General features: G+C 34.3%; 40 protein-coding genes, 1 long non-coding RNA gene, 1 other non-coding gene and 3 pseudogenes across 66 annotated transcripts; 21 read left to right on the forward strand and 24 right to left on the reverse strand.

Moving 5' to 3' along the window:
• Positions 1–10847: 10847 nt before the first annotated feature.
• On the reverse strand, positions 10848–15242 carry LOC7496889 (probable alpha-amylase 2). Its single transcript, XM_002301899.4, has 13 exons — positions 15011–15242; positions 14846–14930; positions 14360–14384; positions 14223–14260; positions 13979–14105; positions 13649–13875; positions 13299–13444; positions 13094–13206; positions 12598–12686; positions 12204–12326; positions 11788–11823; positions 11318–11416; positions 10848–11234 (listed from the first exon to the last, which is right to left on the reverse strand). The coding sequence occupies exons 2-13, from the start codon at positions 14861–14863 to the stop codon at positions 11043–11045; spliced, it is 1233 nt and encodes a 410-aa protein (XP_002301935.2). The 5' UTR covers positions 14864–14930; positions 15011–15242; the 3' UTR covers positions 10848–11042.
• A 3611-nt stretch (positions 15243–18853) lies between these two features.
• LOC7490609 (uncharacterized) lies at positions 18854–21005 on the forward strand. The gene is made up of 2 exons (XM_024595298.2): positions 18854–20245; positions 20351–21005. Exons 1-2 carry the CDS (start codon positions 18984–18986, stop codon positions 20691–20693), a joined length of 1605 nt encoding a protein of 534 aa, XP_024451066.2. The 5' UTR covers positions 18854–18983; the 3' UTR covers positions 20694–21005.
• Positions 21006–21414: 409 nt separating this feature from the next.
• On the forward strand, positions 21415–22894 carry LOC7490610 (F-box protein SKIP23). The gene has a single exon (XM_002300638.4). It carries the CDS (start codon positions 21505–21507, stop codon positions 22684–22686), a length of 1182 nt encoding a protein of 393 aa, XP_002300674.2. The 5' UTR covers positions 21415–21504; the 3' UTR covers positions 22687–22894.
• A 4432-nt stretch (positions 22895–27326) lies between these two features.
• LOC7496892 (uncharacterized) lies at positions 27327–28715 on the reverse strand. The gene is made up of 3 exons (XM_002301902.4): positions 28384–28715; positions 28024–28288; positions 27327–27883 (listed from the first exon to the last, which is right to left on the reverse strand). The coding sequence occupies exons 1-3, from the start codon at positions 28511–28513 to the stop codon at positions 27661–27663; spliced, it is 618 nt and encodes a 205-aa protein (XP_002301938.2). The 5' UTR covers positions 28514–28715; the 3' UTR covers positions 27327–27660.
• Positions 28716–32955: 4240 nt separating this feature from the next.
• On the reverse strand, positions 32956–35007 carry LOC7490611 (pentatricopeptide repeat-containing protein At5g40410, mitochondrial). The gene has a single exon (XM_002301903.4). The coding sequence runs from the start codon at positions 34906–34908 to the stop codon at positions 33046–33048; it is 1863 nt and encodes a 620-aa protein (XP_002301939.4). The 5' UTR covers positions 34909–35007; the 3' UTR covers positions 32956–33045.
• Positions 35008–38694: 3687 nt separating this feature from the next.
• Positions 38695–41131, forward strand: LOC7490612 (thiosulfate sulfurtransferase 16, chloroplastic). Its single transcript, XM_024594934.2, has 7 exons — positions 38695–38919; positions 39027–39095; positions 39194–39319; positions 39498–39571; positions 39693–39763; positions 39850–39903; positions 40851–41131. Exons 1-7 carry the CDS (start codon positions 38837–38839, stop codon positions 40923–40925), a joined length of 552 nt encoding a protein of 183 aa, XP_024450702.1. The 5' UTR covers positions 38695–38836; the 3' UTR covers positions 40926–41131.
• Positions 40513–42783, reverse strand: LOC7490613 (U11/U12 small nuclear ribonucleoprotein 25 kDa protein). 7 transcript variants are annotated; one of them, XR_008058562.1, is made up of 6 exons: positions 42286–42781; positions 42082–42187; positions 41833–41932; positions 41478–41636; positions 41122–41240; positions 40513–40969 (listed from the first exon to the last, which is right to left on the reverse strand). XR_008058562.1 is itself a non-coding variant. In XM_024594935.2 (5 exons), the coding sequence occupies exons 1-4, from the start codon at positions 42503–42505 to the stop codon at positions 41541–41543; spliced, it is 522 nt and encodes a 173-aa protein (XP_024450703.2). In that variant the 5' UTR covers positions 42506–42783; the 3' UTR covers positions 40513–40969; positions 41508–41540. The 7 variants fall into 7 exon arrangements, 2 of the variants coding, with proteins under 2 accessions (XP_024450703.2, XP_052306586.1); XR_008058561.1 differs by lacking the exon at positions 41122–41240 and having other exon boundaries at positions 40513–40960; XR_008058560.1 differs by having other exon boundaries at positions 40513–41240.
• Positions 42784–45443: 2660 nt separating this feature from the next.
• On the reverse strand, positions 45444–46651 carry LOC7496893 (glutathione S-transferase F11). The gene is made up of 3 exons (XM_002301905.4): positions 46394–46651; positions 46262–46310; positions 45444–46149 (listed from the first exon to the last, which is right to left on the reverse strand). Exons 1-3 carry the CDS (start codon positions 46544–46546, stop codon positions 45704–45706), a joined length of 648 nt encoding a protein of 215 aa, XP_002301941.1. The 5' UTR covers positions 46547–46651; the 3' UTR covers positions 45444–45703.
• A 2787-nt stretch (positions 46652–49438) lies between these two features.
• On the reverse strand, positions 49439–50778 carry LOC7490614 (glutathione S-transferase F11). The gene is made up of 3 exons (XM_002301906.4): positions 50482–50778; positions 50329–50377; positions 49439–50224 (listed from the first exon to the last, which is right to left on the reverse strand). The coding sequence occupies exons 1-3, from the start codon at positions 50632–50634 to the stop codon at positions 49770–49772; spliced, it is 657 nt and encodes a 218-aa protein (XP_002301942.1). The 5' UTR covers positions 50635–50778; the 3' UTR covers positions 49439–49769.
• Positions 50779–54074: 3296 nt separating this feature from the next.
• LOC7490615 (mechanosensitive ion channel protein 8) lies at positions 54075–55829 on the reverse strand. Its single transcript, XM_052450867.1, has 2 exons — positions 55817–55829; positions 54075–55077 (listed from the first exon to the last, which is right to left on the reverse strand). Exons 1-2 carry the CDS (start codon positions 55827–55829, stop codon positions 54272–54274), a joined length of 819 nt encoding a protein of 272 aa, XP_052306827.1. The 3' UTR covers positions 54075–54271.
• A 215-nt stretch (positions 55830–56044) lies between these two features.
• On the reverse strand, positions 56045–64200 carry LOC7490616 (serine/threonine-protein kinase STY46). Of its 3 annotated transcripts, XM_024595965.2 has the most exons (16): positions 63784–64196; positions 63555–63669; positions 62431–62528; positions 62247–62333; positions 61179–61233; positions 60028–60138; positions 59725–59775; positions 59346–59503; positions 59160–59267; positions 58416–58489; positions 58094–58269; positions 57642–57737; positions 57432–57512; positions 57232–57285; positions 56653–56787; positions 56045–56578 (listed from the first exon to the last, which is right to left on the reverse strand). In XM_024595965.2, exons 1-16 carry the CDS (start codon positions 63960–63962, stop codon positions 56513–56515), a joined length of 1644 nt encoding a protein of 547 aa, XP_024451733.1. In that variant the 5' UTR covers positions 63963–64196; the 3' UTR covers positions 56045–56512. The 3 variants fall into 3 exon arrangements, with proteins under 3 accessions (XP_024451733.1, XP_052306654.1, XP_024451734.1); XM_052450694.1 differs by lacking the exons at positions 56045–56578; positions 56653–56787 and adding an exon at positions 56810–56910 and having other exon boundaries at positions 63784–64200; XM_024595966.2 differs by lacking the exons at positions 56045–56578; positions 56653–56787 and having other exon boundaries at positions 57232–57327; positions 63784–64200.
• Positions 64201–71548: 7348 nt separating this feature from the next.
• Positions 71549–74528, reverse strand: LOC7490617 (uncharacterized). Of its 4 annotated transcripts, none has more exons than XM_052450772.1 (5): positions 74216–74528; positions 73069–73248; positions 72864–72914; positions 72520–72723; positions 71549–72135 (listed from the first exon to the last, which is right to left on the reverse strand). In XM_052450772.1, the coding sequence occupies exons 1-5, from the start codon at positions 74261–74263 to the stop codon at positions 71836–71838; spliced, it is 783 nt and encodes a 260-aa protein (XP_052306732.1). In that variant the 5' UTR covers positions 74264–74528; the 3' UTR covers positions 71549–71835. The 4 variants fall into 4 exon arrangements, with proteins under 4 accessions (XP_052306732.1, XP_052306733.1, XP_052306731.1 ...); XM_052450773.1 differs by having other exon boundaries at positions 72864–72911; positions 74216–74527; XM_052450771.1 differs by having other exon boundaries at positions 72520–72753; positions 74216–74527.
• A 10772-nt stretch (positions 74529–85300) lies between these two features.
• On the forward strand, positions 85301–86548 carry LOC7490619 (ornithine decarboxylase-like; annotated as a pseudogene).
• Positions 86549–89697: 3149 nt separating this feature from the next.
• On the forward strand, positions 89698–90853 carry LOC7496894 (uncharacterized). Its single transcript, XM_002300642.4, has 4 exons — positions 89698–89866; positions 89941–90023; positions 90113–90370; positions 90456–90853. The coding sequence occupies exons 1-4, from the start codon at positions 89752–89754 to the stop codon at positions 90630–90632; spliced, it is 633 nt and encodes a 210-aa protein (XP_002300678.2). The 5' UTR covers positions 89698–89751; the 3' UTR covers positions 90633–90853.
• A 3061-nt stretch (positions 90854–93914) lies between these two features.
• On the forward strand, positions 93915–94718 carry LOC7496895 (plastocyanin B, chloroplastic). The gene has a single exon (XM_002300643.4). The coding sequence runs from the start codon at positions 94072–94074 to the stop codon at positions 94576–94578; it is 507 nt and encodes a 168-aa protein (XP_002300679.1). The 5' UTR covers positions 93915–94071; the 3' UTR covers positions 94579–94718.
• Positions 94719–94880: 162 nt separating this feature from the next.
• LOC7496896 (phospholipase D delta) lies at positions 94881–100502 on the reverse strand. The gene is made up of 10 exons (XM_024595496.2): positions 99355–100502; positions 98627–98743; positions 97750–97944; positions 97333–97614; positions 97170–97238; positions 96893–97040; positions 96489–96637; positions 95973–96122; positions 95538–95738; positions 94881–95350 (listed from the first exon to the last, which is right to left on the reverse strand). The coding sequence occupies exons 1-10, from the start codon at positions 100249–100251 to the stop codon at positions 95057–95059; spliced, it is 2502 nt and encodes an 833-aa protein (XP_024451264.1). The 5' UTR covers positions 100252–100502; the 3' UTR covers positions 94881–95056.
• A 2589-nt stretch (positions 100503–103091) lies between these two features.
• On the reverse strand, positions 103092–111101 carry LOC7496897 (uncharacterized). Of its 2 annotated transcripts, none has more exons than XM_006386096.3 (14): positions 110790–111101; positions 108179–108290; positions 107046–107158; positions 106246–106368; positions 105942–106168; positions 105678–105753; positions 105443–105529; positions 105262–105342; positions 105084–105116; positions 104857–104910; positions 104727–104768; positions 104432–104510; positions 104283–104353; positions 103092–103659 (listed from the first exon to the last, which is right to left on the reverse strand). In XM_006386096.3, exons 1-14 carry the CDS (start codon positions 110952–110954, stop codon positions 103570–103572), a joined length of 1353 nt encoding a protein of 450 aa, XP_006386158.1. In that variant the 5' UTR covers positions 110955–111101; the 3' UTR covers positions 103092–103569. The 2 variants fall into 2 exon arrangements, with proteins under 2 accessions (XP_006386158.1, XP_024451265.1); XM_024595497.2 differs by lacking the exon at positions 110790–111101 and adding an exon at positions 109582–110400.
• A 12361-nt stretch (positions 111102–123462) lies between these two features.
• LOC7490620 (24-methylenesterol C-methyltransferase 2) lies at positions 123463–124942 on the forward strand. Its single transcript, XM_002300644.4, has one exon. The coding sequence runs from the start codon at positions 123563–123565 to the stop codon at positions 124655–124657; it is 1095 nt and encodes a 364-aa protein (XP_002300680.1). The 5' UTR covers positions 123463–123562; the 3' UTR covers positions 124658–124942.
• A 99-nt stretch (positions 124943–125041) lies between these two features.
• Positions 125042–128715, forward strand: LOC18096082 (thioredoxin-like protein CDSP32, chloroplastic; annotated as a pseudogene).
• A 3431-nt stretch (positions 128716–132146) lies between these two features.
• Positions 132147–132908, reverse strand: LOC7496898 (uncharacterized protein At1g76070). Its single transcript, XM_002301912.4, has one exon. The coding sequence runs from the start codon at positions 132906–132908 to the stop codon at positions 132147–132149; it is 762 nt and encodes a 253-aa protein (XP_002301948.4).
• Positions 132909–135447: 2539 nt separating this feature from the next.
• Positions 135448–137789, forward strand: LOC7496899 (uncharacterized). Of its 3 annotated transcripts, none has more exons than XM_024595836.2 (2): positions 135448–135975; positions 137771–137789. In XM_024595836.2, the coding sequence occupies exon 1, from the start codon at positions 135489–135491 to the stop codon at positions 135960–135962; it is 474 nt and encodes a 157-aa protein (XP_024451604.1). In that variant the 5' UTR covers positions 135448–135488; the 3' UTR covers positions 135963–135975; positions 137771–137789. The 3 variants fall into 3 exon arrangements, with proteins under 3 accessions (XP_024451604.1, XP_002300681.1, XP_052306644.1); XM_002300645.4 differs by lacking the exon at positions 137771–137789 and adding an exon at positions 136310–136459; XM_052450684.1 differs by lacking the exon at positions 137771–137789 and adding an exon at positions 136159–136288.
• Positions 136936–140113, forward strand: LOC18096083 (probable prolyl 4-hydroxylase 3). 6 transcript variants are annotated; one of them, XM_024595830.2, is made up of 7 exons: positions 136936–137824; positions 137905–137992; positions 138154–138230; positions 138383–138480; positions 138759–139163; positions 139297–139436; positions 139728–140113. In XM_024595830.2, exons 1-5 carry the CDS (start codon positions 137634–137636, stop codon positions 138890–138892), a joined length of 588 nt encoding a protein of 195 aa, XP_024451598.1. In that variant the 5' UTR covers positions 136936–137633; the 3' UTR covers positions 138893–139163; positions 139297–139436; positions 139728–140113. The 6 variants fall into 6 exon arrangements, with proteins under 6 accessions (XP_024451598.1, XP_024451599.1, XP_024451601.1 ...); XM_024595831.2 differs by having other exon boundaries at positions 139731–140113; XM_024595833.2 differs by having other exon boundaries at positions 139348–139436.
• Positions 140114–140440: 327 nt separating this feature from the next.
• Positions 140441–143738, reverse strand: LOC7496900 (RNA pseudouridine synthase 2, chloroplastic). 2 transcript variants are annotated; one of them, XM_002301913.4, is made up of 8 exons: positions 143213–143738; positions 142993–143136; positions 142680–142904; positions 142375–142574; positions 142142–142220; positions 141526–141701; positions 141327–141429; positions 140441–140827 (listed from the first exon to the last, which is right to left on the reverse strand). In XM_002301913.4, the coding sequence occupies exons 1-8, from the start codon at positions 143717–143719 to the stop codon at positions 140810–140812; spliced, it is 1452 nt and encodes a 483-aa protein (XP_002301949.2). In that variant the 5' UTR covers positions 143720–143738; the 3' UTR covers positions 140441–140809. The 2 variants fall into 2 exon arrangements, with proteins under 2 accessions (XP_002301949.2, XP_024451595.1); XM_024595827.2 differs by having other exon boundaries at positions 141526–141719.
• Positions 143739–149124: 5386 nt separating this feature from the next.
• LOC7496901 (eukaryotic translation initiation factor 3 subunit C) lies at positions 149125–153374 on the reverse strand. Of its 3 annotated transcripts, none has more exons than XM_002301914.4 (4): positions 153225–153374; positions 152723–152791; positions 150837–152612; positions 149125–150214 (listed from the first exon to the last, which is right to left on the reverse strand). In XM_002301914.4, exons 2-4 carry the CDS (start codon positions 152744–152746, stop codon positions 149282–149284), a joined length of 2733 nt encoding a protein of 910 aa, XP_002301950.1. In that variant the 5' UTR covers positions 152747–152791; positions 153225–153374; the 3' UTR covers positions 149125–149281. The 3 variants fall into 3 exon arrangements, with proteins under 3 accessions (XP_002301950.1, XP_024450225.1, XP_024450224.1); XM_024594457.2 differs by having other exon boundaries at positions 152723–152759; positions 153225–153339; XM_024594456.2 differs by having other exon boundaries at positions 152723–152766; positions 153225–153339.
• Positions 153375–156787: 3413 nt separating this feature from the next.
• Positions 156788–160533, reverse strand: LOC18096084 (calcium-dependent protein kinase 29). The gene is made up of 8 exons (XM_006386099.3): positions 159682–160533; positions 158917–159060; positions 158517–158669; positions 158191–158306; positions 157794–157961; positions 157523–157650; positions 157307–157406; positions 156788–157007 (listed from the first exon to the last, which is right to left on the reverse strand). Exons 1-8 carry the CDS (start codon positions 160421–160423, stop codon positions 156930–156932), a joined length of 1629 nt encoding a protein of 542 aa, XP_006386161.1. The 5' UTR covers positions 160424–160533; the 3' UTR covers positions 156788–156929.
• A 3073-nt stretch (positions 160534–163606) lies between these two features.
• LOC7490623 (NEP1-interacting protein 2) lies at positions 163607–164233 on the forward strand. Its single transcript, XM_024596139.1, has 4 exons — positions 163607–163762; positions 163848–164015; positions 164103–164123; positions 164213–164233. Exons 1-4 carry the CDS (start codon positions 163607–163609, stop codon positions 164231–164233), a joined length of 366 nt encoding a protein of 121 aa, XP_024451907.1.
• Positions 164234–165458: 1225 nt separating this feature from the next.
• On the reverse strand, positions 165459–171290 carry LOC18096085 (probable nucleoredoxin 2). Of its 2 annotated transcripts, XM_024594042.2 has the most exons (4): positions 170943–171290; positions 167796–168293; positions 166804–166869; positions 165459–166318 (listed from the first exon to the last, which is right to left on the reverse strand). In XM_024594042.2, the coding sequence occupies exons 1-4, from the start codon at positions 171096–171098 to the stop codon at positions 165689–165691; spliced, it is 1350 nt and encodes a 449-aa protein (XP_024449810.1). In that variant the 5' UTR covers positions 171099–171290; the 3' UTR covers positions 165459–165688. The 2 variants fall into 2 exon arrangements, with proteins under 2 accessions (XP_024449810.1, XP_006386162.1); XM_006386100.3 differs by lacking the exon at positions 166804–166869 and having other exon boundaries at positions 170943–171288.
• Positions 171291–184651: 13361 nt separating this feature from the next.
• On the reverse strand, positions 184652–185613 carry LOC7490624 (E3 ubiquitin-protein ligase ATL23). Its single transcript, XM_052450329.1, has one exon. It carries the CDS (start codon positions 185549–185551, stop codon positions 185054–185056), a length of 498 nt encoding a protein of 165 aa, XP_052306289.1. The 5' UTR covers positions 185552–185613; the 3' UTR covers positions 184652–185053.
• Positions 185614–189610: 3997 nt separating this feature from the next.
• On the forward strand, positions 189611–191145 carry LOC7496902 (uncharacterized). Its single transcript, XM_024595177.2, has 4 exons — positions 189611–189972; positions 190173–190275; positions 190473–190634; positions 190831–191145. Exons 1-4 carry the CDS (start codon positions 189698–189700, stop codon positions 190960–190962), a joined length of 672 nt encoding a protein of 223 aa, XP_024450945.1. The 5' UTR covers positions 189611–189697; the 3' UTR covers positions 190963–191145.
• A 5738-nt stretch (positions 191146–196883) lies between these two features.
• Positions 196884–199827, forward strand: LOC7490625 (uncharacterized). 2 transcript variants are annotated; one of them, XM_024594144.2, is made up of 9 exons: positions 196884–197046; positions 197150–197272; positions 197550–197630; positions 197719–197807; positions 197923–197997; positions 198094–198155; positions 198235–198294; positions 198611–198904; positions 199457–199827. In XM_024594144.2, exons 2-9 carry the CDS (start codon positions 197150–197152, stop codon positions 199531–199533), a joined length of 861 nt encoding a protein of 286 aa, XP_024449912.1. In that variant the 5' UTR covers positions 196884–197046; the 3' UTR covers positions 199534–199827. The 2 variants fall into 2 exon arrangements, with proteins under 2 accessions (XP_024449912.1, XP_024449911.1); XM_024594143.2 differs by having other exon boundaries at positions 196885–197046; positions 197146–197272.
• A 1028-nt stretch (positions 199828–200855) lies between these two features.
• Positions 200856–203909, forward strand: LOC7496904 (probable 26S proteasome non-ATPase regulatory subunit 3). Its single transcript, XM_002300650.3, has 9 exons — positions 200856–201012; positions 201093–201192; positions 201293–201489; positions 201664–201792; positions 201894–202039; positions 202243–202297; positions 202376–202486; positions 202709–202948; positions 203081–203909. The coding sequence occupies exons 2-9, from the start codon at positions 201105–201107 to the stop codon at positions 203591–203593; spliced, it is 1479 nt and encodes a 492-aa protein (XP_002300686.1). The 5' UTR covers positions 200856–201012; positions 201093–201104; the 3' UTR covers positions 203594–203909.
• Positions 203910–204331: 422 nt separating this feature from the next.
• On the forward strand, positions 204332–207121 carry LOC18096087 (probable 26S proteasome non-ATPase regulatory subunit 3). Its single transcript, XM_006386104.3, has 9 exons — positions 204332–204458; positions 204543–204630; positions 204743–204930; positions 205128–205247; positions 205331–205476; positions 205660–205714; positions 205793–205903; positions 206117–206356; positions 206488–207121. Exons 2-9 carry the CDS (start codon positions 204555–204557, stop codon positions 206995–206997), a joined length of 1446 nt encoding a protein of 481 aa, XP_006386166.2. The 5' UTR covers positions 204332–204458; positions 204543–204554; the 3' UTR covers positions 206998–207121.
• Positions 207122–210304: 3183 nt separating this feature from the next.
• Positions 210305–212057, forward strand: LOC7496906 (expansin-A11). Its single transcript, XM_002300652.4, has 3 exons — positions 210305–210775; positions 210864–211185; positions 211286–212057. Exons 1-3 carry the CDS (start codon positions 210634–210636, stop codon positions 211590–211592), a joined length of 771 nt encoding a protein of 256 aa, XP_002300688.2. The 5' UTR covers positions 210305–210633; the 3' UTR covers positions 211593–212057.
• A 2691-nt stretch (positions 212058–214748) lies between these two features.
• Positions 214749–216258, forward strand: LOC7496907 (peroxidase 64). Its single transcript, XM_002300653.4, has 4 exons — positions 214749–215016; positions 215107–215295; positions 215433–215595; positions 215677–216258. Exons 1-4 carry the CDS (start codon positions 214810–214812, stop codon positions 216069–216071), a joined length of 954 nt encoding a protein of 317 aa, XP_002300689.2. The 5' UTR covers positions 214749–214809; the 3' UTR covers positions 216072–216258.
• A 642-nt stretch (positions 216259–216900) lies between these two features.
• On the forward strand, positions 216901–219098 carry LOC7496908 (uncharacterized). Its single transcript, XM_002300654.4, has 6 exons — positions 216901–217204; positions 217303–217351; positions 217436–217562; positions 218181–218251; positions 218345–218417; positions 218740–219098. Exons 1-6 carry the CDS (start codon positions 217021–217023, stop codon positions 218851–218853), a joined length of 618 nt encoding a protein of 205 aa, XP_002300690.4. The 5' UTR covers positions 216901–217020; the 3' UTR covers positions 218854–219098.
• A 475-nt stretch (positions 219099–219573) lies between these two features.
• LOC7496909 (UPF0496 protein At1g20180) lies at positions 219574–221280 on the reverse strand. Its single transcript, XM_002301916.3, has 2 exons — positions 221162–221280; positions 219574–220969 (listed from the first exon to the last, which is right to left on the reverse strand). The coding sequence occupies exons 1-2, from the start codon at positions 221208–221210 to the stop codon at positions 219840–219842; spliced, it is 1179 nt and encodes a 392-aa protein (XP_002301952.2). The 5' UTR covers positions 221211–221280; the 3' UTR covers positions 219574–219839.
• A 3362-nt stretch (positions 221281–224642) lies between these two features.
• LOC7496910 (probable cinnamyl alcohol dehydrogenase 6) lies at positions 224643–227294 on the reverse strand. Its single transcript, XM_002301917.4, has 6 exons — positions 227104–227294; positions 226888–227001; positions 226557–226784; positions 225675–225963; positions 225069–225222; positions 224643–224965 (listed from the first exon to the last, which is right to left on the reverse strand). Exons 1-6 carry the CDS (start codon positions 227196–227198, stop codon positions 224763–224765), a joined length of 1083 nt encoding a protein of 360 aa, XP_002301953.1. The 5' UTR covers positions 227199–227294; the 3' UTR covers positions 224643–224762.
• A 2576-nt stretch (positions 227295–229870) lies between these two features.
• Positions 229871–231573, forward strand: LOC7490627 (uncharacterized). The gene is made up of 3 exons (XR_008058406.1): positions 229871–230466; positions 230628–230900; positions 231057–231573. It is a non-coding gene; the product is annotated as an uncharacterized LOC7490627 (transcript).
• A 378-nt stretch (positions 231574–231951) lies between these two features.
• Positions 231952–241281, forward strand: LOC112326667 (CO(2)-response secreted protease-like; annotated as a pseudogene).
• A 1052-nt stretch (positions 241282–242333) lies between these two features.
• Positions 242334–246099, forward strand: LOC7496911 (CO(2)-response secreted protease). Its single transcript, XM_024594878.2, has 9 exons — positions 242334–242805; positions 243121–243380; positions 243475–243574; positions 243668–244193; positions 244321–244421; positions 244542–244784; positions 244895–245009; positions 245134–245344; positions 245446–246099. Exons 1-9 carry the CDS (start codon positions 242630–242632, stop codon positions 246006–246008), a joined length of 2295 nt encoding a protein of 764 aa, XP_024450646.2. The 5' UTR covers positions 242334–242629; the 3' UTR covers positions 246009–246099.
• On the reverse strand, positions 244425–245064 carry LOC127904949 (uncharacterized). The gene is made up of 2 exons (XR_008058393.1): positions 244918–245064; positions 244425–244824 (listed from the first exon to the last, which is right to left on the reverse strand). It is a non-coding gene; the product is annotated as an uncharacterized LOC127904949 (long non-coding RNA).
• A 319-nt stretch (positions 246100–246418) lies between the features above and the next one.
• Positions 246419–247507, reverse strand: LOC7496912 (SKP1-like protein 1B). Its single transcript, XM_002301918.3, has 2 exons — positions 247045–247507; positions 246419–246756 (listed from the first exon to the last, which is right to left on the reverse strand). The coding sequence occupies exons 1-2, from the start codon at positions 247342–247344 to the stop codon at positions 246583–246585; spliced, it is 474 nt and encodes a 157-aa protein (XP_002301954.1). The 5' UTR covers positions 247345–247507; the 3' UTR covers positions 246419–246582.
• A 4557-nt stretch (positions 247508–252064) lies between these two features.
• Positions 252065–254339, reverse strand: LOC7496913 (GDSL esterase/lipase EXL3). Its single transcript, XM_002301919.4, has 5 exons — positions 253909–254339; positions 253482–253612; positions 253167–253400; positions 252812–253067; positions 252065–252639 (listed from the first exon to the last, which is right to left on the reverse strand). Exons 1-5 carry the CDS (start codon positions 254291–254293, stop codon positions 252446–252448), a joined length of 1200 nt encoding a protein of 399 aa, XP_002301955.2. The 5' UTR covers positions 254294–254339; the 3' UTR covers positions 252065–252445.
• Positions 254340–259016: 4677 nt separating this feature from the next.
• On the reverse strand, positions 259017–264736 carry LOC7490628 (protein FREE1). Its single transcript, XM_002301920.4, has 10 exons — positions 263621–264736; positions 262923–263009; positions 262688–262819; positions 261245–261376; positions 260954–261019; positions 260745–260855; positions 259948–260037; positions 259772–259805; positions 259467–259537; positions 259017–259371 (listed from the first exon to the last, which is right to left on the reverse strand). The coding sequence occupies exons 1-10, from the start codon at positions 264608–264610 to the stop codon at positions 259294–259296; spliced, it is 1791 nt and encodes a 596-aa protein (XP_002301956.2). The 5' UTR covers positions 264611–264736; the 3' UTR covers positions 259017–259293.
• A 4589-nt stretch (positions 264737–269325) lies between these two features.
• LOC7490629 (probable BOI-related E3 ubiquitin-protein ligase 2) lies at positions 269326–270933 on the reverse strand. Its single transcript, XM_052450785.1, has 3 exons — positions 270831–270933; positions 270321–270663; positions 269326–270163 (listed from the first exon to the last, which is right to left on the reverse strand). Exons 1-3 carry the CDS (start codon positions 270869–270871, stop codon positions 269666–269668), a joined length of 882 nt encoding a protein of 293 aa, XP_052306745.1. The 5' UTR covers positions 270872–270933; the 3' UTR covers positions 269326–269665.
• Between the last annotated feature and the right edge of the window lie 6123 nt (positions 270934–277056).

A 277056-nucleotide genomic window follows, 5' to 3' on the forward strand; every position in this document is an offset into this window, starting at 1 on the left:
TACCTTCTATTTTAAAATTACAAACTTTAAAATTATTCTAAAGATAAATGTATTTTATATTTTAATTTTTATCTCTTAAACTCAACATGTTTTTATTGTTTTTTTTTATTTTAAAACACTAAACAAATGTTTGTTATTGTGACGAAACATGTTTTTTAAAAGTATTTTTTATTTAAAAATATATTATTATCAGCAAATTAAAATCAACATCAACCACTAAAAAACAAAAAATTTAATTTAATAATTTTTTTTATACCAAACACACCATACAGGATTGAAATGCAGATAAAAACAAACTCGAAATGAGCTAATAAGTGAGAACGATCATCTCAGTGACTTGTGGGACAAAGTGATCAGTACTATGGCACAGTCCCTTGGCAAATGCAAATTAACGGCACCTGCACATCGTGCTTTTTTTTACAGGATGATTTATGTGGTGATTTGAGTCAGCAATTAGAATTTTAGGTTGCAATGACGTGTGAGATTATGTTCTTCTTGTTGGATCATCGAGTAGTATTGTGACTTTGGTGCCTGACTAATTGCTATACTTAACCCTAGTCTCTTAAACATCAAGTGTTAATTATGTCTGGGTGGAAATGGGAAAAATTCCTTGACTCGTCTTATATGAATAATGAGGTCGAGTGAGAGCGTCTAAATTATTTTTTTAATTAACGTGAATGTTCAGATTGCATATATCAACTAATCTTATGGTTTCTAAAATTAACGATTATGTAAACTTCTAGTAACCCTGATGTTTGTGAGACTTGAACTGATAACTTTTAAAGGACAAATATAAGATCCGGCCAGTTAAGTTACACCCCTCGTGATTAAATTCTTAGTACGAATAATAGTTATTAATTTACATACTCAATTATTCATGTAAGATCCTGTGGGATGCAAGTATTCTTATAAAAAATGTATTTACATACTCAATTACTTGGACTACAAATTAATCATGCTTTTCTTTAGCTCCTCACCAACTGTTAACTTGGTTAAGGAGGTGGGAAGGAAATTATGGTTACACGGGCAACGATCTGCTAGGAAGTGTAGACGAAATTCACAAATGGTTCAACTAAGATCATGGTCGCTAAACTGTTTAGATAGATGAATAACTGTTGTAATTTTCTACCTTTCCTTCTCGAAAGCTAGCTATTGTTTTACTTTGAACTCCCTTTGTTGTTCTTTCTTAACCACCCACTAAGTGACTATCTTTCATTAATAATACTCATCAATCACTGGAAAAAAAAAACTCCATGATTTTCTTTGTGATTTTGAAATATTTATTTCTAAACCAAACAAAATTTAATGCTTTTTTCGGTCAAAATCCAATTCAAGAGAAGCCAGAAATGTTTTCTATTTGGTCTAGTTAGTAAACATTATTGGATCTAGGACTTGACTCAGATTATATTTTACAATGAACAAGAAAGGTTAACCTAATATAATACAGTAAAAAAGTTGAATTGACTCGCAAATAGTTTGATATTTTAAGAAATTTATTGTTTTTTAATTAAAATAACATAATTCTGATTTTTTTAAAAAAAGAAATTAATTCATCCAGCTCGAGATTGATCCAAATAATGTATAATAACTATGGTATCGTGGATGTTATTGTCTTGAAGAAAGATACAAGTGATCCACCAAGAAGAGTGACGGACCTTCTTGTAAAGACCAGAGAGCCATTGGCCAACCTACCTCCACATCCATGGATTGGGTCCTACTATTACAGCACTAATGTAATGATCAGTGAGGAATCCTAGGTAACATTCCGCTCCTGTACAAGAAATGATTTTCTTCAAAATTCAAACACACCCTTTTGACCTATTATAAGGCAAGTTAAGAATTCGATTAAAGGTAAACATAGGTCAATCTTCTGTAATTATAGCATTACTTACACTACTTTTCTCTTTTACAGTCCTTTCTCCATATATCGAACCATTTCAAATTTTTATATATTATTAATCACTACTTTTTCACTCAAAAGTTTGTCTGCTATTTTTCTAGTTTTAGGTTTGAACTATTTCATTCGAGCTTTATAAATCATGATTATTTTCTTATCTTTTATCCTATAATAATATCTCAAGCACTAATCAGACTATTTTATAAAAAAAAAATCAACCGTTTCAATTCTAGTTTCCGAGTAATTACACTAAAAATTCGATTTTTATTTATTTTCTTATAACTTTTATGCATCGAGACCAAGTTTTTTTTTATCTAGTCAGATCCGTAACTCATCATCCAAAATCCACATCCCTTATTCCTGTATATCCTCACAGTTAATTTCTTCCACTAATTTGAATCCAAGTAACAACAGCAGGATAAATTCACCTGTCACCTCAACCAGTACCACAAGGAGGTAAAGGAGATTTACAAACGATAGAAAATGACAAGAGTTAAAGATAAATGCAATGCCACTCAGTAGAGGGAGATGAAAATCTTCCCTTCTGTCGATCGATACGTCGCACTCATCACTCCCACAGCCCTTGCACCTAAAACCTGTGGCTGTTTTTGTGCCGAATGGTGGCTTCTGATCATAGTTAAATACTAAGCAAGGTTTCTTTCACCAGCAACCCATTAACCTTAATTTACATCAGCAAACTCTCACAGATAATCATCACATGTGTGTGAGAATTTATTGCGACAACATACTCCCACACTGCCCACTATTCACTATTTATTGCTCCGAATCTACCCCAACCATAGCAATTAATTCTTACAATTCAAAAGTTTGAAAAATGCATCGCAGAAGATGATGGAGCAGGATCCCTACGTCGAAGTTACAGGCTGATGACATTGACTTTGTTCCCATCTAACCTCTCTTATTTGACGTACAGGATACTACATACCAGTTGTCTTACTGAGTTAATGTCAGGGCCATGATTGAATCATTGGGACGGTCCAAATTTAAGAATAGTAACCCTGCCACCCGGAATAAATGTTAATCACCTAGCTAGCTATGCTTTAAATATTTTGACCGTTGGTAAGTAAGCTGAGGTCCATTGACAAACAACTCTCAAAAGGAAGACATAAATGTTCGTTGACAAGCCATGATCTTGTGCTTGATCCAACGATGAAAGGGTTAGAAGTCGGTAGATTCAATTTCCTATGATGTTGTATGTCATTATTTAAGTCATTCAAAAACTTTCATACAAAACGATGATGCTGTAACTCTCTTTTGGAATTAATCAGACCATATTTATGTTGTTAAAGAAAATATACAGGGAGAGCTATTCCAGCTTGTGCTTGTATTTCTGCTCGTTTAATTATTATAGTTTATCTCTATATTTTAAATTTTAGGTCATTTTTCAATCTATTTTCTAGATATTTGTTTTTGATTTCTACATGTGCTAACTTGTACGTTTGCGCTATATATCGTGGGCGACCAAATAAATTTTTAAAGTAAAAAAAAAAAGTTTAGGTTTCAAGAAATTTTCTGGCATTATTATTAAACTCAAAAATATAGTTGTTTTGAAATTTTTTTACCATGAGATAAAATTCTTATTAACATATCTCTTGTTTATCTATATAAAATAAACATGTATTAAAACTCGATTTGATCTCTTTTCATATTTATCTTTTTGATCCATCACTGGAGACTTGAGTTTCTCACATAATGTATTTCTTTTAGTTTGAATCGAAAAAATGTGACAATTAGATGGATCACAGGTTAAGGAATTCAAGGAACAAATGAAAACTGAGCTACTTCTCGAGTTTGGATCCTAGGCTAGGAAGCTTGAGTTTCTCGTAATAGACATTTCCCATGATTTGAACGCAAAAAGCTAACAATAAGATCGATCACAGGCTAAATCGGGATTCAAGAAAAAACTGAAAACGATTTCTATAAAGAAGAAGAAGAAGAAGAAGAAGAAGAAGAAGAAAAGGGTACATGTCTAAACACACACTAACACTCAACAGTGAGACAGGCATAGCATGAGCATTCACTTTCACTTGCGGGTAATTTTTTCACCCATGGTACATGGAGGAGTCGTCTTTTACGTTCCCCAAGATGTTCACCAAGTTAATGAGTCGTGGAAAAACAGCAGTCACCGACTGGTAAATGCTCGTCTTGTTCAATGTTTGATAGCCCATTTCAAAAGCTTGGAGATAAAAGCATTCCCTGTTATAGACCTTGAAGTAAAGGGGATCTTTCCAAGATTAAGCCTGGCAAGAATTTAAATGGAAATTTCCCTGACTGACGGGAACAAGGCGGTCAACAACAAACACCTAACAAATTGTCATCTAGTGTTATAAGAGAAAATGGACCCATAAATCATATCAATCTGTACACCGAATTGGTGATAGAACAAATGACATGAACTTGCTTTATTGCAAGGATAGAATATTGATTCTGAAAGAAAGGGAGTAACAGAATGGGGCTAATCAGAAGAGGGGAGGGAGATCAAAGGCATTCAATGCATGACTCTGTATATGTTGGGCTATGGGTTTAGTTACTGTCAAAATTTAAGCTTAAATGACATCTTAAAATTAGTTTTTGTATTATTTTTAACACTTGAAAATTTTTTGTACTTTAAGTTTGTATATTTTCATGTTATTTTGTGCTATTAATTAAATTTAATTAAAAAATAAAATAGAATAATATATTTAGAAGTCATAGCTGTTATATTGTACTCGCTCAATGACATCTAAATTATCACTTCCAAGTTCTTTTTTGTTTTTTAAATGTTAAAATTAGATAAAAAATTTGGACCACTTTAAGTATAAAGAAACTTATCCATGCTAAAATTAAAAGACATTGAAGAAATTAGGCATGATTTCATGAAAATTTCATGGTGTAGGAGTTAAAAACCGGCCGCGGCATATATGATATCCAAAATTAGACGTGGGAAACAGAAGTTTCTTTTTCCTTCTTTAGTTTAGTGGCTAAGTCCAACCTTCGGTAAAAGTTCATGAGCTTTGTTCCCTGCTCTCTGCAACTTCGAGTGTCGACTTTTATCCTTAATCTGTATGACTTTTGTTCTTTTTCAGAGATCACATAAGATGGGTGCAACTGTGGGGGTGACTTTTTTTTGGGGTGGGAGATGTCCAATACCCCAGGTTACTATTGCAAAAAAGAAGGGATGAAAAGAAATCACCTAGTAAATCCTTTTTCTTTTTCTACAGTTTCCAAATCATGGGGAAGAACTTCTGTTCCAAATGAATTAGTGCTTCATTGATTCTATCCCTAACTATTTCATTAGCAATTGGGAGAAAGTTGTACGTTTGAATTTGAGATTCAAGATTTGTAGAGTAAAACTATATGTATTTTTAAGTGTATTTGTTTTTGTGATTTAGCCGTTTTTTAAAGTGTCTTCAAATAGTTTTTTTTTTTTTTGGAAAAACATTAAATGTATTTGAAGTTTTTTTCAATGATTTTAATATAATAATATTAAAAATACTTAAAAAAATAACATTCATCACATTATCATACAGAAGACATCCCTCCGAGTCCAACCAAGGCAGAGTTTTCATTGACCAGCTAGTGGTTGAATTTCGAACCTAGTAAGAGGAAGTGGCTTGGGGGGGTGGGTGGGTGGGCAGAATTTTCATTGACTAGCTAGTGGTTGAATTTCGAACCTAGTAAAGAAGTAATAGGAAGTGGCTGTGGAAGGTGTTTTGCTTTGAAGTGGGGGAGCCTTTTAGCATATTTGCAGAGCTCGATGCATGGAAGTCCATTCTTTTTCATGATTAATGGGGTTGAAGTGGATCTGCTCTCAGGTAAGTAAAGCTTCAAAAAAGTTCATCAGTAAGGCATTGGATTTTCCACTTTATGAAAAAGATCATGCCAATCATGCCAATCGGTGCTGGTCAGACGAACAGGATCACTATCTAATCTATCATTCTTTAACATAGTATTAATTTGCCATTTCCATTTCTGTCTCCTAATCCATGTTTTTCTTTTCTACTTAAGCTATGTGTCCGATTTGTTAATTTGAGATCCATAATTCTGACTGTTAATTGCTAAGGCTTCTGTTGGATGTTGCCTTGTAACCAGTGCAAAAATTCTAAATTTATAGTCAAGGGTTCTTCTTCTTCTTCTTCTTCTTTATATATATATTTATATTTTTTTAAATTGAGGTTATTATTTAATATTATATTAGAGATTAAATGATTAGATAATTACGGGTTCTAATTCTACTATCCTTATTTTCATTAATTAAAAGTATTAAAAAAATAGGAGTTAATGTGAACGTGTGAAAATTAGCTTAATATTCTCTTAGGTTTTTAATAGTTATTTGACATGATATGTTTGATAGGAGAGTAAAAACGATGGAAAACTACCCTTATAATTTTTCACCCCAACTTGTATTTTTGGTATAAATTTGAAGGGAAATTTTCCAAGCAGGCCAAAGTCTAACTATATAAAAAGAGTTAATTAATGTTAACCTTGCGAAGAGAGAGAGAAAGAAATTTTCAGGGAGAATTTTTTTTTAGATATTTTTGTGTCCTTCCCTCTTTTTTTCTATTTTTTTTATTTTTCCTTTCATTTTAGTCCACAAATATATGTTATTTAATTTTTTATAATTATATTTTTCTAAAAAATGATTTTATATTTATTGAAACTCACTATTATTCATGATTTTACTATCTCAAACCAAACATTTGTAACACTTTATCCCTTAACCTTTTCTTACATCCTCAACACTTAATTCACCCTTAAATATGGCTCTTTCAACATTTTATTTCCAAAAGTTTCACCTCGTAGTATCAAATATAACTTTAGTTAACCATCTAGGTGGTGGTCCAGTGGTAAGAGTTTGGAACCAAGAGGTTTGCTCCCTCTGTGGTTTCAGGTTCAAGCCATGTGGTTGTTCATATGATGGCCACTGGAGGCTTACATGGTCGTTAACTTCAGGGCTCGTGGGATTAGTCGAGGTACGCGCAAGCTGGCCCAAACACCCATGTTAAACTAAAAAAAAATATAACTTTAGTTCGAAAAGATATGTAACCAACAACTCAGTGCTTAAAGTCAATTTTTTATTTTTTGGAATATTGCTTCTTAATTTTCAAATTATGTGATGAGTAAAAGAAGGTTTAAAAGATTGAAAATGCAAACTTAAGGGGTTGGATTGATAGTCAACGAATTTGTTTTTTTTTAAAAAAAATTATTGGTTGATCACACCTTAAAACCAACACAAAATAAAATTATTAAGTTTTTTTAAACATATCAAATCAATATAAATTTATAATCATATGAGAAATAAACTCGATACCCATTGATTAGTTTCATACTACCTCTTGATATTAAAAAAAAAAGAAATGGGAAAATTTCAATAGTATAAGTGTTAGAAAATAATATAAATCATATCTTGGGACCTCACCTAACAGTTTAAACTTTTAAGTCGAGATAGTTCTTTGACATGGTATCAGAGCCTTGATGACCAAGCGGTCACGAGTTCGAATCTCATCATCCTCATTTATTTAATAAAAATTAAGCACAAGGTAAAGTGGACATGTGCAAGTTTCAAGTCCAAAGGGCTTTCACTTGAGGAGGTGTGTTAGAGAATAATATAAATCATATCTTGGGACCTCACCTAACAGCTTAAGCTTTTAGGTTGAGATGGTTCTTTAACAATAAAATCTTATAAACTTTCAATTTCGATTAACAAGTGTACAAGCTAGGAAGAGAACCAAAAACACAAGAAGATATGGACATGTCCACACCTTCCTTTCTTGAAAAGTTAGAAGAAAATAAGACATGAGAGATTATATGTTTGTCGATGCCCTTATTTTATATATATATATATATATTTTTTTAATATAGCATGTAAAAATCATCAAAAACACCTAAAAAATCAATTTAATAATTTTTCAAACAAAAAATAATTTATAAAACATTTTGAAAAGCGGGTTTAACCATATTACAAACTAACAATTCCTCGAACAAAAACTACCATTAAAATGCCAGCTAGAGAGAAAAACTTCACCAGGAAGAGTTGAATCATCATGCACGATTAGTGCAATTAGGTCCTCATGCAGAGTTTTGTTGGGGAACACAATGACCTTAATTCGAAATGAGAATTTGATGCGATCCTGGCTACAAGAGTGGCAGACAAGGGTTGACAGGAGAAAGTTTTTACCATGTGTAACTCTCTTCGATCCTCTGGTCAAAACCAAAAAACGATGTCAACCTAGCTATTTGCTGCTCGTATAATTTAATTGCTAATTATTTTCATGAGTAAAGGAGTCGCGTTTGTGCTGCGGCCATGCATCAATCATTATGACTCTCTACCATCCTTAACTTTTGATGCATGCGGTGTGCCTCTCATGCAATTATGATTATCTCAAGTAGGTCATCGGCAATATTTTAATGCTGTTAATTTGTGTCGAAACCATCAAATGCAAGCATTGATTTTGTTCTGGGCTAGCTGGAGATCTTACAGGTTATGACAATTTTATCTGTGTTGGTATTTTTTGTATGCGCGAAGGAGATTCGTACGTGTATCCAAGTCAAGAACAGGAATGCTTTCTGAAAAAATAATGTCATCGGAGTCGAGGGATTTTAGTGCTGAAAACTTGCCATAAGGTTACTTCTAAGTTCTGACGCAAGAGCATTGCTATAAGATGACTAGTATTAGTGGGTTGGTAGAGTGATTCTTCTATTTATGATTTGACTTGAATTAAATTACTCAGTTATTTTTTTATTTGATTTGATCTGATTTGATTTTTTTAAAAGATTTCAAATGATTTCTATTTAAATTCTTATTATTTTTTCTAAAACAATATTATTTTTTAAAAAAAAATATTTGAAATTCTTTAAAATATTTTTCTTTTTATTTTTAACAGTAAGATATTAAAACTATAATAAAATACTAAAAATTATTAATTTAATAAGTTTTCAAGTTTGAGGTGCACCGAAAAGCATCATGCTCCAGAAATCTATCCTGGTTTTAGAACTCCGGCAAGAGCCTGAGAGGTTGACCCCTTTTATTGGGAAACTGAAAAGATTGCAGAGAGAGTATCATGAGAGAGCGATGCGTGGAGAATATTGAATAGAGCTAAAGAAGAGTAGTGATGATGATTGAGGATCGAAATGGGGGTTTTGTTTTTCATCTTTACAATTTTCAATTAATGACAGATTTTCACACCACTGCAGTGTGCATCGCATGGCAGAAAGAGAGAGGAGAGAAGAGAGAACTGTCTGGTCTTGCGGGGGAAAAAAAGAAGAAAGTAAAAACATCTCAGATCGCGTTTAGTGATTTTTTTTTAAGAATTTTTTAAAAAATTATTTTAATATACTAATATAAAAAGTAATTTTTCAAGAGTAAAAAATATATATTATTTTTATATATTTATAACAAAAACAAAATACTTAGGAAAACAATTACACCAGCAAACACTGGCGATGTGTGGGGAAGCTGTGTTTTTTAGAGTTTCAAAACACAAATGATGAGGTCGATGACGATGGGTGTGATTATGATAGGTGAGAGCATCTTGCCAGCTCTCTTGTCATGTGACTGCTCTCTCTCAAATCTACTAGAAAACATACCCCAGCATCAGGTAGTGTACACACGGCATTGCGCCATGCAACCATGCTAGTGATAGCCATTATTACCAGTCTAAAGTGGTGAATTCTCTAATGCTGCTGTGTTTTGAACCCAAAAAAAAAAAAAAAAACCTTGGTTAAAGTGATATAGACGTTAATATAAAAATTAATTTGTTTATAAATGAATGTATGTTATTTCAACAAAAAAAAAAAAGATTGTTTTCGTTAAACACTAATTTAAATATTTTTCATATAAAATTTTATAATAAAAATAAGCGAAGATCATGTCCCGTTTATTCATTGCTTTTGTTTTTTCCACTACGAGACAGCCAGCAAGTGCTAACCAACGTCTTCTCCATGTAAAGTCTCTCCCCATTAATACCAGACATTATCTGCGTGCAGCTGTGGCTTTATGCCTTGACGAGCTCGTGCTTTATGTCCATACACCGTATATTGCTTCTCTTGTCTATCCTCAAATTCGTCTACGGATTACGATTTTAATCTCAATTAAGTGTCTACAAGAATGTTTCATCTCGATTGGATTTCCAAATCATATGAGAATTCTCGATTGGATTTTCCCACCAATTTATGAAATTAAGAACCAGGCCTGGCTCCCTACAAAATCCATCAACAACAGAGGTGAAGGAGGATGTCGATTGAGAATTTGATTAAACTTAGGGACCTGATGGAAACAGAAAGTTGTTTACGGACTAACTAAATCGAGAATGCTTATGTAGTTTAGGGACTGATTCGAGGTTTGCCTTTCTTTTCTTCCTAGCGGATCATCGTGGGACAACTTTACACATTATTGTGCAAGTGCACCTTTGTCCAAAAAGCTTTTGCTAGCTTTATTTAAATGTTAATGGTGTTTAGACTTTGTTTACTTCGCACAAAGCTTTGCAAAGCTTAATAAACAAGTCAATGCAATGATCAGTGTCTTGCACAATCTCATGCCTGCCTCACAATAACACTCGTATAACCATCGGTTTCTTCTTCTCTATTGTCCACAGTTTTCTGATTTTGTGGTCCAGAGAAGGTCCGCAGGACCCACTACAACAGGTAGCCATCAAGGCTCGAAGCCTTCGGCCCAGGAAGCCCATCTGGTGGGCTGGTTTACACACCAATCGACCTAAGGCCGTGGGTGTGGCTTGGTAGTTGGTAATATGTAGCCAGTAAGGCTCACATCTTTCATAAACACAAAAGTATAAACTACAACTAAACAAAAATATTTGGTGGTGCTAAAAACTTAAACTAATAATTTTCGGTGTCATGAAGCACTTTGGATGTAACAAGTGAACTGCAGAAAGGAAAATAAAAGGAACGCAGCTACTATATATATATATATATATATTGGCAATGGACGACATGCTTCAAAGCACTGGATTTTATTTTTATTAGTACAGTGATTTCCAATGCGAAAAGGGCATCACTCATCCACTATTTGTACTATTTTGGTAGCTGTAGAAGTGGCCTCTCACCTCTGCCATACATTCTGCACCCATCCTCCCCGTAAAGAAAATAGCAGAACTGGGGGCAACTACTAGGGGTGGAAAGAGGAGGATTATTTTTGCCACACGGCATATCGGTGGCCAGAGGTTGCAAGCGTCCACTCCTTACCCGCTGGGCACCAGGAACCATCCCCAATCTTCATGCACACCTTCTCACCAATAATTGCAGAATAAAGGTTTGGCTGGGCCTCAAAAATCCTGATAGATGATCGGCTGTGGATATCTTGATGCTTCCGAATGTCAATCTGCGGATTTGGAGGAAGTTACAAAGGAGAAGACCTTCCCCGGGTGAAGAATTCAACAGACAGAAATTCACAATTTAACGTACCAATTTCACAATCTGCTCATGAATAGAATTACCCCAGTCATAGAAGTGATCGTAGAAAACTGTCGGCATCCCTGGATGTGTAAGCAAGTAAGCATAACCCTGCAGCAGACCATGGAACAAGAAGTCAGATCCAATAACTTCAACATCACTGTCCAAAATTCGAATTTCAGACCTATGGTTCAAAACAAGACAACGTTGTTGCACAGACAGCCCTAAACAAGAATATTAAGGATCAGCTATTGACTTCATTTAATAGAAAACTGAACGCGACAGCAGCCATAAAGGACATCAAAATTCTCCAGTTTTCTTTCCATCGAAACCCCTAACCTTTAAAACCAAACAACAAAAAAGAACTGATCAAATGGATCCATGTTAACACAGGTTGTCTTCACTGTCCAGTTTAAATCATGGGGAACACAGATCATTCAGCTTATTCAACAAATTTGCATATTGAACATAAGTCGACGTACCTCCATAATATGATCCGAAGGGAAAGGCCAATGAGCCTGCATCAATGAAATGATCAGAAAGATATTACTTCCTATTTGAAAAAAAGAAGAAAAAATCTTGATCACTGATACTGCACAATTATCAACTTGCATTTGAAGGTGATAAATAGATTGGATTAGGATGGGTGGGAGTGTGTGTGTTTGGGGGGGGGGGGGTGCCCAGCAGCCTATCTCATATGCTAATCAGTACTTTCTACAACCTTTACAAATCATCAATGGTGGGGAAACTCAAGTTCTAGCACAAATTAGGTTTAAGTTGCTCGGCTTAATATATCAGGACCGCAAGACCATAGAACTGCCCAGCAGAAGCAAAGAACGAAAAACAAGGAGAGACCATCTGTCTATTCTTTCAATGATAATAGAAAAATATTGGATACCTGTGTTGAGCCTGTGTCATGGTTATCAATGAATGTGACAGCCCTCGAGGGCCACCATCCCAATACACCTGGTGGCTTTCCTTGCGGGTCACGCAGACGCCAGAATTGCCCCTTTACAGCTTCCTTCATTGAAAATCAGGAATTGGTATGACCAGAAAAGTGATGTAACCATAGAAGAATATAGCTTCTTATGCCACCTTATTATATTGAACACTACCCATTCGATGAAGACTTATTTTATATCAAACGAAAGAGGCTCACAACTAAAATATAAAATTTTTGCAGTTGTCCTAGCATCATCCAAAAATTAGCCTGATAAATTAGTTAGTCGGTTCCATCAAGTCAAGAAATAATCAAAGAAAAATGTTCAGTGATATGATATCCCTCGAAGTACCTGAAGAATTCCCTTTGTTGTGAAGTCAAATGCAGCTGAGAGCTGGCCTGTTAAATCAATCCAATTGACTATCCGCTGCCTATGGCTGTCTGATGGAGGAATTTACAGAACAATGTTAAGCATAAAAGTACCCACAGGCATCACGATCAACAAAGCAGCATTTTAAAGTCCTATTCAAGATTTTTAATGAAGACATGTTTATAATAGGAAAGTGCAAATAACATAAGTGTAAATTGAAATCAAGAATTGACGAACAAAACCTGAGAGTATGAAAAGAGGCAATAAGGAGAAGAGGGGAAAAGTGGGACATGGAAACAGTGAGTAATCCCCAGACACCAAAAGCTATGCAAGCAAACCTTTATTAATTACAGGTGTGACATTCCCCTAGCTAATCCAGACCCCAAAATATTATGGAAAGAGAGTACTCCTATCTTTAGGTGGCATGGCTGAGAGTATGCCAATGAGTAAGGATGCAGGATATATTTAGAAGTAATACCTTGGTTGTATTCCAAAAAATGGCCATTGTAATTGCAAGAATCCCAGTACTCTCCAACTGAAAATATGGGCTTCGCTCCTTCAATGTATTCTTTCACATATTTTGGAGAATAACTAAATTGCAGATTGTGGAGATGTAAGTGATGAATGCAAAAATAAAACTATCAGAACAAAAAAATACACTGCCAGTGCAAAAAGATGTTTACCCTCTTGCAAAATCAAAACGGAAATCCTGAAAGCCAACATTCTTACGTAACCACTGCAGCCATGCAGTTATGTCTTTTCGAACAAAATGTTGAGTATGGTCAATATTTGGAACCCCATTGAAGTTGTCACCAGTGCTTCGATTACCCTGGAAAGCAGCAATAACAGGTCAGCAATCCGTGTCTGAGACTCTGTATCCCATCTTAGTATCAAGGAATCAATGGTCAGATCATATTAAGATGCAAGCCTATTTACCCTATTTATCATTCCTATTCATATAGGATCACCTGCATAAACTTCCCCCAAACTCCACACACACACACACTGTCCACGCACATGAAACTAAACTTACCAATCCACCAGTACAAGATGTAACAGCACGTTCATCCCACGATAATGGAACTCCATCATAACGATTGTACATTCCACCGTGCCCTTGCGTTGTTCCAACCCGGTGATTGATAACAATGTCAGCCATTGCTCTAACATTGTACTGCTTCATCTTTTCAAGTAAAGCCTTTAAGAGTTGCTCGGAACCATATGAAGAGTTGAGGTTATAAAGGTTCTGTGGAAGATAACCTGTAAGAACAAAGAGTACAATTAAAAACGAAGATCACCCCTTTCTTAGGCACATAAACAAAATCATAATCAGCCTCAAATATAACAACTTTATCCCTCTAACCTTCGGGTGCGAAGGAGTTAGTAGGCGGCGGCAACCATGCTGTGGTAAACCCAGATTTCGCAATATCAGCAACTTTCTTCTCCAATTTTCTCCACCAGTCATGCTTATGTGACTCCCAGTTAAAAGCCTGTTTAGCAAAGTTTCAATCAAATCTAGAAACTCCACTCCTGCCCATCGACTAAAGCAGCCTAATTTGAAGTCTGGCATGAACAGTTTCTTTCAATATTTTTCTACCCAAAATTACCTGAAGAAGGATTTCTCTTCCGCTCCGCAGCACAGCTCCTAACCAAAAGTAATTAACCCCGTCACAGTTCATAATTAATGAACAAAAACATCTAATTAGAGAGACAGTTACTGAAAGGAATGATAAGAGCAGCATACCATTATCAGTCTGCTGGTCGTTTCCCTGCATTTGTTAAAAAGAAAAAAAAAATTAACCAAGCTTCTAGCTTAAGCAAAGTGATTAGTGCCGGCTTATATTAAAAAAATTTCAAATTAAAATCATTTTTTTATATAAAAAAAATCAAATCAGGTACTTCTCAAGTCGTAAAGTTAATCAGATTTGATTTGACCGTCATGGGTGTTTGAGTGTAAAATAAAGATTACGGTTTAAAAGATTTTTTATTTAAAAATATATTAAAATAGATTATTTTATTTTTTAAAAAATATTTTTATTATTATCATATTAAAATAATTGTAAAAAAATAATTAGAAAACACAATTTCAATAGCGATATCAAACGCTACCTTAATTTAAAATTTAATCGGGAGGTTCTGGGTTGACAAGTCATCACAGCCTAATCGGGTTTGATAACACAGTATTAAGGGCAGGAAAGTAAATAACAACAGTGAAAAGCAAGATACATACATTACTGTTGTAAACCATGTCGGCCCCCTAGGCTTCAATAATTCGACGCCGGATCGTATTATTTTGTTTTATCCAAGTAAAAATCCTGCAGTCACAATCACCTCTCGGTGTTCGTATTCAAGTGCGGAGAGAAAATAAGACATTGGAATAGTGAGAAAGGATTACCGAGCTAGAGGAAGCGATCGCAGCGTGATTTTGCTGGGGTGCATTTAGGGCTATAAATAGAAAATATAAGAGGAGAATTTAAGTGGGTGACTCCACTCGATTGGAATCAATCACTTGGTTGTCGTTCAATTGAGAAAAAGCAAATTCGATTACAGGAGAATTTAAAGATGGTTTCGAACATTACAGATTGCAAAGGGAAAAAGGAGCGGAGTGGAGAATTTAGGAAAAGGGTATCGGTTTTTTTGAAATGGGCGAGAGAAAGTAAGTCTGCCTTTATGTTTCAACGGTTTGTTTTTTTTTTTTTGTCGTTGGGATCGGCCAATCAGGGGGTATGGCATCTTGATGGGGGGAATGCTTGGACGGTTGTGATTTGAAGGCCGTGGTGTTGAGAGCACGTGCTGTTTTGGGAATGGGAGGGACTATGGTGATGTAACGGGAATGAGGAGGGCGCGTTTGCGCGGTTGCATATTTTGGCCGGTGAAGATGTTGACAACTGAGTTCTCTCTGATGGTCAATTTGATTTAAGTAGATATTTTTTTGTTTTTTTGTGCCATAAAATTACTCACAAATTATTTTTAATTTTTTTTTTAGAAAAGTAATAATGTGAAACAAAAAATAAAGGGAATGTAGGCAGAAGCCTAAAAAAAACAGAGAAGTCATCCTATCCTACTATAAGGGAGTTTGGTAACGTGGTTGTGGGTAAGGTTCATCTACAATCACATCAAATACTATTTGATTAAGAAGAAAAAATTGTTTTTTGATGGTAGGACCCATCAAAATGTCAGCCGAACCGCATGTCTATGAGAAGCAGCATTTTGTTGCTTCTCGTAGGGGAAAAAGCAAAACAGTAGTGGAGCCATGCTCCACTGTTCACGTGAACAGTTTTTTTTTTTTTTGAAAAACAGGGTGAAAAGTTTAGTTTTTTTTTCTTGAAAAACCAGTGCAGTTAATTGATTTCACTCGTATTGTTCACGTGAACATGAACAATATTGTTTTTTTAAAAAATTAGTTTAAGGCTAATTAAATTTACTCGTACTGTAATTTTAATTTTATTCCTGATAATATTTTACCTAATTTTATTGCACGCTCAAAAAATCATGAAAACTGTAGTTATTGTCGAACGAATTTTGTATGTAATGAAATTGTAAATTTTTTTAAAAAAATTGAGTTTTACTCGAAAAACTAGTATTTAATATTATTTAATAACACTACATAAATTAGAAGGATATCGCATGATGACGTAGCATTTGTGAAATTTGATCGCAATTCCAATTATGTTATTGCCGGATCCGACCCAGTTAAAAAAAATTCAGTTTTTATTTTTATTTTAATTGTGTTTTATTCAAAAAATTAGAAGGATATCGCTTGATGACGTAACAAAAAATTCAGTTTTTGTTGTTGCGTGCTTAAGAAACCATGAAAAATATAGTCATTGTTAGATAGATTTCGTATGTGATGACATTGCATATAGTTTAATGGAATAATAAAAAAAATTTGATATCAATATTATTTATTTCATGATGTAATAATAGTAGTTAAATCTATAATATTTAAATTAAAAATATTTTTTAATTATTTTATAACCTCAATTAGAAAAGCATTTTTTTAACCAAACACATTAAACTACTTTTTGTTCAACCTCAATTTCAACTACAGTTTTAACCAAACATGTATTTTTTCAACCCAACCTCAACTAAAAGTACTTTTTATAAAACAACTTTTTTAAAATCACAACCACAACAGCAACCACAATATCAAACACACTCTAAAAACAATTAGTCGTGTGGTGATTGTACTATTGACATTACACTGTAAATTGGAATAGTAAGTTTTTTTTATATAAATTTTTAATTTGATTGAACCTTTTTCTTTACATAATTGAGTCGTCTTGGGTCTAAATTAATTGTTGATCACATTTTTTTTTTAAAGAGAAGATGATATTGAAACACAAAGTAACATAGTGAAAAACACAAAGAAAATAAGTGGTAACTTCGAATCTCAACCAAAAAAAAATAATTTGGTCTCTTATCTTTTTCAATTCATAAGTGATTGGTTCTTTTAGTTGTAATAAAATTAATTTTAGTATCAAAATTTATTTTTCTTATTTTTTAATCATTTTTTTATGAGAAGATAAAAGATACTGTTGGAATTCGACGTATAAAGAAAGTCATTGTTAACACCTATTTAAATTTTCAAAATAGTTGAAATCGGTATCAACGAGATATTTTCAGCGTGGGGAGTCTCACAATGATTGCTTTTAGCCTCGATATTGCATAAGAACCATATATAAGTCGAGAATGAAAAATTTTATCCGGATTGATTTTGTGATTTGGACCTTTTTTTTTTTGTTTTTTAAGTTGATATGTTTGTTGTTGATGTTTTAAAAGTGTTTGTAGAGTATTTTCAGATAAAAAATAAGTTTTTGAGTAAAAAACCAATAGGCCCAATTTTTCAGGCGACACAATGGTGCTCAAATTCTAGGATGGCAAATAACATGTCGTGTGCCACAACATGTGATGTGTTATCTGTTTATTTTTTATTAAAAAAAATATGGGTGAACGATAAGTAATTTGCCTCTTTAAAATGAGAAAAAAATTTACAAGCCTAGATGCACGGGCTTAGGCTCGAAGACTCACACACCTAGGCTTTTCCTTTCATAAGCTCACACTGTAAGGTTGTTTTTTAAGCTTTTTTTTTTAGTATATTTAAGTTAAATATAGATTTATAACCTAGTTTTATTCAAAATCTACAACGTAACGCATACCAATAAACTAGTTTTATTCAAAAGTTGTGTTGTGTTTAGAGGTTAGGGTCATTTTAATTCTTAATCAAACCTTTTTTCATAGCTATCTTTATATTGTTTTTGCCTTAATGCTCATTTAGTTATTATAGTTTATGTTTTTCAAATTATTTTTTGTTTATATCAATTGATATTTTCATTTGTTTTATTATGGTTTTGAAGTATTGATATAAAAAATAAAAACATAATTCTAAAATAACATCATTTTAATATAATTTTATTAAAAAATTACTTTAAATAAAACATCACAAATTATATTATCAAATACACAATTAGTTACAACTGCAAATAAAGAGTACCTGCATGCACAAAACTAGAACAGAGAGAGAGAGAGAATGAGAGCTAATAGCTTCCAAAATGTCTTGATTGACCGGACTGCTCCTTGAGAGTAAAGTTCATGCTACGCTAATGAGCACAGACAATCGCAGGAACATCATCGATAAAACCATTGGAAGGAGATTTGGATCATTTCCAGGAACAAAAATGCTAGGTTTTTCACTCCCATGAACAAATCCAACAAATTCTACTGCAGCGACGGGTGGGATTTGTTCCTGTCTATGCAATAAGTTCAGATTGTATCCTTGGTGTGTCTGTCTCAGTACATGAGACACCTCAATAGTTTCTGGCCTTATATATGGACAAAAACCTCTACCAAGAGCTTCTCTAACTCCCTTAATTGGGAAGATGTCGTTGCTGTATAAAAGCCAACATTATTTCAGTTTTTTTTTTAATTACTGGAGTTAACTTGACGAGGTTAAATTTGACCAGGTTATCCGAATCTTGGATCAACCTCTTAAATTGCCTGGATTTAGTTAAATTAATATCCAAAAGAATTAAACTTTAAATCAATCTACGAGGTAAACCAAATTTAATAACTATTTCTAGACAACACCAACAAGGTGATAAACTCCCAAGTCCCAAGGCTCAACTGAAACTTTTGGATTGACCAGAATGTCCGAATACCATACCTTATGCTGACGTGGAGCGAACTACTGGTTTTATTGATCAACGACAGATACAGCTCCTTAACTAAGGAACAAGGATCATTCCTGTCGAGCCTGCCGCACAGGAACGTACCCTCTTAAACAATGTATCGTAGGGTTTTATCAGGGGATACAAAGCAAGCAATGCTAACACTTTAATGGATTCCTTTATCAATTTTTAAACCAAAAAATGGAAACCCCAGCTTCAAAAACCAAAGTATCACCGCCACCACAGCAAGAACCAGACCTCAAAAAGCCCAAAATGTCCACTACGACCTCTGACGACGAAGACGCCGCCACCATGACCCCTGGTGGCGACACAACCACCAAAAAGCAAAGATACAAGCGCCGCAAAATCGCAATATTCTTCGCGTACTGTGGCGTTGGCTATCAAGGTATGCAGAAAAATCCAGGTGCCAAAACCATCGAAGGGGACCTTGAAGAAGCCCTCTTTCACGCCGGTGCTGTCCCTGAACAGGACCGCGGCATCCCCAAGCGTTATGATTGGGCCCGCTCAGCTCGCACTGACAAGGGCGTGAGCGCTGTGGGTCAGGTAGTCTCGGGCCGGTTCTACATCGACCCGCCTGGACTTGTGGAACGCTTGCATTCGAATCTTTCTCCTCAGTTTAGGATTTTTGGCTACAAGAGAGTGACGGGATCGTTTAATGCTAAGAAGTTCTGTGATCGGAGGAGGTATGTGTATTTAATTCCTGTTTTTGCTCTTGATCCGTGTTCCCATCGTGACAGGGAGAGTGTTTTAGCTAGTTTACGGTCTGGTAGTGAGCTTATTAAGTGTTTGGAGTGTTCAGAGAGAGGGCGTAAGGTTGCTGGCGCTGTAGGCAAGCGCAGCTTTGAATTAGCAGACAATTCGTCGAACGATAAAGATGCTTCTGTTAAATCTGAAATTAAAGAGGAGGTTGGTGTGCTTTTGGATAATGGGCTTGAGGATATTAGGAATTCTGAAACTGTAAATGAAACTAAGATCTTTCAAAATGACGGTAGCGGATCAAAATCTGTAATGCCTGAATCAGTCATTTCATCAAACAGTGAAGATGCTAATGTCAATCCTGAAAGCAAAGACGAAATAATAGTTTCCGTGGAGAATGGTGATGATGAGAAGACAAAATCCAAAGAGGAAATGGTGAAGGGAAGTAGTTTTTGTTACGGAGAGAAGGAGAAGGAGAGGTTCAATCGAATACTGGGTTATTACGTGGGGAGTCATAACTTTCATAATTTTACAACCAGAACTAAGGCTGAAGACCCCTCTGCTCGACGCTATATTGTTTCGTTTGAAGCTAAGACCACAGTTAATGTTGAAGGCATTGAGTTTGTGAAGTGTGAGGTTGTAGGTCAGAGTTTCATGCTTCATCAGATACGGAAGATGATAGGGGTTGCTGTGGCAATTATGAGGAACTGTGCACCTGAGTCGTTGATACAAACTGCTCTACAAAAGTGAGGACCAATATCTACTGTTTTTTTTTCCCTTCCTCCTGTAATGGGTTGCATTCCAATGTCAATCGTGTTTTTCTCTAATCCATGTTTTACCAAAATTTACAGGGATGTTAACATCAATGTGCCTACAGCTCCTGAAGTTGGGTTATACTTGGATGAGTGCTTTTTCACATCCTATAACCAGAAATGGAAAGACAGCCACGAAGAAATTTCTATGAAAGATTATGAAGAAGAGGCAGAGGACTTCAAGATGAAGCACATATACTCACACATTGCAACGACAGAACACAAGGAAGGATCAGTGGCTCTGTGGTTACATTCTCTCAACCACCGAAACTATCCTGATCTTCGTGTTAGCAACACTGTAGATAACAACAACAGTGAAGATAATAACAATGGCAAGGAAAGCACTGGATTTGAAAACACGGCTCCATGTACATCTCTGTGAAACTGATTACTCAGAAACTGTTTGCTTGTTTTGGAATTATTGCAGCTGGGTTTAGGTTATCCTTTTTTCCCTTGCAAGTTATTCTATTTAAATTTTGCTGATTAATTCTTGGCGTTTGCTTTCTGAAGCAACTTAGAGGTCAATTAAAATATAATCTCCTGGGTTTAGCTGTTCAGCAATTGTGTATGGTAAGGGACCAAGGGTGCTTAAAAACTCGGTCTGCTGTTTTAGGTTTCCATTTTCTCTGGAGTTTTGCTGGTTCTAAACAGCAGTAGTTCAAGCAATATCTATTTGGTCGGGATATTTTTGGCACTCGTTGAGTTTGCGGGGGATTTTTGTAAGATTCGAGTTCACATCATAAAATAAGAAACTTACACCATGTTTTGCCTGATTAACCCGGTAGTTCTTTAAATTCTAAAAATATTAATTTAATACATTTAAAAAAAATAATTTGAAAAATAAATATATTTTCAAGTGAAAATTAATTTAAAAAATAAAAATTATGTCAATTTAAAGTTAATTCACTTGATTAACACAAGTTAATTTTCAATCTAGTTAAAATTTATTAATTTTATTTTGAAAATAAAATTATTATAATTTTTTTAAAAAATATTAATGAACTAGATCAACTTTCTATTAGTTTGACTCGGTTAGGATTAATAAACATGTGGATTATATTGAAAGACTTTAAATTATCAATACCAAATTGCAATATTCCAAATTTACCAAAGAAGAAACCCACCCCACCATTATAAGTTCGCTGACCTCTTTCTCCCCGTCCCCGGGAACCATTTAGCTTCTCCCTTGTAAAATGGCCGTAGACTGGACTCAACTCCCACCTGAATTAATCGAAATAATCTCGAAAAAAATCACAATCTACTCCGATTATCTCCATTTCCAAGCAGTCTGCCACGCATGGAAATCTTCGATCCCCAAGACACCCAACCACCTCCCTCCACAACTCCCATGGCTCCTGCTTCCTCAATCCCAATCAAACCAATCTTCCTACCGTGCTTTCTTCAATCTCTCCACCTACAAATTCCACTCCCTTAACCTCCCAGAAGCCTCTCATCGTAAAAAACACTGTGGTTCTTCTCATGGCTGGCTCATAATCCTAGACGATTCTCCTTCAATTCTTGTCATAAATCCCTTAACACGAAGAAAAATTCATTTGCCTGCGATATCTAGTTTTCCTAATGTTGTTAGCTTCGATTACGCCAATGTGGGGCGAGAGTATTTGCTTGTTAATCCGCAGGGAGAGCGTAATACAGCTAGCTTGAGGCAAATGAGAGATGGGTTTATAAAGAAAGTTGTTATGTCTTCAAGCCCTTTGGAAAAGAAGGGAGATTTCTTCGTGGCGATGGCAATTCTTTGTTCAACAGGTGATTTGGCTTACTGTAAAAATGGAGATGAATGTTGGAATATAGTAGAGAATTCGCGTTCTTTTAGTGAAGATGTTATTTATTTTAATGGATTATTTTATGCTGTCAATAAGGCTGGCCAAATTGTTGTATGTGATGTTAATGGCAATTCACCTAAGGTTTCGTTTATCGAAACCCCACGGCAAATTGGTGGTGATATGCAGTATTTGGTTAGTTCGGGAGATGGGTTGTTATTAGTTACAAGGTATTTGGATCTTGATGTTGAGTTTGATATTTTTATCTATAAAACAGCGAGGTTTGAAGTTTTTAAGCTAGACTTGAATGGACCAAGGTGGGAGAGGGTGACAAGTTTGGGTGATATGATGTTGTTCATTGGAGAGAATTCTTCGCTGGCGTTATCTGCTTCGGGTTTGTCAGGATGTATGGGGGACTGTATATATTACACTGATGATTACTCTGCAAATAATTATGATGGTCATATTGGAGAACATGATTTGGGCATTTTCAAATTATCGGATGGAAGCATTGAACCATTGCCTTGTTATCCGCGGAATTCTTATTCGCGGTTGCAATGGCCTCCACCACTTTGGATTTCGCCCAATCCATACTAATTCTGGATGCATGATGTAAGTACAAGTGTTTGTCTTGATTGTGTCAATGTAAAATGTGTAATTAGTTCCTCTGCTCGAATAGTTCCTTGCAGAAGAAGGGTGTTTTTCGCTGTAAATTATGACTCCATATGCTCATGACCTTATTTGTAACAGTGTGTGATTTCATCTCTTGGCTTGTTAATTCCAGGCTTCTATGAAGCTTAATTAATGATCTTACCTTGCATTGGTATGTTGCTATTCTTTCTATTAGTGTTCTGCCATGTTCTGTATTTAACAGATCTAGACCCGTTTTCAAAGATCATAGAAGGTATTACTGTATTATTGTGACAAATATGGACTTTTTTATGTAGATACCTTAAAACAGTTATTCGTGTATTTGATGCAAATGGGAAATGTGCATGGCTGGAAATATTCTTGTTTTCTTTCTAGGTATGGATGGCTTCTAGGTACACACACTATATGTTTTAGGTTAACAGCCCATTTCTACTTGGGCAAAGATGCAAGTGAAATACATCTTTAATTGCAATTTGACAAGTAATCATCCGTGTCTAGAAGTGATAATTGTAGATTGAAAATAAACATCTCCATTTGGTGTTCAATGAATGGACAATGCATCTAAGTGCTAAATGGGTCGACTTAAAATACTAGGATGGATATGCATTATCTTGTTTTCTCAATTGATTCCTGGATTTAGTGCCAGAATTTGTGGAAATCAGTCCGATTCTGCAGTTTTTGGATCATGGTATGTTGCTGGATAGATGATATGTGCCTGGCAGCTGGATGTGCTAGAGAGTTTGACATCTTACAGTTACAAACTTAACAATGCAAAACAGCCAAACTAAAATTCTTGCAAATTGGATCAGGGTCCTGTTACTACCAAAGTTCTTTGGCAGAAGAAGGTACATGTATCTAATTTTTTGTTTTTGCCCTTGATATGTGTTTGCACAGTGACGAGTTTTGGCTAATTTGGTGTTGTGGGTGAGCACAGTTTTGGATCGATTTCATTGTCCCCTACCAAGTGTTCTTACAGTTGTGTTTCTTTTTCAGTAAGCTTTCTACGATCGTCTGAATGTCTAAAGGTATTAAGTGTGGGAAGAAATAAGATCTTTTATTAAATATATTGATAGCTATCTATTCACTCACTTGATGCAACTGGTGAATGTGGGAAGGTGGGCCGTGGCATACCTTTTCTTGCCCACAAGTGATTTGTTGTTTATAACCATTATATGTTTTAGCTTGAATGGTTGCTCAACATGTTAGCGGAGACCTTGATTGTCGTATAGTTTCTTTAGCTATGTAGCTTTTCTTGGGAAAAGATGCTGAGTTTCTTTTCATTGGAATAAGGTGTGCTTTTGTGCATGTATGCCTGGAGGTCACTTTGTGGATCAAACGCTGTTTCTTGATTTGCGTTCTGTTACTGTACAGAAGAGTTAAGTCTTATTCCTGATGAGTGCCTGAAATCTTCTGCTTCCTTGTAATATATAGAAATATCTAACCCAAACCTAGGCCTATTACCTCTTATTCTGTCTCGTCTTTCTCCCTTGCCATCTGTTTGGCTGCTGGGAGAAGAGAAAGAGGTGTGGGGTGGGGGTTTAGAGTTTAGGTTTCATAACTTTTATTCTGCATTTCTCATCTCAACTAAGCTAATGGATTGTCCTCTAATAATAAAAAAAAAAGGAAAAAAAAAGTAACGAATTGGATGAGTAGAAATTAGATATACAAAGAAAAAGGAGAAAAAGCAGAGTCGGTATTTAATTTTTCTGGATAGACTAAGATCGTTTCAATTATGGTAGCAAAATAGTTGTCTTCATCCCCTAATTCATACCCGGAAAAGTTTGACTTTAATAGAACACCGACAAAAAAAGAATTGGATTAACTGCAAAAATAGCATTGAGTGATTCCTCTCTAAGAAGTACAATGACTCTGGATCGTCCACAAGGGTCTGCTGCATGCTTTAGGGTGACTGCTCTCTAATCCGTAACCATATTTGATTTCTGGAAAAATTCATGGGGAAGCAGTATACCTGGAAAGCGTTTTCCAGCATGAGCTTCAGTTTGCTTGGGAGCTTCGACTAGTTCAACGTTATTTTCTTTCTTGAATAATTGATGCAGGAGCAGTGGAGCAGGAGGGCATTCTTCAACTTTCTTTTCGGTTTGTTTGTGAGCTTCCACTGATTCCCAGTTATTTGCTTTCTTTAATACCTGGTGTGGGAGCGATGGAGCATTCGCGTGTTCTTCAACTTGAGCTTCAGTTTGTTTGTGATCTTCAACAGACTCACAGTTACTTGCTTCCTCAAACAGTTGGCGTGGGAGCAGTAGAGTGCTAATCCATTCTTCAAGTTGAGCTTTAGTAAATTCGTGAGTTTCAACTGATTCACAGTTTTTTCCCGACTTGCATGGTTTTGTTGGGAGCGGTACTGTGGCTTTGCCTTCTTCAACTTGAGCTTCAGTTTGTTTGTGATTGTGAGCTTCAACAGATTCACAGTTACTTGCTTTCTCGAACAGTTGATGTGGGAGCAGTACCTTGCCATCGCTTTCTTCAAGTAGAGATTCAGTAAATTCGCGAGGTTCAACTGATTCATAGTGATCTTCCATCTTGCATGGTTGGGGTGGTAGCAGTACAGTGTCATCGCCTACTTCAACTTGAGCTACGGTTAGTTTATGATTACTTGCCTTGTTGAATAACTTCTGGGGTGGCAGTAGCTTAACCATAACACTGTCTTCTGCAGGTAGTTCAAGATTACTTTTGTTGCAGAAACATTCATCAGAGATCAGTGGTAAGGCTAAGAAATTCCCCATTGTAGCCACTGATTTCTCGGGAATACGAAGTCTTGAAAGAAAACTAGGAGAATTCTTGAAACAACGCTCACCCAGAATTTGTTGTGCAAGACTCGCAGCCAGGGTTCCTATATTTATAGATTTCCTGTGACAACAACGTATCCCCATTTCATACGGATTTCGCCAGTCCCTTCCGCCTGCGGATTAATCTCTGAGACTGGACAGGCTAGCAGTAGCATTTCGGCCCAAGTTCGGAAGCCCTTTAGTATTGGACTTCCTTTCTCCTGTTCTGCAACTTGTGGGGATTTTGGGTTCTGAATCTTTCTTTTTCGGTATATGGACTTCGTGTTTGCAACGGCCTGCTTTCCACCTAATTTGCTACTGATATATATATATATATTGCTTTCACTCAAAATCCGTTATATCTGATACTAAAAAAAAAAGTAACTTAAACAAATTAATTTTTTTTTTATGATTCTTAAAAATTAACATAAATTAAAAAAAAAAAAGGGTAATTCACTTTTACCCTTTTCACAAATCATTGTTCATTGGAACAATTATTATTATTAATTTAATTAATTTTAATTTTAATTTTATTCTTCAATATTATATTTGTTATGAATTAAGTTTTATAGCTTGTTTTAATTTAATTTTTATGAAGTCAATTTATTCTTATAATCAGGGTCACGAGTTTTACAAAATAATCCGGTTGACTCAAGTTTTTTATTTTATTTTTAATTGAATATTTTTTTTAGTTTTGTTATTTAATATTGGGTTGATTAAAATTGAGTTTTATAATATGTTTCATTTTTCTTATAGAGTTATCTCGGTTTCACGGGTTTGAAAGTTTAACTTAAGTTGATTCAAAAAAATTTTTAAATGATTTTTTTTTAATTTTATCTTTTAATTTTCGGTTGATTAGGAATTATGATTCATACTTGATTTCTGATTTACTTTCTACAAGGTTATTACAATCCCATGACTTGGGTCACAGGGTAGTTCGATTGACTCGAGATTTTCTTTAATTAATGTTTTTTTAATTGCATCATTCAACACCGAGTTAATCAAAAAAATTAAACTTTGTAACTTGTTTAGATTTTCTTTTAATGAGGTTATTACCGTCTCATAATCTAGATTGACTCGAGTTAATTTTTTATCATTTTTTATTGAATCTTGTTTTCAATTTTATATTTTAATATTTGATTGATTGTGAATTAAATATTATAATTATTTTTTTACTTTTCACGAGGTTATCATAGTCTTGTGATCCTAAATACAAATTCAACATGTTAATTTTATAAATCATTATTTGATTTAAATTTTATTGAAATGATTTTTACGTTCAGATTATTTTTTTTTGATACGCAACACAACGCATACCACTGATCCAGTATCTTCCATTCAGCTTCTAGGTATTGTCAAAGCAATCTTAATAACATGTCAATAATGTTGGTCCCAAAATTCAAACAAGAGACCTTTTGAATTGAACATTTATAATGACTTGAAAGCAACTGGTAAAGTGACAATATTTATTGTAAAAAATCCCCCTTTGTAGCCCATATTCGTTGAATTTGACTGAATAAAGAAGGCAAATTTACTGATATATGTAATTTGTATTGCACTGATTGGTCATGCGGTGGTTAAAAGCAGAATGGACTTCTTCAACTTTCCCTTTCAAAACTATAATCATTATATCGATCCAAGAAGTGACCACAGAAGGACCCCATCCGAGGAAAAAACAATCGGATCATTAAATCTTCGAGTCTATTTATTTATTATAACGTCATCCCAAGTTATTTTTATTAAAATATCATTTTTTTCACTCGATGATATTAATCCAGCCGAATTTGACAACATCAATCATATCACTAAATATACAGCTCTCGACTGTATCAACCGTATCATTAAATTGAGGTAATATTACTACAAACTCGAGCCGAATTAGAATTACTTTTTTAATCATAGATTTTCTGAATTCAAGCCAAAGACACTCTATGGGCTAAGCATCTACTGGGCCTAAACTAACTCACCACCTTATCCTTTTCCATAGAGTCAACTTCATTAGCTCATCTTGCCAAGAACACAGCACCCTATCTACAAAGTGTACAGACTACAGAAACCTCCTAAAAGCCAGAACGAATACGACATTCCACCCCTATTTTTTATACAGAGAAAGAAAGGCCAAACACATCCTATACTACGCAATGCATCGCATTGAATACAATGAAAGTGGATTATTATCCATTGATGGCCCACCGTAGACTCTAGGATGATCACTCTCTAATCCATAATCCATCATCGGACGGTACTCCAGCTCTTCGTCGTGATCATAAGCGAATTCCGGTATCCCAATCTCATTCCTCCTCACATGGTCCCACAAAAACTCCATCCTCGTCACGTATTTCAGCTTCGAGTATAACCTGTTAAGAGTTGAGACAACAAAAATTAACCCAACAATTAACACCTACCAACCACTAATTAATTACATCCCAGATTTAATCACTGAGTGGAGGTTGGTCGAGAGGGCTCGAATGGGACCCCAAAAGGGCATGAATCTTACCCTCCACTGAAGAGAAAACGACCAAAGGTGGCAAGGAAGAGTCTGGCTTGGAGTCCCGGATGCAAAAAGTAAACAGATTCAAGATGACTCTTGACGTTCATTGGAATATCATCATAAATAGATCGAAGGGTTGAAATCCCAGGGAAATTCTCACTCCTTTGAACATCTGTGTGTACATACACCACAGAAAATGCCTTCTCTTCTAATTTTGGATATATTTTCTCCTCCAGGTATTTCTTCAACACCTCACTGCTCACCGCTCGAGCTAAAACCACAAGAGAAAAAAGCTACTTGGTCTTGAACAATCAAAACAACAAAAATAAAGAACACATCTTTATTAGGTAAACAAGAACTGCTTACCAGGGAAGAGTTTGCCAATGATGAGAAGAACCTTACGGCCATGTTTATCACGGCCTTGAATCTTGAAAACACCAAGTTTTTCTAGGAGATTTTCTTGCTCAGAACGCGTGAGAGTTGAAGGCGAAGCCATGAGGAAGTTTCTTTCTTGGTTCGAGAGGGAAGGCGTAGCGATAAAGAGAAAGGGCAAGGAAAGTTTATATCGGGTAAAAAATTCAAGGTGGGGACTTATCCGTAATTGTTGGCATTATGGGAAGACTCACAGAAAGTGGGAATATTCTATAGCATCTTCCCATATTTGCATTGGGATTGAACCGAGCCTGACTTGGCTCGGTCACGTATGACTGACACGTATGGAACCCTTTCGGGCACATCTGCGTTTTGGATGGGTCATGTGGTCCGGTTAACCAAGACATGTTTTGTGTGGTTAAGAGGGTGTTAGGACCATGATTAACAGATGTGTCAAGCATGAACTTGAGGGATCTCAACTTTATTAGTGTGACAAACCAACTATGTGTGAAGGGGGCAAGGATTTAGATGGATTTCTTTGTTTTTTTAACAGCACATTGTATTGAGTTGAAGATTCTAAGATGAAGTAGCCACGAATAGGACGAGCCACTTTAGCCTTTTTATGGTATGTTGTTATTCCTTTCTCCTCTTGTCATAGTTCGAATTTTTTGCATAAGATTTTGTATGTCAAAATTCAAGATTATTTTTAGTGAATATCTAAATTATAATTATAAAACTCGTAGTACCCAGACTGGTTAACACATGACTTAGTTAACATAAAGATTAAATTGAAAATATATATATATAAATATTAGTTGACCCGATGACATAGTCAAAGCCCGACCATCAATTTATTATTATCTTTTTAAAAAAATCACAATAATATTGTTTTAATTTCTTAGAAAAAATTGAACCAAAAATATTTTTGGATTTAATAATTATGCCAAGAAATATGTGAATTCTGTATATTTTTTAATGTTTAATTTTTTTATCCCCACGGCATGACTTGGACATTGAAACTAACCGCATCTAAATTAATTTTTTTTATCATCAAGTTTTAAACAGGTTGTTTATATTTAAACCAATACATCGTAAATGAATTAATTTTTTATAATATCTTCAAAAACACCAACCTTGAATGGCAGTATAAAAGTAAACTCATATACCAATTAGATTAAGCGTCCGAGAGTCGTCCCTCTCCGAGGATGCAGTAAACTCTCTCTCTCATAAGCACAACATGGATTTTGCAATTGGATCAGATAATATTGTTAAATCTGGTTTTGAATATCAATAACCTCCTCCATTTGTACCAAAGGAGACCATACTATGCTTTCATGGCCAAGCACATCTGGACCCACGATGGACCGGCTGCCATAACTTACATCCATCTGCATGCATTGATTTCTCTAGAAACACCGCTAGCTGCTGAATAAATCCAAATTGGCTTTTAGTATGATTGAAGCACTGTGTGGATTGGCTCAAACAATGCATCATCCCAACAACAAAAACGACAACGAAACGGGAATTTCTAACTCCGGCTGCTTCTAATGTTACCAAAAAATCTTCGGTTGGTTCAAATTTGAATTGTACAGAAAAGAATCCTATTTAGCAATGTTGTTAAATTTAATTTGACCTGGCTAGTCAATTCGGTAGTCTGTCATTTGATCAGGTCAAATTTTAAATTAAACAGTGAAAATTCATTTTATCAAACTCAATTGAGTTGGTAGATTCACTTCTTATATTGTCAAAACTATATTCAACTATTTTTTTAAATAATTTTATTATATTATATTTTTAAATATTAAAATGATGTTATTTTAGATTGTTATGGGTTAATCCACCTAATCCATTATTTGAGTTTTAGATTGAATCATAGGTAAGTCAAGTTAAATAACTTTGCTATGTAGTGATATTTTGTTAATACTCGTATAAAATGATATGTAAAACTTAAGCGGGCTCTGTACGTGACTAATAATTTTTAATTATTCTATCAATTTATTTTCAATTGTCAATTGGTTACGAGAAATTTTATGATGCTCGAGCTATAACCAGTGATATATAGGTAAAAATATTCTTATCACTTTTAAATTTCAGTGTCCCTCTTATTTTTATATTGATCTTTCTCTTCAAAGAAAGTTTTATAAAATAACTAATAAGATGCTAGCTATAGCTCTAACACCATAAAATTTTCCACCATAGTTAATTTTTTCCAGGAAGTGCTACGGTAATTTTTTTTTTTATTTTTCCTGTTTAGACATGGTAATCTACTCAAGATCCATTGAAATATGAGAGATAAACAGATTATATAAAATAATGTTGCGATTTCTTTCTCTGGTCCACTACGTAATGTGCTGGTCATAAATGATGGAGAAGGGACCTCAAGCCAGCATTGGAAGTTACTTCAATGGTGGGATCCATGAGATTCTCGCTCTAGGTGGATAGACATGGCCGAAAACAACAAGTTTCAAACAAATAAATATTAGCTTGCTCGATCACGCAACGTAGGCAGTTGAAGTTGAAGGCATTGATGTGGTAAACGATAATGTATTAAATAGACGTTAGAGAAAAAAAGGGTACGTGCAATAGAAGGATAACGCTGGTGGATGGATGGTGGTTTTTCTCCATTAGAAAAATAATCATGCGGAACCTACTATGACTTGGAATCTGGATTCCAAATTTCAACTCATTGTGATTGGCACCCGATCGATGTCTGGGTGGTCGATAAGCTGTGGATCGGAGGTCAAGCTTAGAATCAAGATCAATGGTTGAATGAGAAAACTTTCGAGGTTGGAAAAGGAGAAAAATCTCAAGTGTAAATGGTTGACATTCATGGATATGGTAAGCTAACAGGACAGCGTTTCAAGAAAACCATGAGCTAGCTGAAGACAATAAATCTGAGCACGCCTCGGAGATGAAAAGGGACGGTGATTCTGCTCTCCTTTTGAAGGAATCTATCTGTGGGGAAGTTTCCTTTCTTGATTAGAATATAGCCTTACCCGAAAGATTATATGATTCTTTTTTTTTTATATTACAAAAATCTGTCTGGAAGGTAATGGTTTCGCCATCAAAATCAAATTTTAAACAAATTATCCACCAATCCTAGACTTACAGTCACGCGGACATCGTAATCATCCCTCTTCGTCAGGGCAGTATTTTTATATTAATTAGTAGTTATTTTTTAAAATATTTTGTATTTAAAAATATATTAAAATAATTTTTTTTAATTTTTTAAAATTTATTTTAAATATCAACATATAAAAAAATAAAAAAACATATAAAAAATTAATTTAAAGCAAATTAATTTTTTAATTTTTTTAAAAAGTACAACCTAGCCACCTAAACAAATAGCATCTTAGTATTTATTTGATATTGTGATACATAATACTTTTTAAAAGTGTTTTTTTATTTGAAATATATTAAAATATATTTTTTTATATTTTTAATATCAACCCATTAAAATCATTAAAAAATATTAAAAAAATCAATTTAATATTTTTTTAAAATAATTACATTTTAAAAAAGAAATATAAAAAAACCATCGCACTCCAAAAAAAAAACATTAAAAGTTGCATGAGGCCGGTCCCTTGTATGGGTATGATCTTTAACATCAACTTTACGAAGCTAATTAATTATCTTCGCTTTCCCGTTATGTTGATTGTTACTAATCTTATGGTGCCGTAATAAATGGTCGTTTAAACAGTAAAAAGTCAACTCATTGACAGTACTGCTTCCATGGCCCCTCTCTCTCACTCACATGGCGTCCGCAGATGATCTTGTAAAATGATAATTTTTTAGGATTGATGATTTGAAAATGTAAAAATTATCGGAAAAAATTTAAAAAATTTAGACGAATTATTTTTTTTTATATATTATCAAACAAACATCAAATCATAAAAATGAGTTTTCTCCCAAGTTGTGTGTGTGTGTGTGTATAGAAAATAGTTTCTTATAGACTTATACCATAGTTGTAAAACCTTTTAGATTTATTCTATCAAAATCCTTGCATGAATGATTTTTAATTTTTTTTAATTAAAAAAATATTATTTTATTTTTTAAAAAAATAAAAAAATATTTTTTTCAATTTATAACCCAAATCTTATCCCAAATTAACTCTCTCGATCGTATCAGGTTTTACTATATTTGTAAGTTTTATGTCACTGAGGATGCATAACAAGGAGGGTGGACTCTTGGGCACATTAAAACCCTAATACGGATTTACCGCTAATTAAAAGATAGCAAAAAAATTTCAACGTATAATAACTTAACGATATAAAATCTCTTGATCGAGAAGCTTAAAAAAATTACATTCTTAAAGAAGAAGTAGTAGTAATGCTGTTGGTGTTCGACCTCAATTCTCCAAGACTCGAGCCAAGCCATTCTACTAGTCGAGAGAAAAAAAAAAAAGACTATCATGGCTTAGCCATGTAACAAAACTTTTTTTTCCTTTTTTTTTTTTGTTGGTAAAAAGAAGTACCATTAATTCAAGTGGGTTGGATTCAGTTTTGCCTTTCTGGTGAGCTAATGAATCGTTTAACTATAATGAAACAAATACTCTGACAACAAAAATCAATGAAATCAGATTGCTCTTATCAAGCCATAAATACCAATTGTGAAACAGTGAAGTTTGCACCACGATATCACGGGTTGAGGATTTGCTTACCAGTAATCTCCACAAGAGCATAATCCATTTGTGAAATGGTGAAATCGCTTTGTATCTCTAATAATGATTGTACGCTTCTCAATCAATGATATGAGCTTTGCAAAGCCATGGCAATCACCACATATCCTAATGTTCTTTGTAATAATTAATGGCATACCAGCATTAGTCACCAAAAGTCCAAAGGCAATGGCTAACTTCTCACTGTGCTTATTGATCAAATCTTCTTTCACTTCCTCATCCACATCATGTAGAACATATTCTGTTTTTGACGCAAATCCAACTTCCCGATTCTTTCTAACGAGTTCTTCCAACTTGTTATATATTTGTTCTGTGTCAGGGTGAGATTGATCACCCATTACAAAGCAGTGTATTTTGTTCCCGTGCTCAATATAACTGCATCCAGGATTCCTGATCAGGACCCTTTCCTTCATCAAAGCCCTCACCTTTGAAGCATCCCTCCATTGACCAGCTGCAGAATACATATTTGACAACGTGATATAATTTCTAGAGTCTGATGGGTCTAAAGAAAACAATCGCTCGGCAACTTCCTTCCCAAGTTCAATATTACCACGAACCCTGCATGCACCAATAAGAGCTCCCCACACACCAGAATTTGGCTCCATTGGCATGCTTTTGATTAGCTTATAAGCATCATTCAGATGTCCAGAGCGACCTAAAAGATCAACCATGCATGAATAATGTTCCACTCTTAGCTCAACTCCATAAACTTCATACATAATCTTAAAGTAATTTTTACCCTCCTCCACTAGTCCTGAATGGCTACAAGCACTCAGCAAGTGAGTGAACGTAACATGATCAGGCACCACACCTTCTCTAACCATTAGCTCAAAATGTTCTATGGCTTCTCGCCCACGCCCATGCATAGCATAACTCGATAGCATGGCAGTCCAAGCCACTGCATCCGGATTAATCATCCCTCCGAAGACCTTGCATGAATCACTCAAAGTACCTAATTTAGCATACAAATCCAACAATGCAGTTGCAATTGCTAAATTCCCATCAAGACCACCGTTCAAGATATAACCATGAACAGCCTCTGCCAGTTTCCTCACACCTAAATTTTCACACGCTAGAAGCAAGCTCACTACAGTGGCTTGATCAGAGTTAATTCCAGCTCTCCTCATCATAATAAAATAACCAATCCCTTTCTCAGCCAATCCCATGTGAACATGAACTGCAACCATTGAATTCCATGACACTAAACTTTGCACTGACATTCCTTCGAACAAGCAACAAGCCGCCTCCAAACATCCACACTTTCCATACAAGTTAATAAGAGAATTAACAACTTTAACCTCCAAAAGCATGCCCGATTTCACTGCAATCCCGTGAATGCACTTGCCCACATCAAGTTCTCCAACACCAGCACAAGCTGAAACTACAGGTATAACCGTAACTTCATTAGGTTTCAAACCCATTTCAAATCTCATCCTGAAAAGCAAACCCAAGCAAATTCCCAAATCCGCCCGTCGAGAAAACCCAGAAATCAAAGAATTCCAGGAGACCAAGTCCTTGTCAGGCAATTCATCGAACAACTCAAGTGCATCTTTTGTACATCCCAATTCAACATAACTAGACACCAGTTGATCGCCAATGAACCCATGATTATAATTCACAGACTTGATTACTCGACAGTGAAGTGCCCTGCAATAAGAGATGGAACTGCAAGTGCTTATAGCAGTGATTAGAGCTGAAACAAGGGAGTCTACATTTGAAAAGGCGTGAAACGTGGGAGACAATTGTGAAGCAAAAGAATTGTAAAGCCTTATTGAGCTTATAAATTTGTGTAGAATCAAGAGTTTTGAAGCTCTTTGCATGTAAGGAATTAGCATTATCATCTGCCATATCTCAAACTCTCATAGCCATTAGAGCCCAGTTGATGTGATCACGTTGAAGCCTGAAGGCGGCATGTCCTTCGTTGACAGGACAAGAGAGTGGTTTATATTAGGGCCCAAACGTTTAGCCCATATATATGTATTTATAGTGGGCCCTCAGGCCTTATCAGCTTAGGCCCGTTTCATCTATGGTGATGATAGTTTGTTTATACATTGTTCTTGGATAATTTCTCTTCCTACTTTCCATAAATGACTTCCTTGATACCCAATTTCCATAAATGATTTACTTATTATTTAATTAAAAAATAATTTATTTTTGATGTATGAAAATTAACAAAAGATGCCTGTCCACACACATATATATGCCATTTAGATTTGTTATATGTTTTTGAGAAAATGACTTGGCTTGTTATTATATAAATGGATAAATCTTTAATATATTACGGTATTTTAAATTGTGTTTATTATATTTTTATATAATATTTAATTTTTTAATATGTTTTTTTTATCAAGTTTTCTAATTTATATTTACGTAATTGTATCTTCGGATTTTGAAATTTTCCATGAGCTATATAAAGATATGTTTTAATTTTTCCAAAAGAATTGAAATTCTTGTTTCTAAAAATATTAGTGGTTAAGAAATTTTGATAATCTTGAATTTTTTAAAAAATAATTTGAGAAAATCAATCGATTTTTTTTATATCTTTGAACAATTCGATAAAAATTTTAAAATAAAAATACAATTTTATCAATTTAAATAAAAAATTTGTCAGAAGAATAAATTGGATGATTTAATATTATATAAGAATACAATGTAGAATTATTCAATTAAGTAATATATAACGATGCGGTTCCTTTACAATTTTTCAAGAGACAGGGAGAGACAAGTTGAGTGTTTTTTAATATGTTTTAAGTAATGTAATTCAATCTGTTTTCTAAAGTTTTTTAAAATATTTTTCATTTAAAATATCATATTAATGATTTTATAAATATTTTTTTAAGATATATTTTCAATTAAAAAAATAATTTTTAAAAAATATCATGCACCATATTGTCAAATTCAAACTTAGTGGTTAACATGTAATGAAAATATACATAAAAACTCTCAATTTTCTGAGATACCAAACAAATATAAAAATTAAATAGCTTAATTATTTTTGAACATTAAGTTTCGTAATTACCATTTTCTAGATCGAGCTCATAATTAATTTACTTGGGAAGTAACATGTTCAAATCACTTCCTCCCATATAAAAATTAATCTAAGCACTCGATGATAATACTTGGACAGGCCGTGATTATGGTTGTTTTTTAAAGTATTTTTTATTTAAAAATATATTAAAATAATTTGTTTAAAAAAAATAATTATTTTTCACATAAATACATTAAAATGATTTGAAAGTATTAAAAAAATATTAATTTTAAAAAAAAATTTAATTAATTTAAAAAACTTTTTTTTTTAAAAAAAAAAAACCGAATTATTCCAATGCCGGCGAATAGCATAATGCATGCACTGTGCTGCACCAGATGCCACTCCCATGGTCTAAAATCTTCATTTGTTCATGTTAGGTGGCATTCAAATCAATAAATCAATCACAAATTTTAAACTTTCTGACGTGCATTAACAAGTTTTTCAACACCTAAAGAAGTCCTATTTTTGAGATCTAAGGATGAATATTTATTTTTTTATTTTATCAACTGGGCATATTCTATTCTTTCATTTGCTTGAGGGTGAATATTTATTTTTTTTATTTTATCAACTGGGCATATTCTATTCTTTCATTTGCTTAAGCATATTTAGGGCTCAATCACTTTGTTCACCTCTGCTCATCCCGTTAAAACCAGCCCCCTTTTTTTAACATCAGCAGTAGCTATCTTTTCAAAAACATACATGGTCAGGTTCCAAAAACTCTAAATACCTTTGAAGTGAGTTTTATATATTCCATAATTGATTAAACTTTTGGTTTTTATATATAATTTGATTCCTTCACCCTATAAAAAGGTTTTATATATATATATATATATATATATATATATATATATATATATATATATATATTTTTGAGAACTCTCATATACTTAAGTAAATATTTTTTTAGAAAATATGTTAAATGATATTTTAGAGAGATACTCTAAAAATATGCATGCAATAGAGAATAAAAATTATGAACCTTTTGCTTGAAGGATTCATGAGGTATATATAATCTACGAGTCTTGTTCTTTTATGAAGATAAAGATATGAAAAGTAATTTCTTTCAAATAGTATCAATGAAAGATAAATATTTCTTACATATAATTAATATTGATAGAAAAGTGGTAGGTCATTATAAAACTATTATACACCAAGAGGTGTTGAGAGATGGGTATCATTGACCATAACATTTTATATTAAAGATCACAAGAATAAACAAATGAAGTCTTATGGTCTGATACGAGCTTGGAAAAGTTGTTACTTCTGTATTCATTTAGGCTTGGCATGATGCTGCGTATAGGATGTTGGGTTCGACAGCTTGCCAGACCCATATGTACTTGGGCTCAACACGTAATTAGGACCAAAAATATTAGGTCTGACAGCTCCTAGACCCACATGTACTTGGGCTCAGTGGGTAACCAAGCCCAAGAATAGTGGATATGGTAGCTCGCTAAACTTATATGTACTTAGTTTTCGCACTTAACTGAACCCAAGGATGTTGGGTTTGGTAACTTATCAAACCCGTATGTAATCGGTTAATCTTTTAAATCTATTAATCTGATCCATTGTTCTTAGTCAAGGTGGTTGATACTTGGTAAGTCAATGTGACCGGTGATTAGTACCTATAAAATATCTTATTTGGTAGATTTGGAACTCTTAGATATTTAAGTAAGTATTTTTTTAGAGAGAGTGTGCAATGATATTTTAGATAAAGATACTTTGAATATATGTATGCAGTAGAGAATAGAGATTGTGAACTTTTCACTTGAAGAATTTATAGGGTATATATAGCTCATGAGTATTATCCTTTTGTGGAACAAAGAACTAGAAAATAATATTTTTTTGATAGTATCAATGAGAAATAAATATCTCTTAAACATAATTAATGAAAGATAAATAGCCGTTACACATTATTAATATTGATAGAAAAGTAATAGGTCATTATAAGACTTTTATACACCTAGGGGTGTTGAGAGATGAGTATCCTTTACATTAACATTTTATGTTAAGAAACATAAGAATGAACAAACAAAGTCTTGTGGCCCAATATAAGGTCTTGAAAGGTAGTTAGTTCTATATCCATTTAGGTTTGACATGATGTAAAACCTAGAGATGTTAGGTCTGGTAGCTCGCTAGACCCACATGTACTTGGACACAATGCATAACTAAGTGCAATGATATTGGGTTCGACAGCTCGCTGGATTCACATGTACTTGGGCTTAACACATAACTAAGCATAATGATATTGGGTCTGGGAGCTTGTCAGACATATATACACTTAAGCTCAATGTGTAACTGAGTCTAATAATGTTGGGTCTGGTAGCTCTCCAAACTCATATGTATTCAGGCTCAATGCGTAACTGAGTCCAAGTATGTTGGACCTAGTAGCTCGTTAGACCCACATATACTTGTGCTCATCACGTAGCGGAGCCCAAAGATATTGGGTCTGATATGTTATAAAATCCACATGTATTCGAGCTCATTAAATAACTAAATTCAAGGATATTAGATCTAAAAACTCTCTAGACCTGCATGTATTTTTAGTATATAGCATAGCCTAAAAATATTAGGTTTTTCATATTTGAACTCAGCGTATAGTTAAGTGTTGAGCTCTATGTTATTACCTTGTATTTTTAAAACATGAATTCAAAATATATAGAGATGCATCAATACCAAACGAAGAAAAAGGAAAAAAAATAAAATCAAGGAGGCGTGAAGGAAACAAATCATAGAGGTTGAAGATGCCATCCTACGCTTCCCTTGCTCTCCTTGTTCGTTCCATGCGTTCTCTTTTTCGTCCTTCACAACAAGGCATTACCAGCAGGTTGGTTTTCTTCTCGTCCTCCTCCTCCACGTCCTTCTTCGTAAATACACAATGGTTACCATACTTATAATTAATTGAAAACAAATGGCATTCATGTTCTGTTTTAGGGTTTGGTGGCCAGGGTTTGCCAAAGGGCATCATCGTACGGGTGTAAGAGACAGGGTCTCCAACTTCGGGTATACTTTTATTTCTTTATTTTTGCATGTTGATTTATAGGTTTGTCTTCACCGAGGTAAAAACGGTAAATTAAAACTGGCATATTTTGCTGATGCAGATCCATTGCTGATGACAACAACGAAAATAATACAAAAACACAATCGTTTAATGTTCAGCCCAGATCAGTTCCAGTTCACGTTGCACACGAGCTTCTTCAAGTTGGACATCAGTATTTGGATGTCAGGTAATTTTCTTTTATTTGCCAGTTTTTCTGGATTAATTTCAATTTTTGTTTTATTTTTTTTCTCCATGATCTAATATTTTAAAGAATTTCATTTAATTTTCTGCACTTTAACTTTGTAGAAAATGAATCTTGGTTATATATATATACTTTTATTTTATTTTTCGATTTGATATGGTAGGACCCATGATGAGTTTCGTGCTGGACATCCTTCAGGGGCCATAAACATTCCTTACATGTTAAACAATGGAGCAGGTAAATCTCTTGAAGAGTTTTCTCAGAAAGGAGAGAAGAAAAGAAAAGATTCCGGGAATAGGCAGCTTCTTTGATTCTAGCAAGAATTTGCTATGCTTATTGAACTTGCTTATTTGTGCAGAAATGTTCAAGAATTCTAAATTTTTGGAGGAAGTATCATCGCAGTTCGGAAAAGATGATGATATTGTTGTTGTAAACACCATAACCATAGATCTTATCCATTGATATTAATCTAAGGTCTTCAGTTCTAGCCTTAAAGATTGTTTCTTGTTCCTTAGGGGTGCAAGAGTGGAAGAAGGTCGCTTATGGCAGCAAGTGATCTGCAATCAGCTGTAAGTGATTCTCATCCTCGCACATTCTAGTAATAATTGTTGAAGAAATTTCACTCTTTAAACACTCAGAGCTACAAAGTTGTTCAGCCACGGTCCCCAGGATCCTCACCAGGATTGCTGTCCTATATCTGTTTGTTAACCCTCTTTTTTTCCTTAGAGGTGAAAATTGGCTGGCTTGCCTCTATTTAGACCAAAAAACCCAACTGAATCAATTTGTTTTTTTTTAATGAACTGAAGCTAATGACTGGTCCAAACTAAATAGTTTGTTTGATTTAGTTTGGTTTTTCATTTAAAAAACCAAATTAGTATGGAGTCTTTTAGCTGTCTTTTTTTTAACAGGTTTGTATGTAATAAACCGGGATTTTTAGGCTTTTATTTTTAAAAAAGTTCAGTTTGATTCGGTTTGATTTTTTTGTTCTCTCAAATTTGAAACTAAACGGAACCATTTTTTAAAAAACAAAAATTATAATCAATTTTTTCGATTTGATATCTTAAGTTTTTTTCGAGTAATTTTATATCAGTTTTTTCACCTTATCTTGGCCACCCATGCTTTTCATAATAAAAGTCACAATTATATTTGTTGTGCCCAAACTTTCAATGCCTTGTCAGTTGTTGTTTTGCTGGAAAATGTAGAGTCACACAATTGTATTGCTTTCAAAAAGATCTTCAAGAACAACCTAAAGCAAACCAATACCGAACTTTTGGACAATAATTTTCTGTCGACCATAACTTACAATAGGCATGCTTTTGGTCCAAGAAGATACTAAAATACCAATGAATTTGGTGAGTGACCTACAGGAAACGCATACGGTCAAGCCTTAAACCTTCATGTTGAGCTTCTTCCCGTGTCTGGTAGCCTACAGTGATGATGAACAGCTACTTTTTTCTAGCATACTTCTTAGATGCGGAAAACCTGATGTTTGATAGCATTGAAATTGCTTCTGCAGGGTTTTAATCATGTAACCGATGTTGCTGGGGGATACACTGCATGGACCGAAAATGGACTCCCTATAGCAAAATAAATGTGCTAGCTCGGTCTCCGCACACACTAGCTGACCTAACAATACTGAAAATAATGAGAAAACAATTATGGCAAGGAAAAGGCATAGACAAGAGATAAGACAATTGTTTCCAGCTGAAACAATATTTGGCAGACACAATAAGGCAGATGCTCTATTACAGAAAGAAAACAAGAGTTAAATCTTTAATTGGCCTTACTTTCTCTTCATGGTATTTTCTTGAATTATTTGCTCTGTGGATGCATGCTAATCAACTTCATTTGACAACAGGTTTTGTGTTGAAGACTTGATTAATTCTAGGGTTCGAAACCCAATTATCTGTAGATTCCATCTTAGAATTGACACTGAACCATTGCATTGAATATAATCTTTGGGGAAAAAATTGAAAAACACACCCATGCTATTACCCCCTCTGAGCTAAAGAATCTTGCAAACCCCCCCCCCCCAAAAAAAAAAAAAAAAAAGCCTGCTGCTGCAGCCAATTGAGAAGTCTAGAACTAATCTGAATGTAGCATTCAAAAGAGAAGAATTTTTCTATAAATCCTGTAAAAATACCTATAAAGAAGGTTTACTTAGGAGCTGTACAGAATCATGAGATCAAGCAATACAATGGAGTGCTTAAGCACGCTTGTTAAGGCCATGAAAGAATCGGTGCTTTCTCCGCTTAGAATGCCTTTGAGAATCCTTTGACATGACATAGGACGCAAAATGCACCTGCACAGGCACAACACACCTCTAAGCCAAAGGCAATGGAAGCCATAATAGGGAAACAAAAGTCAATATTTAAACAAAACTATGCAGGGGATGATCAAGTGCATAACTTTGGAGATTGCAACATCATCGAGATTCCACAGCTAAATAAACAAATAAGAAAGATCATACTCAATAGTTACAAGAATAGAACTGAAACCTGAGAATTATTTCGTATGCCAGAATCCTGAAGTGCAGAGTTGTCATCGAGGAGCTTTTGATTATGATACGAGAGAGCAAAATTAGCCCACACTTTCTTCCTGCAAACGTAATGAAATCAATACATCATGCAACTTGATGATTCAAAAAGCACTGTTACTTTTAAATGAACCAAAGTGGTCAATTACCAGAAAAATTGCAGGCTATGGTAATGATAAGCTTGATAAATTCTTGGAGAACAATAGCTTACCATGAAATATGACGATGACCCATCTTGGATTGCTCCATCTCGATCAGTTTCCTCTTAATTGCAAGCTTCAAATCCTTCACCGTAGCCGAATTCATCAATGCCACATCTTCACCAAAACCAAATCAAAAGAAAGGTTAGTTCCACATGCCGCCTGTTAAGTGTTTGTTAAAATGTCAAAAAGAAGACGGTTTTAGCTTTGAATACCAAAGGAGGTTCCGTCAAGTTTTTGAACCGATATGCGCATGGCACTACCCATTTCAAGGCTGATAAGGGTGTCAACATCAGATAAAGTGGGTTTCTTGGGGACATCAGAGAGTATAGGGTCGTCGAGGAGAGCAGCGAGAGTTGACTGCAGCTTGGCTTTTTTAACGTTGCTGCTGTTGTATCCTCCGACTTCGTCTTCTCCCTTGGAACTCGATTCCATGACCGTCTCTATGTCGCAGATTGGATGCTTAAGCAGGGTGGACAAAAGTGGCGGCTTCGGCTTGCGTTTCGCAGTTAGCCAGTTACTGTTTTTGTTTTGGGTTCGGGATTATTTGGTGCCGGACAGAACCTGAGAATCGAATGCAAACGTCTAAAGTGGGCTTTCTACGTTTTTCGGTCCATTACTAGAATGGGCTTTATTCTCTTGATTTGATTGGAAAAAAAAGAGGGCTAAGGATATGCTTGGTGTTGGGGTAGAGGAAGGTAAAATTACAAGGGGCATCCTTAACTCACCATGCTTGTGTTTGGCATACTTTTCTAGGGAAGGAGTGAAGGAATTTTGAAGGGAAAGTGCCTTCTTTCCATTTTTTAAATATAATACTAATTTACTCATTTTTCTTTTACTATTATCATTTTGAGACGTATTATTTGATTTTTTTTATAATTTTTTTATTAAAAATTGATTTGATTAATATTAAGATAAACTTTTGTACTTTATTTTTTCTTAACTATTATCAAACATCTTTAATACTTCACCGCATAATATTTTTTACACCTTTAACATTTCAATTTTAAATCTTGTTCCTTTGATATTTCTCCTAATTCTTAACATCATACCTTACCACACACAACTTAAATATTATTTTTGTTGTTGTTTGAATATGAGAGGTATCATTGAACAAGATCCTATTCGTCATTATCGAGGTTTAATTTATTAAATTTTAAATTTTATTTATTTAAATTTTTTTGTATTTTTAATATGTTGATGTCAAAAATAAATTTTTAAAATAAAAAAATATTATAATATATTTCTAAGTGAAAACACTTGAAAAACTACCTCTACTACACTCTCAAATACTCTCCGAAGTTTTCTCTCTGGATGATTTTAAAAACATTATCCCTCATTTTAACCCCCCGATATATTTATAAGAATTTCAAAGTATTTTTTCTGTATGATTTTAAAAGTATTATCCCTGATTTTTAAACCGGTATATTTATAAGAATTTAATAAATTTCTAAAAGAAAAAATAGTTTTTACTTCCGAGGTTTCAAAAGTCTTAGGTTATTTTGGTAACCTTGGGCTACAAGTCATCCTCTTTATGTTGCCTTCATGTCTCAACTCCTGCAAGTGTTTTTACAGGATTCAACACCAAAACTCGATCGTGATTCCTAACTCTTTATCCTGCGCCATAAGAATCCATCAATTTCTCCGGTCGGCTCTACCGTCTCTTATGATGACTAGGCAATAAAACCCATGGATAGACCACTAACATTAACACAACGTAGAAAGATAGGAATGCACGACAGATTTCTTTTAATTTGTTATGAAAAATAGAAGGAAAAAGTCAACACCAAATTTAAATAAAGGCTAACAGTATGAAGAAGCTTTTCAAGGTAGAGCATTATATTCTTAAATAATCTGGAGTGTAACAATTGAAACTTGATTGTAGCTAAAAAAAAAAAAGAAAAAAGAAAGAATATAAGCTAGAATGCCACTTTCAAGAGGTATAAGAGATAATTTATTGCAATAACCCGGTAAATATAAAAAATTTATTTTTAAAAAAAATTTAAGTTGTTAAGTGAGATATAAATATATAATTTATATTATTCTCAATATATTTCTTGAAAATTAATTGAGCTTGAAATTTCCACAGTATCATATTGTCTTGTATTTATTTTTTATTAAATAAATAAAAATAATAAAATTTAAATTTATAACCACTTAATCATCTAAATTTTTATATCATATTAAAAACTAATAAACCTAAAATTATAAATTGTTATATAAAATTTTAAAATATAATTTATATTATCCTAAACTCAGTCTGCTTTCGTATAATCTCAGCACCAACAAGATCAATTAAAGCTTAATTTTTTTTATCAAGCACCTTATGCGGTGAGCATTAGCAAGTTAAAGACAGACTATATAGCATTATCTCTTTCCTTTTTCTTCGGCAGATCTTCCCATTTATACTTTCCCACCTACCATGTCCCCCCCGTTTAACTCACGCGCTCTCTCTGTCTCTCTCTTCCAAGTCACCCTTTGATCTCCTCTAGAGAGAACAGAAAAAGAGCATCAGTTAGTTCGACAATGAGCAGATAATTAACCTCTAAAAACCCAATCAAGGTAAACGGAGATTCTCCCTTCATCCCTGCAAGAACAATAAATAATAAAAAAAGATAATTAATAAGAAATTTCTAGTCTTTTTTTTCAGATAAGCTCAAAGAAAAATGTGGTGGAAAATAAGCCACGTGTAAAACAAAAAAAATTATTTGCAAGAAGTTAAAGAAAGCCAAAAGCCCCCCCAACCACCGTTTCTATGGTAAACCATCTAGCCAGAATCACCCACATAATTCCCCAATTGCCATTTCTACAGCAGAAGTTTCCAAATCATCATTTCTACAGTAAGACTTTTAGCCAAAACCACCAACATAATTTCTAGATTGCCATTTCCACAGTAAATATTTTATAACGTAAAACAAACGTCCCATAGATTGAATTAGTTAAGAAAGCGAACTCTTCTCCAGACATCATATCATATGTGATTTTTAAAATATTTTTTATTTTAAAATATATTAAAATAATATTTTTTAAAATTTATTTTTGATATTAAATATTAAAACACAAAAAAAATTAATTTAAAATAAATAATAATAATTTTAAAAAAAAAAACACTAAAAGCTTTAAACGACCCTCTATCGAAAGCTATAACTGAACCCCTATCACTAGCAAGACCAGCACCGTACATTCTTCAAAATCTGAATTATTTTGTTCAATTGTCAGCGAATAGCATGTCGAGTCATTAGAACATTGAAGTTTTAAGCTGTTCACATTCATCTCCGAGCTCACAAAGCAAAAATTCCGTTTCTATTCCCGACCAAAATCATGCATCGCATTGGAAGCATCGTTAGCCAAATCTTGGAGAGCACAGAATCCAAAAGGAAGAATGGGTCATCAAGCCCAGGACATGGTAGTTTTTATTGGATCAACAAGAAACAGGCAACCTATCGTCTCGATGTCTAAAGCACACATGCTACAGACAACATCAGCTTAAACACATGGAAAAGGTTGAAAACATAGATAATTGCATTACAAATCACACCGAGAAAGGTAGAGACCGCCAACTTATTTAAAACCCTCACTTGAGACTGCGGAGTGCAGACTGCTGGCAGACCGAGCAAAAAACGACCACCAATTTCAAGCATTTTTCCTCATTTCAAGAACCTTCTTCCAGGATTCCCTGTTAGAAATCTCAGTCCACCACCTGTTTACATTCTTCCTGGAAGTAAACAGGTATCCCTTGTCAGTTGAATTCACCAAGTAGTCCCCATTAGGCAGGTGTGAAAGATCAGCAAAAGAAAATTCATCTCCAGCCAAAAACCGAGTCTGTCCAAGCTTCTGCTCGTAAATGTCAAGCACTTTCGCCAACTTATCTACGTTCTTCTTTATCAAGGCTTCGTCTACTGGGACACTACTAAATAGAAGGTCATGCACCAAGTCCCCGCTTGGTGGACCGAAAGTCTGCCCATCAGTTTCTACCCATTGATCTATATTTGCTTTTGATAAGATGTCTGTGCCGTATAAGCTCCTGTTTCCCTTGTCAGCATATTTGTCACATATGTACCTGCATATTGCTCTTGACTCTGCAGCAAACAATCAAAAAACACATGTAAGAAGAACAATTAACAAGGGATTATGAAGAGGATTAAGTTAGTGGTGAATGATGATCAGCATTTAGAATTTGGTGTAGTTTACCAAAGAGGGTGATGCTCTCGTCTTTAAAAGCTGGTACTTGGCCAAAGGGCTGTTAAGAGTCAAAGGAGGTGGTGAGTATGTGAATGGAGGAAAGAAAATGGCAATAACCAAGACAGAGATACTGATTAGTACCTGGATCTTGAGGTACTCAGGCTTCTTCTGTTCACCTTTGGAGAGGTCAATGGGAACGAGGTGAAAGGGCACGTCTTTCTCGATCAGAGTAGCTAGGACTCTAGACACTGCTGTGGACAATGGTGGTCCGTAAATAGTCACCGGAGTTGCCATTAGATTTGCTAGTTACAGGAAAGATTACACGTCTTGCTGCTGGAGTAGATTTTGGTGTGCTCTGGTCACTTCACTTATAGCCACGCAGCAGGAAGAGCCTCTGAAACTTTATGCAGGAGATAAGACTGGTTGGTGAGCCCAATAATTAAGAATCAATTTATGGTGCATTTAGTCCTTTTATCAATTTAATCATAGTCCAGCCCCCCTGGCTCTTACTTTTCCTGAGTCCATCCTCTTATTATATTTTGTAATCCTTTAGGGGCTGTTTGGTTAAAAAGATAATGATAGAAATATAAAATAATTTTTTTTCAAAAATAATTTCAGAGAAAATATTTATACTTTCTAAACAAAAGGCTGCATGCTCATTTTATATTCACTGCCCATGTCTTTTTTTTGGGGGGACAATAAACAAACATTATCTTATAGCATTTAATGGCAGTATTTAAAGTGTCACTGATGGAGAGATGTAATGGCTCAAAACAGAGAATAAGAGGATGAAATTGGGATAAATGAGAGTAAAGGTGATCAAAATAAGATAAAATTGATAGTAGAAGGACCAAATTCACCATTAATCTTTTAAAAAAAATCCAGAAGAAATGTCAGTTTATTAGGGCCCACCACATTACGAAAAGCCCAAAGCCAAAAAGATGTCACGTGAAAAATGGAAATGCATACGGACCGTGGAAATAGACACGGTCGATCTTCTATCAGCTTAGATATTTTTTTTTTTAAAAAATAAAATTATATTATCCTTTAAAAGACGTGGAAAAATATTGTCCTTGAAATGTGTACCTACATACATTTTCCTATAATAATAGATGAGGCTGTTTGTTTGCCTGCTTGCTTCTTTTCTTCAAGTAAATCACAACAAACAAATAGTTGTTTGGTAAAGTTAAAAACGTAATTTATTATTTATGGGGTTCAGACTGTTCAGTGCATTTCGAGTTTAAAACACTGCTAAAATCAAAGTAATAAAGAGTTTGTACTCTAGCATCTAGGAAATGTTTTTTTTTTTAATTTATTATTTAAAAAGTATTGTTGGTTGATTGGTTAACTGAATCCAATGTTATGAGATCTAATTTTGCAGTCAGATCGAATACTATTGAGTTTGGCTAGACTGTTATATATTTTTAATTTTATTTTTTTATCTTTTTAAATTTTTTTTATTTTTTTCATAAGGTAAAGAAAAAATAAATTGATGAGATTTTTTTATATGGTATAAAAGTTCAGTGATGATAATTTTTTTTTCATTTCAGGTTAATTTTTTTTTTGTATTATTTTGATGTGATAATGTAAAAATCAATTTTAAAAAATAAAAAAATATTATCTCAATATTTTTTTAAATAACCGTTGTGTGATAATATAAGACCTAGCATATTGACTTACACTCTGCAACGGATCAATAATATTTTTTTTTCAAGTGTAAAAATGCTTGAGTTGGGTTAAAAGCACATAATGTATTTACATCATCATCATCTTCAAATAAAATATTTTCTACAATAGCATCATGAATAACGCATAGCATAATATCGCTCAATACACCAAGAATTAATTTCATTCCCTTTAATTGTTTCCTTTTAAGATATTTTTAATTTTATTTTTTTCCTCTTAATTTTTTTTTCATGCTGTAAAGTGAACATAAATTGATGTGACTTTTTTTATATTGTACAAAAGTAGGGTGATGATATTTTTTTTCATTTTAGGTTGGGTTGAATTTTTTTTATTGAAGCATGTTTATTTTTGCATTTCAAAAATGATTTTTAAAAAATTAATTTTTTTCTTTACTTCAAATTAATATTTTCTGATATTTTTGTATTATTTTGATGTGATGATATAAAAAATAAATTTTAAAAAATAAAAAAATATTATCTCAATATATTTTTTTAAAAAAATATTTTAAAAACAGTATTGTAGACATGGACTCATTACACTGTGGACGAACTGTTGAACTTGAGAGGGCATTGTCTTTTCTATTTATTAGTTAAAAAGTATTGTTGAATCGGGCTGAGCCGCCAGACCCAACGCTATTGGGTCGGGCTTGCAACTAGACTCAAGGTTATGGGATCCGGCTTTCAGCCAGACCTACCGATCTTAGGTCTAGCTATTGGGTTTGGTTGAGCCGCTAGATATTTTTAATTTTATTTTTCATCTTTGTAGATTTTTTCTCTTTTCTCTTATGTAATTTTTTTTATATAGTAAATAGGAAATAAATTGATGAAACTTTTTTTATATTATACAAAAGTTGAGTAATGATAATTTTTTTTTTCGAGATTAAGTTGAATTTTTCTTATTAAAACATGTTTGTTTTTGCATTTTAAAAATGCTTTAAAAAATTGATTTTTATTTTATTTTATTCTTTAATTCAAATTAATATTTTTTAAATGTTTTTGTATTATTTTGATGTGATAATATAAAAAATAAATTTAAAAAAATAAACAAATATTATCTCAATACATTTAAAAAAAATAACCATTATGTAATAATATAATAGCTAGAATATTGGCCCTCAATAATAATTGTTTTTTCAAATATAAAAATACTTGAGTTGAGTTAAAAGTACAAAATATATTTACATCACCATCTTCAAATAAAACATTTTCTATAATAGTACCATGAATAATACATAACAAAACAGTGCCCAATCCACCGACATCTAATTTATTTCTCTTTAATTTTTTTCTTTTAAGATATTTTTAATTTTATTTTTCATCCTTTTTTTCTTACTGATTTTTTTCCATAGTATAAACAAATAATAAATTAATGTCCTTCTAAAGAGAAAAATACCATCCACCACGATATCAAACTCTATTGCCATATAACTATCCAGAAGTTTAGTCTTATTATTCCAACTAAAATGGTGCAAGTTTGACCTCAAACTTCCTAGAAATAAAATTTACAAAGAGCCAACATGTTTTATTGCGAATTTGAATTGCTTTGTTTTGAAGATTATTGAATCCAAAACACCAAAATGAATGTGCATCACACGAGTAAGGAAAGTTGAGAACATGAGACAAAAAATGAAGAACAACAAGTACTAGGCATGGCAACTCCTAGTTTCCACGTCCAAGACAGACAGCCCACATGAAATTAGACGACACATGGGAAATGACAATACAACGAAAGATACACAAAACACAGCAACCTCGTAATCACAGGTTACAAACGCCTTAAACCCTCACCGCCGCTTCCGATGTAACCTGAAACCGAGAAAATATCACCAATTTCAACCACTTTTCCTCATCTCAATAACCTTCTTCCAAGATTCCCTGTCAGAAATCTCATTCCACCACCTCCCCACATTTTCCCTGGAAGTAAAAAGATGTCCCTTGTCCGTAGCATTCACCAAGTAATCTCCATTAGGCAAGTGTGAAAGATCAGCAAAAGTAAACTCATCTCCAGCCAGGAACCGACTCTCTCCAAGCCTCTGCTCATAAATATCAAGCACTTTCCCCAGCTTCTCCTCGTTCTGCTTTATCACACCCTGGTCTTGTGGGATATTCATTCTTGGTGCGAATGCAAGCTGAAACACCAAAGCCCCACTTGATGGCCCAAAACTCTGCCCCTCAGCTTCTACCCATTGATCTATTGATGCCCTTTCTAATGGGTTTGTACCGTATAACCCCTTGTCTCCTCTATCTGCATATTTCTCACACACATACCTGCATATGGATCTTGATTCTGGGACCCAGAAAGGAAAAAACCCAAAAAGCATTAATATAGAGGGATTACTAAAATAAATCAGTATACTTTTAGTTTGAAATTGATAATGTTAGTATCTTTACCAAAGAGGGAAATGCTTTCATCTTGAAAAGCCGGTACTTGGCCAAAGGGCTGTCAGATATGGTCAAAATTACGCAATTGATGAGTGTGTGAAGGAGAACAAGATTAAGAGTAACCAAAATAGAAGTAATATGTGTATTTCAAGACAAGAGTACCTGAATCTTGAGGTAATCAGGCTTCTTGTGTTCACCTTTGGACATGTCAACAGGAATGATCTGAAAAGGCACATCTTTCTCAAGAAGAGTAACAAGGACTCTAGACACTGCTGTGGATAATGGTGGTCCGTACACCTTCACTGGAGTTGCCATCTGATTTGGTAGCTGAATGAAGATTGGTTATTGCTGCCTTTTCTTTCAGTTTTGTGTCTTCTGACCGCACAAAAAGGAAGCCTGCCACTTTATCGTTTGCTTTAGATGGTTGGTCACCAGGGTCAACCGATCAAGACCCGAAAGAGCAGTGAAAATGGGCTTGAAAACCCAGATTATGGCTGTCACGAGCTCTTTGATCCATCTTTGCTATAGGCCTGCCATTATTAAAAATTATTGTTATTAATTAATTAAAATTAAGATTAAACAAAAAAAATCAAAAGAGGTTGTGATTTTACCATACATCACGTTACAAAATACTAATTGTAATAGTTTTTTTTTCATTTTTTTATGTTTGTTTTCTTTAATTTCATCCTTTAAAATTTAGTTTATTGGATATTGAATTTCATGAATTTTGTTGTAGTTTGCTTTCTATGTGATTACTTCAGTCTCATGACCCGTGTCATGGGTTTAATTGGTTAACTTGGTTTACTTAATTTTTTTCTTTTTATAATTGGAGTTTTTTCTAACTTCATCATTTAACATTGAATTTATTAGAAATTAGACTTAGAATTTATTTTGATTTAATTTCTATGAGATTATCCTAATCTCATGATCTTGGTCATAAGTTTTGTAGGTTATCTTAGTCTCATGACTATGATCGTGAGTTTGGCAGGTTAACATGGGTTGACTCGAGTTGTTTTATTGATTTACTTTCTATGAGATTATCTTAGTCTTAAGACCCAGGTAATGAGTTTGTCAGATTAACCAAGGTTAACTAATGTTGTTTTTTTGTGTTTTTCTTTTAATTGATTTTTTTCTAAACTTTATCCATCAAAACTGGATTAATTATGAATTAGACTTCATAGTTTGTTTTGGTTTACTTTCTATAAGGTTATCTTGGTCTCATGACTTAGGTTGTGGGTTTTATTGGTTAACTTGTGTTGAGTTTTTTTTAATTGAATGTTTTTTTTTCGATTTCACCTGTCAACATTTAGTTGATTGATATTTGAGTTTCATAATTTATTTTAAATTGTTTTATAGGGGTTATCATGGTCTTATGACTCGAGTCGTGAATTTGACAAGTTAACCCTATTGATCTGAGTTTATCCAATATATTGTCATCTCAATATTTTTTTTTTTAAAATGTTGTCTTGGATTTTTTTTAGTCAAATTATGTTTTTACCAATAATCTGAGTTGCTTTTAAATTCATCAAGTTGATCGAGTTACATTGTGTCAACCACCATATGATTTAAGTTTTTTTTTTTACTAAAAAGCATCAACAAGATATTTTTGTTACATTAAAAAAAATTGATATGATTCGCAGTGTAACACGTGCCAACAATCTATTTGTTTTTTTATTGAATGTGGAATCTCGCTAGTTTGCACACTGAACTATTAGATCATCTACATAAGATGAGTTAAGAAATACCTCATTCTCATAATTTGGATCAAATATTCCTCCATTAGAATGCTCTTATTTAGTCTAATCATAGTATAAAATGATTCACAAACTACATCTATTACATTCTCAATTTACATTTTATAAGGAGGCAAGCTACATATGTTGTTCTCATGTTTGGACTATAGAGTAATCTTTATTGAATCCCATACTACTTGTGTTGGGAACTTATAGTAATCCAGAGTTGTCTTTCAAGTATTAAATATATAGTCACAACTCTTACTTGTGTTATAAAATGAATGATTAGTTAGCACTGGTGGTCCAATTTAAGGGAAGCCTAGTTGAGACCAAAGATGACATATTTCTAATGTTAACATCTAAAAGCAACCCGTGATATTCAATATCAAGCTCTATGAAAACTTTGATCATTTATTCTGGGAGAAAAGGTCTCTTAGCCCATCTCTCCCCCATTTTCTTATGGTTAATCCCGCGTATAACCAACAATGAAATCTTCATTTTGTTTATGTCCTCTACATCTGTCATAACCACCATTGAGCTTAGATGCTAGTGGTTACTATTTCCTTCAACATATTTACATGAATTACGACAATGATTTACTTGAACTAGGATCTAACTATGAAATGAGAAACGTTAGGTGCGGAGTCATACATATTTACATACCTTTTTTATTTTGTCTTTCATGCTAGTAATTTTCTCTATTGGACTGAAGATTTGGACACAGAAATCAATTGCCTCTATCATATCTGGACTACGATTAAAGTTAGTAATAGGCTTGTTTATTAGAACACTATCAGGGTACTTAATTTTTTGGTTATCACTCCTAAAAAAACATTGTTATTAATATACTCATATCTTCAACTTTTATCTAAAGCTCAAAGAAACACAAGTTAAATATACATTTCTATATAAAAAACGACACTGCAATATAATTTCTATATATACCTAAATTCTATTAACCTCTCATCGATCACCAATGTCAAATGCGTGCATTACAAATAAGAATATGATTGCTTAAAATACAGTCTTACAGGTATTTCTGAAGATGAACACCACCTGAAGAAGCTAAAAACTTATAAAGACTAAGAAACGGGTGATTGGAATTCCAAGTATGCTGAGCTAGATTATCATAGTGATGATGCTGACGAGGATGTTTAACATAATGTGAAGTTCATCGACGACAATTTTTGTGTCATTGAGAGATAATGTCAATGCCTTCCGCTCTCTGTATATGTTAACCTAAAACAGCAGATAAAGACATAAAGAAGTTCTAAATTAGTAAATGTTCAAAAATATCCAGAGATTGAAATTTGCTAGGAAAATGAATAAATTTAAAGATTAACTACCAGCCAATTGTTAAAAGCTAACTTGTTTATTCCCTTGTTCCCGTACGTTATTCACATGACGTACATTGTTCTTAATGCTTCTTCTTAATTCTAAAATATTCTCCAATTCAAGTATACGTAACTTTTCAAAGTCACCACGTAACATTTGTAGATGTACCTTTCTCACATTTTCAGCTCTTTGGTTTGATTCTTTCAAAACTTTTCATGCTTGCTTAACAGTGGTTATGTTGTCTACTATCTCAAAAGTGGCATCATCCAGATATTGACGGATGATTATTAGTGTTTGTTGACCCTTTCTTCGTGCCTTTTACACTACTTCTATTTGGGCTAAAGTCAACGTTGCTCCATCTATAGGCTCCTTAAAGCCTTTTTCAACCATCTCTCATACATCTTGGAAACCTAGTCAAACTTTTACTCGAATACACCAAGTTTATAGTTATTATTTGTCAACTTATGACATTGAAGTGAGAAGTTTGGATTGACCATGTTAACTAATCAAACTTAAGCTCTGGAGGATGAGTGTGGTAGAAGATCAAAAACAGTAATGCAAAGTAAAACACTAATATAAGAAAATTCTAATATAAATAGGAATTGTATTTTATCGACTGAATCGATCGACCGTTTCTCAATTAGTCGACTAATTTATTTAATTTAATTGATCGACCGATAGACCAGCTTCTCTATTCTTTAGAAAAACCAGAATTCAAATTTAATTTTCAACACTATCTCAAATATTTTACTGGCTGTCTCTTTTTCCTGCCACTCACTTTTGATATACAGGGAAGAGTCGTTTTTGATGTCTGAATCAAGTATATGCTCATCTAAAGTAGACAATGCACCATGGCGGACAATGTTAATCCTCCTCCTCATATTCTAAGCTGATATATTCTTCTGATTTAGATTTTGCAGATTGTCGATTGAAATCTCTTCATCTTTCTTACTAGGCATTGTCCTAGAAAATCTGGGTTTCTTCCCAACGGTGGTGCATCGTTGTAGCTTTGTTGCAAGAAATGTTTCTTTTAGTTCACCAGGAGCAGGACTAGTAGACCCAGAATTTCTTACCTGCTGAACCTCGGCGACTGTCCCTTCCTCTTCCTTAGTGCTTCGTCTTTCAAACAATGGAGGACCAGAGAGTGTCTCAATTACATATTGATTGAACAGAGCCTCCTGGATTCGGTCAAAGAACGCGTTGACATGGAAGGATGAAGCGAGAGCCTTAACAAGGAGGGTTTCCAGAAGCCATATCACTGTTCCTATAAATAAACACACCAAAATCTTGGTCCCATAAAGCAAGATCTTGCTCTTACTCTCCTCAACCTCATGATGAAAAGCGAAGTGCCAAATGAGCAAAGACAAACCCAACCAGAGGGAACTCTGAACTGCTCCCCTCAACCCATAAACAAAATACAGAACCCGTTTCCGCAAAAGAAAATTGTGTTCATTGAAGATCACAACAAGCTTAATTCCCCAACCAGACACCAAACGACCAATCTTGTTTACGACTAACCTCCACGAATTTTGTTCAAAAGCACCGAAAGATGGTTGGTTTGCTAAGTCCTTGCTTCTTTGCTGGAAGGCTTCGTTGAATACGCCCTCAAACGACACTTCGAATTTCTTTGATGAACCTTTTACTTTACTGCTTGGAATTTCACTGCTGGATTTTGAAGCAATAGTAGTTTCTTAGTCACAAACATCAGCATTGTTGATGTTGACAATGACTTGTTCATTCTGGTCAAGCGAACTAGAGGACTGTGCCATGTGACAATCCCTGTCATGGTGCAGAGGAGCTTGTGAGTTTGTGTTTCTTCTTCCAGGTGCTCTGGCTGTTGCTTAAGCCTGAGCACCATGAGATTTCAGGGATTTTCTCGAGGGTTCCATTAGAGGATCTTAGGGGAATCTTCAAGGCCTCGTGTGGGTAATAAATTACTGATGTGTAGTGCTTTTAAGCATGTAAACTATAGTTGATAGAGAAACATTCGAATTTTGATAGTGCAGCATCATCACTTTACTCTTTGCACTAATTGAGTGGACACGGACGCTCATGGAAGCTACAGATTTGGAGAACAAAGGCAAAAAAAGTGTTTTGGAATCAGCATTCTGGTTAACTTGCAGTGTGCACTTTCATATCTTCCGTTCTTTGTGAAAACCGACTCGGATCGTCTAATTTTTTTTTAAATCAAAACAATATTATTTTTTAAAAATAAAAAAAACTTAAAATATCAACAGGTTGAGAGTCTAGATAAAAATATTAACCCGGATTTTTAACAAAGTCAACAAGATTTTGAATTGACTTATCAGTTCATCTTGGGTTTTACAACTATGCTTTCATGGTATAAATTCTCTACTTTTGGCTTCGCTAAAGGAGGGAACCTCTAAATGCATTTCCTTCTCAAAAGTTTTTTGCTACTTTTCACTTACCTGAGACTCGCATTCGGTTTGGTGGGGCTGAAATGGATATGAAACTTTTCCTTTAGCATATGAAGCTTTTTGATGGATAGTCATAGTATGGAGTTGTCCTTCCAGACATGGTATAGCTAAATACACACCCTTGGCCTGTCCTTCCCAAGCCAAGGCATGGAGAAGGCCTCCTTTATACAGGTTCTATTCTTTTCAGAGAGGAAGAAAAAACAGTTCTACCATAACTGGTTCGGGTTAAACAATGTTGGCTCTGAGATTCATTGCAACTGTTAAATGACAACTTCAGCAAAACATCAACTCCCAATTCCAAAGCTCTTAACAGAAAAAAGATCTTAATTCTATAGAACAAGAAGATTACTGAACACTTTTCTACATTATCTACTCTCTCGCTGAGCTGGTTTATGATACAACCCCAGAACTAGGACAACACACACTAAAGTTACGCTCTACGCTTGGTGAGCAATTGTAAGACCAACAGTTCTACTTCTAGGTTAGGTAAGATACGTGCCTACAATATATGTACCAACGTGTATAAGTATATATATATATTTCTATTTGTATTTGTATTCGTCAACGGAGCATACCAGCCCACACCTGATTGAACGAAAGCAAGATGTAGAGAGAGAGTGTCTCGAAACGAAAGCATTACGATGGATGTAGAGTATTCAATTCCAGTGGCTTCACCGTCTTTCTCGTCTAATTGGCAATCACAGCCCTTCTAGGAGACTTTCCTTTCTGCTTGTCGTCTCTTTCATCAGCAACCTGTTCCAAGAATACATGAGTTTCTAAATATGCACAGCAACAAGAAATGGAGAAATTTTTGAATCTTCCCATACCGTTCTCTCTAATTGCTGTAGAAGCTCTAAAATTTCAGAGAATTCAGGTCTCAAAAACGGGTCTCGCTGCCAGCATCTCTTAAGCAGGCCTACCAATTTAGGATGAGAATGGCTTGGAATTGATGGTCTTAGACCCTGGAAATCCATGTCAGTAGCACAGCAGCTCTTTATTAGTAATTTAGCAAGTCCTTTTGTTAATTTGAGCTCATGATACGCTTCTATGGCAGCAGTTCATATTACCACCAAGCAGCATGGCCGCTGGTTGATCATGAAAAGAATTTGCAGACATGAAATAAGTGCCCTAATCCTTTTCTTTTTTGGGATTGCTGACCGAATTAAGATTTTGACCCCACCCCTACCCGTTTTAGTTTTGATGCAAGGCATTAGAAAGCATGCTTAGAGCTGCTTGTGATCTGCCCAGCATGTGGGCCATGGTTTATCTTATACCAGGCACAAGGTTGTGTTGGTCGAGAAGCAGTTTGGCAGTTGACAGACAATGCCAAAGACCGGCTGGTTTCTATCTGAAGGAAAACTAAAATCCCATTCAAAGCAGAAAGAAAAAGCGTTCTGGAGGAATACCTGCTGGACCACGCCAACTGCCGCTTGTAACGGGGACAACTGCTCATATGGAAGCTAGGATATCATTCACAAGAACTTAGATTATTGTCATGAAATCTGAGTGATCATAAATTTGTAGAACTTAAGATAAAAACAATACATTTGGAGAAACTAAACATATGAAAAAGAATTGTCTCGTTAATTCTGTTGAAACAGATTACCTTTCCAGTAAGCAACTCCCACAGCACAATGCCAAAACTGAAAACATCTGCTTTATGATCATATGGCTTGTGTTCAATAACCTTATATGCATCAAACACCAAGGGAACATATGTTAGCGAGATATGATGTAACAACCAAATGCATAAAAAAAAACTCTGCACTCATCATGTGATTCATCAAACCATCTTATTCAGTGCAACAACACCAACCTCTGGAGCCATCCAGCGGTAAGTTCCAGTTTCTGCAGTCATCACACCAGTCTGATCTTGCACTCTAGCAACACCAAAATCAGCAACTTTAACTACCTGCTAGCCAAATTTTAGAAATTTTAAGAAAAACTGGTAGTCAGGGCCAATAAAGCAAAGTTGTAAACTTATTTTCTATTATAGAAAAAGCTGATTCACCAGGGTTGCCTTTCTTCCTCTTAAGAGGATTTAATCAGCTCTTGCACCTTTTCAATTTGAAACACAATTTAGTTCTGAGAGAAACAGGAAATCTTGAGGCATCAATCAAAAACGAATGCAAGATGATGGTCAATTGACACAATACGTATAAAGTAATGTTTGAAATAGAAAAGAAAAAAAAAAAACTGATGCGGTTCCAGAACTCAGAAGAGCAAGAACAAACACAGGAACACGGACTGAAGAAGTGAATCACTTACTCCATTTTCATCCATCAAGATATTGGCAGATTTCAAATCTCGATGTATTATATGATTTTGGTTCAAGCAGTGCATTCCCTTGGAGACATCAATTGCTACTCGTAGTAAAGACTGAAGATTTAAACTTCCCTTCTGTTTATGCAGAAAGTCATACATGCTTCCACCAGACATAAATTCTGAGAAGGGTTTTATATGCAAACAGAACAACATCACACACATTGAAATGGTAATTCATTAGTGCAGTATTAAAATTACACTACAAACCAACATATAATTAATTAGCTAAAGGCACACATATATCTATGAGTTCATTCCAAATCACCTGTCACGATGCACAGGCTTGGAGGTCTGGTGCATGAACCTATGAATTGCACAACATTCTTGTGACGAACTTTCCTGCAAATTGCAAAGGAGTTTGAAGGGGAACCTAGAAGAAATTTGTGCATGTAGAAGTGCAGTGGCAGCATTTATTTTTTCTTTAAGATCCCAAACGATTTAAGAGAGACTTCACAAAGCAGAAATGGAACACTGAAAACACTTTAATGCAATATTCATGCTCCCAGGATAGATTATGGACCAGAATTCCTAGAAAGCTAGATTACAAGAGAGATTTTGGTACTCGATACTGCAGAAACATATCATATGATGCATTTGTGTACAAATTTCTAAATTGTCACACAAATTACATGAGAATTTAGAAAAGCTACTTCACTTGTGCCACAAATTACACGGTATTAGATATGGCCTCTTCAGCACATAAGAAAACATTACCCATTGCTCACTATTTGTGAGTTGAAATTGCATTTTCTTGGGATTCAAACTACTAAAAAACATTTACAGAAAATATTTGTTAGGAATCATGACTGCTCATCCAATAATTAAATTCTCTTAACTGTCAGGATTGTCAACCTGGTTAGTTTACATTTGGATATAGTGCCAGTATATAAACATGATTCCACTGGTATATTTGTAATTTCCAGCTGTAACTGCAAATGTTTTCAGAATTTCAGAGAGCGTCTCTGTAAGCATTCAGATGGATCGATAAAGAACCAAAAATATAACCGACCTCATGATAGAGACTTCTTGAACAAATTCACTCTGAAGTTTATCATCTAGATGCTCACCCCTAAGCACTTTAATAGCCACATCTTGACTGCAGAAGGTGCCTTTGTACCTGTTTCAATTAAATCATTCTATTAAAAAAACACTCGTATGAGAACAGATCACAGGTCTTACGATGACAAGAACTCACAGATCTCCACTAGATCCAGTTGCAATTTTTCTCTCAAATAATAACCGGTGTGCATCAATTTCCCAAACATCAATTGAGTCAGCGGGAACGTTCATGTGACTAGAGACAAGGCGGATTCCTCTTTGATCTTGCTCCGCCACAGGATAAACAGCATTCTTCTGCATTGCACTTCAAATTATCAACTATAGATCATTTAAAAGAGTACTGAAGTGGCACTAAGTTCATGATAATCAGTGCTGCTCGTTTACCATTTTAATTACATTAACATAACAATGAGCAAACAAAGCCCTAAAAATAACATACAGGAGAACACGAGCTCGCTCTGGAAATTAATTACTAACATCCAATTCAGTATAAAAGTAACATTTAGAAGGGCTACCTCGATTTTGGGAATTTCCTTAACCAGCATGCTTCTAAGCCGCTCTGTGTCCTGTAAATAATTATGGAAGTAAGTCGTGAGTGTTGCCAGAAGATAAGAGACAGTTTAAGATTCCACTATAGTGTTCTTTTATGATCTTGTAACTAAGAGGTGAAAGAAACAATGATATAGATTAACGTGCTGCTCCCCACAAAAAATTGTGAAAGATTACAAATCAAGAGCTGATTTCCATCAAAACTGTACAGTGAATCTTGGACAGAAATCTAATGTTATTCCTAAGGTGGAGCAACATGGGGGCAGTACCTCGGGTTCCCAATTATTAACAACAAAAACATCCAAGGAGTAGCCATCTACTGTGGAAAAAGCATGAGCTTCCTGAATGTTGAGCCCAATCTCAGACAGCAAGGAAGTCAACTGAAAATTCAAAAATTAGAAAAACAAAATTGATTTTAATAGGTCAATCACAACAATAATATTATATGCAGATAGTTCTGTTGCACTTAGAATTATTACTTCAAGCTATCGCAACAATAATATTATATGCAGATACTTCTGTTGAAAAACAACGATACTGTATAACATGTCATCTTGAGGCTAGGAATCCATGTGATTAATAGAAGAGAAGATCAAAGTGGAGAGACACTAATCTCTTGACTGGTGGTAGAAAGTAAAATCAGAAAATAAACCAGAACTTGTGCAACAATCTAGGAATACAATAAAAATGCATACAAATATTTCATCTAAAAATCCATATGAATGCTAGCAGAGAAGATTCAAGAGGAGAGGCAGACTATGGACAGTTGTCCTTGACTGGTGGTAGAAAGGATCCAACCATAAAAAAGATCAGAAAATAAACTGGAAGTTATGCAAAGATATAGGAATACTATAAAAATGTCAACAATGAAAAATGCAGAATAAGTAGGAGGAGGATACACAGAGCAAGAGCTCTTGAAGTCTACTCCCTGGGCGGTGGAAGGACATGAATAAGATGAATTAACTGAGAAACATGAAAGAATAAAGCTATAGATGGGTTCCCAAACAGAAGTTAAAGAAAGTTATTAAGAAAAGAATGATTTATAGAAGATCCTTCAAGATCAAGTAATTACATGACAAATGTTTCAGTAAGATTGATCCTCTAATTGTAACACAGTGAATGGAAATGCACACTTCATCCTTTACATCATGCACACTTTATCCTTCAAATCATGATGTTTTTGTATGTCAGCTTTCTACTCCAAAAATAAATCTGAGGTCAGATGCCTCGTATATGTCAAGACTGTTCCTGCACACATGTCCAGAAGATGTCTAAAAAAAAGATGCTAGATCAAGGATGCAATAAATTCCATGTATGCAATGCTCATTACAGAATGTCAACAAAAACAATATGCCTACCAAGACTAATGCAACGCGGATGACATCTACAAATGATTCAGAAACTAGAAGAGGTCAGCTACCTGACTCAGGAGTTTTGGCTTATCATTAGTTGAAATTGTAATTTCATGCATCAGCCTACAAAATCATGGAAGTATTGCAGTGTTATTTTCACAAGAACTAAAATGCGTTTCCATAAGCTAATGAAAATATTTGCCTCAAATGGCGTTTAGCACAACTACTCATTCAAAGAAAGCAAAGGATTAACACAGCTAAGGAACAAGAAAGGGAGAAAGCAACGTGTCTACCATCTATCGGCCTTCATAAACACTAGAATTTAAAGGATCCCAGCCTCATGGTTCAGAACTCCTGATATGCAGAATTCTGAATCTGCTCGTACTTTTAGCATCAAATGCTTGTGCTACTGATCGCATGAGTTAGCAACACATAAAACAAATGACCAGCTAATTAATTCTAATGTTGGGGCTAGTTGCATCAGGAAGCACCGACTACCCCAGCCATCTATCGGCCTTCATAAACACAAGAATTTAAAGGATCCCAGCCTCATAGTTCAGAACTCCTGATATGCAGAATTCTGAATCTGCTCGTACTTTTAGCGTCAAATGCTTATGCTACTGATCGCAGGACTTGGCAACACATAAAACAAATGACCAGTTAATTAATTCTAATGTTGGGGCTAGTTGCATCAGGAAGCACCGACTACCCCAGCCATCTTCTTCACGTGTCACATATATAAGAAAACATTTTGATGGAGCGGCGCATCTCTTTCTTTTTTTTCTTTTTACTTCCTTCTTATCTAACAAGGAAATATTGGAAGAAGAAAGGACTCCTCAAATTTCATCTAGAATATCCTGAAAAATCCAATTTGATTCAGAACATCCCCCCACATGTTTTCCTTTCTTTGGTTGAGATATAAAACATTTTTCACAAGACCAGAAGCTGTTTTGAATTTCGAAGGTCACATTCAGAAAAATTACATGCAAGCCTAGTCTGGGTGAGGCAATAAGGAAACAGAACAGCTACAAGATAGTAAATCACATCAAGTGACCCAAGAAAAATTAAACAGAAGAATGATTGTGAGTTCGCAACCAGGAAAGAACATTTTGACCCATTAGCGGAAGTAAACTTGCCTGGTAAACGCAGTGATATCGTCATTCTGATTTTTATGAAGAAGTTCAAAATCAGTCAATGAACCAAAGGCTGGAGGTGGATGAATGCTGAATATGAAACAAAGAGACAAATGCAAGACATTAATAGTTGCATATTTTCATAAAGAAAATGCAAATCCAAATAATATAATTTGCATAACCATGCCTCTGTTTCTCGAGATAATCAAAATATTGGAGCTGCAATTTCCTTGGAGGGTCTGAATCTACCGAATCACCAGAATGTCCATTATATGCAGAAGGAACCTGCATATAAAAAATAAGACAAGATGCCATTTGCCAGCAATGAAAGGTTGGCAAATTGTAATCAAAGCGGCAACGGCAATGTAATAATGCTACCATTCTTAAAGAAGTTGCATAAAAGGAAACAGGGTAAAGGACACAAGAGGCTAAAACAGCAATTACAGTGCAGCTTTATATGACCCTAATATAAACTAGAATTCCCAGGAAAAATAGTTCAAGCAAAAGTTAAAATTATCAATTTCATTCTTAACGAAAATTCACCATGTTCAAGACAATAGATTAACCGTTTAATTTATAACATGAAAATTATTTTTTTTCCTTTTAGATAAAAACAATTATAGACCGATCAGCATAGTCTGTATTTTGACTCCTACATCAGCGGTGAAACTTGCTGATGTATGGATTCGTATTCCTCTGTTCCAAACATATCAATTTTTTATTTTTTTTTAAATTCACAAATAGAAACATTTTCAGTCAACTCTTGAGTATGACCAGGGATGAATTCTACTGTTCCATTCCCCAAGACACCTCAAGATTATCCGAGAGCTAGAACAGCACACACCATAAAGAATATATATATATATATATATATAACCTCAATTAAATAATACTTTTTTGGTGTCAACTTAAATACTATCTCGATTAATTAATAAATTTTTATGGTATAAGTTATTAATTTATAGAGGTTAAATTGCATATATAAGAGTGAGAAATTAGACTTAGACTTGGTCTCGGTACGTTGCAAGCCGGTTCGAAGATATCAGGGAACATTGAACCAAAATAGAAACAACAGCAAACGTGCAAACATGGATAATCATTAATTTTATTTTAAATAATAATACTGTAGAGAGGGCAATTTGCTAATAATATTTAATCGCAGTATTTATGGAATAAGACACACCTACCCTGCCAATAAATAATTACACCGGAAGAATCTACAAGAGTATCACACAAAGCCAAGCAAAAGAATTAAAAGCGTAGATACCAAAAGTCATGAAGGGATCTTTAACCGAATCTTCGTTTTCATACCTGAACAAGCCGCACTTCAATCGCCGGCCGAGTAGCTGGATTACGTGCCATCTGCAACAACCTCTTGTGCATAATAACATCTTGTGCTCTCTCCGCATTCACATCCATTGCATACCTAAATAATAAATAAAAAAATAGAAAATCAGTAAATTAGATCAGAATTACAACGAACAAAACGATAAGAAATAAAATAAAAATCGAGAGAGAGGAATATTCCGATTGAGATTACCGAGCAGGAAGTCTACAGAAATGAGTCCAGAGTTCATTTTCGAAGCCAGGACGAGTCGCTTCTTTGTCATTCGATTCTTTAAGATGACAAAGAACATCGTTGAAAACATCGAGTTTTTGCCTCTGGTTTCGAGGCACGAAATCTACTGCTCTGCTGCTGCAACTCTCGGTGTCTCCCATTGAAAACAAAGAAAAACGAAAGGCGGAGTGGTTTTTTGAAGAGGATCAGTGGCGGTGGTGATCGATCACGTGAAACGGTGAATTTTTTAGCGGTAAACGACAAGGAAGATTCGAGACCTGCTTGCATGAAGAAAGAGAAGCTAGCAGTGCTCTCTGTCTTTCTATTTCTCTCTCGCTCTGTTTCCGTTTTTCCTTTTCTTTTTCTTTTCTTATTTTTTCTTTTGTGTATTATAAACATGATTAGGTTACGGAAAAAATAAGACGTTTAGCTGATGGCGTAATGCGCACCCATGAGCGCGCATCTACGTGGATTCTAACAATGCTTTCTTGCCTTGCTTGTTTCACCGGTTTGGTTCAAAGAAAGAATCACATTTTTGTTACCAATATTAAGATAAACTAAATAAATAAATATCCTTTTTCTTCTTAAATAAATAAAGAAATCTTCGAAATAAAATTCCAATATCCACCCGTTTTTTAAGTAGATTTTCATTTTCATTTATTACGAATAAATTAATTTGGATATTGATGGGTCCACAAGAAAAACCAACCAATCCATCTGGGAACCCAGTAACTATCCGCAGCAGGCTGTCCTCGTGGATAGTGGTACATGAAACAAGGTCGTGCTACGAATTCTAAAAGATCATAGTAAAATATTTACATGTACAAGTCTTCTAATTGGCCCGCGTGTCTAGGTGAAAAGATTATATTCTCTTCACCATCCACGTGATTAGGCCATCCTTATTGGCTACACGCGCCATCTTCGCTATGATATTTTAATTATGCCACAATTATTACTGGGAAATGAAACAACCAGCCAATCGCCAACTGCATAATACCACGGTATTTAATAAAATAACTCGCAATAAGAAATTATGTATATCTGCCGTCACTGGGGCTAAAAGTCGATAATTAAAGAAAAGAAAAGAAAAATAATGAAAGGGTCTTTGTCTCTGGATAACCTTGATACTTGATGGCGTCACGCCACTCCACTCCTAGCCAATGAATTTCTTCTGTTGCCTCAACATTCCACTTAACTTACACACATATATGCACTGCCAATTAGATTCTTCATTGCATGCTGGCAGTTAAAATAAAATGTACACTGAGTCATCACTCATCGCACTATTTTTTTTTATATATTTATTGAAGTGGATGTGTGTATTAGTTTGTGCTTATCTCGACTAATTCTACGGGTCCTGAAATTAACGACCACGTAAACCTTTAGTGGCTTTAAGGTTTGTGGGACTCAACTTATGATTTTTAGGGAGCAAATCCAGAACCTAACCAGTTGAGCTGCACCTCTCGGAGTTAACTCATCGCACTATTATTAGTATTGGTGGTGGCTTTTTTAAAATAAGAAAATCCAAACATGGAGATAAATATAAAAACAGAGCAAGACATGAAATATAAAATTAAAAAAAGCATAATAAATAAAAAATATTTTTATTTTGCAATTTCCTTGCAAGACAGTGAGCAATTGCTTTGCAATTTCAACCAGATGGTGCCACAATGGACTTTATCTTTGCTTTTTCTATGCTTTCTAGGCCGGCAGACTTGGGGATTCTTGCTAACACCGGCCTCTACTTTCATGACATGAGGTTGATTTATATTTTTAATTTTTTATCTTATCACACCATGCCAATTCCCTCTCTTATTTTCGTGCGTCCCAAGATAGATAGCCGAGTCCCAGGCCATGCTACTGAGTGTTTTATAACAAAGATCAAGTGAGAGGTTGCTAGCAGGTGACCAAGATGGTAACCTGACCACCATAAAAAGACATCACTTTTCATTAGCTTTAAATGTTTGACGTACAGAAACCTAGAGAAATCAGTGACAGGTACGCTTGTGTCTAGCTAGATAGGCATGCGAGGTATATTTATTTTTGTTTTTCTTGGTTGACGGGATCATCGCATCCCTTTTCGTGGATAATGCCTAGGAAATCCAATATCTAATGATTCTAAATGTGATTTAAAGACAAAAGGTCAATGAAACCCATCGAAGTTGCTGTGCATCTTACACAATCTAAAGAAACAAGGTCTAGAGTGAATATATTCTACTAATTCCAAGATTCAAAAATCATTATCAAATACAGTTTAATTCCTGCTTTAAATAGAGTGACACCTACCACCCAACAACTTCAAGACCACGAGTGACATTCTCCCTAACAATTCCAATGGTCCCTTCATTCTAAACCTTATATCATACCCAAAAAAAACCTTCACATAAAAATTAAATTTTTTTTATATATACATCGTGATCATGAGCTAAGATATATGGGCTTGAATGCAAGGTTGATTGTAACACCCTGATATTTTTATGCAATTTAATCTTTATTTTTTAGATGATTTTTTTATAGTTTTGCGGGAATCTACCGAAATTCCAGCAGGATCTTTTCTATGCCAAAAGATCTGAAGTTATTGATAAATATCTATAACATTTTAATATATTCATCTAGCAAACTCAATTATTATCCAACCATCCTGAACTTATCATTTCGCATCGCATCTCATCACAATTATTATAATTCATTTTAATGTCACATCATGTATATAATTATAATATTCAAGATTCAAATCAAAATCTATAATCATAAATTATCTGATACTATTAGTATAAGCCAAAAAAAAGCATAAGTATAATATCATACACTAGCTCAATTAAATTGGATTTATAATTACATAATTTAAGGTAGATTGACTTTCAACTACAAAAATATAATTATTACAATTCCTTGTAAAATAAACAAAGATCCCTAAATATCTATTATGCTGCTTAAGACATAGAGGCACCTATAAATTAATATACAGTAGAAATTAAGTGCGCAACAATAATTTACCTAAGCAATTGGAATAAATACAGGGATATGTTTGAACACAATTCATCGTAAAGTTTATTCAATTACATTCACACAATCTACTTTTAACTTACACGATTTATTTTTTATGTCAATATCTCTCATTTATCATTGTTTCTAATACACATTCTCTTTCCTAAACTATAATCTTCATATTAAGCTTTTTTTTAACCTATATCCAACACTAGATAATTCTTGGTTTGCATAGGTGCATGCGTTGTTTTCACTCCTAGACAATCTAAATTCTCTACCTATTACTGGATAAAACTCCTACATCCTAAAATAAAATTTATATTTTTTAGTACTGAACATTAATCCCAATACCGGGAAAGATTAATTCTTCATGTTTGTTGCCGGAACTTATTTCCATCATAATAACTAATTTATAATCTCTTTACTAGGACTATTTTTTTCCCCTTACCGGGCATTAATCTCATCGCTGAAATTAATTTAATTGTCCTTTACTGGACATTAATCCCACAACTAGAAAATTTCTTTCTTCCACAATATGTTTTAAAAATTAAAAATAAAATAACATAACATGTCCAAAATATTATAACGACAATCTTACAAAAGAAAATGTTAAGGTATGGAACACTTACTTGTGTTCAAAGATTTTAGGATGTCTCTTTGCTGCAGCACACCTCTCAAAGTCTCTTCTATATCAATATGCATATCAAATTTCCTTCTTATATTTGTTATCAGATAAATTCTCATTTATAATTATTTTTAAATGCATACATATATTGCAATATCATTGATTTCAATTCTCTAAAACCCTTCATGCTCACTTAAATATTTACTCAAGCATCTAAAGTTAATTCACTTAACATTCATGTTAACAAAATCTCCGACTATACAGTGACATTTCAATTAAAATTTCAATTCTTTCAAAAATCATTTCCCTACATAAATTTTCACTAGTTCACAACAATTTCATTTAATTATATGCAACTATACATCACCAGTCTAACTTCCTCTTTGACTGCCCACTTGGGTTCTTAAGGATTCTATTTTTTTCTTCATCAATTCTACTAAATTTAACACCTAACACGGCCTAGTATAACTAAATTTGATCAATTTACGGTCAATTTTTATTTTTTTCAAAAAAAATCTATAAACTCTAATCTAAAATTCATGATTTTTATCTTAAATGTTATTTGAATTGTATGAAATTACTAGAGTAGGCCTAGAACCCTTACCAATCTCTTTAATTTTTTTTTGCCTCTTTTTCCTTCTTAATCAAGTGTTTATAGGTGCGTGTACGAGTTCCAAATCTCTTGATTTTCTCTTAGTTTTTCTAAGATTTTAGTGAGCAAAATTGAAAATTTCCTCCCTTCTCCTTTGTTGTAGCTGCTGTCTTCGAGAGAAGAAAATCCCTCCTTTTTATACTAATTTATAGAATATTTTACCCTTTTGCCCCTCATCAAGTATAATATGATTTTTTTAAAAATCTTAATTTAACCCTATTTTTTTTTTTGCCAAGAGTTTACATTGATTTTTTTTAAAAAACAAGTTCCTCACTAAAATAAGAAATTCTCCAACGTTTAAGTGAGTAAATATAAGAAAAAAATAAGAAAATATAAGAACAAAAGTACGACTATGAGAAAATTGTAATATGTTATGTTTACCTGGTAAAATAAGATACTTATAGCTTCACACATTCACCTCAAGATGTGAAATCGGAAACGTTGATGCTTGTAAAGCCACTCATTTTATTGGTAGTTATCTGTTGTTTAGAAGTAACCAATGGCTGAGATTTGGCGAGAAAAATGGTGTAACCCTGCATGAAATAGTGTGTTTGTAAAGAATTTCTTCATAAAAATATAAAAAATTGTGTACGAGTCCGACAAACTTGGCCGTTTAAACCTTGGTCTAGACAGTGTGGCGTGGGGTGGTATCCTCAAGCAGCGTAAGGGTGCGCCGTCCGTTTTGGTTGCCAACAGCACAGGCAAACGGCTCTCCCTGTCTTTCTATAAAACATTGGCCATCACCGGAATAAGTTACGTGGTATTGTTTAAATGATCAGATTTTAAATTTATTTTTAAAAAATTATTAATTTAAGTATCATAAACTGCAGGGTCGCTGGAGGCTTACATGATCATTAACTTCAGGGTCCGTGAGATTAGTGGAGATGTGCGTAAGCTGGTCTGAACACCCACGTTAACAATAATAATAAAAAAGCTTATATTGGTCTCTTTAATTTTGATTTTATAATTTTTTGTCCTCATTTATTTTTATTTATATTAATATCAACCCTTTATTTTCAAAATCATTTTGCTCGGTTTTTATTTGACTAGAAGATTCTGTTATTCTCAAATTATAAGTTACATGGAATAATATGTCCCAAGCTTATTTTTATCTTCACACGTGTCTAATAAAATGAGATGCAATAAATTATGAAAAAATAAGAGTAATCTAGATTTCTTATCAAATACGGATGAAATAAAGATAATTTTGAAAATAAAAAATTGATATTTATATAAATACAAATAAAGAGGGCAACCAGATATAAAATAAAAAATCATAAGGATGAAGAAGAAAAAAACTTTCAACCCACTAGAATAGCACTGCCTATTCCAACTCGTTTTGCATGTGTCATGCCAGTAGCGACATTAGGCACAGATGCCTCGAATCTTTTAGTCCTCGGTACTAAAAGAACCTTTTCCTTCCCGTATGGCAATATGAATAGCGTGGTGCCACTAGTGTCAAGGTTTCGGGCTTCTTTCGAGAGAAAAATTAAGCAAATTACCGCATGTTGCAAGGATGGGCAAGAAAGATGCTTCATCATCCACAGTAGTAAGCAAGCCTGTCCGGGAAATAGACAGTGACTGGTCTTCTGGATATAACAAGAACACCCGACGCCCCACCTTTTCAATGAATCCTAGGGCAGACCAAAGATCAATGATTCGAGCATGGTACGATGTGTAAATTCACGAGCACCTCTTCTTTCCCATCACAGTCCAACGTGGGATGTGGACTCGGTTTGGGCTGTTTCTTTAACAGTGTTTTGGAGTATACACACACACAGTGTGGGCAAAAACTACCACTGACCCTACAAAAATTTCTTCTCTTTTCTTTTCCGAAAGAAGCTCGAGAGTCGAGACTAGATACAATATTAGGTCATGACTCGTGACAAATGAATGCCCTCGCGGAGATGCTATGCAATGATAAGATCAACAAAATAACTATTATCCAGCACGGTGGAATAATTATCCATCCACTTGAATTAAAGTGGAGCAAGTAGAGTTCATGAACAGTCGTGGTAACGGATTTCCTTCTGTATGAATGGGTGAATTGCGTACACCCAGAGGATTAGTATTTTCACATGAAATGAATTGTTGTTATTAAACTCGGCGTGGCTTGATAAACTATCTATGATTTAGAATTGCCCAATTAAAATTTGATTTAATTTTTTTAAAATTAATTTTTTTTTAAAAATAACTATCTCAGTTAATCCGTATAACCCCATTACTCTGGCTTTACACCAAATTAACCACGTTGCTACGTGAAATAATTGTAAAATTAAAATATGCTTTGCAATATCTTATGATTTTCCAATACCTAGGACACGCAGCTTTCCTTTTCTTTTCTTTCCATCTTTGCTTCTCCCAAGGTCTTACAAAGACCATTGAGTTTTTTTAAAAAGTTTTAAAAATCCAAAGAGTTATATCTCAAGTTTATTAGTCATTAATTACAGTATTCATGAAATTAATCGAGGTATATATAAGCTGACTCGAATATCCATGTTAATAATAAAAAAAAGTTTTTAAAAATATATTCATTAGATTCTTCCAAAAAAAGAAATGAAAAATGAAAAGAAAACCATGACATTCACGACATAAATTTTAAACCATTAACACCAAGCAGAATACTGCAGAGCCTATACCGGTGAGAACATAGTTTACCAGCCCATGAAACTACAATTTGAAAAGATAAAAAAATTATACGAAGTGTTTTTAATAAATCAAGGGATAGATCCAAACTAGTTATTTATTCCACCTTTTATCGCGGGGTGGGATAATTTTTTTAATAAAAACTAAAAATAAATATGCAATTTTTTTAAATATATTTTTTAAAATATAATTATAAATAAAAAGGTCTATACATGTATTTAATTAAATACATCAAGAATCATATGTGTCAATAAATTACAAAAACAAAGTATTAACGTGTCAATTCAACTCACCTCGCTGCAAATTGAGTAATTTTTTTATAACACAAAAGAATGAATATGTAAGTGTTATTAATGTATTTTTTGACATCGAGTAAAAAATATAATTGTGAATTAAAAAGTCAATACTTGCATATAATAAAATATAATAAAGATCATACGCATTGATACAAATATGTAAGATCTCAAGCTAATTTTTAACATAAAAAAGAATAAAATAATGTTGTAATTGTTATAGTAAAACACTATTTCCTTAGTTTTTTGTATAATTTTTTTAAAAAAAAACGTGAAGAAAAAAAATTACAAAATAATAAAGATAAGAAAAAAATTGATATAAAGTATAAAGTGATAAATATTCAAAGTGTAAAAAATAAAAAATAATATTTTTTCCAGAAAAATGGTGTAAAGAAAAAAAGAAGGAAAAACTAAAAAAATATTAAAAAAAAAAGAAAAAAATTGTGATAAACCGGTCAAGTATAAAATAATAAAAATATCAAGTAATTTTCTATTAAAAAACCCTGAAAATTATAATTTTGATATCCCTACAGTATGATACAGTAAAAAAGAAATTAGCAAAATTTATAATTATATTATTTTTACATTAAAACATCATTTCTTTTATATATGTATAATAATATAATAACCGTAAAAAACACATAAACACACGTGCCTAAAAGGAATGACCTTTTCGGTTAAAGGGAAAGAAAAAACAAACCCTACTGAAAGACGCCTATAAGAACTAGCCTCGACCTACAAGCCAAGCAAGGAAAAGGAAAGGTAAAAGAAAACTTAATCGAGTTTTAATCATATTTTCTTTTTCATAGCTAGAATTAAAGACCCAATCTTCAACTCTCACTCTGGGTGTCTTTGGCATGAAGTGAAGAGTTTTTTATATATTCCCATTCGTCCTCGTTGATTTCAATGCCGAATTTAAGTCCTTTGTCTTTCAATCCTTCAATTTCAGCCCCTTGATTTTGGACATTGTTCTCGCCAACTCCTTCCTCTCCCTCCTCCAGATACTCAGCTTCAGAAATCAAACTCCTCTCCTCACTCCTCTCTCTCTCGTCATCCTCAGGACCCAATATACGGTGATGTAGCACTTCAAATTGCTGGCTCCTGTCTTCCGGCGAAGGAGGTATCAATGTCTGCACATTAAATTCTCAAATTTTTCACACCGAGTTCAATAACAACTACTATTTATTGGAAAAATAATACTTAATATCAAATTAAAAAAAAACAAGAAAATTTACAATCACTATACCAGTCCCATCCCATCTTGTCAATGTTATAGTTATAAAATCCGGTTCGAATTGATGAATCAACTTAATTACCTATTAATTTAGAGCTTATCATGAGTTAGGTTTAATTTTGAACTTTTTTATTATTAAAACAACGTTTTAATTTTTTTTATAAAAAAAATATCATAGTTTAAATGGACTCAAGGGTCAACCCCCATCTTCATGTCTTTATAAATATGATTAATTTCACTTAATGTCTTGAAATAATTTTTTTTAAAAAAGAATTACTACCTCGCACAATTTCAGGCCTGTCCATTCAGCCCAGAAATCAAAGGCTGGTGAATTGACAGGAGATGGAAAATACAGTCCATACAGGGCTAAGAATGAGACACATGCCATAACCACGAATCCCAAGCCCACGATTACGTTCTCTTCCATGGTGTAAAACGCTGCCAGGGAGGGCAATACGACAGGGAACAGTACGGCGGCATGTGGCTGATCGAAAGGAGAAAGAGTAAATGTCATCTGGAGAAGACGAGTGAATTAACATGAAACCATTTACTAACATGGAAGACATTAAACAGTCTGAAAAAAGCCTTAAGGAATAACAATAAAGAAACAAAGGGATTGCATGCCTGATGCTCATCTGCTGTCGAAGCAATAGAAAACAAGTCCTCTGAATCCTGCTGATGTAATTTCGCAATTAGAAACACTAAATTTAATCAAATAATGATTTTTTTACAGTAATTTTGCAAAGACTTGGAATCAATTAGTCTGTGTATTGTAAAATCAACAGGTAGAAGAATCAATTTTTTTCCCTTTTTTTAAATATTTGATTACCTTATGAACTTGGTCCAATTCCCACAAAGATATCTGCATTAAATTTGACAAATATGCCATGATCATAAGCAAAAAACTAGTATAAAATTTCTCTATAGTGTAGATAGCTCCACAGGAAAGTAGTGAAGTGAGGAAGAACAGCAGAATTGGCAAGAGAGAAAAGCCAGCTTTGATTGTCATCTGCGAGAATCAAAGTAGAAAACGAGATAGGGAATTAGCCTATGCAACAATGAAGTAGCATTTGATAGGAAAGGAGGGGTTAAAATTGAAAAAAAAAAAAACTATAACCACTGATTCAGTTAAAAGTTTATACAAGTTACGTATGCATACGCATAAAACAAATATTTATTTATTTTATGATAAGAAATATTTTCAACCAGCTTATACAACAATTATTATTACTGCAGTAGTGTGAGGTTTCAATTACCCGTCAAAGATTAAAAATCCATGTAATTATATAAATTAATGGTAACTAGTCCATGGAGCTAATTAATGTTACCAAAGATGTAAAGAAAGCTTAATATTTATCCATGAAAATAAAGAAAATAAATCCAAAATACAGAGTTCTTTTTAAACCCATTGGTATTCAATATATTTAATACATAAGACTTTTCTTATAAAACTTGGATCGCCTTCATAAATTAATTTAAAATCTAAACTGGTTTAGATTAAAAAAAGAAGAAGCTTGATCCATTAAAAAAATCCGGGTTGAGCAACAACTTGATTGATTTTGGTAAACAAAAACATGTTGACTTATTAATTAATTTATTTTTGTTAAAATAAGATTGTTTTAATACTCAATAAAGTTAACTCCCCGATATGGGCTTTGCACCAAGTTGAATAAACTAATAAATTATACATAAGAGTGTATAAACTATAGCTATACAGGAGGTTACGCCGAGTGCATCCCTTGTAACTTGAAAAAAGCAATATGTGCAGTCCAAAATTTCTTTTCTTTCGAGCAATCAGAAAAAACCCACAACCCGTAGTAGCTCATCGTCGAGTTAAGGTTTTATTATCGGCACATTGAAGAGTTGAATTGTTCCAGAAAGAAAAGAAAAGGTGGTTTAACAAGAAGGAAACAAGATAAGAAAGGAGAGAGGACAGCAAAATTTGCAAAGAGTAGAAGGGGGATTCAGAAGGTTACCTGGCCATTCCACGTTGACTTATCCAACGACAGTGCTAGCGAAACCATTGGAAAAACAAAAGAACTACAGATTGAACACTTTAAACCGATGTTTCGTTGTCCTAAAACACAGATAAAATTGAGGAAAACAATATAGGAACCAGAGGAGAGGGTTGTCCGTGCAGCAGCGAGCTATGCACTTATATAATGACTTCAGGAAGAAGGAATTTCAGTTTTTATCTTCTTCTTTTTTAGGTTTCTTACCAATGAAGAGTAAGAGCCGAAGAGGACATGAAATTAGATTCGGAATCGGTGATAAAATCAGGTTGGGAAAAGGGGAACAAAAAATTAGAGAAGGGTGGGCCTAATCTTTTTATTCGAGGTACTATGAATCAAGTCAAATGGCATTATAGATCCAGTGACAAAATCGAGCCCGCGGTGCCAATTAAATTGTTATGATTCACATCCATAAAACTCTTTAGCACCATAAATTTTTTGTGGAACGCCAAACGGTGCCTATCATGGTTATAAAATTTATACTAGCCCGGACCCAGTGACCCACTGATTAGAGTCCTAGTTTTGATCGGTTTTATATCAAAATTGACTGAAAATTGATTCGGTTAAAATTAGTGGACACGGTAAGTTTTAAATATTTTTTCAAAATGATATATTTTCAATTATTTTTTAAATATTGAAATAAAACTGTATTGGATTTTATAATTATGGTTTCTAAGGTTGCTGTGGAGCTGCTGCTATCAAAAGAGGTTTCTTTGCAGGACTTTTAAAATACGCGCTTTGGTATTGTTTTCTTTGGTAATGCCCCTATGCGTTGCTTGATTATAACTGTAGAAGACATTTGTGCAGTTGATTATGACAATTTGTCCTTTGAGATTTTTTAGAGCCTAAGATCTTCTTTGAATTATATATATATATATATATATATATATATGTGCAATGATAAAATAAATTGAAGTGTCTTTAATACAAGTTAATTAAATCTCAATGCTTGTTAAGTAATTTACTATTTTTTTAGATTTAAAAAATTAAAAAATGCCTTTGTAATGAGATATAAACTAGCCCAAGCCCCAATATAATGCAAGTCACTTCGTTGAAAAAAGGGCTTGTTGTTGCCCCTAGTCACCTTCTTGATATTTTTTTAACCTTCAATTGTTTTTTTTTTTTTTTTGCTTTCATTTCAAAATTCAAGTCATGGAAAGGGGTCAATGGTTGCTAAACACCGGCAGTTAAAATGGGTAATAAAGAGACAAAAACTGATGAGATTCCACAAATAGCAATTAAGATGCAGTTCAGACTGGAGAGTTATGGCCTTATGGGACGATTCCCTTATTAAAAACGGTTTCAGCACTGATCAGTTTGCTCTGGTTTGTTCGTCTAGGGTCAAAAGAAAGGCTTGTACAGAATCATGGAGCCATTGCCATTATTAATACGAGAGGGCCAAGGCCCTGTATCATACAGAGAGACAGAGAGGAAATTTATTGCAGGGAATATTATGGAGGTGGTGGTTCGTGGGTTACCATTCAATGCTCTGGTCCTTGATGCGGGTTTAGGTTGTCCAGGGTTTTTAATGCACACACCAGCAAAGGCCCTTCTCTCTCTTTCTCAACCTGCATAAATTTGATAGGGCACATCCTCATTTTGTTTCATGACTTGTATTCTCTTTCTCTTCAGCCTTGTCTGTTGGCTCTCTCTCTCTCTTGCAATACAGAATGCAGCTCTTTCTTGAAGCTGGGAAGACAGTTTGTGCGTGCTTGAAAGTGTCATTGCGATGTTGGCCCGGTTCACTCAGAGAAAAGACACCATTTTTTTTCAAGAAGATCATCAAAGCTTGAAAGAATAATGGTGGTCGGTCGTCTCTGATTGAGCCGTGCCAATATCTTAGTGCTCTTTCATTTATTTCTCTATTTCAAGCCATGATCTCTCGTCTACATGCCTAAACAGGCCTGCCAGAAGGTTTGTGCTTCTGTTTTCTTCACCTTAACAATTAATGATCAGAAAACATAATTAACAAGAATGCTCAGGAATTTTCAGTCTCCGAACTAGCATATGTGACACAGCTTTCACTGCTAGTTTTTTCGGATCTTCTTAGTCCAAACTTTTATTTTCTATCTTCCTTTCAGCACTTCAGGACTGTAGTTTGGGCCATGTAGAGTAATATTTCCAGTGCTGTGGTGTATCTTTGGGAATTTGGCAATAATCTCAGAGCCCGCGCGCCTTAGTCATCTCTTGTTTTCCTTCCTATACGATAGGTAGATGATGGCTAAATTATTTCTTCTTTCGTTCATCAATTTGATTGTCTTAAAACACGAACGGATATTTCATGTAAAATTTTTTATACACAAAAAATGAAAAATTTATCTCAAATTAAGGTTATCGACTCGTAGATTTTGGACCTTCATCTTCCAAGAAAAGGGATGAATTTTATTTCTTTTAAGGCTTAAGCATCACGAGTCGGTTTAGTCCTACTTTAGTTGCAAATCGAAGGGATGGTATTTGACGGTCATTTACTACCCTTGTTGCCTCATATTTTCATTATTGCTGCTGAAGTAGGAGAGAAATTAATGCATTAGGGATGGGCATCAATTCAAATATTTCAGTTCGGATAGAAAATGCAACCGTGCTATTTTTTTAAAAAAATTTAAATCGAACTAAATCAAATAAATAAAATGATGAAAACAATGAGTTCAATTTTATATTTGCTAAAATAAAATAATCCAATTTAAATTAATAAACATTTAATTGGGTTATTTTAAAAAAGTTTTTATTTTACGGGCCTTTAGTTTACAATATATATTTTTTATTTAGCTTGTCGGTTTAGTTAGTTTTTTTTTATTTCTAAAACTTGAAGTCAAAACTAAATTAAACCTTTTTTTTTAAATTTCGTAACCGAAATTATCAACAAATTCAAAAAATTATTTAGTTCAATTAATTTTATATTAATTTCTACGGATTATTTTGGTCGTTCTCATTAATAATACGTGTCCCCGTGAAAATTAAGTTAGGATGTAATAATGAACAAGATGGGGGCATCACTAGCAAGAACACCTGATTAATTGAACCCTCTCGGTTTGAGTAACCATAAAAAGTCTGCATTACATCACATGAAGCAAAAGACAAGTGGATCGGTTGATTCGTTGAAGAGAGGCACCTTTTCCCATCACGGTCTCATTCATCACTTTTCATTTAACATTTCTTCGCTTTTCTTTGCAAGGCACCGCATATAATAATACAGTCTGGAGGACAGTTAAACGATTTTGTTTGTATGGAGAGAAATAAATAAGCATAGTTATGCAGCACCAAGTTGATCTCAGAGTTTAATCCCAAGGGATATACATGATGGTTAGAGAAGTTCTCTTCTCCTCTTGATTTGTCGAGTTCGAAATCAACGAGTAGAATCCCTTAAACAGAGTGTCTTTTCTAATACATTTTCGTTGCAGAGGCGGTGGCAAAGGAAGGACAATGTTTTCTCTTTTTATTTTATTGCTGGGAAAAGTTTGGTGAGGTGAGTAAATGTGTGAAGATGGAAGGTCGGGCGGTCTTCAGTAAGAAGAGTAAAGGATGCCTGCTATCATCACTTCCACAGTCAGACAAAGATTCCCCATTCATACTCCTAGCTAGCGTGCATGCTCTTTCTATATATTTACTGCCCTGTACTACTACTGTTACTTTCACAATTTCATTTCCCCCTTGCTCCACATCCCCTGCAGGAACAACACAGATACTGTACATTTTCTTTACAGGCATTTCATGAAAATTGCAGACATGTAAATGAATATATATCTGTGGTCTAGATATAATAATATTTTGGCTGTTTTAATTATATATATATATATATATCTATCACGTGGGGTGTCCGGGCTAGCTTGCGCGTATTTCGACTAACCCTACGGACCCAGTTAACGACTATATAAGCCTCCAGTGACCATTAATATTAACAATCACAAGACTCGAACCTGAAACCACAAGGAAAACAAACCTCTTGATCCCAAATTTTTACCGCTGTGCCACCTACTAAATGATTATAATATTTCTTTGATGTGGTTACGTCTGGTTAGGACAAAAAGGAAAGAAATGCATTTGGTTGGAGGAACGAAGTCGGATAATTTTTGTTATTTCAAAACTGGAAAAACACAAGAATATGTTATCTCCATCTTCACTTCACTGCTTCGTCTCTCCTGTCTTGAGAGTTGGTACCATATTAATGCTGTACCAGCATGTAGATGTAACCAATAAATAGTATATCCAACATTTAGCCAGTGAAATAGACAGCATATTAACTTTGTTTACCTGGTGGAGGGAAATCAGAGAAGTAGGGAAGCAGTCTAGATCACTAGCACTAACAAATCGATAAAGGGCTGGGAGTTTCTTCAGTTTCCTTTGACTATTCTGATAATTGAGTTTTCTTCATTTTTTTTCAGATTTGTAATCTGGGATTTCCCTTAAATACAAATATAAAACGTCTATATGTAGAGATTTCAAGTTTTGATGTGAAGTAAAGGTCGCGTTGGTTCATTTTTGGTGTGCGGCATAGTGTGAACGCAGCTCTATAGTCTCGTATATTAGCGTTGCCGGCAAGGTGATGATGAGATGGGAGTATACACTGTAAGCAACTTGGGATAAAAAATTCTGAGCAAGCCAGACAAAGACAAAAACCTAAAAATGAATCTGGAGAAGAACTACTTTGGCAGATACAAATTGTTTTAAATTCTTAATTTAAAGCACCGAAGGTCAGAAACTTTAAGGCAGATAACTGAGACTTTTCACCAAATAAAGCACTCACTAGACAAAAAAGCTGAGAAACATCAAACGAGTCCATGTGGTCGGAACTTCCATCAGAACTTCTGCATCTAATTGCCGAAATATCGCGATAGGTCTTTGTACATCTTACCACCTCCTGTTTGGGTTACAATCAGTCCGTGAATCAGGTGTAAATATATAGTCTTAGGAGAAATGATGCAAATTTTCCTTTCTTTTTTTCTCTTTGCCCTCTCAGAAAGTATTCGTTCCTGGACATCTCAATTTCGAAACAATTGTCTATCATCACATGAGAGTTTCTTTACTTTGATCTGGCCAGTTCCCCATAGTCAGATTCTTCTTATTTATGAATTATTACTTCAGAAGCAAAACTTTAATCGATAACCGAGAAGGGAACTTTACACCAGAAACAGATTAAGAGCTGTTAGTGTAGAACAAAATGCTGCGCAGAACCAATGACCTTTGTTCCTAAGCACGTAAGCAATGCACTTCTATCTAGTGGAATTGTAGCAATTCATAATTGCCGCAGACAATCTCCAAATGAATTCTCAATCGATAACCTCTAAAACTAGATTGAGAAACATATAAACCAATGCGGGGATATTAACAAGAAACAAACATCTGGTTCTAATCCTCCAGGAGTATTCCTGGATGCAAAAACTTGTGGCATGTGCTTGCGTATGTAACAAAAATAAATATGGACTAGTACAAATGCGAGACTTGATTTATCATCAAAGAAAAAGATTTGATGGACAAGAAGAAAATGCCAAGAAGAAAAGCTAAAACACAAGGAGATTGCCGAAACACAAAATGATTGCACATAGAAACAAGTAAACAACACATCATTTTAATATTTCTCCAAAGTCGAGATTCCTGATGCGAAGCTAGGGACATTAAGACTTCCATTAATATTTCAGAAAGCTAACTTTTGGCAAACTCACCAGAAATCATGTCCAGGTGGTCAGATCTTCCACCCGAGTTGCTACAACTCATAACCCAAAAGCAAACCAACTATGTTGATTACCTTTGTGTTAGAGCTGTTTGCAAATCATGGAGATCAGCTTTACCCAAGAAACCTCATGACCTTCTCTGTCAGCTTCCATGGCTATTGCTTCCTTACCAAAACGACAGCCCAAACCACCGAGGCTTCTACAACCTTGCAGACGGAAAAACATACCGCCTGGAATTGCCTGAAGCTTATGAAAAACGGTGCTGTGGTTCTTCACATGGTTGGCTGGTTATGGTCGAGGAAACCCCCGCGATATTTCTCCTAAATCCATTAAAAAAGCCAGAATCGATCTTCCTTCACTATCCACCTTCCCTAATTAATTTCCCTACTGAAGTAGTGTTTAAAAATTCACGGAACCTGCATCCGAGTTCCATTAGGTCGTCCAAACAACGTCCAAGAGACAGGTTTATAAGAAAAGTCAGAGTGTCCGCTGATCCTTCCTTGGTTTCCAACTTCATGGTCATGGCAATATATGGTACTGAGCATGAAAATTTAGCCTTTTGTGCATCAGGAGACATAGCATGGACTATCATCAGAGAAACCTCACCACCATTGAATTATAAAGATATTATGTTTCATGAAGGAAATTTTTTTTGTAGTTGATAAAGTGGGAAGAAGTTTCAATCTGTAAAACAGACAATCCTCCATCATTGATCCATGTTGCAGATCCACCGCCTGTACCACCAAAAATGGGATACAAGCAATGGTACTTGGCAAACTTAAATGGAAGTCTTTTATTGGTAGGTCGGATCAGGGAATATCATGTTCCTGTTTATGGATACGAAACTTTCAGTTTTGTGGCTTACAAGCTAGAGAGAGAGGAATCAAAGTTGTCAGACGTAGAGAGTTTGGGGGATAAAATGTTGTTTTTGGGCTGGAATTGCTCACACTCTGTATCAGCTCTGGATTTCAACAAATGCAAAGGTGATTGCATTTATTTTACTGATGATAATCTTATGGTCTGTGCTGATTTCATATGGGAGGGTCACGACTTCGGCGTTTTTGACTTCCACGGTGGAAATGTCCGACGTCTAGGATTACCCTTGTAACGGATTAAGCAACCGCGCAGTCCATGCACTTTCTTTTACGAGGAAAGCCTAAAATGAAATTGGTCCTCGTTCATTTTGCCACCACCTGTCTGGGTTACGATCAGTCCGTGAAGGACTGAACTAGGCTGTCATTTGTGAATTTGATTTTGCATTTTCTTTTTTCAACTTGAAGCTTTATGTAGTTGAATAACAAGACAATCAAGTCAGTCTATGACAACCGGCAGTTAGAATGTAAATCTTAAACTCTTTTGATACATAATAGGTATTGAAAATATGCATTTAGTTTTCTTTATTTATTATACACCGACGACAATTAAAAATAAAATTAAAAATAGAATTAACCATCTAAACTCATTTCAATTGTAAAAAAAAAAAGAAGTAACACCTAGCAGAGATCTGGTCAGATTTAAGATCTAGATCACTAGATTAGTACTAAATCAACTTATAGATCATCAAATCAGTTATTTATTATACATTGATGACAATTAAAAATAAAATTAACCATCTAAACCCATTTTAATTGTAAAAAAACATAGAAATAACACCTAGCAGAGATTTGGTCAGATTTAAGATCTAAATCACCAGAATACTAAGTCAACTTGTAGATTATCAGATCAGTTATTTTATCTCCAATGAAATTATTTTAATTTTTTTTAATCATTTAGAGTTAACATAACCAATTCTTATTAGATTTGATCATATTATCTAAGTCATCGAATGAACTTAAAAAGTTAGACTGTGAATAACCATATAAAAAAAATTGATTTGCTTCAAGAAACAACTACCCAAATGCATCTATTAATGTACATTACATGATACAAGTAATTTTGTCCATCTTCAGTCTCTCCTTGCTGTGAAAAATGGCCTGAATTAGGTGAAAGGGATTTATAATACTACAATAGTCTCGAGCCATTATCTAGGTCCTCAAACAACTTAAACGAATGTGCAAATTAACTAAATAACCAAACAGTCATGTGTGCTTGGTTATGTCCTAATGAATGCTAGTTGATTGATGCCTATGATAACTCCAACCTGTCCGGCTACAAAACTTATCATCGTTGCCTAAGCAGTGAATTGTAGCAAAATAGGAAAAAGAAAACGGAAGGAATAATAGCCAAAACTTAAGAATATTTCACATAGAAACAACACACCATTTGAAATTTCTCTAGGACCAACGTCCTGGACTTCTATATAATTTCAAGGCCGAAAACATTGGCGAAAACAAGAACAATGTCCAGGTGGTCAGACATTCAACCGGAATTGCTAAAAATCACAGCCTGAAAACAAACCAACTACATGGATTGCATTTGCATAAGAGCTGTTTGCAAATCATGGCACCCAGCTTTACCTTAGAAGCCTCACGATCTTCTTTGTTAGCTTCCATGGTTATTACTTCCTTACCAAAAAGACAGCCCCAACCATCGATATTATATTTCTTTCAGGAAATTTCTACGTAGTTGATAAAATGGGAACAATTTCAACATGTAAAACAGATAACCCTCCAACATTGATCCATGTTGCAGATCCGCCTCCTGTCCCAGTACCACAATGAGGATACAAGCAATGATCCATGGCAAGCTTAAATGAACATTTATTATTAGCCGGTCGGTTCAGGAAATATAATGTTCTTATCGATACCAAACTCGTAAATTTGTAGCTTAAAAGCTAGATGCAGGGGGTCCAAAATGGTCAGAGGTAGATAGCTTGAGGATAAAATCTTGTTGTTGGGTTGGGATTGCTCACATTCAATATCTGCTCTAGATTTCACAAACTGCAAAGGGAACTCTATCTATTTTACCGATGATTGTCTCAGGAACTGCTGTGAAGTTTTTATGGGAGACTTCCATGATAAAAATGTCCAGCGTCCAGGATCGCCCTCGTATCAGATTAAACAGCCATGCGGTCCATATATTTTCTTTTATGAGAGAGGCCTAAAAGACAACCGGTCCTTGTTCATTTTTCCACTACCTGTTTGGGTAACAATCAGTCCCTGAACTTGATCTCATTTGAGAAATTCTGATGATTTTGCATCTTCTTTCTGAATTTGAAGCATATCTAGTTAAAATATAAAGACGATCAAAGGGTGTGAATTTTAGAGTGGTGTTAAATAATTAGTAGTGAAACTGTGCAGTTTCTTTTCTTTTACTAGTAAACACGAATCCCGAGAGAGACAGTACCAGCAGCATCTCAATGCAAAGCAATAGTGCTAACGGATATGAACGGGACATCCAATAGAGATCAGGATACAGTTAGTTTAGTCCATCTTCATTCTGTCGGTCTCTCCTAACTGGGAAGTCCAGAAGCAGCAGTGGCCTGAACTAGGTATATATCAAAATGGACCATAAAAAGCAGCAGCTACCGCAACAATATGTTAGCACTATTTGCTTACATTTGGCGATAGAAATTTATTCAATAAACATGTATCCTTTTTCAGATTGATATCATACTCATCAGTCATCAGCACCGTGGAATCTCAATATGTAGGGAATTTCGACTGATGATGTTATGATGTTATGATAGTTGTTTATTGGAGGCCAAACACACTGACATAATATTTAACATGATTCGGCAAATCGTCTACATCCACGGGAGAAACCATTTGATTATATAGAGAAAGAACAAGATTTACAACAATATAGAAGGAGGAATCATCCACTCTTTGCAACTCTCAACCTCACTCTTTTCTCTCTTTGCAGCACTGCAATAGTAGCCACTGCTTGCTACCCTTGGCAACTCACTTTCTCCTATACTTCTCACATCTTTCTCTGCACTTTCTCTCGTGTTTCTCCAAGTGATGCCTCTATTTATAGGCTTTAATGATAGCTCTTCTTGCTCCTTTGTCAACTATGGTGGCCGCCAAACTTTGACATTTAGTAGTTTGCAGATGAGCTGCTGTATTTGTTAATGGATAGTGTCATCCATTAATACTTGCTGCACATTAATGGCATCCATCCTAACACAATATGACATTCTCTTTTCTTCACTTGCCCTTCACTGAACTGAACCAAAAGAAACACGTGATCTAAAGCATAACCTTCACCTAAAAAAATTACTCACTCAACATCAATTTGGCTAATTCATTTCCAGTGGAATTAGAAAGGGAGTTTTGCGTGCAAATCATGGGGCATGTACGTGTTTCTTGTTATAAAACAGAGGTATTCGTGAAATTTGACAAACTGAGATAGTCCAATGAAGACTTTAGTGAAAAGAAATCTAAGCTGGGTTGGTGTGGTCACTGGTCATAGAAGGAGTGCTTTACTAGAACTTCAACCACATGCCATGTTCAAAACAAAAGAGTAACAAGGTACCTAGAAAAAAGCTTCGAATGATGTAAAGGATGAATCGATTCAAGAAAATTAGTCTCTTTTACGTTGTTCCAATGGTCATAATCGTCAGATCAAAGTAGCTATAGAAATTCAAATCCACCCTTGGTATCTCTTGTATCCAAACCTAACTGCCAAAAGTTTTGAGTGTCAAAGTGAAGAAACAAAGAAAAAGAAGAATATTATTTCATATCAATTATGTTACAGCAGTAGAGGTATATATATATACACACTTGATTTCTGTTACAGCAGAGGAAGTTATGGTCATATCAAAGTCTATGTCTATTAACTACTATACTATCAATTATATGCAGAGCAATCGTAACATTGCAGTAAGAAGGAAGCTCTGCAACTTGTGTTGGACTTAAACTGAAACTCTGCAAGTTGTGCAATTTGTGTTGAGGTTAAACTCTGCAATCTGATCTACAAGAGGATTGGGAATCTGTTGCTGTCCTTCAACATCTGTTGTTGTCCTTCAATACAAAGTAAAGAGAATCACGCATTTTACACGCAGACTCGTCCCTTCACCGCTTGCAAGCAAATTTCACGACAAGAATCATTTTGAACATCCTATGTTATAGCTGCCCCACAAGAGTTTTAATCAACCTCAAACTCTTCATCAAACGACCACCCACGTTTATCATCCGTAAATTAATTAACAGCTTGTCTTCACACACTAGACCCTTTAACAGGCTTATACCAAACTAGCTAGGTAATTCACTTCAGAAGGAAAAATGTTGTTGATTCTTTTTAGCTCTTAAGGTAACTCAATAATTCACCTTTTTTTTCCTTCTTTTTTTTGCACCAAATAGTGGTGCAAACACTAAATGTCTTGACTTCTGTTTCTTTCAATTATCACTATAAATACCCTCCAAATATAAACCCTTCCAATACTCTCAAATCCTCTTTTTCCTTGGTAATTTTCCTTTCTTCAAGCCCTTAAATTTTAGACATGGGGTCGATCACCAGGAACCTCTAAGGTGTTATATTGGTTGCACCAGGTGTTACGGGCAAGAGGGTAACGACGTTACCAAAAACCGGCTTGACTGATTTTATGCGGTCAATAATTTCTAAGGAACAAGAAACCAAAGAGCCCTTTTACGTACTAGATTTAGGAGTGGTGTCTGCCCTCTTAGACAAGTGGACACGTACCCTTCCCATAGTACGTCCCTTTTACGCCGTCAAGTACAATCCTGTACCAGCTCTACTCGGTTCATTGGCGGCTCTTAGCTCAAACTTTGATTGTGCTAGCCAGGCCGAGATAGAATTGGTTTTATCTCTGGGAGTCTCTCTGGACCGAATCGTTTATGCGAATCCATGCAAGCCAGGGTCACACATCAAATACGCAGCCAGCGTGGGTGTCAATTTAACTACATTTGATTCGAAAGAAGAGCTCGACAAAATTCAAAAATGGCATCCGAAATGTGCATTGCTCATTCGGATTAAAGCCCTTGATGATAGTAGAGCAAGGTGTCTATTGGGTTCCAAATATGGCGCGCTTCCTGAAGAAGTCACACCTTTTCTCGAAGCCGCTCAAATGGCTAGGCTCAATGTTGTTGGTGTTTCGTTCCATATAGGAAACAGAGCCACATATTCTCAAGCATACGAAGGAGCCATAGCTTCGGCTAAATCTGTATTTGAAGCCGCAGCTCGTTTTGGCATGCCTAGAATGACGATACTGAACATCGGCGGCGGCTTCACCGCTGGATCCCTATTTGACGAAGCGGCTACATCAATTAAACCCGCCCTGCAAGCTTATTTCCCAAATGAACCGGGCCTAACCATCATTTCTGAGCCGGGTCGTTTTTTTGCTGAGTCGCCTTTCACATTAGCCACCAACGTTATAGGAAAACGTGTTAGAGGAGAGTTAAGAGAGTATTGGATTAATGACGGTATTTACGGCTCCCTGAACTGTATTTTAAATGATCATGCAACTATCACATGCACACCTCTAGCTTGCAATTCTAACAGTGCGAATCCCACGTGCAAAGGAGAAAAGAGCTACAGTTCGATGGTTTTCGGACCGACGTGTGATGCTCTTGACACGGTTTTGACGGTTCATCAGTTGCCGGAATTGCAGGTTGATGACTGGCTTGTGTTCCCTAATATGGGTGCTTATACAGCGGCTGCTGGGTCAAGTTTCAATGGGTTTAACACAGCTGCTATTTTGACTTACCTTTCCTACTCGAATCTGAGCTAGCAGTTTGCTGGTTGGTGGGAGTTTTGAGGTTGCTTTAGTCTCTCCCTTTTGTAATAAAGCAAGAAATTCTCTTAAACTAAAAAAATGCAATAATATTTCTTGTTTTTTTTACCAATAATGGATTTTGTATTCATGCATGGAATACTAGTTTTTATACTTTTATTTATTTGATTATTTCAATCTCAAGTATTTGAAGTGGAGAAAACCTCCTTATATTCTGCAAATATCCATCTCTTAATATATATAACTCCTTAAATCTAAGTCAAGTTAAATATTCGATTAGAATTTAGTAGAACAAAGAAGTAACTAACTATTTAACTATAATAAATTAATTGGATGATATATTTTTATAAATTCTTAAGATTCAAATCTTTGGTACGTACGACATCTAAAAAATTATTAAAATTATTGAATACATTGTGGTAATAACAAAATGTTCTTAAGAATTGATTAATGTACAAAATAATCCGAGAATGCTCTTTATTATAAAAAAAATTGAGTAAATATTAACGAATTGAATTAATTTGTTCAAGTTTCTTAGTTCAGATATTCTCAAAGATTCCACATATTTTCAGCCAAATTTCTACATTTTGATAATTAATATTGGATTTCTTCTTTCAAGCTGTACAACAATTTCTTTATTTCCGTGAAAAAAGTTTACAAACTCAAAAAGGATACAATTTCTTGTACATAGTAATAAACGTTGAAATATTAAAAAAAAAAACTAAAAGGGCTCAGGAAAACACTGTAACATGTGAGTAAATCCACTGTGGATTCAAACAGTATTTTTCGTTATAATCTCCTTATTCTCTCCTTTCTTCTCGCGTGATTTGATGTCCTCACTGGCTTTCTTCCCTGCACTTGCAGCTTGATCGAAGCTTCAGGTTTCGGTGAGTTGATGTGATTGGTGTGATTGATTGCTTTTTAGAGGGGCTGGTTGCAGCTATATATATATATATATATATATATATATATATATATATATATATATATATATATATATATTAAAAACAATTGTTTAGGGGAATTCATGATATGCGTATATTTATCATTATAGCTTTAAATCTTTAGCATTTGAACCTCCTCCTAAAAATATGAGTTTCATTTTCGAGCAACAACAATGGAAGATACAAAAAGAATCTAAAGGAAATAAAAATATTTTTATTTTCTTAATATTAAATATAAGAAAAACTAGATTGTATTTATTTGTAAAACATAAATTTTCATTAATTTAAAGGAAATAAAAATATTTTTATTTTCTTAATATTATGAAAAACTAGATTGTATTTATAAATAGCTAAAAGGAATCAGTGTTTTACTGTGGACTGCACAGTGCAGTCCACAGTAAAACACTGATTCCTTAGGTGTTTTTTTTTTTTTAAGTTGTCTAAGTTTTTTTAGCTGTTTTTTTTTAATACTTTTTGGGATTTGTTTTTGCTTCTTTCTTTGTTTTTTTAATTAATTTTTTTCGTTTAGTTTAGTTTGTTAATGTTAAATTTTTTTCTATTTAGTTATTAGACTTTCATGACATATATCTCGAGTTTCACAGGTTAACCTGGTTTCACGGGTGAACCCAGTTAATTCCGGGTTGACCCGTCAATTTTTGTGCAATCCACAGTAAAACACTGATTCCTTAGGCGGTTTTTTTTTTTAAGTTGTCTAAGTTTTTTTAGCTATTTTTTTATGCTTTTTGGGATTTTTTTTGCTTCTTTTTTTGTTTTTTTTAATTAATTTTTTTCGTTTAGTTTAGTTTGTTAATGTTAAATTTTTTTCTATTTAGTTATTTGACTTTCATGACACATATCGCGAGTTTCACGGGTGAACCCAGTTAATTCCGGGTTGACCCGTCAATTTTTATTATTATTATTTTCATAAATATTTTTGTTTAATTTAGTTTGTTAATGTTAATTTTTATTTATTTAGTTATCAGACTTTCATGACACAAATACTGAGTTTAACAGGTTAACATGGTTTGACGAGTTAACCCGGATTTTTTTTTCTTTTTAATTAATTTTTTTTGTTTAGTTCAGTTTGTTAATGTTCACTTTTTTTTATTTAGTTACAAGACATTCATGACACGGATCCCGGGTTTAACGGGTTAACTTGGTTTGACGAGTTAACCTGAATTTTATTTTTATTTTTGCTTTTTTTTCTTTTTAATTATTTTTTTCGTTTAGTTTAGTTTGTTAATGTTAAATTTTTTTCTATTTAGTTTTTTTTCTTCTTAGAGGTTTTTTTTTCTTTTTAATTTTATTTATTTAATTAATTTAGTTTATTAATATTAATTTTTTTTCTAAGTAGTTCTCGGCTGATGCCTTTAGTTTTTTTTTTATGCCTTTGACTGTGAACTCCACAGTGCAGTCCACAGTGAAAAGGATGATGCCTTTTGTTTTTTTTTCTTTTTAATTAATTTTTTTTGTTTAATTTAAATTGTTAATGTTAATTTTTTTTCTATTTAGTTATCAAACTTTCATTACACGGATTCCTGGTTTGACAGGTTAACCTGGTTTGACGAGTTAGCCCAGTTAATTCTGGGTTAACCCATTAATTTGTTTTTTTCTTTTTAATTATCAAACTTTCACGATGCGAATTCAAGGTATGACGGGTTAACCTGGTTTGAAGGGTTAACCCAATTAATTCATATTTTTTTTCATTAGTTTTTTTCTTCCTATTGGTTTTTTTTTCTTTTTAACTATTTTATTTAATTATCATACTTTTATGACACGACCTTGCAGCCGGACCCACGTCCAATGCTATTGGGTCTGGTATTGCAGTCCAGACACTTTTATGCTAAGGGTTAACCCAAGTTTAATGTTATTATTAATATTATAAACATTACTCTTGGGTCAGGCGTTGCAACCAAACCTGACACTCTTGGGTATAACTTTGCAAAAAAACTTAACACTTTTTAATCTTGGTTATTTTTAAAATACAAAAAATAATTGACCCGCGGCATCGTGCGGGGCTTTTATCTAGTTGGACCCTATAAATAGTCAAATACTATTTGGTTAAGCACCCCATAAATTATAATATCTCTTTATTTCCGTACCTTGGGCTAGAGATTGATAAAAGCCCACATGTGTTAGTTTGGGCTAATAATAGGTTCGAGATGAAGCCCATAAACTATGCATCGGCCGGCACTAAAACCCAACTCCACACGAGCATTACTGGCGCTGCCATTGCAAAGACTTCTCTTCTCCGCCATGGAAGCTCTAAGTTCCTCCGCCGCAATCTCCTCCTCTCTCTCCTCCTTTTCTCCAAAACGAAAGGAACTGAATACTCCTACCATACTCCTCCGATTCCACGTTTCTTCGAAAAGTAAGTCCCCTCCACACTCTCTCTATCATTTCTCTCCTTTACAATTCGTTTTTATTTTATTTTTATAATTTCAGAGGATAAGAAAGATTCGGATCTCCAGTCCAGCTCTCACGATTCCAGCATCGTCCCTCTCTTCAACAACCCCTCTTTCTCCAAGGTAAAAAAAATTAATTTTTCTTTCAATTTTTTTTTAACTGTGACAAATTGGTAAATTGATGATTATATCGGGGCAATTTCGGGAATTAGGATGCGGCGATGGGATTGGTATTGAGTGCGGCATCGGTGAGAGGATGGACTACAGGGTCAGGCATGGAAGGACCTTCAGTGACAGCTGTGTCCGAGGACGGATTCAATACGGAGAAAGTCTCGACTCTCCCGTGGTCTCTCTTCACGAAATCTCCACGTAGGCGAATGCGCGTGGCCTTCACTTGTAATGTTTGTGGTCAAAGAACTACTCGCGCTATCAATCCCCATGCTTACACTGATGGCACTGTCTTCGTTCAGGTAATTATCCGGTCAATTTGGTTATTTGTTTGATTTGGAGTGTTAGGGTTTGTTGTTAAATTTTATTTATTTATTTCTCTTGCAGTGTTGCGGTTGCAATGTGTTTCATAAGCTAGTGGATAATTTGAACTTGTTTCATGAGATGAAGTGCTACGTGAACCCGGGCTTTAATTATCGAGACGCTAAATGGGATGGTGGATTCAAGTTGTTTGATGTGGATGATGATCGAGATGATGGTGGTAGCGATGTGTTTCCGATCTAAAGAGGTGAAAATTATTGATCTTATGATGTACTTTCTGTTTATTATACTGGGAACTGGTGTATATTGGGGTTGTACATGGGGGTCTTTCATGTTGTTATTAGTTCTAGTTGGAATGTTAGTGTCATTAATAACAAGTGAGGTTTCATTTTGAGCTGAACAGAATGTTATAATGTAGGAGTGAATATTTATAATGAAAAAACGTTATCTGGAATTGCGTACAATGTTGTCGATGGAATTTGGAAGATCAAGCGTTGGTATTGTTAAACAGTAACCTTGTGAGATTAGAATTTTGATATTATGCATAAGTTGTGATAGGTCTGCTTTGATCTCTTGAAATTTGTGAGTTGACAAGCATTCTAGTCTAAGTTTTGAGGATGCGTGGTCTCCTGTTTGCATTGCTCTTAATCATTTTGTCCTCTTATATATTACAAATTACTGTTAGAGAAATGAAAATCTTTTCAATGGCCCTTTTGGTGGGCACAACATGGTCTTGTGGTTGATATTCATATATCTTGAGGAGAAATTCATCATTAGAGCCTAAGAGGGTAGAAGATAAATATGATGTCAGTCTGCGGATCTAGGAACCCTGCTCTATTTGATTGATGTGCTTGAATGCAGAGTACCTAAGCCTGTGCTATACTTTCTATGGAGACCTATTAGTGGATATCAATAAAGCTAGTTTGGTAGTCACTAATCATAACAGTTATTGTTTCTTATCTGACATTTTTCCTGATTATTGGAAAAAGAAAATATTGTAACTCTAACATGTGCGATTGGAGAATGATATTTGTCAGACCAATGAATAGTTTTGTTTAACAAATAACGGTTATTGGAGAAACTTCTGGTGATATTATGCAAGAAACCAAGTGAATTAGCTGTTTATATTCAAGAATGAGATTCTGTGAGCAAGCAGTTGGGTAGGTCAGGTTTTGCTGAATGAAAGACAAGCAGATTGAGATGTTCTTATTTTTCCAGTATCCATCTGTAGTGCTTAGCATCTCTTCTTTTTTCCAATGGATTTTTAGTTTTGACATGCGTTTATGTTAGAACTGAGATTTTAAACCTGTCTTCTTTGTTTTCTTTCCTTTTTGCTTTTTTTTTTAGAAACCAGATCCAGGGTGGAAATGGTGGAAAATGGTGTTTTGGGATTTTCTTTTGATTTTTTAAAAAACTTGGTAGTTAGTGACTGCAAAATCAGACAGTATGTGTGTGCTTTGGATGAACCATCTGTAGATTGCAGTGGATCTGCAGTCCTTCAGGTGGCAATATGTGAATCGTAATAAGTTACTTGTAGTTTGGCTGAATTACTACCGGGTAATCATTTGCTGTTGAGCATCTTGCAAATAGGATGCGCTAGCAACTGATGCATTAAGCCAAAGTTTCTTAACTTTAAAGTCTACACTGTGCCATCTGCAGTTGGAGGTATTGGGGATGGTTGAAGCAAAGCATAGACCTGATATCAGAGCCCTTATTTTGTTGGGAGACCTTGTAAATTTTTAATTTCTAACAGTAAATATTCGTTTCAATATCGGGTGGTCTATTGATCTATGCATCTTGGTAAAGTGATGACTAATGGTGCTGTGCAAGCTTCTCTAATTAATCTACGGTCTTATTTGATGGGCTAGAAAGAGGTCTTGACACATCTTTCATGCATAGTTTGTTTTTTGGTAGGAGTAGGACCATCCGCTAGTGAACGATGCTTAGAATATCTTTACATGGGCAGTGCATCGTTAGTACATTGCAAATGCGAGCCCGAAAGGGCCTGAAGGAGTAGGGAAGAGGTTCACTCTTGTAGTTACAGTCTGCTCTGCCTCTCAACTATGAGAGGGATTTCTTGGGCCTATTTGAATTGAAGGTCCAACAGGCCTTCGATTGTTCCAGCGCCTTGCATTTCAAGTGTGATCACTCTCGTACGACTACTTTCCTGACTGAATTTACATGCATCTTCTAATTTATAGTATTTTTCAGTGCTTATTAGTTGCATTTAATCCAATTATTCAACTGCCTTCTTCATGTGTGCATAATGAAATGTCTAAATTAGACAGCATCTTGTGGTTAAATTTGTTGTTATTTATGGTGAAGTGATCTTGGACTGGCACTGCCCTGGTGATATCAATGATTATCACCAAGTCACCAAACCTTCCTTTTTAAATAAATAAAAAAAACTCCTGTGGATTTCAGGTTTTCAAGGATGTCTGAATCATAAAAAATATTTTTTATTTAAAAATATATTAAAATAATATTTTTTTATTTTTTAAAATTTATTTTTAATACCAGCATATCAAAATTGAAAATATAAAAAAAATTAAATTAATAAAAATTATAAATTATAAATTATTTTTAAAAAATACTTTTAAAATGTAAAAATAAATATCCAAAATATCTGCTACAGAGATGCCATCTTTACCATATATTTTGTTTGGAGGACATGATTGAAACAGATGGTGTACAGCTGTGGGAAAGAACAGCACGAATCTGCTTCGATAATTGTAGTTTGAAAGCCAGCCATGTAGCTAATTGTCGATCGATCCCATTTCTAGCTTCATTTAATAACAAACTAGGATAACAAAACTAAAGAAGTGAAGTCGTTTTGTTGAGCAGAAATGCATGGCAAAGTTAATGTGTGATTAGATAATGGATGGCAAAGTGAATGGACGTCGTTTGTCCACGGATTATCTGTCTGATTACACTATTTTTGTTTTTTAAATTGATTTTTATCTTAAAAAATATCAAATTAATTTTTTTATATATTTTTGATGTAGATATTAAAAACAAAAACTATAAAATTATATTTTTATAAAAATACCCTTCATCTCATTGGTAACACATGTAAGATTTAGGATGTTGTCTGGAACGTAGTGCAAATCGTGTTTTTAAAAATTTTGATTTTTTTACCTTAAAATGAAATTATTTTTATGTTTTTAGATTATTTTGATGTGTTGATATTAAAAATAATTTTTTAAAATTTTTTTTAATATATTTTTAAATAAAAAATACTTTAATCCATGCTACCACAATGGAAATCAATGCCCAAGAGTTTAAACTTCCTTATCACCCTCTTGGTCAAGAAGAAAATATTTTCTCTCAAAAGGGCAAATAGTGGTGAGCATAATTTATTCCTGAGATTTCAAGATAAGGTAAAAATCAAGGACCAGTTTCTTGTCCAGCTCAAACACTTATGCCACGTCAGGAACATCCGAACCAGCCAATGAGAGCAATCCTCAGAGATAACCCAGTTCCTCTGCCCATTCACTTTGCCACGCATTATCTAATCACACATTCAACTGCAAAATTTAAACCACACAAAAAGAACCTCTCAGCCTCACATTTGCACTCCATCGCCATTAAAACCAGCTAGATTCCCTTCTCCTTCCGATTAATCGCCTTCAGCACACAACACAAACAAGACCAGCAAAAACCAGGACAAAAAAGTTCAAGAATGGCCACTGTCACCTCTGCTGCTGTTTCTATCCCATCTTTCACCGGTCTTAAGGCAGCCAGTGCCTCCAATGCCAAAGTCAGTGCCAGTGCCAAGGTTTCAGCCTCTCCACTTCCAAGGCTCAGCATCAAGGCTTCATTGAAAGAAGTCGGTGCTGCTGTTGTCGCCACCGCTGCTAGCGCAATGATTGCTAGCAATGCTATGGCCGTTGACGTCTTGCTTGGAAGTGATGATGGATCATTGGCTTTTGTTCCCAGCGAATTCTCTGTACCCGCTGGTGAAAAGATTGTCTTCAAGAACAATGCCGGGTTCCCACATAACGTTCTCTTCGACGAGGACGCTGTTCCAAGTGGGGTTGATGTGTCAAAAATCTCCATGAGCGAGGAGGATCTCCTCAACGCCAAAGGAGAGACTTTCGAAGTTGCCTTGAGCGACAAAGGTGAATACACTTTCTACTGTTCTCCTCACCAGGGAGCTGGCATGGTGGGAAAAGTGATCGTTAATTAAGTTTAATTACATGAAGAATCTGTAAGGATCATCTCACGTGTCTCTTCTTATTTTTTGGAAAGCAGTAATGAGAGAGTGTCTGGGATGGACAGAGATTGTATGATGCCCTTTAATTTTTATCAACGTTGTAGTTTTTGTGATGCATCATGTTTCATCTTTGAGCATTCGTGTGCCGTTTGTATCCTATACATTAATTACCAGATAATTCTTGCAGATCTAGTTTCCCCTTTTCCCTAGCTGCAGAATTATAAAATATAAGTGGAAAATGCACTGTCGAAGCTCTTTCTGTGGCCAGATCTAGATACAGAATTCATCAGACTAATCTTTTTATTCACCATTCCGTTAAGTAAATTCAAATTGGAATTATAGTACATTGGCAGCCACCAGTAAACTGCACAGTTGAGAAGGCTCTAGACCTTGATTGAATCAGTATAAGCTGTATGTTGTTGTTTCTCGTAAATGAAAACAAAACTGGAACCTATGTAGTTAATGCATCAGGGAGGTTTGTACGGACTCCGAGCACCTTACCACCAACATCTGGGAAAGTCTCTTGTCCTGGCAAGGGGCTTACTTTACCATTTCCATCTACCTGCACAGGGTATTTAAGAAGGTGTCCTTGCAATAGTGTAAAATTCTCCGCCGTGAACTTCTTCCAGTTATCTTCAGCGATTTTGTTCACACTCTTGACACAATCCAGACTTTCAGGCTCTTTAAACAAGTTATCAACCAACCCCAAGTGTTCTGCCCAGAGAGACATTCGATATCCGTATACCTGAAGAAGACACGTCAATAAGCTTGATCAGCTAACCGAGGTTAGGATCCTTACAAAGGCATATCCAATGAGAATATGTTCAGTAGCAGTTAAATTGGCTTGGGCTCTGGGATATCCTAGAATGGAGGCAATAAAACTGAAGGGCGCAATTGTTTCAGGTTTGAACTACAATTATGAAGGTATAAACCTGGCCTAGTGGATGCCTCTTCTTATTGCTCCATGTATGATGGGGCTGATATGCACCCATCGCAATCTCGGTATCCCTTGAACCAGCCATAGATCGTTGGTTAATGTTGGCAGACCCCAGTATTACGTACTCATCATCGACTACCATTCCCTTTGCATGTACGTAAATCATAAACCGTTGAAATTTTTGAGACATTGAAACCTGAAAAATGGTCACCACCAAATTATCAAGACAGAAGGAACATATATGATGCTATGCTTGAAATTAGCTAGTGTATCAATGGAACTATAATAACTCTGCCTCTTCCCCGTTTTCCACTCAATGAATGAATGGAAGTCAATCGATCCTTTTTAGTTATCAGAAGTTTTTATCTTCTTGGAAAAGAATTTGTGATCATTGGATAAGTGGAAGATAAGTTCCGTGCAGTATTGTTACCGTTTGATCACCAGAATTGTTTGAACCTGGCACCTCTTCCCTATTACCAAGACAGTAGAAATTTAAGTAGTCTTGTGGGTGTGAATTCTCAAGATTCATGGATTTCAACTCATTTGCTATGACTTCATACATCATTTGCATTGTCTGTCCCTGTAACAGAAAAAAACACATTAGTCACATGGATAAAATTCATATGGCAAATAAAGTAGGACACAATTTCCCTCTTGCAAAGAAAACAAATGACTGCCATAGCTCAAGAAATTAACAGCAGCAAAATATGGAGATTTACAGAATTGCCTTTACCAGCAGAAAGCATGGCATAAAGGTAGGAAAGCATTTTTATAAAAATGCAACAAAAGATACAAAAGGTTTATCTGGAACATCGTCTCACTCTTAAGCGATGCAAATGTGGTGAACTTTAAAAATAAAAAAATAAAAAATTGAATCTTCCTCTCCATCCTTGCAGTGTTCTCAACTTCGCGCTTAAGAAATAACAAAAATTGCATGTAAAATCACCTGCCAAAAGAGGATTTCTTGAACAGAGGCGGAAGTGGGAACGCCCTCGGGCCACATTGGTATTACTACATAAACAGCGAATCTCTCCTTTGCTCTTATTTTACTTGCAATCTTCAATGCCAACTCCATAGGAATTAAGTTTTCAGCACCTAATCATACCAAAAGGAAAAAAAAATGGTTAAAATAAAAGGAAAAGTGCCTTTTATGAGAATTTCTGAGGCAGATATGAAAGTCAAGTAAACAATAGGTATTACTGTGACCTAGACCTAAATTAATAGCTGAAATGTTTTTAAATCCAGGATTATGAGTTTACGACAGAAGACATATGCTCTGTTAGAAAAGGTTTATTTTAGCAGTATAGATGAGGTGATTGTTTAAGTATATTTTTAAGACAGTGAAATAACCTGCATTTTTATAATCCGACCACGCAAATGATGACCCAAGGAAATATTGATTCTCAATATATATGAAGTGTTGGGCAGATCTGATTGCCTGAATGTATGCTGTCTGAATGCTCTTGTCAATAACCAGATTTTTAGCACAAACGAGATTCTGCAACAAAAAGATGAAATAGATTTGATCAATTACGGTAATGTAAAAATTCAAATGCGGTGATGGTCATGCCAAATCAACAGAAAGGTCACACACTATATTTTTTTTCCAGTATACAAAAAAATTAACCTGTTTTTCAGCTTGATAAACATCTTTGGGAAATCCTTTCAAAGATCCTGAATCTATAGATCGGAAAACCTGTCAATTCACAAGAGCCACTAATGAAAATTTAATGTTACAAAGACTTTAAGAAGTCCAAAAGGTTTGCATAGGAAAGTGCATGCTAATGAACCTGAACATGCCAGTTTTCAGGGTCATCTTCCTCAGACACCCATAATGTAGGATCATCATTAGGGACTGATGGGGAAGGACCAAGTATCCATGAGATCCGTTCTAACTTTATTAATGCATCGTCACGCCAATGAGTTGCCCTTTTGAAACTTCGTCCAAACTCTGACCATTTTGAGGCTTTCCTCCATCGCTGCTCAAAGTTAGTAAGCACATCATATGCAGCAGGCCCTTCAATTTTGCAATGCAAATCATGCCATGGTTGCCTTGGACCCTTTGTTCCTGCCTGCCATTAAAAGAACATACAAGGTAAATGGATAGTTCGCTATGCTAGCGCCAATGATCTGGAAGAGCATGCTAAATATAAATCCTGAACATGAAGATTGATCACAGTGTATCATCAGAGAAATTGAATACTCACAGGAAAAGTTGGATTATGATAATCATCCTGAAATACAGTGTCAAGACCCCGAAATAAGCGATGTTCTGGTGTATCATAGCGGCCATCACAAAGATCTAGACCCCCTATAAAAGCAGTTATCTTCCGGTTGTTTCCAGATGCCTGTGTATCCACAAGTACACATTTCTGATGGTGTGTATAGAGGGTCCCAATAACCTGAAAATAGATATCACAATAAAGCTGTCAGCAAAGGTGCTGTTCAATCAGAAAACATAAGAGTGAAATCTATGGATGTTAGACTTGTAGAGGCATTCCAGGTGAATTTTATAGATATCACCAGCATCGAAGAAACATATCCTTGATTAGACAATGTTAGGATAACATCTTTTCCCATTTAATAGTTTATATAACAGTCACTAACAAATTCATTTGAAAATGATACAGACATTGCATGGACAACAGATCTCTTTCAAGAATCACCTGGCTAAAGAATGAACCAGGCTTTCATTTCATAATGAAACCAAATTTGGACATTTTGACACACATGTCTAAGTTTGATGATTTGTTAATAACTCACTCTGGATTGAGGATAAAATACAATAAACAGGTGTGCACATGTTTTTGATCTCTGCAGCAGGGAAGACTTCATCTTTAAACCTATTTTCCTTCTATTTCTAATTCCTCAATCCTTTATTAACTTTTTAAGAAACAGGACAAAGTAGCATGATCAAAGATGTAGCTAGAAGTATCGCCCTGTCTAAGCCCACAAAAAACTGCAAACCACTGCTCATATGATAAGCAAGCAATTCTAATAATCAAACAATCACAGTATTAGTGATTAGTCATGTTAGAACTGATGAAGAAAATGATGGTACAGTAAGTGGAAAACTATGCATGCCTGCTGCCTGAAAATGCTGAGCTTACTGCTAGCATAACGAGGTGACAACACACAATTCACTGAAGAATGCTTGAAAAACTTCCGAGTTTCTTCATCATGAGTCTGCATCACTCCATTCTGCAAGCAAAACCTTTTCAACATTACGATTAAGAATCTCCAATCACAATTCAACCAACGATAACTTAAGTATAGAATCACTTTCAGCAAACAGCAACAATTAACTTCTACAGTTAAAATTAACCAAAACAGGAACATATAATAAATCCTCCACATTCACTAAATAAACCATGTATATACAGAAAAGCCAGTTGAACTTCGAGCAATTAATAACAAGTCAATCATCTGTCCAATTTTAGCAAGAACCCAGTTGGTATAAACAGTAGACCAAGCTGCAACTTCTTTCCCACCAGTAGCCCTATAAACAATCAATTAAAAAACAGAATCCAAGAATCAAAGAATACAAATACTTCAATTTTTTAACCCATCAAACACCAACTGTTAACAGACAAAGAAATCCAAATTCAAGAAAGCCAGAAGCATCAAATTCCAAATTTAGCAAGATTCTAGTACTGTACAAATTCCAGTCTCAGGTATCACTATCACCAATTATTTCTGTCCTTTCCACTCAAGACCTCATCATAAACATCAATTAAAACACAAAATCCAAGAATCCAAAAACACATCTTATCCCATAAAAAAAATCTTCAAACAGTCAAATAAAAACATACCGTACGAAGAAAAAACTTATTATGAGAAGTCTTATCATCCCAAACCAACAACAAAACTCGCACACCTTCTTGTGATTTATACTTGAGCAACTCTCCCAAATTCAAATCCCCACCTCTCGGCAATGGCTTCGAAGGCTCCCTCACCAATTTCACCTTATGAAAAATCGACCAACCAGCTATATATACCAAATGATGTGCTTCTACTATAGCATGACAAATATCCTCCCAACATTTCCCATGCCTAAACACATTCCCATTCTCCAATTCAATCTCAGGCAAGCCCGAATCCGGCACATGCGCATCCTGATAAAGGGTAACGTTCCCTCCATGCCTCACCGGAAAATAACAATTCTCAACCCCGAGTTTGTCATCAGGCTGCTCACATTTCGTAAACCTCATCTCGACGTGAAGGGCACAATCAGTTTTTGGCGGTTTTCCGTACAATCCAATAATGGGAAACCAAGCACTGATCGTTTCACCTGACAAAATCTTCTCAACTTCAACACTTGCGGTCCCTATCAACTCAGCACCGAACATGTCATTATCTTTCACGTAAAAATCAATCTTTTCTGCCGGATGAGCCAAAGGAATCTTGAAATGTTCGTTCCAAACCGGGTTTTGAGTGTTTGAAATCACTCGCGTGCGGGCGACTCTTGCTCCCGAGACACAGACTGTTACGTACGGGTCGCTGGTAATGATCTTGCGTCGATGGTTTTGCTGTTTCTTTCTTTCTTTAGAGAATGGGTGCCGGCATGGGTCGAATGCGCTAAAACACCGACGGAGACGCTCTGATACTAAATCCATGTTTGGTAACCGTCGAGCTTCGATTATTTTTAATTCGAGGTCTCCATGGAGAATCGATGTTGCTGTCATCGGATTATTGTCTGCTGCTGCCATTCTAAAAGCAAGTCAAAAAACCTTGCCGAGGAACGTGAAATGTCGGATACTAATTATAGTAACCGTATCGCGGTATGTTTCTCGGTTTATCCGATGAAACCAAACAGGGCTTAAACTGATGGCTTGGAGAACGCGGAAAGAAACGGGGGGGAGAGTCTGGGGCGGTGTGAGCTGTATTAACAGCGAAGAATATAGTGACACGCGGATGGTATTAGCGTTGTGTTTGTGCTAAACATTAAATAAATAATCTACCTGATCGTGGAAGTTAATTAGATGTCGACAGAAGTTTATTCTAAAATGGCAAACTGAATTTGGCGTGAAAGAATTAAAAAGCGAGTAGCTTTGTTTTAGCCAACAGGTGGTTATATACCTCGGATTGCCTCGTAGAAAATGGTTGATTTAAAATCTAGATTAATTCAAATTTAAAATTAATTAATTAATTAATTCAGATTGATCTAATTAAAAATCTAAATCCATACATGAAGCAGTTAAAATCTTAAAAAATGTATTTTTATTTTATTATTTGGTGTAGAAGAATTAAAAAGAAAATAACTTTATTTTAGCTCACAAACTAGTCATATAACTCATATTGATTTCATAGATTGATTTAAGATTGGTTAATTTAGAATTTAATTGGTCTAAATTTAAAAAAATAGAAAATAATTATGTGATGGTCCGGCAATAAATAAAAAAGAAAAAACTTGTTTCTTTTTAAAATGAAGAGAATCAAGAAATTAATCTGATGCTTCTTGAAGCGTACTTAACATCTCCTAGTTTCCTTAAATGCAGATAGTTAACAGCACGAGTTGGCACGTGGCGTGGCAGCTCTGATGACGGGGGATCGAGGAGGATAGAAACCTTTTTCATTTCTGTAACGTATGGGTTCTTCAAACCATTCACTTTGCTGCGTTTTCTTATCTCTCGTATACAAGATAGCTATTATTACATTATTATTATTATTATTATTATATTATAGAATATATTAAAAGGCGTGCCTGATTAACTGTAGCTTGGCACCATTGAAACACTCACGTAACATTATTTTCTAATAACTCATTTTGTTTTCAAGATTTTATTTCATGTGATTTGATATTAATTAAAAGTCAATTACTTCTAATTTTTTAATAAATTATAAAATTCAAAATGCAAAATATATCAAACATAGAAGGCATGACAGAGATTGCATGAAAAATACATTTAAATCATTGATTTTTAAATTAATACAATTTAGATCCCCTTATATTTTAAAAAATTAATTTTGATACATAATTCATTTGTATTATTTTTCAGTTTCTTGTTAAAGAGAGGGGTTGCCGAATTTTAGCGATGAGAAAAAACAATCATCGTTCACTCCATTTCCAACCTCCAAAATTGATTTTCTTGGTTCCCGCGAGTTCCATGAGATGAAAAGAGTTTCATGGTGGTTGTTTATAGTCTCAATATTGCATAAAAATATATCTAAGTCAACAAAGCCAAAAATAACACAGTTTGATTTTGAATTTTTAAACCCTTTTTTTTATATTTGGAGTTGATGGAATGATTTGTAGGTGTTACAAAGGTGTTGGCAAGATGTTTTTGGGTTGAAAAGACTTAAACTTAGGTTTTTTTTACCAAAAGAGTCATAACCTAATTTTATAGGCTCCACTATGGTGGCTTGAATCTGAGCATGCATACAATATATAATCTGCCTTGATGAGTGATGTGTCGGTTGCTTTTTTCAAAGGTGTTGGCAAGATGTTTTTGGGTTGAAAAGACTTAAACTTAGGTTTTTTTTACCAAAAGAGTCATAACCTAATTTTATAGGCTCCACTATGGTGGCTTGAATCTGAGCATGCATACAATATATAATCTGCCTTGATGAGTGATGTGTCGGTTGCTTTTTTCAAAGGTGTTGGCAAGATGTTTTTGGGTTGAAAAGACTTAAACTTAGGTTTTTTTTACCAAAAGAGTCATAACCTAATTTTATAGGCTCTACTATGGTGGCTTGAATCTGAGCATGCATACAATATATAATCTGCCTTGATGAGTGATGTGTCGGTTGCTTTTTTCCTATGAAAAAAGAAACGGATAACCTGTTATCCACCCCTTAAAAAAAATAAAAAAATAAAAACAAGCATGCCCACGGGCCTCGGCTTGAAGGCCCACTAACACTCCTAGCCTTTTCATTGTAGTGACCCAGACACACTAGGCCATAGGCCTATGAGTGCGGGCTCCCTTTAGATGTTTTTTAGGTTGGATATAAATTTAAGGAAAAGAATTTATCGAACCCGGTTGAGTTCATAGTTTGGGTCACAAATTTAACAAGTTTAGCAACGACACCCGAATTATTTTTTTTCTAATATTACTTTTTTAAAAACTAATATTGTTTTTTAACATATATTTTTTTAAAATAAATTTATATTTATATTTCAATTAATATCTCTCGTATGCTTGTTTTTTTGCTAGGTTAACTCAATAAAATAGTGATTCAAAACCTAACTTGAGTTGAGTTTAATTTAAATTAAATTTAATATTAATTTGATTAAATTTAAATAACCTAATAAATTAATTTATGATTTAATTAACCCAATGAAACCCAATTTAAACCAAATAAAAATAAAAAATTTAAAATAAAAATGAAATAACTCGATTACTCAATGACGTAAACCAAGTCTGAATCGAGTCAAACTTAATAAAACTTGTGACGCTCAACTTCGTGTATACTTTATGTTTTATATTTTGGTAGCTGGATTTCAATCTCTAAATTTAATGTCACGTGTCAATGCCAAAAACCTTGCTTGATCTCTCAAGACATGCAGATTAATAAGAAGAAAATAATTTTTTTACGCTGAGATCACGGGTCCAAGAATCTGCTTGCAGGGAGCCAAACTAGTTTATATTTGGCTTAACACGAACAATCCGTTTACACATCTCCCTTTCTTCCTCGGAGAACAGTGCACATGAAAAAAAAGTAATACATTGCTTCCCATGTATTAAGTTGTTTGTTACTTTTCGGGCAAGCGATACACAGACCCTGTATAATAATACAAACTACACTGTCAACACCTGACACTAATGCCATCCAGAATTTAAGCTCTGGCATCTTGCTGTCGGCTCTTGGAGGTTCAGGTCTAGAGATGAAATGGTTTGGAACTTACATTTGGCATGGATCCATTGTAGCTAGACGAGACTTTCGATTTCTAGAAATTCCAATCTTGGTTTCTAGTACTCCCCATAAACAAATATACCAGGGAGGTTTTGAGGATAGGATATAAAACACTAGGGCTCAGCTTAAAACCAGAGAAGCTATTACTGTTGTTTGAGAAACTTTTTTAATAACTAGGCATCCACATAGTTGGAATTAACGACCTTTTGATTTGCAATGGGAGGAGCGGTCCTCATCATGAGACTCTGAATGAAGGCTATCATCTACATAAAATTGTTAAGGAGCATGAAAATTATCAGTAAATACCTAACACTGCGTTTAATAGCAACACATAGAGCTTACACAGTCCTGCAAAGATTAAAATGCACATAATCCTCACACTAAGATACAGGAGAACTGGGAGTGAAAATTGAGCTGGGAAGCCCCATTTTGGAGGTCCAGTTGATTGAATGGGTGTTCTCATGCTTTTAAATTCAAGCTCAGCTTGCAAATTGAGTCTCTCAAACATAAGTTTCATAGATATAAGATGGACAGTTTGCATCTCGGTATCATGGCCAAGTTTGAACAGACTGGACTTATGGTGTTCTTGTGCTTTTATATTCAATCCCAGCTTGCAACTTGACAGCCTTAAACATAGTTTTCATCAATTCCATATGGGCTCTGTCAACTAGACACTATGGCTAGGTTGGATAGACTGGAGTTATGGGCAGATCAGGCTAAGCCTTAAGTGTAGACTTAATAGATTTGTGTTTTACGGAGTCTGGTACCATCACTCCCAACTAAATTGGACACATCACTAAACTGACTAGATTCCTAGCTCATTATAGAACAGATTAAGCTTTGGCTATTGCTCAGTAATATCAAAACATAATGTAAAAGCTCTTACCGATGCAAATCCGACGCACATAATACTGAAACCAGGGAAGGGGAACGGCGCCCTTTCAGAGAGGAATAAAGCTGTAAAACAATTGACTTTTTTAGTTTTCGTTTGAACTTTAGGCCAGAAAATAATTTCAAAAATGAAACTCCACTCACCTGTTAAAGGAGAGAAAACCAAGGGAGAAATGACATTGGCAAAGGAACTTATTCCAGAAATGCACCCTTGAGCCTTCCCCTGAAAAGGAAAAGAGAATTATAAGCATTAAAGGCACTCAGGCTACACAAACAGGACCCGTATCCATATGCAAATAAGAAGACATTTGGTGTGTCTTGAACTGAAGAATATTGAATGCAAACTACAGGATAACTTCATTTGTTGTTTAACATGCATTCTTTTCTGTCAAGACTCAGTCTACCGACTAAAATCTTGAACCACTGGTAAATATAGTACCTGCTCACAGGATCCAACTTGCTTGGACACAATGCTTCGCATCTGCAATTTATCTTTGTAATATTATTTAGAGAATGCTGTAAGCTAAATGAAGACGAACTTCACAATAACAAATGAAGCAATTACTTACACATGGTTGTGAAAACACAAACAGAAGAGAGAACATGGAAGCAACATAAGGTACCTGTAAGGATCAGCTTTGAAGAAGTTAGCAATGCGAAGACATGACAAAAATTAGAGAAAGCATATACCAGAAACAATGAGTAATATTGAAAAGCCTAATACAAAGTAATAGAAAAGGCATACAAAAATAAAAGGAAGAAGCTTGTTGTCATGTCTTAAGTTTCAAAGAAGTACCCAGAAGGTCCACGCTATGCTGTAAAGAAACACCTGCATCCAATGCCATAAATTATTCAATGACACGACCTGACATAAAGGTTACAGCTTATAGACCTAACAATTAGTTGAGGACATTATTCTGGTTAAAATAACATTTTGGGCTCAATTGAAATTGTATAGAATACAAGGTGCTTACATGTACACAGGTAAAAAAGAGCCCCACTGCAAGCAGCCTTGCTTCTCCAAGAGCAGGAGTCAATAGAGGCATAATAACCAACTGCAGGTTGTTCACCAATAATTCTATGTTGGAAAGCACTATGGGAAACAAGTGACAGAGAATGTCATTAAAACCGAAACAAAATAGAGTTTACAATTACCTGTGAAACGGTCCCTGCAATCCCAGAAATCACCATCAAAACAGCAAATTGATCCTTGCTAAAGTGAAATTGCGCCTTCAAATAGTACTGCAAAGAAAAAATTACCATTAAGTCTCATACATAAATATGATGAATTTGTTTTTAAACCCAAATGATAATGTGGGCAGTGCGCCTAATGATATTGAATCATTCTTACAACACACGGTAAGCCTAATTCATGTAATTAGGGAGGTACCATTAATGAAGCATGAAGGCCAACTTCCGCAAGACTGTAGAAAAATGCAACAACAGCAGCTTGCGAAAGGGTCACACTGCATATAATCACTATACATATAAATATTTGCGACAACGGAAGCTCCAGAAAAACTTCAGAAGCGAGTAAAGTCAAGCACTTGTTACAAATAGAATGCCTTGGCACAAATTCCCTTTCTCCCACATATTCATCAGTTGAAGTATCAATAGAAAAAAGTTTACGATTTATAGAGGAGAAGCCACTAACCTGCTCTTAAGCAAGCAGAGCATATCCTCCAAGGAAGGTGCTGATTTAAAAACCTGCACATTTTTGCTTGGAATTTCATGTGCAAAGCATGCAGCATTAGCTTTTCCTTTTCCTTTCCCGTTCCCCTTATATGTTAGTATTGGCGTAGAGAGTTGTTCATCGATGATGGATTCCTGAAGAAAAAACCTCATGTACACTAGAGCTGCAATTGCCACTAAGGCAGAAACCTGATGAAAAGGTTAAGTTAATGATAAAAACGTTAAGAAAAGGAGACGGAGACGGAGAGAGAGAGTGTGTTTTGTACCTGGAAGGTGGAGGAGGTGGAGAGGAAACGAGTGGAGAGGTTTCCGCATACGAAAGCGGACGATGCAATGCCTGAAAGAATCCCAAACGTCGAGGCTCGCCGACTCTCCGGAACATTGTCTGCCTGGAGATAGAAAGAGATGATCTAAAGGGAAACGAAGACAAATAATGGGCCGCGTTGTTTCATATTACTTTAGCCCAGTTCACTTTTTAATCAAAACCAACCGACCCGATTCCAAGCCTGTTTTATGTAGTTTAAAATAGGGCCTGACAATATTCAGTGCTGAACATCGGTCAACAAACACTAATTTCGATCTTGATTCGGTAAGATGTCGAATCTAGCCCAGGTTGGTTTTTTTTTTTTTTTTTCCAATCATAATGGGTATTGACCGGTAAAGTCCAGTGGTCCGATAGGTCTAAATCTATAAAAACAAATTTAATTTTTTTTTTAAATGATATTATTTTAAAATACAAACAGGTTAATCATGGATTCACTTAACAAAATCACGAGCCCGAGCCTCGACCAATTCAGACCCAAGTATGATAACTATATCAACAAGTGTGACTGACTCGGACGAATCGCAGCGCTGCTTAGCAAATAATTGCGGACTTTCATTTTACAACATTGGGCCTGTTTGAGCATGATCCAGAAACAAAGTTAGGCTTTTAACCAATCTAAAAAACATGGTGGGCTTTACAGCCTGTGGAATGAAAATACCAAGCCATACAGTATATCCAGCAGAGGTACAAGTATAAATGTACAGTAATATTCTTCGAAAGAAAGGTGGGGAGGGTGTTTACCACATAGGCGAGAGCAAGGCATTGGACACTTCCTTCACAGACCATGGCCATGAGAGTCCTGACGACATAATACGCATAGAAGAAGTTCCTGGTCCTGCTGTAGGCCAATATGGCTGCAATAATATTTCAACTCAAGTACGGTTCCCGCAAGCATTTTCTTAAAGAAATCGATTAAAAGAAAATTGACTTCGATCGGTCTTGCTAATTAATTCAGTAATGATGGCGTGAATTAGATTCACTGAGTACATTTTTTTGTTTGTTTTTAAATCTATATTTTGGTACATTTAAAGGTGTGTTTAGTTAAAAAATAAACATAAAATTAATATGTTTTTCAATGTTTTTTCATGGTTTTGATATATTAATGACAAAAATAAAAAAAAATAAAAATATTTTGATATATTTTTAATTGAAAATATTTAAAAAAAAATACCTTGTATTATAATAATACTAAAGAGACTAGTTGTAATTAAATTCAACGGTTTAATTATGTCATGAGCTTCTCATTTTCTTTGATTGAAGGGGGTTTAATCAAATAATTAGGATTAAAATCAACGTAATTGTTCTAAAGTTCTTGTCATTATTATTTTTTTCTCATCTTCATTTATTGAAACAGCTTTGTATTCACAATCAAGTCAAATAATGACTAACCAACCATAAAGTTGTAATTTCTTCAACTTACTTGATTGAAGCAGCTTATATATATTGACAATCAAATAACGACTAACCAACCATAAAGTTGAAAATCCCCAACCTATAACAAGGAAAGTAAAACTATGTATAGGAAGCTTGAAATGAGTCGATCATGATAGTTTATAAACTTACAAATCTTTTCAGTAATAGTTTTTTTCTTCAAAAACGCTTTTTTTTTCCTAATCAAAATTCCCTCCTTTTTTTTCTTTATTCTTCATTTTCAATGAAGGAAAACAAAAAAATATATATGGAGTTGACAAAAAGGAAGATCGAATTAAAAACAACTGCAGAAATAGGCAGATCCGATAGGTAGTTTCCGAAACTAAAAGAATTAAATAATTTATTTTGTTAAATTGCAGGTGTTGAGTTAGATTATTGAATTACCGCTCGATCATTCATAGAAAATCTCCTGGAATCCAACGAAACATGCAGTACATGCTTACCTGAGGGAACTATTATAAGACTCATTGGAACAGTAAGCAAAGCTTTCCGACCATACTTGTCCGACATGTTCCCTATCAAAGGCATCGTTACCAGCGTCCCAAGCCCTATAATCTGCATAAAACAAGACATCTTTATTGATTGCCACCAATTCTTTACTTCCATTCCGAACAATGTTTCTGTTTTTGGACTTTTTTAAACTAAAATTCCAAGCTCCTAGTCTTTTTTCTTCCAATGAAAAAAATAAAAAACCTCAAAGACCGGCATGTTAATCTAGTAACCCGCCGATCCAAAACTTGACTCAGGCCAAGTTCATCTTATCTTAAATATTTTTTTACTGAGACGTCAAATCATAGCTTAGATTAAGCCACAAAAGTGACGAAACAATACATGACCGACCGTATAACTATGTAAGAAAAGATATGAGCGTAAGAGGGCAGGCAAGCAAAAGTTCTTGAAGAAAAAGGAGTTCCAAAGAAAAAGAAGGGAGATTGCGACAACCTACATGTCACTGTCGACTATTGTCATTGTTCCTCAGGAGACGGTCCAGTGGTTAAGATTATTGTTAAGTTCCAGGTTTGAATTTTATAAAAAGTAACCAATAAGCTGTGTGGTACTTCCACCGAACTACAAAACACGACACTCGTAACACAATATTGTAAGCAAAATGTGATCGTGGGTCCTCAAAGGTGATGCTTTTTGGATGAGAAGACATTTGGATATTTTTTTTTTTACAAGAATTTTAAATTGAAAGAGCTAAAAGGCTTAGTGACACCCATGGGAAGTTTCGTTTCACGAGGTTGCTTTAATTCATGTCATAGACGAGGCCAAAGCCTGAAACCTTTGCTTTGCACGTAACATTGTGTTTTTTTAAAATAAATATTTTCAGTTTAAAAATGTATTAAAATATTTTTATATTAACATATTAAAATTATTAAAATATATTTTTTTTTCAAATAAAATGTATTTTGAAAAAAACATTCAGAAACAAAAACACTAACAAAAAAAAATTATAATCAGAACCTAATAAACAGGCTCGGAAAAAAAAAACAGCATATGCGTGGAAGAAATTAGATAGAAATAATATATAGACTCCACCAATTTCATGGTTTGAATTGGAGAGTTTTATACCATGATTATCCTTAAAAGCAGTCACTATTGTTGGCCTAAAATTAAATGGAAAATGCTTTTGATTAAAAACAATAAGCACAATTAGCAGGAAAAATTTTCTTCTTCTTGCACAAACTCACTAAGGTTATATTATGGTAGATTGAATTGGAAAGGAATTTTAGCACGGTCGAGGACTAGAAATTTAACTTAGGAGGATGATTGGTTGAGGGTTAAACACCTGAAAAGAAACAAGAATAATTGATAACAAGAAGAAAAATTAGAAAACAAAAATTACTGTTTTTTGAAGTCCACTTAGATAAATGGCCAGGGAGCATTCATCTTCTCCAGGACAAAGTGCGGACATAAAAACATCAGTCGTGGCTGGAGTCACCATGGATGTTGAGAAGGAGTGAAGAAAGTGAGTCAAGAAGAGATGGCTTAATGCCGAAAGTTTTTCCATCTCTCTTTCCCTTGCTTGCGAAGGCTCTCAAAACACAAAGAAGGAACTAACTAAAGCAAAAGCTACATACCAAAACCTATAAAAGCATGCAGTTAAAGCACCACCAGTAAATAACGTCTACATATAACCTGGAAAAAATGTGTCTTGTGTTTAGGCTCGAGGCATCTGACATTAATTTAAAGCGCACTATCGTAGTTGAGCGTTTGGGAGGTAGTGGGTGTCCATTTCAATGCTGTAAACGCTAGCACATGACAGCAAAACCACCACTATTCCAAAAATATGTCAAAGAAATCAGCAACCTTGTAAAGTCAGTTACTTCTAACTCTTCTTGTCTTGATTTTACCACAACCGAAGCGGGAAGACCAGTGGCAGTGTAAAAGGATTCATTAATTATGGCTTGAAACTCTTGTCCTGAACTTCATAAGAACCTGCTTCGTACTCATATACCGTAATTTCTCTAGGCGTGTGAGTTTTGAGTGAGCCCATTTCATATCGAGTCAGAGATGGATCAGTCCAGCAGAATTCTTGGTGAGGCTTCTTCTAGTCTATGTTAAGTTAACATGGGGTAACCCTAAAGTTGACTGTATCAAACTCAAATTAACAGAAAAGTGAAAAGGTGGGGTATGAGTTAGCGGTTAGCAGATTCTCCGCATACGGTGGCAAGTGCATCCAAACTGTATAAGTGTATATCTACTGAAACTGAAAGGAAACTTCCTATGATTGGAGAGGCAGAGAGCCAGAGAGGACAGAGAAACTCTTTTTGTTAACTGCATACACTACACTGTGGCCTCATGATACTGGATTTTGGATTCAAGAAGAATATATGTTTGATACTTTAACCAGAATTTCAAGGACTAAACTTAAAGTAAGATATATTATGCCTGTAAATGATTGATGGGAAAACAAATGGTTCATAATTAACAAAGAACAGAATCATGCATCGTGACCTTAAATTAGCAGAGAAAGGGTGAAGACATGAGTGAAATCATTAAGAATGTTTAATGGGAAAGGGCAAAAAGAAAATGAGAAACAGAAGAACATACCGCTTGTTGGAATCCGGTTAGGTAAATGGCCAAAGAACACTCATCTCTTCCAGGGCATAAGGCCGACATTGTGACATCAGTAATGGCAGGGATCACCATAAATGTTGAGAAATTATGCAGAAATATTGTCATGAAGAGATGACTTAAACCTGACAACTTTTCCATTTCTCAACAACAGCTGAAGTGGGACTAGGAAGGGAAGGAGCAAAAGAAAGTAACCCACTCCTTGCCGAAAGAACCCACAAGTGACACATAAAGCTGCAGAGATTTCTTTGGATGAATAAGTGAAATACACACACTTCCATATTTATATTCGTGAGAGCAAGTGAAGTTATTTATGCTGATAAATTGTGTGATACTCTAGCTGTAATTAATACCGGAAGATAAAAGGGAAAGTTTTATCATTTCTTTAGATTAAATATGATTTCTTTTTTCTTTTTTCTTTTTTCTTTTTTCTACAAGTGTCCCGTAATTACAACGTAAACACCCTAAAGTTCTTTATTTTTTGCAGAGCCATGTAAAAACAATAGTCTAACAAAATTCCAAGAATTTTATTACATGCCAGATTTATTACAGGGATAAAAACTATCACATCACAGTGCAATTCACATGAAAGTGAGATTTCTACATAATTTTCATAATAAATCTTATGTTTTCGCATTTAACGAGAATATATCACATCTGTGCCTAATAAATTTCTTCCATAAAATACGATTCTTTTGTTCCTCAAAGATCTTTAAGGGAAAGATGCAAGAGATATTAAAAAATAAAAAAGAAGCAAATTAACAAGTTAAAGTCGTGCCCATTACACCTTTCGTTCCTGTTTCTTTCTTCTACCAAAAACATCAACAGGGAAGTTATACCTTGGACTATGACACTATTCTTTCTTTTTTTAGGATAAATAAAAGTAAAGTGTGACAGTGATCGGGTGAGTGATACGTTGCTTGCAAGTTCATGCAAGAAAAACCAGCCCCAATTATTCAAGCTAGGATTCCATTTCGGACTCGGAAAGGGGATAATTACGCAATGAAGCGTGCAAGTTTACTTTTGCCTCACCGAGTAAGGTTGCTAACTGAAGGAGTGCTGGCAAAACAAAATTGGTCGCGGATCTAAGAAGGCAAGCTTCCCGGATCAGATTCTTAAGAAAAATTAAATAAAAAATCTAAGATAGAATTTGTCGTTTATATGTATTAATAATTTGGGTTCTGTACTGCTCTTAATAAGGGTAATTAAGGGGGTGGGAGGAAATTTAGAGTCCAAAATGAGAAAGATGACGAGGTATAGAGATAGAGTGCAGAAGGAAGTTTGAATCCGGACCAGGACCTTAAACCTGATCAGGCCTTACCTTCTTGGTGGGTTATGGCTCAAGAAGGCCCCGATGAGTCAGCCCAGTTCAGTATTCGACTCCAGCAACAAAAACCATGTTCGAGTTTAACGTGAATGTTATTTGTCAAGTTTGTCATGATGGAAAAATTTAAAAAACCTTGAAAATATCTCTCGGCTCTGCGCGTGCTAGCAAAGATGCTTGATGGTCCGCAACGAATAACGTGCGGTGGCCGACACTCCTGCCTGTGCAAGATTACGGTTGTGTTTATTTTGCAAATGTTTTTGTGTTTGCAGTGTAATAAATACAATAAAGTATTTGGTAATAAATTAAATTATATTTTGTATTGGAGGATGTATTAAAAAATTAAGTTGTGAAGTAGTTTTTATATATATTTTTAATTGAGTTTCATAAAATTATGTTTAATATACGTTACAAAAGTGCTTTTAAAAAAATTTAAATTTTTTTATTTTTTTATTTACTTCAAATTAATATATTTTTTTAATATTTTCATATCATTTTGATACGATAATATCAAAAATAATTTTTAAAAAATAAAAAATATATTTTAATGCATTTCCAAGTAAAAAACACTTTAAAAAACAACTACAATCACACTTCCAAACATAACATCAGATATTTTATTTATGTTTTTTGCTACACATAAATCTCAATCATAATTTTTACCAAATACGTATCTAAATCTAACTAACTATATTTTTTTAAACTTACTTTTTTAAACCATAATCACAAAAATTATCTCAAAAACAAACACACTTACAAGTAACAGTGGGGATGGAGTGGCGAAACTCAACCAAGTATAGTTATAAAATCCGATCAAGATAATAAAAAGATTAACCCAATCATCTGTTGATTCAGAATTTAGCCCAATTCAAGTTTTATTTTGAATTTAATTTTTTTTAACATCATCATTTAAAAAAAAAAAAAGGATTAACCCGCTAAATAACAGGGTATGAGCATTTATCGGCCTGGATGATAAAAATTAGGGGCAAAATACAAGTCGATTTTATTCAGTACTGGTAGAAAATTTTAGATGCAAAGATTATCTGTATGTTCACGGGTTCATAAAAAATAAAAAACCGGATTGTGTTTTTGTCAGATAAGTATGAGGCCGAATGTGTGTGCATGAGATAGCAGGCCTGCTAGTGTCACTTTGTTTTCTTGTGATGAACGCCCACGTTGTCTCTTTTATTAGGGTGCTCGGTTATCTCCGTGCGTGTGGACTAGTTATATGAGTGTTTTTGGTAAGTTAGCATATTTTAAAAAACCTAATTTGTAAAATAATATAAGTTGAAAAATAATTAAGAATCTAGCATGCGTAATAGATTTGCAAATGAAATATGCGGCATTTAAATCACAAATAATATAAAATAATACATGTGACTCACGTTTTGCAGATGCTATCTGCGACCCCTCTAGTAAAAGCGTTCAGGAATAATTTATTTTGCCATCAACTCCCTGTTAAAAAAAAAATTTGCACAATTAACATATAATATATTTAATCACAAATAACAAATGTACACTGAAAATTAAGATAGCATTAACATTTTATTAAAAATTAAATTAGTTATACATCTATTCACAATTTTCATACACCTATAATAATATGTAATTATATCTAATAATCTTCTTAGCTCGTCCAACTCGAGGTTGGGTCTATAATATCTATGTAGGTTTGAGGAGGATCAATATCATCTCAGCTCATGGATGGACCTGGATCGCTCGTGGATGGGTCAACATCCCTAACACTCTCACGATAAACAATCTCATCTTTCGCTAATGCTGCTTCAAGATACTTAACCTTCCCAGCTTATTGAAGTTCGTTACGACATAAATTGAGCGTGTGTTGGTCGCAATACATTTCATCTCATTAACATCTTCATGGATAGTCGTTGTTACTTTCTAAGCTTCTCATACACACATTAAAAATCAATCATTAGTCATCATCTATGATAAAATTATTATGGTATTTAATAAATGTAAAACAATATTTCATACCAGTTGATTATGTCTTGGATATCGGGGGGCATGGTGCATCGCGTTTGTGGATGTATCGGGAAACGCGACCAGGTCAGTGTAATGAAATGGCACATAATGAACAAATACCATGTCATGCAGGTATCTATATCAATCGTGGATTGTCGCTTATCAAAAATACGATCTCTCCTAACATCTCATACATCAAGGTAAGATGTATAAATTATCAATCAACTCCCCTCGCATTTACCTTGGCAACTAATATTATGCAGCTCCTCCCCGGTATATGATAATATAATCCAAATTGTTGCATTATCAAATATGAACAATACATCTCAACAATATCGAAGTAGTGCAAAGGAACATGTGCTAACCAAATATCACATCTCTCGAAGCATATAGGCGAAACTGAAAGTATTAAGTTCTTTGTATATGACATTCATATAACCTATCAGAACATATAAAATAATTATCTCAAACAATTAATTGAAACTAGAAAATTAACTTTAAAATGACAAAAACAAAAAAATACATTTGTAATATATACTTGATGTGGTTGTTATGCATCCAACTTATCTCGATAAAACTCGTGTACATAAGTAAGATTTACTATGAAATGTCTAGCCCCATATCATCTAACAAGATAAGCCACAAAGTTGATTGATCGCTCCACTAACGGTCAAGATTTATAAGACGCAGTCATAAAATCAAATTAAACAAAATATTTGATAATTAAACAAAATAACATAATTATATCTAATTAACAACAACATAATTCTCAATTCAAAACCCTAACATTCAATAAAATTAAATTAACACCAATTAAATATAAATTATATCAAATTAATTGAGAAAAAATGTTTAATATATTTCTAAAAGTGAAATATAGGTGATTAGGATGACTGGTGGTAGCTATTTTGGCTTGAAAATTCAACACCTCCGCTACTAGAAAGAGAAAGTGTCGCGGGTAAAGCCAGATAAAGAGAGATAAATGTGTGTTTTAAAAAGATATGAGTATTTTAGGGACGCTAAGGATGTTTTTGGTGGTGGATAGAAAGGGATCTAGAATTGGAGAGAGGGGCAACGAGAGAAAAAAAATATATGGTTTTTAATTTAAAATAAGTTATAGATGTAATTTGTGATTCAAAATATCATCTGCGACTCGTTAAAATATATTAGTTTTTTAATTATTTTTTCAAACGTGTGAGTTCATTATTTTTCTTTACTGTTTTATATATATATATATATATATATATATATATATATATATATATATATATATATATCACTGCAATTTGGTCATCGTCTTGACTTCTGTCGATACTTCCAATCAAAACCAAACTCTTATCCTCTGTCATGTACCGTCAATGGTGCATTCTGGCATAAGAAATTATGATGGTATAAAAGTCTTGTTGATGGAAGCATTGACAGCTACAAGAGCTGGGATCCGTAGCTCCATTGGAGTCAGCATTGGGACTGCTATAAAATTTGTATTATTTATCATTTTCAAGTCTTGTCAGCTTTCAGGATAAGTCGAGGAAGCCTGGGCCCTGTCTTTCTCATTCGAGGATCTAAACGTTAGGAAGTTACCTTCGGTAGCCCTTCATCGACAGAGAGCTCCTGTAATCCCTAGTAAAATTATCCAAGAATCTGGCAAATTGATTCTTTTAGAGCAATCCTTTGCCTTACCGAATATCAGAACATAAATTAATTTTAAGATCCTCCAGTATTCCTACGATGTTCATCTAGCATTAACAAAAGTACCATTGTATTCAAACGTAAAGTTAGGATTTTGACTATTTTATGTCATATATAAAAAAATCTAGCCAAAAAATGAAAGGGAAAGCTTGTGTTTGATCTTATTACATGGAATGAGTATTTCTTCTGATTTATCGTTAACCCTTCTCGCAGTTCAGTGATATTTTTGTATGATTAGTTAAGTATGAACAAACCTGATCAAAGGAAAGTTCGCAGCGACACAAGACCCCATATCTTGGAAGAAGAGAGAAGATAGAACTGCATCTGGGTTTGATTTTTTTTTTTTTGCATTTATGTTATTTTTATGGTACCTTGCATGTTTATTAGTCTTGTTAGATGTTTAGTGGGCCCGAGTATTATTTGTGATGTAGGTAAGCTGGTCTGGATACTACGAGTTATAAAAAATAAGAAAAGAAAAAAAAAAGAGAGGACATAACTTTGCTTCGAAATATTAATGCCTATTTTTCTATACACTAATTTATATCTCAATAATTCAATGGTTGAATTTCACAAGAAAAAGAAGGTGCATGCGTCGTACAATTTGGTTAAACAACATAATTGTCATTTGATTGTTTTAAAACAGAAAAATAATATATATTTTTTAAGAATTCAAGTAAAAAAAATAAAAATTATAATTTTATATTTAAATATAATATTTTTCATTTAGAAGACTGAGAAAATTAGAGGTTCTCCCTATTTTTTTTTAAATGAGAAAATATGAGCAGTAAATATTTTTATATACAAACAATTTTTAGTGATGTAAGATATTAAAATTATTCTTTTCTATTTTTATATTTAGTAGTATCATAAACTTGATTTTTACTATAAATCTAGTATTTTTTATTTTTTAATCAACAATATAACTTTTTCATGATATCTTTAATTTAACTGAAATAAAATCAATACTTTACATAAATGTAGACTATCATAAATTATTGTTTTGATTTTCTTATAAAAAATAGTTGTAATTTTTATGTATTTCTTATTATTTGATAAAAAAATATTTTTTTTCAACAAATGAACACGCTTTTAAGTAAGTTTTATATTGCTGAACACAGTTTTATTGGAATTTTTAATAACTTATTGTTATTTTGTAATTTTTTTTAAAAAATACTCATACTTATGTAACATTGCAAGTCGTGACTGATTGGCTTGTGCATCACATCACATAAACTTATAACAACCAGCAAAGAATACATGATTCATTGCATCAACCAATTACTTGTATGATTTTTGTCCCCACAAATCCCATCCATCTAGAAATATGCATCGAACTTCCAAAGCTATGCAACTTCACTCGAGACATTTATAATCAGCTCATAGTATTTTGTCAAAAAGGCAGTGAACCTGCAGCGTCCTCCTCAAAGGAACTGTGGAAAGCAGAAGCTCCCAAAACTTGCAAGAAATGAAGAGGCAGGAAAGGATTCGGATTTGAAAAGTCACAAAGCTCTAAAGCATCTTTTTGGGACTGATTTTTCTTGAAGGAAAGTGCGGTGGCAAAGAGAAAGCATCACTTCAAAAAGAGGCTTCCTCGTCAGTGCCTAGCAACTCCCACTATCCATTTGGAATTTACTATACGTACAGCTAGCTAATTGCCATTTCTTCCACCTTTATGATCATGTTGACCCACTAATGTGTCCACTTCCATTTATACAAACTATACGATAAATTTAATTTCTTGTAGACGAATCTCGAGATAAGATAATACACTAGGGGCAGAAACGAGGTCGTTCCCTTTTTCCTCATGTGTTCAGTGCTAAATTTTTTCCATGTTTTTTTGTAGTAATAAAATTGGAAATTAAACAATCATAACATGAGCCAGGGAGGAAAAACTGGAAATTAAAAGGACAGGATTTCAGGATCTATACCAAGGATTGCCTTTTCAGAGCCACTTATGGACTGATTATTACATAATTAAATTGATTTCAATATTTATGTAGTTAGCATAGTGGCACGTGTACCATTTGTAATTCATAGCTGCAAAACTTGATTTAAAAAATAACTCGGAATTAAATCACCTTATTAACATAATCGAATTAACTTAAACTAATTATTTTTATTAAAATAATATGATTTTGTTAAATTGTTTTTTACTTGAAAAATAATTAAATTAATGTTTTTTCAAATATTTTTTAATTATTTGACGGATTGATATAAAAAATAAAAAAAATATTTTGTTATATTTTTTTATTAAAAATATATTTTTAAAAATCATCATATTCACGTTACCAAGCACATACGATTGCTTCTTGCTGACTTATATAAGAAAAGAAAATTGAAGCCATTCACTTTTTTTTTTATACTATTTATTTTTTAAAAATCATCATACTCGTGCTTGATAAATTAATCTAAATTATAATTAAAAATATAAAAAATGTTATTTTAATTAAAGAAACTAATTCGAAATTAAACTTAGTATTGGTCAGGCTCTATACTGATAAGTTATAGAATTTACTTAACGGTTTGTGTTTTGTAGGCATGCCATTGGTTCCATGTTATGTAGCTTGTCCATTTCTGAATGTTGTGTAGTTGGATAACAGCTCGACAAGACAGGAGATTTAAATAAATAAACTACGAGATCCGAAAACACAAAACACCATAAGCACGTCCTGCCTCCGAACCAAACCTCAACAATATTTTATAAACACGACACCCAGAATTAACATGACAAAACAGCCCATCTTAACATTGTTATGAGGGCACGTTAGAAAAAGGGAAAACAATTGCAAAGATTCTTTGCTCCTGTCACGTCCCAAAAAAATACAAGAATAACGTTGCTTTTACTTAAGAAAACAATTCTAAAAAAAAATCAACTTGAGAGCTAGATTTTAATCAATTTTTACCACCAATTAACTCAGAAATCAAGACAAATCACTCTTATTTTTTTTAACTCGAATCAATTCAAGTCTTGGATTACTTTGATTTTAAGTTAATTTTCCATACAAGTTTTATAATTATAATTAATAATTTACTTCATAATATTATTTTTTTTATGATTATTTTTATTGATTTTTACCACAAGTTAACTCAGGGTTTCAATCGAATCAAGATGAATCACTTTTATTTTCTTCAACTTGAATCGATTCAAATCTTAACTCGTTTATATCATAAGTTAACTTGCTAGGTCGGTACGAGTTTTATAATCATGATTAATAAGATACTTTATAAAATTTTTTTTATTTATTTATTTGTCTTGTTATTGACAATAATGAATATTCTATGATCATTTTGTATTGAAACTGAAATCATTTTTTTTAATTACCCTAAATATATATTTTAAAAAAACTAGTTGATCGTATTTAAGTGAATATAAACAATTTAAAAAACACTCCTTTGCTGACCATGGGCACGTTCGTTGTCCATCACCCCTGGATCTGGTCATACACGTGATGGGAACCACAAAGTAGGTTTGGTATTAACTAATCACTGATTATAGCCATAAGACGATTCTAATTAAAATATTTTACCCCGTAATGGGCGATCTTAATCATTGAACCAACCCGTTACTGATTCGAGCACATTATTATTATTATTATTGTGATTATTATTTTTATCATATGGTTATAGTATATTATCCCGAGTCGTGCCTTCCTGTCTTTTCTTTCTCGGCAATTGTTAATAGGTGGTAGTGGACATTAGTGCTTCCATCTAGGGGGGATTGCGAATAACATGGTCCCAGCCAACATCATGCACTTCCATTCATGGTTTGATGCAAGTGGTAAATCAAATTATATCTGATTTAGTTAAATCATAAGAGCTGATCTAGTAAGTAAAGCACCAGCTCAAGATACAAGAAAGTATCGAGATCAAATCTTTTTTCTTTTTTAATAGCTTACAATAAACTATTGAGATCAGTTTTTTTAATAGTTTATTTGGCCCTTTTTAGGACTGCGTAGCTCTTGATTTCGAGTGTTTTTTAAGTGTGTGCTTTACATTTAAAAAATATTAAATTAATATTTTTTAATATTTTTTATGTGTTGATATTAAAAATAAAAATATATATTTTAATGTATTTTAAAAAAAAATTATTTTATACCAAAATATCAAACATATATTTATCTTTCTTTTTAGATCATTAACATGGGAATTTCTTTCCAATAAAACAAACAAAGACGATAAACATCAATAAAAAAATCTAAAGAATAAAATTAAAGCTTTTAGTTCATGATTTTAAAATGAAATTCATTAGCAATCACTATTAATTTAAATCAATGATTTGTATTTTATTGTTGAAGTTCTTTTTAACATTTTTATTAGATATTCGGTATAATTCTGAATTAAAATAAATTCTTGCCGATTTTAAAAATGCTCCGACATTATATATCAATACCATCGACATCTAAAAAGAATTTATTTCAAATAACGTTCTTTTAAAATTGTCGAGAGAAATTATTCATTCAGAGATGCACATAAATGTCAAAAGCGGAGACCAAGCAAGCGGATGATGAGAATCTAACATTGACACGTCGTTTAATGCTGTAGTAAGTGAACTGTACAAAGCACTGTCAAAGGACAGCAAGAGGAGCCCACAGCAACACACTAAACATTGTTTGGCTGGTCGTGATTTTGTTAAAAATTATTTTTTTATATTTTTTTAATATATATTTTTTTAATATATCTCTAGATTAAAAAAAAACACTATGATATATGCATCTGCTGTGCCTGTACCATCAGTCGAAGTTCCTCTCGAGACAGTGAATTAATCACTGTAGTCCTCTATGACTCGATAGCTTTGAAAGATAAAAAAGAAGAAGATTAATCTATTAAATAAATGACCCACCTCACTTATTTGTTAAGATCTATTTTGTTTTATTTTATTTTATTTAGAATTATGTTTATTCTAAAATTATTAATTATGTTCTGTTTTATTCAGAATGATCAAAATATTTTATATCAATTCAAAAAACAAAACAAAACAAAATAATTTTTATCTCATTTTAAATTTCGGTCAGTTCCAAATTTTCCGGATAAATTTCGGTCAGAATATTCCGGTTTCATTTCACATATTCCGTTTCGGGCTTGAAAAGCTATTGAATCAAACTCAAACTAAACTTATTTTAACCAAAACAAATCGTAAAAATACCGTATAGATATTAATACTCCATTTTCAACTACAAAACAATATTTAATCAATCTAAAAATAAAAAATCAAACAATACAATAATAATAATAAATTTATGGACCCTAATCTATTTTTTAGCATGGTCAAATGGTAAATTCATCTTCATTAAACTCTCATCTCCTAACAAACCTTCATTGACACCAATATTCCTTCCATTTATTTTGGTTGAATAAAACATGAGTTGCATATTTTTTTTTATAAAATGTTAAGAGATCAAAAAATCATTCTCCATTAATATCACAATAAAAATATATCTTGCAATACGCTTATAATATAAAAAGAACTGGATTACTTTTTATTATCCTTAAGAAAAGAATGATCCTCTTGTGATAATGAATGAGTAAACTAAAGGAATTTAAAGGGGTGACAAATAAAACTTATAGTTTAATTAAGGGTTTAAAAATATTAATTGGGTGGTGTTGGTGTATTAACTTAAATATGACATTCAGATTCCAACTCCCTCTACTTTCGTTCAAAAATTAATTGTCATAGCGTTTTGACATGAATGACTTGTATGGCTTCCTTTATCTTTTAAAAATAAAACATTCAGGTTTGATTTATATTTTTGTTATATTAAAATATTTTATTTTCATAATATTTTAGTATTTCTCCTGAAGTTCCTCTCGAGGCAGTGAATTAATCACTGTAGTCCTCTATGCCTCGATAGCTTTAAAAGATAAAAAAGAAGAAGATTAATCTATTAAATACATGACCCACTTCACTTATTTGTCAAGGTCTATTTTGTTTCTTTTTTCTTTTTTATTTAGAGTCCTGTTTATCCACGTTGTAATACCTATTATGTCAATTTTTCATTTTCTATAATTGAGGGTGTAACGGGTCACTGGTAAAGATTTGGATTCCTACATAATAGTCTTTTTTTAGTAAGATTTAAAACTGTTTGATTATTAAATTAGTAATTTTATAGTAAATGAGTATTAAAAATTTATGAATGATTCTTAATTCATGCATGATAAATGTTGATAATATAATGTGAGACATTAAAGACTATCCTCGTTTGCATAAGTTATTCAAAGAATAATTATAATCCTTGTTACTTAAACTTTCTTCATCTCGGTCATAAGTCTTTTTCTTCTTTCCATTCAAGTGGAGGGATTTAATATTAATATCAATGCTGATGTAAATATCTCATTACATGGCATTAATATAAATAAAAATATCACGTGTTTATAAAAAACAATCCTATATTATTTTATATACAATATTAATATTGATAGAATCAACCAATATAATAAATATTAACATCAGTCGATGCATCTATGATTTTTAGAGGACATCTTGCGCAGTTAAATTGTAGAAATATGATGATTTTGAATTCTCATATTGGGTGCTTGTATCCAAAAAAATTATAGGCATGATGATTTTTAAGCCGGTATCTTATCAAATATATAGAAGTTTGGGTATGGCTCGTAGCCAAGCTTCAAGAAACTAGATTTGATATTTTACCAAACCTGCAAGTTCTTGAGCATAGTACGTAGCCGAGCTTAAAAAAATTAGATTTAGTGCCTTTTCAAATCCTCTTCTCATAAATTTTAGTATTTTTGTAACTAGTCTTTTTTCTCTTGACGCTTTTAACTGTAATCTTTGTAAGAAATTAAATTTTAGTCCTTTTAGCCATGAGTTTTATAAGAGATTAAATTTTAGAATGAAATACATTGATGCATCACTATTTATCTATACTGTAATACATTATTTGATTTGAAAAAAAACATAAATTTTATGTTTTATCTACATTGTAATACAGTGTTTGGCTTGATAAAAAACATAAATTTTATGTTTTTTCTAGTTAAATATATTTTGAACGTGTAAACAAGTGTTACTTTAATTTTAAATTTAGAAAAAAGAAAACTGATAATAGAACCGCCAGTCTACCATATGAAGACAAGGAAAGAAACTATTTCGACGTCGTTTTAACTTCCAGCTCATAATTCTATCTTCAAGTGACGTTTTATCTAAAAATTGCTGGTTTTAATGAATTTTTTTTAACTATGTTATTTTCTAAAAAATATTTAGCTTGTGTTATTTTTTTTATTAAAAAAATGCTAATAAAAAAATCAAAATATCTTTTCATACCTACCATGCTTCCTTATATCCTTAAAAAAAAAAAAACAAAAGTAATTATTTACACTATGCTATTTTTCAAAAAAAAAAAAAACTGATCCAATACTATTTTTCCAACCTTTGTTTTTAAAATGCTACTTTAAAAAAAACCAAAATATCCAAGATATCATCATCTCAGGCTTCCTCATATCTTTTAAAAAACAAAAAACAAAAAATGGACAGCTAATTAAACCAGAAAAAATACGAGGGGCATGCTAGTAAATTAATTACCCTACTTGGAATCACAACCTCTCAAAGTAAATCTTTTCCCCGTCTTCCTTTGAATTATCTCAAACACGAGCAACGCACGTGCACTCTCCCGTCCACAAGACATAAAAAACCATCTCCTCTCCTCCCTTAAACCTGATAAAAATATATAAAAAAGGAGACCTTAAACTTGATAAAAAAAGAAGAGAAACGTAACCCTCCAGACACTCCGTCCCACACTCACTCATGGACTCTCTCGCTCTCTTCTTCACTGGGGCTCTACTAGCCGGTGGCATCTACTGGTTCGTTTGCGTTCTCGGCCCAGCCGAGCAGAAAGGCAAACGGGCAGTAGATCTATCCGGTGGCTCCATCTCGGCCGAGAATGTCCAAGATAACTACGATCAATACTGGTCTTTTTTCCGCCGTCCCAAAGAAATCGAAACAACTGAAAAGGTCCCTGATTTTGTTGACACATTTTACAATTTAGTCACTGATATTTACGAGTGGGGATGGGGTCAGTCCTTCCACTTCTCTCCATCCATTCCCGGAAAGTCCCACAGTGAAGCCACGCGCCTACACGAAGAGATGGCCGTGGATCTGATCAATGTCAAGCCTGGAGATCGAATCCTGGATGTCGGATGTGGTGTTGGTGGTCCGATGCGTGCTATTGCTGCACATTCACGCGCTAAGGTTGTCGGCATCACCATCAACGATTATCAAGTGAATCGTGCGCGCACGCACAACAAGAAAGCCGGGTTAGATTCACTTTGTGAAGTTGTTCAAGGAAATTTCCTAGAGATGCCGTTTCCTGAGAACAGCTTCGACGGAGCTTACTCGATCGAAGCGACATGTCACGCGCCGAAACTCGAAGAGGTTTATGCAGAGATCTTTAGGGTCTTGAAGCCTGGATCTCTTTACGTGTCCTATGAATGGGTCACAACTGATAAGTACAAGGATTCTGACCCTGAACACGTGGAGGTTATTCAAGGTATTGAAAGAGGTGATGCTTTGCCTGGGCTAAGAAACTATACTGATATTGCAGAGACAGCAAGGAAGGTAGGATTTGAAGTTGTGAAAGAGAAAGACTTGGCTAAACCACCAGCACAGCCATGGTGGACTAGGCTTAAGATGGGAAGGATTGCTTACTGGAGAAACCACATTGTTGTAACAGTACTTTCCGCTGTAGGGATTGCACCAAAAGGGACTGTTGATGTTCATGAGATGCTGTTTAAGACAGCTGATTACCTTACCAAGGGTGGTGATTCTGGGATTTTCACTCCTATGCATATGATTCTCTGCAGAAAACCTGAGAAGAAGACAGAAGCGGCTTCAAATTCTTAGTCTCTAATTTGATTGGTAATAAATCAAAACAAGCCCTGTTTTTTATTTTTATTTTTATTATTATTATTATTATGTTTGAGTAACTCATGTTCCACCTCCTTTGTGACTTTTTAGTTTTTTTCCTCTTCTCTTCCTTTTAGCTTTTTCTTAGTTCAAATCCTCATCTTTGTATTTTTCTTTTTTATTTTCCTGGCTGTAACTTGGTTTTTTTTACTGTTATTATGGTGATAGTGAAGAATCCAAAGGTCAAGATGATTGTTATCTAAATTTCCAGTTTTTTTCTCACTTCACTCGATTTTCGCCTTCTTGAAGTTTTTTCTGTTTCTAGTGTTCTGAGTGATTCGAAAAAAATTAAAGAGAATTTGGGCTGACGAAGGAGATCTAATGGCAAGATTTACCGAGGAGTTGAGTGCATGTGAGAACAAGAGAGCACTCGAGGCGCACATGGAGAGAAAAAGGCACTTTTGCGATAAAAAAAAAATAAAACCTCAGGTGGCCAGCAGGCCAGCTCTGGATCTTGACTTTTGCTGTGTCGTTAGTTTGCTTTACAAGCCTGGATTCCTCCAATTTAGTTCAGCTTTTGTGTCTTTTGTCATGTTATGACAAGCCTCTAGACATGTTACAGCAAGAATTAGCATGTAGGGGTCACATGCTTCAAGGGCTAATTTTGCTGGACAAGCCGATTTGGGGTTTAATGAACTCATATAAGAGTCAGTTTAAGCTATAGTCTGGGGAAATTAATTTTTCCTCTGTACGAGTATTATATGTTTAATTATCGGGCATTTGAATTATATGGCCAGCACTTTTCAAATCCCATGGAAATGAAATTCGGATCAAGTATTCGGGGGCCAGGAGAGCAAGACATTTTGCCAGGGATATGTTCATTCGACTGGATCGTGGGCTTTATAGTTCGGTAAGCAAGCTTAGGGATTAGTTGAACTGTCGGTAAATTAAAGGAATTAAATGAAGGATGATCCATGGGGTCACGGTTCTGAACTATCTATGATGTTTTGCAATAAATTTGCATATCCTGACAGGATGAAGTTAATGAGAATGATGCTGTTATGGTGACCTACAGACTTAGTTCTTACTTCTTGCTGACACACTGGTCTTGGATCATGTCCTGGACTGGAAATGTTTCCTGAATCTTGCAAAATTTACCAGAGTATTGAGAGGATCATCTCCTAGACTGGAAATGTTTCCTGAATCTTGCAAAATTTACCAGAGTATTGAGACTTAAAATGTGGATCATGGGTTGTAAAACTCGATCGATTTGTATAGTCTTGTCCTCTAGAGGTCAATCATTAATTACCAATTGACTATAATGGACATACTTGTGATATAACATGAGGGAGCACATTTATTAAATATCTCCCTGGCGGGTAAAATTTGGACATTCATCCAGTAAAATTTGATTGGCCCCAAGGTGATACATGATGATCAAGGTTCTAGATCGGGTCATGCTCGAAACTGGTTTTGACAACCATGAGAGAGCCTTTGATTGGTTTTTGATAATTCTTTCAAGAATATTATGTTTGGTTGGTTTTTCGGTTTTCAGTTTCGAGTTTTTGAAAGTGTGATAGTGATGGTTTTTTACTCAGAAGTACATTAAAATAATATTTTATTATTATTATTATTTTTAAATATTTTTAATATCAACACATCAAAATGATTTTAAAAAATAAAAAAAATTAATTTAAAGTAAAAAAATTAAAAAAAATTAATTTTTTAAATATTTTTAAAATACAAAAATAAATATGTACGAGAAAATTGCATGTTTGGGTCCATAAAACTGAGGGGAGATTGTTGATTCCTGCCTCCAACAAAATTCCGAAAGTTTCCAGCTCATGTCCAGCTACGAAATTGACAACGCGAGGACAGATCATTGCACAGATTATTTCACCTAATAGATCCTTAGGCCATAGATTGCCGTTGCCACCTGACAAGAGGAACGAGTTTCATGCTGGGCTCTTTTCGTACTTATAGTTGTTCTGTGCAAGGAAAGTAGCCATGGAAGCACCGATCAAATGAAGAAACGTAAACTGTTTTCCTCTCAAGTCTCAACTTCCTGAACAGAAGAGTGATTGTGATCTCCTAATTCAAATTTAGGAAAGAAGTAATCCGATAAATGTTAGACTTGTACGGGTTGTTCATAAACACAGCGATCCTTCAATTTTCTTTTGAAAAATTAGAATCAGAAAAAGAAAAAAATTAGAATTTTCTATTCAAATACAATAGCACAATGTTTTTCTTTTATATACAAACACCTTTTAACAATGCAAAACAATAATTTTTTTTTATATATATTTTTCATATTTAATTAGTTTCATAAATTTATCTTCGAATATAACTATTATAAATTATTATTTTGATTTTTTATAGAAAACAGTTGTGATATTGATGCATTTTCAATTTTTATTTATTGAAAAAATTCCTATTTTGTTCTCAACAAATAAACACATTTCTAATCTTTTAATTAAAAATCTGAAAATGAAAAACAAATTATAGAAGAGACGCGTGCATTTTACGCCTATATGTAATGTTAAGAGGGTGTTTAGTTTGGAGATATGGATAATTTTTTTTAATAAAATTTATATAAAAAACTTGTATTTTTTTGTTTTTATAAAATATTTTAAAAAAATTATAACTTTAAAAAAAATCACCACGTCTCAAAACCAATCACACAAGAAAGCTTAAGCCATCGACGCCTTGCTTTACAACGTGGTTGTCCATGTTCCCGGTCCAGGCCGACAGAAAAGAAAACCGGGCCAGTATCTGTAAAGAGCTTAAGCCCAATGGATCCTATATGTGCTGATCCATTTAAGCCTTTTTATTAAAGCTAAAGGCCGAAGAGAAAAACATTACGGTCCTAACAATCTAGCCCCGCACAACTGTAAGGATAACAAGAATCACAAAAAAATTCGTGGATAACAATTATGGTCACTCAGATTTTCATGATAATTCCTCCATCTCTTCTCCCTATCGATCTGTGCTTACTGCTTAGCTCCTCTGAGGTTCTCAATTGCCTCGATCTTTTCTCGACAAGCTTATTTCCACGGCTACCATTACAGAATTGTTTTTTATCAAACCACCATCTCTTTTTTCTCTGCAAGCGAACCTCCAGAGGAATAATGCAATTAGTCAGGTTCTGGACCTGTTCCCTAAAAAATTACTAGTCCAATCCCTAAAGCGAGTCCTCCTTGTTGGCACAGTTCATTTTTAGTACCTTTGTCTCTAAGGATGTAAAACCCCTAGCAACAAAACTTGTTACAAGCAGTACACAGTTTACTGCAAAGGCTACAGCTGCTCCAGGGACCCGAAAACCTATTAACGATGAAAAGGTACAGAAGGTTCATAGCGTATAGGAGTTCGATGAAGCACTTAGAACTGCAAAAAACAAGCTCGTTGTTGTAGAATATGCAGCGAGCCACAGTTACCATTGCATTAAAATCTACCCTTGTATGGTAGAACTAAGCAGAACATGCAACGATGTAGATTTCCTTCTTGTGACGGGAGATGAATCAGAGAAGGGTAGAGAGATTTGTAAGAGAGAGAAAATAGAAAAAGTTCCACACTTTAGCTTCTACAAGAGCATGGAGAAGATTCATGAAGAAAAAGGGATCACCCAAGATAAGCTTACGGGACATGTTTTATACTATGGTGATAACCACTCTGCTGTTCTGCGGCTTCATTGCAGAGAAAACGCGCGTGGAGAAGTTGATCGAAGCTGGTCACAAGCTGATTGTTCTTGATTTGGGGTTGAAGTATTGTGGGCCATGCGTGAAGGTTTATCAACGGTGATTAAGTTGTCTAGGCAAATGTCTGATACTGTGGTGTTTGCACGCATGAATGGTGATGAGATTGATAGTTGCATGCAGTTCTTGAAGGACATGGATGTGGTTGAGGTGCATACTTTGTTGTTCATCAGAGATGGCAAGATTTGTGGAAGGTATGTGGGTTCTGGCAAAGGAAAACTTATTGGAGAAATCCTTAGATACCAAGGAGTTCGTGTTACCTACGAGAGTACAATCCAAATACTTTGACAGAATTTTTTATCATTTGTACGAAATTAATCGTTGTCAGGACTCAAATTGGGTAGAAAGATTCAGACGGGAAAATACATGTAGACAAATTAAGTAGAATCAGAGCTCGTAGAAAAGATATTAAAACAGTGCATATATTTTTTAAAAAGAAAAAAAATCTAAGATTTTGGTCATCAACTCACAAAAATTTACTAAACATAGTTAAATTAATAATATATTTAGAAAATAAAATCAAAACAATAAAAAAAATAAAAAAACAACAATCATTCAATGCAAAAGATCATGAATACTTGTCAATATTATAAAAATATATCTTTATAATATTTCTAAAACGTCTCAATAATCTTGTTTGTTAATAAAGTAAAAATTAAATTAGAATGAGATGATTTTATAAAAAGAAAAATAAAAAAATATGAATATGAATATCAATTCTTAGCAAATAAAATGACATATGACAAAATTCAAAAGAAAACAATTGAAAAAACAAAAAATAAATTGACTCAATTCTGTCCGAGTTATGACATAGGTGAATTCTAAAAATTAAATATGCTGAAAGAACTGGAGTCTGGACATGAAATTTTTTTATTACCCAGCTTTAGCAAAAATCAAAATAAATCTATAACATATCCATGAGATCGTGATAACTCTGTGGAAAACAAATTGAATAAAATCATGAAACTTAATTGTCAAACCCACCTAATATTAAAGGATTAAATTGAAAAAATTAAAAAACAATGAAAGAAAAGCTCAGATCAAACTTGGTGAAGATACTGAATCTATGATCTGAGACATAATATCGAGTAACTTTATAGAAAGAAAAGGTTAAAAAAATAATATAAATTTACAATGAACCTAATTATGATGGATGAAATTAAAAAAATAAAAATGATCGAAACCAGTCCAGTCTAACCTTCAGAATTTGTGACAGGGATTATGCAGCCAAATCATAGCATAAAAGGCAAACCCAAAAAAATAACAATGTAAAAGAATGGGGACCAAATCAAAGAATAAGGATCAAATTTGAAAAAATCATAAGGGATGAAATTGAAAAACAATTTCAATTAAAAAAATGATAAAAATAACACAATTACAAGAATGAGGATCAAATTTGATATAAAAATCAAATGTCAAGGGATGAAATTGAAAAAATAATATTTCAATAAAGAATTCAAGACCAAATGCATTGCAATTAAAATAATGAGGATCAAACTAGATATAAAAATAAAATGTGAAGGGATAAAATTAAAAATAAAATTAACTCAATAAATAACTCAAAACCAAATACATTGCAATCAAAAGAATGAAGACCTAATTTAAATCAACAAACAAATAATCAGACTTCTTTGTTTGTTTGTTTGTTTTGTAATTGCTAGTGTATTTTTCTAGAGAGGAGAGATGAGAGAGAAAAGGAAGAAAAAACACATTGTAGGAGCTCAATCGTCAGTATTCTTACTACATGCGCCTCACCACCATGACAGAGGTGTGAGGTGCATCGAAAGTCAACCCTGATGATGACATTCAGAGTTGTGTTGGGGCTATACTAGCCACTCGAAGGGCTCGAGTGACACCCACTTGTTGGAGCATGCTAGGCACGTATCAACCACTTTTTAATATATATATTAAAAGACCTGATCACCCCTACCCTATATGAGAATAACAAAAAAAACCATAACAAAATAATTAAAGTGTCCTTGCATTTAAAGAAAAAAAAAAGATTATTTTTTAAGAGTATCTAAGTAATTTAACTTGATAAAAAAATTTGGAAACCCTAAAAGCTCTTTGACCTAAGGAAATTTTTTTTTCCCCTTTTATGGGTGATTAAGTAATTACACTATGAATAAAAGATGAAAAAATAACGATTAACACCCACCTTTCCTATAATGACTAATGAGTTATGTGGAAAATACCTTCCTACCCATAAACTCAAGTTTTATGAGTTTGCCAACCAAGAATAAAATAGTAATTTTATTATGCAAATTCACAGTGAAATGTGATTATGTGCATAATGAATGTCTGAGTTCTTTTAGTTTTTTTGTATAATTTATTTTTTGAATTCAATTGATAAATAAATTGAATTAACATGTTTGAAAAATAAAATCTATTTTATTTTTTAAAATATTACTCTTATCACCTTCATTTTTTTAAAATATCTACAAAAAGAAGAAGAAGAAGAAGAAGAAGAGATAGTTTGGTATTTTGGATAAGTTAGTTTTAATATCAAATCTTCTTCTTTAGTGTAGTAAATTAAATAAGTTGACTTTTGATTTATTTTTTTATTAATTTTAAAGATTAAATTTTATTTAAAATTCAATTATTTACAAATAAAATAATTTCAAACACGGAATGTCAGAAGTGAGTTTACCATTTGAAAAGGAAAAAAAAAAAAAAAAAGGTTTTACGGAGTTTATACGGCATTTGGGTTGCAAGATAGAATGGGCTGGGTTTCTTGTTTATGGGTTGAATGTAGCTAGAAGATCGACCTGACACGGTTTGAGGCTGTAGACGCGTACTAGGCGTGAGGAACCGAGACCCGTGTGGATGGAATAATTGATGATGAACATGATTGCTGTGCCAAATTTTAAATTGGCAGCAAATATTAATTATATAATCCAGGAATGTAGGAGAAAGGATATTTTGATGCTTTTGGCAAATATCAATTGAAAGAAAAATCAATAAGGGTTTGAACAAAAAAAAAAAAAATCGAGGGAAACACCGGGCATGGTAGAAAATCTCCCATAAAAAGAAAGAAAACAATCTTTTTTATTAATTTATTTTTAAAAAGAGAGGATGCGAAAAATTTCTTTATTAATTTATCAAAATATCAGTTAAAAAATAAATGTCATTGTCAAGCAGGTAGGGCTAGCCTTAGCAGGCAAGCGACATGTTGGACTACCTAAAATACACATGATATTGCAGATGCCATTTCAAACACCGCTGATAGGACCCAAAAGCCACCCCTTACCTCTCATGTGGTTGCATTTTTCAATCGAGGCAGCTGGCCAATTATGCCGCATGGTGTTAATTTTTTAATGAAGAATATCAAGTATTAATTTCCAACGTGTGAAAATTTATATAGAAAATTCTACTTGTTCATATGGCAAGGACCAGGAGCCTTCTTCAAAATGATCACCTACAACAAGATTTTTGTTGCCGAGAGAACAAAAAAACCAAGAAAAAAAACTGTTGGCAGTCGATCGAATCACTTTATTCTTCTGGTTTTTTGGCATTTTCGTGGCCTTGCATTGGATTAGTCATCGATTTAATTTCAAGCCAACTCGAAGTAAGCTTAAGCAAATTAAGATCCAATGAACACAGTTTGTACATGATTCTTAACAATTGTATCTATCTTACATATCTCAATGACGTCTTCTATCTTGCAGCATTTAAGATTTTTAAAAAATAATGAAATTTTTTGCAAACATAAACAGATAAGGAAAAGATTTGTATTAATTTGCTCTAACCATACTGGATTTCAATCGAAGAGGCTCAGGTGGATCCATGGTTCTTCTCTTCCAAAGATTAACTTCTTTCCTTGGTAGCAAATCTACTCCTCCACCTAGCACCATAGGTGCCGAGAAAGGAATTATAACCTCTTCATCTTCTTGATCTTCAAAGCTATCTCCCCTCTCTTCATCAGAATAATAGTCCCTGCCAACAGGTTCCACTGGTGCAATCTGATGAGCGGTCCAATCAAAACTTGCCAGAGTATCACGACCACTTGCAAACCTTTTCATTTGACTTAATGAAGGTGCTCTATCAGGAAGTGTTGGCTTACCACCATCAAAAGCATTAGATTTCCTTCCTGCTTTTGATCCAGTAAAGAGTCTCTTGAGTTTAGATGCATGCTTCATTACCTGACGTTGAGTCTGTGACGCAGGCTTTGTTTCCTGAGGAAGTGAAACACGCTTATAAGTAGCCTTGTTCATCTTCTTCTTGTGCTTGATTTGGCCCATACACGAGATCTTTGGTGAGGTGGGTTCTTCTTGGGTCTCAAAGCTCTCATTCTTGGGCTGTCTTCTAACTTCAACTGGGATCATCGACCTGCAAGGATTAAATCCTTTTCCCACATTGGCTTTGTGCTTGTGTATGATTTCTGATCTCCTGTCTCTTCCTGGGCTAAATGCAAGGTTATGGAAGTTGACCGCAGAAGCAGCTTTGGGTAGAAATTTCAGGATCCTATTTGGTGGTGCTGCTGCTTGTTTCTCCATTCCTGTTATTCCTGAACTCTCTCTGTGCGAAATTTTCAGTCCCTCAATCATACATGGCTTTATATATTCATGTGTTAGGAAAGATAAAATTGGAACATCAACTTGCACCAGCAAGTTTCCTGTGCCTTGACCGTGTCTGTCTTATCGGAGAGATAGATAGGGTTTGGTCAAAATGTGAAGGTGCGACTTAGCAAACCATTTTGTGCCCACCGGAATTTAATATTAATTGTCTGATTATGAATATTTCTTTTCTTGATAGAAATTTATTTGGCATTCCAACTTTAATTCCTAATATATTTAATGCCCTCATCTGTCCATCCATTTGCTTTGTCAATGTCGGTCTATAACTTGTTAGGCTTCATCCTAGTCATAAAAAAAATAAAAAGTTAAACGTGACACTTACATAGGATAAAAAAAAAAAAAAGATTAAGAAAAAAGGATGGAATTTTGAAGGCAGCTACTATCAAAATTATTAAAATCTATACAACTTTTTAATCGGGTTATGAAATCAAGATAATTCAATAAAAAATAAATTATAAATTTAAATTCTCAATCATCTAAGTATTAAAAGATTAAAAATAAAAATAAAAAAACAATTAAAAAATAGCACAAAAAAAACTCGGGTCAACCAAGGTTAATCCGCTAAACTCATAACCCGAGTCATTAGATGAAATAACCTCATAAAAAATATACCAAAATAAATGACAAATTCTAATTTTCTATTAACCCAACTATTAAGGTTGAAATTAAAAGAAAAGGATGTCAATGAAAAAAATGAAACAAATACTCGAGTAAACTCGCGTTCTTGGTTATGAATCTAGAATAATCACATAAAAAATTAATTAAAAAGAATTTATATAACTTAATTTCTAATAAACCTAATATTAAATAATAAAATAAAATAATAAAAATATTATTCAAGTAAATAGTTAGTTTTATGTTGGGAGAATAAAAAAAAAAACCCACAACTCCCTTTTTTTTTCTTTTTTTTTGTTAATAATGAACACACTTGAGGATAAGTTGTAACATCGAACATTCACCAACCCTTGTAATGAATTGGACTTGACAGATTATGAGCACACCTAATTTTTATCCACCTTAACCCACAAGGCAAGAGAGTTGGTGGAGAGCAATGCAAAAACTTGCCTAACGAGGCTGCAATTATTATTTATTTTTTCAATAATGATATTACTTGAAGAGAAAATGTAATTGATCATGCCACTCAACCCTTTTTTTTTTACTAGGCAAATGATGGGTAATTATCTCCCTCTTGCGGTAGTGAACTTAGTAATTACGATTCCTCCAACGAAGTGGTCCTCTGCAATTAATATCCATTGATAGCTACGGTTGTGCATGCCGTGGAGAGTTTAAACTATTGCAAAGTTTTATTTTTTATGAAAGTCAAACATAAAAAACGCTCGGAATGTGCATACACAAATGCCCTTCGACTTTTAAATACTAGACCATTGTGTTCCTACGAGGATGGGGATTTTAGATACCACACGAAGGCTTTTCTTTCTTGTGGAAGACCTGTCCTCTTTTTTTTTTTTTTAAAACGTGGGTGTCCAGGTCAGCTTGTGCGTACTTTGACTAATCCCACGGACCCTGAAGTTAACGACCATGTAAACCTCTAATGGCTATTATATTAGCAACCATATGACTCGAACCTGAGACCACAGAGAAAGCAAACTTCTGAATTCCGAACTCTTATCACTGAGTCACATATTAGATGGTTGACGACCTGTCCTTTTACTTACTGATCATGAATGTCTATCGAGTTTCAAACCCATTAATCTATGAATATTTTGAAAATATTGTTTGTACAAAATGAAATATTTATCGAAGTTTTTTTTCTTGTGCTTTTGTCCTTGAGTCTAATGATCACAGATTTTTGTACGGGAAGGTTGGTGAGATAAAATGAAGTTATCTTCAATTGATTGTTGATTAAGGAGTTGTTTTTATAAAAAAAAGTAATAGATGCATGCTAGCTCTAAATCATACATCTAGCACATTCCAAGGATTGAAACCCTGAGATTAGCTTTACATAATGAATTAATGATGGCAAGGGCGTAGCTAGGAAATCTTTAACGAGCGAAGAATATAATTTATACAATAAATTATTATTATTGTTATTATAAATAATAAACACATATTTACCTAATAAATACTCAAAATTTGATAGATAAAACATGAATATCTAATTTTATTTATTTATTAAATAAGAGTAGATACAGTTAGTTTTTGCGGTACAAATATGTTTTTGAAAAAAATAAAATTTTATTTTTATTTTTATTTTTTTTTATATTTTCAAATCATCTTGATATAAATTTAATTTTTATATATTTTTAAATAAAAATACTTTAAAAACGATTACTACCCAAATCTAAACTGACATTATGCAAAAGTAGACTCGTGGAAATCCTTAATTACTCGGAAGCATGTTTTATTGATGGGCCAGAAGCCTGCATATTCCAATTTCCAGAAAGAAACATAAGCCCACACTCCCGTGGCCCATCTAAATAAACCACATCCCCTTGACCTCCTTTGCTGACATTTTGTCCTAACGAAGAGGCAGCCTAAATGGCTATGAAGCTGCAAAAATGGCGAAGTCTATCTTCCTCTCTATACATGATAAATCGAAGCTGCGTCGTTTTCAATCAACGTCTATTACACGAAGGCCCAGACACCTTAGAAGAACTACTAGACAGACATTTAGTGAAGAAAGAGAAATCATTTGACGAGGAAGAAGAAGAGATTCTGAATCAGCGGCGATTAACCAGCACGCGACGTGAAGCTCTGCATTTATACCGAGACATCTTGAGGGCCACCCGGTACTATATGTGGCCCGATTCGCGAGGAGTGCTGTGGAGAGATGTATTGAGGGAGAATGCGAGGAAGGAGTTTGAAGAGGCCCGGTTTGAAAAAGACCCGGAAATTGTGACCCGGTTGCTCATTGGCGGGAGAGAGGCTGTAGAATCGGCGATTGATAAACTTGTTGAGAAGCAGAGAGAGCAGATTGAGAAAGAACGTCGCGGCGGCGGAGGGAATCGTTGATTAATCGATGAGGGTAATTTTCTTTTTCTTTCTTCTTGTCTTTTGTAATTGAAAACTGGAGTCGATGACATGTTGTTCTTGTAAAACCCAGAAGGGTTGATTTCATATTTGTTGCCATATGCTGCAAATCACTCCGATTTGCAATAATTTGTGCAATTAGGAGCTTCATTAACTCTGTGTTAATGGTGTTGGGCAGAAGAATTTTTACACACTTCTATTTAACAATCCAATTGCCCCAAATGGATTTTACTATCGAGAAATTCTATGATGCTGAAGCTGTAATTACCAATACTTATGATATAGCTGAACGAAAAGGGAATTCTGCACTTGTTCAATTGTGAATATAGGTTTTCTGTAAGAGAGTTTAAACGAGATCATCCAAGCATTTCTCTACTAGTTAATTATTCCTCCCATTTGCGATTTTCGATATCCTGAAGGGATGAGAAACTGGAATTCTTTGCTGGGATGAAGAGTCTGCTGCCAGCGAAAAAAGAAAATGATCACTGTATGAACAGACAGGATAGTTGGATCATGGATGGTTGTTGTATGTGCACTTGACGGTGCAGGGATGGCAGGCAATGATGCCTCCCAGGGGTTGAAGGAAAGATTGATTAATATGCACCAGAGAAAGGGGAAAACTGATCCTGCACCAAAACCTTGTTGTCAATGCATTCCACAAAGAAATAGGAAACCTATCCTTGCAAGCACCAGCAGTAGCTGGTGAACTCGTGACTTGATCAGTACTCTAATTCTATGTAAAAGAAGTATCTCAACTCAGTTTAAATTATTATGTGAGTTGTCAAATTATTATTCTTTAAAACATGTATCATGGCCTCCAAACATAACCCTATGTAAGAGCAGCGGTTAACACTGCTTGACAGAATCCCGCTGTTGATGACGATGAGGGGTGGGTCTAAAAACACCATTAAAGCGATTCCAGAACCGTTTTATAGAATGTGCACCTTCTTGCCTCTTTGTATGAAGAAGCTCTCGTTCCAGAAATCCTCCAGCGTTCTTTTGTTAGTTCTCATCTCGATAGTATTTGGAGGTCTATTCTCTCACTGGGCCGATTCAGTTTCCTGTTGGATCAAAGTCCCACGTTTAATGTGCTTGTTGGGCCCAATTTAAATCTCCAGATTTCTTGTTTCCGTGCATGTCTTTTTCCCCCCCGAAGGAATAGGTAACGACGTAACGTAAAACCCGGATCCGATTAGCAGGTGGAATAGAGACCTAGATGATAAAAAATTGAAGATCTACCCTCTCACCTTGACTTGGCCCTTGCCCTTATTGTGTTTTACAACTATATTACTTCCTATTCGTTTCTGCTTAAAGTTTGATGGTATCCATTTGATTATACAAAAACGGAGAAAAAATTTGTTTGAGGAGAATAAACCTGGTGCTGCCCCCTGCTGCCGGAAAGCTGAAACGTTAACCAGCAAACTAGACAAGTTGCCAAAAACACCCTTCCTACCCCACCGACATACAGTTTCAGCAACATAAGAACCCAGTGACAATTTCGTCTGTACAGCAAAAAATACCTGCCATATTTCGAAAACTTCCTATACCATAACAGACCATCTTCTAACACCACCCCCGACACTTACACCTCGGTCCAAACCTCAAATATTGCTGTAATCTATTCAAGAAAGCCGAGGTTAGGGTTTAAAGACAATGGTGAAAGTAAGACACTCGAGGTTACAAGCTATAAAATTGTCGACATTTACGTTGGTCTCGAGTATGTTATTTATGCTGACATTTGTTCTTTTGGTGCTGTTGGGTCTTGGGATTTTTTCTCTTCGTTCAAGCAGTGAAGGTTTTCCCCCCAATGATCTCAGTTCTTATAGGCGTATGACTTCTGAGAGGTAAATTATTTCAAACATTGGTTTCTTTATTGATTGATTTATTTTTATTTTTTAATTGGTGGGGTGTTTTGGTGATGCAGAGAAGGTGATCGAATGGAGAAGAAAGAAGAAAAGTGGACTGAAATTCTTTCTTGGGAACCTAGAGCTTTTCTTTATCACAATTTCTTGGTGGGTTTTCTTTTTCTTTTTTAATTTTGGTGAATTTATTCTCACAAAATTATATATAATTAATTAATTTGTGTGGTATAATATTCTAACAAAAAACCCAGTTTTTTTATATAGTGGATGGAAAATTAATTTGTGTTCATGATCATCTTGATTTTGAACAGTCAAAAGAAGAATGTGAATATTTAATAAACCTTGCAACTGTGGTCGATGCCGAGACGGGTCGGAGTATAGATAGCCGGTATGCATTTTTCAACACTAGGTTTTGTACTTCTATTGCAGATCAAATGGAATATATATATATATATATAGAAGAAGAAAAAGAAGAAGGGCTTGCATTGGTTTGAATAAGTTTAAAATTTATTTGTTGACGCTTACATCTCTTCGTCACAGGGTGCGTACAAGTACTGGAATGTTCTTGGATAGAGGACAGGATAGAGTCATCAGGGACATAGAAAAGAGGATAGCTGACTTCTTTTTCATTCCTGTAGGTATGACATCCAAATGCAGTCAAATTTTTATATTTAGCTTGCAATTCCAAGGCAGGGATGCCTAATCCAATAGTTTCTTGACCAGTAGAATTTGGTTTCCATGACGTTACAACCTTAATCTATCAATGGAAAAGGGGGATTTACACCATTATTGAGGATGGAATATGCGATGTGTCGTGTAATGAATCATATGCGATGAATTAGCGTTCGTTGTTTCTAATGTATATTCCTGAACTATATTTAAAGATGCCTGTCTAGTCTAACTTCACAACGACCAGAGCATGGAGAGGAACTTCAAGTTCTCCACTATGAAGTTGGACAGAAGCACGAGACTCACACTGACTATTTCGTTGACGAGTTCAATACAAAGAATAGTGGCCAGCGGACAGCTACTCTTCTTTTGTCCTCTTGAGAACATGTAATTGGATGTGCTTATATACATCCAGTAAATAAACTCATGCCTTTCCTATTCCTCTTTTCTTTCTGCTCCTTATGGAGGTCAGATGTTGAAGAAGGGGGTGAGACTGTATTTCCTTATGCCGACGTAAACATAAGCTCTGTGCCCTGGTGGAATGAGTTGTCTGAATGCGCCAAACAGGGCCTTTCACTGAAACCAAAAAGGGCAATGCATTGCTTTTCTGGAGCACAAGACCTGATGCCATCAGATGCTTCAAGTTTGCATGGTTAGTAATCATCCAGTTTACTCGTGTTTGATAGCTTTAATTGAGGATCAACGATGTTTCTGAAGCTTGTCTTATATTTCATCGGTCCTCCTTTCTATTATTATGACACACTCCTTTCCTGAATACTTTGTAGGGAAGCTAATGCCCGTTCCACTAATAAAATTGTTATAATGGCCTGTGCCAGATAGCTGCCCTGTGATTAGAGGGAACAAGTGGTCAGCTACGAAGTGGTTGCATCTTGGGGAATACAATGTCTAGACTGTAACTGTAAAGGTAATTTTTGATGGCTAAAGGAGTTACTAATTTTGTGTGAAATCAGAGCTGCCATGTGTTTCGGGAACTCCATTGGTGTTATAGCTACCGATGCCCTTTTTGCTGCCATCTCTGTCTGTGGGTGTGTAGTGGCAACAGAAAACCTGCCTTCCTGAATATGATTCTTGGTTTTTGGTACAAAAAACGTTTTGCAACGACTATGATCGAAGCTATTTGCTAAATCAATTAAATCTATTGACTTCTAGCAATATAATCATATGAGAGTACATTTTTCTTCTTTTGTTCTATCAGCAGGATAGGAAGACCTGTACCATGTGGATCAGTTGCTGTTCATGGTGAATCGTTTTAGAATTCCTGAAACATGGAGGTGGGTACCTCATTGTAATCAAACAGATAGTTTCTCAGGCATGGAGATTTTTTTTTCTTTTGATGGGACTTTTTTCACTCTTCTAGCCAGCATTTAGGTTTGAAGTCGGTGGTCTTGATAAAATTCTTATAGTTATAGACTCCAATGGGGTAGGAAAATTGGCTGCAGGTGATGCCACAACATCCTTCAGCCAACTGTAAAACTAACAGAATAAATCCCAAATACAGATCACTGGCATTTCTTCAGTTCGACTAACTGTGGGTGCCATTTGTTGGAAGCTGGTGCTTATGAGTTATTATTTTCTTCAGAACTTGCAAGCAAACTTTATTGTTAGTTGATACACCAGAAACCCCTGGTTTAATTTGGCAATGTCAATACTTTCACCTTATTAGTCTATAAAGTTTACTACTTGAAGAGGCTGGCTTCTTTGTCTTGCAAACGCAGCTGTGAAAATGATGTAAACCTTAAAGACTAAAGACCACGCCCTTTAAATTGGGACTAAACAGAGTTGAAGATGCAGATTAATTCCTATGCATAACACCCCGATGGAGCCGTGGAATGCTTAGCTTGGTGAACCCACAACTCAGGAATTATCAATGGCATATTGGCTCACCTGATTGCGGTTTTATAGCTGCACTATAGAATGCTTTATTGTTTTATTTGGATGCTGCTTCTCGCGTAGGATCAATAGAAATCCTCAGATCATTAGAAAAACAATCTAAAGATAAACCAAGATTTTCCAGATAAGGTATTTCAGATAAGTTATGCCAACTGAGCAGATTATTCTGGGGAGAAATATGAAGTGAAAGACGCACTACCATCCCTCGTGATGAAGATCTACCCGTCGCAGACTGTTGTTGCCCATTACATCCATGAACATGCCAGAATCTTGCCCTCACCATGGATTTGTCCATTTGGTGTTTGCACAATTGCACATATCTTCACACTACCATCTTGCTGACAGACATAGTTAAATCTTTTCCCCTTGTTGGTCAAATAAGTTCTGTCATTCCTTGAATGAAAGCTGCACATCAAACGGTAGATCATAAGACAGGCAAGTTCCTTAAATTATTTGCTCACACCATGAACAACATTAACAAGAACTTCAGTCTCATAAGCACCCAATGATGCCACAGAAAATCCATGTTAAAGGTCAAAGGATGAGTCATTTGATTTATTGGGATTTGTTCAAGCAGGCTTATAGAGCCCTGCAGATTAAAGAATCAAGATGAAAAGTGTATACCATATCATCCAATACCATACACTAGCAGAATGACACAATAAGTGCAACACTGCAATAGAATGATACTACTAAGCAAATGTATATGCTAGTTACAACTATCCATGGTCTGCCAGGATTGAATGCTACTTGAGTAACCCTATATTAGATTTTAATCTATTAATCATATTGCAGACAAGATTAGATGACCTCCCCAAACTTTAAGTTTTACATTCAACTTGCAAAATTGCCAAGGAGCACAAATATTCATAAAGTGATGCCCCAGCACAGAATTGCATTATACCTTCTCTGTTCCCATCTCCCGAAGCTGGCTCAAGATCTCTGTAAAATCTGGAGGAGGTGGGCAAGAAAAATGTATTTCTTTCCCTGTGCATGGATGTGTGAACCTACAAAACAATGGAAAGAAGCAACAATCCCATATTAACCAGTGGTGTTATATAAAAAAGAGGAGCAAGCAGACAACCTTATTCTAATTGTCTCACCCGAGAGCCAAAGCATGGAGGCAAGGCCTCTCTAGTCCTGAAAGTGATAAAGAAAGTTGGCGATGACAGCTAGGCTGGGTTCTGGATCGAAGCAGCGACAAAGCCATGTTTTGGGTCCCTCCATAAACCTCATCACCTAACAGAGGAATTCCGATGTACTTTGCATGTGCACGGATCTGCTTCAGAAAAACAATCTAACCATCACTCACAAAAGTGTAAAAGCTTAAAGAGGTTAAAAAACATAGTCAACAATAGTGAAAGGTTTATGTCCAAGGCTGATCATCATTCAAAAATCAATAAGCAAGGGAGATATCAAAAGGGAAATGAGTGCAGCAGTAATAAACAAAGAATTAGGTGAAAGATTTCAGCAACTCGAAGACACAGGCACTTTTAAGATCCATAGTTACCATTGAAAACAAAATATAAATGAAAAAAGCATCAAGAAAAGGAAACATTTGCTGATGCCATTTTTTGTACATGAAAATTATAAGGGGACTTCCAGAGATTAAAAAAGCCTTTAGATTAAAATAAACTAGTTGAGTAGCTACTCACATTCACTGCTATTCCAGTATCCAACAATTCATTAAATAAAATGAAACTTTTACATTATTTGTACCTGATGAGTGCGACCAGTTTCTAACCTCCACTCAACCAGAGCTGAACCACCTCCAGCTAGTATTTCAATCACTTTATACCTGATAAAGGATTCAATCAACTTAAAACAAATGTAGCACAAAAAAGTTGAGTTTAACTAACACTCATGGAGACTATACAAAAAAATGATAAGAAAGTACATGGTGCCAACTAGCAGCAATATAAGACAAAGAACCGGTGAATGCCAATAATCACCTACTAGCAGCATGGCGGGCCTGTCCCCGGTTTGGTTCGACTATAGCAGCCATACGTATCCTGTTACTCACATCTCGGCCAATAGGAACGTCAATACGTCCTGCCATTGGTGCGGGCACTCCACAAGTAAGACTAACATATACTCTCTTAATTGTGTGTAGCTTGAATTGCTCAGATAAATGAGCATGCGAATGTTCATCCTACCATCAATATGTAGTACACTAGAATTATCAAAACTTTATCATAATTAACAGCAAACCTAACATTAGACCCACTAAGGTTGTTAGTTAAAAGAAGGGAAATACCTTAGCAACAACAAGCAATCCACTAGTTCCTTTATCCAACCGATGCACTATCCCTGGTCGAACAGACGCAGCGTATGAGCTAGAACATAACCCTTCATCATCATCATCAGAAACATCTTCTGCACCGGACAAAACTTCCTGGCTCGAAACTGTTGGAAGACTACAATGGTGTAGTATCCCATTAACCAGCGTGCCGGTAGCATTACCAGGCGCAGGATGAACAACCTAAATCACACAATCAAAATTCAAATTACAACATTAACATTTCAATTCCAAAAGTTTCAACCTTTTTAAAATTATGAAGACTGATTACCATGTGGGCAGGTTTGTTAACTACTAGAACATTCTCATCTTCATAGACAATATCCAAAGGTATATTTTCAGGTTCAGCCCTCAAAGGTTGCAACTCTGAAATTACGCAATTCACCTTATCTCCAGCTTTTACATTATGCGAAACCTTAAACAAACAACAACATTAACATCCCAGAAAACCAACCAAGAAGTGATCAGCGCGGAAGTGTTGAGAAAACTACCTTATCGATAACCTTTCCATTGACAGAGACAAGTCCTGATTTAATACTAGACTGAACACGAGCTCTACTGATGCCAGAAATGCGAGAAGAAATCCAAGAATCAAGTCTTGACTTTCCTGACTTAGAATCTACTGACTCCTCGAGTTTTACACCAGAGTAATTGATTCTTTGGCCAGGATTCTGGTTCGAATTAGGCTCCCTTGTGGAACTAGAGTGAACCGTGAGGAGTCTTGAAGCTGTTGGCTTTTGAGAGAGGAAGAAAGAGGGAGCTGAGCAACGGGATACAGAGGAAATCGAGAGCATCCTCTTGCTCCTTTCGTATTTCCTGTTGGACTTCGTGATGTGTTTATCGAGAGTGGAACTGACCGTGGGCTGGACTTCAGTTTTCATGTCTGTCGAGCCAGAGGCCAACTGTAGCAAATAGGCCGAAATAGAATAAAGTGTATTACTGCTATTATTATGTGCTTTTGCCTTTGAGCAGTAACTTGGATCATTGTTAAGATCCATAGACCCGTTTGAGGCTCAAAAGTAGTGGTTATTAAACCTAGCTATACTCGTGCATCAACCCAATAATCCATTGATTCAAGATCTTATTCTAACCAAGTTTCAAGCTAAATAGAATACAAGTTGATCCGGTCAATTTAATTTAATTATAAAATAAAATAAAATAGTTTTGATTTTTTTAAAAAATAATTAATTAAAATATATTTTTCAAATCAACCACTCATCCAGTGATTTGAATCTTAGATCGATTTAAAACTAGACTAGGCTTAATAATTTTGTTTAAATTTATAGGGAATGGGGATTTTATATATTTGTAGAAAATGAGATTTGATCCATGATCTCACAAAATTTTGTTTTACCCTTTAACCAATAAATCATCGTTATAGGTTAATGTAACACTAGTTTATTAACCTGTGCTCCGCATCAAATCAATAATAAAAATAAAATTTAAATGTAAAAATAATATTTTACATTTTAAAAAATAATTTTAAAAGAGACTTGAGTTTGACGAATATGTCAGACCCAAGATACTATATCATCAATCGGAGTAGCACATCTTGGGTTTGGCAGCCAAACTTACGTAACTAGAAATAACTTAAATAACTTAATTCTAAAAATTTAAAATGTTAAAGGATGTGATGTTCTCACAACCTTTTAAAATTTTTAAAAGGTTTCAATCGAAGTAGCACAACTTGGTTGCAACATTAAGTTGTGTTATTTCCTTGATTTTGTTAATTATGATAGTCAAGGTTGTTAAAATCGCGATTCAACTCGTAAAATCGTATGATTTTACGAGTCAATATAGGCTAAACGTGCTAAATCGTTCATAAAACTCGGAAATGGGTAAAATCGAGTTAAAATCGGGTAAAATCGTTAAAATCGAGTTAAATCGCGCAAAAACACGATTTCACACCCGATTTTACGCGTTCGGCACAAAACAACAATTGTGCGCCATTGTTCCCTCCAGCTCCAGGTGTCAAACGCGTATTGGCTATTACACAATACACACTACATACAGTCACACACAGAACAAAAGCAAACAATTAACACGTTCTTTCTTCAATCTTCATCTTTCTTCATCGACTTTCACACAACACAGCAGAGGAAAAAATCAAAATCCCCAAGTCAACAACAGCTTTCTTCATCCTTATTCTCCTTCTCTTAGCCGTCCAAGTTCCAACAATCAACCACCGGTCCACCACCAACAACCCTCTTTCTCACCAGCCATCGTGAGATCCAGATTTCAGACAACAACAGCGGCGGCTCTCCAGTGATCCAGTCTCCACCAGCCATCGTAAGTTATTCTATTTATCTTTTTTCACCTTCTGCAAATAGCATCATGATTTAGAGTCTAGAGTAATTTATTTGTAAAATTACAGACATGTCCATGTCCCCTGTGTCATGGGTATCTCATCGAATCCCAGTCACGGTGAATTTGCAGAGAACTGTGAATTTTACAATTTACACAACTGTTTGAATTTTTATTTTTTGATGGGCTAGGTTTCGATAACAAAAAACAAGTCTGTGAATTTGATAGGTTAGGTTTCGAAAACAAGTCTGTGAATTTTTTGATAATAGTGTTTGCTAACTGTTTGTGAATGCTTGAGTTGAGTACGTTTGACTGTTGTTTAATAGTGTTTTGTTTTGTTAAATTTGTCTATGAATTTGTTTTGATAACAGTGTTTCGATAACAAAGTCTGTGCATTTGTTTTGATAACAGTGTTTTGAACTTTCGATAACAAAAAATGTTTTGATTTTAAATGTTATATAGATGGCAGAAACAAGTCTGTGCATTTGTTTGTAGTGTTTTGGTTCACGGTAGATAACTAGAGAGGAAAACACTTTGACATAATGGTTTGACAGAAAACTGGGTTCTGATTTTGAAAATGGTTTACTTGTTTATTTTTCAGAGCTTACGGGACAGAGAGGAAAACACTACAAACAAAAAATAAATCATTTGGAGAAAAACGTAAGTCATGAGTTATAATGTTATATTCTGTCATTCTGTGTTTTGGATTCAATGTTTTGGTTACTGATTTTAATTAGTTTTTGAATTCAGTATTATGGTAATTCTTTTTTGATAGCTGAATGTTTAATATCTGAAATGTTTCTGAATTCAGTATTAGTTTTTTTGATAGCTGGATGTTTAATATCAAAATTAATTACAATCATAAAATGTTTGGATTGATTACATGGTTGATTTGAGTTGATCCTTGAATTGTTAAACTTATGGCTTCTGGAAAAAATGCTTATGGTAATAGGCTTGATGTGGGATGACAACATGGTATAGATGTTGATAAGAATTCTAGAAAAGTTCTGTGCAAGTATTGTCAAAAAATTATTAGTGGAGGTATTTTTCGTTTCAAACAGCATTTGGCTTGCACTCGTAAGGATGTTGAGCCATGTCAGCAAGTATCAGAAAATGTTAAGCAGATGATTTTGAGTGTTTTAGTGAAAAATCTAGAAGCAACTGAAAAGAAAAGAAAGGCCCATCAATATATTGGAAATGATGATGATGATGATGAAATAAAAGAAATTGTGTAAAAAACCCTGAGTTTATCAAGGTACTTGAAATGGTTGCAAAGCATGGGCCAGGTTTCAAACAATTATATTAGAGAGAAGTATTTGAAGTAAGAAGTGGATCAAACAATGAAATTGCTTGAGGAGTACAAGCTAGAATGGAAAAAAACATGTTGTTCAATAATGTCTGATGGATGGACAAATAAAAAAAGACGTTGTATTTGTAACTTTCTGGTTAATAGTCCTAAATGGACAATTTTTTTTTCATCGATGGATACTTCTAATATGTCCAAGACTGCTGATAAGGTATTTGAGATGTTAGATGTCATTGTGGAGAGGATTGAGGAGGAAAATGTTGTTCAAGTAGTCACCGATAATGCTACAAATTATAAGGCAGCGGGGCAATTATTGATGGAAAAAAGAAAGAGTTTGTTTTGGACAACATGTGCTGCCCATTGTATTGACTTGATATTAGAAGATTTTGAGAAGAAGTTAGAGGTTCATCAAGTAACTATTGCTAAGGGGAGGAGAATCACCTCATATATTTATTCAAGAACCATTCTTATTTCCATGCTAAGGCACTTTACGAAAGGAAAGGATTTGATTAGGCCTGCTGCCACTCGGTTTGCTACTGCATATTTGACTCTAGAATGTTTGAATGATCATAAAATACAACTGATGACTATGTTTACTTCCAAACAGTGGAGTTCATGTAGGTTTGCAAGAATAGAAGAATGGAAACGAATTCAAAATTGTGTTTTGGACAGCAGGTTTTGCCATGATGTCACTATATGTATTAAGGCAGCGTATCCTCTAATTAAAGTTTTTCGATTAGTTGATTCAGATGAGAAACCAGCTGTGAGTTTTATATATAAAGCAATGGACGAAGCAAAAGAGAAGATACAAGTGAATTTTGGTTCTGTGAAAAAAAGATATATATCTTGCTAATTTTTATTTCAAATGTTGTCATCTATTAATATGAATGTTTTTCAATTGTGATATTCCTAGATTGTAATGATATTTTTATTGTTTTTTTTATATAGTTATATACCTATATGGAATATTGTTGTTACAAGATGGGAACTTCAACTCCATAGACCCTTACATGCAGCAGCTTATTATTTGAATCCTTATTATCATTATAATCCCAATTTTAAGGTTAATGCCAACATTAAAATTGGATTATATCAATTCTTAGAAAGGATGGTGTCTAATGCAAGTGAAAGGTGCAAAATTGACTTACAACTTGAATCATTCAAGGATGCAAAAGGGTTGTTTTGCATTGACGCTGCCAAGACAGCAAGAGATAAAAAAACTCCAGCTCAATAGTGGGATTCTTATGGGGATGAATGTCCAGAATTACAAAGGTTTGCAATCCGAGTTCTAAGTTTGACTTGTACTTCATCTGGATGTGAGCATAATTGGAGTGTATTTGAAATGGTGAGTTTTTTTATTTTTTATTTTAAATGTTGAAATATTTGATAAAAATCTTATAAATTTGAATTGTTTATTTAGGTTCATACAAAACGAAGAAATCGTTTGCACCGGAAAAAAAATGAATGACTTGGTATTTGTAATGTGCAATCTGAAATTGAATGATAACCAAGTCAAAAAGCAAGCTGATGATTTTGGTGTAGAAGATGATCTTTCATCTGATGATGATTGGATAACCGAGGGAGAAAAACATTCAAACTTTGATTTGCTTGGTGCTATTACAGTGCAACACGAAGACAAAATGGTAATGAAGATGAAAGTGATGAAGAAGAAATTCCTAATGATGTTGAAATGGAGAGTCATGGTACTGAAGATGATTTGGAGATTCAAATTGATGATATTGGTGTTGGTACTAGTAGTAGCACTAATGTTCATAATATTGGTGTTGGTACTAGTAGTGACACTAATAATTCTCTTGATGCTAATGATATTGATGAATGCCTGAGGAATAATGAGGAAGATGAAGACAATGAAGCTGGTTTTAGTTTACATAACACACTAGCAGATTGTTTGTTTTAAGTTTGTTAATTATTAGCTAATGAAAAGTTATTTAAATTATGTATGAATTTTTATTTGAACCATGTATTTTAAGATGCTTGAACTATATATGAATTTTTATTTGAAGGCTTGAACTATGTATGAATTTTTATTTGAAACATGTATTTTAAGGTGCTTGAACTATGTATGAATTTTTATTTGAAGTATGAATTTTTTTTTAATGTATTTTAAAATTCCTTATAAATTTACAATTTTACGATCCAAATTTGTTTTGTATTTTTCGTGCCGTGTTAAAATCATGATTTTAACAACCTTGAGTGCGTGTTTATAAAAGTGAATTGATTTTAGGTCGATAGGTAGATATGGATTTTTGGTGTTTGAGGTTCGAAATAGTATTTGTTCAATGAATTTATCAATACCAACCCAGTACGATTTAAAATAATACAATTTCAGCCTATCACGATTCATGATCACAGCAACTTACCTAGTAGTTGTTAATTATAATAATAATTTTAGATTTTATAAATTAATATTTATCCATGAATTATGTGACCAATTATCACTCGCTAATAACTATGGATGATGATAATTATATATCACATTTTAAAATCTCGATAAATACAAATTATACTATTTCACGTATTATTTAACTAAAATTGTAAATTTTCTATGCTAATGACCCAAAATAGCCCTGTAACTCATCTTTAATTTACTGAAAAAGTGGACAGCTGCTAGAATTCCCCACAAAGAAATCGAAAAGCATCACGTGTTTTATCTGTATCACTGTCATTATATCAAATTAAACATAGCAGCCGCATGATTATTTGTTTGAAAGAACTATTACTTAATTTGTTGCACTGTTACTAAATCAACCCAAATTATTTGACAGATGCATATACTTCAAAAATTCATAAATAGGGCTACCTGAAAATGGTTAAGGATTACACCGCCATTGGATACTCAAAATACTGCATGCTTGAAGTTCCAAATTGAAAAAAAAAAAGTTTGGGAAGTTGAAAATTGGTCCAAGAGTCTTTCAAAAATAAAAACTATTCAAGCGCGGGCTCCCCTGTTGAGAGTAACCATGCGGGTGGGAGCATCTTGATACCGTCCGCCTCCAGAATATCCACCTCCTGCTCGCAAATTGCCTGCTCCCCTTGAATAGCCAACCCCGGCAGCTTGGCCCAACACCTGTGGCCTCCCACCACCACCACTATATCCAGAACGGCCAGAACCTTGCCTTCCCTGAGTGAAAGATGAGTTTTCTTGCCACTTACCACCTGCAGCGGCCACATTAGCAAAATCCTGGCCATCTCTCCGCCTCTGAGGCAGATCCAAACCACCACCACCAATTCTTGCCTCTGTTGCCCTTTCATTACTTTCAGCAAGGATGGACAGCTTCTCTGTCAACTGGAATGCTAGAGCCTGCAACCTTGTGTGCTGAACATCATGGAAGACAATACACTGTGTTGGCTGGTCCCAGCTTGCATGGAGCTCGTCATTAATCATCATTTTGCTGACAATGACTCGAGTTTGGGCTACTGAAAGGTCAAACATGTTGGTCAGCTGGTCCAAGCCAAGTGCATCATAGGAGGACGAGTAGGAAAACAGGTAGGTCCTCAGAGCTTCTTCCTTAATCTTCGCTTTAAGCATCTCAAGAACACCATCTCTATTTCTGAGGAGCTTCCAGACATCAAGAGACTCAATAACATCGATGGCCTTCTGGAAATCTCCTTTGCTAAGTGCCCGTGTAGCAGCCATCACATGGTCCCTAACATTTTCAGGAGGCCCAGTGAAAGTTTGCCTCTCACTTACCTCAAGCAACCGCCTAAAATTCTTGCTAATGACTTTGCGCTTGACATCAAGAGCATCAGCTGCCATGTTGGGGACCTCCAGCAGCATTGCACAAATGAGATGGACAGACTCCAGAAGCTCAAGGTTTATGTGCATATGATATGGCATCTGGCGTCTCCTTTCTAGTCTTTCCTGTTGAAATCAATTACTTGCACCAGTGAGGGGGACTCGTCCTTGGACAACGAGCAAACTATGACAAATATAAATCTAAGAGCATTTAACCAAGAAAAATGCTCAAAAAAGATTCACTCATGCCAACAAGTATAACAAACAAAAAATATATTTTTATTTAATAGCTGCATGCACAATAACATAAAATTACCACTTCTACCAGCAAAGAAATCAATCAGTGATAAACCAGATCATAGGCAAACCATTTGTTTGCTATGCTACCAGTATGCATAAACGCTATTGGAGAAACTAATCTGGAACCTGTAAATAACCAGGTTACAAAAATATAGGGAGTCGAAAGAAAATGAAAAAAGGAAAGACTTTAAGATGTCGAACGATAAAGATCAAAACTTAGCATAATGCAAGAATAATTTCAGTCCTAAGCTGTTAGAATATCACTCTGCAAGCAATTCAAAATGTTTACAGCTAATATTGACTTATCTATACAAAAATAAAATCCCCATGTTAGCTTGGCAACCCCCCTTTGGAGACTAAATAAAACAAACCATGTTTCTGTAAATAATAAGACAACTCCTTGTGGATGCAAGCACGGTAAGAACATGACAGAGAGAGAGAGCAGCACCTGTTCAGGAGTTTTTTCATGATATCGGCTTTGTGAAAAACCTTGTGCAAGCAACTCCTTCACCCTTCCACCAGAATAGAGTTCAGAAAGACATCCATGTGCTTCAATGATTAGACCAAGCCGGAATGCACATAAACCAAGTTGCGCCATAGCCCTGTTGAAAAGTATCTGGCTTGATATGTCCATGTGCTGAATATTATCTTGCAAGTGACTCATCAATAGCAGGTCACGGGAGGTTGAGAACTCATCCAGGAGAGCATGGTGATAGATATCACAGAGCATTGCACGAGCTTTGGTCCGCTCATCTCCAGACTTGTAAATGAGGGAGACTAAAGCATCCATCATTGTCCTGCTATTCTCAGGAAAGATAGGCTTTCGTGGCACAAGCTCAGTAGTAACAACAAATGCAGACGGACCTCTAGTTTCCTCAACCTCAGGCTCCTCACCCTCGCCTCCATCTTCTGTCTGTTCAGCCAACTTTCTCATAGCATCATAAACCTCTTGTGGTTTGTAATAGATCAGCTCAACACGTCTTAAGGCAACCTTTGCTGCAGCTTTAAGATCTCCAGCATGCTCCAGATATTCTTGGACATTCTGAGCAAGAACTAAAAACATGGGTTCATCCTGCAGTCTTTCAACATACTCACGTGTATGTGGATCGATGCACTGCAAACTCTTGAAGAACTCGATATCCATCCTCTCAAGAAAAGCCACTAAGTTTCCCCAAATCCGAATTGGCCCATTATGGTTTGCTACTTTCTGGGTTTCATTCTCATCAGGCTCAATTGTGTCATCCACTATAATATTACGATATTGTACCAGAATGTCAAGAATAATAAACATGTTCTGCACACAATTTTTCCAGACATTGATAGGCATGTGCCCACTGAGACCTGGATTCACATCAAATTGTGCAGAAACCACACTGAAAAGAATCTCCAACTTCTGTGCAGGAGTCTTAGCAACCTTTGTCAAGAAAGTTAGCTGTTCAACCTGCTCAAACCTTCCGGTTCCCCTCCTACCCCGGGCAGCAACAATTTCTTTAAACTTCTTGTTCACAATATCCCAAGTGATTTCGCTAGGATCTTTTGCGAACTGCTTATCCATGAGCTTATCTTTCTTACTCATCATCTTCTCCCAGCCCCCATCCTTCCCAGATTGGTCATCGACATTTTCCTCATCCTCCTCATCGGACATTGCCATCTTTGAAGGGTCCTCCTCCACATCCGACTCTTCCTCCTCTTCCGAGTCCTCGTCAGCCTCTGGTTCTTCCTCACTTTCAGGGTGTTCCCTGTACTTATTAATCTGATCTTCATATTGTTTATTATTTTTCTTCAATTTCTGTTTCATTGCATTCAAAGCCTTGGCATTGCTACTGCTCATTTTCTTTTTAGCTTCCTTATTTGCCAAAGCCTGATTCAAGAAATCTTCCAGCATTACCAGAGCTTTAATGTAAAGGGTTGGAACCTTCTCAGACTCCATCACCCGCATGACTTTCTCAAGTTGCTTATTAATCTTATCGAAACTCTCTTGCAAGCTGACCCAATCATTAATCTTCATAGCATTCTTCATTTGATCAACAGTGGCTGACATCTCCTCAAAACGCTTGTCTTTGGCTGACCTGACCACACGCTTTTGATCATCAGATTCATCACTATCACTAGCATTTCCTCTAAGATACTTATTATCCACAGTTGCTGGGGCAGTCGACTCCCCAGCTTCTCCATCCTCAACCTCATCTCCATAATCGCTCTCCTCGTCAGATTCACTATCACCCTATAACCAAACCGGAAAAATATAAAAAACCAATACAACAAACCAAGTCAAACAGTCCTTCCCCTACAATATAACATAACAAAATTACTATTAGCAAAATATCAGCAAACCTGTGTCCAGAAACGCGATGCCATCTTCTCCTTCACGCTAAAGGCTACAAGTCAGAAAACTTCAAGATCCTAAAACACAGACAATTTAAAAAACAAAACTAAACAAAAAATTACACCCCGGCAACAAATAGATTCATCAACAAATCACAACTAAAATAATCAAGAACCTAAGAAGATAAAATTACAAAATCCTGCTACGAAATTAGCCTAATATAACAACTTTGGATTTCATGGAATTTATTTATAAGAAAATAAAAATAAAGCAACAAAAATACAAAAAAGATGCTGAAAAATCTATAATCTAGCTGAGTAAAGAAATTAATAAGACTTTCAATTTTTCCATCACTCAAAACAACTTAACTATTCGGGGCCGATACGAAGTAAAACCCAGATTTTAAAAAATATTAAAAAAATTGCTGGGTCACTGATTCGATAGTGTTGTGCAGAAATTAATGTTATTTAGCTTTTAATTGACGGAGACAAAAGATGAAAGACAGAGTACCTGATTTGCGAGTGAAGAGGAGTTAGGGTTAGGGTTTTTGCCTCTTTGCTGACAGCGGAGGGGACTTTCTTCGGGTTTCCAAAGCTATAGCTTTTATTTAGTCCTGTGGCCGTTTCTTACAGTTTGCTTTCTGAGGCGGAAGCATTTCAGGGTCTCAAGAAAAGCCCAAGCTAAGAGGCCCAATGTGAGCCCACGTTGATTTTAAGAAACCCACAGAAACTGGGTGCGAGCATCGGGCTTTTGTGTTTCTAAAATAAAAAAAACCTCTAGGGGTCTCATCCCGGACTTCGATCACATGCCTAGCATCTCGACCTAGATTAGGTTGGGGACTAGAAAGAATGTTTATGCGTTGTAATAGGCTATTTTTTTAAATGTATGTTGTTTTTAATTAAAAAAATATATTTTTTAAGAATATAAATAAAAGCAGAAAAAATTAAAAGGTATATGATTTGAATTTCAAGCAACAAATAAATAATATGTAAAAAACTTGTTTAAACTGTTTTAAATTTCATATAAGAATCAAATTGTAAAATATAAAGAGACATCAGTCTAACATAAACATTATTTGAGTAACTCAAAACAAAATATGACATTATAAACAAAACGAATATGAAAGCCCAACTTTTGAGTGAGAAGTGAAATCTTAATAATTATTAGTAAGTAAAGAGTATCAAATACTTGTCAACTTTTTATTACTGCAAGAATTTGAATAACTTAGTTAAGTATTTACAAAAATATTTTATGTATCAATCTATGTGTCTGGACCCAATGTATACACTTGTCTTAAAAAGTAAATTTTCCTCCAAGAAAAAGCAACCTAAGAACACCTAAAATCTTTAAACTTTTTTGGGCAACCATTGACCAAATAGTTTCATCCACTAGATTCTGCACAGATATATATAGCAAAAAAACTCCTAGAAGTAAATCGAAAAACTTATGCACGCATCTAATTAAACAACCCAATAACCATTTGTGCAAAGTAATGAAAAAAAATTCATCAACAATAAACAAAAATAAAATTGATCAGGATATCTAACATCGCAACACGGGTAATTTACCTGGTCATGTTTAATTAATTCCTCTATTAAAATAAATTTGTAATAAAAAAAACATATAAAACTTACAATAGAAATCGACTTATATATATAAAAAAACAATGCAAGGCTGCACATAACACATAAAATTTATTGAACAATAATTTTTTTAAAAATATAAGACTGCACATATGAAAAATATTATAAAAAATTCAATATTAAAAAAAAATAATCTATATAAAATTAAGAAAAAACCATTGATGAATCATACTCACCTCTCTAAAAACTAAACACACCCAATATTATTTAAAAATAATCATAATCTAATTTAAATATAAACCAAAAATTTATTTGAAAAAATATACACAAATAATGCATTATTTTTTAAAAAACTAAAACATAATAAAAAAAATATATATAAAAAAATTATCAGGTCAGATGCTTTTGGGCTTGATAAGTGAGGCCCAACGCCTGACCCAATAAAGCAATGCTCCACACGCAGGCTTGCAACCCCAAGCCCTAGTGCAAACCTTTAAAAAAAAAATGTTAAATGGGACAGATGATGTGTCGTCCTCTCTAAATGGTTCAGAACAAAATAACGCGTCGCTTGGGAAACCTAAAATCCTATCACTTAGCTTTAAATTCAATCATCTCTCCTAAAAAAAATATACAATTAGGGGCTAATTTAGATTCAAAAGGGCCAAATCACGCAAAATAAAAGTTATAGGACCAAAGTGAAAATTATTTAAAAAATAAACTACTCCAATCCATAGTGCATTGTGAAAGAATGCACAATGTTTTTTTGCTAAAGTAAAAGGCTAATGCCTTTTAGTTTATGTTATAATGTATTTTGCTAATATATTTAGTTTTTTTTAAAATAATTTTAAAAAAATAAAATATAGATTTAAGAAGAAAAAAATTGTATTTCATTTATAAATCATAAAATAGAGTTTTAATTTCAAATTTAGGTATAAGAGTATAAATTATTTTTCATGAATTAGATAAACCACTTACCTGTTTCTATATTTGTCTCTATTCAAATTATATATAAATTTAATTCAGTTAGATCGGATGATCATATATCCAATAATTTGAGTAAAATTATCATCTTTTCAAACTCTTAATAACATCTCTTCGGTTTAAAAAATACTGAAGCTCAAGTGTTTGAATTAAACCATATATGCATAAATAAAAAAGAAAATTTTGTTTTTGTATTGTATTCATAAAATCCCAATAATTGATGCTATTTGAAGTGTTTATTTGATATGGTAATAACTTTTATGATTATAATTTTAAAAAATAAATTTAGAAAAAATCTATAAATTATAGTTTTTTTTTTTTAATTATAAACCAATACAAGCCCTTTGGAGGGCCATTAATAGTTGAATCCTCCGTAGAAAATGGATGCGTGGAAAGCCCAAAATTAGCAAGCCAATCGACAGCAACATTCGCCTCCTTGTAAGAATGTTGCTCTTAGACTACCTTATCTCTACTTAGAGCGTCACGAGCTCTGTTAACCAAGGCAAAGTTAGCATCAGCTTTCACGAACTGTTTCAAGAGCAGACCCACCACACCTAAAAAATCAGATTCCAAAATAATCTTGCGAAAGCCAAAAAACCAAGCCTACTCTAGTCCTGTAATCACCACCCATGACTCAGCACGAACTGAAGTACAAATCCCCGTATTAATAGCAAAACCTCTAATCCAAGAGCCCATGCAATAATATTCCTGTGTTTTTTCTTTGTTTATTATTGTCTATATTTTTTTTTGTCTGCATCAGTATTAAAATAATTTTTTTAACATTAGCACATTAAAACAATAAAAAACACTTAAAACTTATTAATTTAAAGCTAAAAAAAAATTGAAAGTTTCCAAAAGCACAATTAGACCATAATGCCAAAAAATCCATGAGTATAACAACTGGCATGCTTATCAGGCCGTGTCTATTTTTTTTATTTTATTTACTTGTACGTGAAAGAAGAAAATTTTGCTCAGACCCACCACCGTAATTTGCTTGTGTGTTTGGTATTATAAGTTTCTTTTTAAAAGTATTTTTTAATTGAAAATATACCATAATGATTTTTTTATTGTTTTTTTTTTAATTTTTAACTCCAGCATATCAAAATCTTCAAAAAAATATTTAAAAATGTACTATTTTGATATTATTTTAGATGAAAAATAATTTGAAAAGCATGTTATATTACAAAAACAAACAATAAAAGGTTAGTGTAATTCTGCAACGAAGTCAATTTAAAAAGCAGGTTATAACACAAAAAATGAACATTAAAAATTTAAATTTTCAAATTTTTTTCATTAATAATTCTGCAATGAAGTCAATATAATGTCGTGACTACGAGTTATGAAAGTCTTAATCTAAAAATTTTCAGGTCTAAAATAATTTCATTGAATCAAACTCGGGTATGAGAGACAGGTACGTGCTTGCAGTTTCTCTGTCTCTCTGTTTTTTTTCCCTTTAACAAATATGTTTACAATTTCCTGTTGAATCTTGATTATCCCTTGATCAATTGATCATTTACAATAGCTGCGGCATGAGGTTATTTATTTATTTATTATTGTTCTTGTTAACATTAAAAAAAAAAAAAACTTCAGGCAAAGGATTTGCAGATATCACAAGGGCTTATTTTTAAGCACTTTATATACAATAATATTTCTATATTAAATTTATTTCGTAATCTTGGGTTCCTTTTCTCATCATGCTCGCAAACTCCTCATAGTTGATCTTTCCATCCTGCACAATAGGTTTCCCCTTACCAAATCAGTTATATAAAAGCATAATAATATTAAACTCAGCTCAATTTAGCATAATGATAGGTCAATTCATTACCCAATTAAAACCTAATTAGAATTTTTAAAAAATCAAAATGATTTTTTTTATATTTTTTTAAAATAAAAAACTTAAAACAATATCCTTTTAAGTTAATCTATTCAATCCGAGATTTATTTCTTGGGTTGGGTCCCAGGTTTAATGACTTTCAAAAGCACCACCACGTGATAATAAAGAGGTTGAAAAGGAAACGAGAAAATTACTTTATCAGTATCAACATCTTCTATGACTTCATTTATTGTAGCATCATCACCCATCCCATATTGAGCCATGGCTTGCCTTAGTTCATCTCTTGAGATAAACCTATGAAATTAAACAAGTTTAATAAAGTTTGACCTTCACAGGAAGATTTATGAATCGGATTTATCTCATGAGAAAACTAAAAATTAACCAAAGGAGAAATGTAGGAGCAAACTAACCCACTGCCATCCTTGTCAAAGTATTGGAAGGCCTTGTACAAGTTCTCTTCCATCTCAAGTCTATGTCGATGCATGGTAGCTGTAATAAATTCGAGATAATCGATAGTCCCACTCTTATCAACATCAGCCTATTAAGACAAAATTGGTCTCGTCAACGCTTATTCTTGCAGACTCAAGTATGAATCTTGCTGCAATGCTTGTTAGCAACTAACAACCTAATGCAATGATAAAAGCAATGATAAAAGCAATGATATATAGTATTAGTTCTCACAGCATCCATCAACTGCTTTATCTCTACTCCAGAAAGCTTAGATCCTAGCCTTGACAGTCCAGATTTGAGTTCGTCGTATGTGATAGTACCACTTTCATCAGTGTCCATGTTGTTGAACATCTGCTTTAAGCCCTTGATTTCTTCCTCTGAAAGGTTCTCCGCTATTACCTTTAAGAAAGTAAATTTAAGATCAGGAAAGCAACGATCAGAGGATGAAAGCAATAAAAGACAAACAAAAGAATTGTTCTTATTGATGACTCAAAGTCTACATCATTCTAACAGCTATATTTATTCCTTCACATCACATGGTATAACATTGAAAAAGAGTCATTTGATAATTAATTTGAGGAAAATTATGTGGCTGCGATCATCCAAAAAATGGAGCTTTAAAGCATACCTTTAACGCAAGTTTCTTTAACTTGTTCATTGCTCTAAACTGCTTCATCCGAATCAGGACAGCACTATCTATAGGTTTGTCAGATGCGTCACCATCCACCTTCATCCATGGATGTTCTGGATCAAGTATATGGTATGAGTAGTATCAGTAAGCCACATAATTTTATGACATCTATAATTTGATAATGAAGAAAATTTCCCTAGCAAACACAATTAGTTGTAAGATTAATCAATCGAAAAAGGATATTGGAGATCCAAGTCATGGACACCCGTTAAATGAGAGGAAGGACTAATCAATTAAATTCTCATGGATGATTATGTACTTACCAAGTGCTTGGGCAGCGGTAATCCTTCTCTTAGGGTCCCTCGTTAACATTTTCCTTATAAGGTCCTTTGCAGAGGATGAAATGTTAGGCCATGGCGGGCTCTGTAAGTCAAGATTGCCTTCTAATACCGCATCAAATATGCCTTTCTCGGTCTCTTTCATAAATTAAGTTCATTCGAACGTCAGTTGAAAAAATATTACACTACAAAAATATCTAAGGACAGAAAAATCCTAGTTTAAAAATTTATGATTCACAAGTCATTGTAAGAAAACAATCAGAATGGATGACATTCTTTAAACAAAAGGATGAAAACAATGTTAACAATCAGAATGGATGACATTCTTTAAACAAAAGGATGAAAACAATGTTAAAGTGTTTCTGGTTCCTCAAAAAGAACATACCAGCCCAGAAAGGAGGCACTCCACTCAGAAGAATGTACAAAATAATCCCAGCACTCCATACATCAATCTCTTTTCCATAACTCCGTTTCAACACCTCTGGAGCAATATAGTATGCACTTCCAACAATGTCACTGTATACTTTTCCTGAAAAATTAGTTATGCAATGTTCAGTGATAAGAGAAAATCACGACGTTAATTTTAGTATAACAATGTACTTATATACTTTTCATTGTGGTGTCTCTCTCTTTAGGATGTACTACATTCTCTTTCCTTTTCCTATCTTTCGATTGAAAAACAATTAGACTTGGTTGACCCGAGAAGTCACTTTCTTGATTGACTTGGTCCTACTAATCCATTATCGCATCAATAAGAAATAATTAATACACCAATCTGAATATTTAGACTCAAATTTCACATTTCATTTTGAAACATAAAAATATTAAATGATATATTGGAACAAGCCAATATCTTAAATTTAATGCAAAAACTTGTCAAATTTTTCCAGTTGCTAAACATGGTACTAGGAGATCAAGGTCCTAAATTTAGTCTTCCAAATGGTTACAAAACATGCAAAAACATTTAGTTTCGACTTGGCAAGATCTTTCAACCAAAAAAAAACTTGGATAAATCCAGTTGTGTTAAAATTAAACCACACAAGTTGGAGAATCCTTTATCTACTTTGAAAAAGAAAAAGAAATCATAAAAAATGGAAATAAAAATAAAATAAAATGAGAACCAAATTTGTAAAAAAATAATTTTACTAACCCTCTTCAATGAAGACAGAGAGTCCAAAATCAGTAGCTTTAATCGGAGCTTTATCGTCTTTACTTGCAAGCAAGAAATTCTCGGGCTTCAAATCTCTATGCATAACCCCCATAAAATGACACACATGAACCACATTCACAATCTGCCTAATAATTGTAGCAGCTTCCATCTCTGAGTAACTCCCTTTAGCGATAATCCGATCAAAAAGCTCCCCACCAGAGCATAATTCCATGATCAAATACAGATTCTGTTTATCCTCATAAGCACCCCTGAATTCAACAATATTCGGTTGCCCTGTTAAGTGCTCCAATATCAAAATCTCCATTTTAACATCCTCAATATCCTTTTTAGTCACCAGTTTCCCCCTTGAAATAGACTTGCACGCATACTTTCTTTGTGTTGCCTTCTCTGTACAAAGATAAGTTATACCGAACTGACCTCTACCTAATTCTTTATCAAGATCGTAAATCTTGGTTATGTCAACGTATGGTTTGCCAAGAATAGAGCCAATATTTGATGTTGAAGATGGAGTAAGAGTAGTTTGAGATTTGCCAGATGTTTTTGAAGAAGGAGCTGGTTTTGTGGCTACTGGTGGTGGTTGTGGTGGTGATGGATTATAATGTTCTTGGGCTGGTCTTTTAGGTGGTTTTGGTTGGTCGCTGTCTTCATCCGAGGTAGAGGAAATATGGATATCATGAGAACAAAACTTAGAGAAACTGAGTCTAGAGAAACAAAGTCCCATTGGCTTGGTAGGCAGTAACGGAAGACAAGAGAGCAAAATTGTCTAATGGTGTTTTTGAGAATGGTTTAAGTAGTAAATCTGCTGTTATGGGGTTTGGATTTATTACAATAACAAGAGATTGGCAACTTTTTGTAGTTTTTGTCAAGGAAACTCTGTCGCTTACTTTTTTTTTTTTGGTTCTTTGCTTTTGCCCTCGGGATAGTCTTGGGTATCATTCTTTCTTTTCTTCATCTTTTGGCTCGAATACGCTTCTTCTTTTTTTTGTTACAGTGGAAATAAAGAAAAGAAAAACGCTCGAATATGCATTTGCTTTGCCTTGTTGTGTGAAGAAAAAAAAGGCGGAGGGGACTTCTTCGTGGTTCAAAACTTGAAAGCTATTAATTTCTTTGACGTGTGAACTAAGGAAATTTCACTCAAACCCACCTTATTTAAGAGAGAGAGAGGGAGAGAGAGACAGGTACGAGGAACAAAGGCTTTAACAATTTTGTGTTTGGTCCAGCTATAATTTCTTAATTTGGGGATAACCAAAGAATGCCTTAATTCTTAGCATGTTCAAGAGCACTAGATTCTTATAAAAATGCTAGGTTTTCCTGGAAGATATATATAAATTAAATAGTTACAGAGCAAAGTCTCGGTTTTCACTCGTCGAATCTTCTTTTTCAAAAGATGTATAGTCGGTGGCGTATGCATCCATTTTGTATCTAGCCCACTTGTATTTTAACAAGAAGAGACTTCACAAATTTCACTTGGTCTCTCCATGAAAGTTTGAGAGCGATCTCTTAAAATGGGAAAGCATACATTATCTCTATTTTATATTTTAAAATCCATTAACCTTTTCATTAAAAGAGAGAAAAAAAAAAAGCAATCATAGACTAAACTCTCAAATTATCATAACCGGTGAGGTCTATATATCTACAATATATTACAAACGATTGGTCTTCCATTAAAAAAGATATATAAGTACTACTTATATTTATATGAAGATTTTATTGGATCTATGTGATCGTATAATATTACTCTTTCATCAATTAATTTTGGGTAAAAATATAGAGCAAGTACTTATAAATTAAGCACTAAGGTGGATGTGTGGATATACCATTAAAATTAAGTGGGCTACCTGGAATTCTGATGATAGTACTGCAATTGCATGCTTCTTTTCTTTGGTAAGTCATGGCATTAATACGTATTTTATTCATATAATTTCTTCAGTTTGTTTTGTGATCATTAACGTTGTGTTTATTTAAAGAGAGATTTTAGGTTTTTTAGAAAAATTCTTTTAAAAAAACCATAAAACTATATATACAAAACATATTTATGACTGACTATAAATTAAAAAAAATATTTCTTGAAAACATGCATTTTTTAATTAAAAAAATTGAAAAACATGTAAGTTCTTTTTAGATAAACTATACATTATAAAATAATACCTTATTTGTTCCGTAATAAAAAAAAATTATGATCATTTCTTTTAATATTTTCAATTTAATTAAAAAAAGGTCCTCATTTTCGATGTTGAAAAATTGTATATTTAGTAAATATATTTCCTTAATTATTCATCAAAAATTTATTTTAAAATTAATGAGAAAACTATATATGAAAACAAAACAATTTTTTTAAAAAAAATAAACATATTTGACCGCCTAATATTTTGTAGTCATTTATTTTGGTGTTTTCAAATTTTAAAAACTTTTACCTAGTAAACATATTTTTTTAATTTTCAGGAAAAAATCATTTTAAAATAAACAAAAACACAATTTTCTGAAAATAAACACAACTGATTATCTCAATTGCTTATTAATTAATGTTGTGATAATTAACGCGTTTACGGTGGTCTCCTCCATAGCTTGACTCAATTTCCTGCCTCATGAGTGGAAGACGCCTTCCTCAACAATTCAATCCGACCATGCAATCCACAAGGTGATAAGATGTATAGCCAAGTCCCCCCGCACATCCCTGAAAGAAGATTCCGAAGACCATTTATTTAATGATAAATTGGATCAAGCCAATATCTTAGATTTAATGCAAAAACATGTCAAATTGTCCAAACTGCTAAACATGGTACTAGGAGATTGAGATCCTAAATTAGTCTTCCAAATGAGTATAGAACATGCAAAAATATTTACTTTTGACTTGGCAAAATCTAGCTGTGTTAAAATTAAACCACACAAGTTGGAGAATCTTTTATCTACTTTGAAAAAGAAAAAAGAAACCACACAAGTTTGTACATGATTGGTGAAAGGAGACTTTGACCCTGAAGTAGGGGAATTCGTCAATGGAATGACCTTGACTAGAGAGCTCTGTAGAAAAACTTACGTCAATGTTCAAACCATACTCTTCAACATGGATTTTGTGTGCTTTTACATGGCGGCGGCTAAGTATTATAGGCCACTTCTTTTACGTTAATTATTCATCAAATTGCATGTTTGTGTTCTATCTTTGCAGGCTATTTCTCCCTTTCAAATCTGATAGATTTGTTTTCCGTCAGAAAAGCTATTTGGATTCGGACTTGTTACTTTGACATGATACATCACATCAACAGATGAAGATCCCATGCAAGTGCCCATCATGCATCTTGTGCTGCTGCTGCTTCTGCATTTTGGGTTTCTGCAATTGCCTGCAAGCTATTCTGTGCAATCTTGACATTCGAATTTGCACTAGGTTAATTAGTGCCAAACTTTCTTGGTTTTATTCTGTCAAGTTCTTTCTTTCTTTCTTTTTCAAATACTGGTTTTTATACGTTCTAGTAAATGGATAGTGTCAACCGAGGTGTAGTACTATCTGATGAAGAGTGTTTAAGGGTAATTTATAGATTATCTCTGGCTTGCCATGAAAAACATATCCCCTGGTCAGCTCAAAATCAACGACACCAAAATCTTTTAATTAATTAAAGAACGAGAACCAGCACTCCATTTCTTCCCATTCCATTAGGGGTGAATAACTACTTATAAGAGAATATTTCAAAGTTTGCGTTAAAAAATCACAGCCAAAAAGCCTACCAACAAGTTTTGAATGCATTGAAATCATTGTAAAGAAGAGGAAAGGCAGGGGCCATGGCATTTTTTCCTTTATTTTTTAACTTTTCGCAATAAATTTATCATTTCCCATGCTAGTTTTCTTTTTTATTTCACAGTAAAAAAGAAGTACCTTACAAAGTGGTTTTTCTGAATTTATAGTTGGCACGACATGGGAGCCTATTGTGGAGCAATGGTTGGCCTAAACTCCATGAGTAGCATGCTTTATGGAGCCATCACGGGGTGCATTCTTTCCATTGAAGTTCTTAGAAAATCATTTGTTCTTTGGGATTCTGATGATTGGGCAATTGTGTTCTTCATTCATTTCGTAAGTGATCTTGCTCCTCGCTCCACGAATCACTTCATGGATTCAAGTGTTGAATTAATGCCCTGACCTTGTCTTTTAACTTTAGGTTGAAACAGATTCAATCATCCTGAATGAAAGAATAGAAAGGCTTAGTTCACACAGCACAGTTTGCAGAAACGGAAAATCAATGCTGAAAATTCCAAATAAGAGATTTACAGGCAAAAACATAGTGGACACCTTATGGAATGGACCTACCTGCTCAATCTGCCTTCAGGTTTTTGGCTTTTCAGCTTAAAAAATCTCCCCAGTTTGATTAATAATTGTGTTAATTAACACTCGTCCTGTGTAAAATGATTGACAGGACTTCCAAAAGGGGGAAATGGTTGGTAGCTTGCCACCGTGCCGTCACATATTCCATCCAAGTTGTATTAGTCAGTGGTTTATCGGACACAGTTCTTGCCTATTGTGCAGGAAAACGCCTTTTATGCTTGAAAAAGTGGATTGTACTTGAAAAAAAAATGTTTACCCCATGTGTCCCCACTCTCAAATCAATGTGGGATTGTTTATACATGCTCCAAATTTATTTGTCAAGAGATCATCTACCAAGTTTAGATTCGCATACTAATGTAACAGGCTTTGATGCATCAAGCAAACGAGAAAAAAAATAGGCTGCATGTAGATAGCTCTAATCCAGGATTTGGAAAAGACAGCATCTTTTGAGTACGTGCTTGGAAACCGGCCGTAGTAGATTCAGGAATGAGCGTAAAGAGTATTTATAAGTAACATTCTATCCTACTTTTCCGCATTTAATTGGGTCTAGAAACGAGCAGAAATTAGCATGCCCGTGCGCTTAAAGAAGAGAGTTTATGTATACTAAGAGAGAGAAGGCATTTTGAATAAAAAAACACCGGTTCCCTTCCAACATCTACAAAATTCATCTCCCGATCCGGAGAGGAGGGAAGTGGAACATCAGCAGCTGACAATTCTGTTACTTGAAAGCCGGATGTACAAATGACAAACACGGGCACGGTCCCTGATGGTCATCCGTGACCTCTACAAGCAGTGATAACTAAACACATTCGGTCACTCCCCAGGTAAATTAATTAAGAAGTGTCCCAACGTGTAGGCAATATGTGAAAAGAAAACATCAAATAGCCCTGGAAGGGCCTGGTAGTACAAAAGACGCCCCGAATCATCAAGGAGATGAGCATAAGCCATTCCTTCTATGAAGGAAAAGGAAATCAGAACATTGAGACCAACTTTCAAATCAAGTCTAGAAACACACCTTCCATAGCAGGTACGTACGGAGAAGTTCAGCCGTATTGAAAGAACACTTTTATATGTTATATCATGTATGGCATGAAATATAATACTATGATTTTGAATTTGTAAATTAATTGTTAATTAAATTTACTCGTAACAAGATGTATTATATATATGACTCATTAATGCGATCTAAAGATGTATTATTGAAATTTAATTATTATGATATGCAATATAAAAATATTTCCGAACACATCTAAGGAAAATATTTTTTAATAATTAAAATGAAAAGGAAAGTTATAATTAAATGAAAAGATCATACATTAATTTCTAGCATGCTAATCCGGGTGTTGCTCTACGAATTATTTTATTATAGAAGCAAAGGAAGTTTCAAGCGTTCAATTTCACTAGACAGGAAAGGGATATATATATATATATCTTGACATCAATACGATGGGGTAACAACATTGGAATAGATTTCATATATAGCTTCAGCTAAAATAAAATCCACACATTAAATCCCATGTAACAAATATAAAAGGCTGTCCTAATGAGAGAACCTATCTATGTATATATATACATAGTTGTAAGAGACTGACATACGAAATCTTAGAATTCAACTCGACAGCATGCACAAGTGAACACGCAAACATAATTCTGAGAAATATCAGCACACTGATTTGATCAGCTGTCAACCATGGAGCCACGGTCCACAGCTCTGACACACTTGGTGTGCACCTCATATCCGCATTCAAGGCACAGGTAAGCCCATCCTGAACCTTGTTCATCACAATCACAGCATATAAACGGTCCTCCTCCAGTTCCTTCTGAAACCAAACCGAGTTCATGTCGATGCCCTGCATGGTACTTCGATTTTGGCAGGCTTTTAGCCTCCTCATCTATTTGTTTCTCTAGTAAATCCACTTGGGCCTCAGTGAAAGGGTACGCATTTTCTTTGTACAAGTTGATTAGGTTTCTACCATGTTTAGTAACAGTTTTACCATCTGGGCCCAAAATTACCAAGCAAGGAATACCTTTCACATCAAAGTGCTTAGCAAGGATTTTGTTGGCAGGATCTCCGAAAGGCAATGTTAGCCATGGCATGCTATTGAAGTAGGAGTCGAACGCGGCTTGATCGCGATCACTTGACACAAACACAATCTCAAAGTCATCTTCATTGCCTTTATGTACCACCATTTGCTTAATCTTTTGGTAGATGGATATTAGCTTGGGAGTGAACTTCACTCCTGGAAGACACCATTGAGCTGAAAAATATAGTCCGAGTGTTTTGCCTACCAACGAGGCAACAGGCACCTGCGAGTGACAAACATGTTAGGCACAGAGATTTTCACGCACAGATGTTTCTCCCATGAGACTAGTCTGTCAAGATTTTGGATCAATATTAAAATAATACTTAACATTGTTTAAGTGGATCCCAATATTCACAGTTTGTTGTACAAACATATTCAATACGAATTCGAACAGGTCAGTGCCAAAAGAAACTCCAAATAATACATGGCATCCACAAAATTGTAGGGCAAGGAGACCCACCCACAACTAGAGAAACGGGCCTTATAATCTTATGACATGTTAGAGTACTGGGATGGAGCAGAAAAATTATGAGAAAAGACTTGGTGTTCTACCTCACTAATTAATTTACTAAACCAATGACTACTAGACTTTTATTTATTAATCTAATCTATGAATTGCATAAAAGATTAAAGTTTATTTAACAAATTTTTTAATTGGTATTAGTTAGAATTTAATTTGGATGGAATGACTGTAAACCAACTCCATACCTCCAAGCATCCAGCCCAATGCCGAAAGGCATTCCTTTTAACTGATGAAGTCACCCCATCATCATACTGTATCCACATTGTAGAAGAAAAAAAATCGGGATGATGTCCAAAGAGTTATTGGCCTAAAACTCGTGTTATAGATTATAGATTGGATAGATAAATATAAGTTGATAAAAGTAAATTTAAATTAATTTAATTTTAAAATTTTTTAAAAATTAATTATGGTTTTAAAAATAAAAATAAAAAATAAATTATTAAAATTTTGATTTGTTAAGTAAAGTGAATATGACCAACTAAACTCTCATTTCGTTAGTATGAAACACAACCGCAATCAATAAATTTATTGGATTAACTTAGTGGCCATAACGAATTTAATAATACCGGTCTTGTGATTAAGGTATTGTTTATTTTTGTATTTTAAAAGTGTTTTTTTAAAAAATTAAAAATTTTTTATTTATTTATTTTAAATTAATATTTTTTTAATGTTTTCAGATTATTTTGATATGGTGATGTAAAAAATAATTTTTTAAAATTTAAAAATAAATTATTTTAATATATTTTTAAATAAAAAATAGTTTCAAAACTAACGGTAATGATGTAAAAAGGAAGTTTATCAGCTGTGGAATCTAGGGGGAAAAAACAGTACGTGTCATGATGTACGTCACCTATGCTTTCTTTGAATTAGATGAGGTTTTTAAGACATGTTCCTGTATGTATCAGGGCCAGCCGTGTCATAGCTAAGTGCTGACTCCTTGGACCCGCCGCAATTTGATGGCCTGCCAAAAATTTGGCAGCCGGCCAATAATTTCTAAAATTGCGTGGTCCAATCAAATCACCTTAGAATGAGATTGATGGCAATATTTTGTACACATTGAAAAACTTTTTGGTAAATTTATAGAGCAACACGTCCAGGATTCTTACAAGTTTTGCCAGCAAATTAAAATCGAAAGATCAATTTCAATTTCAGGTATCGAGGCAAGGTAGGGACTTACCTGTTTAGCTGCGGGGTGACCCAAAAGATAGTCTCTATCGTGGTTCGTCAGTAAATTAATTAGGGTCTGGCTCTCACGCTTCTCCTTCTCTTCCATTTCCAATTCCTCCAACCTCTCTTTGGTAAATGGGAAAGCTTGGACCCCAAAACGGTTAAGAAGCTCGACGCCATCATGTATTGTTGCCTCATATTTGTTATCCTCAGGTTGCAAGATGACTAGAAAAGGAATTGCTTCGATTTCAAATTTACTATTTAAGGCTCTTTTGGTCTCCAAATCCGAAAATGGAATGGAAAGCCATGGCATGTTGGCACGATAATTGTTGAAGGCATCCAAGTCCTCGTCGGATGAAATAAAGACAATTTCAAAATTAGACCCTTTGCTCTTCAAATGCTCATATGCACCAACTAAGACTTGGGTAGTGAAGCTTCGACATGGGACGTACCAGTTTGCAGAGAAGTAGAGGCCCAGAACTTTGCCTTCAAGATCAGAAACTTTCACCTAAAAGTAGCCGGATACACGAGACAATGACCGTCAAAAAACACTTGCATAGCAATTTAATGTAACATATCTACAATTCGACGAAGAAAACGATGAAATAAATCCCATTTTATTTATTCCAAGAGAAATATCAAAAACATGAAAATAATTGGAGATTATTCACCTATAATTATGGGAAAGAAAATAAAATGTGTCAAAAACAAGAATTGGATAAGAATGAAGCAAGAAACAAAGAGCACCAACAAGGAAACTTATCCAATAGGCAATGATAACAAAGAATCCATTCTCCAAAAAGTTCAGCCCAGCCAAGCTAGAAGCCATAAAAAGAAATGAAAACAATGTGTTCCCAAATTTTGTGTGTACAGTAGTTGAGAAAAGGGACACGTGCTGTGCCTATAATTTGATGTAAGGAAGAAGTGATCATTAAGTTATGACACGTGTCCTATCAGCTGGGTTGTTAACGGTCAACCATTGTGTTTGTGTGGAAGCCCCTGTCGATTAAGACAGCATATTTGGCTTGTGAACAACAATGCCCTGCCCCAGAAAAGGACACCCACTTCCCCCATCCCACAGAAGCGACAGCAACAACAAGAAGAATATTATCTACTGCAACGTCGTTAAGGCGCTGTTGGATTGCCGACAAGATGCTAATAATAAGGAATCGATAATTTTAATTACATTTAGGATATTACTTATATGGTTAATCAATCCAATGAATTTTAAGGTTCAATGTTTAATGTAATTCTAATCATCTCCTCCTTAGCCAAGAAGCCATCGATAATCTAGCAATTGGAATTATTATTGTTTGAAGTTCGAATTTTGTTAATCGGCTAAGTCAATACAGATTAATTTTAAAATATTATTGTTTCACTTATTTTTTTAAATAAAATAATATGGTTTAAACAAAAATTAAAATAGAAAAAATAAATCAATGTTGTTATGAAAATGAAAAATATTCATTAAAGTTAATGCAGCTGGGTCTTACTCGAATATAGTGGAGATTAACTAAATCATAAATTAATCTAGGTCACCGAAATTTAATTATTTCAATACCCCACCCGATATCGGTTTTGCTCCTACTTGACAAGTTACCAAGATAACTATGATTGGAATATTCAAGAAAATAGTGAGAATAAAGATAATAAGTTTAAAAGATAGAATCAAAAGCATGATATAAATGGCAGCTCTACATTTTCTTATTTACAGGACAAACTCAATATTCAATTGCTCCTAATTATAAATGTTAATGCTTCACACATCAAATTAATAACCTATTTGAATGAGAAAATAGAATATCGGAAGACCAACATGTAAGTTTTTATCTTTTACCATAGATAGTTTTTATCCTATGGCTTTTATTTTACTTTGTTGTAGGCTGGATTAGGAATCTGAATTCTTCTTTTTGGTATACCCGTGATGATATGTGCAGAAATCACGAATGCATTTCAACTTGATCTGTTTAAGTTCTAATTTCGTGTGATTTTATATTGATTGCTTTAATAGAAGGGTCTTATGTTTCCTTGTATTTCTTGTAATTAGACTGATGTCTAAGCTACAATTTATGTAGCTAAAGCTCTGCCCACACTGATCTGGTTTTCTCTCTTTATTATATTTTTATTCTCGATTTCACTGGAAAAAAAAATCACAACGCAAAAAAATAATAATATATATTAACAAGCATCGAACAAATTTTTAATCCACTAGTGCTAATAATTTATATACCTGAGCTTCACTATCCATAAACAGTGAAAAATAGAGTGATGCTTTGATTCCTCATACCCAAGGGCGGAGCAAGAAAAAAAAATCAAGGGGGGCCAAATTAAATAACATTACAGGGGGGATTTTCTTTCTGAGATTTTGTTTCAAGGAAGGGGCTGGAGAAAATTTTTCTTGCAGGGGTCGGGGCCCCTGCCAGCCCCCTGCCTCCGCCACTGCTCATACCTATTGCGACATATATACTACGTACATGTGTGCGGTCACCAACTTATGGTGTTTTATTTTTTTGTTTAATCTATTTTTTAAAAATATTTTTTAAACTAATATTTGTATAAATACATATCAAATTAATATTTTTGAGATATTTTTAATAGTCTATGCTAATGTTAAAGATAACAAAATTGAAAAAAAATATTATTTTAATATATTTTTATAAAAACAACTTGAATTAGCGACAAATAAGTAACCAAACCAGCCATGACATATAAATTAATGAGAAGGAAAAAAAAAATGAATAAACGTGAGATTAAGAACAAAAGATTCAAGGAGATCAGATAAGTATAGTAAAGAAAAAAACTCAGATGGCATCACCATTTTGCAAGGTTAATATTGATATTTGTAACCCTAGCTATAGCTATTGTATTCATGCGCTTAAGTATAATATTCAAAAGTATGACCTACGATCATCAGTGATAACAAAAGAAAAATATTCAAAATTATTTATAACCTAAAAACAGAGAAAACAATAAATAATCTTTTTTCTGAACCATGAAAAGAAATAAAAAAAAGTTGACAGAAATACTTGCTTGGAAAACCATGAGACTTGAAGGTATGAAGTATGCATCCCAGGTTTGTTGCATAAATCTTCATGGATTTGAACCATATATAGATGTACAGAAAGAGATGTCGAGAGATCAGAGAATTAGTGAGAACCTGAGTCCCATCTTGAGAGAGAAGATAATCACGATCTTTGGTGGCCAAAAGTGATGAAAATCTAGAGCTTGAGATTTTCTGGGAGTGATCACCGTTTACTTCATCTTCACTAGCTTGAAGTTTCCCTGTATTCTCCTCCAAGCTCATCGGCTTCATGACCTCTCTCCTCTTTACACGCACACGGTCCCCGTCTCCCTCTCTCGAGAAAAAAATACCAACCTCTACTATTCTCCTCTTATGCTTATATTCCTAAGAACCACATTCTTCATTTCCACATCATTACAATATTGCACCCCCAATAGTAAATCACCACACCCACACGTAGCATTCACCTCTCTTCAGTAGGGAACCACGACCACAAACCCTACCTAGATATCACCCCAAATGGAGATATCACTTTAGATGATTTGCCACGTGTAGGGTTACTAATTAAAGCAACAAATCGGTGTGAACAAATGTACTGTAGTTTTGCCATGTGCTTAAGCAGGGTCCGTGTTGTCTTAAAAGACTTTGAATAGTGATGTTACGGGAGGCGAGCAAACATAGGCACACCTGTCCCTCGCTCTGATTTTTCCATTTTTTAAAAGGGAATTTCCGATAATATACGAGGGGCTCTACGTACGGGGCACACAACTCTGCGAAGAATTTCATCGAACGGCGTTGACGAGGGAGGGTTCTTTTTTATTTTAATTAAATTTAAGGTTTTTCCTGTCTAATTTTCGGAACTTATTACTAAAACACCATTAAACTAAAAGGATTTATTAGCTCTTCAAAAATTTAATTAAACAAGCTGACTGACCTGATAAACTTGGTTTACTGAAATTATGAATAGATAATTTATTAAGCATCATTGGTGGCTTTATATAGCCATACAGAAGGTATCAAATAACAAAAATAACAACAAAAGCAAAAGCAAATAACATGGGTTGTGGCCAAAGACCAGATCAACGCCCTGATATTCAGGGATTATTGCTAACAGAAAACATAAAAAACTGAAGACTAAGTCTTCTCAGGTGACATTTCCCTCCCTTAAACTGACGATTCTTCTTCAGTTTATACCCGGGTTTAGACGAACACCCATCAACATGCGCAGTTTCTCAAAGACTGCTCGTGTTAAGGGTTTAGTCATAATATCGGCCAATTATTCTTGAGAATAACAGTGCAGCAACGTCACAACCCCATCTCGAGTTAGATCACGAAGAAAGTGGAAGCGAACATCAATATGTTTGCTTCGACTGTGCATGACATGATTTTTCGAGAGTTTAATGGCAGAACTGTTATCACAATACATTATTGTTGCTCCCTTGGAGTTCTGATTAAGTTTTTCTAACATTCTTCGTAACAATACGGCCTGACAAGCATAGGATGCAGCAACAATGAACTCAGCTTCAGTTGTGGAGAGAGTGACTACCGGTTGTTTCTTTGAGGACCATGATATAGCTCCAGAGCTTAACAAGAATAGAAAACCTGAAGTGCTTTTCCTATCCTCTAAGTCTCCTGCATAGTCACTGTCGGTGTAACCGAGAAGCTCTTCATTGCCTTCGTGCTAATAAAATATTCCATACGCGAGTGTGCATTTGATATACCTAAGCACTTTTTTCACTGCTTGCAGATGGATTTCTGTAGGATGGGTCAGGTGTCTGCTAAGCATATTAACCACGAATATAATATCTGGTCTGGTAGATGTTAGATACATCAAGCTTCCTATTATCTGCATGTATAGAGTATTATTAACTGTTGTGCTGGTGGATTCTTTGACCAGCTTGAATCCTGGAACGATGGGATTAAATACAACATTACAATCAGCCATGTTGAACCGTTGCAGCACCTCCTGGGCATACTTTCTTTGACATATAAAAATTCCATCAGCTCGTTGAAATACCTCTAAACCCAGAAAGTATCTCATTCGACCAAGATCAGTCATATCAAATTCTTTCATCATGGATTGTTTAAACGAATTAAACATCATCTCATTGTTTCCGGTAAATATGAGATCATCTACATAAAGACACACAATTAAGAAAGTACCTTATTCAGTTTTCTTTAAGAAGAGAGTATGTTCATAAGGACATTTCTCAAACCCTTCCTTTAAGAAATAAGATTCAATCCTGCTGTACTATGCCCGTGGAGCTTGCTTCAAACCATACAAAGCTCTCCTTAAACTACACACCTTCTTTTCGGCTCCTTTTATCACATAACCAGGAGGTTGTTCAATGTATACCTTCTCATTCAACTCACCATGAAGGAATGCAAACTTAACGTCGAGTTGAAACAATGACCACCCCTTCTGTGCTAGTAGTGCAAGAATTAACCGTATAGTATCCATGCAAGCCACAGGTGCAAAACCCCCATATAGTCCACCCCATATTGTTGTGTGTATCCTTTGGCAACGAGGCGGGCTTTGTATTTATCAACTTTTCCACGTTCATTAAGCTTAGTCTTGTATACCCATTTAACCCCAACTGTTTTTGCACCATGGGGAAGATCAGTGATTTTCCCATGTATTATTCTTCTGAATTGCTGCAATTTTAAAATCCATGGCATCTCTCCATTTGGCACTTCGAGCTGCATTCTCATAGGACAAAGGGTTTTCATCAACAAATAAAGCAAAGTTACCTTGATTGTCATCAAAATAAGCATCTCTACTGTCATAATCAGGCCTCCAGATTGGTGGTTTACGGGGACGATTTCCACCACGTTGTGAAACAGAGTCAGCAGTCGTTTGTTCTTCAGCTACTGGACGCTCCAAATTTCCTTGATGGCTTTCATCATGATTATCTGCAGCATCATGAAAGGCATCATGATTATCAGCAGTATCGAAGAATCCATTGCCTTCTTCATGAGCAGTTTCACCTGAATTGTTATCTAGTGTTTCATCTTGGATATTATTGTTGCTGTCTGTATCATTCCAATCAAGGGAGGCTTGTATTGCCTCAGTATGAGTATCATCCCACAGCCAACTTTCTTCTTCATTGAAAACAACATCACGGCTGGCAATCACCTTTTTAGATAGTGGATCATACAAGCGGTAAGCTTTGGACTCTTCAATGATTCCTAGCAAAACACATTTTACACTTTTGTTGTCCAGTTTGGTGCGTTTTTTATAGGGAACATGAGCATAAGAAAGGCATCCAAACACACGGAAATGAGTGACAGAAGGTTTAGTGCCACTCCATGATTCTTCTGGTGTTTTATTTTGAATCGCCAGTGTGGGACTTCTGTTGAGTATGTGTGCTGCCCAGTTGACAGCCTCAGGCCAAAAAGTTTTTGGAACTCTTCTACTGGTGAGCAGACTTCGAACCATATTCATGATGGTTTGATTTTTCCTTTCGGCCACTCCATTTTGCTGAGGAGTATAACTTGCTGTGAGTTGGCGATGTATCCCATTAACTGTGCAAAACTCAATAAACTCGGTAGATGTAAACTCCCCCCCTCGATCAGTTCGCAAACCTTTGATACTGGTTCCAGTTTCCTTTTCAACTTTCACTTTAAAATGCTGAAACATTTTAAAAACATCAGACTTTTCAGCCAAGAAGAAGACCCACAGCTTTCGGCTAAAGTCATCAATGAATGTTAACACATATCTCTTATGACTGTTAGAGATAGGATTAATTGGCCCACATAAATCTGAATGAATGAGCTGAAGTGGGTGTGATGCTCTCCACATATTAGCTCGCGGGAATGAGCTCCTATGTTGTTTTCCCAATATGCAATCTTCACATAACAAGTTTGAATATTACAACTGGGGTAATCCATGCACCATTTGTTTCTGCTGTAAAGTTTTAAGACCTACAAAGCTCAAATGGCCATAACAGCAGTGCCATAGATGATTTAAATCGAGTGTTGGTGTGAGAAAACACTGCTGATTTTGAGTTTGAATCTTGGCCAGCAAAATGAACATTCTGTTCAGAGACATTCTTGTCTCAAAAATAAGACCCCTCTCTGGATGATACACCTTGCATGTATTGTTGCGAAACAAAATTCCCAGACCTTTCTCCTGTAATTGACCAATGCTTAAGAGATTTTTTTCAACTCAGGAATATAGAATACCTCTATAAGGATTTGTGAACTTTGATTGATTTGAAGATGAATTTTTCCTTTTCCCACCACACCAATGCTGGAATTGTTTCCCAGCTTTACAAACTTACGAAAGCTCTCATCTATCTTTGAGAAAAATTCCTTGTGACCGCACATATGATTGCTGCAACCTGAATCTAGAAACCATGTTGTTTCATCAGGTACTTTCTTGACATGAGCCAGGAGAAGCATCTCCATCGTGTGATTGTCAATCATCTCCATCATGTGGTCGTCTTCTGCATCTGCAGGAATTTTTGGTCCTTCACAGTAGCTACATAACTCCTTGTCCAGTCTCTCTTCAATAAATTCAGGAGCCATGAAAAACATCTCCATCGTGTGATTGTCAATCATCTCCATCATGTGGTCGTCTTCTGCATCTGCAGGAATTTTTTGTCCTTCACAGTAGCTACATAGCTCCTTGTCCAGTCTCTCTTCAATAAATTCAGGAGCCATGAAAAACATCTCCATCGTGTGATCATCATCTTCAAGAATATCTGATGCTTCACTGCATAACTTCTTGTCTTCACTGCATAACTTCTATGTCTCCTCAATTTCAGTATATGCCATGAGCAGCAGTGGTTCGTCGTTAGTGGCTTCAGTGAAATTGACTTGTGACTCGTTTCTTCTTCCTTTCCTTGGACATTCATACTGGAAATGTCCAAGGTCATGACAATAAAAACACTCAACAAGAGATTTGTCAATACCTTGTCTCTCACGCCCTCGTCCCCTGCCTCGGAAAGAACTTCTACCACGACTTGGTTTGCCAAAGTTGTTGTCATGTGTGATCTGTAATGCTTGTTCTTCAACAATATAGCCTTGCATACGTTGTGCATGAACCAATAGACTACTTTGCAGTTCGTCAATAGACATTGCGTCTAAGTCTTTGGACTCTTCAATAGAACACACCACGTAATTGAACTTTAAAGTCATAGAACGTAGAATCTTTTCAATAACTATGACATCAGACATCTTTTCGCCATGGAAACGCATTTTGTTCGTAAGGGTCCGAGCAAAGTAGTCAGAAACAATCTCTCCTTCCTTCATGTGAAGAGTTTCAAAGTCTTTGCGAAGGGCTTGCAATTGTGCTCGTTTGACCCTAGCATTACCTTGAAACTTCTTTTTCATAGAATCTCATATTCCCTTTGAGGTCTCTTTGTCCAAGATCGTCTCAAGGATTGAACGATCGATGGCTTGGAAGAGATAATTTTTTGCTCGTAAGTCCTTCAACCTCTGTTCTGCCACCTCCTTCCTTTGTTCATCCGAGAGATCAACATTAACTGCTGCAGCAGAAATTCCAATCTCAACTACATGCCAGTATTCTTTGGAGCGGAGAAAATTCTCCATCAATATGCTCCAATGATCATAGTGCCCAACAAAACAAGGGATTGTTGGTTGAACAAAACTCCTCTCACTAGTCATTTTAGCTGCGGCTAAAGAAAGAAAAAAAAACTTTGACACAGGTTTCTAGCTGCGGCTAAAGAGAACAACCGTGTGCTCTGATACCAAATGATAAACTTGGTTTACTGAAATTATGAATAGATAATTTATTAAGCATCATTGGTGGCTTTATATAGCCATACAGAAGGTATCAAATAACAGAAATAACAGCAAAAGCAAATAACATGGGTTGTGGCCAAAGACCAGATCAACGCCCTGATATTCAGGGATTATTGCTAACAGAAAACATAAAAAACTGAAGACTAAGTCTTCTCAGGTGACATGACCATGAAAATAAGATGCCGAACATGAAGTATGCTCTATGCTCCAAGTGAATTTTGGTTGATTAAGGAAAATAGAATTAATATGTATATTTTTTTTTAATTAATTGTCTTAAGGTGAAACTAAAGATAGTAAAATAGAAGTTGGAAAATATAAAATAAACAAAAAGCTGGATGAAATTTATGATTGTAGAACATCAAATTAGTTTTACATAGAAAGTCAATGTACCGATGCTAAACAAATATTCAAATAAAAAATTATAATTGTTTCAGGTAAAATATATTTGTTTGCTTTTATGAACTGATTTTATGAGATTCTATCTGCAATCTAATCATATATTTTTTCTCGATGGACTCCCCATGTCAATCTCTTACTAGTTGCATGTAAGAAATACATCCATACTTACATTGATGGATAAAAAATATTTTTTCCCCAATTTATTGATCAATGTTTCACTTTCACTTTCACTTTCATGTTTAAATTAAATTTTTTAATATTTTCTCTATAATTGTTTTTTAAAAAAATGTGATGAGTCTCAAAATCCAAAATATTTAGGAATAAAACTCATGTTTTAGATTATTGGTTAATCTCTTAGTTTAACAAATATAATCTATTTTTATAGTTAAGGTATCTAATAACTTGATATGAAAATCCTAGAGGATTGGTAACTAGTAGCAGGTGATGTATGGCAAGCTATGTGACCGGTAGTTGTGGTAATAATATGTGGTGCCTGTGAAGTTAGGTAATTGATAGCTGATATCTGCAAAAGGTCTTTATTGATGGACATGAAAAGTCTCTTATGGTAAATTCAGTAAGTTTATAGAGAGAAAATACAATAATATTCTAAAGAAAGATGTTCTGGAAATATATATGCAGTAAAGAATGAAGAGATTGTGAACATTTAACTTAAAAGATTCATAATGTATTTATAGTTCATGAATCTTATTTTTTTGTGGAGATAAGGACATGAAGTATAATTTTACCTTTGTGATATTTTGAATTGAATTATACTTAAAGTAACATGTATGGAATCGGTATAAAACATTGAGAAACCACGTGGGGTTTGGGATAAATTCTCTGGCGAGTGTGTTGGCTCTGGTGAGGCGTCCAAACCCATTAGAGGTGAAAGTGAGTCCGAGTGCGCTGCCTGAACCCAAACACGCTGGGCTCGGGTTTGACAGCCAAAGCCCACAACGGCGCTGGAGTGTATGCCTAGTACCCTTGGTGATGGTGCTGAAACCCATGCATAGGGTGTACATGCACTGGACGAACACCAAATGCACCGAGCGTCTATGCGCTCATGCAGGAAGCTTTGGCTTGGGCTATTTGATGGAGCCCATGTTCCTAGTATATGGGCTTAGGCTTCTTACCCAAGCCCATGCTTCTTGAGAGCTGGGCTCAGGCTAAGCCCATGTTCCTTTAATATTTTTATGGAATTTTTTTTAAGAAATTTTTTATATTTTTTTAAGGAATTTTGTGTATATTTTATTTTTATCCATCACAATGCTACTCCTAGATGTTAAATAGATGACTTTATAAATACTGTATAATATTATTTTGATAACCTATGCACTAGAAAAGGAAATGCCTTTGTTTTTTCTGTTTTGTCAGAGAAAATGATAACACGGGAAGGTACTTGCCAATTGGAGAAACATCGCTTACTTTATCAGAGGAATACCCTTTTTTCATCAATCTCTTTGGATTGTTTCGAGAGAAAAGTATAGCCAGGGTTACGTTCGGCTACGGCAGCTGGGATGATATGTTCAATTTCCACTATGGACGCCATTCAGCTAACAACACTAGAAAATTAAAAAAACATTATTTTATCGCCGACGGATTTTTTTAATAAAAACACGTTGTTGAACAAAATTTTATCAGGGATTTACTGCCTATCGATATTTCCATTAATAATTGATAATAAATATAAGAAATTGATGTAAGAAAATAAATATAAGTTATCTATTAACAGCCCTAATTGACATTCTGCGATTTATTGGCGTTGCTGCTAGGACCGTCGATGCATACATACGGATATACCTCGGAAAAGAAATCAAATAACACCTATCCATAGCGGTAATTAACTTTCTCGTCGTCAATTATTGCACTAGGTAACTCCCTTGTTTTCCCAACATATCATATGACAAATCAAAATCTCCAAACGTAATTTAATATCCATGATAATAAAAGAAAAACATGGTTTCTACTTTTTAGGTGAGATAGTAAACAGAAAGCTGGTCCAATTATTTGAATGTATTATATTATATAAGTGCATTTCAGTACATTAAATAAATATAATTAACACAAGCAAGTGCACCAACGAAGCATGTATATGATCTTTTATATTGGGAAAAAAACTTTTTGGTCTAATCCACAAGTGTCCAAATACAATTTGGTTCTGTATTCAATGATTGCCTTGGAATAAATTTATTTACAAAAAGAAAAATTCATTCAGCATGAAATCACAGCACTATTTTAACAAAAAGAATTCTGTAAGATCCCAAAAAATAATTAAGAAAGCTAAAGGGTAAACAATATTCCTCGCAGCCCACTCCCTCGGGCATATTTTTAGAGCCGGATTATGCGACTCTCCCTCACTCCAAAAGGGCAGAGAGCTCCGGGCGATGGAGCTCAAGCAGGAGAGCTCTTCGGAATTTAAACGTGAGACGAGGTATTTGAAGTAAGCAAAAGACACGTGTCACGTACTGCCGTATGAAAGTGGTTGGCTTTACTTTATCACCTCAATTATTCGAATCTATATATGGGCCCCCCCACTGGAGCCCACAGATCTAGGACAGGAACACACGTGTCCAGAGGATGCATGTTCCAGTTTCTAAAAAGCCGAAGTTGAAGGTCTTTGATGGGAGTTCGTGACCTTGCAGGACAGCGATATGTAAACATGCGTGTTAATCTTCGATTTCTACCACGTGGCACTGTATAACATCGCACAATTACCCTATTGTTTTTCATTAAAAAAAATCTTTTTGTTCGGCTTTTTTATTTTAATAATAGTTATTTTTAAAAATATTTTTTATTTTGAAATATATTAAAATATTTTTTTATTTTTTAAATTTATTTTTTATATTAATATATTAAAACTATTTAAAAACAAAAAAATTATATTTTTTAAAAAATAATTTTGTATCTTATAAACAAATGGTGCCTACAAATACTTAGTTGGTAATATGAGATAAGCGTAAAAATAATTTTTAATTAAAAAATTATTTAAAATATATTAAAATTATTTAAAAAATATTAATTTTATATTTTTTAAATTAAAAACATTAAAAGAAACCATTTTTAAAAAACATGTATAACTGAAAATTATTTAAAAATTCATGGAAAGAGCTTTAAGACATAAATAAAAAATTATATTTAAATCCATGTAGAAATATTTTTATTAATTTTGATGGATTATATATTTTTTATTTTTTATTTTTATTTTTATAAATATAAATATTGGTAATTATTCCTCAAACAATTGAAATCTTCCACCGAAGATTAAAAACAAGTTAAGGCTATGTTTGTTTACCGAAATTCACTTTTCGAGAAACTACTTTCCAAACTTTCCTGTATTTGTTCGCGATTAGAAAAGTTGGTCAACGAAAAACATTTTTCAATCAAAGAAACATTTGGCTTGGTTTCTAGGAAAGTGTTTTCCTGAAAAATTTAGACGGAAAACACTTTCCGAAAGCTGTGAAAAATTTAGAAATGTCATATTATTTGCTGATTATATCAAATTTGGTCCTCAAACTTTTGATTGCTATATATATATATATATTATTTTGAATATTTATTTTTCAATTTCATCTCTTAAAATTTAATTTTTATATTAACTTTGATCCTCATTTTTATAATTATTATTTGCTTTTTTCTTATATTTTTTTATTGAAATTTTTTATGTATCAAATTTGATCCTCATTCTTTTGATTGTTACTTATTTTATTTGAAATAATTTGTGAAATATTAATTATTATTATTTTAATTTCTTCATCTTTTATTTTTTTATTTTTTAAATTTGATTTCTATTATTTTGATTATTATTTATTTTATTTGAGATAATTTATGAAATTATATTTTTTTTCAATTTCATTCTCATTCAAATTTTTAATTTTTAAGATTTGTTTCTTATTATTTTAATAAACTTGAGAAAAATAAAATATTAATAAGTTATTTTTTCCAGCTTATTTTTCATGACATAACCAAACACTGGAAAGTGTTTTCCAATTTATTTTTCATTACACTACCAAACATAAGAAAATAATTCACTTTTCCAGAATTTACTTTTCCCGTAATTCACTTTTAAAAAAAACTACTTTTCAGCAAACAAACGGGGCTAAAAATTAAAATTAAAAAAAGGAAAATAAAAATAAAAAGTTTCGTAGCTTTTTTTATGTAGGCTGACAGCAGCCCAAAGCCTTTATTCGATATGGTTACAAAAAAAAAAAAGAATTGAGCTTGGTTTAAGTGTGGCCCAATAGATTTCATAAATAGCTATGGGTAAACCATGTTCATCCTCCTCCTTCCTACGGGTCAGTCTATAATTGTCAAATCTATTTGAGAATTGACTTGAAAAGGTACATGGGTTATTGAGCACATGTTTAGTTAATAGGTTACAAGTTAACTCGAGTTATGAAGTTAATTTAAATTAAAATATTTTTTCATGTTAATTTAATTTGATTAATCAGATCATTAAAGTTTTAATAGGATTAACTTGATTTAATCAGCTCAATATCTTTTATATTTAAAAGAAATTGATCCCGAATCAAGTCATGGTTCCAAAATTAAACAATAGAAATTTTCAACATGGGAAAGTATTCGACAAAAAACTTTCAGCGGTGCCCTTATTAGTTGTCTTCAGCTGTTTATGAAAAACTTATCTAATCACAACCCTTTGGAAACTTAGATTTCGATATTGGGTCAAGGTGAAACCATAAGTTTCGAATTGGAATTTTGTACAATCTAAATTTTTCCCATGCCACTGTCCGCGAACCCTTCGGAATTTGGAAGCCCACAGAGTGGTCAAAACATAGTGTAAGCATTGATGGACTTGGGCTACTAAATGCTCAACATTTTATATCTGGGCTCGATTATGTTTAAAATGGTAGTGTACAGTGTTTTTTAAATAATTTTTTACTTTAAAATATATTAAATTAAAAAAACATTGTTTCAATTTTTGACATAACAACATCAAAACTTTAAAAAAAATATGATAATTTAATGTTTTTTCATGTCAATTATACTTTTAAAAAATATATATAAGAGCAGCTTCAAACGCATTCCTCAACACCCAAAATTATTATTTTTATTTAGTTTCCCCTCTCTCTTTGAGATTATTTATATTTCTCTTGAGCCTTTAATTTTTTTTTTTTATAATAAATAGGGTGATTTAAATTTATTATTGAATCTCGTAAATCTAGTTATTAATTTTTCTTTCCGGTGAATAAATTCTGTAAGAACGTCAAATAAGATGACATTACTTGCTGACCCCGTGTCATTTACTTGAGTCTCGGACAACCATCAAGAAGTTGGGCTTCATGCTTTTAATTAATAATTACATAGAGCATAATAAATGAATCGACTGCATTAATTAGGAATTCGAAACACACCTGCCCTGTTGTTTTTTGGAAGTCGAAATTTGAGACAGCTCTGTTTTTTTTAGCTCACCTGCCCTATTAATATCTGTCTGGATCTCTTGTCTAGCATCATGTGAATGCTGGCATTTGTTTGAGTGTTTTTTTTTTTTTAAGAAAAAATCGCAACAGTATAAAAAATAAGGTAAATCACACGGTTCATAAAATATTTTAAAAAATAATATAATTTTACGAATAGCAGGTCACATCTTAAATCACCAGACTTATGCCTGGCTCTACTTTGTGTTATTCACCATCTGTTTATTTGTTGTCCGAATTTGGAAATTGCAAATCGTGGAATCAAGTGAAGGTTACGTGAATTTCAGCAAAGTGTTTCGGAAATTGTTTTTAGTGTTGTTTTTAACCAATTTTTTTATTATAATTAAATCAATTATAATATTTAATTTGAATTAAATTAAGTTAACATGTTTGAAAAAATATAATTCATTATATTTTATTTTTTATACTACTTCCGTCACTTTTATCTTACTCCTTCAAAAATTTTGAAAAAAATAAAAGATAGGTAAATAAATATCTTGAGGAAAATAATCTCAACATTAATTTTTTTATTTAGTGTATTAAATTAGATGGGTTAACCTTTAATTTATCTTTACACTATTTTTAAACATAAAATTTCATTAAAATATTTAAATTCAAATTTTTTTTGAAGAAAATTCCAAACATGCGGGATATAGTTTTGATAGATAAACTGCCTAGAAGTGAACCAGAATCAATTGACACAGCTGGCTAGATCTTTTTCCATGTGCACACTGCCTTTTATAGGAAGGTTTGGTAGCAGGAGTCCTTCCTTTACATCAAGTTCTCGATTAAGAATGAACTGTTTGTATAAGGCTAAATCCCAGACTTAGAAATCAAGAGCCACTAATAATCATTGTTTTTTTAATATCAAGTATGTGTTTGATTCTGCTGGCCGTGTGTTTTTTTTTTTAAATATTTTAGTTTAAAATTATTTTTTTATATTTTAATTATTTTAGTGTATTGATTAATTTTAAAAATATTTTAATATATTTTTAAATAAAAAACATTTTATAAAAATCCAACGTTACAATAAACACTACCTCGGGAACAACGAAATAAGCCTTCGGCACCTTCTTCAGAAAAGAGACGAAAGTGTTTAGGAAAAATGTCCAAGACTTGAAATGCAAAACAAAATCAAATCATGATAGCTATTTCTCAACTTACCTTAGCTCATGCTATTAGATTCTGAGCTAAGGATTCTCTTTGACCGAAACAAAATGCCAGGTTCTGATTTGTCTGACCCATGCAAGGTTTGATATGGAAGAAAAAATCTAAGGTTATTGGATTATCATGATAATTTAAATTAATTCTTTTTATATTAGAATGGTATTATTATTTTTTTAATTTTAATATTGATTTTATTAAGTTTGAAATGAGTTTTACCAGTGAACTAGTCCATGAATCAACTGGATTTAGCCAAACAAAATCTGTTTTTAATTCAAATTCAAATTCAAATTCAAATTTTCAATCAAACCAGATCCAACTTTATAACTTTGACTAACATGAAAGCTGATATGATTCTCCATCGGAGTGTAGCCACACGAAATTAGGAATCTATTTAATGGAGGACAAAATACTTTTGACATCTGTTGAAGGCCTTTTCACATGGAATTCGTTATAGTATTAGAGTACTAGTGGTGTGTGATCGATCGATTGTCTCTTATGGGCCTTTGCCACTTAGCCAGATATCGGTAAAATCAAAGGCATAAAGTTTAGCATGGCGGCTAGAAATTTACATGTTGGTAAATTTTAAAACTTGTAAAATTAATTAATATATATGAAAATTAGTCTAAATATCTATATTAAAAAAAAAAACATAAAGCTTGTTCTGAGATGTTGATGCATCTCAGCAATAATTTTTTAATTAGAATTGTATTGAAGTAATATTTTTATTTTTAAAATTTTATTTTTAATACAAATATTAAAATAAAAGAAAATTAATTTTTTAAAGAAAATTAATTGTACCGAAAAAACAAGCATACATGATTGCCTTTATGGGTATCCACAACTAAAGAATGGTGATCATTGCAGATTCCCAGGCATGAACAGACACTACTCGAAACCTGTGGGCATCTAAAACTGGTAACTTTCAAGAGCAAGCATTCCGAAAATCAAGGCACCGTCTGTCTGCCAACAATAACCTCCATCCATGGTACAAGTCACTGACATTTGTGTCCAGATGATAACTTCGAAAACTGTACAAGGATTCTAAACCATGCCATGGCTCTGAATGAGACAGAGGGATAAACTGAACTTTGTACTGGTTTGTATCACTTCTTGACAACAAATCCTATAAGAACTCGTCATCTATTGACACAAGAACAAAGTAAACTAGGATTTGTTGGTTGCGTCCCTTTCTCTTCATGTCAAAACTTAAATTCATGCCACCTATATGTCCATTAGCAAAGCTAATTAATGGTCCAAAGCAAACTTGTGAGATATTTCCATGATGAAAATGTTTCCAGCATTTGCTCTGACAGAAATTGCCAAGGAGAATTCTGAGGGACCATGCCATGAACCAGCTCTAATTAACAACCCATGCACACACTGCGTCAAGAAACTCGAGACATAATAATACACTGCATCGTTTGCAATCCTAAATAAGAAACTCAAGACATAATCAACTTTTAATTAATCATTAAAATTTCAACAAGGATTGTTCTCTGGAGAAGCAGAAGTACTGGAGAACTGAGCATCAAGCTTTGCCCGACAAACAGGACAAACAGGGTGCTTGGAAAGCCAAGTATCAGCACATTCCAGATGAAACCCATGATTGCAGCCAGGAACTATCCTAGCCAGCTGTTCACTTTCAATGTCATCTAGACAAACAGCACACTCTGTCCCCAAAACAAGCTCTTTCCCGGTGACCTTAGGCAACTTCTCGAGCTCCGATGATGACAAACCCTTCTCTGTCACAGTTTTTACCGGTAAAGGAATGTTCTCTGGTTGATTATTAGCAGCATACCATAGGAGACAAATATAGATAAAAAACACTACGCTCATACCTACACATGGCAGAAAAAGTGCGAAAAGCACAGAGACAAGCATGTTCTGGCCGGTGGTGAAGGAAGCGTCGCTGTTAAAGCTCAAGGGGGGTGGTGATGGAGTGGGACAGTGAATAGGAGGTGGTGTGAGTGTGACCATGGCGCATTATAGGGGCTGCGACAAAAGTAGAGGAAAGAAGTTGGAATATAGATATGAGAGGATGGGAGAGCTGCGGGCTTAAAAGGAAGGTTGGTGGAAGATGACGTGGACTCTGAAGAGGAATTATGCTAGCGGTTAATACATCAATTATTATTAATGTTTTTGTGTTTCAAAATATTTTAAAATAAATTAATATTTTAAATTTTTAAATTTATTTAAAATTAATATTTTAAAATTATTTTCATGCACTGATATCAAAAATAATTTTTAAAAAATAAAAATAAAATTATTTTATTATATTTTAAATAAAAAACACTTTAAAAAATAATTGTAACCACACTTTTAAATAGACTCTTAACTATCATAAAATTTAAGTTTGAATGTATCAAATTATAAATAAAATTAGTTTTATTTTATCAAAATAATTTATTTTATTAATTAAAATGATACTGATTTTAATTTTATGAGTTAACTAGATTCCAATTTAATTTCTCAAATAATTTAGACTTAGCAAAATCAATTTAAATTATCATATTATAGTTAACGGTGCTTTTGAAATGTTTTGAAGTCTTTTTTTAGCTCTTAATTAGATTTGTTTTTTCATATTTGAGTGTAATGTTAAAAGTAAATTATAAAAAATAAAAATATTATTTTAATATATTTTAAAATAAAAATACTTTAAAAAATAACACATTCGCTCTTCTAAAACAAACCCTAAAACATCATATTAATCAAGTTCGGGTTATGGATATGTAGAATCAATGGTTGGGATATGGGCAAGGAAATGGAAAATATTTTGGTTTTGATGTGCTAGAGATGACACGTTTCATTGAAGCGAAAACCTTAAAATGACATGATATGTGAAGGGATAACCGATTGTTTGCTTTCTTTGTGCATGCGCTGATGATGCAAAAAGATTTTTAGAAAAAAAACATTTAATTATTATCTCTATTTAGTTTAGAAAAATACTATTATTTATGATGTTTTTATTGTTTTTTTTCTATTTAGTTAAAAAATCAAATATTAAAAATAATAATTTTATCTTCTTTCTTTTTAGTTTAGAAATCTCTTAAATAACTCAATAATTATTGATTTAGATTCTTTATATCTTCAAAGGAAACCTATGACTAATATAAATAAAGTTGCTTATCTTTTATGTATTTCAACAGAACATATTATTTTAAGATATAAAATTATGAATTAAGGTCATGTGTGACAACCCTATTCAACTTTAATTATATATTTTTAGCAATTTGTTCTTTGATTTGTATTTTCACCTGTATTAGGTGGTATTAGAGTCAAACAATCCAAGTGGTTGTTTACTTATTGTGTGCTGAAATAACCTAGGCTGGAAGAGATGATTGAACATGATGTGTTTGTGTAAGAGGAGATGGAGAAGCTCTCTCTCGAGTAAGAGATGTTAAGGAGCCAATGATATAAACACATGCAAAAGCATGATGCAGAATTGAAAATAGGTATTTAGAAATTGATGGTAAAAGACACGCGAAGACATATTTCAAAATTAACATGTTGGCTGGTGGAAGTGAGGTGCTCAGATGATCGTGATAAAAGTGATAACATATTCATTGCTAAATTTGAGAACCCACTCTGGAGGCACAAGCAAAGGAAGCAACTTTTTGATCAAAATGAATATTATGTTGAAACTAAAAGTTTTGATCAAAATAAATATGATGTGAAAACTAAAAGTTTTGATACTTCTTGTTCCTTTGTGGACTGGAATCAACTACCAAAATTCCATGAGGATGATGTCGAAGGAGAAGATTTAGATGCAAAACATAACAATCTGGCCCAACCTGCTAGATATTATCCGCTTTGGGCCTTACCGCCATTACAAATTTGTTCTTGGTGACCACGCATGGCCCCAAAACACGACTGACAAGTCAGCAACCAGCATTACCAATAAGGCTAGCTACCAAATCTTCACCGCCAATGTAGGATATTACAATTCACCTTCTTTAAGGGGCCCGACGACCCCGTCGACACAACCGGATAGTTAGTGAGGCCGACTCTGATACCAAATGTAATAGCCTCGCCCAACCTGTCAGATATTGTCCGTTCTAGGCCTTACCGCTCTCACGTATTTGTTTTTGGTGACCACGCATGGCCCCAAAACGCGTCTGACAAGTTAGCAACCAGCACTACTAATAAGACCAGCTATCAAATCCTCACCCGTCGATGTGGAATATTACATGAACTTCTTGGTTTATGATGTCCATTAAAAAGAAACCACATTAGACGTTGTTTTAGAGGTATTTTTGATAAAGCACGTTATGAATTATTTGTCGGCTTATGCTCAAAGAGAATTTTAGAATTTACAAGGTAAAGATTAGCTTTCTTCTACTTCAAATAAAAGTTATGAAATAGAATTTAATGTCTTTTTCTGGCTCTAAGATTGATTTTATTGTTAGGGAGGCTGAGAATAATGTTGATTGATATGATATGTTTAATGGGAAAGCCAAGCATGTAAAAGATTAAGAGCAATTTGAATTCGAGTTTTCTCTAGCTCGAAAAAACATGCAAGAGAATGTTTAGAAAAAAAATATATTTTTAGCTATTATTATTTCCAATTTAATTAAGAGAAAGCATTTGAAATTTCTAAAAAAAATGGCCCGTGGGATTTGACATGAACCTTGAGCCATCAGCTTTTCTAACTCGGCCTGGCCTGGCCTCCCTGCAAGAATATTCAATCTATAATGGGCTCAGCCTGGCACATAGGATATTTCTAGTTCTGATGGGCCCAAACGAGCACATACAGTGCTGACTGCTGAGCATAGAATCAGTAATCGAGAGGAAGAGTTCCCAGTTCCATGTAGTGTCCCAAGGAACAACAAATACAAAGGTCGTCCCAATTGCAAGAAACAGCCCAGTCCCGAAGAAAACCAGCCCATAAACCAATTTCTAATAGAAACAGAAGATCATTTTTTTTCTCATTAATCGGTGAAGGTTAATATTCGGATCCTATTCTCGTTTGCAAGGCAACCAAGTCAGACCTTTCAGGTTTGATTTGTTATAGGTTTTAAACTGATAGCTTTTGTTTTTTATTTTTATTTTTAAATTGTTTTTTATAAAAAAATATATTAAATTAATATTTTTTATTTTTAAATAATTTTTAAAAATAATATTATTTTAATATATTTTTAATTTAAAAATACTTTTAAAAAATATCTTGTACCATGCATATTATCAAACACATTCAAACACGGTGAAAGATTCACTGCCAGAGTTAGAAATATTTTCAATGGGGTCATGAATTTTTAAAACTGAATGAATTTTAAAATATTGAAAAAAAATATATAGAGAATTAATAATTGTGTAATTTTTTAGATTTTCTTAATATCTAGTAAATGAACTAATAATTCTTTTAAGTTGTCCATGGATGAAATGAAAAGGAGTGTTGGAGAAAAGGACGAAAGAATTAAATGTGGGAGTGTTTTCCATGAAGATGCAAAATACAAAGGGATCGTAAGTCTATATATTTTATATATTTTATTTAGTATGTGTTTGATATTGTAATTAATTTATTTTTTAAAATTTAGTTTTTATTTGAAAAGATATTAAAATAATAATTGATTTTAATTTTGATGATTATGATTTAATTTCACTAGTTATTTTTCTATATAAAAATACAAATAATTGAATTCAAAAACTAATGACTTAGATTCACCCAAGATTACTCAATAATTGAGAAGATTTAAATCCCATTTGGTCCTCCTTATTTTCAAACAATTAATGCCCTTGTAGAGTTCAACAGCACAATTTTTTTTTTATTTTACCTAATTAACCCGCCTCAAATATTGGAAAATGCAATAGAAGGCTTGGAATGGGGCTAGATTTGTAACACCGTACAAAAAAAATATTGAACGTTGATTTTTCAATTGTACCCGTCCATCATTCAAATCATATTCATTGTCTTATATGCCTCGAATCTTAATAATTTTCAACCGATTGACTCAGCCTTGATTGCTTGCACCAGAAGACTTGTCGTCACTTAACTATCCAACGACCTGTAATTTTTTATGCATTTGACGAGTGCCCTCTTTCCTACTCAATGAGCTATGGAGCTCCAACCATTACCAACGTATCCTTCGAAAAGAACTGAAGAAACAGAAAAAAAAGACAAAAAAAATGAAGAGACAGCATCACTTTGCCGTAATTCAGTTCTCTTACATATTTCTTTTCATCACCTCGTCTCAATGGAACGTCCTACCCCAGAATTTGCCACCTCTGAGGTACGATGGGTTCGTATACGAGAATCGCAAAGGTGGCTCGGACTCCATCCTGATCGAAGCTTTCTTTGACCCTGTCTGCCCGGATTCCAGGGACACCTGGCCACCTCTCCAAAAAGCTCTTAAACACTACGGTTCCCGTGTTTCGCTCGTCGTTCACCTCCTCCCTTTACCGTCAGTAATACCCCCCTGGTCTTTATAATAAAAACGGAGACAGCAACTGAGTACGTACATCGTAGCTTTATTGAGTAGATAACGATTGTTTAGAGTTGTGATGATCCTGGGAGCGATGCTCTCAGTTAATTTTTGGCTGTGTGTTGATCATTTTTTCTCTGCCTTGATTTGATTAAATTGTATTTCCTTGGAAATTTCAGCTACCACGACAACGCATTTGTAGCTTCCCGCGCTTTGCATATTGCTAACATACTCAACTGTTCGTTTACATTCCCTTTGTTGGAGCAGTTCTTCAAGCATCAGGTTAGAATTTTCACACCTAATGCCCTTGCTTTGCGTCTCCTTCCTTTTGAAAATGCAATTATGTATATTATCTAGGCGTGCTATACGCCACTTACCATTAAACACAATTATGTATTTGCTCGGTGGCTAGTGAGCGGAGTTTGTTTTTAGCTATTTGAGTTTGATGCTGGCTAACATATTGGATGTTTAAAAATCAGGAGAAGTTCTATGGTTCCGAAACAAGCAATTTGTCAAAAGATTCCATCGTGAAGGAAATCGTGAAGTTTGCGACTGTAATTGTTGGGGATTCCTATTCTTCTCCATTGCAATTTGGTTTTAATGATATACAAACTGATCTGAAAACAAGGGTTTCCTTCAAGGTATGATGACAGCTTTTGATTCCAGATTGATGCAAAGCCTACAGTATAGAATGTTTTAGCATGCCAGAACCAATGGTTATTATTAATCTACAGCTTGTTTTCACATTGCAATTTCTGTAATAATACATCTGCTTGTAGATTGCAATTCTTTGCAGGATACAATTTCTCACCTTATTCAACATTTTCTGTCATGCAGTATAGTGCTTCAAGAGGGGTATATGCCACTCCCTTTTTCTTCGTCAATGGATTTGGGTTGCCTGGTGCCGGTTCTGCTTTGGACTATAAAGTTTGGAGAAGCATTATCGATCCGTTGGTTGGTGCAAAGTAGTCAGAGCATCAATCTTCCACATTTCATGCCATGAAGGAAATTGTCTGCAAGACCTCAGGCACCTTCCTTGTTTTATGCTTCGTATAGAAGAAAGAATCGACACAGTACTACATAGTGTTAACACCTCTATCTCCCTGCTTGTAATTGCTAATGATATCACAATAAAACGTTTTTATTTTACTTGACTGAATCTGACAAAGCAAGAGCATCTTCCAACCACGTACACTAAATTAATTTTTAAGTATGAAGTCCTATTTTTTGATATTATAAATTAATATCAATATAATAACAATAGAAAATCTATTAGGACAGTTCATCATTCATCATGATTTTCACTTCATTTATTATACAATAAAAATTTATATTTATAAACACTAGGAAAAAGTATTTCTTTCTAATTTTAAATAAATAAATATATTTATTTATTTATTTATTTACAGACTTCATCAACATAAAATTCAGTGGATGAAATTTCATATCCATGACATGGCTTTTCATAATTACTCCGAGAATACCTTTGTTAGGACTGCCTTTCTTGCTGGTAATAAGAAAGGGAGCAGGTGGAAATTCAGTAATTGGCCAAGGCATGCAATCATCAATACTGCACTTGAAAAGATGTTTTTTTTTTCCCAACATTTATATAGCTTCCTTTAAATTACATAGAAGAAATCCAGTCTGCCAAAAATCACTTAATAAATGATGTTGTTGTCATAGTTTTTCTTTACAATGTCACCTGGAAACGTGGATGGATGGAAAATACGTTTAGGTATTATGTTTTTTATTCTCAAAATTAAATCTATATGTCCTGTATAGTAAAAAAATCTAAACCTACGAAGAAAAATAACCTAATAATTAAATCAGAAATAAATAAAAAGCATAAATTAACTTAAAAAACCAATCCAAGATATCAAACAAAAAAAAAATTAGAACTTTTTTTTAAAAAAATTAGTTCATATCGATTTTAAATTAAAAAAATCAAACTAAATAAATTTATGAAAAATAAATAACAAAGAAAAGCTCGAAAAAGCCAAAGCTCATGAAAAAAGAAGTAAGCTAAAAAAACCCATAAACCCATTCAATATTTTTAATTTGAAATTGATTCAAACCAAGCGGTCTAATTTAAATAAATTATTCAATTTAATTTAAAATAAAATAATTTGTTTTTTCAATTCAAACTAATCCGAAGCAACAATTATGACCCCCAAGCCTATCTATCCGGTCAACTATAAAAACACTTGGACCGATAAGGAGTCTGTTTACAAGAAACTTTGTAATAAAACATCTGGGCTTGTGCTTATACACTGGGCTTTCAACCCATAATGCAGAACCGTGGGCTTTGCCGCAAACCAGGGATGCCCAAAGCTGACAAAATCCGTGACGAAAAACAATAAAATAAGTAGTGCGAATAACAAGGAAATGGTTAAGAATCCGTTTATTATTTTAAAACAATATCTAAAAACATATTAATTTAATAATTTTTTATGTAAATAATAATTTAAAAAACACTTTAAAAATAAAAACTAACATATATACCATGTTGTGGGGTTATTTGTGCGAATATCTAAAAACATATTAATTTAATATTAATTAATATAAAATATATTAGAAGTCGAATTTCAATCAATCATCCTTGACTGAAGATACAAATAGCCTCATTCTATAATATAAATGACATATGTTTATATATGTATCTCGTAAAATACACCACTTTAAATGTGGAAGTAATTGAGGTTGATCTAGCAATATTCTAACAATATAACACATGCTAGTTTCATAAATTAAATTTGATGGTTGAGAAGATTTGATTTTTTTCTTCTCAAATTATTGATTTTGAATATTAAAATCATTATTTCAATGATTTTCTTACATCATTTAGAGACATTTTTTTGCCATCCTCATCAAACTTGGAATTGTTTTTTTTTATTTCACAAATATATAAAAAAAACAAATCTAAAATTGGTCTAAATCAAGGCTAGATATGTCCATAATTAATCTTAAACGAGTTGGAATTTACCTGATTACTGTGAGCTATGACATGTCATAATAAGAGTTTATAACAAAAATCATCTAGGTTGTGGTCCAGTGATAAGAGTTTGGAACCAAGAGGTTTGCTCCCTCTGTGGTCTCAGGTTTGAGCCCTGTGGTTGTTCATATGATAACCACTGGATGCTTACATGGTCGTTAACTTCAAGGCCCGTAGGATTAGTCGAAGTACGCACAAGCTGGCACGAAAATCCATATTAAACTAAAAAAAAAAAGTTTATCACAAAAATAATGACCCTCAATCCTATAGTAATGTTTGGAGCGAGTTGGGTTATTCAATAACACAAATTCCAATGAGATGCCGAGACCACCAGATTCTACGGGAGGGGAGGGGGAGGATTTCACAATGAACGAGTTGGACTTGGACAAGAGGTCAAGTGTCCAAGATTATGAAGATGCAAAAGTGACAGAGGAAGGGGAAGGCACGAATGATGCCATGGCGTCAGATTGAGGTTGGGTTCTAATCCTTTATATATTAATTACGGTGGAGATGAATGCTTGCTTTGAAATTGTAGAGGTGCAAGTAGCAACCGGTTTTGCTCAATAGTGAAGGATTTACAAAGAACTTATGGGTTTGCGATTTTGTCTCTGGCAGAGCCGATAGTCAGCGGGGAAACTACATACCAAGTAGTTAGTAAGTTGCCGTTTGATTCCAGTTTTCGGGTAGAGGCTCAAGGATGATCATGTGGGTTATGATTACTATGGAATAAGGCCAGAGTAGATACTACTATCCTTGATTCTTCTCAAAATTTTATCCATCTAGCTGTGATTGAAGAAGGTGGCAGTTATTGGGTGTGTATAGTGGTATATGCCAATCCCAATGAAAGTCAAGAAAGAAAATGTTTTGAAGAGATCAGAGAGCTGTCTGAAAACATATCGGTTCTTTGGATGGTGGTGGAGGATTTTAATGAGGTATTAATAGCTAAGGAGAAAACGCGGGGAGTGGCAGTGGACAGTCGAAGATGTGCTCGATTCAGTAAATGGATCCAGCAATGTGACTTAATGGATTTGGGCAGTGTAAGTCCTCGGTTCACTTGACGAGGTCAGAAAAGCAAGGGTCATGAAAGAGTATTTGAAAGACTAGATAGGGGGCTTGGAAACCATTTGTTGAGACACAAGTTTCCAGATATGTTTATTAAGGTTCTTCCACGAGTCAAGTCTGGTCACCATTCGTTATTGAATCAATTTCTGAACTAAGACATATATAGTCAGGGAAAGGAGAGACCTTTCAGGTTTGAGGCGGCGTGGACATCTCATAATGGGTTTGCTGAGCTGATTTAAAATAATTGGAGAAAAAGAAAAGACGTTACTTCAGCACTGAAGAAATTAACAGGCAAATTGAAAGATTGGAACAGAGAGATCTTCGGTAATATTTTATGTCGGAAGAGAAGGACACTTGCGAGAATTGGAGGGGTACATAAGGCAACGAATGGAACGTGTAACCAGTTTCTTATGAGTTTGGAGAAACAACTAATACAAGAGTATGATGAGGTTCTCGGCCAAGAAGAGATGCACTGGTATCAGAAGTCTAGGTGTAAGTGGATTTTTCATATCGATAAAAAACACAGCTTGTTTCCACACCAAGACAATTATTAAAAGACAAAAGAATATGATTAATTCAGAAGGCAGTCGATGCAGAATCATGGAAACCTTTTAGATTTAATCGAAGAGGACCGAATATATCGCATCTATTTTTTGCAGACGACACCCTTCTCTTTGCAGAAGCTACAGTAGGACAGATGGATACAATTTTGGAATGCCTAAATTATTTTTGTGCCATATCAGGTCAGAAAGTTAGTGCAGCTAAAACGAAGTGTATTTCTCTAAAGGTGTTCCTCCCACGTTAGCGAAGTCTATTAGTCACCATAGTGGTTTCGCTATCAATACAGATTGGGGAAGCAGTAATTCACCAGTGGATAACAAAACAGTCTTGTACTTGTATTATTGAGAACATGCGTGTAGAATCACGCTATGTAATTAGTCCGTAATTACTACTATACCTTTGAATCCCATGCAGTCCATCTTACTCCCCAAATCTATTTGCTATGAACTAGAAAAAAATCTGCAGGGGTTTTATATGGGCAGATTATGAGGGGAGTCAACGACTTCACCTTGTCAAATGGAAAAAAGCTTTGTCAGACGAAATGTGAGGGAGGTCTAGGATTGCGGAGCATGCAAGGCATGGACAATGTGTTTGTGATGAAGTTAGGGCGGGGTATTTTGAACGATAAGTGTAGCTTGTGGGCACGGATTTTGAGAGCCAAGTATGTCAAGTCACATGTGCAAGATCAACAACTGCACTCCAGGAATACCCGATTTGGAAGGCAATTTCCAAAGTGTTGTCTCAAGTCGTTGCAGGCACAAGCTGGTCCATTGGGAATGGAAAGAAAATCAGGTTCTGGAAAGATGTTTGGCTTGAAGGCTTCAGTCAATTATTACAGCATGTGGCACAAGAATCTTCCGTGAAGGAAAGCAATGTGTTAATGAAGGATATGGTCAAAGTTGATAATGAATGGAGATGGGAGGAATTTGCTCGCCTACTTCCCATGCAGGTATTAATGGCAATTACGAGCCATCCTGTCCCCTGTAAACAAGCAGAGGATGATACTATTTTCTGGCACAATTCGGCAAGTGGAGAATTCACAATTGTTACCTGGATGCTTAGTAATTTGTCTAGTATGCATGTGTCAAGAGAAGACCGAAGATGGGAGTTGGCATTTAGGGTCACGGTATGGCATCCATTGAAGGCAATGAATCCGAGGATCTTCACAGACCAGGACCTGTCAACTTACAGCACTGTAAAAGCCATTAAGTGCATGGTGGAAGAAATTGAACACGCATAGACATCAGGGAATGTGACCGATCAACTTAAAAAGAGATGCAACGACTTTTGTGCATGGTGGAAGAAGAGGTTCGTGAAAAACGCAGACTTTTGTACTTCAGTAAGAGCATATTTAAGGGCTACTATCACCGGTCTTGCATGGGAGCTTCGAATATTTCAATTCTATACTGGAGATCAGTCATATTCTCTCGTGGTAATGAATATCCTCACAAAGCAAACCGAGAAAATAGACAATAACTATATATTTAGTTGTTTATATTTTAGTTGTTAAAATGTCTACACTTTTGACTAATAAGAGATTAAGGTTCAACTCATTTTTCGAGAGGTCAATTTTGCAGCGGATTAGGATTAGTTAACGAACTTTGATTTATCTTACAATCTATTTAATAGGAAAGATTGGATTGTTAATGACCCTCGTGTGAATGATCTAATTGGATCTGTTTTTCCTCACTTAAATTTATTGCTTTTATTAATCTTACCCCAAACACAATTAAAATCCAACAAAATCACTTCTTTATCCATCTTAATTGGTGATAGTTAAAATATTTTATTCCATTTGCATGAGCTTATTAATTGCTCCCAACAAAAAAAAAAACTCATATGCTATGAAAGATAATCTTAACACTAAATTAACAGAGAGGAAAGTATTAAATGTAAAATTAAATCTTAATTTTCTTCCTATCAATGATTGAAATTTAACAATTAAGATGGAGCGAGTGTTTGGTATTGTGGTGTAAGATGTTTTTATCTTATAAATGCATTGAGATAATTTTTTTAGATTTTTTTATTTTTAATAATAAAACATCAAAATCATAAAAAAATATTAAAAAAATTAATTTAATATTTTTTTAGACAAAATATACTCTTAAAACATATTCAAATGCAAAAATAAACTGTCCCAAAATAGGTGGTATTGTTTATGGGGTAAAATTCATAAAATCAAAAGATAAGTACTTAATTGATAATAAAGTAAAGCATGAGGAGCTAAATTGATATCATTTAAAAAGTAGCAGTAGTCAACGATAAACCCTAATTCCTACCCGGGTATAAAAACCGGTTTGAACCGGAGAAGAAAAGAGTGGTGTATATAAAGCACGATAAGCCTCAGCAAGCGGTTTAGGGCGTAAAAGAAGAAACGAAGCCGTAGAAGAGGGCTCTTTCTTGGCCGAGCAAGCTTCTCTCTGTTTTTATTTTTCAAGGTAACTCTCAGATCCACCTTAACAAACCTTAGCTCCGATTTTTCCCTACAAAAACCTAATTAAATTGATTTTTCCTCTTTTTGTTTGGCGGCGGTGAAGAAAGATGGACCGGTACCAGAGAGTGGAGAAGCCGAGAGCGGATAAAACAATTGATGAGAACGAGATTCGAATTACTAGTCAAGGAAGGATGCGTAGCTATATCTCTTATGCCATGACTCTGCTTCAAGTACTTCTCTTATCTATCACTATTTTTATTTTTTCGGGTTTATATTTTACGATAATCGGATCTGGACGGTATGTTATCTGGTTTTCAATTAATTCGAGGCTAAAAATTTGAATTTCTATAAGTTCCGGAGCTTGATAATTCTGTTGGTCCTAGAATGTGTTATCTTTGTATGTCTGCGGGCAGCTAGTGTTCAAGCTAGGTGTATTAATTGGTTTTTACTGATGACGAGCTCTGTGTTTAGCCTTTTTTTTTGGTTAATGTTTTTGTTTATTTGTAGGAAAAAGGTTCGAATGAAATTGTATTCAAGGCTATGGGGAGAGCCATCAACAAGACAGTGACTATAGTGGAGTTAATCAAGGTTTTCACCGAATAATGGGTTATTTTGTGACTTTAGCGATTTGTGTTTGATTGTGTGTAGTATTGCTATTTTTCTTGTTGTAATGCAGAGAAGAATTGTTGGTCTCCATCAAATCACATCAATTGGATCCACGGACATAACAGATACTTGGGAACCGCTTGAGGAAGGCCTCCTTCCGTAAGTACAGTCTGAATTCAGATTGGCCAATATTTTTTTTATATATAGTTTTTATGCTTTATGTGGCTTTTGTTACTGTTGCCTGGGTGATGAAATTTTGTTTTTGTGATCGCAGATTGGAAACCACAAGGCATGTTTCAATGATTACAATCAACCTTTCCAAGAAGGAGCTGAATACATCTTCTGCTGGGTGAGTTTGTGCGCGTCTCTATTACCTGTAACTTTTGAACCCATATTTTGTAAATAAAATGATGTGTAATCACTTATGAATTGCGACTCCCTTCAGGTACCAGCCTCCGTTACCTGCTGAGCAGGTGAAGGCATTCACAGAGTTCGAGTATGAGGGAGGTAAGAAATACTTATCATCTTTATACTTGTTTTAAATTGATCTTATTTGCATCTGCTTAGAGTGTTTCTTTTTTGGCAGATGGCTCACCACGTGGCCGTGGCAGGGGACGAGGAGGCAGAGGAAGGGCAAGGGGTAGAGGTATGTCTTGATGGGTTTTGACTGCATGCTTTACTATTTTCATTTGAGATATTTGGTCATATATGTTTATTGCCAGAAAATTGTCTGAGTGATTGTGTGCTAAATGTTTGTTCACTTGGTGTATTTGCCTCCTTTTATTTGTTCTTGTACGGGTGATGGTTTGGCTATGTTATGTTGTTATGTGATGTTTTTTTTTTTTAATATTCTTAAGAATTTTTGTTTCTAAGTTTAGACACCTGAGCTGGTGAGATACCAGGTTCTTAACTTCTTATATTGTGGCTGTTGAGTTGCAAGACTGCATGACATGATTTTGCAGGGAATGGGTTTGTGTCCGCTGAGCATGAGGATGGGGGTTGGGATCGCAATCGGGGATATCCTAGGGGCAGGGGTCGAGGCAGAGGACGTGGTTTCCGTGGCCGTGGAAGGGGAGGATTTAACGGACCTCATGCTGATACCCAGCAAGATGGCGGTCATAATTATGAAGGACCTCCACAAGGCCGCGGTGGTTATAATTATGAAGCTCCTCCACAAGGCCGTGGTGGTTATAATTATGAAGCTCCTCCACAAGGCCGCGATGGTTATAATTATGAAGCACCTCCACATGGCCGCGGTATTGTTTCCCCATTATTTTTTATTTTGCATTTCATGATCCGTGCGGCTATCCTTGACTTCATATTATATTATAAAAAAAATCCTAGGTTGATTTTTTAGGTGTTTCACTAGGATGCCCTCTAGGTGAGTCTTCATCCCTTGTTCATTCTTAACCTTTCACTGTTTGCTGTGAAAACCATCTAACTTTCCAACTGTACATTGAGCAGAAAGGTTCCTTGAAAAATAATTCTACTTTCTTGAAACATAAGCTCAATGACAGCTGTGGATTGAATAAACATCACATGGCTTATATAAAACATGAAACATAAGAACACATTTCCAGACTCTTAGAAGTGCCATGCTACAGGTAAGAACAACAGTTGATAATTGAGCAATCATTTCAGTGAAGTCCCCTGATGTTTGTAGCTGGGTTTCTCTCTGGAGTCACACTGTCAATTAGTGCCAACACCCTTAAAAAAAAATGCTTTTTGTCAGTTGTGGTGCATAATTTGTTGCATATTGATTTCAGTTAAAAATGCTCTTTGTCAGTTGTGTTGTATATTGATTGTAGGCCGTGGCCGTGGGAGGGGAAATCGCGGAAGAGGCCGTGGATTTAGATCTAATGGCCCGATCCCTGCAGCTGCATAAGATGCTCATTTTGGCATCCTTAGAGTCGAGTGCAGACGTTAATGTTTAGTGCCTTCTCCAATATTATGTTTAGCATCTCTCTATTCCTCTTTCCCATTAGTTTTTTTTTATTGGACTCAAGTAGCAGTAGTGTTAACTTTAGGACATTCTTGTGTAACCGCCATAGACTAATCCTTTCAAGTTTGAACCATTGCCTCTCGGGGCTACCTTTTTATGTTGTGGCTGTTGTTGGGGTGCTTGAACTTTTGTAACCGTTTTAATCTCTACCTAGCAGTGCATTCTTTTATTTTTCCATTTCTGTCTTGTTTTACTAATGATATGGATTGATGCATGCTTTAAAAAGTTGTCTTCACGGAGTTTTTGCCCTCATCAATTTCCCTCGGAATAATGAATTGCACATTCTGAAGGAGCGATTGTTCCCATCGCACTCTTTTTTAATTGTGGTTTATTCTTTAGCCGAAGCCTCGGCGTGGGGTTGCTAAGATGTTCGAATGTTGGCCCATGCACATTGACATGCCTAGACTCTTAAATGTTGACCAGATAATCTAGCCAGACTCACTTACTGCGTACCTCTTTCTAGCAAGGGAACCACTCTGTAATGAACTATGGATGCTTCAGAAGCCTTTTTAGAAATGCCATTTCATCTCATAACCCAGACTCATCTCATATAACCAAGAGGGAGTTGAAGTAGCTAGGGATGCTGGACACAGTTCATCCCACCATTTTGTTTTTGGAGGTCTTCCCGGGCTTGTATGTATCCCACTCCAGAAAGTTCGGCTGCTTGTATTCATATTCAGTCAAATGAAATATCGCTAATATTATCAAAAAAAGAAAAAAATGAAGTAATGTATCAAATTTCTAGTTTCACTGCTTCAGAGGAGGATTGTCCTGAGACTTGCATTTTGGTTCTGATATTGAATTTTGAGAATTCATTAATTTGGGTTCTTTTCTAGGAATGATAATTTAACTCGAGTTTGATGAATGCTGACTTGAATCAATCCGAATAATATAATATATATATGTTGAACATTTTTTTTTTTAATCTAATATAATACATACATTATTTGATATAAAACACATATATATGTTTAATTTTTATAATTTTATCAGTATATATATATATATATATATATATATATATATATATATATTTATTTTTTTATTGAATAATAAATAATAATCAAATAATGAATATCCAATAATTAAAATTTGTTGGATGATATATAAATATATAATTTTTTTATCCAATAAATAATAAATAAAATAACCCAATCGTTAAAACCCATCGCCTTCCTAATCTTTTCGTAACTTGAACAGAACAACCCATTCATCCACTCACTAAATAGACAAAAAAAAAAAAACAGAAGAAACTTGGATGAAAAGAAACGTGAGTGACGCTGATGCCACATCCCCAGGATCAAAACGAGCTCCCAACCGTTACAGAGCTTCTCCAGCTACACTGCTAGCTAAGATTTGCAGGTAGTAACTTGCTACATTTCGCTCATCAAAATAAAACCCTAACTTCATCATTTCCTCACATATTTTCACTTCTGATAAAGGTCTCAGCAGAAATGTCCACCGAAGCCCAGATAAAAAGCACCTCCAGCACCCCCGCTCCTTCTAATTCCATCACCTCGCCTATGGAAGGCTCCCTCAAAAGTAACCACATCGATTCTCAGCTTTTACTTCGATTGCACATTACGTTTTTTAAGCTATGATCCGTTCTCTGTTTTGTTTTCCCATTTTGTTTTTTTGGTAGGCTTGATGGATATAGCATCGCTTATCGAGACTGGCTCGTGCAAGGAGGAGGTTTTTCATATAGCTCGTGCTGTTCGCCTTACTAATAGCTTGAAGAAGAAGCTGGCAGAGCCTAATCTGCTCCAAGCTTTTTTGGATTTTGCCCTTTCTCCACGCTCTGAGCTGCATAACCGACTATCTGGATTTCTTGATCATCAGGTAACTTCAAAACGTTTTGAAAAATATCATTTTTTGTTAATGATTTAATTACATTTGGGATTATTTTATGGCGCTTCTTTGAAGTTTTTTAAAAATAAAATCTCGAGGGACGATGTACATTTTGTCTTCTTGAAAGTGGCTGGTTATTAAAGCTGTTATTCATATGGGTTATAGGGAGGTGAGCTTGGAATGGAAGCTGATTCTGCAACATCTGCTCCAGCAAAACGCGTTTCTCCAGAGCTTGAGATTTACTGTTACTTGCTTATGCTGCTATTTCTGATTGATCAGAATAGATACAATGAGGTTATGCTAGTTTTTTTCCTGATGTCCCTTTCTGTCTATTTAGGAGTGGAATCATAGTGTTTGTAATTGTATGGTAAATGTGCTAATAATATCATTTTCAGGCTAAAGCTTTCTCCTCGGCTGCCGTTGTTCGAGTGGAGAACCTAAGCAGAGGTGCTGTTGAAACTGCTGGTGTTCTAGCATCTAGGGTGTACTTTTATTACTCGTATATCCATGAGGTCATAGACGACCTTGCTGAAATTCGTTGGTAAGTGAAACTTTATCTTTACCTAGACGTGGTTGTCTATGTCAGTTGAGTCTATAATTTTGTGTATGGAACATATGCGTCCTTTAGGAAGATACATTAACATCCTGGTGTAAGATGGGGAACATAAGGTGATTGGAGGGAAGTCATATATGATCAGATTACTGTTTCTAAGTAACATTGCTACTACTGTACTTTATTTTCAGGGACCTTCTTCACTTGCTTACCATTTCGACTTTGCACCATGATGACCTGGGTCAGGTTTGTTGCCAGTCAACCTGGATGTTGTTTACTTTGCAAATTCAGTTTCTCATATGCGATACAATGACAATGAAGCAGGAAGCACTTCTCAATCTGTTGCTTCGTAATTACCTGCATTACAACTTCTATGACCAGGCAGAGAAATTGAGGTCAAAGGCACTGCGATTTCAATCACACACAATTCAGCAGGTATGGATTTTGTTTCTGGTCTCTTCTTGATATCTCTATTGGACATTAAAGAAAAAAACAAAGGGGGCAGGGAAGGAACTTCTTTGTGTGTTTAAATGGTCTATATCAAAATCTAAAAGGGGAAATGCATAGCACTTTTTAGCTGGGTGGCACCTACTTACCACAAAAATGCTAAATCTGTTTTTCCAACTTATTTCTGAATTAATAAAATGCTCTTTCTAGGTTTGTCGATACCTGTTTTATCTTGGAAAGATTCGGACAATACAGTTGAAGTATAAAGATGCTAGAGAGAGTCTCCTTCATGCTGCTCGGAAAGCTCCTGTTGCAGCTCATGGCTTTCGAATTCTGTGTAGCAAATGGGCTGTCCTTGTTCATTTACTATTGGGAGAAATACCTGAGAGGACAATCTTTAAGCAGAGTGGAATGGAGAGGGCTTTGAGGCCATACTTCATGCTTACAAATGTGAGTGGCTTTTCTTTTAAGTGCTGTAGTTGATATGGCCGATTGTTCGAGTCCTTAGGCCAGACAAATATGCAAAGCATGCTCATTTCTATGGATTTCTCTGAACAGCTACAAGTCTGATAAATCTTTCAGGCTGTACGAATTGGTGACCTGGAGCTATTTAGGAATGTTGCAGAAGATCTTGCTGGTTTTTTCGGATCAGACAAAACCTACAATCTGATTGTTCGACTGCGACATAATGTCATCAGGACTGGGCTACGCAAAATCAGCATCTCCTATTCCCGGATCTCACTTGCTGATGTTGCTGAAAAATTGAAGCTGGACTCTGCAAACCCTGTTGCAGATGTCGAAAGCATCACAGCGAAGGCCATCCGTGATGGTGCAATCCACGCTATTTTAGATCATGCAAATGGGTGGTTGGTATCAAAGGACACCGGAGACATTTACTCTACAGCCAAGCCACTCGCTGTCTTCAGCTCTAGGATTGCTTTCTGTCTTAACTTGCACACTGACGCAGTCAAGGCCCTGCGGTTCCCGCCAAAGACACAAGAAGAGAAAGACTCCGATGATTACTGGAGAGAAAGCCAAGTGCTTGATGAAGAAATAGCAAGAGAATTCATGGACGAGGATGAGACGTATTTTTAGAAAGACTCTGATGCCCCATGTTTCTGGCCTTCATTCTCCACTTTCTACATTTCCTATTCCTAAACAAACATGTTTGTTTCAGTATCATATGGATAGTACTCTGTATTTCCATGGTGGAATCACTAGTTTGATCTAATGTTACAATCCCCATTTTAGATATGCTATGTACCTGGGGATGGATTATCTCGGACAGACTGTAGATGACCACCATTTTCTACCAAGACTACATTCACTTTTATGGTTGGTGTCGTTGCGGACCGATTCCATATATGCTGTTTCTAATTCGTGGATTAAAATCTAGCTTGACGTTTCTGTAGCTGTTTCAACAGGATCCCTCTATTTAAGTTTCCACCCATTAATTTATCCATTTTTCTAATTGCTCCTAATATTATCGTAACATGGTTATAAAATCTAAGCCGGTTTAACGAATTAATTCCAGGATCTATCCACTTGAAACTTGACCTAAGCCGGGTTTTATTTTGAATCATCAAAAAAAGTTCTTGAAATGAGGTTTTTAAATTATAATTTAAATTGATTCAATGACTTGCTAGGTAATTTAGGTTTTGAGTCGGACTAATCTCGGTGTGGTCTAATAACTCTAGATGATATACGTTTTAAACAAACATTGGAATTATTTCTTAAAGTTTATCTTATTTATTATATTATATTATATTTTAATTTTAATTTATTATTGTGCCAGCATAAATTTACTTGTGGACCCATCAACATAACAGAAAAAAAAGAGAGGGAGAAACTTGGATGAAAAGAAACGTGAAACTGATGTCAAATCCCAAGCACCAAAACGAACTCTAACCGTTCTAGAGCTAGCGATCTCTCCAGCTCCACCACTAGCTAATATTTGCAGGTACGTACTAAGTCACTACATTTCCCTTACCAAAATCAAACCCTAAATCCACCATTTCCTCACAAATTTCCATTTTTCACACAGATTTCAGCAGCAATGTCTCCAGATTCAGAGATTAACAGCAACTCCACTGCTTCATCTTACACCTCAGCTTTCATTTCCACTTATGAAAGTTAGTAACTCTCATATTCACATCGATTTTTATTATGTAGTTCAATATTACGTTTTCTTTAAGCTATGATCGATCTGCTTTGTGTTTTCCTTTTCCAATTCTTTTTTTGTAGGCTTGATGAAAATAGTATCACATATTGAGCTTAGCTCGGATGTTCTCCGAACAGCTCGTGCTGTTCGACTTACGAATTGCTTGAGGAAGAACCTGACAGAAGATACTTTAATTCAATATCTGCTGCATTTTGGTCTTTTGAAGAATTCTGAACTGAATGCTCGATTATCTTCATTTCTAATTATCGAGGTAAACTTTCAAGATTAGGTAAATGAATATATGATTATTGTTTTTAATGATTTAATTACATTATGTTTGGCTGCTAGTGATTCTAAATGTTGCCATTGATACCTATGAAGTTAGTGAATTAGGAGAAATGATGTGATTACGCAAATTTTTTTTTCCTGTAGATTGATATAATCGATTTCCCCCCCTCTTGGTTGTAGGAAGATGAGGAAGCCGATTCTGCAATGTCTGTTTGCGCGATAGAATTTTCGCTAGAGCTTGAGTTTTACTGTTACTTTCTTGTGCTGATATTTCTGATTGATCAGAAAAGATATAATAAGGTTATATTAGATTCGGATGATGTATTTCTGGGTTTACTTTCTTGTATGTATGGTAAATGTGGTGTGTGATCTATTCTTCTCAGGCTAAAGTTTGTTCATTGGATGGCATTACTCGAGTGATGAGCCTAAACATGGCAGAGCTTGACTCTGTTAGTGTTCTAGCAGCTAGGCTGTATTTCTATTACTCGTATAGCTATGAGGTCTCAGGTGATCTTGCTGAAATTCGTTGGTAAGAAGATCTTTATCTTGATGTTACTTTGTCTATCTCGGAACCTGTAAGAGAGATAAATTAGCATAATTTGAACCTGTAATTTTGTATGGAACCTCAACCTACACGTTCTTTCGAAAGGTACATTGAACCTCAAACCTGTCACATTGTTTTATAACTCTAGTGCTTTACTTTCATTTTCAGGAACCTCCTTGACTGGTATAGCGTGGCCGCTTTGAACCATGATGAGCTGGGACAGGTTTGTTGCTAGTCGACCTGGAGGTTTTTTTTGTTTGGAATTCAAGAGTTCATATGTTATACAATGACAATGATGTAGGAAACACTTCTCAATCTGTTGCTTCGTAATTACCTGCATTACAACCTATATGATCAGGCAGAGAAATTGAGGTCAAAGGCACCAAAATTTCTATCACGCTCAAGTCAGCAGGTATGGAATTTGCTTCTGATCACTTCTTATGGATCGCTTGTTGGAAAAAAGAGAGGGAGAAACAGTAATCTGTTTGTGTTTTTAACTGTTCTGTGCCCGAGTTTAGCAGGGGAAAGACAAGGCCCTTTTTTTGCTGGTAGCGAGCACTTAACAACAAAAAGAAAATGTTTTGTGCATCCAATTTATTCCTGAATTAATACATGCTCCCTGTAGACTCGCCGATACTTGTTTTATACTGGAAAGATTCAGACGATTCGACTGGCATATACTGATGCAAAAGAAAGTTTCCTGCAAGCTGTTTGGAGAGGTCCAGTTGCAGCTCGTGGCTTTCGAATTCAATGTACAAAGTGGACTGTCCTAGTTCGTTTACTACTGGGAGAAATACCTGAGAGGACAGTTTTTATGCAGAGTGGAATGGAAAGGACTTTGAGGCCATACTTCGAGCTTACAAATGTGAGTGACTTTTCTTCAAGTGCTTTAGTTGACATGGCCGATGGTTTGGATCTTTAGGCCTGATAATACATGAGCATGCTCATTTCTATCGATTTCTCTGCATAATTACGACTGTCTGGTTAATTTGTCAGGCTGTACGAATTGGTGACCTGGAGCTGTTCGGTAATGTCGCAGAAGAGTTTGCTGGCACTTTCATATCAGACGGAACAAAAAATTTGATTGTTCGACTGCAACATAGTGTCATCAGGACTGGACTGCGCAGCATCAGCATCTCCTATTCCAGCATCTCACTTGCAGAAGTAGCTGATAAATTGAAGATGCATTCCAGAAACCTGCTTGCAGATGTCGAAAACGTTGTGGCAAAGGCCATCCGCGATGGAGCAATTAACGCTAAGATTGATCATGCAAATGGGTGGCTGATATCGAAGGAGACTCGAGACATTTACGCTACAGCCGAGCCACAGGTTGCCTTCAGCTCTAGGATTTCTTTCTATCTTAACTTGTACAATGAGACTGTCCGGGCTTTGCTCCTCCCATCAGGCAATGATATGCATGGCAATAGGAGATCAGCAAGTCAAGTACTCTATGGAGAATTACTTGAACTATTAGAAGAGGTGAGGGGTAAGTATCTTAAGAAATGATGCTTCATGTTTCTCAGTTTGTGGCCTTTAACCCCCACTTTCTATACTCTCTTTACTAAGAAAATAAACTTGTTTCAGCAACACAAGGAAAGTACTTGTATTTCCATGGTGGAATTGTTCGTAACTTAGTCCTTGTACTGTTTTTCATGACAATTTAATTGTTTTTACTTCTAAAATATCCCTCGTTTAATTTAAAATTTCGAATCTCATCTACTACTCAAAAAATAAAAAAATCTAATTAAAAATAATAATTTAGAAATTGCTAAAGGAATTAACAGTGAACTTATGATTTTAAAAACTAAAAGTACTAACTAATAAAATCATCAAAGTACATGGACTAAATTATTTCTTGAAAATTTAAATCATTATACTTTCTTTTCACTACCACTGTTTATTCTTATTGTGGTAGCATCAAAAGCTCATTATTCAATCCATTCACAGGTCTATTAAGATAATAGATAAATATTTTATTTTATTTTTCAATAATTTATCTTATTTATTATATTATATTTAATTTTATTTTATTATTGTGCCAGCATAAGTCTACTTGTGGGCCCATCAAAACAACATAACAAAAGGTAAGAAAAAAAAAAAAAAAACGAATAGAGAGCTTGCTCCAAATCCTAAAGCACCAAAATGAACTCCAACCGTTCTAGAGCTAGCTCTCTCCGGCTCCACAGCTAACTAATACTTGCAGTATTTACTCACTGCATTTCACTTACCAAAATAAAACCCTAAATCCACCATTACCTCATAATTTTTTTATTTTTCATGTGAAAAAATCAAATCAGCTCAATAGTTTAAACTATTAGGTGATGATATAAGATATAATTTATATAATTCTCTAATATATTATCTCAAGTGAAAGCCTTTCGGACAGATTTACACTACTTTACGCTTAATTTTTATGAAATTGAATGAGAGTGATGAAATTCAAACTCGTGATCCCTTGATCAACAAGGCTCTGATACCATGTCAAATAACTATCTCAACCTAACAGCTTAAGCTTTTGAGTTGAGATAGTTCTTTGACATGAAATGAAATTAAAGTCTTAATGATCAAATGGTCACGAGTTCGAATCTCACCACTTTCATTCTCTCTTATAATTAAAATCTAATTAATAATACATTGTAGTGTAGGCCTATGCAAGTCTTAAGACCAAAGAGTTTTTCTTAAAAGAGTATTATAAAATAATATAAATCATATCTTAATCCATCATTTAACAGTTTAAACTTTTAGATAAGATAGTTTTTTAACGTCTCATACAAATTTCAGCAGTAATGTCTAAGGATTCAGAGATAAGCAGCAACTCCGCTGCTATATATTCGAGCTGAACTATCATGGCCACTCTTCGAAGTTAGCAACTCTTATATTCACATCGATTAATCTACATTATGTTTTTTTTTAAGCTATGATCGATCTGCTTTGTGTTTTTCTTTTCCAATTCTTTTTAGCAGGCTTGATAGTTATAGTATCATATATTGCGCATAGCTCGGATGTTTTCTGAACTTAACACGAGCGGTTCAGATTTCGAATCGCTTGAGGAAGAATCTGACAGAAAAACTTTAATTCAAGATTTTCTGAATTTTGCTTCTGTTTGGAATTCAAGAGTTCATATGTGATACAATGACAATGCTGTAGGAAACACTTCTCAATCTGTTGCTTCATAATTACCTGCATTACAACCTATATGATCAGGCAGAGAAATTGAGGTCAAAGGCACCAAAATTCCGATCACGCTCAAGTCAGCAGGTATGGAATTTGCTTCTGATCATTTCTTATGGATCGCTTGTTGAAAAAAATAGGAGAAAAAGTAATCTGTAAGTGTTTTTAACTGTTCTGTGCCTAAGTTTAGCAAAGGCCATCCGTGATGGAGAAATTACAAGGCTGATGTTGCGCAGTCTAGTCCTGATGTTAGTCGAAAACATTGTAGCAAAGGCCATCCGTGATGGAGCAATTAAAGCTAAGATTGATCATGCAAATGGGTGGCTGATATATCGAAGGAGACTCGAGACATTTACGCTACAAGAGAGAGGGTCAAACCCACCCGAAACCTCTTCAAGAGAAGTGGTATGGATACAAATCGAGCCACAGCCTCCAAGCTCCCAATCTGGTCTCTATAACTAGGCCTGACGTGTCATATGACTCCACATTAAAGAACCGAGCATAGTACAGAAGTCCAGGAAGACCAAGGTACTTCGGTCATGTCTTTGTTTCCAGGTGTTTCATCATATCAAGAGATTAAGGGACCAGGGACAAAACGAATAACGAGAGATCCCGAATTCTAATCTATGTACCCACACCACATAGAAATATACTCGTAAATCAATATATATTTTTTTAATCGAAAAACAGGAATCTCTCCCGTCCGATCAGCTAATCTCATGTGGACCATATGATTCCAATCATTTTTGCCACATAACAAGGAAACTCCTAATGTACTCATGAGTCCATGTTCTGTTTTTGACTTTTTATTATCATATCAAATCAACTACATGGAAATGTGCTTGTTGATTGATTCAACTTCACGTAGTTCCTACTTGTACGATTACCGAATCCCAATTGTTTTACTTTTTCTTAATCCCATTCCCACAATTACCTGCTCATTTCCGATAAAACAGTCAATTTTTTTTATATATATATTTTAATGATTTATATTTGTTAATAATAAAAGAAAATTTTTTTTATTGTATTTTCAAATAAAAATTATTTTAAAAAATATCATATACCACAATACCAAACATACTCATTAACATTAGTCACAATTACCTGTTTATTGCTGATAAAACAGTCAAATTTTTTTTGTATATTTTAATGATTTATATTTGTTAATAATAAAAGAAATTTTTTTTTAATTTTTTTATTATATTTTCAAATAAAAATTATTTTTAAAAAATATCATCCACCAAAATACTAAACATACTCATCAACATTAGTTATGTTTTTTTTATAAAAAACAATTAGGCCCTTCTGATTAAAGTAAACTTAGCCTATTGAAATATTAGAATGATCAGTAATCCCTCCCTACATGGAGTTGGGTGCTTTAATTTTGATAAATTTAATTAACAGTAAAAATCATGATGATTTGCTTGAGCCTAAAACCTTGAATAAACAGATCTAAACAGGAGATAGATATACCAACACATCACCGTCCAATGTAAAAAAAAAGAATGCGAGTCATGTGCTCATGAGACATGATTAATATCATTGCATCATATGGGTCAAGGCATTGCCATGTGAGGCAATATGATATGATCTACGAAAAAAAAAATATATATGCTGTCAAATACCACCAACTTAACAATTAAAAGAAGCAATTTGTCTTGTGGATTTTGATTTTTTCACGGCTTCTCTGTTGGGTGAGTGCATGTGGACATGCAATAAGAGAGTATGAGAACGTGGGAATAATTGAATGAGGTTCAGAATTCTGCATTCTTTCAGAGATAATTCAAGCGTAATAAGTGTTACAAGTTTATCAGAGGTCACATGTGATGTTGCGTCAAGGAAGTCTGCCTCATCTGTTACCTTATTTATAGAGGCGGTTCCTGTCTTTGCAAATGTAAATACACTAGCTATCAGCAATCCTCACTCTCCATTCTCTTATCATTGTTTCTGCAGTATTTATCTTTTCAAGAAATGGGAAAACTTCTTCTTGCATTTGCAATCTGGCTGCAATTCTGCAACTATTTTGCTATCAATGTTAATGCATTTGCCCCATCAGGATGGACGAAAGGTCATGCTACATTTTATGGAGGCAGTGATGCCTCAGGAACTATGGGTATGTAATGTAACTACACTTCGTATATCTTTTCTTGTCTTTATGGTTTTTTGGGTTCACAACAGCTAATAACATTTCACTCCTGCAGGAGGGGCTTGTGGATATGGAAACTTGTATTCTACTGGTTATGGGACTAGGACTGCTGCTTTAAGCACTGCTTTATTCAATGATGGAGCTTCATGTGGAGAATGCTACAGAATTATGTGTGATTTTCAAACGGATTCCAGATGGTGTATTAAAGGGAGGTCTGTGACTATTACTGCAACAAATTTCTGCCCCCCGAATTTTGCTCTTCCAAACAACAATGGAGGCTGGTGCAACCCTCCCCTCCAGCATTTCGATATGGCCCAGCCTGCTTGGGAAAAGATTGGTATTTATAGGGGAGGGATCGTGCCTGTTTTGTTCCAAAAGTATGTATAGTACTAATCAGATTCATTGGCTATACTTTCTTTTTTCAATTTTTTTTTTTTTTATATATAATCAAATATTCTATGTGGTTTAATGCTGCAGGGTTCCTTGCAAGAAGCATGGTGGAGTCAGATTCACTATTAATGGAAGAAACTACTTTGAGCTCGTCTTGATTACCAATGTAGCTGGAGCTGGATCCATTCAATCTGTGTCCATTAAAGGCTCAAAAACAGGCTGGCTGGCAATGTCAAGAAACTGGGGGGTTAATTGGCAATCTAATGCTTATCTCAATGGCCAATCTTTGTCCTTTAAGGTCACAACTACTGATGGACAGACTCGATTCTTTACAGACATTGTTCCAGCAAATTGGGGGTTTGGCCAGACTTTCCAAAGCTCAGTACAGTTCTAAATTAATCATCAGCAGCTTTAGAGTTCAGCCTCTAAATTGGCTGAGGCGTGCTTATAATTTTACTAGAGCAGCCCGCCACAATTTTTTCTTTTTCTTGATGTTGGCCGGGACAGTACTGTTCTGGCTCTGGATTGTGCTTTGAAGAGGGAGGGTGAGGATCAGGCGATCCCATGAACTCAAGGCTAGCTGCTCCTGAGCTGTTGTGCTTTCCAATCCAAGGAAGCAAATTAAGCTCGACACGGAACATTTGGAGATCAGGGATTTGCAGAGTAGTATATAGTTGCGGCTTAATAAGAAGCGCAATCAATTTGCAGCTTAATCATATAAATAATAACTTTATCTGGGTTATCTTAAGCTTGTAAAATAAAAGATTTCTTTTTTCTTTTTCCAATTCATATGCTTGTAACATGATTCTATGAGATAGAAGAATCGATCCACCAATAGATTTGATGACTGTTTTTCGCTTTTGCTCGACATGGAAACGCATTGCAGGAATGTTTCACGAACCAGAAGGCACAGGATATGTTCAAGGTTATATTTCTCATCCTTGTATTTCAGTGTTTGCCAAGAAAATTAAGAAAATATAGCTGTTGGACTGCAAAGTGTTTGGAGGCCCAACTGTTCCTACTTCTTATCGGGTCTTTGAGTCCCCCTCCTCTTCGGTCCTCAGCCGCTAACGCGACGGGAAACCTCCGCTTAACCATGCGAAATTTTTTTCTTTTCCAGCCTGTAGTAATATGATTTCTTTCGAAAAATGAGCCTGATCTAAGATTAAAATAAAAAATAATCACAACATAATAGATCCAGGTAACTTATCGCAAGCTTCAGGGTTAGAAGTCAATCTGAGCACAAAGCTTTCCATTTTAAGCCATTATATCCCTACTTTGCTAAGTATAGTTGACCCGGTCCAAGACTCCTTAGCTATGTTAACCTATAAGTAAATGGTTTAAATCAGGCCTATCATAAAATAATATTATTTTGAGTTTTTATTTTTAAATAAAACAATATCATTTCAACAAACATAAAGTTTAAAAAACACAAACGATGTTGTTTTACATAAAAATAAAAAATTCTTTGAGTTGATAATGTTGGATCTCACTTAAGTTTCTCTGAAAAAACACAAACTAATTAATTTCTCATTGTGATTTAAAAACTACATCATTTAATCCTCATATTTTAAAATTCCTTTATAACAATCCTTTTCTTTAATTTCATGTTTTTAATATTTCAATAATTTTTTTATTTTTTTTAAATGGAAGAAATGAAATAGAAGAAGGCAATATGGTAAATTTTGATTAAGAAATAAGATCATTTTTGAAAAAAAAATACTAATCTAAACATGGTCAATTAAATCAACTTTTGCACTTCAGGAACTAAATAATTAGTGGGTTTTGTTTTCATAAACAACAAGGACTAAAAGTTATATTCCACTCTATCAAAGGGTCAGGACACTCGACATGGTAGCACTTGGCCCATGGCTGGACTGACGGACCCTAACTCATATCATATTGTAATATAAGCAAATCCCTTCAAATATTGAAGATACAATCTTATTCATCCTTATCATGTTGGAATATATAATAGCTGCATTAATTTTATATTGAAATATAATTATAAAACCTCTTCCAGATCGATTTGAAATAAAACACGACTCACAAGTTGATTCTTAAATTAAGAAAAAACAATTAAAATAACATTATTTTAATTAAAAAAAATTAATGAGTTAAGGGTCGGGTTTTGTGCTAATCAGGGATGGAGTCAAAAAATAAAATTAAAAAAAGCTAAGATTTCAATTGTTTTACCATTTGGATTAAAACTATAAATATTATTAAGGAAGGGGTTGGAAAAATAATTTAATTGTAGGGGATAACCCCTCTATTTCCGTTATTGGTGCTAATCAAGCGAAGTCGACTGGATCAACAAGTTAATTCATGATTTTTATTAGACCAGTAAGGTTTTTTTTTTGTTTTTTTTTTTAATTTGAACCGGTTCAAGTCTAAATCTAAATCGACTAAGTTAAATGTGGATTTGAATTTTGTAATTAAAGACATCAAAGTACACTAAAATAGAAAAAATAATAATTAAAAACAGCAATTACAGGGTTTAATTTTGAAATTCCTCCAGCTAACTTGCGTCTCCTGCAGTACAATCTGAAAGTGATTGAACCTATTGATGATTTCAACTTCCAAGGTCGTTAATGAAATATAAATTCGAAAATATAATCTTGAAGTTTATCAGGTTGTTGATTCAGACCCGTAGAATACATAGATACCCCATGAAAAGCTGGAAAAGCTTGACTAAGCTTAAATTATGCAAGAATGCCTTTGTTTGTTCAACCTCATCCACCAAACATATTCTTTTAAAGCTCTTGTGGGGTTAGTTTCTTCTACTCCAGTAATCGCACTTTACGTATTTATAATCTTGCTTGAAGAAAGTTGTAAGCAGGTAATCCGGGCCGCCACCTACATGCTCCCCTGGTCTCAACTGTTCGTCCAGTATGAGACCATTCTCAATTTTCATTAAACAGAAGTAGTAAATTGAGCTTGCATGAAAAGAAAAAAAGTATTTGGTTGAAGAGATATGGATATACAAAATAAGTTCTCTCTAAAATGAATTTTAAAATGAATTTTTATTATTTTAAAACAAAAGGGTATAATAAGAGGAATACGTCCTCTCTGTTTCCACAATCTTCGTCTCTTTAATATTTCAAGATAGTAATCTAATGCTAATATGTAAAAACTAGCTAATATAAAACATGAATTTTAGCCACAAGTTAAGAGTAATAAGCTCAAACTAGCTGATTAAGGCTCGAGAAATGGGTTGTTTTCTCATAATTAAGGATGCTTCAACACTACTTCAACAAAAAGAATATCATTGATTGGTGATCAAATGTAACATGGCTTGAAATGCTGTCCAATAATTTTTAGAACGGAAGTCAAGATGCAAGCCTCCAGTGTAGCATCAACTTTCTTTTTAAAAGAATGAAACAAACAACAAAAATGTGACAAGGGTTGTGTTTTTTTGGTGCATGCTTCAACACTACTCCACTAATAAGGTTCTTGATCACCAAATTTGCTAACAACCATATCCCTTACTAACAACCCCGATGCAAGTCTTGTCTCTTGAGTCTCTACTATAAATACCTATCTCTTTCAGTTGAGTTTCATAGATAACAGAGGATCAAGAATAAGGAGTTCGATTCAAAGTTTTTGATACAATGGCGGCGGCGGCTGGTCTTGTATTTGCTCTTCTGGTCATTTTCCAAATGTCTTCCTCTGTCAGTGCCCTGAGCTCAAACTACTATGAACAGACCTGCCCTAAGCTTGAGTCTGCTGTTACTAATGCTGTCAAGAAGGCAATGATGAATGACAAAACAGTTCCTGCTGCACTGCTTCGGATGCAGTTTCATGATTGTTTTATTAGAGTAATTACTGACATTGTTTACAGTTACATACATCAGTTCTTTAAAAATTAATGGTAGCTTACTTAATTTCCTTTTGGTTGCATTTTGAAGGGTTGTGATGCTTCTGTACTCTTGGCATCCAAGGGTAAGAACAAAGCGGAGAAAGATGGGCCTCCTAACATTTCATTGCATGCATTTTATGTTATTGATAATGCAAAGAAAGCGGTGGAAGCTTTGTGCCCTGGCGTGGTTTCTTGTGCTGATATTTTGGCTCTTGCCGCAAGAGATGCAGTAGCTTTGGTAATTAGTCCCTCCAACAATACAAAAACTTAGTAACAGTGATGATAATGGCAGCTGTGCTATTGCAACTGTCTATTAACTTATAACCTTCAACCTTGGCTTAGATTATTGATATCTGATGTGTGTGCATGTCTTAGTCTGGAGGTCCCACTTGGGATGTGCCAAAAGGAAGAAAAGATGGAAGAATTTCGAAGGCAAGCGAAACCAGGCAATTACCAGCTCCCACCTTTAACATTTCCCAGTTACAGCAAAGCTTCTCCCAAAGAGGTCTTTCTTTGAAGGATCTAGTAGCTCTCTCAGGTAACATATTCAATGGCCCATCATGAAAACATCGATCCATTACAAAATCGTACAGCTGATCAAAAACATGTATGAGTGTAGGAGGTCACACTCTTGGGTTCTCTCATTGTTCATCATTCCAGAACAGAATCCACAGCTTCAATGCGACTCTCGACGTGGATCCAACTTTGAACCCATCTTTTGGAAGCAGTCTAAGGAGTGTCTGTCCTGCACACAATAAGGTAAAAAATGCAGGTGCTACAATGGACTCTTCAACAACCACATTCGACAATGTTTACTACAAGTTGCTACTCCAGGGAAATAGTCTTTTCTCTTCAGATCAAGCTCTACTCTCAACAAGAGAAACTAAGGCATTGGTTTCTAAATTCGCTAGCTCCCAAGAGATGTTTGAAAAAGCTTTTGTTAAGTCCATGATAAAGATGAGTAGCATCAGTGGCGGACAAGAGATCAGGCTAGACTGTAAAGTGGTCAGATGATGTGGATTCATGGGAGTGTGAGCGAGACTACTATCCATCAAAATATTGTTTTGTAATTTTTATTCCATGTTGTGCGTGATCAAGTTCATTCTTTTCAAGGGATCAAGTTAATCTGAAGCTATTGTTTGCGAGCTTGCCTGTCTGTTCGATCGATATTTTAGTGAAACGAATTCCTTTTTTCTGTGTTTTTTCTTTTCTCTATCCTTGCATCCGACAAAGATTTTTCAAATTCTTCATGTCCATCACTTCATTAATAGAATAATAAAATGCTCACAAACCCAATAACATTTATTATAAAAAAAAATGATAATTGAATTTCATAGCACTATCTTGGATAGTTATTGAGATTATCAGACCATTTCAAGAAAACTATTGTAAATTAAATATTCAGTTTAGTTTAATTAAAAGAATATATGAATTAAATTGGTTTTATTTAATTTTTAAAAATATAAAATTAAATTCAATTTATCAATTTGGTTCGGATATACAATTAATTTTAGTTTAAAATTATGAAAAAAATTAATATAATTAGATTTTTTAATCTAAACTTTAAAGTTAATCTCAAAATAATAATATACCGTCCATGAGGTGTTTTTATTTTGGGATTAAATCAACATAAATTTAAAATTAATGATCTTAAAATGATTGTTTTGTAGATCTAGAAGGCTGGAATTATTATTGAGATCAAGTTAGTTAATTTTTTAAGAAAATATTTAAAAGTGTAGAAAAGATTATTTTTTTAAATATATTTATATTTTAAAATGTATTAAAATAATATATTTATATTTTTTTATAAAAATCAAAATTTAACAAAACGCCCTCCCCCAAAAATTGCCGAGAAGATATATTGTACAGCCGTAACAAGTATCAGAGACAGACAAGGACTGTTCAACTGTAACCTACGAGCTGCCAAAGTCGACTCTCTTGTCTCCCCTCTCTAGAGATTCCAATGAATAATGAAGCAAACGATCTTGAAAAATCATCAGTACGAAACAACCCCACTCAAAACCTAGACCAAGAACTAAAGGAAGAAGAAGAAGAGTTGCATAAGCTGCTTTTACCTGACATTCGTGATCTTCCTACCACTCCTCCCTCTTCAGTTCAGACCAACTTCGTCTCCTATTTTGCTCCAGGTTGATTAACTCTACACTTCTATCTTTTTTGTTTTTTGTTTAATTTATGATGCTTAAGAAAGCTAATACTTTGCTTGATTTGTGGGATTTTGGATCAGATTTTGTGAAGCCAGGACACGACCAGTACGTTTATAGGCATGCCAATGGGTAGTATTTTAACTCTTGTTTTAAATTTGTAGGGTTTGATTGATTGTTGAATTAATTGTGTTTTGTTTTTGGGATTGAAAAAAGGTTGTGTGTGATTGGTTTGGCTCGGACCCATGTGGCTTTTAAGGATGAAGGAGGGATAACGGTTGTTGATTTCAATGTTGGCAAGTCTGATCGTAGTGGCATTAAGGTCACCGGAAAGCGAAAGAAGGTCCGTTCTTTTATGGCTGTAGCTCTTTTATTGTATAAAAATTGAGCAACTTTCCTAAGAATTTAGCGAATTGTATGAAGAAATTGGTAAAAACTAGACCTTTTGAAAATCCCATTACTAGGAGCCTGGTTGGTTTCTTAAAAGGGCCTCTTGCTGGCTTTTAAATTGATGGGGATAATGGAATTTAAATTTCTAACATGGTTGAAAGCATTAAGATTTTTTTAATTTTTTTTTAGGTTTTCTAGATGTTTGGATGCTTAGTGATAATGGAAGCCCACCATCTAATTTGGATTTATAGTGTCATTCACTGAAACAATAAGATGATCAAATCTAAAAATCAGTTAGTTTCCACTTCTTTTAGCGGCACTGTTTCATTTTGTGCACATTGGTTTCATGGGTTTCGTATCATTGGAAGTGCAATCGGCCAGTTTTACATAGCAGAACTGGAAATCTGAGCTGATTGCATTGAGAGGTAATGTGACTGCTTTGGAGGGAAATGCTTCTGGAGACCAGTCGGATTTCTGTTTTGTAACGATGCAGTTAGGATAAGGAGTTGATTCATCTTCTTATATACTTGTTTAGCAAAGTTTTACTAACAACAGAGATCTTCTTTTGCAGAATGCGCAGCACTTTGAGTCTAATACTGCTCTGTGTAAAGTTTGCACCCAGAATGATTCTTATATTGTCAGGTACAACTTTTTTTTCTCAGGTCCACACTCCCTTTCCCCCCACCTAACTTCATTTTAATATTGGAGTTGAATTTTGTTGTTGATTTTTGACAGATGTTGTGTTAAAGGCTCTCTGTTGGAAGTGAATGACAGACTAATCAAACAGCCAGAATTGCTTAACTCTTCAGTAAGTTTTACTCTTCCATGCATACCATATCTCAGATGCAAGTGTCTTTCCAGATAGGAACCTCATTATTGAATTAGTGATCAATTAATATTCCCTCTTACTTTCTTCAGAGAAAACTATCATGTGCTCTTTACAAGATTTGCCCTTTTTTAGTTAATAGCAACTTGTGCCAAAATAAGGCCCAATGTACTGGAAATCTACATGATGGTGTGGTGCTGATTGTAGCCTTACATATCTTGTGTCGAAATGTAGGAAAATACCTAGGTAGACATAATCGTATCAGCATCTAAATTTATCAGATGTTTTCCTGACCAAATTGCAGACAGACAGGGAAGGGTACATTGCCATTATCATGCCAAAGCCAGCAGATTGGCTGAAGGTCAAAGCTTCATTGTTGGGCCTTGAAGAATACAAGAAACTGAGAGAAGGGAGCTGAGCTGTCAGGGGTGCTTAGGTAAGTTTTATGGCATTGGAGAAAAACAAGAATTGCCGAGCTTCATGTGGAATTCCTCCGGTCATCCGTTCCTTTGATGGGCCACACCCTCCATGTTAATCTCCAAACCAATTTGACGAATTGTAATTCTCCCCCCATATTGTATCTCGTTAAATTATCAGTCCATTTTATTCCTCCACAAATAGAATAAAGCAGAACAGTAAATTGGATTGTGCTTCTTTTGCTAATACGCGGATAGGAAGCAGCCTCGTCATACTGGACATTGAGGTATAGCTTACACAAGTAGCACAATGATGCGTGACTGAGCTTACGCTACCTGATGGGTAATGCCTGGGATGCCAAGAAAACAGCTTTTTTTTGGCAATAGAACATGTCAGGTTGCTAGAGAACTATTTCTACATTTACTGATGATTTCTCTTAATTTATTATATCAAAATATTCACTTTAGGCATACCTGACGAGAATCGGACAATGCTAAATATGCAAAGTAATTTCTGACTATGAAAGAAGTAAAATATTTTTGGGGGTGTTTGGGATTGCGATTATACCGTGTTTTTTGAAAATTCTTGAATTTTTTTAGCTTCAAATTAATTTTTATGTGCCTTTTTTGGATTTGTTTTAAAGTGGTAGTATTAAAAATAATTTTTTTTAAAAAAAATAATTTAATACATTTTTCAAGCAGAAAAACACAGACTTCTTGAATATGTTAACAGGGAATATAGATTAATCGTAGATTTCATCAGGCGTCAGCATAATATGCTGGAAGTTGGGTTATCCATAGAGATTGTATTAATGAATACAGGGTTAACAATTGGCATTGGACGTGCCTTGTTTTGACGTTATTTGAAAACAAAAGTCCAGGTGAGCCGAGCCAGGGGAGAAGCAATTTCTATGTGGATCCTGTATTGTATTTGTAACACCAAATATCGCCTGCTGCCACTATCTCTATCCTAATATTGTCCTCGTCTTCATGGGAATTTTTGCTGATGATCATCAGCTGTACTGTTGTTGGATGCAACCATTATCTTGTCCATAACAAGCCTTCTGGATCTATTTATGGTATGAAAACACAAGTAGATATGTCGCTCAAGCTCTTCTAGCTGCTCCAGGTAGCTTGAGTCGTGAATGTGAAATTCTTTCACGACCTCTTTCAATAGTTCAGGCTTGTTATTCCTAACACACATATCAGCAAGAGCTTTCTGATGTTCGACCTCATCAAATAAGCTCCTCGTCAGCCTGCTCACGGTATTGAAATCATTGATCAATATGTAAATTCCTTTGGCAGCAAGATCTAGCTGTGCGCCAAGTCTTTTTTCAAACCTGCTTTTCTCAAGCCCTCGATGAACCAACTTGATTTGCTTTCTGAATGCATACAACGAGCAACCCATTAGTCCTGGTGCAGCCACAATGCCAGCCATGCTATGAATTGCAATTACAAGCAAGGCAATTAGAAGTGCAGTATGTGATATCACAAGACATCCTCCTCCAACCCTAATACAAATCCTTCTGAACTTCGTTTTCCTCATAATCCTTTTCTTTTGTGAAGTCAATCCATGGAGCAACACCACGTTGTCGTCATGAAAATCAAGGAATTTTTCAGTGCTAAAAAACATCGATAACGGATTTTCTAACAATGCATAAGCAGCCAGCTCTCTAAACATAGCGCCCTGAATCTTATCTGAACAGTCTGCAGAATCATGCACCCTTTTGCTTAACTTGATTACCCTTCTAATTTTCTTATAATTACCTCGTGTTTGTTGGATGCACTGGAGATGCAACTCACAAATATGGCATGCTTTTGAGCTGGCTTCAAAGTAATCAACCAGAAGGTGATGAAACTTTAAGCTTCCCATCATCTCTCTGAGTGTCTCTTGCTGTTGTGGTTCAAATAGATAGTCAGAGAGGTGATGATATAAAGGAAGAGATGGATCAGACGGTGAGGCGACTTTGTCAACTCCATCAATGCTCGTTTTTCTTAGCTGGTCTTGAACCTTGCTCCACATTTCTACATAAGACTTCGTCCTGAAAGCTTCCTTGTACTCTTCATTAACGTTCAGCTTGTTGCTTAAGCTGTTGCCACGTTCCTTTGGAGATCTTCCTGAAACCAGAAAGCAACAATCATGAATCAAACTGTAAAATAATAATAATAGGATCAAAACTAGAAAACTCATGAAGCAACTTGAATCAACAATTTCTAGAAACTAAAACATGGAATAAAGATTTTTCCAAAATATGCATGGGATTTTGATGGAAATCAGCTCGAGAAAGACATGGTGATGTTGAAACACACCTGCCCTTGAAAAGATAGATCTTATCTTAGCCCACAAAAGATTTGTCATGTTGATGAAATCCTTTCCTTTTCTTTTTTATGGTTTCTTGAAATAGATTAAGAGTTCGATTAAAGAATTTTGGGGCACATTTATATATATATATATATATATTGAGAAATTTGGGTTTTAAAAAAATGAGAAATGATCAGGGATAAAGAAAGTCCACGTGGAAGTAATTAGGACCGCCTCGTTTCGTTATTTAATAGCTTTTGTCACACGATAACATCCCTCACACGCTGTGTTTACCTTACGTGTAATGCCTTGAGACAGAGCTTTTGCAAGCAAAAATGGTGGTAGCAAGAACAAGATGAGATGAGACGATATAGCTAGGTTTTGTTTTTAAAAAATATTCTCATACGTTATTAGCTTGAAATCAATTACGTATAATATTATTATCTTCTCCTTTTTTTCGTGGAACATATTATGACTTACTCTAATTTTTTTTTTTAATTATCTAAATTATTAATTCTAACTGAACTCTTGAGTCATGGGTTAAATAATGTTAACCTGACCAATTCAAAACAATATAATTTGAATTAAAAATAAAATTAAAATGATATTATTTTAAAATATCAAATTAGATTTTAATAGAGTCAACTAGATTGTGAGTTGGCCTATCACATCTGACCGGGTCAATTATTACTTGATTTATTTTGAAACTTAACTTGTGTCAAGTCTTGAATTGATGAGTCATCAAATTAACAAATTATTACAATCACTAATTTGTTAATTTTTTAAAAAAATGTAGATCATCTGCGGATTATCTTAATATAATTGGATTTCTATCAATAAACTCCAGAGCGTTTATTAAGAAAAAGAAAAAAGAAGCTTTCTTCAGGAAGTTTCAGTGCTATGTTGATTGCCGCGTACAAATTTTCAAAATATCCGTTGTTTTGAATATTGACGTTCTACAGCTCGAGAGGATTTGAAATTTCAGGGTTGATAAAGTAAGTAAGAGGAGGTTGTTGCTAGGATTGACATGACTCGGTCATGTTGATTAAATTCGTTATTAGTTCCCTTCGTTTTTTTTGTACGAGATGATCATGCTATTTTTCTTCAAGTATTTGTCTCGAAACTCCTCAGGGAAAAATACTTCTAGAAAATATAGAGTTTTCCTTGTACTTAATTTCCTTCTTTTTCTTAATTGCTTGGTAATTAAAAATCGCAATTTCCAGCTGCCATCCAGAGTATTTGAAAAATGAGCAAAAAATATTGTGATATTGTGCATGCTAATATCGATCCTATAAGTATATCATCAAAGATCTAAGATGATTAAATTTGTATTACTTAATTTATTCTACACTGTATCTTGAAGTGATGGCCACCGATCTTTTATTTGTTTTTCTACGTTGTTGAACCATTCCAGCTAATTAAGGACATGAACTCGGTCTCCACTTTCAAAAATAAAAGCATTTACATGGGTGCGTAATGATATTTGTTACCTAGTTGTTCCTCCCAGTTTTATTGTAATTTGATGGGTTAACATAATAATCTGTTTATCTATAATCTAATTTGAGTAAGATTTCAAATTAAATTAATTAAAAGTTAATAAAAGTTTAAAATAAAATTATTTTAATTATTTTTTAAAATTTTAAAATTATAACATTTTCGATTAATTGGAGTAAACCCACTCAATTTATTATTCAAGTTTTGGATAAAGACATAAATTAAATTGGATTTAATAACTTTTCATTGTGATTGTAAATAACAATAGACTTGCAAATATACTAATCTTTTGCTTATTTTCCCCGTCAAATCATTCAAGATGCAAAGGAACTCGTCAGATATTTCCACTTTTTTAATGCCATTTAGTCCACAGTAGTTTGTTATGAATCATGTCATATAAGATAACAAAAAACAAACTACATCTAGTGGCGTGACGCTTTTTTTAGAACTTTATTGGGAAAAAAAATCCCGTTCTCTGTTAAATTTATGGCTTCGTCATCCCCTAATCGTTCCTGTCATTCTTCGAGATATTCATGGGATTAATTTTCCTAAATTGTGTTTAATAGTTTCGATTTATAGGATTTAAGCCCTCCATGTAATAAAAGAAAAGGGCAAAAAAAACTTTCTCGGTAATTACTTCACTTACCATACTAAAACTCAATCCACCAATTCGGGGTTAAAAAAGTAGGGAACAGAAGGGAGATAGGATAAGCTTGATAAGCCGTCGGCATACTCGTCTGCTGAACTAGGCACAAGTCTGCGGCTGATTGTTCTCTCCCTGTTATTCACGTTTAGTGGGCAAAAAGACGTTTGCAAACTTGATCTTAACCCCTCAAAATTTATAAAGCCCAGCCTAAATCTACCTACCGAGACCGACTATAGTCGCACGCGATATGATTGCTTTCGGAGCAGGCATTTGCCTTAAAACTTCAAGACATTCTTGCTTCCACTCCTAGGCATCTTGCAACCGGAAAGAATTAAGATTTGAGCTAGCTTTACTATGTGATATTAAAAGGTGGCCACATATTTGTTTGTTTCCAACTGACTATGCAATTTCTTCTCAACAAGGGCGGTTTATGAACTGGGATTTCTCTAGGGTTTGGGAACCTTCCATTATTTATTCATGCCCTAATTATTATGGGTCGTGATATTGAGAATTAGAAGTCAGTAATCAATTTTTTTGTATCTTTTTTTATGATAAGAGATATTTTCAACCTATTTTATGCGTTCATTCGAGACTACATTTTTTTATGTGATTTTAAGAGTGAATTCCCACATCAGACCTATAAATTGAAAGAAATTTAATAAATTTTACTGGGTGTTAATCTTAAGACTTGAACCCAAAAATTAAGGAATAGAGCGTACCTCCTTAACTATAAAATTATAATTGTTGAGTTTGTAACTGTGGTATGAAGATTCAAACTAGTGATTGAGATCAACTACTCACTATACCCAGCAATCATAAGCAAATTAAATGGGGAAAAGTTGAGAGAAGTACAAGATAATATGATTGCTATTTTCTATCAATGAGAAGAAATTGTGTATGATTTTTGGTCTACAAGTCGGCCGGCGTGGGGACAGGGATCAAAAGGGTATCGTGCAATGAAGGGAAAAATCAGCTAATTGCTCAATTTAATCTACACCCAGATGGTGGGCTTAGGATTTTATGTTTGAGCCCAGATATACACCCATCATGAGCTTGGGTTATCATGATTAAGCCTATGCATCCTGGTAGAAGTTGAACTTGAATATAATAGCCCGAGCTCATAATTTTTTTTATTTTTTAAGGTTTTTATATTAAATTTAGGTTTATTGTAATTAAATTAAACTTTGGAATTTGATTTTTGGTTGGTTTGTGCATGTGGAGTTGTCAATAAAATTTTCTACCCTCCGTAACCAGGTTCTATTGCCATAAAATGAAAGTCTGGTCACTTAATTATCATTCATAAGCTTGGGATTTTAAGACAATTTGCCATTTCTCGTGAAGAAGAAGAATGATCCAACCGAAATTTGCAATAACTGTTTATTTCCGGCGACACACGAAAACAAAAGAAATATGCCCACGAAATTAAGAAAAAGGAATATACTATTATGTGAGGGAGCACTTCTGTATCTCTAAAGATTTGAAGACTTTCCAGCAATGTCAATGACAAAACGATATCTGACATCGTTTCTTGCAAGGCGGTCCCAAGCCTCATTAATGTTGTCTGTTTTCACAAGCTCAATGTCACAAGTTATGTTGTGCTTGCCACACACATCCAGCATCTCTTGTGTTTCTTTCGTTGATCCTGTCATGCTGCCCCTCACAGATCTCTTGCCTGCGTTGTGTACACAAACAAGAAAGCAAAAGAGAAGAACACTTGTTTTACTGTTCCATATTCGATTACATATGAATCGACTAAGCTCGAAACGTTAATTTACCGAATATCAGAGGAAAAGCTGGCAGTTCCATCGGCTGGTCTGGTGCGCATACCACTGCCAATGTCCCGTTTACTTTGAGTAATTCTAGTGTTGGCCCCAGAGAATGCTTAGCTGACACTGTATCCACGATAAAATCTAGAGTTCTTCTCGCTGCCTGCCATCCAAAAAATACATCTTCTTACTTATTTATTCTTTACCTCTTTTATTTTTTCTAGAAAACAAAACTTATTGAAAAATAACATGAAACTGATAAAAGGACTAAATTGTAAATAAATCTTACAATACAGAGGTTAAAATATAATTTCTGTAACTACCAATTATCAAACATGATTAACTAATTTATTATAATTACTCGGCGTACAATGAATACCAAAGAAAGCACATCGTTATTATACTGGACTTAAAAATTAATTCGGAAAAGAGTTTAGATTACTGGTCAATTTGTGATCCATACAGTATGGAGATCCGAGGGCCCGTCCCACTTACCTGACTTTTTGTTGGCCAATGACCAATCAAATCGACAGCCATTCTAGCTACAAGGGGACAAGCAATTATATAGGGACAAAAATTTAGTTGGTGGAAACCTGGAAGTAGAGGGTAACATACCTGAAGTTCTTGGGCATTAGTGCTGACAATGAAATCATCAGCTCCCAAGCGTTCTCTGGCCTCTTTTTCTTTAGACGGAGAGGTGCTGATCACAGTTACATGGTGACGAAATGCCTTGCCAAACTTGACAGCTACATGTCCTAGACCTCCGAGACCAACCACCCCTACCCTTTTTCCTGGTGTGTCGACCAAGTTGCTATCCTTGAAAGCGCTGAATACAGTAATTCCTGCACAGAGGAGGGGCGCTGTTGCATCCATTGGCAGGTTTTCTGGTATCCGCACCACATACCTTCGTGTAGAAATTTAGCAAAATAAGAAAATGTATTTTCTTAACAATTTTCAATCAACGAAGTGCGTTCTACGATAAGATAAAAATTACTTGCTTCAGATCAAATATATTTAATTTGGTCACATGGATGGAAGGGATTCCCCTCTTCTCTCATAAATGTTTGTATTGAAAAATGAAGGACGAACCTCAAATAAGTTCCCAATATATATAATAATTCTTGATTGAGTCCACCAACAAATTCTCGTTTCATTTGGGTCTCTAAAGTTGTGAGAAATTCTTGATTGAATCCTTCCATTCATGTTTTTAACAAATTCTATCCAAATTGTACTCTTTCTTCTTCTTTTTTCAAAAATAATTGAGGGTTCAATTCAGATCTCAGCAATAGTTAGAGGGTAATTCGAGGTTTTGCTAAAAATAAAGGATTCACGCACAAGAAAACGACTGTTATTAACAAATAATATTGCAGCTCATCACTTTCCCACTTCACTTTTATTTTCCACACGAAAGTCATGAAGAAGATGACAAATTTATGTTAGGTGGGGGTTTAGGACATTGAAGTGGATTATTAATTAATAATTAAGACTGTTCCATACCTGTGATCTGCAACCAGGAATTTAGAGTAGCCACCATAAGTGATGCTACCATCCCAGAAAATACCATTGTAAGTCAACTGTATTTGGTCACAATAATTCTCATGCGAGCTCTTGCAGAAATCACACTCCAAACATGAAGCTGCTAAGCACCCCACTCCAACTCTGTCTCCCAACTTGAACTTGTTCACGTTGCTCCCCACCTTCGTGATTATCCCAGTAATTTCATGCCTATCATACAGCGAAAACATTTAAAACTTTCAAGAAAAACACATGTACATAGCACTTGATATCTCATTTGCACGACAGGCATTAGACTTTAAAGACTTGTTACCCGGGGACAACTGGGTACATGGAAATGCCCCAATCGTTCTTTGCAAAATGGAGATCAGTATGACATATGCCGCAATACATAATCTCTATGGTCACATCGTTGACACCATTCTCCCTGTTCATTACACAAATCAAGTCCACTGTTTACTGCTGATTTCCTTGATAGTATGAGGAACAAGTATACTGTAAAAAATCTATGAAACTGACTGCTAATTACCTTCTTTTGAAAGTGTAAGGGACGACTTTGCCAGAAGAGTCGAGGGCTGCCCAGCCAGAAACGGTCTGCGTGTGGTTTGGAGTTGTTTGAGCCATAACCTGAGACTCGAGGCTCTGCTCGGACAGAGGCAGGGGAAAAATGGGTCGCTTGAAAAGAAGATGCTCTCTCGAGTATGTTTATTTATGGGAGGACTGTCTATTTAATGATGCGTCCTTGAGGTTAGGCATATAGGACCACCGGTGGATTGATTATATTATTATTGTTTTTTTATATATAATTTCCTAACAAAATGGATTAAATTATTCCCATCGATCAACTGAAATTCATATGCATTTTGACCATGCCATTATCTGGACTTTGAACTGCATGGCTACCACATATTTAGTTATGTCGTAGTTATGGTATGATTTTGGGTTGTTGAGTGAATAGTAGTAAAATCAATTTGCTTGAATGACCACTAAATTTCTCTGATTTTTCTTTTAACTATAAGGAATATCCTCGATTATATTCTTTTTCTTGTGATTTTAAGGAATAACCTCGAATGATTTTTCAAAATAATTTAATGAATTTCGCTATATATTAATTTTAAAGTTTGAGCTCGAAAAATCAATAATATAGACATGTATTCTTGACTATCAGGTACAGTTAATACACGCCTAATGAATTCAAGAGTTTTTTATTTATTTATTTTGAATCCAAAATAGTAAGGTAGTACAAAAACCGTGAAATTAATTTTTATTACCCAGAAACAATATCTCGTCACTTTATGTCTTTGCTTCTCTCTTCTGACAAATAATTTTTTGAAAAAAAAAAAAAGTTTTCACCGGGCAATGGCTGAAATTTCCTGGCAACAGCCTCAGATATCATCAAGCAAGGTAAGGTACGTTTTAAATTAATAAATACTTAAAAAAAGTAGTTGTATGGCAATTTCAAGCATTAACTTCCTTGTATCAACTATCAACAACCACCACATGGCAGGATATTCAAAGCTGTCGTGGCTGATGAACCATTTTTTTATATTGATACGATCCTAATTTTTAAGCAAAAACGAGGATATTTGGAGATTGGGATTTATCGACCAGAACCAGTAATTATATTAATAATTTCCCATTACTAATGCTTACAAAATAGGGTTAGGTGAGTACTATGCAAGCTCGGGATGTGACCAGTCGTTGCCCACTTTTAATATGGCATTATTTTAATACATTAATTTTGATCGATAGCCACTTGCACGCTTTGCTTGAGAGGATAAGGTTGCTCGGTGTTGCATCACGTCCACTTTTCCAACTATATTTCTTTCCTTTCTGGAAAAGTCAAAGATGTTTGGTAGGCTCAGGCTGGGTTTTTTTTTTTTGGGGGGGCATATAAGACAAGAAAAACAAAGGAAAGAGCGATGGAGAAAGACAGTGCCCGTCCAATCAGCTTGAAGCGCTGTGTTTCCTGAGCACCCCCGCTTATCTGGGCCCGTGATGGATTCAAGCTCAGGATCATTATGGATTTCAAAGTTTACTCGGACCAGAACGGCCCAGAGAGAACTTGTGCAGTAGTGGGCCTCATTTCAGGCCTGGTCCTGGAGGCCCAATATACCCCAAAACATGCCACTTGAGTAACACGAGTGTGATTAGTCATTATCCTTGGAGCTTTATTCTTTCCTTTCATATATAAAACCTGTTCTGGGATTGACTTGGGACGAGATGAGTTTCTTGATTTAGTAAAGTCAACTTAAGTTAATTTTTAATTTTTTTATATAATAAATATATTAAAAAAAAATTTATAAAAAAATTAAAAATTCAATATGGTGATTTATTAGGTTTCATTGGGAGCAAGAAGAATTACGAGTACCAAGGTTTTTAACCGAATTACTCAATTGTTTTTCTATTTTTTTTCAACCGTATCGGTTCAAGCTCTAGATTGATAATTGACGATGATGAATGGTATTCATGTAAAAAAATATATATAAAAAAAATATAATTTTTAATATATTTAATAAATCTTCTGTCATAATAAATTAGTAAAAAATAAAGAAAAAAACGGTCGTAGCATTTGATTTTTCAGGTTTTCCAAAAAAAAAAATTCTTGATAGAGAAGTTATAATAAAATCCTTTATTTTTTTTAATCTCTCTCATAATAAGATAGATGCCCACACCTTATAGAATCGGAAGTGATCCAAGAAGTGCACGCCTGTATAGATCTATCTAACCTCTTCTTCCATTTTTGGGCTGGCTACCCAATTGAGACTTTTTATAAATTTGTGTCCAAGTCTACAACTTAAACAACACATATTTATAGTCATGTTATTATTCTGGTCAAGGAAAAAACAAATAATAGGCTTTTTATGAATTTTAAAGGTCGGTAAAACATAATTTTTGCTGATTTTATTTTTTTTTTGTTTCTTATGGTAATTTTAGTAAGAAAAAGCTCGAGTTAATAAAATAAGAATTTTAAGGATTCAAGATGCATTAAATTGAAAACGGGATAATTGTAATATCAATATATAAAATTTACATTTTTTTATTAATTATAATAATTTATATTTTTTGTATTTAAATATATTAATTTTAATTTTAATTAAATACTTTCGTTCACTTTCCATCAATTTTTTCCATATAAATTCGTGACAAACCAGGAGCGCTACACAGGAAGAAGATTACATTGAATACTTTCTTCTTTTTCTTTTTTATTTTTTATTATTGTTGTTGTTGTTATGGCTTGAAAAGAAAGTAATTGGAATTTAAAACTTGGAGGATTTTAAAGACATACCATATAACGTAATATGGCCCCATATAAAGAGAAACCGAAATATCTCTCCATCTACAGTGACTCCTAGTCCAATCTCCTCTCGTACGGCCCCATATCAACCAGAAAGAGGAGAAGAAGTATCTCTTCATCTCCAGTCACTCCGAGTCACATCTCCTCTCGCATGGCCTCCTGATCCGTGTTTCCTTGTAAAAGTATGTGATCAGTGGCAGGAGATCAAAATATAAATAAAAACAGCATGAGCACCAATAAAGTCTCTAGTAATTCTCCGTCAAAATCCCTCTATACATGTTCATCTCCTTCAACTCTGTCGTCTCCTTCTCCAATACCAAACCAATCAACGACTGGAAACTCAATGGAAGAAGTTTGGAATGATATAAACCTAGCTTCTCTTCATGAACATCCAAATAGTCACACAGGCAGCAACAACAACACCGACGACCATGTTTTTCATGGTATGATGTTTCAAGACCTCTTGGCTAGATCTTCCAATAAAGACACACCAACAAGGGTTGCCTCTAAGGAACCCTCATCTGGTGGGGGCAACAATTTCTTGAAGAACTCTTTAGGGCCGCCACCAGCTACTATGCTGAATTTGAATTATGGGTATGATCATTTTCAATATCTGGAAAGCAGGACTGTCCCTTTGAGGTCAAATCCACACAAATGCATAGCCATGCCGGTGCTGGCACACCAAGTTTTTATTCTTCTCTCGATCCCCCCTTTGATTCTTTGGGTTCTTCTTCATTGTTCCCTTCCATTTGCAGAAAAAGGCCTCAAGAAAACGATGACGTTTCTGGCGGCGATCGGAGGCATGAGCGCATGATCAAGAACAGAGAATCTGCAGCTCGGTCCCGGGCTAGGAAGCAGGAATCTTTCTCTCCTTCTAAAAAACTGTTTTAGTGAAATTTAATGATTATATAACATTAATGGTTTTATTTATTTAGTTTACCCTTTTGCAGGCTTACACGACCGAGTTGGAACTTAAAGTTGCTCTGTTAGGAGAGGAGAATGCCAAGCTTAGAAAGCAGCAAGAAAGGGTCAGTACCGTAGAAGAGGAATGTTTTTTTTTTTTAATATATATATATATACACACATATATTTTTATTTTCCAGATATGGAACGTTAAATTTACACAAAGCAAGAGATCATCACATCATGGCATTTAAATTTGTGATGCATACTTGCGATTACAGTTCTTGGCAGCAGCTCCTGCTCAGCCACCAAAAAAGCACACCCTCTATCGAACCTCAACGGCTCCATTTTGAGAAGTAAGAAATTTATGCTTAGCCCATTTACTCCTTTCATCCCTTTATGTTTCCACTTGGCTATCTTGCCAAAAACTTCCTTGAAAAGAGGGAGATGTTTTCCATATATCATTTCAAAGGGCTTTTGATGTAAAAGAAAGGAGGGGAAAAGAGAGGTAGGAAAGTAGCAAGGACAAATTAAAGTTGCCTGGACGCCAAGCCGCAGGACCAGTTGAGGGGTCGTATTTTATTTTCTTGAACCACTATTTCTTCACTCCTTTGTCTTCTTTTCCATGTTTGCTTTCTAATTTTCCTCCTCCTATGTGGACGCTGTGACGTTGGGAGAGATAAATGCCAAGGGAAAATAGCCTTAGCTTGTTTGTTTGCCTACAAATATGTATATAAAGATGGGACCTGTTTGGCTATCAATGTCACTTTCTATTCTAATCTTATCTATTCATTTTCAGTGTCCTCCTTTCCATCATGATTTATTGATTATTTTTATTGATATTTCACAGTGCTTTGTGTTTTTCTACTTCGTTTGTATGTGCCCATTCCGGGCAATCTTGCATTTCACTGCTTGTCTAGACGGAGATTTTGCAAATCAAATGTGGAGGGGTAACTATGGGTTTAATTAGAGACATGACAAGCACTTAGGCTGGCTCAACCATGTTTTTTAAACTTTTTGAATTTTTTTTTAGCTTCAAGTTATTATTTTTTAATTATTTTAATGTATTAATATAAAAAAAATATTTTAATATATTATTAAATAAAAAATATTTTAAAAAACAATATTTATCAAACTTCCAAACATTCCCCCTTGCGAATAAACCATTTCGTAAGGATGAATAGGTATAGGATACTTCCATCGCCTTGCACTGCACCATTACTTTCTCGGAAACAGAACGACAACAAAAAGGATCTTCGCTTAGCACCTATATTCCATCATTCAAACAGCTTTGGTCGACACGTTAAAGACCATCGCCATCCGTTGCCAAATGCTGTAAGAAGTATGTCAATAATCTGGGACCAAAGTGAACTTAAAAGATTGTTCGACATTTAGCTTGAACTATATTTGGTCACGGTGCTGCGCGGCAAAGCCAAACTATTTTTTTTAAGAAATATAATATTGAAATGCAGTAAAAAATATATATTAAAAACCGATCACAATAAATATATAAATATATAACAACGCTAATTAAAGTTAAATCAACATGAGATATTCTATTAAACTTGCAATCCAGATTATATGATTGAAATAATCCGATAAAAAAATAAAAAAAATTATAAAACCCTTAAAAAAATATGTTAACTTCTTAAATTTATAGGCCGAATCATTACACCCGAAGCGTCCAATCTAGAAAAACTATAAAGTCCGATTCTCAATAAATTACATATTAAATGATAAATTGAAAAAAAATTCAATCATATAATTTTGTTTTAAAAAAATAACAATTTAAAAAACGAGGATCAAAATCATTATTACTACTAATATTAATAAGTAATATCATTACTATTAACATTATCATTATTAACACTATTATTATTTCTATCATTATTAAAATCACTATAATTGTTATTATTATTACTATCATCATTACTGTTGCTACTACTATTACTATTATTTTTGTTGTTTTTTTTTATTATTTCTAGCATTATCATTATTATTAATAATAGTAGCAGTTTTATTAGTATTATTACTATCTTAACAATAATTATCATTGTCATCATCACTGTAGTTGTTATTGTTATTATTATTATTATTATTATTCTTGATGTTACTGCTACTACTATTATTACTACTGTTATTACTATTGTTATTATCATTGTTATCATCATCATTATTATTAGTGTTCTTATTATCATCACTATTCTTATTTTTCTTCTCCCTCACGTACAATTATTGTTATTATTATCATTCTCATCTTCATCATTGTTAATATTATTATTATTATTATTATTATTACTGCTAATATCATAACCATCATTTTTATTATTATTACCATTATCATTACAATTATTACTACCACCACAACTGTTATTATCGTAGTAAATTATTATTACTACTATTGTCATCACCACCACAATTACTACTACTTTTATTACCATCATTATTACTATCATCAATATTATTATCACGACTTTTAATATCATCATCATTATTATTATTGTTATTATTATTAGTAACATTACTACTACTGTTACCATTATCACCAAAACTATTACTATTATCAATATTATTATCATAGCTACTAATATCATTATTATTTTTATCACTATTATTATTTCCATTACTATCATTATTAGCAGTAACGGTAGTATAATTGTCAATGTCATTACCATTATAACTACTATTATTCTTATTATCATCACTAATTTTTTTTATTATCTTTGTTACTATTATTAATAATATTATTACCACCACCACCACCAGCATTATAATTATTAATTTAATTGTTGTTGTTTTTGTCCTTACAATCAATAATATTAATATTTTCATTACTATTTGTATTATTATTATTATTATTATTATTATTATTGTATCTAACATTACTATTACTATTATTTATTAGCATCATTATCATTATTATTAATATTATCATCACTATCATTACTATTCTTCTTCTTTTTCTTATTATTATTATTATTAAAAAATAAAAGCCATAAACTTGATTTGAATGATAGAATTTAATAATTTTTTTGACAAAAGGACCATGAAAACCATAAAAGTCAATGGAAAAGGGACAGAATTGAAATCATTATCATTATTGAAAAAAACAAAAACTATAAAGGATAAAATTGAAATTCATAACAACTTTGACAAAATGATAAAAAAAAAATTAAAGTAGAAAAACTGAATCGAAAAACATTATATATACAAGTTAAAAAGCAAGGGTTAAGTTGAAAAAGAAATTTATTAAAAGGGAAAATGAAAAAATTACAGAAATAAAAACTAAGATGATCGAATCTAAAATACCAATAACAATGAGAACCAAAATATATTTATCGGGTTAGGAGAGAGAAATGAACGGGAGGAAACAAAGGGTCACCGACGACATCTGGACACCGCACGCCACTCACTTTATAAAGTTGTTTTTAGAATAATTATGTGTTTTTTTTTATGTTTTTAAGGTAATGATGCTAAGTTTTTTTAAAAAATAAATAAATTGAAAAGGAATTACATAGTGATTGCATGAAATTAGCAGCTAAAAACAAAATTCTAATGCCTATATGTAAAGAAAAAAAAATTATATCAATAAAGGTGATTATAATTTTTTTTAATAGCTATATTTTTAATTTTATTAATATCACAAATTAATTCATATTTTCTTATAAAATTCGTTAAAGGAAAGTAAATAAGGACTACATTAATGGGAACTCGAAGCTGCTCGAGTACAGTAATTGAACCAGGTCCTCCCACGGTCACGTTTGTTTTTAAGATAGAAATTGTATTTTAATTATTTTTTTGTTTTTTAATTATTTTAATGTGATAAAATAAAATAAAAATAATTCTAAAAAAAATATTTTAAAAAGCAGGGATTATGTAATATATATCAGAGAGACAGGACATTGGAAAAGAGCATTCAATTCACGGGATAGGCACGTGCTGGTACATGCTCGGTATGTCACGAGGCCTTTTTTGACTGGCTGTTTTAGTTTATCCTTCTCATCTGGGCAACATTAGTCAATGCGTTGTTGTTTGTGATTTCTATTTAGCCTAGTTTTTATTTATTTAATTTTTGTCTTTTCCTGGTACAAAATTAAGGTATGATGTTGGGGTCCTTGCTAGGAAAGGAGGAAGCAATGAATAATCAATGGCTTTGGAAAAATTTGGCCGACTCTCCTCGTGGGAGCCGTTGAAAATAAAATATTTAAGAGATAGTTGACTAAAGTTTTATTCATTTTTTTACTATGGTTTGGAGGTGTAAATAAGTATTTTAGATATTATTTAGAATTTCATCTATCTAGTGAAAGAGTTTGGATTACTGGTTAATCATTTTTGAAAATAAAAACTAAGATAATATTTTTTTATTTTTTATTTCTTTTATGTATTTTACAATCATTTAATCAGGATTAGACAAGTCAAAGTCAATCAAATCAGTGGGGTTTTAATATAATCAATCTACTTTTAGCAGGTTAACTAATTATTTAATTTTAAATTTGGTTCAGGTCATAACTTGAGTTTCTTGATTCCCGAGTCAATTTTTCAATTTTTCAGGTAGAATTATATTTGAATTTAAGACCTATTTTCATAATCAAAATTTAAGTGATTTTTTATACAATTTTAATATTTAAAATTGTTTAAAAATATTTTCTTTTTCGAATAAATTATACTATTGATCTCATAAAAACGAGTGAAAAATATTTGGAAATTATTTTGGTATATCAATATTTATACTCTCCTATTTTACATAAACAGAGTACCTATATTAAATAATCAAAAGTAGTCATAGACTCTATTTCTGTGTATTGAAATACAAGATTACTAGTTGGTTAACCTTGCTATGCTATCAATAGGATTTCTATTTAATTTTCAATGTAAAAGAATAACGAGTAGGCGTTGTGAACTTTTTTTTACATCTTGAGAGTTTTTAATTAATAATAGAAACGTTAATATATATTTTTTAATAAGATGAATTGAAAATTATATTAGACTAGTCAAACATAAAAAAATTGTTAATACTAATTAAATATTAAAGTAAAAATATATTATTTAAAATAAAATAAAAGACAAATGTGTTATATATATATATATAATTTATGTCGGTGTCATGAGGTGGTGCGATTTGACTTTTTATCTAACTATATAGAAATAAAAATGAGTTTTCCTAAAAAAAAAACAACAATCTAAAACCTGGAATATATATATATATATATAATTTCTTAGTCTAAATTCTTCTCTGATGATTAATGTAATTTTTTAATGAAAAAACATACATTGTTTTTATCCATGTGATTTATTGCATAAAAATTGAAAGTTATTAAAAAAAATATGAGAAATACATTTAATGATATAAAATAAAGAGAAAAAAATATATTTTTTAATAAAACGTCTTTCCTTATTTTTTATTATAATCTCAAAAACAAGTTTTAATAAAAAAAATTGTATTGAAAGATGGTGCCCAAGTTTCCTCGTCGGAGTACATCTGACCTCCGGCGATCGAAATAAAACCGTCGAAGTTGGAAGTCACGCGTTACATTTTAGGTCAACCAAATGGAACTCTTCTTTGGATACATGTGTAGTAGGTACATCGGAATCCATTAAAGACATAATGAAGGTTGCTCTCTAAAAGAATCTTTGAATTTTCAGAGGTATGAATTGATTGGAGAACAAAAAGCTCAACACTAGTCGAAACTTGAGAAAAAAACAACGAAAATACTCACTGAAAATATTTCATCATCAAAATTTTCTTGTCCATAATTATTGACAGAAACGGCAATGAAACAAAAATAGTAATAAAACAAAATTGCCGGCCATTCCATTGGTATTTTAACATGTCAAATTTGTGATGGATTATTTATAATTTTTATAAATCTTTATTTCGTTAGAAATGTAACTGGCAACAAAGTTGCCGACGGAAAATAAATGGTGAAATCTGATTTTTTAGCGTGAGAGTTTTGTTGAAGATTCTGATTTCTGACGGGATAAAAAAACTCGACAGGATATTTTTCAACGATGATTTTCCGTCAACAATTCCATCAATAATATCAACGATGATTTCCGTCTACAGTTCCATCAATAATACCGATACATATGAAGTTTTACAAGATCACCGACATAATATTCCTTTGGTATATTTCAATCTTCTACAGTAAAGAATCAGTATATATAATGCTCGAGAGAGGGTGCAAACAGAAAGATGTGGACCCTAATTTTGGTAGTTTATTAGGAGGTAGTGGCGCACTCGCAACAACTCTGATTAAAAGACTCAGTCGAGACATAGTAACATCGGACCTACATCTTGCTCATCATGCAAGGTTCCTTTCTACTCGGCCCTAACACCACTTTATACTTTGTTGCCAAAATTGATTCCTGACCAAAATTATCGTCACCAAATTAGAAAATGATAAAAAGTCACACCGAGCCAGCACAAAAAATATGATTTGCCGAAGCAATTACTGGCCCTATATGTCTCAAAATGGAACATATCTCTTTGATGATTAATAGAAAGCAACACTGTTCAAGATGTTGATTGCTACCATCTTCGCGTTCTTGGGCTCCATTTTTCCCAGCTGGGAATCTTAGCACGTCAGCTACAGTACTCCCTTGAGTGCCGACTTGCAAATTAGCAAAATCCCATTGCTATATATAAATTACAAACCACCTAGAGCCTTATCATTGACTATCATATCATTCATCCAAAACTAATATTATAATATATATTATCAAAAAGACGGGCTTTCGGTGTCCATGGATATTCTAATTATAGTTAAATTCAATCCCACCTCTAATTAAGAATAATTAAAATTCTTGAAAATTAAAATTTTTAGTTTTTAATGAACAGGTGATTTTTTAGAATGAATCCTTAAAATATAAGTTCATTTCTTTTTCTTTTTCTTTTCTTTTTAAATCTTGTAGACTATATAATATTCTAAATAATATAAAATAATCTATTTAAATCCCTTATAAACTATGTGGTGCTATTGGTATTTTATTTCGACCATCAAAGCTCTAAAAAGGCTTATAAAAAAGCCAATAAAAATATAAAGTATTAGAATATGAAAATAATTAAATTAAATCAAAATCTATCAAATCATTAAATTTAATAATTTAATATCTATTTGATCAAAGTCGTGACTTACTTTTTTGGATGAAGACTTTTTTTATTATTATTTATGTATGCATTGTTAGTTTTTATCCATGTCACGTATAAGTTTTTAAAAAAAAGTATTTAAAATAAAAATGGTCATAATGGGTGTGTTGGAAACAACACACTAAAAAACACAAAATAGTAAAATAATTAAATTAAATAAAATTCATTTTGAATCCTTAAATAATTTCTTGTGGGCTATTTTTAGTTATTGCCTTACATTATATTTACCCTTAGAAAAACACTAACAATATTAAAAAGGGCATGCTTTATTATAAATCGATTTATAAAACTTTAATTCATGTAAATGAATCATTTTCCATTGGGAATTATTGACATATGGACAAAAATAATACAAGAATCGTCCTCCACTTGAAAGCGACGCCCACCTAAACAGCATAAGTGGTTTCGTAGCCAAATTTCATCTCAGAACGTTTTTGGGACATTGAGTTGTAATAATAACTTGAACCAACATTTCTTTGTGCTTGTTAGGAGAAAGAATGCTCTAGTGCGCAGCTTTAAGCATGGAATTTCAGGGTTTGCAGCACGTTTAACAGCACCAGAGGCACAATCAATTGCTAAAAAACCTGGAGTTGTATCAGTTTTTCCTGATCCTGTCTATCACCTCCACACAACTCGTTCATGGGATTTCTTGAAGTATGGAACCGGTCTGGAGATTATTTCGAGTCCTAATTCTGACTCGAACTTGTTCTCTCAAGGATCCGACACCTCCGTTGGATTTTTAGATTCAGGTGAACGCATACTCACTACCTAAAATCAATGGTAAACACAGAATCATTCATTTTTTCAACAACTGACATGTCTGCTGGGAGTTCTTTGTAACACAGGTATTTGGCCCGAGTCTGAAAGTTTCAACGACAAGGATTTGAGTCCCAATACCATCGCACTGGAAAGGTGCCTCTATATTAGCTGCATTCAGCGATGCCATTGAAGATGGTGTTGATATACTATCATCATCACTAGGTTCAAAAGCCATTGGAGCTTTCCATGCCGTAGAGAATGGGATCACTGTGGTCTGCTCTGCAGGAAATGAAGGGCCAACCAAAGAAACATTTACCAATGTTGCACCCTGGATTTGGACCGTTGCTGCTACAGCAATTGACAGGAAGTTTGTGTCTGATGTTGTGTTGGGTGGAAACAAGGTGATCGAGGTGATGATGTTTCTTAGTAGAAATTGAGTCCCATTCATTACCTTTAATTTTTACTTTTGTATATAAAGAAATGATCGATCCTATATAAAATTGAGTCAATTGAACATGAAGGGAATTCACATTTCAATTCAAGGCGAAGCCATGAATTTTGCCAATATTGGAAAATCTCCACTGCATCCATTGATGTCTGCAATGTCAGCTAAGAACACTTATGCGGGTGAAAATGAGGCTATGTATGCAATTTTTGTGATATACCCCTTATTTAGCCCACGAAGTTGACAAACGATCACCAACACAGCTTAAAGATGTATCATTAAAAAAATCTACAAATAGCTCACATGGATCCTAAAATATTGGCACCAATATTTATGCTATGTAACATGTATTGCTTCAGAAACCGCAACCCAGATTCTATGGTTGGTGACATGATCAAAGGAAAGATTGTCATCTGTGAGAATGACGACGATACACGATCGCAGTATGTCAAGAAAGAGGGAGTGCAGAGCTTGGGAGGGGTTGGTATTGTTTAGGTTGATGACAAGACAAGGGGATTTGCAGACAATTTCATGGAATTTCAGATGACTGTGATCAGTTCAAAGGATGCTGCAGAGGTTCTTGCCTACATAGACTCAACTAAGTAAGATACACACTATTATCTCGATACCTATATCAATTACAAATATATGGCAATGTATGTGCTGACACATTTGGAAACTTCATAGAAATCCAGTCGCAACAACCTGCCTACCAGAAACCAGCACCTTTCGTGGCATATTTTTCATCAAGAGGGCCTTCCTCAATCTCAAGAAATATCCTCAAGGAAAAGCCTGTCTTTCTCCTAGACACATTATTTGATTGGATTCATGAATAATATCTCCCACGAATCAAAGAAGAATCACCTGAGTTTATATGTAATCAAATTGTTCTCTTGTTTTCTAGCTTTGCAGCCCCAGAAGCAGACAATGTGGCAGCTTGGAAGGTCAATGATACAGAAGTGAATCTAAGAGGTACAGAATCCCCACAATTCAACGTGATTTCAGGAACTTCCATGTCATGTCCACATGTTTCTGCAATGATTGCTGTGGTCAAACCCCAGTATCCTTCATGGAGTCCCTCTGCAATAAAATCTGCCATAACGACAACAGGTAAAAAGATTTACAACAAGCAACATTGAATACAATTATTTCCATTATTCCACACTAATGTTTGAGTCATTTTTCTTCCTTTTTTCCGGCCTACAGCATCTCAAATAAACAATACGAAGGATCCAATAACAAAAGAATTAGGTGCTATAGCCACAGCTTATGATTATGGGGCAGGGGAAATAAGCACTACTGGACCATTACAACCGGGACTTGTTTATGAAACCACCACCATTGACTACTGACACGTCCACAATTAAAGTTATTTCCAAGGATGTTCCGGGTGTTTTCTCTTGTCCGAAAGACTCGAGCGTCGATCTTATGTCCAACATCAACTATCCGTCCATATCAGCTTCCAACCTCACTGGATTTCAGAGCCGGACCATTAACAGAACTCTTACAAATGTTGCTGGAGATGGATACTTCAACAGACTCTCTAACCATTGAAGCACCGAGCGGTCTAATAATCGCAGTGAGTCCAACTAGCCTGCGATTTACGAAGTATGCACAGAGACTGAGTTATCAAGTGATTTTCACTCTAACCATCTCTTCATCACAGGCATTTTACAAGTAATAAAAATACGTATACCTGTGCCAAATTGCAAATATAAAAAATTATGGTCCAAAATATGTGGGTCATAACTTTAAATTGCAAATCACAATCTATGATCGACAGACAAAAAATCAAAATTGACCGAAGAAGGGTTTTATAACAAGAATATGAGGGTCATAATCTTGGTGGGGGCAGGGAAAGATTTTGATTTGATGAGTGTTATCCTAATTTTGGTGCGTTTTCCTTATCGTGAGAGATTCCTCTCCAAAGTCTAACACCATTGTATATACATATGGTTGCCAAAATTGATTCCCCATTAACTATGAAAATGGTGAAAGTCATACTCAGCGTGCACCAAAAATATGATTGGAAGAAGTAATTACTGTCCCCTTTATGTCTCAAAAAGTACTAAACGTGCTTGGTCCTAAATGGAAAACACATTCGAGATTGATTATCAGCCTCTTTGTATTTTATTAGAAAGAACAACTGACCGCACTTGTACAGAGCTTTAGAAATATAGTTATTAAACTCGGCATCACTCGATTTTATAGGTCAATTCAATGACTCGACAATTAGAGTTTTATTTTATTCATCCACTTTGAAACAATTTTGAATATTAACTCGTTTCAAATTAAATGACTTGAAGAGTTAATTCACAATTCATCGACTCATTATTCAATTAAATTGCCCAAGCTAGGATAAATAATAATTTTTTTTAAAAAAAAATAACATCATTTTAAATAAAATAATTAACTCAAGTTGATTCTATAATCTACGAATCAACTCAACAACTCAGTAGCCTCAGCTCTAAACCTAGTCATGTTCTAAATCATATATTACAATTATATTTCGAAAACTTATTGAGAAAAACATGTAAAAAATGACAATAGATCAAATGTTTGTACAAGTTAATCCGATAAATACTTGTTAAATGTGACATAATTTAAGTGAATGAATTGGTATGGTTTGTAATAATATGGAACTTTATGGTAATTTATGTATTTGTATGTTCTTGTAATGTTGGTGGGGTTTTTTTTTTATTATTATTTTTATTTTTGGCATGTATCATAACTCACATTTTCCCCAATGATCAATGCTTCTTTAAATTCATTATTTTGATGGCTATTAGTACTGATGCCCAAAGTATAAACATTCTAGATTTTAATGTATTAAATAATATACATTAATAGTAATGCAATTATATAGATATATAGCACAATATATTAGTACATAAAATAAAATTTATAAAACCATTAAAAAATACGCTAAATATATAACATATCATGTTATATAATATCCATACATATTAGGTCATATAGTATGGATAATACAAAAAATAATTTTACTTTCAATATCCACAACAAACTTTTCAATTTATTTTTCCTGGGACATTCAAATACCATAAAAAACTTATTTTCTCAATATTCATTTACCAAAAAGAAATTGTTTTCCAGCGAACAAACATATCTTTAGTACAAGAGTTGTTCCGTTGCCAAGCTTCTTTGCTCTTTTTATGCTCAAGATGCTGGCACATTTAGTTGGTGCCTTAAGAGCATTTACTAAAAAAATATCTTGTACCTTCACCTATACCACCACTTCCACTTCCATGCACCATCACCACCCCACCAGCACCACCACCACCACCATATCCAGATTTCTAAGTGCAAAAGCTGAGCAATAGCGCACTTCGGGTGGATATGACATTGGATCTGCGGTTGCCAACCATCACACACAAGCACCATCCTACCATTATAAGAAGCAGTGGATGACTGTCTAGCTAATAGCTTCCTCACTTACATCCAGCCTGATTCACTAAACTAGAGAGGTCTGGCGATCAGCTAAAATGAAAGGTTATGCCATATGCTATGTATTGTTTCCTATCCTCTTTGTTGCATTTCTGGTAGAATCAGCAGGAGCAGCTGAGGGAGAGAAGGATGGTGTTTATATTGTTTACATGGGAGCTGCGACTGGTTCTTCAAAGAATGATCATGCCCAGCTTCTGAGCTCTGTCTTGAAACGGTGAATACATTAGGAATATCACTCTCTTTTTTTGGTTAAGTTGTGTCAGTACTAATATTCTAGCTTTTAATTAAGAACTTTGCCTGTGTCGAGCTTTTGCTATTATTTTTAAGCTAGCTAAGACCAAGTGACGATAACTCTATAGAATAAATGAAGACTTTTTGGTCTAAGCCCACTTGCTATAAAATAAGTTGGCTCTGTGTTTTTTCCTATTAGGGTTTTAGGAGACAATACAATCTAAGGAAAACGATGAGAAGACTGTTTTTACTTGCAGATGGAATTTCATGATAAACTGAACATGTTTGTGCTTGCTAGGAGAAAGAATGCTCTAGTGCAGAGCTATGTACATGGAATTTCAGGGTTTGCAGCTCGTTTATCAGCAACAGAGGCTCAATCAATCGCTAAAACCCCCGGAGTTGTATCTGTTTTTCGTGATCCTGTCTACCAACTCCACACAACTCGTTCATGGGATTTCCTGAAATACGGAACCGATGTAGTGATTGACTCAAGCCCCAATTCTGACTCCAACTCATCTTCTGGAGGATATGATTCGATCATTGGAATCCTAGACACAGGTGAAATCTCTTGTCCTTTGCTATATAAACTCATTCCGAAACATCATTTCTTTCCCAAAAACTGACGTGCAGCTTCGAGTTATATGTAATATAGGTATTTCGCCCGAGTCTGAGAGTTTTAGTGGCAAGGATCTGGGTCCAATACCGTCGCGCTGGAACGGTACCTGTGTCGATGCTCATGATTTTTGTAATGGGTAAAACCTGCTCTGTCAACTAGAATTTGGAAATCTGTCCTCCATTGGTTTGCATATGTTTATCCATGACCTTAAGGTTTTGATCCTCATCAGGAAAATAATCGGAGCAAGAGCTTACAATAGCCCCGACGATGACGATGACGATGACGGACTAGATAATACACCAAGAGATATGATTGGGCATGGCACTCATGTAGCATCCACTGCAGCAGGAACTGTGGTACCTGATGCATCTTACTACGGATTAGCTACTGGGACTGCCAAAGGTGGATCCCCTGGGTCAAGGATTGCTATGTACAGAGTGTGTACACGATATGGATGTCATGGGTCCAGTATATTAGCTGCATTCAGTGATGCCATTAAAGATGGTGTTGATATACTATCATTATCACTAGGGTCACCAGCATCATTCATGCTCGATTACAAGGAAGATCCAATAGCCATTGGAGCTTTCCATGCTGTTGAAAATGGGATCAGTGTGGTCTGCTCTGCGGGGAATGATGGTCCATCCGAGGAAACAGTTACAAATGTTGCACCCTGGATTCTGACAGTTGCTGCTACAACCATAGACCGTAAATTTGAGTCAAACGTTGTGCTCGATGGGGGAAAGGTGATCAAGGTGATGGAATTTTTTAGCAGCAACTAAATTTCTTGTCCTTTATAATTTTCACCTTTTCTATTAGCAATCTTTCAACCAATAAGATCATATCAATTGAAACATAATGAGTGTTCTTCTTTCAATTCAGGGTGAAGCCATAAATTTTGCCAATATTGGAACATCTCCAGTACATCCATTGGTTTATGGAAAGTCAGCTAAGAAGACTGATGCAACCGAAAGCGAGGCTAGGTGTGCTATATTTATGTGATAGCCTTTTATTTTTCTATCGAAGATGACAAAACAATATAGTTCACATGGATCTTAGGCATTGGCACCAATACTTACGTCACAAGACATGTTTTGTTTCAGAAACTGCAACCCAGATTCCATGGATGGGGAAATGATCAAAGGAAAAATTGTCCTCTGTGACAATGATGACGATTCATACTCCTTTTATGACAAGGAGTACGAAGTGCAGAGTTTGGGAGGAATTGGTCTTGTTTTGGTTGATGACAAGATGAGCGGAGTTGCATCTAATTACAATGAATTCCCTTTGACTGTGATTAGTTCGAAGGATGCGCCCGGGATCCTTTCGTACCTTAACTCGACCAAGTAAGACATGCTATTATCTTGGTGCAGTCTTTACCTGTAACTGTATGGGTAACAAATTCATTACATTGATTATGGCAACTTGTTTTCTGATAAATTTTATATTTTCCCAGAAATCCAGTTGCAACGATCCTACCTAGCACAGTGGTGTCACAATATAAGCCAGCACCTACTATCGCATACTTCTCATCCAGAGGGCCTTCCTCCCTCTCAAGGAATATCCTCAAGGCAAAGCCAGTTCTTCTAGACAAATTATTTCATTGGATTCATGAATAGCATCTCCCACAAGTCACAGAAGCCTCACCTGAGTATATGTGTGAATAAATTGTTCTCTTGTCTTCTTGCTTTGCAGCCTGATATTGCGGCTCCAGGAGTAGACATACTTGCAGCTTGGATGGCGAATGATACAGAAGTGACTCTTAAAGGTAAAGAATCCCCAAAATTCAACATTATCTCGGGAACTTCCATGTCATGTCCGCATGTTTCTGGAATGGCTGCTGTGGTCAAATCCCAGTACCCCTCTTGGAGCCCCTCTGCAATCAAATCTGCCATTATGTCAACAGGTAAAGATCTATGACAAGCACAGGAAAACTAATTAGTTAATATTTCATTATTTCATATTAATTTTAGAATTCCTCTTCCGTTTTCTTTCCCTTGCTTACAGCATCTCAGATAAACAATATGAAGGCCCCAATAACAACAGAATTAGGTGCTATAGCCACGGCTTATGATTATGGGGCAGGAGAAATAAGCACAAGTGGAGCACTGCAACCAGGGCTGGTTTATGAAACAACCACCACTGACTACTTAAACTTCCTATGCTATCACGGGTACAACACATCCACAATTGAAGTTATTTCCAAAGACGTTCCAGATGGTTTTACTTGTCCTAAGGAATCAAGCGTCGACTTGATATCCAACATCAACTACCCGTCAATAGCAGTTTTCAACCTCACTGGAAAGCAGAGCAAGAATATTACCAGAACCCTAACAAATGTTGCTGGAGATGGTAACTCAACATACTCTCTAACCATTGAAGCACCTAGCGGTCTAACCATCACCGTGAGCCCAACTAGCCTGCAATTTACGAAGAACAGCCAGAGATTGAGTTATCAAGTAATTTTCACTACAACTGTCCCTTCATTACTCAAAGACGTGTTTGGGTCAATTATATGGACTAACAAAAAACTTAAAGTCCGCACTCCATTTGTTGCAAGCAGTAGGTAATTCACAAAACAGCTGCATCAGAAAGATGTATTTCACAAGTTATAAATTTAAGAATGCTTGAGTTAATAAAAGCTCAAACTATATATCTCAAGCTCAATGTATATATAAGAATGCTTGTTGCGCAAGACAACACAGCTTCCTGAGTCTTGCATTTATATTTCTCATTGAGATCTCTCAACCTAGAGAATAGAAAAAGACTGCAAGGGACCTGAATTTCACTATAATCACATGAATCTTAAGAATGATCAGTTTTATTCCTAACATCAACATGAATTCAAACAGTTCATCGCATCCTTCTCGCGTAAAACCAATTTCCAAGTTCTGAATTTGTGGGTGCCAAAGAATTGATAGTAAAGCATCAGTATGGTAAGACAAGATGGCATAATTAGGCAATCTAAAACACAAAGATATCATAAAGGAACAACAAATACCATATCAACACATTGAAACTGTTACAGAATGACACAAGACAAGGAAACAAAATGACAATTGTTTGCAAAACATTAAAACCTTAACATCAATCCACGTCCAACAGAAAAAGGCAATTATAGAAATAGATTAAACCCCTTTCCTTCTACTCAAAAGCCCACTGGTTCTCTCTCCTAACCTCCTCCTCCTCCTCTGGTGTAAAGTCATTCTTAATGTTGAATGTCTTACGGATCTCTTCTGGAGTCTTGCCCTTGATCATATCAGCCACTGTCTGACAAGTTAGGTCCAGCAAGTTCTTGATGTTCAAGTAATTGGCAGCCTAAACAAATCCAAGCAGATTAGAATATTAAGATCTTTTCCCAAACCTTCCACAGCAAGCGCAAACACATACAATGACCACAGCCCTTAGACTCCATTAATTCAACATTCACCCAACTTCTAGTATCAGCTAAAAATAAATTCAAACCCTAGCCCTAGCAATTAAATAAGGTTCTAACAATAAAATAAAGCTATGACATTCAACCCTAGAAATTAAGTAAAACAATTAAATCAAACCCTAGCAATTAATTAAACTAATTAAAAACCATAAAAAAAATTAAGTACAAACCAGGATGAGATCAAAGAGAGTGGCCTGATCAACTTTGACGAACTCAGCATCCCAAGATTTAAGATCATCATCAGCGGAAGAAGGGCGATCGTCCGATTTAGGAGTCTCAACGTGCTTTTTGCAGTACTCGATCACCTTAGAAAGAATCTTGCTTGTGACGTTAGGCAAAGGAATAGCGTTATCAGCGCAATCTTCTTCGATCATGTGTTTTATAGTCTGCGATTCAAGCGCTACAGCTTCGTCTACCTCAAAAGCCTCTCCGTCTGAGCTTTTCAGAGTAAATTTCCTGCTCGACGACATTTCTTTGATCGAGAGACTAAAGAGAAGCTCCAACGATATCTCCGGATCAATGAATAGCCTGAGCTGAGTAGCAGCAGATTGTTTTATCGTGTTTTCGGGTTATGTGGAACCGATGTTAATCTACGGTCAAAAACGGTGGCAGAGAGTTCGTTGTTGTTTATGATTTCGCCTAGTGGGTGATATATTTCTCCTTTCCAAAAAGGGAGAAATTACATTAAACGGCCCAAGCCCAAATTACTGTTTTAGTAGTCATTGGGCCTAGTTATGACAAGGGAAAGTAATAACAACCCAGTAAAAACCTAGATCAAACAAATGTGTTTCCTTTATCTTTTCTTATAAAATTAGTTTAAATTATTTTTTCTTATAAAATTCCTTTTATTTTTTTAATGAAGGTCATATTTTATTCTTTGTTGATTCTAGGTCCATTTGGGAGGGTCTTTTAAGAGAGAAAAAACAAGGGAAAATAACTTTATAATATTTAATAACACAATTAAATATTAACTTGATAATAAAAAATAATTTTACGATGCTTAATGATATCTGAATTACTTTTTGAAGCTCACTTAAAAAAAATAAAAAATAAATAAAACTAGAATAAAAAAATCTTAGATAGAGATATTAGTATCGGGTTAAGAATTTTATATTCTATCTTTTTTTTATGTTTATATTTTTCTTTAAAATGAACACCGAAGAGTAACTAATAAAATGATGCTAATTACTCTTTGGATATCATAATTTTTTTGTTTTTTTTTTGACAATAGACACCGTTGAATTGAAAAAAAAAAGAGTAATTTCTAGAGCATGGAATCTTGAGAAATCTTCTCTTATTAAAGCAAGGAGAGTATATGAAAGGTATCCGTTAATCCAAGAAAATCAGTTGATATTATCCAGAGAAGCTGCTTGCATATTCTTGGAGGAGCTGAGAAGCAATCATTCTTTTTTTAGTTTAACGTGGGTGTCCGGGCCAGCTTACGCGCACCTCAACTAATTCCACGGGCCCTGAAGTTAACGACCATGTAAGCCCTCCAGTGGCTATCATATAAGCAACCACAAGACTCGAACCTGAGATCACAATGGAAGCAATTATTCTTTTTGCTCTTTCAGATGGATAGGTAGCTTCCCGAAACACATATTGGGATGCGTGTAGGAGTGCCTTGGTACATTGAGCTATCCCCACCTCATAGGTTCCCGTGCCACAGCACCCTCTTGCAGCTTGTTGAAATCCTGATATTATCAGTAGTTAATTTGATGTTTTTAATAATATAATTATAACAATCATGCCATGGCTGAGGTAAAGAAACGAGAAATTGTTGTATAGAATATTTTACCTGATGCATGCTTCAGGATGTTGGACGACAGCAAGCAGGGTACTATTGTCGACATCGTTCAAGATAGAAAATCTTAGAGTCAAAATTCTGTTTGTTTTTGTATTTTTAAAATGTTTTAAAAAAATTTAAATTTATTTTATTTTTTTTCTTTAAATTAATTTTTTTTAGTATTTTCAGATCATCTTGATGCGCTGATATCAAAAATAAATTTTAAAAAATAAAAAATATATATTATTTTGATGTATTTTCAAGTGAAAAGCACTTTGAAAAGCAATCGCAATCACACTCCCAAACAGCCCATCGAGTCGGCAAGGCTACAGTTAAGACGACTAATTAGTTCAGATGATAACTTGGTATTGTACATTTGTGTTCCATTGTATTTTTTTAACGTGGATGTCCGGGTCAGCTTGTGCGCACCTCGACTAATCCCACGGGCCCTGAAGTTAACGATCATGTAAGCCTTTAATAGCCCTAAAGTTTATAAGACTCGAACTGGTAATTTTTAGGGAGCAAACCTAGGGTCTTCAATGGCTCCATTGTTGATATCATCAAAGCATTCTCCAGTTAACCCTCCTACGACAACTCTAGCTGGTGGCAGACATCCCAACGATAACTTACTCAAAAACCCAATTTTTCGAGATCCCAGATTATGTAAATTCTTCAACATTGCACCAACAAAAAGCAATAAGTTGTCAGCAGTTCTTAATCAATAGCAATTAAATTAGAATGTGACTATAATTACAAATTACAAAAATTAAAGATTTCTCCTATTCTTATTCATCAACTGTAACTATATTTTTTCTTTCTTGATATCATTGTTTCCTAATGAAGTGAATAGTAAGTAATGGCAATATCATTGTTTCCTAATGAAACAAGAAATAAGCCTCTTGATCTGATGGGATTTGCTCTCTCTTCTCCAACGACTTGTTGAAGCTTTGATACGTAATTTTTGAAGAGATTCAATTGGTATTCCATTGATAAAACTGACTTATATCCATCCAACAAATAAAGGAAAATAAGGTTAAGAGGAATTCATGAGATGGGTGCAATATTGAGAAATGAGAAATTACGAACGTTCACGCTATTTCTTAAGGAGAAAAAATCAATTTCTTGAAGGACCATATTGGAAATATACCATTTGTAACCTATTCTTAATATTAAGAAGAAATATTTCTGAAAAAAATAATGATAACTAGAAAAGTTGGCATCATGCAAACAGTTAAAGAGCATTAAAACTAAAGAAAGTAATCTGCTAAAGCTAACTTCCCAATCAAGTCGGACTATATTTTTCCATCACTAAATCTTCCAGTTGCTTTCCCTCCAGGGAAATCCCTTTCATACGGAGGGGCATTGCTCTTTTAACAAAGTAGGGATTTTGATTATTATTTCATGTGTCAAGGATTGATCAATCTCCAAAAGAAAAATAGACGGAACTATTCCATTGGCAGCTTTCGAGCAGCATAATGAAAGAAAAACACGCGATTGAAGCAAAGCAAACTTCATTTTGGCAAAGAGAAAATCAACAAGAATCTGTGGTGATTTTCAGAGATGGACTAGGCAAGCAGCCATCCATATATATATATATATATATATATATATATATATATATATATATATATATATATTGTGTGTGTAATGCATTTATTAATATGCATTGTATATTCATTTTGTAAAACAAAACAAAAACTTAATAATGATTCAATGTAAAAGATGAAAGCTTATCAATATATATTATAGAAATATATCTTTACAATATTCTTAAAAGGTCCAATGATCTTATTTGTTAACAAAGTAAAAATTAAATGAGAATATAATAATTGCATAGAAAGAAAAATGAAAAAAAAAATGAATCTCAATTCCTAGCAAATAAAATATCGAATGGAGAAAATAGAAAGAAAACAATTTTAAAAAACAAAAAAGAAATTGACTTGAGTCTATTTGAGCCAACACATCAAATCTATAACCTGGTTGTGAGATTAGGGTCACCCCGTGAAAAGAAAATTGAATAAAATTATGAAGCTCAATTCTCAAACCATCTTAATATTGAAGGACAAAATTGAAAAAATAATATTTAAAAAAAATTTAAAAAAAAAACTCGAGTCAACCCTGATGAATCTGCAAAGTCCATGAACTATGACATAAGATCGAGAAAACATCATAGAAAGAAAAGTTAAGAAAAAATAACGAAAGTCAATCTCCAACCAACTTAATGTTGAATGTTGAGGGATGAAATTTAAAAATAAATAATTTAAAAGATCTAAAATGTCATACTCTGTATAATCTTCAAAGCCTGCGACATAAATTATGAGGCCGAATTGCACCATAAAAAGTAAACTTGAAAAAATCATAATGTCAAAATCTCAACCAACCAAAATAATTAGGGATAGAATTGAAAAAACAAATTCAAGAAAAAATATGATCAAAAGAAAACAAATAAATTTAAAAAAAATAAAGATTAAATTTGATAAAATAAAATAAAATAACAAGGGATGGAATTAACAACTAATTACAGTTAAGATTTCTAACATTTTTTGTTTTAACAAACAAAAGAAAATATTAATGAAACACGAGGTAATTGGAGGGGATGAGATTGCAAAAAAAAATTGTAAAGAAGAAAATTGATGTGTGTGCGCTAAACAACAAATCAATCATGAACTTATAAATTGATAGCAAAAAAAATTATTTTCAGTTTCAACTATGATTCAATTAACTATTAAACAATATATGATGTATATATGACATCAAATTAGGTTCATACAAATGTGGTCAATTTGCAATTCTCACTCCTATCTTCTTGTTTATTTGGTATTATGGTGTATGTTGTTTTTTAAAATTATTTTTTATTTAAAAATATATTAAAATAATTTATCTTTTAATTATGATATTAGCACATTAAAATTATTAAAAAAACACTAAAAAAATATCATTTTGATATCTTTTCAAGTAAAGTTTATTTTTAAAATGTATTCAAAAATAAAAATAACCATACTTCTAAATACTTAAAATAAACCAACATTACATATGATTCTTTTCAAGAAAAATCAGTTGACACTTGAGAGATGTAATATATAATTTCAACAACAAAATTTTAGTTTTTTTTAATACTAAGTAGAGCGAGTTTACCCGTAGGTTATATATATATATATATATATATATATATAATGTCTTTTCGCTTCATCGAACTAGGTCATGTCTTTCGACACCGCTTGGGTCCACTGTTTCTTTTCCTGGCCATGATGACTTTATGAGAGTAGTAAAATTCTGATAGATTTATGAGCTCATATAAAATTGTAGAAGATACGTATCTTCAGCATCCCCATTCCCCTGTATGAAAAGATTAAAATCCAGCTGGCAGTGGCTCCAGACCGGCTTCCACCGAGGCAAATCCATCGTTCAGCCAGAACAACATCATATGATATTTGTCTTATTACTCCATTCTCTCTTTTACATTCTAAAAACATAAATTTATCTTTTTTATTTAATTATTAGATGTATGTATAAAGAAAAGTACAGGGCTACACACATATTTCAAACACAGAAACACATTTCCTTTTCGAGAATGAACAATTACATATACACTTTGTTTTTTGATAATCGAGGGCAGGGAATCAGGGCTTGCGCTCAACTAGTGGCTTGTGGCTCGCAGAGGTTGGAATTCTTCAGGAGTCTGAACATGGGACTTCCCTCGTCCCAATTCAACCATTATTCCTAAGAAACAAAGTTTTTTTCTCCGGTGTATGAAAACACGACGACATATAGAAGCTTGAGATACCTCAAAAGAATTTGTTCAAATTTTCTCCGAGGAGAGGAGAAACGAGTGCCTTATAAGCACTTTCAGTTGGATGGTAGCTGTCCCAAAATATATGATCGGAAACATTTGCACACTTCACAGGAGTATATTGATTACATAATATAGATACCTCCAAATCTCCAGTACCACAACATCCTTTATCCACAACTTGAAAACCTGAAAACAACGAAATCAGCACAGGTTACGAACCACGGATACTTCAAAATCCTTCACATGTTCATACGGATCCCATATGTACAATAATTGATCTGATACGTTCTAGATTCTAAAAAGTGTTGAATACTTATCCAACGTATCAAAAAATCAAGGAAATGGGTACTTTTAGTACCATATTTTTTAGGATTTTGAATGAGATCTAGCAGTAGATTGTAGACATCAATATAGACAAATCTGCCATTAGGCAGGCTGCTTCCAAGAGAATCCAACTTCTTAGACAGCTTGGAGTTGAATAACTTCGCTGCTTCGTTTAAGTTTTCTGCGCACTTTCTTTCAGCTCCCCCAGCTAAAGTTCTCTGAGATGGAACACATCCAATTGGTGGTGTACTGAAAAATCCTATCCTTCTTGCTCCGAGTTCATATAATTCCTTGGAAAAAAAAAAATGCAGATGCAGTAAATTAATATGAATACTGAGCAAGAAATATTTATATAACCGATACGAAAATATTCAAGTGTATGCATTTACCTGCGCGAAAGTAGAAGCTGAGTTAGCCATTAGATCAGTGTAAGCCGGAACATCGTATTGCGATTTCCTAGCACGTATTGTAAAATAGGTATTGGCAATGTCATCACTGCCTGCTACTACGAAAAATAGACTATTCTTTAAGATGAACTTTGTTTTTTCCTCTCCAATCATCGCCTCCAGCTTCCCTATGTATTCTTTCAAATATTTTAACTGATCCGACAACGATATAACTGACTGTAATCAAGTTTGATCAAGATTAGTATAAGAAATCAGTGGTTGAAAAGAGTAAAGAAAGACAATAGGAGAATGTTGTACCACTAATTTGGGTGTCAAGGGATCAAATCCTGAGCCACCTGAAGCAAAGGTTACTCCTGTTACCAGATCTTGGGGTAGAACTGTTGGGTCCAAATATGCTGGCAATGTGTCCTTAATCCCCAATTCTTTAGCTAAAGAAAAAAGCAGAAGAAAGAGGGATTCCTGGTCAATTAGCTTCAAGTGCAGCATCATGATTTAATAAGGCTTTGAAATTTTTGAGATTCGATTAAGCATCTTGACCTTCTTTTATGGATTTTGCTGTGTTTAAAGAGTAGAATTTTACTACTCCACCTTCCAAATGAACCCATTTCAGGAAACAAATTATTGTTTTAGAAGAAGAGAGGTAAAGTATAATCATGATCATTTCAAAGCAGAGATGAGGAAACTTTCTGCCATTGGGAGAGAGAGAGAGGTTTTGTTATCATACCTATGATGTCTGAAGGAACTTTTCCATTACAAAACCTTCCTGTAGGAACTCCTCCTTCAAAATCCTTGCCGTAAGGAGGGAAGTTGCATTTGACAAGTGTTTTAATATTGTTGTTGTTGCCTGCATCAACTATTGAATCCCCAAATAGCAGAAGTGCTGGAACAGTAACATTAGGTGGTAGCTTCACCGAAGATTTAACGCTGCATACAACAGTGAGAAAGAGCAACAAGGTAGGATAAAAGCAACAAGACGTTAGTCTCAATAGAAGAAACTTCATCGTTTTTGATGATCTTCCCTGGCTTTCTCGATCCCTCCTGATGTGATTAGGTTGACGAAGGAGGAGAAAAATGTTTTTGGCGTCTCGAATGGTTCCTTGCTTGTGCATTTATATGGAGAGCGAAGTAGGAGCTCAACCAGCATCCTCGAGATAATTTTTGAAGTATCCATGCATGTGATGTAAGCACTATTTAAAATAAATAATATTCACCCGTGTAATTTCTTGCAATTGGTTTTTTTCTTTTTCAATTTTTTTGAGGCAATTATATGATACTACATGCTAAAATAATTAGGATATGACTCTCCTCCATAACTATTCATATAAACACTAAATAAAATATTTTCTTTCTTTCCTTTTCTTTTGCTGAGTGAAGGAGGTCCCTTTTTTCCCTTTGCTTTTTTTTATATATATAATTTCACCCTTTTGGATTTGAATTTAATTCTTTATTGTTCAATTTTATTCTTCAATATTTAGTTGATTTTAAATTAGTATTTATAATTTATTTCAGTTTTTTTTCTATAAAGTTATCAAAATCTCAAACAAATATCCTAATATTTGATTTATGCTTGATTTTACAACTATTTAATTTTTTTATCGTATAATTAAGTAAAAACTAAAGTTATTAAATTCAGTGAAGTCCATGACCTAAATTACAGGTTTGGTGGGTCAAACCGCGAAATCCAAGTTGATCCAATATATTATAATTTCAATATAAAAAAAATATCATCTTGAAAAAAAAATCAATGACAAACCACGTTTTTTTACCAATCATTCAAGTTGCCTTTGAAATTGTTGAGCCAACTAGGTCACATCGAGATAGGTCCCACGCGGTTTAATTTTAAACATAGACTCGACAATAAGGTGGGTCAATAAGTTTTAAGGTTGATCTATTAAACTAGATTTAATAATAATGTCAAATAGTTTCCTCCAACCTAGACATTTTGTACATTCATTTTTTGTATCCTAGACAGTTTAATTAAGATTTACATAACATAATAGTTTAATTAAAATTTACATAACATAATTTTTTTACATAACATGGCGCTGCTAAATAAACTAATTTACATATTAATTAAAATTAGGTTTTTTTTAGATGATCTTAAATATATATTTTAAATAAATTCATCTAATTATTTGTCCAAAGATTCGAACTAAAAAGCAGTGGCAGGATCAAATAAAAATCACTAAAAGTATGTTTAGAAATGTAGCAGCGGTTGTTTTTCAAATTATTTTTTATTTGAAAATACATCAAAATAATATTTGTTTTTATTTTTTAAAAATTATTTTTGATATCAGCGTATTAAAATAATTTAAAAATATTTAAAAATATTAATTTAAAATAAATAAATAAATAAATATTTTTAAAATAAAAAACATGATTAAATTGCATATACCCAACTGCCCTTCTTGCAACCTCCCGAGTTATTATGCAATAAATTATAAGTCACCCCAGCATTTGGAGGGAGAGAGGGCATCTGGTACGGTGCGACAGAGAAATTTCTTAACTATCTTCAGTACGTGTGCTCATCTGTCACAATAATGTATTTGTTTCTTCGAGACTTTCTTGTAAACTTGATGAATCTGATATGACTTGTCAACTAATTACTTCCAGGAGTAGCAAATCAAGCTCAACTAAGGGCCAGATTAGTACCATACTTGTCAAGTAGAAATCAAGCCAAACCACCCTTTAAACTCAAGAAAACCTATCCTCAAGCTAGTAATTCAACTTTTCTATACATATAATTAAGTGGATATTCTGCTTGGAGATCCTAACCAGAATTAGCCACGATCAAGACTCAAAAGTTGCCCCAGCGAAACTTGCGAGGTGTAACAGTGAAGTTTGTCACCTTTAGATGTGTTCGAGATTGCAATAATTTCTGGTTTTTTTAATGTATTTCACTTAAAATATATTGTGTTGAAGTTTTTTTAATGTTTTTTTATAGTTTTGATGTGTTAATGTTAAAAATAATATATATATATATATATATATATATATAAAATAAAAATAATTTTAATATATTCTTAAATAACAGTAATTTTTTAAAATCACCTCGCAATGCAGTATCAACCACGGAAGAAATAAAGGTGGCACGGAAAGAGGCTGCTCTCGTCGTGGAAAAGTGGTAGAGGTGGATCATGCTTCTTGTAAGTGTTTGGGGCCTTTGGGCTACCCTCTCTTCAATCTTCGTGACTCGAGAGATTCACTTTTTTAAAAAAAGAAAAATCTGAGGGCCATACAGTTATAATTCATTAAAAAAAGGACAGGATGAAAGGGGGGCAGGTTAAAGACCTTGTCTGGATTGTGGATGACTGCAATTGCAGATTCAAATGGGAATGCTACAGCTAGTTTGGAAAGCAACCACGTTTTTTGCCGTGCTTTTTTTGAGCCTGCATTAAACTAACCTCCCTTCATGTATTTTATGTGCATTGTGTCTTCGCATTATACGCCCCAATTGATCACTCATTCTAGCACAGTTATGATTGATTTCCTTAATTTTGATTTTTTATCTGTGTTGTTTTTCTTCTTTTTTTCGTTTTTTTAGAGAATAACTTATTTTCTACTCTCGTTTGGTAATGTTCTTGGATCATCCTTCACAGGAGTCGAAACTATGTTATAGTACTGTAAAGTGCCAACGGAACCCCCAAGTTTTGAAAAATATTTGATTTTAGTTCTAATATTTTGTTCATTATAAAATCTACATCTTGCTCTCCAAAAAAAATAGTATTTATTTTTAATGTATCGAATATATTTCTTTTCTTTTTCCGATAACCATCATTAGCATTTTATTTGTAAGATTCTAGTTTCCGATAGTTTTAATGAGCGGAAACATTATTAATATATGTATTAATATTGATAGAAATATAATGGTTTATTATCCCTTACACGAGCTCTTAAAAGACTTTTATATACATCATTTACACAACATTAATATAAATTAAAATATGATGATTCCTTAAAGGACTTTTACATACTATCTCTTATACAATATTAATATCGATGTAAATACAGTGGGCTCTTAGATAACTTTTATATACTTAAAGATGTTGGGAGAATGGGATTCAAAATGTAATTGTGCTCGTGGACTGGATTCTTCTCCTAGGCTGAATCCAAGAGAGTTGGGTCCTTCTCTTTACTAAGCTCAAGGGATGTGGTTTTGAAGAGTTTTTTGAACTCGTCGAATTTGGGTTTATATATATATATAGAAAATTCTCAGCTGGAATTAGTCACAGTCGACAAATTTATAGTTGGCAATAACAATCCAATTCCAATAATCAGATAGTGTTCGGTATGCTGGATAATAATAGACAAGACAAGATAATTTTTTTGTGGAGTTGTTTGGTGCACTTTTAGACACTACAAAAATAAATTCTTATCATGTCCAAGATTATTTTAGTGGATAATTTTTTGTCTCACTTAAAGGGGTAGGATAAGGTTATTTAATTCTCTACACAATGGTTGATCTAGTTGATCTGGATCAACGTAAAGAAAAAAATTATTATTATTATAGTTTTAAAACTCGACTTGAGATTCAGCTCCTGTCACAGGTCAGTTGACTATTAACAATAATCAATTATTGTCTAGCCCTGGTTTGATCCCCGAGTTGAGTTTTAAAACTTTGATAATAATCATTTTTGTCATTACGTTGATCTGAGTCAATGGTTAACCTGACTTGTAACCCAGGCATTGCACCAAGTCAATCCTTGGGTTGAATTTTAAAATTATGATAATAACTATTTTTATCATTATATTGACCTTGGTCAATGGTCAGCCCGACCCGTGACCTGGGCCTGGCTCCTGGCTGATCTCCAAATTAGATTTTAAAACTATGATAATAACTATTTTTATCCTTACGTTGACATGGATCAATGGTTAACTCAACTTGTGACTCGAGTCTGACCTTGAACCAAACCCCGAGTCGGGTTTTAGAATTATGATAATAATTATTTTTATCTTTACATTGATTCAGATCAACTAGATTAACCCTTGTACAGAGAATTTGACAAGTTTATCCTATCTTTTTAGTGAGACAAGAACTTTTCTACTAAAACAACTTTGGATAGGAAAAAAAAAAAAATTATACTGTTCAAAAATACACTAAACAACTTCATACAAAATTATCTTGTTAGTCTATCATTGTCTCAAACACTAAATAAGAGTGGTCAGAGGTTAGGCCAAAACCGGCAGAGAAACGACATCCAGCTGTATCAGGTTGCTTTTGGGTGGTGGGTATGCATCAAATCAAAATATTTTTGCCGAGAATCACGCTTATAGTGGACAAAAAAGAAAAAGAAAAAGAAAAAGAAGAAGCGTTACTGTAGGAGTTGGCTCGATAGCAATTAACAGCCCTTGATTAATTCACCAGATTAATGAATTGAGTGTCAAATCAACACTCAAAACTTACAAGGATGGTCAGCAATATATATCAGATTGGCAAAACACACAAAAATTCATTAAAATCAAGCGCTAGAAACGCCAAATGTCTTGCTGAATCATTCAGAAGAGTACTGTAATTGACCATCTCGACAGAAAGGGAATGAGAAGAGGACGTCTACACTGACCAGTTACTTCTACTGAATTTGGTGCTAAAAGCTATCCAACATCAAAGAACTTGTAAGCAAATGGGCTCCATCAATATTCAGAAGAGGTACAGCTGCGCTTCTCAATCATCAAACGTTGGAAACCTCTATAACACTTGTCATTGAAGCCCCAATATTGGTCCAGGTATCAAATTGGACCCAATCAGATCACCGTTCCACAACCGGTGTAAAATAGCCGGGCTTTCGGGGTGCGAGGTTCACAATTCAAGAATCAAAATGCTTATTCGGTAACTTCAAATCACAAATAGTCTACTATTTTATTGTAATCATGGGCAGTCAAATTACAAACCCACTCTGTAAATTACAAACCCGTAGAAACTCAGGCGCAAAATATTTCCACGACACGAAAGGTCAAGAAAAATGAAATAATATAGCCATTTACAAAGTTTACCAAATTCCATTTTACAGCAGAGACCTAAACTAGGGTAAACAAGCAATTCAACCCAGATAGGCTAGCATTCCATCCTCGAGGAATTGGCACCTCCAATAATCAGAAAACTATGCTCGAATCAGTGAGCACTGACAAGAAACGGGTGTTGACATACTCCACACTCGATGGTTTCTGAACCTGAGCTGGGAACCTGGACCTGCAAAAATAGCACAACAAAGATATTTTAACGATCCAATTAATGTAGTTCATAGAAATCCAAGCCCCAAAACAAGGTAGACAAGGATTTCAAACCTGCAAATGGACAGTGCAAGTTGGACAGGCAACTTCCCTCATCCGCCTCCCAGATCCATCAGACTTGGATCCTGGTCAAACAATTAAAATGACAACCTTACATTAAGATTCATGATTAAATTTAAAAATGACACGCTAAAACTTAGCCCAAAACCACCAAATGAATCAAATAACTCGGATGGATAGCAGACATTCAAAAACCATTGCACATTTGAACCTTTCCTCATGGTAGGAGCTTTTTCTTCTGTAAGCAAGCTCATACACCAACAAGAAAAAGAAACATAAATACAAAGTAAGAAGATCACCTGATGATGACTTTCGATTTTTCTCCATCTCCTCCTGTCAAATGATCAATGTCAATAAAAAAAAACCACAATCACAAACACAAAAGCACATGTTGAAATACCAACTGAACTAGAGCACAAGGAATCAGAAGCTATGGATGAGCATATCAAGAAATCTTAAGTTAGATATTCTTTACCTGGAGCTTCCTGGCAAGATCCTCATGACTATGAAATGCAGGTTTGCTAGCTGCTTCCTTAGCATTACTCAGCCTCTGAGTCACTTCTGCCTGAAAGATAGAAAACTTTATGAGTTGTTCTTTCATAAAGATAGTGAGACCACCATGATAAATGCACATAATAATGTTCACGCACAGATTGACAACTGTGACGTGCACATAGCATATGCTTGTGCAGTTCCTGACTTAACATAATTAAGGAGCATCATATGCATATCTCCCAAACCACAAAGTACCTGCTACACTTTCTAGAAGCTGATAGCACAACCCAACAAGTTTTATTAACAAATGATAATCACTGTGGCTAACATCCTTTGGAACCTAAGGAACCTCATGACCATCATTTAAGAATTTTATATAAAAGCATATTAGATTGCAAAAAAAAAATACATGATAGGTTGACAATATGCGAAGGCATATTTTCTATGGAAAGCAAACACAGGAATCTCAGGCTCTTACTGTCCTGTAATACACCTCAATGTTCCTTTACAACAAGCAGACAGCAAAAAAATACTTGTTGAAAAGAAAATGAACTATTATAAACTGCTATCATATCCATGTGAGCAATTCAGTTCGACGACTCCCAACACCTCACTAGCATGCAAGTGATACCGTTAATAAATGAGACAAGCGCAAAGAGATTAAAGAAAGAAGAAGAAATATAAAAAAAATCTATATCACTACCAAAAGTTAAGAGATGGATGTATGGGTTTGTGAAACAATAACAATTAAATAATGGATAGATCTTCAGTACATACCATGCATCGGTCACAAACTCTAACTGGCTGAGCATTCTCATCAGCAGTAAGAGCAATTCTTCCATGGGTGCACTTGTCACAGAAAATGTCTCCGCAGTTTCTGCAGTGATGCTGGGATTTGGAAAAGGGAGAAGCAATGGATTTACATGAAATCTTAAGGCATGCACAAGTAGCAAATAATGATAATCAACCACGGTAAAAGAATTTACCCGGCGAACAAAAGCCCCAAAATCTGTTCCACATGATGTACACTTTGAAACAGCTTCATCAGGGACCTAAGAACAAATGATATTATAGGAACTCCAACATCACAATTCAAAGAAACAGTAAAAGCACAACCCCCCCCCCCCCTCCCTTCTTAAAAAAAAAATAAAGGGAGGAGCGCCCATGCTTGTAAAATTAAAAATTATGGTTACATAATCAATAATGAATAAAACACTTGTCTGATTCCATTTTAAGCAGTCAACAAAATAAAATCTCTATTAAAGCCATAGTTTTACCCAATGATCTTTCTCCTCACTGCCTGGCTTTATCAAGTTCATCCAATCACCAAGCCCTTTCTTCTTCTCTGTAGGCTGCTCAGTTGTCTTTGAAGTATCAGAAGGCCTAATTCTTCCACCCATTTCCTTGAACTGCATTTTGGAAAGAATGAAATTATGCTTCAATAACACATGTCAACAATCTAAAGCAGCAAAAACACAGTGCAGCTGCATTCATTTTGCCATTGGCAAATGAAAAGAGTTGGTAAGCCACACAAACAACATTAAATGCTATCCCCTTGCAAAAATAACAATTGTCACTCCCCCTTCTTTCTCTTCTATCTCGTAATAAAGCCCTGATCCAGACCCCAGAGTGCTACCAATTTCTTCAGATCAGCCATTAAACCAAAAGCCACCACTGGACTGGCTACAAGTATCTCTCAAAAGAACACCCAATGTATCACAGAACAGATTGCAGGACTGACAAATGTTTCCCTAAATAATCATCCCCTTCTCAGCCTGGATCCACCTTGTGACCAGGATAGCATTCTACAGGTGATCTCCAAAAGGAGGCAGCATAACCTAGGTCTCATATATAAACACTGGAGAAACCACATTCTAACACCCATTGACAATGATCAATCACATTGTCACAAGTCAGTTGATGCCCTAGGCCCCAGGGGCAGGGCAGTGCACATTCTTAATAGCTGGGAGCCTACAGGAAGAATACAAAGTTGGGAATTTCCCAAAATAGATATCCATCGCAGGTCCTTAGCTCAATACATATATGTCTATCATATAAGTAGTGCGCCTCCAGTGTGGGACATTACAGCAGCATATCAGTAGCTTTTACATGAAGCAGCAATGGGAAAATGAAAGTACTATCTTTTTACTGCACAACTTTCATGTCTATAGCCAGTGTCAAAATTATCATTCAACAATGATGTCCAATTCTAGCAGGAGTTGAAGATTTCACATACTAACTAGTACTTGTAATAGCTACAAGTTTATCTACCAAATTTAACATTCTTAATTTGATCAAAGCTTGAGTGTTAAAATATTCATTCAACAATGATGTCCAAATCTAGCAGAAGTTTAAGATTTCATATACTAACAAGTACTTGTAATAGTTACAGGTTTATCTACCAAACTTAACATTCTTAATTTGATCAAAGCTTGACCTCAATTCATATCTTACATAAAGAAGCTAAGCTTTTGGATATTTTATTCTAGGTCTCCTTCCTCTAAATATTATGAATTAATCATCAATACCTCCTTTTTTGCTTCAATATTTGGAACAGATCTACAGATGAAATTCAGATATTAATGTAATGAAAAGGGCAATAGAAACAATGTAATGCAGAATGAGTCAAGACATGAGTCAATGGTTAAGCTTCCATAAAAGCAAATGTAACTAAAATATAATTTAGTATACATGAAAAAGGTTTCTTATGGCCACAAAACCTGTACAGTTGCAGCAGTCACGGTGTCGAGAAGGGTGTTGGTGGTGTAACTATTTGATTGCAGTCTAATACGTCTTGGGTCAATATCCACAGAACTCTTGGACCAAAATGCGAAGGTAGATGAATCCGTTTTCTACATAAGAGGAAAGTGCAAATTCAATGTTAAGCAGTATATTAACAATGATAATGATACTCGAGAAGAGAGTGAGGAATTAGAGAAAATAAAGTTGACTCACATCGCATCTTGTGATGTTCTCAAGAGGATATATTCTCAAAGTCCGACTGGTATTAGGATCGAGCATACGAATTCCATCCAAACCAATCTGAATAAATTTAAATACAGTCACGAGATGGCAGAAAATAAATCAACCCCCAGATTGTCATATGACCACAAAGAAGACAAATTCTCATAACAATGACTTCCAAGAACTGCTTGGCACTGTGGTGCACATAATAAATCTAAACTTGAAATGAAAATACTTAGAGCACTAAACATACACAAGACTTGATTAGCTCTGTTGAAAGCACAATTGACCACTAAATCAGTGAAGCTAGAATCTAAAGGAAAGTTCCATTTTGATTCCTTAACGGTAATAAAAGACTTCTACAACGACAATTCAAATAACCCCATGCAAAATCATTCATTGGAACAGTAAGGAGAGGCATTCCAAACAACTAACTACACTCCTAGACTAAGCTTCTTTCGCAATTAGCCATATTTATAAATTCACACGTTTGACCTCAAATGATACACAATGCAACAGCTGAACAGAATACGTCTTACCGCTACCAAGCATGTAAAAAAAGCCCCTGGATGGTAACCATATCAACACAACCCCACTCTACCATCAAATTAATAATTCTAATCACGCTACAAATCATTATAACATGATTAAAAATTGCCACCAATCAAGTGATAAACTCGGACATCTACCTGGCAAAGCACATCCATGGTACTCTGCCCTCCACTTTCGGCCAAAAGCTTGACCCTAAACTTCTGGACCCCACTCTTAGCATCCTCCTGAGTATCCGCCTTCGGTACTGCCCTCACAATCTTTCCTGAACCGGAACCAGGCCGCAATGAATTGTCCTTTCCAGAAGGAATACTAATCGATCTCCCATAATCATCGAACCCGGCCCAGGTCGATGACTTTGGCGCTGTCCCTCGCGCGCCATAAGGCTCCACCTTCCCTCCTTCATATGCATAAACACCATCTCCATACCCATCATCACGACCGCCACCGATATCATATCTGCTCTCAGGTCGCTTTCCATATAGATCCGACCCTGTATCGGACCTGCTCCGATTATAACCGTCAAAATACCCGAAATTCTGATCGTATTTTATCGGATTCTCATATGGAGCATCGTATACGGGCGGCACTGATGATCCTCTTGGATTACAAGGCGCACTGTACATCGAGGAGTATGGAGAATTGGTTGTTGCGGAAGGATTCGGTGCTAGTGAGGTAGGAGGCGGTGGTTGAGGAGCGTAATTGGGAACCGTTTGATGTTGATCAAACGGTGGGAAATAAGATTGCTGAGTTGCTGGAGGTTGGTAGGACCCATGAGAATCGTACGGAGGAAAAGACGGTGGTTGCTGTGGCTGTTGTGGTAGTGGTGGAGGTGGTGGGTTAAAGGATGGTTGTGAATTATTAGGGTTTGGTGGTGGTGGTGGTGGTGGTGTTGGGGTGAATGTAGGGGCTGTAGGCGGAGGGACAGGATCGGGATTTTGGGGATAAGGAGGGTAATTTGGAGGATAAATGGAGTAATCAGAGGGGGTGTAACCGGAGGAGAAAGGAGGTGCGGACGCGTAAGGGGTTTGGTGATGATCAATAGGAGGATTAGGGTTGGGGTTGGGGTTGGGGTTGGGGTTTTGGAGGTGTGGGTATTGATAATAAGAAGTGTAATCTCCCTGTTGCATCGCTTGATTTGATAGGATTTTGGCCAAGTAACAGGAGGGAATTGGAGAGGGAATTGGAGAGGAATTTGGGTTCTTTTCAAAGCGATGACGATGAGGTTGAGAAGGGAGAGGGGGGTGGATAATTTAGTGGAAAGTGTTTTGGGTGTGATTTCAGGCACAGAATTCATGTGCCTGGAATTTGATTAGTGGCTACGATGCTTCTTAGCGGTAATCTGGTATGAGGTTCTGTTGGGACCCGCTTTGTTGCTGAATTGATCAAGGCAGCCTTGCTAATCTAAAATAAAATCATGTTGCCAAATAATAATTTAAAATAAAAAATTTTAACAAAAACACGGTCAACAATGTTGCCAAACACACTTGTGACCTCGTGTAATGTGGATGACTTGAGACATCTTTTGGTCAGTAATAACTACAACAAAAAATTATGAATATTTGATTACATTATAATTATAAATTTTTAATTAGTACATTAAAAATTATTAAGTATTTTTATTTATTGTTTTATTGCTATTGTATCGTTCTTTGATTTAATTAACTATTTTTTAATCACACCGGTGGCTAATATTATTGTATATAGTTATTCTTTAAAAAGAATATTGTTACTTCCAAAAATATAATAAATAATATTAATTTCGTAATGAATAAATGGTTGCAAAATGTTAATTAGACATTATCTTTTTTTTTCATGACTTAACTAATTGTTTTTTTGTGATTACATAAATTACAAAAAAAAAATTGAGCATGTGATCAATAAAAAAAAAAGTCTTTTTATTATTTCAAATGTGTGAATACATTATAATTGTAATAACTTGTGTATATATGCTCAATCTGTCAATAGAATTAATTGAGTAATTTAATTAATTACATGCTAGCTAATATTATTTTCTTGTCTTGACATGGATGCAAGATGGACACGAATACAGTGGTAGGGTCAATGTCTATATATTGTTTTTATGATGCATCAGTGAAATTCGTTTGATAGGCTCGCTCAACATAGGGTCGCTGAGAAGATGCTCGATTGTTACTTTCTTTCGTATTTTCTATAAAGTTGAAGCAGTCCACCCTACGAGAGAAAGCTCGTTTCTTTTTGTATTTTAAAATAATTTAAAAAAAAAATTTCATTTACTTTAATTTTTTTTATTTTCATATCATTTTAATATCTCAATATAAAAAATAAATTTTAAAATATAAAAAAATACTATTATAATACATTCCAGATAAAAATAAATTTTATAAAATAATCATTACTATAATACCTGACAAACTTTTAACTTGAAAATAAATATTTAATAAAGGATAATATGATTTTATAATATGATTTTAGCTATTAAGTGATTCTCTTTTCATTGTAAATACTAACATCGCTCTATTAAAAAGAATTATTTTTATATATTTTAGAATTATTTGAATATTATATTATTAAATTATTTTATATTTATTTCACCTTTGGTTTTATCTCCCTGAGTGATTGACTTTTTTTTAATATATGTTCTTAGCTCAATATGATGATGATCTAAAATACAATATGCTAATAAATGAGGTTTTTTAGTGCTTGAACAGTAAATAATCGTATGTTCATATTAATATTTCATTCTCTGGAGCTTGAGAAGTGAATGACCGGTGGTAGAAAATCTAGCATCTATAATACAGTTTCTTTTAATAAGGTTTAAGGATCTATAAACCTTTAGCCCTTTGTGTTTGACACATTACAAAGTCCATGATCAATGAGCATGGCAACAAGATACATCCATGTCAATTAGTCTTGGCACGAAGCTAAGCACGAGGTTGAAGGGTTAAGAGGGTTTCCAGACCCATGTTCAAATGGGTTTGGTATGCATCCAAACTTAAGGGCAATGAGTTTGACAACTTGCCAGACATGTGTTTATTTGAGCTCGGTATATAATTAAGCTTAAGAATATTGAGTTTAACAGCTTGCTAGACATGTGCCCACTTCGACTCAGCTTGTAGCCATGTCTAAAGATGTTAGGCCTGAAAGCGAGTTAGATCCATATCGTACAAGTCTGGTATTTTATCAAGTTTAAAGATGTCAAGTATAAATGTAAGTCTTGTCCACCTATCATTGGATTATCACCATGTCTTTGAATCTTTTAAACAAGAACTTATACTCATTTTTTTTTCAAAACATGTTAATACATCACAATCTATAAAGTGGTGTGATATACATGTTATCTTAATATTCACGATAAACAGTAAATCCCAGTGAAAAATCAAGAAATATAATAAAAATATTTTTAAATGTTGCATGCAAATTCTTACACGAAACATTTATAAAAAAATCAATTTTCTCCTGCTATGGCAATCACCTAATCACACTATAAACCAGGGCAAAAAAAAAAACATATTCCAAGACACTAACATTTTTCATATAAGATTTATCATCACCACCTAGTCACACTAGAAACAAAAAGCAAAAAAAAATCATATTTTCTAGCACTATTTTTTCATCCTATAGTCATGAATTTTACACTACATAGACAGGATGGAGCTAAAATTATATAACAGAGAGGGTTAAAATTTAAGATATAATTTATTATTAAGAAACCTATCTATTTAAAATAAAAATATATTATATTATTTTATATTTAAACATTAAAAAATACAAAGATTTAAAATATTTTACAGGATCGGGCCGTCCCCCTGGTTCCGCCCCTGCATATAGATACCGAGTAAAAAAGATAATGCAATCTTTATGTAGATAAAGGAACAGCAGGTAACTGTCCACTTCCGAAATTGGAAAAAGAGAAGTCCTTGTATGTTACGTGGCCATATATTCCCGTACAATGATTATCGGTGTGCAATACTTTCCTTACAATTTCATGATTTTCATTTACTGCAAATTAAAAAAAAAAAGGGAATTGCAGAAAACCATGGAAACGGGCGGAAAAGGTGGCTTGTTACCGATAACTAGAACCTCAACGGCATGGTCGCCGTCCACCATTTCGAGCGTGTTTGGCAGTGTGGTTGCGGGTGCTTTTCAAATAACTTTTCGTGCCAAAATACATGCCAATGATGTTTTTTTATTTTTTAAAAATCATTTTTGACACCAGCACATCAAAACGATTCAAAACGTACAAACCATATTAAATTTTAGCAAAAAAAAAAAAAAAAATTTTCAAATTTTTTGGGAACGCGGCCGCAGCCGCGTTCCCAAACATGCTCTTCTTTTTTCGGCCGAAGACACTCCAAGCCCACGTCCGATTTTTTTAAAGCTTGGCGCAGGTAGTCTGGGTAACCGGATCATTTAGAATATAAAGTGCTAGACTGGTAATATAAAGAAAATGTCTTTATAAAAGTAATATTTGGGTTTTAAAAAATATCAAAATCTATACAATAAAGTTATCCAACGACATTCAAAGAAAAACATCAATTTTTTTCTATTTATTCACCTTTTTTTTTTAATGCAAGAGATATTTTCAAACTAGTTTATAAGTAGGTTTCCTAAACAAATTTAACAATGCACCTTTTAACAGGGTTATTTGTCCATATTTTGAAGAATTATTATAGCTTGGCAAGTCAATCTACTCAATGATCCAAGTCCACGTCACTACCGAGTTAGTGACTAATTTTTTTTAATTAAAATGAGGTTTTAATAAAAAAATTTAAAAAATTAAAGTTAATTAAGGGCAATTCACCCGATATATTTTATTTATAACTACGTGCAAAAAATTGAGAGGCAGAACTTAGATAAAACTATAATTAGATATTTATTAAACCGCTAATTATTGTGTTTGATATTGTGGTTCATATAGTACCCACATAGAAGAAACAAGTTCCGAACAAGGGAATCTAACTGGGCTTATACTAGCCCCAACCTAAAAAGCTGGGTAATGATAATATACGTGGCGAATTCCAGATACGGTTCGCCTACACGTACGCCACTTCAGAAAAGTCAGCGAATCCTACACCAGCCGAACCAGATATGGCCAACTGACCTCCTCAAGCAAGAGACAAGCCCCTACAAGTCTTCTGATTCCCGTCAAAAGCCAAATGGGACCCCTATAATTAGGAGTCCAAAAACTCCAAAGCATCCCATCCTTGGTCCGTTGTGTGCATGTCAAACCTGTCTTCTTCTTTCCCGTATGGGAGAGAGCAAATCATGCATACTACAGTCCCATCACGATTTCCGATTCACAAGATCTCGACAACAGTCATTACACTCCCTCGTAAACGGTTCCTTATGCATAGAAGGAGGAGGAACATTGTAGGACCCCACACAGGGGCTAGCTACGATGCATATAACCAACATCAAAGTCCGCATCTCCAGTCCTGGGCCAACTTTTTTTTAGCTCACAGGGGCTATGCGTAGGTTCTGTTGTTTTGTTGGTAACTCGATATGCCCAAGAAGGACTCCCCTTGGTTTCTCAAGGTGCCCGTTTGAGGGCTAGATTTTTCTTTATTTAATTCTTGGTGAGTCATAAGGTTCTGCAGATCAGATTCATTTATGGTACGGCAGATGGGTGGTCAATTTCTAGCTAGCTGCTGCTACCTTTGCTTTAATGGATGATTTTTTTGGAATTAGCAAAGAAGAAAGAGAAAAACGCATGTAAATAGTGGCGGTGACAGTTCGATTCTTCTGTTTTGATGTGTGTCAAACTTGGCTTTCGAAATCTTTTTCTGTCAGCTAAAGCAGCGGACATTGTTACGGCTTGAAAAGAGCTGGCATTTCTTGTGACCGAAAAGAACCAAATAAGAAATTCTCGACAAAACAAATTATAATATGAACATAGAAGATTTACTTTCTGTTTAAGCTCGAATCAGGCAATATGTAATTAACCTAGGAAGGATAAACGCAGAGATTCTTTGCCGTGATTCGTACTAGCTATCATCACATTTTGATTTTAACATATATACGGGTCTTAGCACTAGCAGTACAGCAAAAATTCGGTAAACAAAGACCCAGAAAAGCCAAAGAACAAAATAAGCCATAAACATCGTAATGGATAGTGTGGGTCACTACAAGCATCAGCATGTGATGTTTCAAAAAACTTACCCTTTGGTCATTCCTTTTCCATTGCCTCCTTTGTGCCTTTCTTGTTAGACCCAGAAAACTTCCATGCTTGCTTCCTTTACTGATTTACAGACAGGGCAGGAGCCAAGAAAAGCTTCACAAGATTTGCACGAGCAGAGGTGCCTGCAAGGGAGAAAGATAACGCACGAGGTCCTAGAATTGCACCCTTTACAAACCACCTTTTTTTGGCTTTCCACTTGTTCTATATCACATGAGCCACAACAAAAGGACTCTGCATCCTGGACTTTATTGCTGGGTGTGACCAGTCGTTCTCTGATTCGTTCCAGCGTGTTGCTTAAATCAACGACCACAGCTTCCTTTTCTCTTGCTAGTCTCTGCCATTGTTCACTCTCCTGCTCTACTTTTCTCAGGCAGACCTCAAGCTCCATGGTTTTCTTTGTTGTTTGTGCCAAGTCCTCTTCGTTTTGCCTTATCAAAGAGGAGACCTTTGATTCTACACTCTTCAGTATGATTCCCAACTGCTGCTTTCTTTGCTGTTGCAAAGCAAATCTTAGCCTCTCAGCCTGCATTTGTTTTAGAGAAATTGACCTTGATTTTTGGAGACCAAAACACAAAATGAAAGCAACCAAAACCAAAGCCTACAGAATAAAAATAACCAATAGACAACAAAAACCAAACCTGAGAAGGAGATAAAATATCAAAGCCCAGTTGCATTTTTACCTGTAATTGAAGCATGCAATCAACTTCTCGCCTTTGCATGTCAAGCTGAACATCCAAACATTGAGAAAGAAACATGGAGAAAGAACTATCACAAGTTGTTGAATAAGAAGAAGAAGAAGAAGAAGCCCCAATATTACAATCAAAACAAAAGTTCTGAGAGTTATTTTGATCAAGAAAGAGATTTTGTTGTTGCGGCTCTTGAAAAGCAAAACCCCAGTCAGCATCGAACTCTGAAACATGATCGTTAAGTATGCAATCCTGTTGGCCACCCATAGGCAAAAGCCCAAGTCTTTCTGGATACAACTGTGCTTGAACAGCCATGACAACAACAAGATTGAAAGAACTGAGAAAGAAAACAACAAACACCAAAAACGTCCCCTTCAATTCACAGCTTTCATGACCTAGCTATTAATAGATAATAACACTATGAATTCTCAACGGATACGAAACGAGGGTAGGTTAAAAGCTAGAGGGTTCATGTATGTTGTTATATCAGAAGAGGTGCATGACCTTTTTCTCTCTCTGTTGGCGCTCCCTCTCTTTAATGGCATATGCTTTGCCTTCTATGTTGCTTTGGTGTCTTTCTTTTTTTCTTTTTCCTTGGTTTAGCTGAAGGAGACCATTATAAAGAATCCGTGGATTGTCTATATATAGTAGGAGAGAAAGAGACTCAAAAACTGACCAGATCTTATTAAATGTGATTGTAATTAATTAATGGGGATTTATGGATATTATTTGTTTGTAATGGTGTGATTAAGGAACTAAATGAAAACCAAATAATTGAGTGAGACAAATAAGGGCAAACCTCAAATTTTTCCCTAGCATATTACCAAGATTTCAATTTCATCCCCAGATAAATTGTTTTGTCAATTGAGTTGCTAATGTTTCACATTTATGATAAAGTCCTTATGTCAATACATAGTGCCTGCTTTTGGAAGAGTGTTTTTTAATTAAAAATATTTTAAAATATTTTTTCAAATTTGTTTTGGATATTTTTATATCAACACATTAAAATCATAAAAAAACACATAAAAACATCAATTCAAGTAAAAATGTGTTTGGAAAACATTTTGAAGAGCATATTGAATCATATTATAAAAAAAAACCTTAACAGACAACGGGTCTTTTTGGTATCGTTGTATTGTATTTATCGAATAAAAATGATATCAATAAAAATAGTGTTTAGCAATTGAATATGATGCTTTTAAAAAAATATATTTAAAAAAATAGTGAGTGTCACAATAAACACACCTTAACAAGCATTGCTTTTAGATCAAAATAAGATAAGAAAAAAATAGTTGTGTTAGAAAAGCACGTCAATACCATTCAATCACGACGTGAATAACATATGAAGGGGCCTAATTGAGAGATATCTGAATGTTAAGGACCCGGATAGGATAAAGATTCAATTTTAGGATTGAAACGAAAAATGAAGTAATACATCAATAGTGGCTAGATCTCTCATAGAATAAATCAAACAAAGAGAGATGGAAAGAAGTGACGAGAGAGCTCGGAAAGGGTGGACTGGGAGGTTTGTCAAGTCCCAAATGTAAAATGATTCGAAGTCCAAAAACCAAGCATTAATGAGAAGGAGATGGAAAGGGTGGCGCAAAACAACAACGTACACATGCCGATTTTGTGACTCGGACACAGAGTCAGAAGTATTGGGTCAGCTGGAGAGGTGGTTTTGGTGGAGAAATTCACTCAAATAAGACGTGAAAAGAGTCAGAATTCAGACGTTATAAAGACGAATCACAGATTGAGGAAATTGTCAGTTTGGTCATTGGGAAAGGCTGAGGAATTTGGAATAGCCTTTTTTTTTTTTTATATCTTCTCCTGGGAATTTTAAATTTCTTGAATTTATTTGGCTTCGATAACATAAATACCACAATCACATTTTACACGTACACTCGTCTGTGTTCATGCGGTACGTACCTAAAGTTTTTTTTCCCCATAAAAAAGTATAGTTTTGGAGAATTTGGACTCGGTTGTGTATTAATTAACAGCCCCCGGTAACTTTTGTTTTTAAATATTTATTTGTTTAATCATCAAATAATTTAATATTAAAATTATAAAAAATTTAAAATTTAAAAATAAGAGAAAAAAAATTCTAGTCAATCTAAGATAACATATTAACTTTATAACCATGGACACATGATTGATATAATGCCATATAAAAAAAATTTAAAAAAAAAACATTAAGATCAATTTCCAATAAATCAAATATTGAAAGATGAAATTAAAAATAAAATCAATTTAAAAAAAATAAAAAAAATAATATAAATTAACTCGTGATAACCTTTAAAACTTGTGATCTTAGTCATGAACCCGAAATTAACCCCATAAAATGTAAATCCTAAAAAATAACAAAGCAAAATTATAAGCCATCAAGATACCAAAAGTTAAATTGAGAAAAAAATACAATAAAAAATCCCGGCGACTAATGGACCCTTAAATTCATAAATATTTTTTGTTGAAATGACAAAATGGTACTACACTATTGCAGTGAATACTAATATGTGTTCATGTGCACAGTAAACTCACCATGGCTTTTAGTTTTTCTTGTTTTAGTTTATTAATGTAATTAATTCGACGCTGGTGCAATTGAATGTGAGCACAAAAGACACGAGCATGAACCATGGAGTCAACATGTTGCTGAAAAGCAACCTGCGGAGGATTTGAAATAGCAAGTGATTGCTACCAAAGAGTTCCTTGTAAGATTGTCTCTTAGCCCTCTATGAAATCTCAACACACCCCATGCTGATCGATCATCACTAGAGAAAAATCTAGCAAAAGGAGTAACCATTGAAGTAGCAACAATATCAACCGACAACAGAGCATGTAGTCGAAAGATTTCCCATGCACAATGTCCCGAAATGATACGGCTACCAGTAAGTTTTTATAGTATCGAAGTGGATGCGAAGACAGTCCTCTTTCGAACTAGAGTCACCTATGCCCGTTCCTAATCTTCTCGGTATAACCATATCCTTAAAAAAGACAAAAGGCCATACAAATGAGCTTCCAATTTGAAGAGCTTGTTTTTGGGAGATTGTTTGGAGCTGCGGTTAAACTATAATTTTATTAAAAAAAATATATTGTGTTTTTGCTTCAATTTGCTCACATCTTTTATATATATATATGATTTTTTTTAATTCAAAGTATATACTCAGATCAATTTGTAAGACAACCGAAGTTAATTTTTTTTATAAAATGATATTTCTTTATATTTAGAGAGTATTTAGGATAGTGGTTGGGCCGTGCTTTTCGGGAAAAAATTGATTTTTTTTAGTTTTAAATTATTATTATTTTAGTTTTTTTATCGTTTGGATATGCTAATGTCAAAAATAAAATAAAAAATAAAAAAAATTATTTTGATACATTTCCAATTGAAAATTAATTTAAAAAACAATTTCTACTACACTGCATTTTCAATCAAAATCACTTTGAAAATCAACCTCTACCACACTCCTTAACAAGCACTTAGTGTGTCTTTGGTATTGCAGTGCATAGTATTTTTCAAAAATGTTTTTTTGTATAAAAATAATTTATTTTCATTTTTTTTTAATTTTTAACATCAATATATCAAAAATTACTAAAAAATCAAATTAATATTTTTTAAGTAAAATATATTTTTAAAACACACTTAAATAAAATTACCGCACTCGGAATAGTTTAATAAAAAATATTAAAAAAAAATGAGACAATGCTTAAATTTAAGCTTGTACCATGTGTTGCACGTAGCAGGCAGACCATACAAAGCATGAACCAACACATAATTGAAAATCTCAAAAATACATTAAATGCAAGATCATCAAGTTATGCATCCATGGCCATCACCAATGACATGATAACAGGTAATTTAACAGCGTGAGATGTGCAAAATTGGAGCTACATGAGCTGTCCGCTACAAAAACTCTCGAGGAGAAGAGTATCCTGTGATGCCATCAAGACAACGAACAATTAATTGGCAGCAATCTTGTTTCTCGGTTTTCTTAATGAGAACCACTTTCGATCAGCTCCCTTGATTATTATTTCATCTTCTGCGCTGTAGTCCTGAAAGAGCCTTCAGATTTAACAGGCAGCTCGAGTTGAGCTGCTAAATTTTTTGGCAAGAACCAGGCATAGGGTTTTAACCGATGAATAGAATAGTGTGTTGGGTTTCTAGCTCACCCTTTTACACGCAAAGTTTTTCTTTGTTTACAGTAACCTAAGCGGTGCATGGCTGTTAAAGGATCATAGAAGCTGTAAAGTTGATTGCCTATGGTGAAAACTTGGAGTGCTAAGGGTTATGCCAAGATAATAAAGGACGTAACCCAGATGCAGCCAAACTCAAGTTCATAATTATCATACCATAGTTATCACATCTAGTCCAAAACTTCAATGGTTTGTTAATCAGGTCAACTCATGAGTCGACGACTGAATTTAGGTATGTCATGAAACAAAGTTATTTGAGATTATTTAAGTAAGAATTCTATTTTGGGTAAAAAAGTTTTTGAAAAACTAAAACAATTTAGGTCACTCGAGTTAATCAGAATCAATCATATCTTAGGTTAACCTGTTTAGCCACTTTTGTTTAATTGGATTTCTAAACGGATTAAAAAAATATTCTAGATTAGATTCCGGATCAACGAGTCATAACTCTACCCACCAAGCCAAAGTAAATTCGACAATCATGCTTAAGATTACCCCGTGTAGTTTTTTCTTTTCCCCCCATTCATTATTTGGAAAATTATGTCATTTTTTCTCCTAGAGTCCTCAATCATTCAGAGGAGGAAAGTCCCTTTGAAAATTAAAAAGAAAAATTATTCTGGATATTTTTTTTTGAAAAAAAAAAAGTAAATGCAACAGCTACTCTTGTAATTTTTAAAATCACTTTATTTTGCTTTGAAAATCTTTAAAATTGGTCATAGGCTTTTAATGATTTTTTTAAAACCGAAACTTCTTTTCATATCCGAAGACAGACAAAGATTGGTAAAAATACCAAGGATTCCTTGAATTCTCGGGCTTTGATTTTCAGAATTAGAACTCTCACGGTCGGAATAGAAGTAAAACCCATCATATAACAAGATTATAGCCTTATCCAGCTTACAAACAGTCTCTTTTATGATCTACAAGGCCTCTTACCACCGGAGGCTTTTATAGACCAACCCACAAGAACATGAACTGTCTATGGAACAAATTATACACAATCTTCATGGCAACTGGCAACATTTTGGTGCATGACATTTCTTTTTTCCATACAAAACAGCAAAAGAAAATCATAAACTCCAATATTATTTTTTAAGAAGATTATTATCATTTATAATATATCAAATTTTTAAACCAAAATTCTGTTACCTTAACTACCATTATGAAAAGGTTTGGCTGGTGAGCCAACCCTCACAGAATAGACATAACACCCTATGGAGCGAAGTAGATGCTTCATGATAGTATGTGCCTCTTCCTCAGTCTGTATTTTCCATTCGAGAGTACCACTAACTAATGCGGGTATGCGCCACCATATCTTTACCAGACTTCAGGTATTGAATGAGCCTTAGGACACCGAAAACAGCAAGAACAACTAAACTAGGTTTAGAGCCACCTATTAAGAAGAAATACAACAGAACAGTTGATGGCTCTGACAGAAGGCCAAGTCTTATATCTTGACACTAAACACCAAGCAAGATCATCATTGAAGAAAAAAGAAATACTGACCAAGATATTCACGAGTCATGACCTTTTAGAGTTTCTACCCATTCGTCAATAATGTTATGTTTCTTCATCAGTTTCTTTGACATAAAGTACATTACAGCATACTAGCTACCAACCTCTCAGTGAAGCTGAAATTGCCTGAATTTGTCAAGGAGGATCATAAGAGAATAACAGTTAGCTAAACTAAGGATTCTAAACAAAATGATGTAAAAACTTAACCAAACAAAACACCATCAAGATGGATCGAGTAAAAAATTATAATGCTGTAAGCCTAATATCCTACCATGGGTGATGATTTAGTCGAATGATTCAAGAACTTCAGGAGTTGATCGATATGTTTGGCAACAAAACATGCACTAAGTGATTGTCTACCCACCCACATCACAAGTTTTTGCAACATCAATTTTCAAAGATTATTTGCCAAAGCAAAGTGTAGCAACAAATGAAAACACGTGATTATACCAGAATGTTTGAATCTGTGGCAACAAGCAATTTGTAAGAACAAGATACCATAGTACTGACACAAATAACTTGTTTATATAATCTAGTCTTGCTAATGAAGATTTTTGAGCCAGTAAATGCCTAAAAAATTAAGTGTAAGAAATGCAACAATACTAGCACCATTTCCTTTCTTCGTTATTGTCAAGAACAGAGTTATCTGGATGTATCCTTTGAAAAACTTTATCAATCATGCCTATAAACATAAAACATGTAAGTTTACAAGCAAAGTAAAAAAAATAAAGCACATAAATTTGGTGTTCATTTCTCTGGCCTACACCACACAAGAGACATATGTTTAACCATAGATTCTATGTTAATAACATTTACTTATTGTTATTACCGGGAGTAGCGAGAGGTTGCACTGGAAGGTATATACATTAATTTTGTGTGGAAAATGTTGGTGCGCAACCACTCCTAATTGGTTTTGAGTTCCTTCTTGTTTCCTGTTAATATTTGGTGAATAACACAGCTTGACACCTGTGAGGCATCTAAGTGTTCCTCTTTAGCTGCAAATTCTTCAGTTCCTCCTCCTTTTGTATAATCC

Source organism: Populus trichocarpa, chromosome 2 (genome assembly GCF_000002775.5).
Source record: "Populus trichocarpa isolate Nisqually-1 chromosome 2, P.trichocarpa_v4.1, whole genome shotgun sequence".
Lineage (NCBI taxonomy): Eukaryota > Viridiplantae > Streptophyta > Magnoliopsida > Malpighiales > Salicaceae > Populus > Populus trichocarpa.

Bases quoted from the DNA above. Each gene is read 5' to 3' on its own strand.
- LOC7496889 (XM_002301899.4), bottom strand. The intron at 12,687-13,093 runs GTATTACTTCTA...TTCCTCCATCAG, and splicing joins TTTTTTGGAATACAACCAAG to ACAGCCATAGGCAGCGGATA. The intron at 12,327-12,597 runs GTACTTCGAGGG...TTTTCAATGAAG, and splicing joins CAACAAAGGGAATTCTTCAG to GAAGCTGTAAAGGGGCAATT.
- LOC7490609 (XM_024595298.2), top strand. From the start codon at position 18,984: ATGGAAACCCCAGCTTCAAAAACCAAAGTATCACCGCCACCACAGCAA. The intron at 20,246-20,350 runs GTGAGGACCAAT...CAAAATTTACAG, and splicing joins ATACAAACTGCTCTACAAAA to GGATGTTAACATCAATGTGC.
- LOC7490610 (XM_002300638.4), top strand. From the start codon at position 21,505: ATGGCCGTAGACTGGACTCAACTCCCACCTGAATTAATCGAAATAATC.
- LOC7496892 (XM_002301902.4), bottom strand. From the start codon at position 28,513: ATGGCTTCGCCTTCAACTCTCACGCGTTCTGAGCAAGAAAATCTCCTA. The intron at 28,289-28,383 runs GTAAGCAGTTCT...TTGTGGTTTTAG, and splicing joins CATTGGCAAACTCTTCCCTG to CTCGAGCGGTGAGCAGTGAG. The intron at 27,884-28,023 runs GTAAGATTCATG...AACTCTTAACAG, and splicing joins CGTTTTCTCTTCAGTGGAGG to GTTATACTCGAAGCTGAAAT.
- LOC7490611 (XM_002301903.4), bottom strand. From the start codon at position 34,908: ATGATAATGCTAATTCCTTACATGCAAAGAGCTTCAAAACTCTTGATT.
- LOC7490612 (XM_024594934.2), top strand. From the start codon at position 38,837: ATGCCATCCTACGCTTCCCTTGCTCTCCTTGTTCGTTCCATGCGTTCT. The intron at 39,320-39,497 runs GTAATTTTCTTT...TTGATATGGTAG, and splicing joins CATCAGTATTTGGATGTCAG to GACCCATGATGAGTTTCGTG. The intron at 39,572-39,692 runs GTAAATCTCTTG...TTATTTGTGCAG, and splicing joins CATGTTAAACAATGGAGCAG to AAATGTTCAAGAATTCTAAA.
- LOC7490613 (XM_024594935.2), bottom strand. From the start codon at position 42,505: ATGGAATCGAGTTCCAAGGGAGAAGACGAAGTCGGAGGATACAACAGC. The intron at 41,933-42,081 runs GTAAGCTATTGT...TTACGTTTGCAG, and splicing joins GGTCATCGTCATATTTCATG to GAAGAAAGTGTGGGCTAATT. The intron at 41,637-41,832 runs GTTTCAGTTCTA...GTGCCTGTGCAG, and splicing joins GCATACGAAATAATTCTCAG to GTGCATTTTGCGTCCTATGT.
- LOC7496893 (XM_002301905.4), bottom strand. From the start codon at position 46,546: ATGGCAACTCCGGTGACTATTTACGGACCACCATTGTCCACAGCAGTG. The intron at 46,311-46,393 runs GTACTAATCAGT...GACTCTTAACAG, and splicing joins CTGAGTACCTCAAGATCCAG to CCCTTTGGCCAAGTACCAGC. The intron at 46,150-46,261 runs GTAAACTACACC...TGTTTGCTGCAG, and splicing joins CGAGAGCATCACCCTCTTTG to AGTCAAGAGCAATATGCAGG.
- LOC7490614 (XM_002301906.4), bottom strand. From the start codon at position 50,634: ATGGCAACTCCAGTGAAGGTGTACGGACCACCATTATCCACAGCAGTG. The intron at 50,378-50,481 runs GTACTCTTGTCT...CATATCTGACAG, and splicing joins CTGATTACCTCAAGATTCAG to CCCTTTGGCCAAGTACCGGC. The intron at 50,225-50,328 runs GTAAAGATACTA...TCTGGGTCCCAG, and splicing joins TGAAAGCATTTCCCTCTTTG to AATCAAGATCCATATGCAGG.
- LOC7490616 (XM_024595965.2), bottom strand. From the start codon at position 63,962: ATGGGAGACACCGAGAGTTGCAGCAGCAGAGCAGTAGATTTCGTGCCT. The intron at 59,504-59,724 runs GTAGCCCTTCTA...AGTGCAATGCAG, and splicing joins AGGAAATTCCCAAAATCGAG to AAGAATGCTGTTTATCCTGT. The intron at 57,513-57,641 runs GTTGGTGTTGTT...GATGCATATAAG, and splicing joins ACCGCTGGATGGCTCCAGAG to GTTATTGAACACAAGCCATA.
- LOC7490617 (XM_052450771.1), bottom strand. From the start codon at position 74,263: ATGGTTTCGCTAGCACTGTCGTTGGATAAGTCAACGTGGAATGGCCAG. The intron at 73,249-74,215 runs GTAACCTTCTGA...TGATTCTCGCAG, and splicing joins AGTCAACGTGGAATGGCCAG to ATGACAATCAAAGCTGGCTT. The intron at 72,915-73,068 runs GTAATCAAATAT...AAATTACATCAG, and splicing joins AATTGGACCAAGTTCATAAG to CAGGATTCAGAGGACTTGTT.
- LOC7496894 (XM_002300642.4), top strand. From the start codon at position 89,752: ATGGAAGCTCTAAGTTCCTCCGCCGCAATCTCCTCCTCTCTCTCCTCC. The intron at 89,867-89,940 runs GTAAGTCCCCTC...TTATAATTTCAG, and splicing joins ATTCCACGTTTCTTCGAAAA to AGGATAAGAAAGATTCGGAT. The intron at 90,371-90,455 runs GTAATTATCCGG...TTTCTCTTGCAG, and splicing joins ATGGCACTGTCTTCGTTCAG to TGTTGCGGTTGCAATGTGTT.
- LOC7496895 (XM_002300643.4), top strand. From the start codon at position 94,072: ATGGCCACTGTCACCTCTGCTGCTGTTTCTATCCCATCTTTCACCGGT.
- LOC7496896 (XM_024595496.2), bottom strand. From the start codon at position 100,251: ATGGCAGCAGCAGACAATAATCCGATGACAGCAACATCGATTCTCCAT. The intron at 97,041-97,169 runs GTTAATTTTTTT...TTTTTGTTGCAG, and splicing joins TTTATCAAGCTGAAAAACAG to AATCTCGTTTGTGCTAAAAA. The intron at 95,351-95,537 runs GTTTATACCTTC...TGTCTTCTTCAG, and splicing joins AGAGGCATCCACTAGGCCAG to GTATACGGATATCGAATGTC.
- LOC7496897 (XM_006386096.3), bottom strand. From the start codon at position 110,954: ATGGAAAAGTTGTCAGGTTTAAGTCATCTCTTCATGACAATATTTCTG. The intron at 105,530-105,677 runs GTACCTCCCTAA...TTTTCTTTGCAG, and splicing joins GCCTTCATGCTTCATTAATG to TACTATTTGAAGGCGCAATT. The intron at 104,769-104,856 runs GTAAGTAATTGC...GATAAATTGCAG, and splicing joins TTGTGTTTTCACAACCATGT to ATGCGAAGCATTGTGTCCAA.
- LOC7490620 (XM_002300644.4), top strand. From the start codon at position 123,563: ATGGACTCTCTCGCTCTCTTCTTCACTGGGGCTCTACTAGCCGGTGGC.
- LOC7496898 (XM_002301912.4), bottom strand. From the start codon at position 132,908: ATGGAGAAACAAGCAGCAGCACCACCAAATAGGATCCTGAAATTTCTA.
- LOC7496899 (XM_024595836.2), top strand. From the start codon at position 135,489: ATGGCTATGAAGCTGCAAAAATGGCGAAGTCTATCTTCCTCTCTATAC.
- LOC18096083 (XM_024595829.2), top strand. From the start codon at position 137,634: ATGGTGAAAGTAAGACACTCGAGGTTACAAGCTATAAAATTGTCGACA. The intron at 137,825-137,904 runs GTAAATTATTTC...TTGGTGATGCAG, and splicing joins AGGCGTATGACTTCTGAGAG to AGAAGGTGATCGAATGGAGA. The intron at 138,231-138,382 runs GTATGCATTTTT...TCTTCGTCACAG, and splicing joins GGTCGGAGTATAGATAGCCG to GGTGCGTACAAGTACTGGAA.
- LOC7496900 (XM_024595827.2), bottom strand. From the start codon at position 143,719: ATGGATCTTAACAATGATCCAAGTTACTGCTCAAAGGCAAAAGCACAT. The intron at 142,575-142,679 runs GTATTTCCCTTC...TATTGATGGTAG, and splicing joins GATTGCTTGTTGTTGCTAAG to GATGAACATTCGCATGCTCA. The intron at 141,720-142,141 runs GTACAAATAATG...AGTGATGGTTAG, and splicing joins AAACTGGTCGCACTCATCAG to ATTGTTTTTCTGAAGCAGAT.
- LOC7496901 (XM_002301914.4), bottom strand. From the start codon at position 152,746: ATGGCATCGCGTTTCTGGACACAG. The intron at 152,613-152,722 runs GTTTGCTGATAT...GTTTGGTTATAG, and splicing joins CATCGCGTTTCTGGACACAG to GGTGATAGTGAATCTGACGA. The intron at 150,215-150,836 runs GTGCTGCTCTCT...TGATTTCAACAG, and splicing joins ATGAAAAAACTCCTGAACAG to GAAAGACTAGAAAGGAGACG.
- LOC18096084 (XM_006386099.3), bottom strand. From the start codon at position 160,423: ATGGGACTTTGTTTCTCTAGACTCAGTTTCTCTAAGTTTTGTTCTCAT. The intron at 157,962-158,190 runs GTATGCTTTAAA...ACTTTCTTAAAG, and splicing joins TAAAGAAACTTGCGTTAAAG to GTAATAGCGGAGAACCTTTC. The intron at 157,407-157,522 runs GTTAGTTTGCTC...TTAATTTCATAG, and splicing joins TTTGACAAGGATGGCAGTGG to GTTTATCTCAAGAGATGAAC.
- LOC7490623 (XM_024596139.1), top strand. From the start codon at position 163,607: ATGGGAGCCTATTGTGGAGCAATGGTTGGCCTAAACTCCATGAGTAGC. The intron at 164,016-164,102 runs GTTTTTGGCTTT...AATGATTGACAG, and splicing joins CCTGCTCAATCTGCCTTCAG to GACTTCCAAAAGGGGGAAAT. The intron at 164,124-164,212 runs GTTGGTAGCTTG...CCTATTGTGCAG, and splicing joins ACTTCCAAAAGGGGGAAATG to GAAAACGCCTTTTATGCTTG.
- LOC18096085 (XM_024594042.2), bottom strand. From the start codon at position 171,098: ATGAAGCCGATGAGCTTGGAGGAGAATACAGGGAAACTTCAAGCTAGT. The intron at 168,294-170,942 runs GTTCTCACTAAT...GGCTACTTTTAG, and splicing joins TCTCTCAAGATGGGACTCAG to GTGAAAGTTTCTGATCTTGA. The intron at 166,870-167,795 runs GTAAGTCCCTAC...ATGTGGATACAG, and splicing joins GTCACCCCGCAGCTAAACAG to TATGATGATGGGGTGACTTC.
- LOC7490624 (XM_052450329.1), bottom strand. From the start codon at position 185,551: ATGGTCACACTCACACCACCTCCTATTCACTGTCCCACTCCATCACCA.
- LOC7496902 (XM_024595177.2), top strand. From the start codon at position 189,698: ATGAAGAGACAGCATCACTTTGCCGTAATTCAGTTCTCTTACATATTT. The intron at 189,973-190,172 runs GTCAGTAATACC...TGGAAATTTCAG, and splicing joins GTTCACCTCCTCCCTTTACC to CTACCACGACAACGCATTTG. The intron at 190,276-190,472 runs GTTAGAATTTTC...TTTAAAAATCAG, and splicing joins AGCAGTTCTTCAAGCATCAG to GAGAAGTTCTATGGTTCCGA.
- LOC7490625 (XM_024594144.2), top strand. From the start codon at position 197,150: ATGGACCGGTACCAGAGAGTGGAGAAGCCGAGAGCGGATAAAACAATT. The intron at 197,631-197,718 runs GTTTTCACCGAA...GTTGTAATGCAG, and splicing joins CTATAGTGGAGTTAATCAAG to AGAAGAATTGTTGGTCTCCA. The intron at 198,905-199,456 runs GTATTGTTTCCC...TATTGATTGTAG, and splicing joins AGCACCTCCACATGGCCGCG to GCCGTGGCCGTGGGAGGGGA.
- LOC7496904 (XM_002300650.3), top strand. From the start codon at position 201,105: ATGTCCACCGAAGCCCAGATAAAAAGCACCTCCAGCACCCCCGCTCCT. The intron at 201,193-201,292 runs GTAACCACATCG...TTTTTTTGGTAG, and splicing joins TATGGAAGGCTCCCTCAAAA to GCTTGATGGATATAGCATCG. The intron at 202,949-203,080 runs GTGAGTGGCTTT...TAAATCTTTCAG, and splicing joins CATACTTCATGCTTACAAAT to GCTGTACGAATTGGTGACCT.
- LOC18096087 (XM_006386104.3), top strand. From the start codon at position 204,555: ATGTCTCCAGATTCAGAGATTAACAGCAACTCCACTGCTTCATCTTAC. The intron at 205,248-205,330 runs GTTATATTAGAT...TATTCTTCTCAG, and splicing joins ATCAGAAAAGATATAATAAG to GCTAAAGTTTGTTCATTGGA. The intron at 205,477-205,659 runs GTAAGAAGATCT...TTTCATTTTCAG, and splicing joins GATCTTGCTGAAATTCGTTG to GAACCTCCTTGACTGGTATA.
- LOC7496906 (XM_002300652.4), top strand. From the start codon at position 210,634: ATGGGAAAACTTCTTCTTGCATTTGCAATCTGGCTGCAATTCTGCAAC. The intron at 210,776-210,863 runs GTATGTAATGTA...TCACTCCTGCAG, and splicing joins TGATGCCTCAGGAACTATGG to GAGGGGCTTGTGGATATGGA. The intron at 211,186-211,285 runs GTATGTATAGTA...TTAATGCTGCAG, and splicing joins GTGCCTGTTTTGTTCCAAAA to GGTTCCTTGCAAGAAGCATG.
- LOC7496907 (XM_002300653.4), top strand. From the start codon at position 214,810: ATGGCGGCGGCGGCTGGTCTTGTATTTGCTCTTCTGGTCATTTTCCAA. The intron at 215,296-215,432 runs GTAATTAGTCCC...TGCATGTCTTAG, and splicing joins CAAGAGATGCAGTAGCTTTG to TCTGGAGGTCCCACTTGGGA. The intron at 215,596-215,676 runs GTAACATATTCA...GTATGAGTGTAG, and splicing joins GGATCTAGTAGCTCTCTCAG to GAGGTCACACTCTTGGGTTC.
- LOC7496908 (XM_002300654.4), top strand. From the start codon at position 217,021: ATGAATAATGAAGCAAACGATCTTGAAAAATCATCAGTACGAAACAAC. The intron at 217,205-217,302 runs GTTGATTAACTC...ATTTTGGATCAG, and splicing joins CGTCTCCTATTTTGCTCCAG to ATTTTGTGAAGCCAGGACAC. The intron at 218,418-218,739 runs GTAAGTTTTACT...ACCAAATTGCAG, and splicing joins CAGAATTGCTTAACTCTTCA to ACAGACAGGGAAGGGTACAT.
- LOC7496909 (XM_002301916.3), bottom strand. From the start codon at position 221,210: ATGACAAATCTTTTGTGGGCTAAGATAAGATCTATCTTTTCAAGGGCA. The intron at 220,970-221,161 runs GTGTGTTTCAAC...TTCTGGTTTCAG, and splicing joins ATCTATCTTTTCAAGGGCAG to GAAGATCTCCAAAGGAACGT.
- LOC7496910 (XM_002301917.4), bottom strand. From the start codon at position 227,198: ATGGCTCAAACAACTCCAAACCACACGCAGACCGTTTCTGGCTGGGCA. The intron at 227,002-227,103 runs GTAATTAGCAGT...TGTAATGAACAG, and splicing joins CCTTACACTTTCAAAAGAAG to GGAGAATGGTGTCAACGATG. The intron at 225,964-226,556 runs GTATGGAACAGT...TTCTACACGAAG, and splicing joins TTCCTGGTTGCAGATCACAG to GTATGTGGTGCGGATACCAG.
- LOC7496911 (XM_024594878.2), top strand. From the start codon at position 242,630: ATGAAAGGTTATGCCATATGCTATGTATTGTTTCCTATCCTCTTTGTT. The intron at 244,194-244,320 runs GTGATGGAATTT...CTTTCAATTCAG, and splicing joins ATGGGGGAAAGGTGATCAAG to GGTGAAGCCATAAATTTTGC. The intron at 244,785-244,894 runs GTAAGACATGCT...ATATTTTCCCAG, and splicing joins TCGTACCTTAACTCGACCAA to AAATCCAGTTGCAACGATCC.
- LOC7496912 (XM_002301918.3), bottom strand. From the start codon at position 247,344: ATGTCGTCGAGCAGGAAATTTACTCTGAAAAGCTCAGACGGAGAGGCT. The intron at 246,757-247,044 runs GTTTGTACTTAA...GGATTTGTTTAG, and splicing joins CTCTCTTTGATCTCATCCTG to GCTGCCAATTACTTGAACAT.
- LOC7496913 (XM_002301919.4), bottom strand. From the start codon at position 254,293: ATGCACAAGCAAGGAACCATTCGAGACGCCAAAAACATTTTTCTCCTC. The intron at 253,613-253,908 runs GTATGATAACAA...TTTTTTCTTTAG, and splicing joins AGTTCCTTCAGACATCATAG to CTAAAGAATTGGGGATTAAG. The intron at 253,068-253,166 runs GTAAATGCATAC...TTTTTTTCCAAG, and splicing joins CAGCTTCTACTTTCGCGCAG to GAATTATATGAACTCGGAGC.
- LOC7490628 (XM_002301920.4), bottom strand. From the start codon at position 264,610: ATGCAACAGGGAGATTACACTTCTTATTATCAATACCCACACCTCCAA. The intron at 261,377-262,687 runs GTTTTGTGGCCA...TCCAAAATGCAG, and splicing joins TGACTGCTGCAACTGTACAG to TTCAAGGAAATGGGTGGAAG. The intron at 260,856-260,953 runs GTAAATTCTTTT...TCCAAATCCCAG, and splicing joins TTGGGGCTTTTGTTCGCCGG to CATCACTGCAGAAACTGCGG.
- LOC7490629 (XM_052450785.1), bottom strand. From the start codon at position 270,871: ATGCCATTAAAGAGAGGGAGCGCCAACAGAGAGAGAAAAAG. The intron at 270,664-270,830 runs GTCATGCACCTC...TTTCTTTCTCAG, and splicing joins GCCAACAGAGAGAGAAAAAG to TTCTTTCAATCTTGTTGTTG. The intron at 270,164-270,320 runs GTAAAAATGCAA...AAACAAATGCAG, and splicing joins ATTGCATGCTTCAATTACAG to GCTGAGAGGCTAAGATTTGC.